Source organism: Chelonia mydas, chromosome 4, assembly GCF_015237465.2.
Source record: "Chelonia mydas isolate rCheMyd1 chromosome 4, rCheMyd1.pri.v2, whole genome shotgun sequence".
Lineage (NCBI taxonomy): Eukaryota > Metazoa > Chordata > Testudines > Cheloniidae > Chelonia > Chelonia mydas.
In genome coordinates, this window is record NC_057852.1 from 34082952 (window position 1) to 34312972 (window position 230021).

Below are 230021 nucleotides of genomic sequence, written 5' to 3' on the forward strand. Positions count from 1 at the left end.
GTGGGGACAGTGTTCAGTATAGGGACCCCATGCTGCTGTTAGCTCTCCCCAGGGCACAGAAACCCAGAGGACAATATGGCTGTGAAACAATCAGTCACACTTGACCCTGTGCTTAGTCACCATTTTGGGGCTCCTGTGGGTTATGTGCGCTCGCTTTGGGACGGCAAATTATGCTATTGTGTAGACTGTGCTTGCCTTTAAGTATGGGGGAATCATTGCTCTGTCTGGTGTGACCAATGCTGCCTCTGTTAAGTGTTGCATTTTACCTTTACAGATGCAACCTTGAGATCTCAGCCATCTGTGTTATCACCAGCTGAAAGACTCCAAAGAATCAGAAAGAGGCCATGTAGAAGCAAGGAAGACATGTTGCATGAAGTAATGCAGCATTCAAGTAATGAAAATCAAAAAGTGCAGGGGTGGCGGGACAGTGAAAGGAGGATCCACCAGTAGAATGAGGAGCGCCGGCACAAAAGCGTGGTGCTCCGGCAGCAAAGCATGGATCAGCTGATAAGCATAATGGAGCACCAGGCCGACTCTATCCAGGCACTCGTAGCCATGCAAGTGGAACACTACTGTGCCTGACCCCCAGCCTCCCCCCCCCCCCGCAGCCCTTGTCCCAAAACTCTTTCCCTTGTGCCCCCATGTCACCTCCAACCCACTTTCCCCAACATCCGGGTTCTTACCGCCACTAGCTGCCTCCAACACCTGTAGCTTCACCACCTAGCCCTGAAAACTACAACCCTTACCCACTACTCTCAGCCCCCATCATCGTGCAGTATAGCCATCCTGATGTGCAGCAGTTATTGCACAGCATTCCAGACAGGAAGGCTGAGTATTGTGAGAGACGGTCGGGCCAGATGACTACAGGAGAGTGATAGAAGGCAGATATATTAGACCCAGGTTAAGCAGGTCCCTTTTCCCTGGGTAAGGTAACTGGAGCAGTTCCAGAATAATCAGGAACTTGCTGGAACCAATTAAGGCAGACAGGCTAATTAGGACACCTGGAGCCAATTAAGAAGCTGCTAGAATCAATTAAGACAGGCGGGCTAATCAGGGCACCTGGTTTAAAAAGGACCTCACTTCAGTCAGTGTGGGGTGTGCAAGGAGCTGAGAGTGAGAGGGTCTGCTGCTGGAGGACTGAGGCGTACAAACACTATCTGGCATCAGGAGGAAGGTCCTGTAGTGAGGAGACAGAAGGTGTTGGGAGGAGGCCATGGGGAAGTAGCCCAGGGAGTTGTAGCTATCACACAGGTGTTACACGGAACACTGTAGACAGCTGTGATCCACAGGGCCCTGGGCTGGAACCCAGAGTAGAGGGAAGGCCCGGGTTCTCCCCATCCCCACAACTCCCTATTGGATACAGGAGGAGTTGACCTGGACTGTGGGTCCCACCAGAGGAGAAGGTCCCTGGCCTGTCTCCCAACCCACTAGGTGGACCAACAGAGACTGCGGGGATTGTTCTCCTTCCTTTTCCCCATGCTGGCCAGTGATGAGGTTAGCTGAGTGAACGGCAGGTTTGAGCCACTAGCAAAAGTGGTCAAACTGAGGGCTGCCATGAATCTCTGAGGTGAGCAAATCTGCCAATAAGCCCAAGACCCACGAAGGCAGAGGAGGAACTTTGTCACAGTATGATAACAGGACATAAGCAAATCTGTGATTGTACCATTCCCCACCCCATCCCTTTGCCCTTTCTGTTTCCCAAGCAGTTGTGTTTCTTTTCAATAAATGAATTTTCTTTTCAATAAATGGATTTTTTGGCTTTGAAAACATTCTTTATTCTTACATAAAGTAAAAGATACCTTAGCACAGGAAAGAAACAGGCACTGCAAGTCAGCATAGCAGACCCAGATTCCTACTAACATTGGAACCACTTCACTTCACTCCCGTGCAGGGCACCAGATGTTACTGGTGGCTTTCAGCCTCAAATTGCTCCCTCAAGGCATCCCTAATCCTTGCAGCCCCGTGCTGGGCCCCTCTAATAGCCCTGCTCTCTGGCTGTTTAAATTCAGCCTCCAGGTGTTGAACCTCTGAGTTCCATGCCTGAGTGGAACTCAGAGGTTCCACTCCATTCACCCTTCCCTTCACAAATGTTATGGAGGGTACAGCACGTGGTTATAACCGCGGGGATGCTGTCATCAGCCAGGTCCAGCTTCCCATACAGAGAGTGCCAGCGGCCCTTTAAATGGCCAAAAGAACACTCCACAGTCATTCTGAACCAACTCAGCCTGTTGTTGAACTGCTCCTTGCTGCTGTCAAGGCTCCCTGTGTAGGGTTTCATGAGCCACGGCATTAAAGGGTAAGTGGGGTCTCCAAGGATCACAATGGGCATTTCGACTTCCCCTACGGTGATCTTCTGGTCTGGGAAAAAAGTCCCGGCTTGCAGTTTCCTGAACAGACCAGTGTTCCGAAAGAGGCACGTGTCATGCACCTTTCTGGGCCAGCCTGCGTTAATGTCAATGAAACGCCCACAGTGATCCACAAGTGCTTGGAGAACTATAGAGAAATACCCCTTCCGATTAACGTACTCAGAGGCTAGGTGGGCTGGTGCCAGAATTGGAATATGTGTGCCATCTATCGCCCCTCCACAGTTAGGGAAACCCATTTGTGCAAAGCCATCCATAATGTCATGCACATTACCCAGAGTCACGGTTCTTCTGAGCAGGATGCATCAACAGGATTCCAACGGTCGGTCGATTTTCCCACTCTAAACTGGTTAGTGACCGATCAGTAGCTGTCTGGAGTTGCCAGCTTCCAGATCGCAATAGCCACCCGCTTCTCCACTGTCAGGGCAGTTCTCAATCTCGTGCCCTTGCGCCGCAGGGTGGGAGCGAGCTCCTCACACAGTCCCATGAAAGTGGCTTTTCTCATCCGAAAGTTCTGCAGCCGCTGCTCGTCATCCCAGACTTGCATGATGATGTGATCCCACCATTCAGTGCTTGTTTCCCGAGCCCAAAAGTGGCGTTCCACGGTGGTGAGCATGTCCATGAATGCCACAAGTAATCTCGTGTCGTATGTATTACTTGAGTCGATATCATCGTCTGAGTCCTCACTGTCAGTTTGGAGCTTAAGGAGTAACTCGACTGCCAAACGTGACGTGCTGGCGAGACTCGTCAGCATATTCCTCAGCAGTTCGGGCTCCATTCCCGCAGACGGAAAGGGAAGACACAGCGCGCAATACAAAAAACGTTGAAAGATGGCGCCAAATGTGGACGGAAGCACAGGGATTGCTGGGATGCGAACCGATGCATCATGGGGCGTTGGGACAGGACCCAGAATGCCCCATACCCCCCCATCCCCTTCCCACAAGCCACAGCGCCAGAATGGGAAGAGGTGCTCTGTGGGATAGCTGCCCATAATGCAGTGCTCCCAATGCCGCTGCAAGTGCTGCAAATGTGGCCACGCCAGCACGCTTGTTCCTGTCAGTGTGGACAGACTGCAGCGCTTTCCCTACTGCGCTCTCCAAAGGCGGGTTTAACTCAAAGCGCTCTACATCTCCAAGTGTAGCCATGCCCTAAGTCTACTTCTTTACCAGTGTTGCAGTTTCCCCCAGGCCACTTCTGACCCAGCCTCTTAAGTTCCTTTCTGGGTCTCTGCATCTCTTCCCTACTTAGTGAGGCTGTCTCAGAGATCTCCCTACTGAAAAGCTTTCCTTTCTACTGAGCTTCCTACCTAGTGCTCATTCCACCTGGGATTTATCATCACTTACACCTAGTTTCCCCTTCTTTACTAGAACCACCTTCTGCTCTTTATGGGGAAGTGCCTGATTCCCCTCAGGTGGGGCTCATGCTGTAATCAGGTGGATTTAGCCCCTGGATCTCCAGCCCAGGGAAGGCAAGCCATCCTGTTGCTATCTCCCTTTGCTAGCAGATGCTGACATTATTGATCTACTGTCTCCTTTGATACCAATAATCATTAAGTGTTGTTTACTCTCTGATTATGGTAGGAGGAGTGGAAAGGAAATGGCTTTTGCTGGGTGTCTCTTGAGTGTTCCCAGACAGTTGTTTTGGACAATTACTTCTATTCCCTACTAGTGCTGTTGTGGAGTCCCACAGGGTTGCATTTTTTCACCTCTCCTGTTCAGTGTGTACAGTGTGCTCTTGGGAGGGCTAGTCAGCGGACGTAGGCTGCCTTGCTTTCAGTAGGCTAATGACACCCAGCTCTTTGTTTTTGCCTCATCCAATCCAGCCAGGACGTAGGGTGGGATGAGAGCGAGCTGGTTGAAGTTCAATCTGGATAAAATTGAGGTGTTCTTGGTAGACTGAAGAATAGTGTGGGGATGACATCTGCTTCTCTTCCTGAGGGTGTGTACCTGACATTTATCACCAGATATCTCAGTGTGAAAGTACTGTTGGGTTCACAGCTGTTGTTGGAAGATCACAACATCACAGTGGCCAAAACAAACTTTTTTCCATCTCTGTCTGGTCTGAAGAGTGCAACTGTTCCCTTTAAATGTGGCTCTTCATCCAGGGATTTGTAACTGCCAGACTAGATCACTGTACTGTGCTCTGCCTTGGGCTGCACCTTAAATCTAGCTGGAAGCTGAAACTGGTGCCGGATCTTAAAAGTTGCATATCCTAGGGGGAACGCATGGCACTGCTCTGCCAGGATCTGCACTGCCTTTAGGGTGACCAGATGTTCCAATTTTATAGGGACAGTCCCGATTTTGGGGTCTTTTTCTTATAGAGGCTCCTCTCCCGATTTTTCACTCTTGCTGTCTGGTCACCCTAACTGCCTTTGGGTCTCTGGATGGACTTTAAGGAGCTGATCTTGCCTCTCTCTCTCCTGAGAAACAAGATCCCTCCCAAAGCTTTGCTGTTAGAGCTATAATCAGCAGGAACACTCCAGCTGGAGATGGGACAGACAGCAAAGGGGCCCTGGCTGAAGGACTCCGGACCCTCATCAGAAATGGCTCAAATCTAGGGGAGAGGAGGAGAGAAGAGAAAAAGGGAAGGGCCCATATGGCACATGCAGTAGCAAGGGCTGCAGTAGGGTCTGGAGAGGCTGGGGCAGAAGTTGGGACTTGCATATCTATATGGGCCATGGTTGGGAGGCGCAGGGGAGTCAGTGGGGATGGCATTTTGGAGGGGAACTAGGGGGCGCTGGGGGTTGGAATTCAGTGCGGGACTGAGAGGCGGCGCAAGGGGGCGCTGTGGGCTGTGAAGGTGGAACTGGGGGGCACCGCAGGTTGCGGCGGTGGCGCAGGGCTGGGAGGAGGCGGCAGGGGGCGCTGTGGGTTGTGGCTGTGACTCCGAGCCCGGATTGGCTGCTCTCGCTCCTTCACGCACCAGTTCCAGGGCGGAAGGCTGCGGCTGCGCGCGTTCCAGGGTCGTTTCCGTTGGTGACGTCCGGCGCGTCCGCCGAGGCAGAGGCGCAGCGAGGAGCTATGTCGGCGCCAGCCGGGATCCCCCCGCGCCCTGCCGCAGCCCCTGGAGGGGCCAGAGCGCCCGTCGCCGCGGCCAGGGCGCCTCCCTGTCAGAACGGTGAGGAGCCGAGGCCGGGGACCCGCGCGGGCCTAGCGCTGGAGCGGGGCTGGACTGGCCGGGGGCAGCAGAGCGTGGGGCTGGCCGCTCGGGGCAGTAGCGCTGGTGGAAGAGCGGCGAGGGCAAGGGGCAGAGGGTGGGACGGTGGGGTCTGGCACAGAGGAGGGCGGGGGAGACTGGAAAGGGTGGGGGGGGGCTGGGACAAGGACGGGGGGGGGGGCGACTGGAGGGGCTGGGACAAGGGCGGGGCATTTGTGGGCTGGGGGCAGATAGGGGCATCGGGGGATGGTGGAGGAGGAAGGGCTGACTCTGCCATGTGGCATTTCCATGTGTTTTGTCTTGGGTCCTGGTTAGCTGCGCTGTGTCTCCGCTCACGGGGTTAGAACACATACTGTGTGGTCCAGTTGTGTTCCCATCTAACTGAGTGACCGGCTGGTTTAATGTCACATAACGGGCTTTTCAGGATGTAGAGTGAAGCAGTGCCTTCAGTTCACAGGAGGTTCTGGTGGTCCTGTGAGTGGTTAACCTCGATTGGTGATACTCAGACTGAGGCTTGGGAGCCACAAGTGGCTCTTTAATGTGTCTCCTGTAGCTCTTTTCAGCACATGATATTAAAACACTGTGTGATCTAATTATTAACCAAACAGGATGCTTTTGCTATGGGCTTATCTAACGACTAAATCAGCACTGCTGCTATTGATGCAGTGCTGTTGATGACAAGCTAAGTCGATGGCATAACGCTCTCCTGTCGACTTCTGTACTCCAGCTCCCTGAGAAGCATAAGGTAAATTGGTGGGAGAGCATGGAGGCAGCATGCTGCTATAGGCTGACCTAAGTTTATGTCAATTTCAGTTATGTAACTTACACTACTTCAGTTATGTAAGTTACAACTCTAGATTGACTTACAGCTTTTGTGTAGACCAGCTCTATGTTGTTAATCTTTGTAGCTGATAAAGTAATACTTGAGCAGTCATTTTGCTGTGAGAATAATGTATCTGTATAAACACTAAATATGAATATATAGTACTATAGCAAATGAAACCATGAATTCACATTACTGTGGCTTTTTTTTGGGTAATGTCCATTGCTAATTTGGCTACCGAACCACTGTGGTCTGAGTATCACTAGCCTAGATGTTGACTTCCCTCTTCGTGGACACCCATGATTTGCAGGTGGATGTCACCTATTTGGCATTGTGGAGAGCCCTGCAGGTGTGACTTTTGGCTTAATAGACCAGCATGCACAGCTATCTAGACATAGTTTGTGTTTTTTACTGTGTCTGGTGGTTGGGAAGGGGGCATGAAGTGTTTGAAATTAAGTAGCTGCATAACTGAGATAAAAAACCCAATCTTTGATAAGTTTTTTGACTATCACTGCAATTCTGGCTCTGAAACTGAGGAATAACTTCTCAGAATATTAAATAGTGCCAGGTAGGCTTATTCAAAATAGTAAGTGGGGTAGTACAATATTTTTCCTTGAATTTAATTTAATTTTGGAACTATTCTAGTTGGGAAACTGCATCTTGGGAACAATTTGGAGGCTGTAACATGCTCAGGCCTTTGTTCTACAAACTCTTAGACACATGGTTTATTTTGTACACTTGAGTAGTTTCGATGGAAATATTTGCATTCCCAGTGGGTTTATTCATATACACCAACTAAGCATGTACATAAATCTTCAGGGTTAAGACTTCAGAGATTTTGGGGAAATATGATGCTTTTTGTTTCTTATAGTGTTTTATTATAACAAAATGAGAAGACATGCACTTCAAGTTACATATCCTAAAATTGAGCAAACTGCCTCTGTATTTTAGCATGAAAATGTACTAAGAGGATATGTTTTTACATATATTTTAAATCTACAATGATACTGTCACTGATTTTATAGTTCACAATTTTAAAATTGATCGTAAAATATGTATAATTGATTTAATGAGGTCTTTACAGCTTCTGATCCTAATCAGTTTCATTTCTGTGTTGTTTATATTAAGTATATTTGCTAGCATTGCATTTTAACATCTTCTCCTAGGCTCTGATTTTACAGATTTGCAAATTTTCACAGTATTGGCATGGGCACAGAGGGTAGTCTCTGTAGATCTGTTTGCAGGATTGAGGTCTTTAATTTTAATGCTCTTTGGTTATATGAACAAAGTTTTAGGTGGTAGCCTCTGTCATGTTTAGGCAACAGATTGTGAATCAAGTTCATGCACATATTGCTGAAGGTTTGTGGAAACCTGATATGATTTAAATAGAAGCTTTTAGAAAGAGACTTTCAACTTAAATTTTGCCCAGAAGTTTAATTTTGTAATAACTGACCAATATAAATTTTTCCATGTTTATAAAATTCTAATGTAAACAGTTTTTTTCAAATAAACAGCCATTTCCATTCAGTGTTGAAATCCAAATATTTCAACACTAAAAATAGGAGACTATAACTTACCTCATCTATTTTTACTGTATCTAAGACCGTGGAAGAAATGTCAAAAATAAGAGTAAAAATAGTAATGACCATTTGGATTTTTAAAATTCTTTCACTGTAATAGTTTAAAGGTTTATCAGCAACATGGGTAAATAATTTTGTTTTAAAGTTTTCAGCGTAGCAGCCATGTTAGTCTGTATCCGCAAAAAGAAAAGGAGTACTTGTGGCATTTTAGAGACTAATAAAGGTATTTGAGCATAAGCTTTCGTGACATTGGATGCATTCACTGAATGCATCCGATGAAGTGAGCTGTAGCTCACGAAAGCTTATGCTCAAATACCTTTGTTAGTCTCTAAGGTGCCACAAGCACTCCTTTTCGTTTTAAAGTTTGACCATTTAATTTACTTGTGATTCAGACAATCATTATTTTTAATTCTTAATTTTTAAAAATAAACTCAGTAGCCGACTTTTGCATTTTTCATCTTGTTAACTCCTTTTTTTTTTTTTTTTTTTAATTACTGAATATCTGTTTGTTTCTTGGTTTGCATATTCTTTATCTTGGGATATATTTACAGTCATGTAGATTTAGTGTTTCATAGGCAAGATGTTAATTTAATTTGTCACTTTACATAACCACACAATAACATTCCAACATTTTGAAAAATATAGTTTTGTTTTTGATCTACCTGGGGAACTTACATGCAGCATTTAGGGCATTGTTTATATAAAGGAAGGGGAGAAAGAAGGGAAACAGGAAATCGAAAAACAAGACTGCGAGACTTGATTTTTTTTAGTTTTAATGCCATGTTCCACTTTGCCCTGAATGGCACCATCTGCTTCCTTGAATTTGGTCTCTGCTTCTAAAATCAGTGTGTTATATGTTGTGAGGAGTAAGTATTGCTTATGTAAATATAGTTACTGATGTGTTTGCACATGCTAGAGATAACGGTATGCATTGCTGCGAGAGTACTTCATACATTAGATTTCATAAATTCTGTCAAATCTTCTCCCAACTGTTGGAATTTATTGGAACCTCACAAAGAGCTCAGTCAAAAGACTTCCATCAAAAGGATTTAGTGTTTGGCAGAGGTGATAAATTGGGGCTTGAAAGTATTCAAAAAGTCGTTAGTTCTCATGGCCTTGATAGTATTTGTCTGATCCAGGGGACAAGTCCATGTGAAGGATCCTTAGTGATTTTCATACTGGTACACACTTTAAAAAAAAAAAAAAAAAATGTTTTGTAAAATTGGCTTGCCTTTTGTTTGTCTTAATAGTTTTCTTCCTAACTATTCAACTTTTCCTGTTTGATTCTGTGTTGAAGCCCTTCTTTTAAAACAATGCCTGTTTTGCTTAGGCCATCAATCTTGAAGTCCAAATGTAAGAACTTCTCACTGAATATTTGAAAATAAAATTATTAATTATAACTGAGCATGTTGCTGGTGTCTGCTATCTAGCTGAAAAGTAACACCTAGGTGACGGTAGTACTCTAATATGAATTCAGACTATTAATGATTTTTTTCCCAACAGTCTTAAGGAACTGCAGTGTTAAAAATTAAACATGTTGAAATATTAAAAACTAAAGAGATAATCTATTAAAAAAGTTCACCACTTTAACTTAAATCACATTTAAACCAGTGTAAAGTCTGTGTGGACTCATTTTTAGTTTAAACCAGGATTATTTTAGTTTCACTTCAGTCCAAAATAAGAATGTCTACAGTCTTTTGTACTGGTTTAGCTAAATGAGTTTAACATCACATATTAAGTTAAACCAGTGCAACTTTGTTGTATAATTTTTTACTGTATTTTGTGTAGACAAACCCTAAGAAGGCAGGTTACTTTATCCAGCTGCTCCCTGATTTATTCTGTGCTGGCAAGGGTACTTGATTAAGTACAAACGTGTGAAAAATATGAAATTGAATGGAATGTTATAGCTATAACTAACTGTTTACTATGATTCTTTCTGTATTCACAATAAATGTGGCATTTTGCCTTATTCCCTTTAAGATCCTGCTGGTTTATATTTTATTGGTATAACATCAAAACACAAGTTGCTCTATGAATGTATGTATGCACAGTAGCCTGGGCAAAGATGAAAGCGTATTTGATGCAAGCAGCTTATCCTGTAGAGCCAAATTAGAGTGGGGGAAAAACAAATGAGAAATTCATACATAACTAAAAGTACTTGGCAGTGACTGTCTTGTACCAGAGGACTATGGGGCAGTGAATGGAAATGAAGAGCTATCGTCCTGGATACTATGTTTATAGATGGGCTTTTGTGAAAGCTCAGACTTCAAAAACCATGTGAGAGCATAATGGAAAAAGCAATAGCAACTCAGCATTTCACTTTAGTCATCTCTTAAGAATTCATAAAACTAAGTATTACTAACTTTTATCCACTGACAGATTAGTTTGAATGGAAGATTTTGTTTTCCTATCACATTTCGCAGGTTGTTTTTGAAGTACCTTATCATATTGGCATTTTTCTGTTATAAATACCAAAAGTGGCAGATAATGTTGTTCGTTTTTCTGTTATAAATACCATTCCTTTTCAGGGGCTTTCTAACATGTTTGTTTAAAAAATAATTCTCCAAATATAAATATGACATGTAGCATCTTAACTTGGGGAAAACTTTTTACAATAAATGTTCAAATATCTGAGATGGAACTTTGAAAATTGTGTTTTGTATGTGTACACAAACTGCTTTAAGTATTTTATTTTCACATAAATGTCTGCTACTTTAGCCATTCTGTCCTTTCCAGGGTTTGGAAGTAGCTTCCTTTTTTGGTGCTGTTGCTTGCTTGCTTGCTTCTGCTGTTGGTATGTTAATGCTAATAAGCACACTGATCCCCCCCCCAGTCTGTCTGTGTGTCAACCAACTGCGATAAAGGTGTGTGTAACCCATACAACTTTAATACATATGACATTTTCTCTTCTTTTCAGGTCCAATGCAGAATCCGATGCAGTTCCCTTTTGGATATGGCTTACATCTTGAAAACTATAGTGCTTCCTCCGGACACTACCCGCAAGTGCCCCATGAAGCTGTCCCGTCGCAGATGAATAACCAGTATGTTGCTGATTACCACTCTGCTTGCTATTCAGTACCAGTTCAAAGTGTCATCACACCTTCTGTGGGTCCCAGCATGTTGAACACCCAGCAGTTGTATAGTGGGGCTGCTCATCCTGTGGAGTCAGCTGGAGGACTTACCCAAGGAGCAATATCATCTGCATCCCATTTACATACAGGTGTTCCACAGTCATATTCTGCATTGAGTAGTCACTACAGTTCTTCAACCAGCTCTTCAGTTGCATCTCAAGGATTTCCCCTTTCTTCTGGTCATTATGCCATGCCTACCGTCTCTAGTGCTGTATATCCTAATCTTTCCTATCCTTCTATGTCTATTGGTAGTCCATATGGGCAGGTATTTACTTCCCAGAGCCTTCCAGCTGTTGGGCAGTTTGAAGAGACTAATGCATTTCCTGGTCAAAGTTCAACTGTACCTCGTACACTGCCACACCAAGTTCCTGTGGGATATAATTCTACATCATGGTCCACTTCAGATTTTCAGTCAGCTCAAGACAACTTCAGCAGGAATCGCACTGGATCCCTGGCTAAAGCAAGCAACCAAATAAATACAGGTATAATACTATGCCAAAATCAGGAAGTTTCTTAATGAAATGAAGTATTTTTCTATAATTGAAACAATTGTAAGTGATTAGTGTATAATGATGATGCCTCATGGAAATCTGAAAATATTTTAAGTGTAGGTATTTCTGTTAATTTGTTTTAATCGACATTTGCATAAATACAGGGCCCCTGTATCCTTTAAGTTTTTCACCTCCTGTTCCTTATTAATCCCTTGAAGACATTATTTTCTGTTGGTGAGGACATAATTCTCTCCATAGCAGCTAATTGTGTTGTTGCTGACAGATGTGTGACTTGCATCTCTCTCAGTGGAAGTCAGCTAAAGAAAAAGACACTATTTTTGTGCAAATGTTTCTAATAAACATTTTGGGAAAGAATACATAAACGTATGCGTAAACAGAACTGAAGAATCAAAGAGGCTTCTAATACCTAGTGTGTATATATATGCTTAGGGGGGAAAAGAGACAAACTAGGTATATTTTCTCTCAGTCAGTTCTGAAGACAGACAACCTAATCAAAAATCAGTTTGTCATGCCCCAACATGGTGATTAATACTTTCAAATGCTAGTGAAGGAAAACTCTACTTATTTTGCTAAGCCCACTCTGAAAATTCAAAAGGTGAAAAACCACTTATAACCTAAATGCATTTGAAAATCCTATTGCTGGTAACAGCCATCTTGCTGATAAGTTACTTGAACATTGGCAACATCACGTTTTTAGCAAGATAGCTGCTCCCAATATCAACTGTAATAAGAGAATAAGAACCCTTAGTTCTGTTAGATACCACCTTAAACAAAAAATAAGGTAAGTTTCTCACATTTTTAAGTTCCTGACTGAGCTGAGCAAGATGGGTATAGTCTTCCTTTACTGGAAGAAGTGGTTACTAAACAGCTGAACACACTTGAATTAGAAAATAGTCTATTTCAAATTCTCATTGCACGTTTGGAGATGATGTAAGAATTTTTTTTGCCGGGAAAAGGGGACTTGGGTTCGAGGCTTATTAAAAGAGAGTTTAAGAGAGGTGCTTATCATGTTTCTTTAGTTGAAGGTTTGTCTTGACTCAGAAAAATGGTTAAGTTCTGATCAGGCTTAATTAACACATGCTAGTTAAGCCCTGCCTAATTTCAACCATTTGTGTAGTTTTGAATGCAGAGTGCCTTTTAGCTTAATTTTAGTATGTTGAGTTGTAGCTTAGGCTCCTGCTGGATTGAAAGTGATAGTTTGTTGAAAAGTTATGAAAAAAGTGTGGAAATGTGTTTTACTTATATTAACCATAAAAACTTGATGCTCTTCACCTAAGAATTCTAAGGACAAGCATCTTTGTATTTCCTTTCCTCCCTCTGTCTAATAAAAGCTGCTTTCCTCATCTGTCAAAATTGAAGGTTGTTGGTGGTGAGCCCCCTCACAATCCTTGTTCACTTTATCTCCTCTGATTAGCTATATTTTCAGCCTAGAATCATGCTAGGTTGCATGCCAAGAAGTCTCTACTGCTGCACTGAGATGCCTATCTGCTGCTGCTTCTTCCATTCCTACTTTATAGGGGATTTGCAGTTGCAAGGAGAGATTAGAAAGCTAGTTTCTTCCTTTCATTGCTTGCAGATACTCCTTCTATGATTCTACACTCCCTAAAGATTCCTGACACACTCTCTCCCTCTTTCTTGGCCTTCCCTCCCACCCCAAAAATAACGTAAAAAAATTGAAAACGAAATCTCACTGAGGTAGCTAGTGTCAAGCATTAAGTAACTTATATGAAATGGGGTGATGACGTAAATGACTTCATTTCCCCAGATCTGCTTGACTTCTCTCTTTGCTTCTTTTGTTTTTCTTAAAAAAAGTTAAATGCAGAAACCAGTTAATGCCTTGTTAAGTTTGAAAATTTAAATGGATTAGTCAGGATATTGAAAATTTGAAGTTTTCACAGTAATAATAAACTTGACCACATTATACACATCGTGGGGGAAAATTGAAAAATATTATCCAAGCAGCAATTGAAAATACTACCATACATATCTGTAGTATTAATGTGAACCTTTTTGTGTCTGTTCAAATTCTGTGTTAATGTTGCATTTACAAACATTTTTCATTTAAATGAAAAATTTTGATGGTTAGACATGTTAAAATCAATTATTTATTTGCTCCTAACAATGTTGTCTCCAAGAGACATGTTTTTTAAGACAGGGAAATGGAGCTGGCAAAAACCTAAATGAGAATTTGAAAGATGCGTGGAGTGATATTTTTTGTGGTCTTCCATTTGTTCCTTAATTAAGCGGTCAGATAAGCAATCATTGCTTAATTAGAATTATGAGTGCTAAAGTAGTGTTTACATACAGTGTTTCATTCAGCAAACTTCTGTCTGGTTTTAACTGATTTCTGAAAAACATCTGTATAGATTTAAGTTTAACCTTCAGATTTCAACTAACTTAACATTTATTTAGATTGTAAGCTCTTTGGGGGCAGGGACAGTCTATTTGTTCTGTGCTTGCTTGCCTAATGTGGTGTAATGTAACTTTAAATCTATATATACCTATTTACAGTTACATACCTAAGAATAAGCACTAATACAGTATTCCTTTTCTACTGTACTAGAGCAATATAACAACACCGAGCTCATTGAATGTGAGGTAGATAATTATGCCGCTGGTTGATTCAAAGATTAATTTTTCTAAGTCAGCGAGTTGTACCCAATTTAAGTTTATTTTGTTCTGTTTGAGATTATCGTGTTACATACAACAGGCTGAATATTCTTAACATTACTTAGCCAAAAGCCAATTTTATAATAAATTTGCACCATTTGGGAAGTCTGGGGTAAACAAAGCGTTAATAAATAATGTTCCTTTTCATGGTAAATTCCAGACTTTTGCTGAAACTCACAATTTTCCAGTTAAAATTGCTCAGCAGATTTTTATCCATGACTAACGTGGCATTATACTGAAAATATAACCTGAATTGCTGCAACAGTCAGGTCAGGAGTAAGATGCCAAATGTTTCTTTGTTCCTGGTGTAATTAATTCACTGCCGGGGGAGGGAGTGATACAATTTTAGTTACTTTTTCAGGTTGTTGGTGCAGGCTTAAAGCATTTTCAGATTGAGTAAATTTTGTTTGGTATTGCTATAAAACTTCTAGTCTTCATCCTGAACTGCATATGTTTAGAAAAAATGTAGTTACAAACATAAATATTTTTCTTGATTTACTTTCCTTTCATCTTCATTACCTCTGTCTCATTTCTTAGAGGGTAACTTGTTCAGTGTAGCATAAGAAGTGTTATACAGCTTAACCTAATGTGTCTTGTGCTTAGAGAAGGTTGACTTAAAATTTGCAGCAGCTGCTTAAAATCTTCTTGCAGCTGATCACTTTAAATGGTTCTACTCCATTTTTACCTACTTGGTTGGCTATACAAGCTGTTTTGGTATCAAACTTTAAAGATGCTACAACAGACCTCCTCATTTTGCATAATTTTAAAGGAAATAGTTTTACTTGGAAGTAATATTTTGCACTGTTAGGAGCTGGTCACTATAGACAAAAATTTCCTATCCAGAAAACTTCATCCATGTAGGGATTTCTTTCACACCAAAACAGATGGAAAGATAAAGCCAAAAATCCAGTAAGCCAGGCACATGTTAAAACCAAATTGACATTCTCCTGTATCTCTGAAAAGTGTCAAAAAATAAAGTAACTCAAAAGGAAACAGAATTTCAAGAAATTACGGATGTCTCAGAGGCACATATTTTCCAAAATGTGTACCCGCATCACTTCACTTTCGTGGGTACAGTACACAGAAATTGTCAACAAAATAACCTCAAACCCTTTCAAGGTCATCTAGATTAGAACACATTTTCTGGGATTGTCCATAGAATGAAATGTTTTGACTCATGTATGTAAATAAGTTTACAAAAAACTTTGGACATAGACTTTGATAATATACTCAAAGGCTTTAAGATTATATCTACAGTTTAAAGTATGTCTAAACAAGATGTAGCAAAGATCACAGCTCAGGAGATAGTCCTAAAGCCATTTTGAGCAGCAAAGTGAACTTCTTGTAACATGCAGGAAACAGAGCGCGACCTGTAATTAAAATTAAAAAATTTTTTATTTAAAATCTGTCACTTTTGTGTAATAAGCAAAACCTGCATGCTTGCCCAAGTAAGGCCGATCTACACTACAAACATTTGCAGACACAGCTCTTTCAGTTGGGTGTGATTTGTGACCAAGATACCTGTGCCAGCAAAAGATCCTAGTGTAGATGTAGTTATACTGGCAAAACTGCTTTTGTGCTGATACAGCTTATTTTGCTCAAGGGGGGCTGGAATAAACTGTGCTGGCAAAAGTAAAGTTTTTCCGGTATAAGCTGTGTCCGAACTAGGAGTGCTTTGCCAGTATAATATAGATACTAGTCTGGACCTGGGCTAAAACAGTGCTATGCCATGTACCCGTGCCCTGTAGTACCTATAATGCCTGTATATAAATCCTTTAAGCTATCTACTTGTTCATCTACATCTGTGCTTATTGTTACTTAATCACATAAGTGTACATATGGATGTATAACAGCACCTCACCAATAAACTGTAATTTTACCTGTGTAACATTAAATATAAAATGCTTGTCCGTTAATCAGAATTAAAAAATTCAAAAGTTAAAATGCCAACAGCAGTGTTAAACTGGCCACGTTGTCTACCCAGTGTTTTCTATTCCTGTTTAAATAGTTAATTACTTATCATAGGTTCATGTTGTATACCACAAAATATACAGGATATAGCGTGTGACTTACATTACACTGCTATAGCTGCACATGGCCCTGGCTATAATGTTAAGTCTTCTAACTGCAGAATGTTACCACAAATACTGGAAAGACTGTCCACCAAAATACTCTTTTTGTATTTAAAAGTACTCTTTCTGTATCTTCATAACTGAATGGTGCTACTGTACTGACTGACAATTTGTAATAGAAGGTCCAGCTTGATGTTTAAAAGCAGAGTGGGATGCTCAGCATTTGAATCCATGATAAGGCAAGAGGCTGTCATGTTTGCAAGGCAACTGGTTGAACTACAGTTAGTTAACAAAATACATAAAATTTAAACATTGACTTCTCTCTGTCATGCAATCGTACATTAACCTATCTGTGCCAAAAATGGCAGCTTCCTGTTTAACTATTTTAATTTATATTTAAGGTTCTTACACATTTAGTGATTAATTCTTCACTGTAATGTCATAAAATATATTTTATTTTATGTTGCAGTTTTCCTCTAGTTCTGGCTAACTTTAAAGGGTTTTCGTCTGCACTTTTTCACATTTACTGTGAGCTAACAAAGCATTGTTAGTTTTGTAGGTGCATTTTTATGGCATCTGCTAGCTGGAATGTGGTAGTGGCTAATCAGGCTTGTTGAGGATAAGCCAATAGAAAATATGTACTTAAACAGATGTTCTGTCAAGCTTTATCTTGAGCTTGATTGCTGTATTGTAGGTTAATCACTAGTTGAGTATGTACTTCATCTTCTTGTCAGCTGAGGGGGGGAAAAAACTGTTAGCAAAATTTAAAACTGCTGGAGATTGTGGTTTGTGGTGGTCTTTCAAGAGTGAATGGCATACTTAAAACAGTAACAAAGGTGATAGTTAAAGTTCTGTAAGTGTTCTCATTGTAATCCCCTGTTTTCAGTTGCTCAGGACTCCAAAACTTTCCTCTAGGAATATGTAATTTTCCAGGCCTTATTTCTGCTTGAAGGCAACATAATTTTTTAAAGCGTGAGAGAAACTGTTCTGCTGTTTTCAAGGAGTATAAATAAAAGCCCCAAACCTTTCCCTATAAGTTTGGGAAAGCTTTTTTGATAGCTTTCTGCTGCAACAATTTTTGTGATTAAAATTAACATTTGGCAAGGAAATAAATAATTAAGAATCTTTGAATGTTCCAGTGAAAATTGGTTAGGTTTTTTAACTGAGTTATGAACAATTGATTATAGCAGTTTACCAGTGTTCTAAGTAATAGAAAAATTATCACTGCTCATCTTTTATATAAACCAGGGATTGGCAACCTTTGGCATGCGGCCCGCCAGGGTAAGCCCCCTGGTGGGCCAGGCCGGTTTGTTTACCTGCTGTGTCCATGGGTTCGGCTGATCATGGCTCTCACTGGCTGCGGTTCGCCGTTCCAGGTCAATGCGGGCTCTGGGAAGCGGTAGCCAGCACTTGGCCCATTCCGCTTCCCGCAGCCCCCATTGGCCTGGAGCAGCGAACTGCGGCCAGTGGGAGCCGCAATTGGCTGAACCTGCGGATGCGGCAGGTAAACAAACTGGCCTGGTCCGCCAGGGGGCTTACCCTGGCTGGCCAAAGGTTGACAATCCCTGCTATAAACTATCTCAATTCACACTGTCTGGCAAAAATAATAAGTAGTGCTCGTTATTAGAAACTGCTCAAATTTGTATATATGCTATAGAAAAAAGCATAGTGTTTCATTAATGTTTTCTATATCATTTAGATTTCAGCAATAAATCATTCAAAAAGTGTTAGGCAGCCTAATAATTAAACAAACTTAAAATACAATGACCACCTAGCATCGTTATTCATGTGCAGTTAACACTAACTTAGCCAGCCAGTAAATCAAACCAACAGAATTATTGCTTTACATGCACTCCTTCCCCTCAAGCATCCCCTAAAATCCACTCAAATAATATTGTACTATTGGAGAAAAATAGTATAGTATCACATGATTGGACTATCATTAATATATACACAGGTGGTAGAGTTAAGGTTGCACATACAAAATTTGGCTTTCCTGACTTGAGTTGTAACTGCAATCATAACATTTATTATTTAAAAATATGATGCATATTTATCTATTTTTTACTTGTAAGACTTGTTTCAGTTGTATTCTAAATGTTATGCTGGTGGTCAGTTGAATTTCTTTTGCTTTTATTTTTGCCATTTTAATAGTCTGATCTGGTCAAATAATCATCGAAGACTTGATCCTGGCTTCTGGTTTATTGGTCTGCATTGACAGAAGTGTTACCTTGTGAAAGCAGGTACTCTGCACCTGTGCATCAACCAATTTCTAATAGCTCTCAGGTTCATAAGGGGAGAATTGAGCCTTAAGTGTTGAAACAAAGGTGGCTTAAAGTTACATTTGCTAAAAGTACAGTTTATTCAGACTACATTGAATTTTGGTGGAAACAAAGTTATTGTACCTTTACAAAAGTTTTTTTTTTTAACTATATTTGACCTACTGCCCTTTACAATATCTGTGCCCCTTTAAAACTCACTTCAGTGAAGTGAGGATAGTTTTGATATGGTAAGTATTCCTAATGAGCTATAGCCTGTCTAGTGGCAATCGTTTTGCGTTTTAATGGGAAGATTCTGTCATGTTCAGATGTTCAAAACAACATTGCAAATTCCCTGTGAAAATATTTTAATATTCCATGTGATACGAATTGCTAATTAAAGCAGAATCCCAGGTGTCTGGGCCCCCTAGTTGGAAACGACCATTGTGGTAGGGAAGCAGAGCAGTGGAACACTGCACAGCTGATTGCTGCATCTTGACTGTGCTGTCTTACTTGGAAGGAAGATTAGTGTCTGGGCAGTACAACAGGCTGAGAATGATTTTTGGAGGTGGAATTAGAGGGCATAGGTTTGGGGATGGATTAAAAATCTGGTGTACCCAGGCTCTACTTAGCATTAAACCATCTATCTGATGCTTTCTGTGTGAAATTATATTTTCTGCTTCAGTTGTTGGTACCATTAATATTCAAAACAGTAATCTCTTCATCTTAATGGAGTATGTACTTAACAGAATTGGTGTTCAACTGAAAAACATATTTTCCTCTTTCTCAGCAATCTAGCAGTTAAAGTATTTCAAAGAGCAACAGCTTTTATCTTAGGAACTATGAAACGAGCATCAAATTAACTGTTGTCTGGTATTTGTGCAATTGTCTTTGCTAATGAGTAAAATGTTATCTTCTTTTCCCACTCTGTTTTCAGTTGGTATTGTAGATTCATTGCATCCTGTAAGCCAGAATGTTCAGTTTACCAAGCCTGGCGTAGAAACATCTGTTGTTTCTTCTGCTGTGACCTCTTCAATAAGAACACCTGTCGCAGACCACTTAACTGAACCTGCTTCTGTGCCTTCCAATACACAGCCATCGGAACCACTGCTTCAAGAAGGTATTAGCTTATTTCAGAATACAGAGTAGTATCTTAACTTTTAATATTTATCAAGGTTTTAATGTTTTTAGTTTTATTTTCCATTTTTTTCCTGTTGACAAAACATACCTGACAGTCTCTGTTCTGTCTTTTGATTTTTTATTTTTTTTTAAATAGACCTATTTGCAACTTGTTCTACATACATTTATGGTATAGTAGGGATTATAGTAGGGTTTTTGCTTTCTGTTGAACCCCCTCAGTGGTTGACTAGTGCCAGGGCACCCCTTGCTGCATCCTTTCAAAATGCTATGTACCGTTATCTTGTGTCTGCGTTTATTCTGACTATTCTCTTTTTTCTTTCCATTCTCCTCTCACACCCCTTTTTTGACCTTTTTGGCTGTTTTCATTTTTACTCCCCCTCCCTATGCCATTTCCCTAATTCACCAAAAGGCCATGTGCTGTTCGGGTAGCGTGCATCCATTGGTGACTCTGTGGGATCTGGTCACATGCTGTTGCAGCTGATCTATGTTTGAAAAGCAGATATAAAAAAAATTTGGGCTGGGGAGCTGTTTCCTGAGCCTGTAGCCCTATAAACTGCTCCTGTGGCAAGCTACAATAGGGACGGTTGTAGGAGCAGGGAGGTAAGCTTTCAAAGAAGCTTCTTGGTGCTTTACGCATGGCAGCACATTTGTAGTGGGGAACTGGAATGAATCTAGACTATTGCACCTTCATCATCCTCACTGATTCTCAGTGGTCTGTTCTGGCTTGCCTTCCAAGTTGTAAAACACTACATTATGCATAGATGGAGATTCCAATTTCCATTTTCTTGTTTTTACACATTTGCAATGTATTCTCTTGGCTACTTTAGTGCTCTGTAACTTCCTACAAAATAATATTTTAATATATTTGTTTAAATAGTGAATACATAAATTTGAGCAGGTACCAGTTGTTTCAGTTACAATAAAATATGTCAGGTTTCAGAGTAGCAGCTGTGTTAGTCTATATCCGCAAAAAGAAAAGGAGGACTTGTGGCACTTTAGAGACTAACAAATTTATTTGAGCATAAGCTTTCGTGAGCTACAGCTCACTTCATTGGATGCATCCACTGAATGCATCTGATGAAGTGAGCTGTAGCTCACAAAAGCTTATGCTCAAATAAATTTGTTAGTCTCTAAGGTGCCACAAGTCCTCCTTTTCTTTTAAAAAATTCTCAAAAGCTTTTAAATCTTAAATACTTGGCTCTGATACAGTGTTTTCATATATAGTTCTCAAAGCCCTTTTGTAATCTGGGTTATAATCTCCATATTTATCAATGAATAAAAAACCTAGGAAAATCCATTAAAGTAATCTATTGTCTATCAACCTGACTTTTATCCCCCAAACATGCAGAGATGAAAACTATTAATTGTTTGAAAAGTATTGTCCCCACACTAAATCTTTTGAAAATCATTACAGAAAGTGATGTTTTGGAAATTGATTTGCAGCTACTGTTTGGTTCTTAAACAGTTTTACAGTGATGTTAAGTAGCAGTTTGAACCCTACTGCTGAACAGAATTTAATTGCAGTATAGACATGCTAAATGGGGTTTGCTACAGCACAATGTTCTTTAATCCTCCTCGGCAGACTCACAATAATAACTGTCACGTACAAAGTGCATGCAGTCTGTACGTCCAAACCAGGGAAGAAATGTGATTGCATATTTAAATGTATATAGTTATTTTAATGTGCTAGTTAATTCCATATATACATACTAGCAGTGATTTGTATGGAAAATACAGACATTTGATACAGATGTCTATTTAAATAGCAGGTATTGCTGAATACACAGCTAAATGTAAACATCTTCATAAATTCAGTCTGTGTGTGTATATAGCACAGTTGGATAATCACACTTTCAAGACCAAGATGTCCAGATGGTCTGACACCAAGGCCCTTTTTAATTTGCCAGGAGCCTGACGGTTCTACTGATTGCATATATTTGTTTTAATTTTATCAATAATAAATCACATATCTTGTACTTGCATCTTCCTTGATATATGAATAAAAGTTGTTGGCATTCACCAGCAACAGAAATCTGTTGTTGATCAGCTTTATCCTCTTCAGTTACAGGTTCATTTCAGGTCTCTGAAACGCTGCAGTTAAGGCACTCTTGAAATATTTGTACCAGTGATTATTTGAATGTGGGATCACGTAATACGCTTTTTTTTTTTTTTTTTTCCAATTTGGGAGGGGATTCTGCCTGTAGTACAGATGAGTATAAAGTGTCACAAATTATTTTTTAGGTTTAATGAAGTGTGCTCTTCCTCATGGCATGTGCACACTCTGGGTTACTAATTTACCTTGTCCTGTGGTTCTGTACATTACAAAGTACATCTCATCTCATTCATGTAAGACTCCGTAGATGCTCCTAAGTCTTGTTTCTGCAAAGCATTTAAGCGTAAGTCAGATTTCACAAAGCACTTAAGCAAGTGCTTAAATGTCTTCAGTGGGTTAAACATGAACTTAAGTGCTTTGCTGAATCAGGGCCGCAGCTGTGAAAGCCTGTTAAAATAACTGAATTTTACACTGTTGTATATTTGGAAGCTGGGTTAATGTTGATCCAATGTGAACAGGGCTTAAAAATAGCAATGTTGTGAAGATGGTCAGGGAAACTTCTGTAAACTCATTTTTTCTTTTAAAAGTAGAGTCTACAGAATCTCAGTGTAGCTTTTTGGAAGTTAACTGAAGTCTTAATGCTCTAAATGTATATTTGTCTTGACACTGGCTGTAACACCTAGATTAAGTGAGCTGATTTTTGTCCTCTCATATAGTGGGTAAATTTAAATAATTTGTGGCCTGCGTAAATTCTCTAATAACAGAAGCCGATGAATAAAAAAAACTGTTTAAAAGCAGCTAAATCTAAGAATGTTGAACAGCAGGGTCCATTTTGAACAAATGCAAGATTAATCTTGGTATTTCAGTCAGTGCCTCGATACTGTGGTGATGGTTGTATTGGAAATTTGAGGGTAATGAAAAGGAAGACTTGTAAAAAAAAAAAAAAAAAAAAAACTACTTTATAATCTAATTTCTTTTCACTCAATTCTCGTTTTATTCTTGACGCTACCACTATTATGAAATCCAAACCCAGTAACTGTGTAATTTACATTTTGGAAATCTTTCATATTGTGCTAGAATAGTCTTGTTTTAGCAACAAAAACAAAACCCTGCAATATCGTATAACTTGTTACCTGTTTTGTAAATGAAATATTTTCACATTTCGTCCTTGCTCTTTCTCTCAACTTCAGCCTCATTTGTCTGTAAATGTATTGTATGGAACAGTGATGCTCAGACTGCAGCTCTGAAGCCACAAGTGGCTCTTTAAAGTGTCTTCTGCTGCTCTTTGCAGCACATGATATTAAAACAGTGTGATTTTAATTAATAACCAGTTAGGATGCTTTTACCATGGTATTAACTAATTAAGTTAGCAACTTGCTCAAGTTATTAACTTATTTACTGTGAGAATAATATATTGACTAAATTATTTCCCATCATACTGTTTAAATATGAGTAGTACTATAGTAAATGAAACAATAAATTTACACTACAGTGACTCTTTTTGGTAATGTTGATCACTAATTTGGCTCTTGAACCAATCAGACCTGAGTATGACTGGTATGGAACAAAGATTTGAGTGGGTTGGCTATAATTGAAAAATTTTAAGGAGAAGCTTTATTTTGGAATTTCTTTTGCTCAAAAATGCCAAATAAAATATCCCGGTAGAATTACCTTCCTTTTGCTCCTGTTTTTTGTCTCACTTTCCCATCCTTGGATTTTGTTGTTTCTTACCCCAACCTTTCAGTTTCTTTCTCTTTCATCCCCTTTCCATTTTGGTGTGTGATATATGCTGGAATCCCTCCTTTTTCTTTTTTTTTATAATACTTAGTTGAGGAAGGTTTAATATGACTCTCTTCAGTCAGCTTTCATAAAATCATAGAAATTTAAGGCTGAAAAGGATCTCAAAGTCATGAAGCCCCTGCACTCAGTCAGGATCAAGTAAAGCTAGACCCTCCCTGACAGGTTGTTGTCCAACTTGTTTGTAAAAATTTCTGTGATGGGGATTCCACAACCTCTTCCAGAGCTTGACTACCTTATACTGTAGTTAGAAAGTTTTTCCTAATATCTAACCTAAGTCTCTCTTTCTGCAGATTAAGCCCATTACTTCTTGTCCTACCTTCAATGGACATGGAGAACAATTGATCACCATCCTCTTCCTTAACATATTTGAAGACAGTTATCAGGTCTGCCCTCAGTTGTCTCTTAAGACTAAATGTGCACCGTTGTTTTAACCTTTCCTCATAGGTCAAGTTTTCTAACCTTTTAGCATTTTTGTTGCTCTCCTTTGGACTCTCTCCCATTTGTCTACAGCTTTCCTAAAGTATGGTGCCCAGAATTAGACACAATACTCCCTGCTCTACTCAACACTGGTGAGGCCTCAGCTGGACAACTACCTTCCATGTCCTTACATGCAACAGTCCTGTTAATACTGCCCAGAAAATTAGCCTTTTTTTACAACTGCATCACATTGTTGACTGTCATTCACTTTGTGATCCACTGTAACCCCAAGATCTTTTTCAGCAGTACTACCACGTAGTCAATTATTCCCCATTTTGTAGTTATGCATTTGATTTTTCATTCCTAAGTGAAGTGCTTTGCACTTGTCTTCAATGAATTTCTTCTTGTTGATTACAGACCAATTCTCCAGTTTGTCAAGGTAATTGTAATCCTTTTCTAATCTAATCCTGTTCTCCAAAATGTCCTCACAGTCTGTCATCTTTAGATTTTATAAGCATACTCTCCACTCCATGATCAAAGTCATTTAGGAAAATATTGAATACTACTGGATCCAGGACTGACCCCTTTGGAACTCCTCTAGATGCACCCTTCCAGTCTGACAGCTAACCACTGATAACTGCTTTTGGAGTATGGTCTTTTAACCAGTTGTTCACCTACCTTGCAGTAAATTCATCTAGACTGCATTTCCGTAGTTTGCTTAAGAGAATTCGATGTAGGACTATAGAATAAAATCAAGATATTTCATGTCTTCTGCTTACCCTCATTCACTTGGCCATAACCCTCTTAAAGAGGGAAATTAAGTTTGTTTAGTACGATTTGTTCTTGACAGATCCATCCTGGCTATTCCTTAAATTAGGTTAGTGGTTTTCAATCTTTTTTTCATTTGCAGACCCCTAAAAAATTTCAAATGGAGGTGTGGACCCCCAACGGTTCATGGGCCACAAATTGAAAACCACTGCTTTAGTTGCTTACAAATTGATTGTTTAATAATTTGTTCCAGTATCTCCTTTCCAGGTATTGAAGTTAGGCTGACTGGTCTATAATTTCCCAGGTCCTCTTCGTTCCCCCTTTTAAAGATAGGTGCTATATTTGTCCTTCTCCAGTCTCTGGGACCTCATTCAAAGTCCATCAGTCCTTGAAGATAATTGCTAATGGTTCCAAGATTTCTTCAGATTAGAGATTGCATTTGGATTATTGAAGAGTGATTGTGAGCATATATTTCCTCACAGTTTATATGTACTGCTCCTGCAGAACTCCCAGCTCCTTCTGGGACAAGTAGTTTGGTATCAAGCCCCATCCTAAACTCTGACTCACTGCTAGAGGAACGCCATACCAACCTTCTTTCTAGCTGCTTTTGGTTTCTCTCTCCTTTTGTGTTCCACTCCTTCTCCTCTACATATCTGACCCCACTCATGTGGTTTTTATCTTAGGTCTTCCTCACCTCTTTTCGTACTGACCTTAATCTGTTTCTCTCCCCCTCTTAATCATGCCTATGCAGCTCATGTTCTTGCTCAGCACTCATGAAGCATTGTAAAAGGAGACTGACGTATTCCTGTTCAGTTTCACTTTGCAGCTCCTGCTGAGCCATAAGTAAAATCTTTAAGAGAAGCGCAAATACAATCTGGTACTGGGAAGAGAATTTTTCTTTTCCCTCCTCTTTAACAAGTGCACTCCATAGAACCAGGGGATAAGAATATCTGAACGTGTTTTTTTCCCCACGTTCTAGCAGCAGAGAGAAATTGAAGAGTTCATCAGTTTCATTTCTGTTGGTTCTGCCTGTGTCGCACTAGCCAGTTGTTACATATAGGACCTTCAGCAGAGTGTGATCGTCCCTGTGGGAATGTTATTGCATAGCGTATTGGAAAAACTGAGATACCCTCAGCTTTGCTTTGTTTCTAAACCCCTCTAATATGTTATGGCATCTGACAACTCAGCTTCTCAAGAATGTGCTCACTACAGCTATATATGATGAGTCCATGTTAGGTTGGGGATACCTCTGGCTGATGAAAAAACAAGGGCCCTCTGCTAAGCTGACCTATTTAGGGAGTGGGATAGATACACAGGCTGGGGTATCTAGATTCCCACAGGATACGCTGTGGGAACTTCTGGGATTGATTAGCAAGGCTATAGTGGCAAGGAAGCGTACAGTGCTGGAGTTGCAGTCTTGGGCATTTTGCACCAGACTGTCAGCTGCCATTGGGAATATCAAAGCCCAACCATTTTATAAGCTTAATGAAGAGGTGAAGGAGGTTTTGGGGACTTGGGAACAGTTTCTGAATCCTTTTCATGGAGTGTCTTTTTGGAGGGAGAAACTGATTATAGAGACACAGTTATAGATCATTCTCTCTTGCAACATGAATAACTTATCACTCAGCACCAGGGTTAAAGCCCCTGCTTTACTCTCGGCTGTAGATGACCTACCGGTGCTGTCTTCTCTCGGTGCAGATGTGATGGGCTCATACCAAAGACCGCCTGGGGATGCTTGTTCTCTGATGTCAGCAGGCATGTCAGCAGTATACCATGACAATGTATTCAATTGCAGCTGGGTTCTCCACCAACCCATGAAAATTGCAAGCTGGAGTGTTGCAACTCTTCACAGGTGTGGTCATCAGGTCGCTGTCTCGTGTGGACGGTCTTGGCATATCAATCGCAGGCCTAACGGAATCAAGGCTGATAAATCACGAATGCCACAAGGTGGAAGATTCATTAGTTCTGTATTCCAGCGGCCCCAACCACTTACAAGGGGTAGCATTACTACTGCGAGGCAAAACCAAGTCCTTCTTGATAACCTGGATGCCCGGGTGTTCTCTACTACTTATTGCACGTCTTAAACATCGGCACAGTCACCTCGCTGTCATAGTAGTCTATTTGCTGACAGAGAAATCTGTTGATTCAAAGATCATTTCTACGATCAGTTGGAATCTTTAGTATGCACAGTCCCTCCACATGACAATTTCATGATTCTGGGCCACCTAAATGCAGTTACTGGCTCCTGGCAAATTGGGCTTGATCAGGTCATTGGCCATTACAGTTCAGGTACACTCTTGCCGCTTGCTCACCTTCTGCGCCTCTCAGAATCTTTCCATTCTTGGGTCATGGTTCAAGCGGCAATGCATACATCAGATGTCATGGATCTCTCACGATGGCATCACTCAGAAGGAGTTGGACCACATATCGCACGTGACAGGCATCTCTTCGCCTCCTGTAGAGTATATTGTGCTGCAGAATGTGCCACAAAAACAGATCACCACCTAGTGGTTGCCTACATGACATTGACGCTCTGACGAGTGAGTACGCCCTCTGTGATGAGGAAAACGTTTGACATTGATGCACTTCTCTGTGTGCCGGGTTTAGCCAACAGGTTTTGTATCAACATCAGAAATAGATTCTCGGCTCTAGCTGACCTGCCAGATGATGTCGAGGTTGCCTACTCTTTGTTTACCTCCATCCTCCACCAATCTGCCGAGCAGACAATTGGCTATTAGGCGTCTAGCACACTGACCATGGCTATCAAAGGAGGCCTTCCAGACAGTTAAATTGAAGGCCACATCCAGTCAGTGTGGCGATAAGCACACTCATACTCAGCTGAAGTGAAAGTTTAACACCCTGGCATTCTGTGAGCTTGAGGCATATTCTAACCAAGTGGTAGATGATGATGATGATGAATTTGGTTTAGCCAGGGGAGACTTAAAGCTGGCATTCTGCATGATCTGCAACCTTGGCGGTCAAGAGGTAGTTACTATGAAAGGGATCTTGAATGACCGCCAAGGCCATTCATGTAAATTAGATGGCAACATCCTTTCACGCTGGGTGGAACATTATCACAGGGCCCTGAATCGCCCTCCAGCTGCAGCTTGTTCAGAGCTGGACATTTTGACAGCCACTGTGGTTTCAGACCCAGATACTTGTACTGATCACCAACATTGGATGAAGTGTGCCATTTGCTAACTGAAAACGGATGCTCAGCCATTCCCGAGAGCTGCTAAAATGTGCTATTGACTCTGTAGCGGAATCACTTCTGGCCATCTTTCGTTTGATGTGGAGAACTGGAACCTTGCCAACTGCCTGGAAGGACGGTATTGTGATCTCACATTCACTGCGCGGTCCCTTGATCTTATAAAGTAAGAGCTACAGCCCAATCACCTTGTTGTCCATGCCAGGGAAGGTGCTTGTGTATGTTCTGCTGGCCCATTTGGAGCCCCTACTACATTAGAAGCATTGCCCCCAACACTCAGGCTTTACAAGGAACAGGTCCAATTAGACGCCATTTTGGCCCTCTGCTTGTTGTTGGAGATACACCATGAGTTCAAGAAGCCCCTGCATGTAGCATGTCTATCTTAAGGCTTTGTTTGAGTCAGTTGACCAAGTTGTGCTATGGAAGGCTTTAAAGGACGTAGGTGTCCCAAACACTCTGCTGGACTTGATTAGTGAGTTGCATAATGGAACCACTGCCCCTGTACGTTTAGGGAATCAGATGTCGGCACCTTTTGAACCAGTATCTGGTGCCAGACAGGGCTGTGTCTTGGCCCCTGCACTCTTTTGTCGGGCAATGGATTTCATAATACAGTATTCTGTCAGGTCCATAGGCATGAAGATCGGTGATCTCTCACTCTCAGACCTTGACTACGCCGATGACGTTGTTCTTACGCCGATGACGTTGTTCTTACGCCTGTTCTTCTAGTACAGAGCCCCAGCAGGTTTCGTAAGGCACTCCAGCAAATGGAGGAGGAGTCAGCTAAGGTTAGCCTCCATGTTCTGTGGTCAAAGACAAAGCTGCAAAATCTAGGACCGGGTCCACCCATGACTCCCAACTGTCGAAGCAGTCCCCAGCTTTTGCTATTTGGGGTCTGTACTCACCAGTTCATTCCAGCTCTCAAACAGGTTCTCCATCAGATGGGCATCACAGTGTCTGCCAAGGGGCGTTTACAATGAATATGGAATCAACATCATCTCAGCATGACAACCCAGTTCAAGATCTATTCGAGCTGTATTCTTTCCGTACTGTAGGACGGTTGCGAAACAGGACACTATGCCGCTGAGACTGGGCAAAGCTTGGAGGCTTTCCACACAAAATGCCAACATCGTATATTGGGCATAAAGAGGTTTTTAGTAGCATAGCCTCAAGACATGGGTCCCAGAGAGGATTGCTGTGGTCCAGTCACTGTTCAGACACTTGGGGATTTGGTTCAGGTTCTCACCCAAATATGCAGAAGCAGACAAGAGTCAGCCTTGTTCAAGACTGCATTCCTGGTAGTTTTTTTGGAGCTTTTAGATGAGTGAGCTAGTGCTTGGGTCAGTGAAGGATGCTTTGAAATGGGCTTTAGAGTGGAGGAATTTACAGGTGGGAGGTACAATCAATTGTCTTGACCCTGAGGATATTGAAAACTGTTCAGGGGATGAGGTGAGTCCATCATACTACAGGAGGGGAGTGAAGCCAGAATATGCCCACTAGGTGCATTAAGGATTTTAAACTGAGATGAGACTGATTGGAGAGGACCCCCTCTTTATTCTTGGTGATGGAAGGCTCCTCGCAACATACCAGCTTCTTACAGTTTTCAGAAAAGGGCTTTTAGAGTTGACATTACTGGTGCATAATTTGGCCCCCACTCATTCCAGACTTCAATGGCTAGGGCGAGGGCTATTCTGGCAATTGAGCAATGACATTCAAATGCATGTGGGACATATGTGAGACCCTAGGTAGAGAATCTGAACTAATTTTACTGTTTCCAATTTCAGAATCATGCAAATGGACCAAGCAAGCAGTGGTGTGGATCTGTAGGTACAATATTGTATACTGGGTGCACAAGTGGGCTTTCAGCTCATCTGGCAGTTCACATTTGTGTCTAGGTAGGGTTTCAGTCCTGAGCTAATGTGGATGGCAGAGCATGCTATGGGAACAGTTGATGCCCCTTGTACACTCTTTGGCAGCCTAGGAACAGAAACTGGTTGCAGTTATTATTTTCTTCATTGAAAACTATTTGTGAAGGCATAAGAGGGTTCAGTTGATGCTCAGAGTTAAGAGGGATGTGGTGCAGATCCAGGAGTTGTTTCCTGGGGTAACAATTATTTGGTCTGACATGTTGCAATGTAGGACATAGAAGGGGGCCATGAATCCTCCTTGGGCCAATATAATGGGGAGGTATGTGGAAAGGGAGGTGGATAAATTCATTTGTAATCAAGGGAGTTTGATAATTTCTCATTGGGACGTATCTTAGTGACACCTGAATTATTCAGGGAAAATTGAGTACACCTATTTCTCTAATATTAAGGGAGGAATTAGTCAATATCTAGGAACCTGTCAGGGACAGGGTGGGAGGAGGTAGCCAGGCATAAATGTACTCGTTATGTAAAGGATATGGTTCTTGGATAAAATGGATTGGAAAACGATTTGAAGGGAAGCATCACTTAAGAAAGCTGAGTAAAGGGGTATTTGGGGCTCCTAAGTCTGCTACAGTGGGAAGCTTCGCACCCTCTTTTTTTCTGTTTAAGGCTGATACAGCAGGGAAAGGACCTCCCTCCTTTTATAACCCCTTTTATCTCATATGACGGGAGAATGGTGGGGGTCCAGCAACAGGATGGCTGAAACCAGGTTGGGCATTAGGTGGAAATGATTAGGGAAATGCCTGCATTGTGCTACTTTTTGCCAGGTACTTGAAAATATATTAAGTAAATAAAATTGCGGCCTAATTAAACCATATCCACAGACTCCTGTCTTTCTTCTGGCATGGCCAGACAGTGTTCTGGTATTCTCTTTGATTTCTTATTACCTCTTCCATTGGCTCAGTAGCTGCTCTTCAAACTGACCCTGCTGGGTTGTAATAAGTATAATTTAAATACTCCTGATTTGTTCATTTGAGAATCTTTTTAAAGCAGAATGATGTGATGGCTAGCTTGTGTATTTTAATAAAATACATGTTAATATGGCTCACTGTAGAACAGTTAAAACAGTTTGAGTTAGTAATTGAATGTCATTACATATACACATCATTGTATGTATACATGAATGCCAGTGTGTATATGATTTATCTGCAACAATTTTATTGTAATAGAATGTTAAATATGTTTTCATGTTTAATATGTGATATACTAGTCCAGTTTAAATTCGGCACTTCTATTAGCAAACCACAGAACTCTTCAGAATTTTGGAAGTGTCTGAGTTAATTTTTTTAAAGCATAGTAGTCCAATGGGCTGCCAAGAGGAAAACTATGGTAAGTTGCATCTATAAAATCAACAGATGTTCAAAATTTTGAGTAATTGCGTAGTTAAAGTCAAGTCAGTAATTCTGCACACACTAAGTGTCAACTGATCAGTACTTAACATTGCTATACAGCACATCTTTGCACACTATATGTATCTAGTGCCTTGTGTATTGTTTGTATTTGTGTACGGTGCCTATTGTATTAAAAACTGTTGGTTACAGTTTGTAGAATGTTCTGTGGTGATGTTCTTGGGTGCTCAGTGCTTTTGAAAATCAGGCCATGTATGTAGGTGCCTAAATATGGACTTATGAGCCTAGCTTTAGGCCCTCATTTTTGACAGTCTTGACCAAGTCAACCGGCACAGTAGTACTAATACTTATTAAACTGGCATATCTTGTTTAAAATGCATGGTAAGAGTGTGATGGAAAACACGGAAAGGTGGAACATATGTGCGCTTATACGGTGAGGCAATGGTACATTTCATTGCTCTTCTTGCTAAACTGCAAAATACTAAAGAATTTGGAGAATCCTTTTTTAAAAGGGCAAGTTTGCCGAGCAAACTTATTCTTTCTTTGTCCAGAGGAAAAATGTTTCGTTCTTTATAATATTCCTTCCTATATATAAATATATATATTTTCCTTCCTACTAGTTTTCCTTAGGCACTACTAATGCTGAACCAAACTAGTTCACTAAAAAGCTGCTTGTGCTAAACTACTTACAGAGATTATCTAGCTCTCTTAGACTTTAATGAACTTTCATCACTTGCATGTTAGGATGTTCTCTGGAATGCCTGATTTCTCTCACTTTTAATGCAATGATTTGTGACTTTTGTTTCTCATCTTTCTTGTCTGTTTGACTCTTGTGTTTGTGCTTTCCACTTCACAGGCATGCAGTATGGTGGATATGTTAATAATCAAGCTAGCTCTGCACCAGCTCCCTTGTCATCAAGTTCAGATGATGAGGAAGAGGATGAGGAGGATGAGGAAGCAGGTCTGCTTTAGCTTTACACCAGTATATTGCTTTTTTCCTACCCAAGTTTTGTCTTCGTATTTCCACCTCCTTGAATTATTAAAATTAAAAATTTTAATCCCAAAAGTAGTTGCAATTCTTCAGACACCTAGCAAGCTGAGGGAAAATTTCAAACTCTTATACGAATACGGTAGTTAAAAATGGAGTGTAGTAATTGGAAATTGCTCAGTACAATGTTTTTTCCCCTGAGGTAACATGCATCTTCGTATTTTATTGTGTAACGGTTGCACTTTGAGGCTGTTTTAATTTCAGTATTCTAACTTTCAGCAAACTTGTAATGTTCTAATGGAATGTGTCTGGATGTAGAGCTTTTGGATGATGATTGGTTTAGCTCTGTTACAGTTATACATGTAGATGTTTTACCACCTATGATAGTTAAATTTATCAGTTTTTTTTATATTTCTCCATCTAAGTATAGGGAACATTGTAAATACTGCAGTAAAGTAAAATATATTGTCATGTGGTAAATATTATTATTTTTAAGTCAATAACTGTATACAGAACCTGTCCTGTGTTTCTCTAGTACTGTCCAGTATCAGGAAAGACAAGTCTGTTCAGTTTTAGGAGGCAGAGAAAGGAAAACAGTAAAACTCCTGAAGTATTCTCAGTCTAGTGACTTAAGCTCAAGATCATCCTCTCCTTTTCTGATATGCCAGTGACCAGTATGGCATGGCTTTTGGGAGGACAGTCTTTATAAAGAAAAATATAGATCTCTGAGAAAGTGATTGCCATGTTTCTGTTGGCCCACAAGTAGTTCATCTCCACAGTCTATTGCAAAATGTTAGCGCTTCAGTATTCGGCACACTTCTGCCCTTCTCCACTCAACCTTTGTTGTGATATTTCATTTCCTTAAAAAAAAAATATGTAACAGAGTATCGGTTTTGTGCAATTTCATAATGGAGCCTTAATTATGTGTAGTAGAGTATTTGTCCACAGGCACTTACCTGAAAGTATTTAGGGTGGCAGATAAAGTGAGACCAGAGCTGTCTTCCCTTTTTCTTGTGGAGTCTTAATCCTGCTTGTCTTTATGGATTATCTCTCCCCAGACCTTGGTGAATAATTTAGAGAGGTCACGTACTTTGAAAACTGTTTTTCTTATGGCAGTTTGTTTGGGTAGGATTGTTGGGAGTTTCAGGCTTTTCACTGCAAGGATCCATGTTTATTTTTTATCAGAATGGTTTAGTTTCAAAACTAGTTCTATGTTTTCTGATAGTTCCTCAGGTCATGATATTTTTTCAGGTCATTATTTATTTTTCTTGCTCTGCATGAACCCTAGAAGAGAAGTAGATCTACAGCCTTGATGGTGAGGAGAGTGCTAAATATCTTCTTTCAGAGAGCCCTCTTGAGAGAGAAAGATATGTAGCCATTGATTCATCCTACTGGTAGACATATGCAACCTCTTGTATGGTGTACTACTGCGTGTGCTGTTGGTTTTGAGGACTACTAGGAAGTCCTACTGTTAAAAGCTGAAGAGGCTCCATGCTCAATTTAGGCTTATTTCATGAGGACATTCACTGCTTTGGGAGTGGAGAGAATGGTTACTTCTCTGTAACAACGTACAGGAGCCACGTTGGAAGCCTATTTCTATGCTTTTACCAGTCATCGTAGTCTTGACATACTGTTCCTGCAACTGCCTCTTTTGAAAAACACGCTAGTCAGGCTGTTACTCATGAAGGTTTTACTCTGCTGTGAATGCTGTGTAGAAGTTTGTTTTCTGCAGTGATTTAGAAGGATATTTTGAGAATAATTTCTTGCCTTTGGTTTGTTTCCTTGTATCTTACACCAGCTCATGTATCCTGCCCATTGAGTTCAGTTGGAGGATGCTTTTCATAGAAAGTCTTTTGTTCAGTAAGCATTTAACTGAACAGCAAGAAGTGTTCCTGGAGAATTCGCTTAACAAAAAGGCAATGTTTTCCCCTCCTCTTCCAAAGAAAAAGATTGGTCTTACAATCTACCATGTATGTCCCCCCCCCCGCCGTCCCCCCCCCCAAAAAAGAAGCTAATTTTTAGCATTTTGCAGAGGCCAGCATCTGTTTCTGAATGAAATTAAGTTAATCCGTTTAGTCCTTCAGTGTTTTTGAAAATTAAAATTGAATAAAAGCAGAATACAGGTTTGTTGGTGAATGATCTTAAATTAAATCTTTATCCTGCTTAATTTTAAATTAAGTTTATCCCTAGCTTATTTTGTAGATCTGAGGAATATTTTCTGCTAAATTGTTCTTTGTAACAATTGCTCTCTATGTAATCTGATTCTCTAGTTTGTTACATACTTAGAAGTGGTGCTGAAGAAAGGTTGTAAAATATGTATAATTATGTTATTAGCATGATCAGTTTTTTAACCAATAATATTTTTACATTGGTCATTAGATGTTCATTGTAAGTTTTTTGTCTAAATTTAGAAGTTTATTCTCACAAATAGCACTACTTAACTCTAGGCTCACTGCTTCTGTTGACTTCAACGGGAACAGAATTGGCCCCCTCTATCACAGGGGTTCTCAAAATGTGGGTCGTGACCCCTCGGGGTCACAAGGTATTACATGGGGGGGGGTCGCAAGCTGTTAGCCTCCACCCCAAAATTGCATCCAGCATTTATAATGGTGTTAAATATATAAGAAAGTGTTTGTTTTTAATTTATAAGGGGGGTCGCACTCAGAGGCTTGCTATGTGGAATAGGTCACCAGTACAAAAGTTTGAGAACTACTGCTCCATCACTTAAAGCAGAATAATGCCATTAAATCAATGGCAACAAAATGTCACTTTATTTTACTGAGATTAGATATTGCGTGTAGGGCACTTTAATAGTAGGTCTGTTTCTTAGATTTCACTGTATTGAACTGATGAGTCAGAGGTACAAAATAGATAGTTCCTTGTGCAACCAGTATACAAATCTGGTTACAAAAGTGTCTCAAATTCCAGCTGCAGTGATTGCAGAACAAACCACAGAACCTGATGGCAACATTACAGTTCATGGTATCAATGACATTTTGTGTATATTGTACTGATGGTTATCTTGTACACTGGTGTTCGAGTCACTTAGTACATGATACTGGAAGAGTCAGTAATGTGGAGGGAACTCTGTTACTAATATGTAAGGTATACAAAGAAATGAATGCTGTTATAATCCTGATTCAGCAAGATAAGTGACTAAACTTAAGCATGTGAGGATTCCTACTGAAGTCAAATAAATGTGTAAGCACCTTGCTGAATCCGAGCCCAGTCGTAGGTTGGTACCGGTAAAATGCAACATGTCAGAATAATAGTATGGAGTAGTGCAATCAACAAAATATGCCTTGCAATGGGGAAGAAATCTGTAGACCCCTCAGAATTCTCAGTATATCTTGGGACTCTGATGAGTTTTTCAGGGGGTAAGAACAGTACATAAAAGATCTTCAGGGTGATGGAGTCAAATGTTTCTCATAGGATATGAGGAGTCGTATTCTTATTTTCATCATGTTATACTTATTAGTAGAATTGTTAAACAGAGAACCTGAGATTTCTCTCCAACTATAAACCTCTTTCATACTGTATCTTTCTCCCAGAGTTGGCCTGGAGAACTTTTGTAGAAGAAACCAAAAATAATTCAGATTTAATTACATTTTTAGTGTGACACTGGGGGAAAGAAAAAAAAAGTTAACGTTTGTGCTTCCAAGCTGTCATTCATCTCTCAAAGATCCTCACACTGTTCTTTGGAGATATGTACTTTGACTTTATTGTATCCATTAAAATATATATATTTTAATTTCTGCTTCATAGTTATTGATTTTATGCCAGCACTACCTAATTAGAGTGCTACACATTGAGATAGATAGATATATATATTTCATGCTTTAGCCACATTTTTCATAGCAATCAGTTTTTGCTATGCATTCATTAAAGTAAAGCTTTGAAGTGTCTGTGCTTTATTCTGCCATATAGTGTGATCATTACATAGTAAAATTTAATGAGTGACTAGTGCAAATTGATTTGATATCTGATTGATCGTGTGGATTGTTAGAATAAATTTTATGTTTCAGAATAACAGCCGTGTTAGTCTGTATTCGCAAAAAGAAAAGGAGTACTTGTGGCACCTTAGAGACTAACCAGTTTATTTGAGTATAAGCTTTCGTGAGCTACAGCTCACTTCATCGGATGCATACTGTATATATGTATATGCATATTCATACAATATGCATCCGATGAAGTGAGCTGTAGCTCATGAAAGCTTATGCTCAAATAAATTCCTTAGTCTCTAAGGTGCCACAAATAAATTTTATGGAATCCAATTTACAGTTGAATAAATAAGAAATATATTCTACAACTAACCTGTAACATCAGAACATTCACAAAACTTGACCTACCTTAAAATGATTATAGTTGGGTAGTAGTGTCCTCTTAGTATTTTTTATATATATTTAAGTAAAACTCGCTTCCTGGTGCAAAGAACATATATTCATTGAAAAAAATCCTACATCTATACCTACCATATTTTGTTGGGTGTGGAAATAAGCTCCCCTTTTGGCTTTTAATTAGCAGTGGTTAACCAAACTTACAGAAGCTATGCTGCTGAATCACCAAGAATCTTGTTTGCTTCAGCTCCTAGGATTTTTCACCTGATTGGGGGAAAAAAGAGAGAATTTGATAGGGAAAGAAATGTTTTTCAAGCTCATAAGTGCGTATAAGGAAGGTGTTTACTAAGTTCACAAGTTTATTTTTAATTAACACTGTACTTTTTAAAACAATATTTTTTTTTAAAGAGGGAAGTAAAACTTTGTTCCTAAGAGTAACTGATTGTAATGTTGAATTTAAGCCTTGTTTTACACCCTACTTAAAAATTTCATAGAAATAGTTATAATTGAAATGCCGAAGTAATCTTTACAATAGTGGTGTCTCCATGTTACTAGTAATGTTGTCTCCGAGATGCATTTCACTCTGCTCCTGTGCATGGAACACTTTCCCCATTCTAGTTTGCCAAGCCAGCATGCTCTCTCCATTAATGTGTTCCTGAAACCCACTTTGGCTTCACTAGGAAGGAAGGATTGTATGTGCCTTTGTTTTGGCTGAACTCTTACATGAACTATTTTTTTCTTTGTGTTGTATTTTGTGACTTGTAGTTCAGATACCAGATTTCAGAGGCCAAAATTATCTGTTTGTGTTTTTGTTTCTAAGGAGCAGGCACACACAATCTCTCTACTCTCCTGTCCCTTTCTTGTGGCAAATGTATATGAAACTGTACTAACACAAATGCTTTTAAAACATTTTCTTATTTTCATTTAATGTATTACGATCCAGATAATCAGTTAAATAGAGAATAAGTGTGGCACTAGGAAGAATTATGCATCAGTAGTCCAAGAAATTTTTTTAAAGTACTCTTTACTTGACTTCTTTTATTAGTGTGTTTTAGGTATGCCTTTTGGCTGCACCAATTTTCGTCTGTTACAGCTAGGGCAGAGAACTTTTGCAAAAGCTCTACTGAATATTGCTTATTATTTAACAATAAGACAAGCCACTCTTTATTACAACAGCATACAAAAGGAGGGACGTTGGAAAATTTCAGATGCAAAGGTTACTTCAAAATACTCTATCCAGCACTTTCAGCTAAGGCAAAACTCCCTTTGAAGACCATTGAACGTCTTGCATGATATGGGAGTGCTGAATGCTGCCATTGAGGCAGTATAAATAGAAATATTTTAAATTACCTGAACTCCTGTAGATTAAAAAGAATTTAGAAATGGTTGTCTAAAAACCTCTTTTAAATCATTTTAATTTTATTTTTGTCCTTATCCATTTGTTGCTTTTTCCATATTTTCTGAATACCAAATTGGCTACATTTAGGTATGATCTTTGTGTTTTCCAATAGCAATAACTTTGGATTCTTAGTACAATATTTAACAGTTTCTTACCAGAAGCTTAAGAAACAATGTTCTCTGAAGCCCTGTCCTCACAGAAGCTTGCCATTGCTTAAAGCAAATCTTTGTTTTATTTTTGTATTTATTTTTAGCTATTGACAGCTCCTCCACCACTAGCAGTGCCTCTCCTGTTATCAACAATTATGATGCTCTTGAAGGAGGTGGCTACCCAGGTGAGCGCTTTGTTGCATGCTAATTCTGAATTGTTAAGGTATAACAAAACAGAAAAATGTTACTTGTATAATATACAGTTGTTCGTTTTTTTAAAAACATCACCCATTTCCTCTTACTCTAGATTCCCTTTCATGGAATCCCATCATGGATTCCGGCTTATCTTTACTGCCTCCCTTTCAGTCATCAGCAATGAGACATCCATTATATATTAAAATGTGTGATTCCCAATTAAGCTGGCTTGTTGTTTATTACAAAACATTTTTATATAGCACCATAGAGTTGAGTAGCATCTTACTCATGTCAACTTTGAATCTTTCCTGTGGGCATCCCCTGCTTGAGAGAATTTACCTTTTTGCGGGGGGATGAGGGTGCCAGGTTTAAATTTCTCTGCGACCGTCCCCAGATTCTCTGGCCTTGTCAACTTTCCAGGCTTGCACAGGCCAACTCTTGCACCTTAGTGTGGATGTTGCAGGTGACTTGCACTGCCATGCCTCTGCTCCAGGTAGACCTTCTAGCCTGTATTCACCCTGGCGGTAGGTGTATTGTTCCACATGTTAAAGTTGCTGAGATGTGCCGGTTTCAAAACTGCTGTTTTTTCCCCTCTGAGAGCTACTGAAACATCAGTCTATAATCAGTATGCTATGCTTCTGTTTCTTGTCCAGTCTACCTCTCCTTACCACTTTGTAACAAACTATCTGAATTGGGAGGTGCATGCTGCAAATAATTCAGCCTTTTAAAATGGTTGGGCCAAATTCTGTCCTGGCATACACATGCGGGGCTTACGTTGACTTCAACAGAAATCCCATGTACACCCTTGAAGACAGAATTAGCTAAATCTCATCATGGGTGACTAGGAGAGGCTACAGAGCAATAGGTCTTGGTGCAGTTAGCAGGGCGGGGGAGATTTGGGAGCAAGATCAGTCTTGGAGAAAAAATTGTAATTAAGGAGATCTTATATTTTATATTTTTGCAATATATTTACTCTTACCTTTCTATTAAAAAGGGGCAATTATAAAATGACATTATGAAGTTCCAGTTGCTGAGTAGGTGAGGTGCATTTAATTAAATGCAGAGGAGAGTTAGAAGACAAATAGGTTTGAAGTAGTTAGAAGACAGTGCTCCCCAGCGTATTGCCCTGGGTACTGACAGTGAGATGAAACTTTTTTTTTCTGCGGTTTTACGATATCCATTTGATCAATGCAGAGAAATTTTTGAATTGTTTCTTTATAATTAACAAAAGCATTATTCTCATGATCACCTGCTGGTATTTTGCTTCTTATTTTATTTAAATACAATAGACAATTTTAAAAAAACATTTGTTTTCCCTATCCTAGAAACAAATTCTGCGACAAGTAGTCCAGCTCCTACTCCTCAGACATCAAGGACTCCTAAGCCCTTTGGTTACGGATACCCAACTCTTCAACCTGGATATCAGAATGCAGCACCATCTACTTCTGCTATGCAGCCCAGTAATCCAGGGCACCATTCTGGGTTTCAGCAATATCCACAAGTGAGATTTTTAATTGAGAAATTATTTGATGTTTCTTTTCAATCCTTTTGTAAAGCTTATAGTGATGTGCCTTTGACATAGTTCCCAATGGTCTATTTTAAAAATATGAGTACAGTTTTAAATGTGAGAACTGTAAATATCAAGAAAGTCTGAATATTGATGTAGTAGCTCTGAATTCAAAATAATGAATGAGATGGCTACTTGAATTATTGGGGAGAGGACCAACAAATTGCTGTAGCCCATGCAATTACTTTTTAACTTTTAGTTTAAAACAAAAACAGAAAACCCTTTTTAAATTTAATATTTTAAGCTTTTATTAAATTGTTATTTTTGAAGGAGAAAGAAACTGAAGATTTATTAGTTAAACATTCAATAAGGAGGAAGACCAGTAATTTCCCGATATACAATCCAAATTTCCCATTGGTCTGTGTACAGCAGTACTAGATGACAGTCATATCCAAAAGAGAGTACTTCTTCACTTTGGGGAATGCAGATTGGTTAGTATACGCGAAAATTCTTCTAAAGGAAAAGGAAAGTGTAGCTCTGTTTAACCTAATGTTTCCCTTTTTGTGCTTGGTTCATAGTCTTCATCCCTCCATACTTTATTAATAAAAGACAATTGGGCATTCACCTAGAAACTAGGATTAGAGCCAAAGCGATGTTTTTTAAGAGATGGTTTTTTTAAGAGATGTTTTACAGCCTTCTTTGTGATAATACTACAGTTCCTTGACTTCAGACAGTTGTGTAATGAAATTAAAGCATTTTTTAATTTTAAAACAAAAACCTAATCGAATTCGAGTTTTTAAATTGAGAGAGCTTTTACAAATACTTAATTAAAATAATCTTTCTAAATGCTACAGGAACAAGGGAATGCATGATGTAGTCTGAGGTTTACCACGGATTGAAGGGAGAAAATAAAAAGTAGAGCCTGTTTTTCTGGTTTGGAAAAAGAAAAAAGTGAGATCTTTATAAGAGGGGGGAAAATATCAGTTTTCTTGTAATATCTGAGCTGATTCACCTCTAGGTTTCTTTAGACAATGTTGAATAAGAGTGTCTTTAAAATGAGGATTATGCACTTCCTGTAAAATTATCTTTTATGTTGACTTCATGCTGTAGACTGAATGCTATTCAAAGAAGTATACGCTAAGATTCTGGGAAGCGGTTGTCCCCTTGTGTAACCCTTTAAAATTACAATTCTCTTCTCATCAGCAAAGAATTATTAGCTACTGGTATATCTTCCTTAATGGTGATCTGAAAGAATAATGTAATGATTATGTTCATTAAACATGTAGTATAACTGTTTTGCAATGCTCTTACTTTTTTTCAGCAGTATCCTGGTGTGAACCAATTATCATCCACCTTAGGAGGATTAAGTCTACAGCATTCTCAGCAGCCAGAAAGCTTGAGACCAGTAAACCTTACTCAAGATAGGAATATTCTTCCTGTTTCTCCAGTTCTAGCTCCTGTGCCTAATTTGAATTCAGACCTTAAAAAATTAAATTGCAGCCCAGAGTAGGTATACTATTTTCAATTTTGGGTATATTAGACATAGCATTTTTCTGTGACCTTTCATAATTTAGTTAAGAATAATCAAAAAAATTTATAAGGGATGAAATTGACCACAGTATTCTGCTTTCAATGGTCAACCAGTGTAGTCTGTTAAGTCCTCTTCACTTCTGTGTGAACACTGAAGCTGTTTCTATTTACATCTCCTGCCATCAGTGCTTAGCATTATGGCTACCATTCTTAGGTAAATTGGACCTTTTTAGAGTCTACCAATATTGTTGCTTTATGTTTGGGGAAGTCACTGTTGAGTAACTTACGGTATTCCTTTCTACTGGAACAATGTACTGTTCTTATTTCAAGGCCCTGGCATTCTAAAATCAAGAGAACATTTTATAAAGTAGCTATTGACACAATCTTCATGAGGCTTACCAAAATAAGACTAGGCAGCATTCTAGTCCCAACTTTACCACTGATTTGCTTTTGACATTGAGCAAATCACTTAACCTCTATTTGCCTCATTTTACTCATCAATAAAATCTATTTACCATCGTTTGTGGTGGTCACAAAGACAAATTGAGATCAATTGCAAAAGCAGTAACTTATAAAAATCAAAAATACTCAGTTTCTGATTTTTATTTTTTTTTAAAGTGTGGAATTTTCAAAATCACCCAGCATTGGCCTAACTGGTCCTGGTAAAGTCATTGATAGTTTTACCATTGCCATCAGTGGGAGCAAAGTTCAGCCAATGACGAGCACTAAAAAAAATCCTTCACTGTAGGTAACTAGTGATCGGTGTCAACACTGGAAGGTCTGTTATTAAAATATAACCCCATAATCTTAAAGCTGGGCAAAAGCCTAAGGAAAGAGAGATGCTTTACACTGTGCCCTAACAGCCCAACAGAGTTGGTCTCTGGGAGACCAGTGGAAGAAACAAGTTTCAAATCAAACTTCCTTATGGTGAGATGTCTTGGGATTCAAATCAAGAGACTGGAAGGGAAAGGATCCCAACTGATTTCAGCTGCGATGATAACACTTTAGGAGAGAGGCAGTCTTTCAAGTAGCCAGGACCCAGAACCTGAATGACTTTATATTTCAGTCTAAGTATGTTGGCTACAGTAGTGCAATCTTTGGAAATTTTATGTAGTATTGCCTTGCCAGTCACCAGCATGCAGTTTTCGAAGGACGTACCAGGCACACTACAATAATCCATCCATTTGTATGTTAGTAGTAGAGACATTATAATTATTATGATTAAACATTTAAATTGTAGTATTGCATAAAGGCCTCAGCCAAGTTGGGACCCATTGTGCCAGGCACGTGCAAACAAGGAAAATAAGTCTCTGCTCCAAAAAGCTTAGTTGTAATGCTGAAAGAAGCTTTAATCCAGTATGTAAACTTGGATCAACTTGGTGGACTAATGGAAAAGTATTGTTTTGTGAGCAGGAGGGAAATTAGAGTGGGTCATATTCAGTCCCATGCTTGGAGCACTTTGGAGCAGTACTCCTCTTCTGGACTCCTTATGTGTGTCTGGAGCTATTCCCTTTTGGTTACTATATTGAGTGGTATTAATAAGTTTTTAGGGAGTCACATCCATTCCATGTCCATCAGAGAAGAGGATGACTCATAACAGTTCTTTGTGGGAGGGAAACATTAAGATCCTCCTATATTCCTTCTCCCATTAAAATAACTTTTCAACAACTAGCAAGTACAATTTTCCTTTAGTGAGTTCTGAGATCAGAAAATATTTATCATGAATGAAAATACCATCTCAAAGTTTAAATTACTCTGGGTACTAGCCCCCTCTATCTTCCCGCCCCCCACACACAATTGTTTGTTCTTTTTTAAAACTCCGTAATAGCTGCAGTGTGCATTGCCTATTGAAATGCAATACTTTCAGCTTTTTGTTTGGTGCCCTACTTACCCTTGAATATTATTCTTTCTGGAGGAGACTTTTGCTGTTTTAGGCAGTGGTTTCTGTTTGTTTTGAAAATAGGTTTAGCAATATTTAAAATTTCATAACTCTTTGAATTGCAGAGAATATAGTTGCATGCTAATACAACTTATGAGCTCAAGTTTGCTTTGCAAGCTAATTTTGGTATGATTTCCTTCCAGTTCATTTCGATGTACACTGACAAATATTCCACAGACTCAGGCTTTGTTAAACAAAGCTAAACTTCCCTTGGGTTTGCTGCTGCATCCGTTCAGAGACCTAACGGTAAAATTTAAATATTTTTTATTTTGAATATCTTCTTGTAGTGCTTTGTTTTATACTGTATGGTACTTTCTTATCTTGTCTAAGCCTTATTGGGGATTAAATAATAGCAGGCGGTGTGGAACTATTTTCCAGTAGAATTTCTATTCAACTTGTCTGTTCAGGTGTTTGTTCTTTGATTGTTTCAAAATTTTATCTTAAATGTAACAGGATGAACTGATTCAGTTGCTGTAAAATAAATATGGCTGTAAATCTTTCATCCTTTTTTTAAATGAAATGTAGCATCTAATAAGATGAACAAAGTAGTTAGAGAAACTACAAATTACAACAATTAAGGCTTTTTATGTACCTTAGTGTGGTTGGAGTGGTTCAGGGAAAATTGTCTTTTTTGCTTGTTTGTTTTTATTTAAAACTTCATCAGAGGGAACAGCTTACCTTGGTATTTTTTAAATGTCATGTCTTGTGCTCTATGCCTGCATACATTGATTGTTCCTCTTAATTTAATAGCTATTTGAAATTTTGCCTCTTGCAAAAATGTCTTCTGTGTAGACAATGGAAAATGTAACTTCCTACTGACTTGTTAATTTATAAGGTGAACTTGAACTGGGGGAGAGATCTGAAGGATTCCACCCCCTCCAGGAATCTCTTCTCAAAAAGCACAACTGATCAAATTCTGGGGAAACAGGGCAAGAATCAGCTCCTCCTATTTCTCTGGTCATTTTACATTGTTCAGAACTAAGATTTTAGAGTAATTTGCATATCCAAATTGCTTGAGAAAGTGTGCACATCCATTAAGCAACTCTTGTCCTCATTAACTTCGTATGAGAACCTATGGCTCTCTCTGTATCAAGTACTATTGCTTATACATAATAAACCATGAAGCTATACCACTTGGGTATTCGGCTGTCTTGGGTATTCTTTCAGGCGCAAGATCCAACTGCTAGTTCCGTCAATGATCCAAAATGTACAAGTATTCTTGCATAACTTAACTTCAGCTGTGTTGTTTGCTTATCTAGAATTACAATAAAAATGGTTGCATCTGACCCTTGCAGTCATGGTGATCTGTCAGATTCCTTTTATCCAGCTAAATATATTAATGGCCATTATCAGACCACATTCTTCTCTCCAACATTTTGTAGACAAGTGTAACACATGATTTACACTGGTATATGTGAGATAAAATTCTGGTTCAATCAAAATAATACTTTATTATGTCTTTTTATTGTAAAGGGAGAATGTTAGTAAAGGTGTGAATATTGCACTATATATAAATGAGCTAAAAGGACAAAGTGGGAGACAAGATTAACAGAATATTTTGGTTTTATGAAGCTTTCAAAGATTAAGATATTGCACAATCCTGTCCTCTAAAAATTTTACTGGGAACCTTTTTGCTACAGCTTTTCATTGTTTTACTTTTTAGCAATTACCTGTAATAACATCAAGCACCATTGTGAGGTGCAGATCATGTAGGACATATATCAACCCTTTTGTTGCCTTCATTGACCAAAGGAGGTGGAAATGCAACTTATGCTATCGAGTTAATGATGGTAAGTTTCATTACAGAGGTAAGTAGCTGGTTTCTTGCATCTACCTGACGTATTTAAGATGTCTTGCATTTATATCAACAACCGAGATGTCTTTCACCTGGAATATCTGGGATTTTTAATATCTAAATCATTTGTCAAAGGCACCTATATTTTGTCAAAGTGAAGGCTACCATGCAACATGTCAGGAGCCTGAGAGCACCATATCAGATTGGACAACCTGAGCTATATAATTTAAAAGCAATTTTCCCTACTGCCTACTAGCATAATACACAATCAAGTCAGGGTCATAATTAACAACAGTCAAAGATGATGACCAGTTTCATAAATACAGTGCATGTTGAGATGTCATTGTAGGACACTGGAAGCACAGAGTATACATGTACCTTGTTGTTAATAAAATAGACATTCTTGCCTCCAGTTCTTTAACTTTGATATTTAGGTTTCCTTATTTACATACTTATTAAATGTTCATGGTCTAATTGCTGCTTTTTGTAATTAAGCACAAAATCTGTGTATCTGTCAGTGAATAATTTACTCTGGATTCATAATTTTTGTTTAGTTCCTGAAGAATTTATGTATAACCCTTTGACACGATCCTATGGAGAGCCTCATAAACGGCCAGAGGTCCAGAATTCTACAGTGGAGTTCATTGCTTCTTCAGACTACATGGTAAAAATATATATTTTTAAGTATGTGAATTTAATACTAGTGCAAGATGCTAGAGTGACAACCCTATTTACCACTGAAAACTGTGTACATCACTCGCATTTCAAACTTCCCCACGGTGCCCTACCAGTGTGTGTCAGTTTTCACTTGGAGGGACCCCTAGGATTGAAAGACTAATTGTCTCAGTTCCCATTTGAATCTTTCTCTGCCAGAACTGACAGTAAAGGTGTCAATTAATACCAGTTGTGACGTGGGCACTTACACACTAATTTGTCAAAGACCACCAAACGCATTCTGTGACTGGGAATGCTACAGCAGTCTCTGGCTTTCTCCTTTCCTCTGGAAAGGTGGGCAAGACCAATGACTGATCAGACAGAATTTTGGCATCTTCCAAAGAACTCCTCTTCATTCCCCAGATTGATTCCTATCTCTCACAAAATTAACAACTAGAAAGCAACCTGCAGCCACCCTTTGATAGTCATCTTGAATACAGTTCAGTTTGGAAATGGGGCCTGAAAATCTTTCCGATAAGAGAATACCTAGCTTTTATGCATCCTACAATAGCATTTTGGGCACCATCAACCGTGCTGGTCAGCAAAGCAAAGCAAACCTGAGGCAGGTTCTAATAGTGTAACATGTGGAAGCAGCCCACTGAGCCAGCAGCAGTACAGGCAGAATGATAGTGCTTTGTGCAAAGAAGAGTTTAGAAAAAAAACGGGGATATGAAATATTTAGGTGTTGAGGACAGTAATCTATAGGAGTGACTCTATGATTCTAGCTTCACAGGCTACAAAGCGTAAGCATTCATCAGTTAAAAGACACTCCAGAAGATGATCTATTAAATACACACCTCGGTCTGGGATTTAAAAGGGGAGGGAGTTATTCATTTTTGAAATCAGACTCAAAGTCTACACTGCTTTTTGTGGCCTTCCAGAGCTGTCAGTGTTGCTGATTGTCCACTTCCTCTATTTGCAGTGATTCAGAGAAAGAAGGATCTCTTCCTTTATATTGTAACAGGAAGGGATCATTTCAGTCAATAGTTGTCATTTGTGTCCCAGATTGACTTTAAGCTCTTCCCCTCTCCTCAGGATTGCCATTTTCTCCCTCCCCCGCCCCCACCCCCACCCCATCAAGAGGAACCTGACCTATGACAGTGAAACATCTCTTGGATATCAGAGCAATTGTTCAGAGAGCAGCAGCCGATGGGAATTTAATCTAGGTAATTGGTAGTTCCAAAAGGTATAGAGGTGGGGACAAGATCCACTTTGGATCTGAAGTGGGTTAATGCTCAAGACTCAAATTCAGGATCGAGTCTCTCCAGTCTATATTAGCTGTGATCGACAAGGAGATTTAAAAAAATTCTTCAGTAGATTTTTAAAAAGAATGTCTTCATATTCCCATAACATCAAATTTTCACCCTGAACTGGCATTTCTAGTACCACTCCCTGCCCTTTGGGCTGGCTTCAATACTGAGGGTGTTTACAATAGTCATATCTGTGAGTGCAGCTGCCTTCTCATGGAGGGGATTCTGTAAGATTCCAAGTTTGGTCAGCTGACTTATCATTGTGAAGCTGCAGAGCCTTGGGGGAAATGGCTGAAACTTGGAATATGTTCAAGAACATAGACCTCTTAGTTAAGCATGAGAAGAATGCTCTTTGCTTGGTACAGGTTCTGACCTGTCTAGATGCATTGACAGTTATTGAACAAGGCAATGTCTTTCCAGAGGAGGAGAGATTTTAAAAACTGAACTGTCTTTAGACCTGAGCCTGCAATTTCACTGGGCATCTCAGACTGTAGTCTTATCCCTCTGAGGCTTGAGGGTTGTGTGCTGCAATCTGGTTATGAGGGAAATGTGGCACTGTAGAATAGTGGTTCTCAACCAGTGGTCTGGGACTCCCGGGAGGGGCCACGAGCAAGTTTCAGGGAGTCCTCCAAAATAAACCAGAGAGCAGGGCCAGCATTAGACTTTCTGCTTCTCAGGCAGAAAGCCGAAGCCCAAGCTGTGCAGGGCTGAAGTCAAAGCCTGAGCAGCTTAGCTTTGCGGAGTCCCCTGTGGGGCCACAGGCAATTGCTCTGTTTGCCACCTGCTAACGCCAGCCCTGGCTTTTAATCTACTGGATATGCAGACATACAGTTGTTGTGGCACAGGTGGGCTGTGGAGGGTTTTATAAAATCTTGCGGGGGCCTCAGAAAGAAAAAGTTCTGCTCTAGGACACGCTCAGCAACTAGCAATCCCATTAGATCAAGCTCTGAGAGAGAACTTTGGACACCCGATAAGTGAAACACTCTACAGTGGTGGAAGCACCAGTACAGAAAAGACCTGCACAAAAACTGAACAGGCTGCATGTCACAACTGAAACAAACGTAATAGAATGAGGACTCTGCACAGGTTCCATACTAGCTCAGACTTGTCTCTGAGGAAAAAGGCACTTTACATAACTGCACCTAAGAGGAGTGAGACTGGCTTTTTTGGCATTCAGCAAAGAGCAATAGCAAATGTAACCTGATAAACTTCAGACAACACAGCAGTGGCTGTGCACCTAAATCAACAAGGGGGAAGAAACGCTCCCTGTTCATATGGACAGGGAGCTTGCTCTCAGCATGAGCTCTGCGCATCTTGAATGCTTGAACCTACAATCAGACTGGTTTAACAGCTCTGAAGTGCTCCCATACAAATGTTAGCAGCCAGCAGAGTGTGACAACCTTGGCATCTCTTTGTGACATGAAAAAATATTAAATGCAATCAATTCTACAGCAGATCTTAGCTCATGACACATTATCAGTCTTTGGGATTTCTGTGTAGTTTGTGGTCCCTCCATTTCCTCACCTGGAAAGTGCTGGAAATTATTGTGTGATGCAGGGCCCTACTGATTCTCATACCTCAGGAATAGCCTTCAAAGTTGTGGATATTCAGAAGTTAAACCAACAGACATCTGCTCATGTAGTCTTCAGCTGCAGTGTGCTTACAACTGTACTTCCATATATGTTTGACAAAGGAAGAAAAGGGTGTCTCTCCTCCCTGTTTCTCCTACCTGCATCGCAGGGCCTCCTCAGTGACCAGTATTTTATTTTGATTTTAGTCCACATCAAAAGGGTATTTGAGGATGGAATGGACAAGTACTAGTTATGTGAATCAGTGTGTATGGGAATAGGTTGAGGAAGTGATAGTCCCTCCCAATAGTGAGTCATACCTCCTTTTTTTATTATCTTTTGGGTTACTTCAAGAACCCAGGATCTATGCTGTAATAGCCCCAATCATAGACTAAATTGAGTCCCATTTACCTGCAGATTTTTTTTCCGTGAGTGGGTCAAGACAGCACAAACACCCATCCAAGAGGAAATTGGCTTTTGGATGGAAAGGATAAGATTTTTCATCTAGAGTAGAAAGATAAAGTAAATACATTTTATTTTATTTTTGTCAGAAGGAATCAAACCAGAGAGTTAAGAGAAGTCTCTCTGGTGCCAAAATTCTTTATTCTGAGTGGTCATCAGTCCCCTCTGTTTCAGAGCGGGAGGAGAAGAAATGCAGGGTCAGTGCTGCATTAACTCAGTTACAGAAAGCATAGCTGCAAATAAATAGGATTAAAATGGTCTTTTCACAAAAGCTACTGAATTTCTATCAGGTTGGTTAAATTTAAATTCACCACTAGTCTTTGCTGGATTGGATCTTATTTTAGATCTGAAACTCTGTGACTAAGGAGATTAGATAATGGAATATAGAATTTCCTTAAATATACACATAATTATAATTATGGTAGCAATGTAATGCTGATGTTTGTTGTAATTCAGAATAGTAAATTGTGTCATTGTCATCATTCTGAAAGAACAGTGCCATTTTTCAGAATAAATTCTACAGTTGACATCAAAGGCTCTCCTCTGACCCAGCTGACAAAAGGACAGACTAAGATGTTGATTTTGTTTTCTACATTAATGATAAACTTAACACAAGTCAGAATTTCTTTTATTTTAGTTTGTTAAAAACCCAGAATGACGGTGTAAATCTAATTTTTGGTTAATTTAATTATAGGATATATTTGTAAACATTTTGCAAGGCATTCCCTTCCTTCTCTTGCTCCTCTTCCCCCCCCCCCCCCCCCACCTCTTCCCCAAGGGAATGTTATCCATTAACATTTTTTTACCCTTTAAAATAAGAATTTAAAATTCTTATTTTATATATTTTACAGCTTCGTCCTCCTCAGCCTGCAGTGTACTTGTTTGTTTTAGATGTGTCTCATAATGCAGTGGAAGCTGGATACTTGACAATTGTGTGTCAGTCATTGCTGGAAAACCTAGACAAGTAAGTATATACATCATCATCTTTTTAGATTGACTTTATTTTATAATTGTGAGCAGGCTGCAAAGTTAACTTATGGTGTACCTTTTACTGTAACTGTTTCATACAGTATTTACAGGACCTACTGATACAGGGCAAATGTTTTGCTGACTAAATTAGATTTTGAAATGTCTGTAGTAGTGTAGAAAAAGAATATGGCCATGTAACTTAGGACCGTTTGTATAATGGCAAAGAATATCTTTTTATGAATATGATTAGAAGTAATCTGCAAAACATTTTGTTTAGATAACCCAAGAATTATATACTGAATACTCAAAATAGCTATGGCTAAAGATGGATATTCCTTACATCAATTCTAAATTTTCTAATATTTTACCTCAGGATATAAAATAACTAGGGCTGTCAATTAATTGCAGAGAATACGCACAGCAAGTATCCTACCTCTGAAGCATATGGGATATATCATGCGCATCTTACATTTTCATATTAGAGTTTAAATAAACAAATCACCACTGCACCAGTTACTGGCATTTTTCTCTAACAAAGGATGAAAACAAAAGATTGAATTTTCTGTTGGGGGCAGTGAGGAGGGACATTTTCTGGAATATTACATTGCAGATTTTGATTAAACAGATTCAATAAAGCAGGGGTTCTCAAACTGGGGGTTGGAACCCTTCAGGGGTTTGGGAGGGTATTACATGGGGAGTCGTGAGCTGTCAGTCTCCACCCCAAACCCTGCTTTGCCTCCAGCATTTATAATGGTGTTAAATATATTTAAAAGTGTTTTTAATTTATAAGAGGGGTCGCACTCAGAGGCGGTCACCAGTATAAAAGTTTGAGAACTACTGCAGTAAAGCTATAAGGAGGGGAAAGTACAAGAAAAGATAAGATGTAAGAATAAAGGGAGGAGAAAAAAGAAAAGTAAAAATAAATTTAGGTGCATTATAATACAGCTTAGTTCTTGCTATCATAAATAATTTTTTCAAACAAATTTGAATCCTCTGCAGTAAACCCTAAAGTATTGTTGAAGTTTGACCTGTTTAAGAGGGCTGATCTGTAATGACATCTGGAAGCATATTTCTGCTTTTTATCATGATTGTCTAACCTGCTCAGGAAACATTGAGATCACATTTTTTTTTCTTTTCTTTTTTTTTTAAATTGTTGAGTGGGCAGCCAAGAACGCACTTCTCAGTACCCAACTATCCTTGTTACTTTCTATTTAGTAATTTTATACTGCAATGCCAAGTGAATTGCAATATGTAACAATTCACAACCTATTGTCCCATAGCAACATCACATGATAAATGGAGAGAACCTTTTTTTCCTTTTGCAAAAGCATAGCACTGTAACAGAAGTTCTTTTAGTGATGGTCCTTATTGTATTCCACTGAGTATGCGTACCATGCATCCGGAGCCAGAGAATTTGAAAGTAGTAGCGTCTGTTGATCCACACATGTGACCTGGCCTCGCTGTGTGGTTTCGTCCAAGGTGATTAAGGGTGGGGTGGACTGACCTCTTCTCCAGTTCCTTCTCACCACCGCATCGTCCAGGTTAGAATTATTAGGGCATGTCTACACTTGCTGGTAGATCGGCACTGCTGCAGTTGATGCAATGAGTGGTGATTTAGCGGGTCTGCTGAAGACACGCTAAATCAGTGTGATTTATGTACTCCACCTCCCCGAGAAGCATAAAGGAGGTCGACGGGAGATGCTCTCCTGTCAACACAGCGCAGTGTAGCCACTGTGGTAAGTGGATCTAACTACGTCGACTTCAGTTACGTGAATAATGCAACTGAAGTTCCGTAAATTAGATTGATTTACTGTAGTAGTGTAGACCCGCCCTTAGTATCCTCTTGTGTGACGCACCTAAAAAGTGTATAGTTGTATGTAGTTAGGTTTTTTTGGTAGTCTTTTGCTGTTTTACTGTTTTTACATAGTTTTTAATCATTTTAGTAGTTATTTAGAGTGGAATTGGGACTTGGGGGATCTGTTTACATGTAAACACCACCACCACCACCCACACCGTGCACGGATACTGGACCATGCTGGAGACCCCAGGCTTTAACATGTGTGTCTCCTTCCTTCTCGGCCAGTGATGAACATCAGCGCTGCCTCTACTGCTTGGGAGAAGTCCACCTTTTCGTCCAGGTGCAGTATCTGTCAGTCTGTCCCAAGCCGTACCTGCGAAGGCTGGTCTCTCCACCTCAAGAATGAGGTCTCTCCACCATGAGACCTCATTCGGACCCAAGCCAGGGAAACCCCTGTACATCGGCCTGAGATAGCCAGGAGTGCACTCCTGGCTATGGAGACAGGGTCCAGCTCTGGCGGTACCACCACTATGGACCCCATGCCAGGGCCTAGTCAGGAGGTAAGGAAGCATGCACATAAGCGTGGCACTTCCTCCAAAGTGAAGAAAGGGGAGGCTCCTTCCACAGACTCCAGCCAGGGGGAAGCAGTGTGCTCCAAGACTCATAAACATGACAAGAACCCACACTGATACTGGGTACTGAGCTGCGCATGTCAATTTCAGCATGCCTGCTCCAGGAAAGTCTGCCACTCTAGCGTCAGTTCCCACTATGGAAAGAGTACCATTAACACCAGGGTAGTTGGAAAAGGTGCCAGAGCCCCAGGAACTGTTTGCCCTGGGAGAACCTTCTGCTACCATCCACATGAGGGAGGCCAGATCTCCTATCCAGAATGTGCTGCAGTTAAGGCACCCTTCACTATATGCTTCTACGAGATCCAGCAGTACCGCCGATGGAACCAGTGTCTGAGTTCGTGTCCTCTGACGAATCGGATGAAGTGCAGGGATTGCCCATCCCTTACTGACACTGAGTACCCAAAGACGCCGTCTACATCGTTGCAATGTGCTCCACTCCAATTGCCGAGGAGCCACTGGCTCCCTACATCCTGGGGCCCACTGCAGCATCCTCCAGATCCATCATGCTGGCCCTAATGGGGATCCTGGCCCTAATACCCACCCTCGGAACCCACCCATTCTGTAAGGGAGACTTCACCTCTCTCCCGTCTAGAGTGCTCTTGAGTAGACGCTCAGAGCCAATTATGAAGACCCATTGAGTCTCGTTCCAATGGTATCGCTGGAGCCAGGAGCATTTTCCATCATACTCACCAGTTGCTGCAGTGACTTCGGTTTCCCCCTCACCCCCAGATGACTTCCAGTAATTCCAAGGTCTCCTGCGTAGGGTGGTGGATGAACTCCACATTCCCCTGGAGGAGGTACAAGACACACAACATCAACTCCTGGACATCCTTCACTCATTGCTGCTGGGTAGGGCTGCTCTGCCTGTCAGCGATGCCATCCTCCAGAATCTCGAAGAGTATGGCACACTCTGGCCGTATGCACGCCTCTGTACACGATACTATATACCGGCTAAGGGGTCTGAGTTGCTTTTCTCACCACCACCACCCCACCCTTGCATTCCCTTATGGTACAGGCCATGACGGAGCAGTCCAGACAGCAACACCCATGCTTCACTCCAACTGATAAGGAGAGGAAACGGTTGGAACTTCTGGGATGTGAGGTTGTCTTCTCAGCTAGCCTTCAGTTCAGGATTTCAAATTATCAAGCATTGCTTGCCAAATAAGACTTCCTGAACTACAGCAAACGAGGATTTTGCTGAAAAACTGCTGCAACAAGATCGGGGCTAGTTCCAGTCAATCTTGGAGGAAGGCAAACTGGTGGCAAGGACAGCTCTTCAATCAGTTGTAAACACAACAGATACTTCATCATGTTCGATGGCTATGAGCATTGTCATGAGGAGGGAATCGTGGCTTCATTCCTCTTTTCCCCAGGGAGGTACAAAATTACCATTGAGGACCTCCCTTTTGATGAATCCCATCTATTTAATCAGAAAACTGACGATTCCCTCCACACTCAAAGATTCAAGAGCCACACTTAGTTAGCTGAGTATCTACCCACTTGCGCCCAAGTGTAAATACTGCCGCCTGCCACCTGCACAATGGTACCAGACTTCCCAGATTTTCTACCAGAGGCCTTACAAACCACCATGCAAGCACCAGAAGACCCAACAGTCTCATTCTCCTGGTCCACCTTCACAGCCTTTCTCATCACACATGCAACCCTCTCAGAAAAGATATTTCTGAGGAACATCAGAGAGCTGCCAACCACCTCGCCTGCTGCCATACAACCATCCCACCTCTTTCGGGGGTCATCTAGCACTCTTCTCACGAGTTTGGAGTGCAATAAGACAATTGGGCACTAAATGTCATCCATTATGATGGTACAATTGAATTCATCGTGCTACCTCATCCACAGCCCCCTCCCTCCTCAGGGACCATTCTCATGCCAATATATTTGCCCTAGAGGTGGACTCCTTACTACCAAGAGGGGCAATAGAGCGGGTTCCTTTGGACTGTCAAGGAATGGGGTTCTATTCAACTTACTTCCTGATACCCAAACAGAAGGGTGAGTGGAGACCTAACCTGGATCTCGGTTGTTTCAGTTGCTTTATCCACAAACCCACATTTCGTATGGAGAAGGCATGTAGTTTACAGCTCTCGATATGCAGGACATACCCCATAGACATCCATGCGGCCTCCATAGGATGGGGTTAGCATCCATTCCCCAAGAGCCCAAGCTTCAACAATGGCCACCCTCCATGATGTGCCACTTTCAAGACATGTAGTGTAGAGCGGTCACGTGGAGTTCGGTACATGCCTTCTCTATGCATTATGCCTGGGTGTAGGACTCTGGACAGATGTCTCATTCGGCATGGCTGTCCTCTGCTAAACTGTTCCATCCTCATCCTTGCAGCCTCCTACGACTTACATACTGCTTATTAATCACCCTCAGTGGAATACAATAGGACTCATCACTTGAAGAGGAGGTTACTTACCTGTAATTGGAGGTTCTTCGAGATATGTGGTCACTATCTGTATTCCACTTCCCGCCCTCCTTCCCCTCTGCTGTGGATGTGTGCAATTTGCAGTGGAGAAGGAAGTGGATACACGGTCGATATGCCCCACCATTTATCGCCCCAGATGAAACCATGAGGCAAGGGCACATGCGTGGACCAACACACACTATTACTTTCAAATTCTCCATCTCAGGGCATATGGTGCGTATACGTAAACCCTCAGTGGAAAACAGATAAGGACCCCACATCTCGAAGAACCTCCAGTGATAGGTAAGTAGCCGCCTCTTATAACTGCCTAAAATAAGTAAATTCAGTCTGTCTTAAGTTATTCATGCTAAAAGTATTTTGAACTACATTTAGGTGTCTAGCTATACTGGCAAACTCCCCTAATGGAGATGTAGCTTCTGCCAGAAAAGAATTCTGTTGCCAGTATAGCTTAACCCACTTCCCCAAATGGAATAAGCTATACTGGCCATCATAATTGCATCTACACTAGGGCTGTACCTGGCATACCACGTCAGTTAGAGATGTGACCTTCTCATACATGTGACACATCTATGGTAGTAAACTTTCTATTGTAGACCTGGCCTAAGCAATTAGGGCCAGTTTTGACTCAGATACACAAACATGGTGTCCTTTAACATCAGTGGAAGCTGCAGATGTGTATCTGAGATCTGGATTTTTGGCTTTGTATTTAATTTGTTTTTGTTTTTTTATCTTAAGGTTGCCTGGCGATTCAAGAACAAGAATAGGATTCATAACATTTGACAGCACTGTTCAGTTCTACAATTTGCAGGAAGGTTTATCACAGCCTCAAATGCTGATTGTCTCGGATATTGATGGTAAGTAGCAAGAAGAAAAGGAATAAAAAATATTCAAGAGTTTATTTCACATTTTTAAGGACTGATTAAAATCTTCTTAAATATGATGAATATGCATAGCAGCATAATGTGAAGTTATCAGTTAAAATAAGTTGACTTCAAAAATAAATTGCAAAATACTTGGATCTGAAAAATGAAACTCTGATGTTAATTATATTGGCACTGATACAAAGCAGTCTTTGTCAGTATAAAATACATTTTGTATTTACATCCAGAAAAAAAAGCAGGGTTTATTTAATCCTTTTTTTAAAAAAAACACAAAAACAAAAAACAGTGCCATTGTTAATATTTTAATTTATATTTGAATTAATATTTTGTGGTGTTTGGAATGTGCTTTTATTCTTTAATGACATTTGTATTTTTCCCTCCATAGATGTTTTCTTACCTACACCTGATAGCTTACTTGTAAATCTGCATGAAAGCAAAGAGGTATGGTTGATCAAAAAAGTAGCATTACATTTCATAGATAAAAATATTTTTAAAATGTTTATTTTATGCAGCCTGCAGTTAAATTCCATTGATTTCAAGTCTATATCCTCTACATAATGCTTAAATCCAACATTTTAATTTTGCTGGAATTCATGATAGTATTGTAGTGTACAACTGAAATCCTGTTTTGCCATTTTATTATTAATATTAATATTTCCATACAGTATGTGTTTAAGATAAGCTGAAATATTCAGCACCAGGTGCTCATGCCATGCCAGTATAGCTTCTGAGAAATTACATCCCTATTTTGGCAGTAATACCTTTCAATCTGTTTTGCAGCTGATAAAAGATTTATTGAATGCACTACCAAATATGTTCACCAATACAAGAGAAACACACAGCGCACTGGGTCCTGCGCTTCAGGCTGCCTTTAAATTGATGTCTCCAACAGGTGGCCGCATATCTGTGTTTCAGTCACAGTTACCATCCTTGGGTGCAGGGCTCTTGCATTCCAGAGAAGATCCCAATCAAAGATCAAGCACAAAGGTACTATTAACTTTTTTTGATGAATCATTCATTATTATTGAAACTAAAAACTTGCAGTGTTTTTCTAATCTAGTTTGTACAAGCTACCTTTTGTATTTGTTTACTGTGTTGCAACTTGCTAGCTTTTAAATATCTCTTCAGCACATCTATATTAGTCTAATAAGAATTTAATTATAAACATTTTATGCGCTATTCCTCTGTCTTCAAGACAAGTGAGCAGATTGCTCCATCTTCCTTAATCCATCACCAAACTGGTAGTCAGACAGTGCTGGAAGAATAATACCACTAGTGCTTTTTATTTTAAGTGTCTCCATCAGACAGGGGCTTAGAACCAGAATGAACATCTGTGCCAAACCAACAAGGATTCTGAAACATCAGTTCTTATCTTTAATATTTTGTCACTTTTGTTATTTTAGAAATCCCATGAGTGTGTTGTAGTTTAAACAGCACATTGTTAGAATGTTTATTTGTATTTGAACATATGTTTTCCTGAAAGGAAGATTACGTATGTAAACTAACAGGAGGTGCAGAATAGAAAAAAATACTTTTCTGCAAAAGTTAGTAAGCAACTACAAATGATTATTGTAAGATAATACTAAATATTGTACTTTTATCTTTTATAATGTGTTTTTATTTAATAACACGTTTATTGTGCTCATGGTAGTATGCTCCCAACTTGTACTCTTTGCTGTATAATTTCCTTTACTAAAGGTTGTACAGCATCTTGGCCCCGCGACAGATTTTTACAAAAAGTTGGCACTGGACTGCTCAGGACAGCAAACAGCTGTGGATTTGTTTCTCTTAAGTTCTCAGTATTCTGACCTGGCTTCTCTAGGTAAGAGATTCTATTTTGTCTTTTTACCTGCTTCCACAATTTGTGTTTTAAATTCACATTAAAATCAAAACTCCTTCAGGAGCCCTTAAATTGTGTACATAGGTATTTTAACACTTCCGTAAATATGACTCTTCTGCTGTGGAGGAGCTGGCATGGAAACCAACAGGAAAGCACAGGGAGGGCAGGCTAATAGTGTGAGAGTCATCTTATATTCTGGTGCTCTGCCATTGCAGGAGATAAGATGGCCTTATTATGTTTAGGAAAGGAAACAACTAGAGGAATGAGAGAGAGTGAGTGAGTGAAGACAAGTTTATTAATGGTCAGTGTTGAATGTGTAAGAAAAGTATTCTCATCTAGTTTTCTAAAGGTTAAATCAAAACATGTTTCTGCACCAGAAATTAGTTATGTCTACATGAATACTGTACAGTTCTCAATGTGGCATGCCACATTAAAATGCTTATTTACTAGTGTGTATATAGGTAATAAAGAGTGGCTAGGATGACTCACTGTCCCCTTCCTGGTTCTTGGCCTGAGTAAGAAGTTGGGAACTGGCCGGAACAGAGATGGATCACATCAGGAAAATAGAATAGGGATTCCAGCAAGTTGGAACAGGCCTTACTCTATTCAGGTGTCCTGACTTAACCAGGTGGCTAGTGGTTGTACGCCCCTTCTCCATTATTATTTACTTGCTCTTCAAAAACCCTGTGGATTAGCTATTTAAGGCTTAAATTCCAGTTTAATTTTTTTCCTTCATTCTAATGTGCTAATCTGTGTTAAAATGGCAAAGGATTATATTTCTTTTTAAAAAACAACTTGATTTATGCATAAATTGTATTACACATCTTCATATATAAATATTAACCATTTCTCTTTCTCCTCAAAAGCTTGTATGTCCAAATATTCTGCTGGATGCATCTATTATTATCCATCTTTCCATCATAGCCACAATCCTGCTCAAGCAGAAAAATTGCAAAAAGACCTTAAAAGATACCTTACAAGGAAGATTGGATTTGAGGCAGTCATGAGAATAAGATGTACAAAAGGTATGGCTTACATCTTGGAATTGTTTTTACAAGAAGTTTCAGATCGTGTATTAAGCTAGGGATTGCCTGCAGTAGATAATTGAGGTAAAGTGAGGCAAAATGTGTTTCACTTTTAAAAAGGCTCATTTGAGAACACCTGTATGTGAGCTGTCAGCTTTTCACTATTTTTAATTACAATACCTACATCATTAAGCATTTGGACTTTGGCTCTCTTTAAAAACCTTAGGATAAAATACGGAGTATATTTTTCACCTATGCATTTTCTCGTTCTATATCTGCTAGAATAGTAGCTCATATTTAAAACCTTTTTCATACCCTAGGAAAAAAAAATATCAGAAGAAAAATCCTGTTTGCATGAAGTGCCTCAGACATGATCCCCTGTGTCTACATTGCAATTTGCTAGGAAGAAATTTACAGTAGCTACTATAACTTTCTGCACAGCATACTCAAATGATAACTTTAATGCATATTAGGTAATTCTACTGGAAGAACCAAAATCTTAGGCCTCAGGTTTCCCAGGCAAGATAAGTTGTATCTGAGAAAGTACAGCTTTCTTTCGGTCAATGTTTATATTATCACTAAAAAGTTCTTAAAGGTTTTGCTGTCCACCATCAATACTATGGAAGACGTTTCCTTAAGATAACATGATGAATTATAGATCTGATGGTTTCTCCTGTCCCATCACTGCCTTCTGCTCTGGGTTATGTGAACCAAAACAAAATCTACCTTGAATTGCATTCAGGGATGAACAGCCCTGTCCCCTTCCTCTGATGCAGCTTATGCCTTCACTATCCTTGCTGCCTATCACAAATCTTAAATAGTATTGATAGCCTTGCATGAGCCTTTCACACTAGGGTGAATTTTGCCTAAAGTGTCAATTGAATACATTTAAGGTGCTCTGAAAGGAGAAATTTTTCTTGCAAAAATTGGCCATTGATGCTTAATGTCACACTTGTTTACAACTTAAAAAAACTAAAGGTACATTAATTTCAAGCTAGACATTTTAATCTCTAAGTATTGTGTACAGCTGAATTCTCCATATGCTGATGATTGATATGAAAAGTACAGTTCATCCTGCTTAATCAAAAATGTGGTGGTGCACAGGATGTGCAATTAAATGTAACATTTCTGTAGTCTAACTAGGACAAGTACAGCCTTTGATAAATTAACTAACTTGTTAGTGCCAGTCAAAAGTTTAATTTGGGCATCAGAATAATCTACATGAGTCAAGAAGAAATTAAATCCAGTCTGGAGTTAGTAATGCTCTCCCAAGGCTTAGCCATTTGTTTGTTGTTAAATGAATGCAATGACTTAACTCTTCCGTAATTTTTTGAGTTAGAAAAACATCACTGATGTTTTGCAGGGGCTCACTTGTTATGTAAATGAGACTCTCCCGTGCGCTAATTTACCTGTTTATGCATCATTTGAGTACGTTATATACTATGTCCTGTGATTCAGAATGATCTAATATATCATGGTTTATATCTGTGGAGTAGTAGTTAGAATGAAGGTTCAAAACTACTGTGTGATTCTATAGAAATCTACGAAATGCTCAGTGAACATTTGTAACAAATGTTAAATTCCAGAGTGTTTAAATTAGGAACTCTTCGATTTTTATGCAGTTTATTTTACTGAACTTGGTGATGTATGTCCTGATTTTGAATGATTCTCATAAGTGACTGGTTTCTAAATGCATAGGAAGTAGTTTATTGCTGTGATATACATTCCTTTCTTCTTGCTCTGCTTCAATCAGATTTCATTACTAATTAACTGTAAATGCAGGAGAACAGCAAAACTTTTATACCATATTTTTGCTTACCCAGTGTAAAAAAAAAAAAAAAAATTCTAATATTCAGTTCTGGAACTTAAAAAGTCCAAACACATTTAATTCATTAATTGAGTGCTAGTCTCTAATACACCTAGACCATCCCTTTTTAAAATTAAATGACTAGAGACATGCTTGATAAGAACTGGGTCTTATGATTTCTTCTTTAGCTATACAGACTTGTAAATTCAACATCTTAGCATAGTCAAAGTATTCATCAGCCTTTATGGCCAAAAATAATCCCATTATTTCACTGGTAGTATTTGTCTTTTCTTGAAATGTTAATTGCATTTATAACTGATTGTAATTTTCCCTGACCAAATTGGCTTTCCTTGTTACTCATGTGTTCTAGAAGCCACCTGTTACTTCTAGACTTGATTCTCATGGACACTGATCTACTATGAAATTTTTTAAATGTCTGGCAGCTTCCATTTTGGTTTTGACCATCATCTTCTGTACCTTTCCATACAGTGTCACCTGTTAGGCTGAGCATCTAAAGTGGTTCTTCTGCTGGCTCTGAGCTATCTCCCTAGGAGTGGAGCTCCATCACAAGGCAATTCTGGGGAGATGCTCACTCATCCACACTCAACTTTTCCAGAAGCTTTGGCATGGCTAGGGGGAGGTGGGACAGGTGAAGGGAGGGACCGTCAAAGAACCGTTAGAAAAGAAAAAACAAAAGCAAGGTGGGGATGCTGCAACAAGTTATATTTTGGAGAAGGCATTAAGTAGAAAGTTAGAGCAAATGCTAATACAAAAATAAATATACCAGGCTTAGGTTTTGCTCCAGCATACGCTTATGTGATTAACTTCAAGCATGAGAATAGTTTCATGAGACTGCTTGAAGTTAATCATTTGCATAGGGGTTTGCAGGATTAGAGTCTAATTTTTTCTTGAAGTCCATCCCTTCAAGTTTACATGTTTTGCAGTCAGGGCAAAGAGTATTCAAAAATGGATGGAAACAAGAATTTTGAGATTATCCTTAAGTTTCTTACCGTTATGCACTCATTGATGAATTTGCATTAGTATTTAGAAAAATTAACTTTCATTATCCTGTTTGAAATAAAATTGGAGACTTTTGGTTTTTAAAAATATATAATTATGGAAGTTAGATTTTTATGTTGCCGCTATCCATATTTTAAATGATCTCATCTGCTTCTAGGTCTTTCAATACATACTTTCCATGGAAATCTTTTTGTGCGATCTACTGACTTGCTGTCACTTGCCAATGTCAATCCTGATGCTGGATTCGCAGTACAGATGTCCATCGAGGAAAGTCTAACAGGCACATCTCTGGTGTGTTTTCAGACGGCTCTTTTGTATACTTCCAGCAAAGGTAACTGGAAAACAACCAACACTTTATTACATTATTTCTCTTCAAAATAAATCTTTTGAAGCAGCAGTATTTATTTCTATACTTAATTCTGTGACCTCTTAGGTATCTTCTCTCCCTTTATTTTTTGATTTCTTTTCTGTCTTGTTGCAATTTATTTTCTGTTTTAAGGCAGTTCATCTTGCACTGAAATACTCTTGCTAGTTAATGACTCATGCAGAGGCCAATTGGTCATGTTCTTAACTGAACTATCAAATTGAGTACAGATTTCTTTCGTGCTCATGACAGTGCATTGTCTTACTACCAAGACAGCCTAATTAATACTTTTGACATTTTTATGCTAAGCTTTAAATGTCTTAATAGATCTGTACACATATAGGAACCAATCCTGCAAAGTCTCTCACACATGCTTAATTTTATGTACTTCGTCTCCCTGTTGAAGTCAGTGGTACTACTTCAGCATGTACTTTTAAGCACACATGTAAGTCTTTCCAGGATCACGGGCCATGAACTTTTTTGCAAATTAGAATTTTTTTCCGTATTAAATCTAATTCAGGTAAAACAAAATTTAATCTCAGGAAGTGAAAATTAATTTAAAATTATATTAGTAGTAATAGTATTTATCACCAATAATGTGCTTGCCATTGTACAGTTCACCAAGAGCTGAATACTGACATTTTTACTCTGTGGATAGTCCCATTGAAATCAGTTGAGCTTCTTGTGGATTTGGGTACTAAATTTGAGTACAGGTGGCATAATCTGGCCAAAATATAGTCCCTGCCATAAAAACCTTATGGCTTAAAAGACAGATATAGAGAAAATAAGTTACTCCTTCCTCTGGAGTATGTCCTAAATCTCTTCTTCAGGATCCTCTGTATATTACCACTGATGAGATCCAAAGGACTAGTGTGAGTAAATTGCTTGTGAAGACCTAAAGAGCATGGTTTTCTGAAGAATCCAAAATCTTGTGGTGCAGGCATCTTGGATTCCAGGAGTGGGTCTATACATAGGCACCTCTGGAAGATCTAGTTTCTAGTAAATAACTTTGGTTTATAAATTATGAACTCAACTTGGACATTGCATTATGGAAGGTTTCAGAGTAGCAGCCGTGTTAGTCTGTATCCGCAAAAGGAAAAGGAGTACTTGTGGCACCTTAGCGACTAACAAATGTATTTGAGCGTAAGCTTTCGTGAGCTACAGTTCACTTCATAGGCATGCATCCGATGAAGTGAGCTGTAGCTCACAAAAGTTTACGCTCAAATAAATTTGTTAATCTCTAATGTGCCACAAGTACTCCCTTTTCTTTTTGCATTATGGAAGTAAGTTTTTTAGGGAGAATTTGAATGTAAATAGGGTGGTAGTTTTATGAAGTTGGATTAGGAGATTTCATGCATAGTGGACAGTATGTAAAAGATTTCATAGATGGGATGGGAGAAGGGAACAATTGTGGGCATCAGGACTGATGTCACTGGTGGAGCAAAGAAGTCTGGAATGAGAGAAGGAATGTAGTTAGTAAACAATTTCAATTGCCTCTTTCCTATCAGTGGATATTGCATTATTAATTTATTCATCATTTTGGTGTAGGTGAACGGAGAATTCGTGTGCACACACTTTGCTTGCCTGTAGTCACTTCACTGGCTGATGTGTATGCAGGAGCAGATGTACAAGCAGTTGTCTGCCTCTTAGCAAACATGGGTGAGTACGGCAATAAGTGATCAAATATGTAGTTGGCCAGGTTTGCAAAGGCCCCTTATACTCAACTTGATGGCACATCTGTGTTTGTTCCTATGTAACACTAACTTTTGAATGCTGCATCTGATCAATTCTAATGTTTTAGGGAATGTTCTAGGCATCAGTAGCCAGAACCATGTTGATTTTGGGAGAAAAGGAGGACGCATGGAGTCCCTGCCATTTGTTCAGCACAGTTATAGCTTCAAACACCTCTGCAATTGTCTGTAGATCAAACAACTGATTGATAGTAGCCCTAACATAACAATATTCTTGTCTCCTGTCCATCTTCCCAAAAGAGTTTAATATGTTGACACCCTAAATGACTTATATCCCAAACAAATAAGTGGGGGGAGGAACAAGCATGGATGGAATGGGAATGTGCACACATCCCCTGGCATTGGGGAGGACCCTGTTATGGGGTGAGGGAGGGTAAAGAGCCCTTAGCATCGGGGGATGGTGGGAATAGGGGCAGAATAGGAGACCTTGGTAAAGGGCTGAAGGGAATGGGGGGCAGGCGGATGCTTGTTTGTGGCGGATGGGTGAGAAAGAGGGAAATTGGGGCTTACCCAGAGGCGTAGCCATGGCAGGAGAATGGAGAACCTTGGAATGGGGGCACTAGGGAGTACATGAGCCCTATCCTGGGGTGAGAATAAAGACTCTGGTATGTAAGGAGGGGGCACACAGAACCCCTGGTAGAGGGGATGAGAGATTGGATGGATTTCCAGGGAGTCCCTGAAAAGAGGGGATGGGAGGGTGGCAACAGAGCTAGTGGGTGGAATGGAGCTTACAGAAGCTACAAAGTGTGCTACACCACAGCATATTACATAAAAAAACTACATTAAAATAACGTCAGTTAAGAATTGCCAGATTTATGTATTCCCACGCAAGCTCAATTTGGACCAGTGTACATCCAAACTCTGCACTGAGTGTGGCAGGGATGCTTGAGGAAGAAATAGTATGAGATCATAACGTGTACATACCAGAGGACCAAATTAAGGATGCATAGCTAGCTGTACATCTACGTGTCCTTATTTTTGAGTCCTTGACCGAAGTGTTCTTTTAATGTAACTTTTTGCATGTAACTTCCTAATGTTTTTCAAGGACAAAGGTAAAAAACAATTTTGTTTTGTTTTGTACAGCGGTAACATTGTCATCATCATCAGGGCTTGTACCCTGAACCTTTAGCATTGCTGCTTGACTTACTGATTACCTACGTGAGCTGACAGCAGAAGAATGCTGTTATCCCAATGAGGCGGGGGCTGGTTCCATGTGCTGGGTCCAGCGGCAGTAAAGAGCAGCCCAATTTGGTATGCTCTTCCTTATCTGTGGAAGTGAGAGGCTCTTGCCCATGTGGTACCTCAGGAGCAGGATTGTGGGGGTGGGACTAGGGGGAGACTGACTTGGCTCTTCCTTCCCTTGGCAATTGGGGGAACTCTGGCTTTGTATGGTGCCCTGGGGGGCTGGACCCATATGCTGGGTCCAAGAAAAGAGGAGGAGTTGTCACTGTAGCCCAGCCTGGTTCTCTCTCCCTCTTCCACAACCAGGTGCAGTGGCAGCCCCCAGGCTGCTGTTTTGATGGTGGTATGGTCCAGCGTCCTTAGGATGTTCAGTGACTTTGATAGACTGCACTCATTTTTCCTGAGGAATGAGTGAGAATCTCTTCCCATTTACTTCAGTTGGAGTTGTGGGTGTTCAGTGTTTCTGAAAATCTAGCCCTATCCTTTAATGATAAGTATATTATAGTTGTATTATTGTTACATAATGTATTGTAGATTTATTGTTGGTTTCTTCATTTTGCCAGGGTAATGTTGGATAACTTTCTGGCCTATGTTCAGCAATCTGCTATTTCTCTGTTTGTCTGTATGTAGTATAACTGCCAAATACTGTATTTAGTCACTTCCAAAATGTCAAAGAATGTTCTAGGCATCAGTGGGTAGAACCTTATTGGTGAAAATTGGAAAAAACTTGATTCAGAGAAAAACCGTGGCCCCCAGATTGCCTGGTGTAGCAGACAGATGATGTTCTCTGGCACCGCCTGCTGCTGTCCATACATATCGGAGGCAGCAGCATAACTTCTTGTGTGGGGAGGTTGACTGTATCCTGGAGCCTAGGCTCGGGCCATGGCTACTCTACTGACTATAGTTCTCTTGGTCTTGCAAATAAGTGTGCAGCAGAAGACCCTAGTGTGGACACAGCTATACCAGCAAAATTGCACTTTTACCAGTGTAGCTTTTTGTTCCTTTCAGGGAGTGGTACAAAGCTGGTATAGCTGCATCCAACCTAGGTGTGCTTTGCCAGTATAGCATACTGGTATTCCTATATGGGTGAAGGGTTGTTATTGTAGACCTAGCCTAACAGAAATGAGAGCCCTAGAGAGAGGGCTTTTGTGTGGCATGCTGAAGGGAAAGTGGGGATCCAGAGAGGGAGGCAGAAGCAGCAGGAACTGGAAGGATGAAGTGATGATTGGGAAAGCAGGGATCCAGAAAGGGGTGGGGAGTGGAGGAGGGAGTCCAGGTTGAGTTTCTGAAGGGTAAAGGACAAGGCAGCTCTCAGTGCAAGGGCTGGGGAGGTATCTATAAACCCCATAATCCCCTCTCTGCTTCCCTCCAGTTCTCATTGCCCCATCCTACACCAGGTTGCTGAAGGCATCCCATGCTGCTGCCTACACATTGCAGGCAGCAGCTTCATATGCTGCTCTCTTTCTCATTGGGTGTATAGCGTGGCCTACAGAAGAAACCAAGTGTGACCCTCTAGTATAGAGGTAGTCAATTATTTTTTGTCAAGGTCCACATTTCTTGTCAAGGTCCAGACTCTAGAGAAAAACATTAAAAAAATAAATAAATAACAATAATAAGTAAACGGATTTTGGGGTCTGTTCACAAGTGTCTGGCAGTTTTGGATTTGGCCACAGTCCATCTATTGACTACCCCTGCTCTAGTATGTCCTGTGTTTCATACTAATTGTCTCCTAAACAAATTGTATTGGGAGAAACTAATAGCACTTCAGTTTTATAGATGCTAAATTTACTTTCAGTCTGTAGATGACTTCCTACAACCAAAACGTATTTACACCCCTGGCATTGCAATGAAGAAAAAGTTTAACTCTAGCTGCTTCAACAAAACAGAACAACATTTCTCTTACTACAAAAGCAGACCTCCCAACAGTCCCGTGTTTTGCTTTGACCTACAAAAACCCCCTGTCCTGTGGGCTAACTAGACTCAGCTCCCCACTCTAGGCATTGTGATCTGCTTCTCCCTCCTATTCCCCCTAATCCTTCCTCACAGCCCCTCCCCTCCCTGTTCTCCAGTTTGCTCCTCTGTCTGGCCTTTTCCTGATCCTAGCACACACTCAGAACATTGGAGCCGAGCCCAGCTAGCCCCACAGGCAAGAACTTCCACTGTGGTATGAGTACTGGGCTGGCTTGCTCTTCAGCTCCCACTACAACCCTCCCTCCCACCCCTGGGCACAGAACCCATCCTGCTTTAACTGCTGGGAATGTTGGGAGGTCTGCAAAAAAGATCTGAAATGCTTTTAAGTGTCACTTTTATATCTCAAAACATAATACTTTGTTTTATTAACGTTCAAATTTTAATCTACACTTTAGAGCTCTGATATACTGCAGATGATTTGTCATTAGTTAAACTGAAATTTCATAATAAATTTACCTGGAAAAGGCTGGTTCCATATAGGAAACTGCAGTTTCATTGTTAAGTTTGACAGGAGAAGAGTGTTTTGCAAGCAGCATACTAAGGGCTTGGCTACACTTGTGTGTGAGAGCACATTAAAGCACATAGAGCGCTCTGACTCTAGTCTAGAGCGTTCCTGGTACTCGACCTCGGTGAGAAGATTAACTCTTGTTGCGCCTTGGCTGAAACGCGTGGGCGTCAGTGTGAATACGGTGTTGCATTACTGCACTCTGATCAGCCCCCAGAAACATCCCATAATCCCCATGAGTCAAGTGGCCACACTTCTCATTGTTTTGAACTCCCTGCAGGAATGTGAATATGCCCTTTGAAAGCTCCGTTTCTGACAGCCGGCATGCTTACCTGCTCCGAGACAAAGCAACCATTACTATGGAATGCTGTGTGTGACAGAGGCTGGGGGGAGAGGGGGTCTGCTGCTGTCTGAACTTACAAGACAGCATGCTGACATGCTCTCAGCTCCCCCCAAAACCCACTCTCTCTCCCCCCACATGCACACAACACACTCTGTCACACTCCATCCCACCGCCCATTTGAAAAGCACATCGTAGCCACTTGCATGCTGGGATAGCTACCACAATGCATTGCTCTCTGGCTGTTGCAAGAGCTGCTAATGTGGCCACGCCAGTGCACTTGTAGCTGTCAGTGTGGACAGATTGCAGCACTTTTTCTACTGCACTCTACGAAGGCTGGTTTAATTCAAAGCACTCTACATCTGCAAGTGTAGCCATGCCCTTAGCCTCTTAGGAGAGACAGTGCTTTGTTTCACTGATAAACAACTCCTCTGACCATCTGAAAAGAGTGGAACTAACTGAAGAGTCTTCGGGCTTGCATACACACCAAGTTACTGCACAGTAAATCATGGTGCGAATCTACAGCGCACCAGTTTGCCTGGCAGCAACATCCCACATGGACACTGCTATAGCTAACTGAAAGTCCCGGAGTGTGGTTTGTTGTAGGCCAAGTTTCTGCACAGTAAAGCAGTTTTCTATGGTGTAACTCCCGTGGTGTACACACTGCCAAACCACTTACTGCATAGAAACTCCTCAGTTGCAATGTTGCAAAAAAAGCACCTCAACAAGAGTTGTCAGGCTTACAGCACAGATGCTCCTGCGCTGGCCTGTCAGTGTAAACACATCAATCGCTTTCAGCGCTGTAATTAGCCTCCGGAAGTGTCCCATAATCCCTCAAGCAGCCGCTTTGCTCATTGTTTGGCTGCCCTGGAGGCATGTGCCTCTCCCCTTTCAAAGCTTCGTTTCTGACTGTCCTTGCTTGTTGTGCTGATCTGCTCCAGGACACAAAACAAACCATTATTGTGGAATGCTTGTGCTGTTGAACACAGAGGCAGGCAGGTGTGTGTGTGTGTCTGTGAGTGAGAGAGAGAAATTGCTGTGCAGAGAGCTGGAGAGGGAGCAGGTGCTGATGTCGGGGTTTCCCCCTGCCTCAGGACTGGTTCCTTCATGCTGCTGTCTGAACTTAGGAGACAGACACTCTCTGTCCCCCAAAACAGTCTCCTCCGACCCCCATAGACACACACACTCCTTGTCACACATGCCCCACCCCACTTCAGTTGCAAAGCAGCTGGTAGTGTAGTAGGATGCCCATGGAACAATGGGATTTGGGAAGCCAGCATCATGCGACACCTGCCCCATGAGACATTGCAAACCCTTCCCTGCAAACCCTGCGGCTAGTTGCACAGTGGGATAGCTACCATAATACACTGCTGTCTTTGCTGTTGCAAAAGCTGCTAATGTGGATACACTCCACCATCACAAGGAGCACAGTGTGGACATGCAACAGCAGTTTAATTCCAGCTTTTTAATAAAAGTGGTACAATTTGTGGAGCAGAAACTTGCCAGTATAGACATACCCTTAGATTCACACCCTTGTTTGTTGTGCAGTAATTTGTTGTGTACACAAGCCCCTGTTTAGTGTAAATGATGAGCAAAAAGCCTTAGTCCTGGTCTGCACTAGAAAATTACCCGTATATACTTGTCCATAAGCCAGATTTTTTTAGTAAAAAAGGGAAGCATCAGAGAAGGGGATCGGCTTATGAATGGGTATAGAGAGGGGGAGAGGTGGGACACAGCCCCTCCCCCACCAACAGAGGGAGCAAGAAGAGGCAGGGCCTGAGTCTCTCCGCTTCTGGCCACGCTGCTCTTCCCCCACCAGCCTCCGAAGCAGCCGCAGCTCCAGGCCTGGCAGGCTGCAGCCACACCACTTGACGCCGCCCACCAGAGCTTGCTGTGGCCGCACCCGCCCGGCCCAGCCGTTTGGAACATGCTGTGGCTGCGCCGCCCAGTCTGGATGGGGAGTGTGTGGGGGGTCCCGGGCTAGGAGTGTGGTAATGTGGGGGGTGGTCACAGGGGTTACTCCCCTGACCTCCAGCTTCTCCCCCCCCCCCCCCCCACCCAAAAAAATTTCCCCAACAGTTGCTGTCCCGGCCGGTCAGGGTAAGCAGCTGGCGCGCCAGGACACTTTGTTTACTTAGGTTTACCTCCATGCCTACGGGTGCTCGAGGTAAACAAACCATCTCGGCCCGCCAGCGGCTTATCCTGATGGCCTGGGAGCCAAAGTTTGCCACCCCCTGAATTATAGGGTCGGCTTATGAATGGGTCATAAAATTTTTCCATTTTTACTTATCCATCTTGGGGGGGGGTCTGCTTATAAACGAACCGGCTTATGATCGAGTATATACGGTAAGTCGATTTAACTACATTGGTCAGGGGTATGTGACCAAAGTGGCATCGTTACGCCAACCTAAGACCCTGTGTAGCCAGCGCTAGGTCGATGGAAAATTATTTAATCTGTTTAGCTACTGCCTCTCGGGAAGGTGGATTATCTACGCTGATGGGAAAATCCCTTCTGTTGGCATAGGTAGTGCTTTACAGCTAAGCACTACCGCGGCGCAGCTGTGCTGCTTTCACATTTTTAAACGTAGACAGGCCCTTCGGAGGCTAAGGGCTTTGAGTCATATGGATCCTAAAACTCTTTTTGGTTGTATAATTTGATTTTTAGAATTATGAAAGGTTTGAGTACAAAATGTCACTAAACATTGAGACCTGTAATATGCAGTAAATGGGAATATTGAGGAGCATTTGAAGTTCAGATTAGCCTTTAAAAATAAACAGAAAAGATAAACATTTCTCGGATTTCTTATTCAAAGACATTTGTTCCAAACTGCAGAGGATCAAGGGAGAAGCTTCTGCTGAAGTTGGCATTAGTCACTTTTTAAAGTGGAATGAGACCTGTGATGACAGTCTTCCAAAGCATGCAACTTAATGTATGGTTTATTAGAAAACAGTTGTTGTACCATTGTTTTTGACAGACATCTTCATTTTTTCTTTTCACCCAGAAGCAATGAGCATCAGCTGTTTCCCACTTCCTTACCATTCTCATTTAGCAAAGTGTTCTTTTTTTCTATTGACTGCTTCTGATTCAATATTCTTTTTCTTGTCACAATCTTAAAGCTGGCACATAATGGGGGAACAATTGTTCTGTTCTTAATTATTCTCTATTTCTCCAATATCGTAGATCTCCAGGAATAGGGACTTAGGGAACAAAGAGAGTAGCTGTGTTGGACTGCTTCTTTTGTCTTACCAAGGTGGTTTTTCCGACAGGAAGCTGCAATTTATTTGCTCTCATTAAAAATTCATCAGCATATCTGTTCTTTATATCTTAAAATACCACTTCTTAGAATCATACCTGATTTGTTTATACTTCTCATAACTGCTTGTAATAAGATACAGCAATTAAGGCTTTTATTTATTTGTCTACTTTTAATTCTGCAGCTGTGGATCGGTCAGTTTCATCAAGTCTTTCAGATGCAAGAGATGCCTTAGTGAATGCTGTGGTAGATTCATTGTCAGCATATATCTCAACTGCCTCAAACCTACAGCAATCCACACTGATAGCACCAAATTCCCTCAGACTGTTTCCTTTATACGTTTTGGCTCTTCTCAAACAGGTACTTTATAATATAGTGTTGTTCATGCTGGACATCAAATACAAAGCAGTGTTTTGCTTTAAGGCAGGCTGTAAACATTGATTCATAGTCTAGTTTATTTCCCCTCCTGATGTAGACCCTTTTGTTAAATTATTGTGAGCTATCCACTTTATTTTGAGGGAAAGTATCCTTGTACATAAATTCTTGAAGAGTTCATCTGCATGAAAAAGATTTAGTGAATGATATGTTATCAGTTCCTGACTAAAATTTTCAGTTCACCCTTTTCTGAAATACAGTACTTCATATCAGTTTTGTTTACATTTTCATTTCATAACAAAAACTAGAAAATCAATGTTATAACCATTAACATTTCTAAAATTTGGGATTGAATCAGTGTTGCTTGAAATTCTGGCTAGAAGCCATTTATTTCTTTTTTCTCAATTTCCATTATGTAGGTAAAGCAAATAAACTAAATACTCTCAGACGTGTGTGATCAATACCTGATACATCTAAAGAGAAATGCATAACATCAGATGTCACTCTCGAGTATGATTAAATGAAAAACTGAAGATGAAAGTTAAATACTATGTATTTGTTAGGGTTTCACTTGAAAGAAATGCTTAATAGAGCACTAGGTTTGCAAACACTTTAAAATGTTTACTTTTTGTAAGTTTTTCATTTAAAAACAAAAGCAAAATCTAATTTAAAGGATGGAGGTAGAAAGAGCACTTTCCTTGGGCCCTGATCCCAACAACAGATCTTGGCTTAAGCTGAGAGATGTTCATATCTAAAGCTTGCATCATCTGTACAACATTTTCCAAACAAAAGGTCTCTCTCTAAAATTAAAATTAAATAGTAAAGTGGAATTTCTTCAAATCAGAGACTCATAAGCTTTTATCTCCTTTGGGGCTCACAGATGGCCACAAGCTCAGGACCACCATAGGACAGTGATTAAGGCTACCCTGGAAGACTTAACAAATAAGAGCAACAAAATTGGACCTTTTAGCACTGTCAGTTCATATGAAAGAAACATAGATGACATTGCTTTAAAAGTAACAGCAGTTGGGGAGATTAACAGAAAAATATTTTATTTCTCATTTAGAAGCCCAGTGGGGTGCAGAAAGGACAGTGGAAATATTTGAGAAACATGACAGAACAAAGAATTAGAATACTTTAAATTCATGTTGGAGCGGAAAAGATACACATGCAATAGGGTTCCTGACTTTATTGTTTCAGAGACTTCTGATTGTTGAACATAGGCATTACCCTACTGGATCAGACCATTCCATTCAGTCCAATGTCCTGTCTCTAACAGTGGCCAACGCCAACTGCTTCAAAGAAAGTTGCAAGAAATTGTGCAGAAGACAGTTTATGGATTAACCTGTCCTCAAGGAAAGTCTTTCTAATCCTCATTGGGTAGAGGCTGGTTTGTGTCTAGAAATATGAGGATTTATGTCCCTTCCAAAACTCTTGGTTATTTTTTAATCTTTACGACTGTAAAATTGGATATAAACTTGTTATCCAAGTAAATGTCTAATTCTTTTTTTTTTTTTGACTCCTACTAAGATCTTAGCCTAATTGATACGTTGTGGCAATAAGTTCCACAACCATAATAGTTGTCATGGATAAAGGTAAGGAAAATGATGGAAGCAACAAAATATAATAATATGCTAAATGGGAAAAAGTCTTCCTTTTGGTTGGCGTTGTCCTCTTCCTAGGCAGAGGAAAGATAGATTGGCTTTAAAATGCATCAGATTTGGCATTCAGGTTGAACTTGATTTATTGGATACTTTAGAATATTTTAATGCCAATATTTCCTTTTGAAAAATTAAGTAAGTTTTTGCCAACTACATATCTGTGAGCTTCAAAACAGGGTGTGTTTTTTTTTGTCAGTTCCAAACCAACATTTTACCTCTGATTTGTTTAAAAGCAATATAAAACATATAAAAAGTGTCTGAAGTCAACATACTTTCTTACAGAAAGCATTTAGAACTGGCACTAGCACACGCTTGGATGATCGTATATATGCCATGTGCCAGATAAAGAGTCAGCCTCTTGTTCATCTGATGAAAATGATACATCCCAACTTGTACAGGATAGACAGATTGACCAGTGAGGTACAGTATGAAACCATTTCTTATGGAATACATTATTTAATTCTGAATAAAACAGAATATCTATTGAACCTACAGTAATGTTTCACTAGCAGTTCCTTTAAAAGTTTTGGGTGTAATTTTAAATATTTACTTCTGCAGTTCTTGCCATGGTAAAATACAATAGATAAAAATAAACTCCAAAGATTTGTCTCAGTGATTGTGGTACTCTGTCATCTTTTGTCAGTTTGTATAAAGAAGAGCAGATAATCTCCATTAGGCCTGTTACTAGAGGTTAAGTTCTTTTAACCGTGTGGGAAGGATGAATAAAGTAGATATGCTGGGGAGTTTTAATTTGTATATACAGGTGGATGAAGTTATTTGGCTCATGATATTTGGAATGATAAATACTTGCCTGCTTTTCCATTGTGTGTGGATGAAGTGGGGTGTTGGTATGTCTGCCGTAGTGGTTTGAGTGTGAGGTGGGTGGGATTCTTTTAAAACTACATGTACAAAAAGATTAAGGTTTTTTGATAACTGTTAAAATGTAGATGAGGTACGGTGATTGAAAGTAAAGGGGCTTTTAATTAATAGAATGGGCATTACTCTTGATCAAAGTTAACCATGTTTACAAAACCATAAAGTCTGCATTTTAATAACTAATGCCACAATAAAAGTTTGTCATTTATGAATTTACATCTCTAACTCTAGTTTAAAAGTTTTATTTGTTTGGGAATATTCTATAAGTATTTTAAAAAGCATTATATAGTCTATTTACATAACCATTTTTATATGGTCATTGAATCTGACTAGTTCAGCTGACAGAGCTGGCAAATTTCTTGCAAGCTGTTTTGACCAGTGCTATCTCAAAGTTTGATTCATGATTTTAAGGAAGCTAAACTAAGCTAAGTTTACTTTACTCTGGTGTATGAATTAATAGGTGTTTCTGGCACATCACACTCCCAGTTAACTGTCTTACAGTTTCTTTAAGCAAGCCAATCCAAGTTTTTTGTTTTTGTTTTTGCTACTGACACTGAAACACCCGTAGTTAGTGCATTTGTATGTTAAGCTGTAAGGGTTAACTTGCAGATGTAGAGCGCTGTGAGTCAACCCAGCCCTTGGAGAATGCAGTAGGGAAAGCGCTGCAGTGTGTTCACACTGTCAGATTCAAGCACACTGGCGTGGCCACATTAGCAGCTCTTGCAATGGTCTCTGAGACTGGCCACAGAGAGGAGTGCATTGTGGTAGCTATCCCAGCATGCAAGTGGCTGCAACGTGCTTTTCAAATGGGTGGGGTGGAGTGTGACAGGGAGTGTGTTGTGTGTATGTGGGGGGAGAGAGCGTGGGTTTTGGGGGGGCTGAGAGCATGTCAGCATGCTGTCTTGTAAGTTCACACAGCAGCAGACCCTCCTCCCCTCAGTCCGTGTCTCTCTCTCTCTCACACTCTCACTCACAGCAGCAACATTCCACGCTAATGGTTGCTTTGTCCCGGAGCAGGTAAGCATGCCAGGTGTAAGAAACGGAGCTTTGAAAGGGCATATCCGCATTCCTACAGCCAAGTTCAAAACAATGACAAGAGTGGTCACTTGACTTAAGGGGATTATGGGACGTTTCCGGGGGCTGATGGCAGCCTAGTAATGCAACACCTTGTTCACACTGACGCTGGGGGCATTTCAGCCGAGGCGCAGCAAGAGTTATGTTTTTCGTGGAGGTGGATTACCAGGAGCGCTCCAGCTGCAGAGTCCAGGCGTTCCAAGTGCTGTGCCAGTGTGGACGGGTCGTGAGTTAGGGTGCCTGGGGCTGCTTTAATGCGCTCTAAATTGCAAGCGTAGCCAAGCCCTTAGTGTTAATGGAAACACATTGGCACATCTCATTGGGAAATCCAGTTCCTAGTGCCAAAGGATTTTAACCCCCTTGTCTCTTGCAGAACTATGTTATAAAAACAGTCTGGTATTTTTGTTGACTGGCAGAAGTTAATTTAAATATTTCATTCTGCATAGGGGTTAGCCAGGGTATTTCCTCAGTTCAAAATATTTACTGAGTAGTTGCTTTGTTTTATATTTTATTCTTATTGTCCTAACAACATTTTTTAAAAGAAATCTTGCAGAGTTAAGCTATATTAGAAACAGTTAAAAAGCGGGCCCTTTCAAAGCAATTAATCCCAGTTTTTCTTTGTGTGTTATAGTGATGATATGTTTTCATAATTTATGACATGTCACAGCTCCTACTTATGGGTCATTAAGAAAGCCATTTGAGCAGGGAAAAACTTAAGATTGTTTTGACCAACAACAGGACAGGCCTGTTATTTGAAGTATCAAGATAAATACAGTGCACCTGGTCAACTTGTAAGTTGGAGGAAAAAAATCTTTCCTGATCTTTGCAGAGGATCAGCTTATGCTATAAGCATTACATTTTGTCCTCATGCCCACTGATGCATGCATATATGAAAACAGATTTGGCCCTGAAGCATCAGATTTCGTTTCCAAAATTTCCTTTTGAGCTTCGTGGATCAGCTTTCTTGATGCTCACCATAATTGTGTACAGCGAAGTCTCTTCTAGTTTTTCTTCTTCCAGGCTATATCCTATAGTTCTCATTTTCTTTTTATGTACAAATCCCACAAGACCACTAATGAGTTGTATTGCTTTTCTGTGGACTTCTTAAATCAATGCTACTTTTTTTAATATGATTATCTTAATTCAGTCCAGATATGGACATGTCATCCCTTATGTAAATTTCCAAATTCTTCTGTGCAGAAAGGTCCAATCATCCTTAAAATAGATCTTCAGCATTGGGGCAGACAGTCACTGGCAGGATGGGGTGATCCAACCTTTGTAGGCCTGGCAATTTTATTCCACCTCAGTTGCAGATAGGCTTTTAAATTACCTCCTTGTTGTTTAAAGCAGAAACGGAAACAAAAAAATTGAAAATGCAGGACAGTTTGGTCAATTAGGCCCTTTCAGAACTGTGTAGCCAGGGCCCAAGATTTGTCTGAGGGCTTTGTTAGCTGTTTTAACCTATATTCCAGTCATGGTTATGACCAAAAGGGAATTTCTGCTATCTGGGGGTGGCAATGAAGTGCACTTCTGTAGAGTAGAATTTTAGGTTGTTCTGCTCTAATAATGTTTCTGTAAGACAGGAGGATGGTGGCAGACAATGTGTAGTACTTTTGCCATGGCTATTTGTAACTTATTTTCATTAGATATCAGAGGTTAGGTTTCTTGGCTTATTTTTACGCTTCGAAGTTGCAGGATGAGAATTCACTTAATGTAATATCTATATTTGTAACACATAAATTATATTACCACTTAGATAATCATCCCTTGATCTATGTGGAAGAAAGATCACCTGGCATTAGGTCCTTCTAATTACTAAAACTAAGATAAGGATAAATATGGCATTTTGTTAAATGAGACGCTCTGCAAGATGCAACTAGAAAACTACACTTACAAGTCTCTCTTCTGTTTTCTCAAAAACTAGTTACGCTTAATGCTGCTGAATTATATGTCCTGTGTTATATAATAGGTTTTCTGTAACTCTCTATTACAGGGTACAATACATGTTAACGACAGGGTTGTTCCTCAACCTCCTCTTCAGAAGTTGTCTGCAGAGAAGCTGACCAGAGAGGGAGCTTTTCTTATGGATTGTGGATCAGTAAGCTGCCTGTTTCAGTAGCTTTTATCTGATATGAATAAGACAAATATTTCACTTCAGACTTTTAATTGCAGCTAACTCATAGTACCAATTCTCCTGTAGTGAATCAACACCTTAGTTATTCCAGGATTCTAAATTAGTGTCTCAAATGAGAACCTTGAATGTCAGCATTGAATTTGCAAATGACTGAAATATCTAGTTTTGTGATAAAGAAATTTCTTAAACAAGCATGGATATTAATGTTTTATAGGTTAATTTTTCATGTTACTCTGCATGTATACCAAACAATGTTATTTTAAATTGTCCTTCCTGAAACTTAAGACTTTCTTTTTCAATGGTTTCCTTAATGATGATCGTTGTTTTGAACTGATTGCGTTGTGGTCCCAATCTAGTAAAGCACTTATGCTCATACGTGTGTCGTTGAAAACAGGGCTACAGACACAATTGAAGAAAATAGTTTTCTTCTAAAGTACCATAAGAGTGTTTTCTCCCACAAAGTATATTTTAGTCTTGTTATCTGGAAATGAAGAAATTTGAACCCTGTATGTTTAAAGTGTTCAGCATGACTGGTGAAGTAGCATTTTCCTGCAGATGTCACAACTATTGACCTCTTTAATCTGATTAATTTGAGAATACTTCTTTAATTCAAAAAAGTTTTCAAAAAGTGTTTGTACTTACTGTAGTTTCTTAGATGCTATTTAACTGTAATTTTACAGATTACTATTTTACAGATTGCTATTTTACAGATGTAACTGTAGATGGTGCCAGTTGATTGATAAGGCAACCATATGAAACATTGTCAGTAGTAGAACATTGATTGAAACTGCTCCTGTTGCTGCATATCAGCTCGTTTGAATTAGAAATGTATTCGGATAACTTTCGTTCCTTGGAAGAATTATCAGATTCTGTTTGAAGTTACCAGATTTTACATGAAACCTCACAAAACCAGAAAAATATCATTCTAAACATTTTAATCCCAAAACAAGTCAAAATCACTAAAACATTTTCATTTAATTTCTAAATCTAAACTCCAAAACAAATAAAACATGAAAACTCAATACTCTAAAATAGATGCAAGGCATTTTCTTTGCTAAAATTGATTTTGATCCTTTACAGATATTTTACATTTGGATTGGGAAAAGCTGTGATAATAGCTTCATAAAAGATGTGCTCGGATACCCTAACTATGCATCTGTACCACAGAAACTGGTAAGTGTTTTAATGAGCTATGGAATGTAATACATACATTGCAAGGTAATCTACATTCTCTCTTGTATTGGCTGTATCGAATTATGAAACTGAATTAGATTTATTTTATTACATTCATAATGCTAATAACCATTTGCCAGCTTTATAGGCATGGAGAATCATAGACCGTTTTAAGTCTTTTAAATATATGTTTAAAGAATGTGGGGCACCATAAAATTGTTTGAATTGTAAAATTAGTTTAACTAAATCACTAAAAACAGAAATATCAAGGGATTCACATAAGCAGGTTAAAATAATCATGAGATTCTGACTCAGCTGTCAAAAATGAAGGAATCCAGAATTAATATTAGAACTCTTCCATTCATAATTTACCCTCTTGAGGTGGTGGTGGTTGGAGAGTTGATGTTCTGTGAACTCCGTATAGTCCACAAGATCTGCAGTACAACAGATAATGAATCAAGGGTTGAGTTTAAACTTTACTTACTTACTTACTGAGTTTTCCTAGCTTTGGTCAATTTTAACAAGGACGTCAATCATTAAAAGTCACCGGGACTTGACACTCCCTGAGATGCTTTTGAAAATCTCCCCCTAAGTGTGTTTGATTCAGACAGCACTAAGATTTTATTTCCAAAAGGTCAGAGAACAGATGTTTGTTTTGAGGATAGAGGGATCTTATTAAAATACTGTACTGTACAAAAAATTCTGAACAGAATTGTATTTGGGTAGAACTAAATGTTAGATACTGTAGAAAACACACACAGGAAAACAGGTTCTGCCCTAAAGATTACAATATGAAGGACAAAAACCAGATGTCGGGAGGATGATGAGTAGTCAAGCATACAGCAGAATGGTCACAGTGAAAACTAGCACAAAAACAATAATGTTAGTTCTGAGTTTTTAAAATCTATTTTGCATGTGTAATCTAGTCGTAACTATCCCTCTACTCGGCCATAATTAGTTGGCAATTGTAGGTGACACCATAGAAGCGGGTTTTAAGGATGGATTTGAATGAAGAAAGGGTAGTAGTATCTTAATAGAGGAAGATAAATGGTGCAAGGATAGCTTTATTATTTTCAGTGCAAAAGCAAAGGGGTCATGAATTTATGATAGGGAATGACTGGCCATTACAGAAATGTAAGTGAAACTTTTTAAAATATAATTCATTCTATCCATTTACTACAGAGGACAGTAATTAGTTTTAAAACTGTAATCAGATAAATGAATTTTGATCCCATGTTAATTGCCCCATAAACTAAGCAAGCCTCAAAGGCAGTATGATCAGTTCAGGCAGAATGAAGCATCTTTCGCTGCTCAGCAATGATCCCACAGCCAATTAGAGAGACAAGTCCAGTCCTTGTGTTGAACTTCGGGGGTTGCTGTTCAGGGCTTGTTTGTGGTGGTTGTATGTATGTGGGTCTCTTTGGGGCTGTAAAAGTAATTCAGAGGACAATGCTCAGGAACTTGTGTGGGGAAGAAGTTAAAATAATGCATTTCAGGGGATTGGGGGGGGGGGGGAAGGGAAGGTAAAATGTGAATATAGTTAGGACAGAATTAATCTACATACTGTGTTTTTTATAGGCCTGTTTCCTAAAATGTCTTTTACTTCAAATATAGTGATTAATTTTATTTAAGGAGGAAAAATTATGAAATCCTTGCATTTAGGCTTATCAAAGAGAAAATGCATATGTAATACAATTCATAGTAAATGATTTTGTAGGATGAGATTGGACTGTTTCCCTTGTGGATCATGTCATGACTGACATCCATCTTCTCCCAAACCATTTTTAACTCTTTTATTCATGTACCTATTTTACTAATTGATTTCTTATATATACACACACCCGTTCAGTACCCAGAAACATAATGTATAAAAAATGGCTGTTTAATTTGTCAGTCATCCACGGTTGGGGAGCTTCCCAGGGGATTTATTTTTAGAGTAATTATTCCAGCCTACCATTGATTTATTTCAGCATGATTCTTTTAATTTGTTAGGTTATATTTCCTTGCATTATAAAACTTTATTTTTCTAATTACATTCTTCAACCAGACACAGCTTCCAGAGTTAGATACACTTTCTTCAGACAGAGCCCGATCTTTTATATCCTGGCTTAGAGACAGTAGACCTTTAAGCCCAGTTCTTCAAGTAATAAAGTAAGTATTTTTACAGTGAAACTTTCTGTAATCTCATCTTTTATACATCCCCGGGGAACAGAATTATATTCCATACTAGCAGCTCTCAAATCCTGCTCCTGAGAGATACTGAGTGCCCTCAACTTCTAATTGAAATAAGTGGGAAGCAAGGCACTCAGCATACCACAGGAAATGCTGAGCACCTCACAAGATGAGGCCCAGTGGTATCAAAGACATCTTAATTGCAGAGATTGCTTTACTAAATATTTAAATTCATTTAATTTTAGAGTGCCAAGTCAAAGTTCAGACATCAATACATTTTACTATTATGAAAATACTAAACAATATGTGCCCCATGATAAATTAAAATAACTGAATCAATTTCCAGTCTCATTTTATATTAAGGCTCCATTTATAAATGGTTTATAGAGTTATTAATGGATGTTTTAATACTTTGTTAATCGGTTGTTATAGATTTAGTCAGACAGGTCAATAAGTAGCTTATAACCATGGTTTAGAACAATCTCGAACACCTTTGTATGCCTACCACCATCTATATAACTAATGTGCTACTAATTTCTATAACATGCTTACAATATTTAATAATTTATTAATCCTTTATAAACCATTTATAAAATGGAATCTTAATATAAAATGTGAACTGTATTCTTCTTCATCAGAGTACTATACATACTATTGAATTACTTTACTGAAGTTCTTGTTCTTTTCAAGCTATTGCCTACTTGAAAAACTAAGACCTCATAAAATGCTTATACTTGTATCCGGTCAGTAGATTTTTCATCTCTGACAATGATTGATACACCACGTCTGACAGGTTTTTAAGAGAAATTACATTGAATGTTGGCTGCTGGCTGTTGTCCATGAAGCGAAGAAGAGGCTCAGGTAAATTAGAGTGGCACTGTTGGCTGAACTATCTTGTAGAAAAGGGTGTAACAGCATTTCCTTTGACTTCTTACTTTTCAGATGTTGTTGGTTAACTGAGAATGAAATATCTGTATCTTGGGTATACGTTTTACACCTTTAAAAATTGAATACATCAAATACTGTTTAAAGAAATGATTATCAGTAATTTCAGTTGATTTCTCTAGAGATTATCTTTGTCACCAAATTAATAAAAGACAAGAAATTCAAAGTTAGGGCTGAAATTCCATATTTAATTCTTAGCCTAGCTGCTGCTCTTTGCATTACAGTAGCATACTAAGGCCTTAATAAGGACTGGGGCATAATTACAGTAGGTGCTATACAAATGATGGAGACAGCCTGTGCCCCAGTGAATTTGCAGTCTAAGGCCCTGATTCTGCAAAAAATTTTGCTTAGCTTTTAGCTTGCAGTAGCTTCAAGGATGCTGTTGATATGCTTAAAGTTAAACCCATTTGAAAGTGTTTTCTGGATTGGGGCTTTATTGCCTCTTTCACTCTCCTTTCTCTGTTCCACCTGTAGGAAAAAAAAATTGAAGATTATATGTCAGCAGACACTATAATCTTGAAAATTTTATAAAAAGTTTAAAAGTTAACCAGATCAAAGTCCATTGCTGTCAACAGAATCATGGCACCTGCTGCCACAAAAATCCTCTTTTCCTAACTGTTTCTTATTGAGTCTGTTTTGTTTTTTAAGGCTAAAGATTTTTAATATTTTTTTTCCTCTCCCTATTTTTAACCCGGATTCTAGAGCTCCTGTTTTTATAACAGGAAAGAAGGTTGGTTTTTTACTGTGGAAAACTGATATCATTATTAGCAGAGTTGTCCAGAAAATGAAAATCACTTACTGTGGAAAAAATTCATGTTTTTTAAATGTTTTTGTCCAGGACTTTACAAAGTCAAAACATAACACTTTCAAGAAAAAAACTATTTTGGTCAGCAACCCGGAAAATTTGAGCACAGGCAAAAAGTGAAATTGACAAGGGCCTTCCAGCCTGGCTGCTCAAGAGGCAAAGAGCTGAACTACTCAGGGTATGTCTACAGAGCAAAGAAAAACCTGCAGTTGGCCCGTGCCAGCCAACTCAGGCTCTCAGGGCTCGGGCTGTGGGGCTGTTTCATTGCTGTGTAGACTTCCGGGTTGGGAGCTCTAAGACCCTTCCACCTCGCAGGGTCCTAGAGCCTGGGCTACACCTGTGTCAGCTGACATGAACCAGCTGTGGGTGTCTAGTTGCTGTGTAGACATACCCTCAGTTACCCCCAAACTCTGGCAGCCAGAGAGGGGGAGAGCCTGGCCACTCAGCGTCCTCTTCCCCCATCCCTCCTCTTTCTCTAGAGGAAGAGAGTGGGGGTGGTCAGTCTGTCTTGCCCAGGGTGGTGAGAAGGCTGAGTGCTCTGATTCTCTGCTTCCTAAGGTGGAAGGAAGGTGGAGAGTCAGGGTGCTCAGCCTTGGCAGCCTTCCAGCAGGGCAGCCAGGAACTGTCCCTTTGGCAAAACTGAAATTTCCTTACAAAATGCGAAAAGGGCATTTTTCATCAGAAAATCATTCAATGGAAAATTCCCTATTAGCTCTACTTAATAGCATTTTTTTGCTGAATCCTAGATCTCCAAGAGCAGTATGCAGTGTATGGTGTTCCTGCTTATACTTGTCTTTACAATAGTTTTGCTTAGTGCTTTGACTAATACATTTTCTTCTGTTGCAGAGATGAGTCTCCTGCCAAAACAGATTTTTTCCAGCACTTAGTTGAAGACCGGACAGAGGCAGCATTCTCTTATTATGAATTCTTACTTCATATTCAACAGCAGATTTGTAAGTGAAAGTGGAAGAAAGAAGAAAATTCTCAACTTTGGATATAAACGTTAGCTGTGAGAGAAGCACATAGCAACAGGCATTTGCTCTTCACTAGATACAGTGCAAAGCACCGTATCAGCTTTGCAGCTAAAGGAAAAATACACACTTCCAGTGGAATTTTACGGATTTGCTTCAGCCTGAAAATGATAGGAGTAATGATGCTCTTTCATTAGTACATTTTTAACTGGTTTATACACGTTTCCAGTAGTGCAGCAGTATGGTGCTCTGTTTATTGCAAGCTGTTGAATTTATGTAGCTATGTGGGATGATATTTCTTAATGATATGTAAAATTAGATAAAATCTTTTTTCTTACATTTATTGTGATAACCTTTCTGGAGTCAGACTCTTGCAGAGGTGACAAGGGCAGTGCTATATGGTGTTTGTTTATATTACTTTTTAAAAGGAATGATTCATATTCACTAAAAGACTTCAGCATTTTCCCTATGAAGACTATAGAGTTTCAATACAGTACATGAATTGTAGAAATAAAATATATAATGTACATAAGTGTTACATTTGTAAAGAAAATGTAAAAATGTAACTACACAATGAATTGCTCAGTGTGCAGCAGTGTTGCATATTCAATAATAGATCATTTTGCCCAGTTAAAATGAGGTTGACTGATAATACATATTAAGAAATCTGAATCACATAGGAAAAACCCAACTTTGTAATCCTGTTAATTCTTTTACATGGATTTATTTATGATCAGCTTACTAATTAAAAATATTTTGCTTGATCATGTGTTTTTATATTTATGCAACTGATAATCATTTAGAAACTGAACTCTAATACTGAATCTAAAATTCACTTTTGAAGAGAATATGTTTACCACTTTATTTCACAGATTTTCTAGAAGGGGAGGAGAGAATATTTCATCGTTTTGAAATGAGCAATAGGTGTATCAATAAGGGTTAGCGTTGAGTCCTTTCACATATCTGGGTTGTGAAAAAGCATAACGTTCTAACATTTTGTAATCTGCAGCAATCCTGGCCCAGGTTTCTGCAACTCAGTTTTGTGGTACTCAAAATAAGCATGATTAATTGTTGAATGGGATCCTGTGACAGGATGAAAAATAAGGGATATAAAAATGTTTTAATAGAAGAGATGAAGGGAAAGTAATATTTTATTTGAAAAGTTGGTAAATCTCAAAGAAGCTTATTTCAAAATGTAATCACCTTCCTACTGCCTTCTTTCTGCTAATAAATCTAACTCAATGGCTGGGTTTGTGAACACAGATTAAGCTCCGAAGTTAAAATCTGGTATTGGTGGTCAGGTGAAGGGGGAGGAACTGTGTTTGGCCATCTGCTGCAATTGCTGATTTAGATTTGGTCAGTCATATGACCCGATCTGAACTTTTGTCACTTGTTTGCTTTAATTAAAGTTATGTGTTCAGGTGGTTGAACTAAGAAGTGCTAAATAATTAAATGGTAATAATGCTAGCACGTTTTCTTTTAAAACAGTCCAGAAAAACATTTTTAAAAAGCATTCAAGAAGTTGAATATTAACAACCCTACCCCCTGGAAAGATGGACTCAAATTGTATCTGTACCTACTGTGCAGTATTCAGTAGAAACATGTAATAGCTAGTTACTGCAACTGTTTGATGATGAATTAAATCCTGAAAGCGTGTTATCTTGAGTGTTTGCGCCACATCAGTTTTGGAGATACACAAATTTAAATTTGTGTATCCTTTTCCCTAATTAAATATACTCAAGTATACCAAGGATAGCACACAAGTAAATCTGTGTTATTCATCTTTATAGTCAATTACTAAGGGCTTGTACACACTACCACTTATGTGGGTACAACTTTTGTCACTCAGGGGCATGAACAAGCCACCCCCCTGACTGAAGTACGTTACAGCAACCTAAGCGCTGGTGGGGACAGCTTTGTGTAATGCTCCCACCGACATAGCTACACCTCTCGAGGAGGTGGTTTTATTGTGCCGATGGGAGAGCTCTCTCCCATCAGCACAGAACGTCTTCACCAACTGCATAGGTGCAGCTGCATTGCTGTAGCACTTCTAGTGTAGACTAAACCTAAATGTCTGCAGAAATACAGGCTAGTGTCCCTAAATCAGGACAACAGGATGCAAGTAACTACATATATTTTGTTCTATTTACACTCCGCATTTTGAATTAAGGGTAAAAGCTACTGAAGAATAAGACAGGTGAAAAGGTGTCAGAAGGGGATGTTAGCATAATCTTAACAGTTCTTCAGAATATACAGATTTGTAAACTTGACATTGAATATCCAGGAACATTCAAAACAATGATTATGGTGACTCAGTCTGTAAAACTGCTGCTTAAAGCTTTATTCTTCTATGTTTTTGTATATAAAAGTTGTTATGAAAAATACATATGAGAACTATTTGATTTATTTAGTAAAAGCAATTTACAGTATAGAAAAGCTGGTAGTTTTTGGCTCTTTTTATGTGATGCTAGTTTAATATCCGATATCTCTTTTCCAACCACCATAAAGGAATTACCAGTAGGTGCAAGCCATAAGATATGTGCTTCCACCAAGAAGTGTGTGCAACCACCCTGAAGAAGCATGAAGACCCTCTCATCAGTAGCATTCTAAGGTGGGGGATATGTTTTATGATGAATAACTTAAAAAATTAACAAAGGTTTTTGGCCATATTAAATCTGCATATGAAGCAAGGATCTTTGTTTTTTAAAAAAAGTGTGCCTTAGAAACAAAAATAGAAGACATCCAGCCTCCTAGCCATTGAAAGTAACTGACTCCAGAAACACTGAGATTGCTGAAAGATAGTATAAACTGGATGGTTCAAGGCACTAGTATTAAGATGACTTCTTAATCTGTTTGAATTCAGACAAGATGCATAGTAATGGAAGCTGTCAGGTAGCTGTTCTGGTAGTTTGGTCCAATGGTCCATCTAGCCCAGTATCCTGTCTTCTGACCATGGTTTGTGCCAGAGGGAGTGAACAGAACAGGGCAATTTGAGTGATCCATCCCCTGTCCTCCTGTCCCAGCTTCTAGTAGTCAGAGGTTTAGGGACACCCAGAGCATGGCGTTTTGTCGCTGACCATCTTGGCTAATAGCCTTTGATGGGCTACCCTTCCATGAATTTGCCTAATTTTTTTTAAATCCTGTTATACTTTTTGCCTTCACAACACTTTCTGGCGAAGAGTTCCGCAGGTTGACTGTGCATTGTGTGAAGAAGTACTTCCTTATGTTTTAAACTTGCTGCCTATTAATTTCATTGGGTGACCCCTGCTTCATGTGCTATGTGAAGGGGTAAATAATACTTACTTTTGCCACACTAGTCATGATTTATAGACCTTTATCACATCCCCCATCAGCCATCTCTTTTCCAAGCTGAGCAGTCCAAGTCTTTTTAATCTCTCCTAGGATGGGAGCTGTTCCATATCCCTAATCATTTTTGTTGCCCTTCTCTGTGCTTTTTCCAATTCTAATATATCTTTTTTGAGATGGGCAAGGTGGGTGAGATAATATCTTCTATTTGAACCAACTTCTGTTGGGGAGAGAGACAAGCTTTTGAGCTACACAGAGCTCTTCAAGTCTGGGAAAGGTACTCCCAGCATCACAGCAAAATGGAAAGTCGAACAGATTGTTGCAATAAGCTATAAATCCAGTGTTTCTGTTCGATCCAGCATTTGTAGTGGCTAGCGGAGTAATGATTTTAAGCTCCCAGGCTCGTCTTTAGAAAGTGTTGTGCAGGTTTCCTTTAAGAATGAGGATGGATAGGTCAGCTATAGGTAAGGTGTCCAGAAATGCATACAGAATTCAAGATGTGGGCATACAATAGATTTATATAGTGGCATGATATTTTCTGTTTTACTCTAACTCTTTCGTAAAGGTTCCTAACATTGTTAGCTTTTTTTGACTGCTGCTGCACATTGAGTGAGTGTTTTTTAGAGAACTATCCACGGTGGCTCCAAGATTTTTCTTGAGTGCTGGCAGCTAATTTAGTCCCCCTTCATATTGTATGTATAGTTGGGATTGTTTTCCAATGTGCATTACTTTGCATTTATCAACATTGAATTTCATCTGCCATTTTGTTGCCCAGTCACCCAGTTTTGTGAGATCCCTTTGTGACTCTTCACAGTCTGCTTTGAACTTAACTATCTTGTGTAATTTTGTATCATCTGCATGTTTTGCCACCTCACTGTTTACTCCTTTTTCGTGATCATTTATGAATGTGTTGAACAGTCCTGGTCCCAGTACAGGTCCTGCGGGCAGCCCGCTATTTACCTTTCTCCATTGTGAAAACTAACCGTTTATTCCTATCTTGCCCCAGGAGCTCGCAGCCTCGCCGCCCAGAGCATTGCGCCAGCGGCACAGTGAACTGACGCTGCAGGGAAGGGGCTAGTCTCCCAGGCCAGGAGCTCAGGGGCCGGGCAGGAGGGTTCTGTGGGCCATAGTTTGGCCACCTCTGCCCTACATGTTGTGGCTGAAACCCAGTTAAAATAGGGCCTCTGTCTGAATGGAGACATTCTTTGGGGTACTAAGGTACTGCAAAGAGATTAATTCAAATTGTGAGGTTGCTGCATTCAGAAGACTGTCAAGAATATAGTTCTGCCAAATCATTTAGGGTTGGAGTTTAAATTTTAGGATGAAAGTGACCTGTCTTTCAGCTGCAAAGCAGTACAGAGATACAAATACTTCTATGTAGTGGACTGTGTATTTTGTCTTTCGAGAGGATTTTAAGTATTTTATTACAAGATTGTTCCTCAGACGTTCTTGTCAACTGCTGGAAGTGGCCCACCTTGATTATCACTACAAAAGGTTCTATTCCCCCCCACTCCCCCCCCCCCCCCCCGCTCTCCTTAAGTGATCATTCTGGTTACAGTGTGTATGGTAACACCCATTGTTTCATGTTCTCTGTGTATATAAATCTCCCCACTGTATTTTCCACTGAATACATCCGATGAAGTGAGCTGTAGCTCACGAAAGCTTATGCTCAAATAAATTTGTTAGTCTCTAAGGTGCCACAAGTAGTCCTCTTCTTTTATTCAGAAATGCTTTTCTATGAAGGAGAAAAACATCCACCTTTCCAGATAAAGGGAGTCATATTCTTGAATAGAAGGACAACCAGACTTGCGGGACAATGTGTATCGAAGCTGGTGTTTGGGACTCTGAAGGAGAAACAAAGTGGCATAATGAGGGTGATTCCTTACTACCAGTTTGAAATAAATTGTGTTTCTATGCCGGATGGAACTAGTGTCTTTCAGCTGAGGAATGAATAACAGCCGTGTCTTCATTTAGTAAGGGGGTGTCTTCATGGCCACTGGCAAAGCAGTAATAAAAGGGGATAGAGTTAGCAGGAATATAGTGAATGTAGGTTTTTACTATCAAGGTTATGGCAAACAACCACAGAAATACAAAATGTAAGATCTGCTAATGTACAGTAACTCCATCCAGTATAAATAATTGCTCTTTTTTGGCAACTGAATACTAATGTATTTGGAGGTTGAGTAAAAATGTTCCTTTGCAGCAAAGGGAGATGGGAAAGAATTCAGGTTTAATTGCCAATAACTTTTTTCTGAAGCAGAGGCCTCTTGCTGCAGCTGCTCCATTGTAGTCCAGGAAGGAAAGTTCATATTTATCAATCAAACTTTGGCCTCATAGCAAAAGAACCATGATCCACTAAGGGAATATGTGTGCATAGCCTGCAAGAATGAATCATTGTTGACAGTGGTAGGACATTCGTTATATGGTATGTCTGTTTCAACAAAATTATAAAGCAAGTGTCTGTTGTAGTTCCATTTTCTCCATTCCTTTGTCCATTATGTGCTCAGTTAACTGAAATTTTCTTATTCTAGAATAAAAATGACTGTTTGAATACCTCTTTTTGAGGGCAGTGGCAAAAACAAAGACTTCTTTTTTTTAAAAAAAAAATTGAAAAGGAAGGAAGGGCAGATTATCTCAAGTTCCGGTTTCTCCCTGAAGTGTTCGCCTAAGTTGCACTTCATTAATGATGCATCAAGTTTGAGTGCATCCAGGCTTATCTCACCACACACACCTGCTTTTCCCTAGTTCTGTAATGCCCTTTAGTACTGCTATTAGAATAGCTACATTGTACTCGTAGTATAGGCACTCACCTTCTGATAATACAGTAGCTCCACAAAGCATTGAGACATATTAGAATATATTTTAATGTTGCTGTAAATATTAAAACAATCTTTTTGTTGTATGCTTGCTGTTGACTGGCCAGAGTATAATAGAAATGGAGGCTACACATACTCTTTTTTTTGTGATATATTTTCTGTGTATTCCTTTCATTTACACATTGTTTTAAGTGTATTTTGAAGCTGAAGTCTGAAAGATTTTTAAAATACAGATTTGAATTCAATATTGCCTCCTTCCTCCAAAATGTAACTAATCCATGCACAAACAGCTTAGAAAATAGAGAGACATTTACTCCTGCAGGAGGATAGCACAACCATAATGTAATTATATGGTTGAAGTAAAGGAAACTAAAGTGAAGATGGGAAAGAGTGGGATGGGATAGGCAAAACAAAGGTAAAGTGTAGGTGGGAGAGAGAAGGAAGGATGTGTTTTCAAAATTTTGACTTTCAGTATTTTAGAAAAAAATCATTGCTTTTATTAGATGTGTCCAAGAAAAGTCTCTTATAAGAAGTGCATTTTAGAGGGCCATGTCTATTCAGGTACAGTAATTCGTGATATATTTCCAGTGTCTATAGTATCTTCTTAGCAATGAATAAACCTGAGCATTTTAAATCTCCCTTTGAGCTGTGTGTGGGAGAGGCTCAATACACAAGCTAATATTTCCATGTTTACCTTTAAAAATGTGGCGTTTAAGCAAATATAGTTTCCCAATATGCTTTCACCTGAGCACAATCCCAAAATGTGCATACGTTCCTGTAGATTTCAAGCACTGCCAGGAACAATTTGTGTCCAGAATTTTAAAATGTTAATTGAAGGTTGGCATCCTTTACGGTTTTTCCAGTTGAAGAACAGATAACACTGCAAACTGTTTCCTTTATAGCATAGTAGGTGGTATCTTATTCTTGCTCATAACGATATTGTATTATGAGGAGTTGTGTCAAGGTCTGATTATCAGGCTTCCGAGGTAAGATACTAAATGTGTTTTGGAAGGGTTATTTTTAAATCCAATTTGACATTGGATTCTTTGAGATGTTAGAAATGAGCTCACTAATCCTAGCAAACAGCTTTAATTGCAGCTGGTCCTCTCTTCTGCATCCAGATTGTTTTTATTTTGCAGCTGCAGAAAAAACAATTTGTTACAAGCATAAATCAAATGTTTAGTATCCTTTGCTCTTCCAATAGTTCTAGAACATTTTTCACTATTTTTCTTTTTGTAATTTCAGATGTTCACATGTAAACTTTTATGTGGATCATTTTTGTGAAGCTTATTCCAAATTTTCAGAGTATGATATAGGACTAGATTTTGTGGAGCTGATGATTATCTCAAACTGGTGTAAATACATCGATTTAAGCAAAGTTGCTTCTTATTTACTGAAGCATAAGTGAGATCGGAATTAGTTCCTTCATTTTCAAGTCCATGTTAGAGTATATTTTATCTAAGTACCATTCACCTTTGCAGAATTGCTGCCAAATTGAATAAACACTTAAGTATGTGCTTAACTTCACTAGCCTGAGTAATTCTGTTTGAAGTCAATAGGACTACTCATGCTAATAAAGTTAAGCATGTGTGTGTTGCAGGACAGGGGCTTTAATAGGTATTCCATCTACATCTAGGACACAAGAGCCTCACCTATTTGCCAGATTCTTCAACTCTGTGGTAGATTAAATTATATCCTTTTTCAATATGTCTGTTGGCAATTTGAATCCCCTATTTTGTAAACAAAGGAGAAAAAGTAAGTTTCATGTAAAACAAGGTATAATTTGGGATACAGTAAACTTTTTAATTGTTCGATTTATGCAACATGGAGCAGGAAGTGAAGGGGTGACATATTACTAATTTCAATATTATTTGCATATATCCCTAAAATTGAGATTAAGTAGATCCTAGTGGCAGAGTATCTCCCTTTATATCTTGTATGACTGTACCACAAATGTAATTAATCATAATTTTCAGAATTCAACTTGATCCATAAATATAATTTTTTAATTCAATTTGCTTTCCAGGTGTTAAAGAATGTAGGCTGTAGTTTGAAGTAGAAAGGAACAAGCGGCAGTCAAAAAGGCAAACGGGATGTTAGAAATCATTAAAAAAGGGATAGAGAATATCTTACTGCCCTTATATAAATCCATGGTACGGCCACATCTTGAATACTGCATACAGATGTCGTCCCCGCATCTCAAAAAGGATATACTGGCATTAGAAAAGGTTCAGAAAAGGGCAATTAAAATTACTAGGGGTTTGGAATGGGTCCCATATAAGGAGAGATTAAAGAGGCAAGGACTTTTCAGCTTGGAAAAGAGGAAACTAAGGGGGGATATGATAGAGGTATTTAAAATCATGAGTGGTGTGGAGGAAGTGAATAAGGAAAAGTTATTTACTTGTTCCCATAATTTAAGAACTAGGGGCCACCAAATGAAATTAGTGGGTAACAGGTTTAAAACAAATAAAAGAAAGTTCTTTACTCAGCCCACAGTCAACCTGTGGAACTCCTTGCCTGAGGACATTTTGAAGGCTAGGACTATAACAGGGTTTAAAAGAGAACTGGATAAATTCATGGAGGTTAAGTCCATTAATGGCTCTTAGCCAGGATGGGCAAGGAATGGTGTCCCTAGCCTCTGTTTGTCAGAGAGTGGAGATGTGTGGCAGGAGAGAAATTGCTTGATTGTTACCTGTTAAGTTCACTCCCTCTGGGGCACCTGGCATTGGCCCCTGTCAGTAGACAGGATACTGGGCTGGATGGACCTTTGGTCTGACCCAGTATGGCCATTCTTATGTTCTTAAAATTTATCATAAATCCTAAGCACATATGAAGAAATACTTGAATGAAAAATGTATTGCTTTGTTCAATATATGAAGCAACCAGTTTTGCTGGTTTAAAAATGTATTTTCGAGCTTTCACATAGTATTTCCCCATCTACCACTAACTCCTCAAAGGAGGAACTCAGATTATTTACCTATATTATTTACCTGGTTTTCATAACTAAGGCAAAATGTAACCAATGTATATCTCAACTTCAGCATCACACTAGTGAAATCCTAAATAGACAGAGGTTATGTCACAACATATTTTAGCTCCAATAGGTTAAATCTCAATTTATACATATGGCTTTTGCAGTAAAAGCATATAGAGATCAAACTGCTCGGAACAAAAATGTCCAGCCATAATTTTAGGTTATTAAATATCTACTTGCACCCATCTTTGGCAGTCCCTATAACTTTGAAGAATAGATAGATGGCTAGTGTCAATTTTTGCCTTTCTAATTGTATTTTCACTGTGTCGTTGGTGGAGAGGAATCTGGATAATGCGGTCAGGAATATTAGGATTAACTGAAAATTTAAATCTTTTGGACTGTTTGAGCATATTTTTGATACCTTTTTACAATGTATTGATGGTTTTCCATATACTGTATATAAAAAAACCCCTCAAATTCCCTGTGGCTAGTGAATTCTCACACATTAGTGATGTGTAAACTCCACAAGCAGCATGAACATCCAGATGATAAAGCTGTACGTGCTTCTCAAACTCAAATCTCCTTGAAAGGCTTTGGTTCCCTTTTTCACCTCCAGGTCCTTTTTTTTTTCTTTTTGCCCCTTTCTCCCCGGGCTTTGATCATTAATATCAATGGCCAATACTTCTGGATGCCTCTCTTAGTTATGTCACTGAAGATTTGAGTAATCTGAGACCTTTAAGGATATGGATGTAGGAGTGGGAAGAACATCTCCAGACAGCTCCGAAACTGACTAATGTCTATTTTATTCTTCCTGTGATATTTTACCCCTTTAAAATATCTGTTGCACATTATATCTTGAGTTCACATTCGTTACTTTGCAGATTCATGTACTGCCCTAGTTTATCATATTGGGTGACCACTGTCATAGAGACACCAATGCATACAAAATTTGAATTGCATATTTAAGCTAGGTTTCAGAGTAGCAGCTGTGTTAGTCTCTATCCCCAAAAAGAAAAGGAGTACTTGTGGCACCTTAGAGACTAACAAATGTATTTGAGCATAAGCTTTCAAGAACTACAGCTCACTTCATCGGATGCATGTATCCAATGAAGTGAGCTGTAGTTCTTGAAAGCTTATGCTCAAATACATTTGTTAGTCTCTAAGGTGCCACAAGTACTCCTTTTCTTATATTTAAGCTAATCATTCTCCCATTCAAGTAAACATGGCAGAAGAATTCAAGAGAGCAGGAAGTGGACTCAGTAACAGCAGGGGATTGAGTGTCTCGATTCTATTTCTTCCTCTGGCATTGAGTTGATGTGTGAGAGTTGAGAAGTCCGTCTAATAGCTCTAGTTTAACTATTTACAACAGTAGAATGTCTCCTTACCTAAGAGAGTCACCAAACAGTATCAAAGGGGCTTCTGTAGTACCACACTGGTGAACAAGAACCCAAACACAGTCCCCTTTAGGCATTCCAGTCCTTGGCTCCTATCTAGGCAAAAAGGTCTAATATGGTGATTGGTTTATTGAAAACCCAAATCACCACATGTGAGGTTCTTTCCCCCATGTCACTGTGTGTCTCAGATCTTACCCAAATATCACGCTGTCAGCCAATCCTTAGTAAATTAACTAAAGGTTTATTAATAAAAGAAGAGTTATTGAATAGTTAAAAGATTATATACATTACAAATGCTTGCTATGGCCTTCTATCAATGGCAGTGATGGATGAGTCTGCTGGCTTGCAAAAATCTCTCTGAATCATCCCAGAAGGTTAGAATCTAAATGCAGCTTAGATATAACGTCTGTTAGTCTTTCCATGCTTTTCCAAATAACTACTTGGAAGATCTCAGTCCCACAGCTTAAACTTTCCCTGTTTAAAGTTTACAGACTAGAGATGCAGGATCAGGCCCGAGGTTTCACTTTTATAGCTGAAGCAGGTTTCAGAGTAGCAGCTGTGTTTGTCTGTATCCGCAAAAAGAAAAGGAGTACTTGTGGCACCTTAGAGACTAACCAATTTATTTGAGCATAAGCTTTCGTGAGCTCACTTCATCGGATGCATTCAGTGGATATTATCTACAGCTTAACTCTGTTTTAATGCCTAATTGCCTTACGCAAATAAGTGTAACTAGATTTCCTGTGTATGGATAGGAAATTGAATGTTAACTTCAAAGTGGTGGGTTCGTGTGTGTGCTCAGAGAAGAATCCTGTCACATGCTGTGCTCAAAACACTTAACTGCCTGCTTCAGTTATAAGAAAAGGAGGACTTGTGGCACCTTAGAGACTAACACATTTATTTGAGCATAAGCTTTAGTGAGCTACAGCTCACTTCATCGGATGCTGTAGCTCACGAAAGCTTATGCTCAAATAAATGTGTTAGGAGTACTTGTGGCACCTTAGAGACTAACACATTTATTTGAGCATAAGCTTTAGTGAGCTACAGCTCACTTCATCGGATGCTGTAGCTCATGAAAGCTTATGCTCAAATAAATGTGTTAGTCTCTAAGGTGCCACAAGTCCTCCTTTTCTTATAACTGAAGCAGGCAGTTAAGTGTTTTGAGCACAGCATGTGACAGGATTCTTCTCTGAGCACACACACGAACCCACCACTTTGAAGTTAACATTCAATTTCCTATCCATACACAGGAAATCTAGTTACACTTATTTGCGTAAGGCAATTAGGCATTAAAACAGAGTTAAGCTGTAGATAATATCCACTGAATGCATCCGATGAAGTGAGCTCACGAAAGCTTATGCTCAAATAAATTGGTTAGTCTCTAAGGTGCCACTAGTACTCCTTTTCTTTTTGCGAATACAGACTAACACAGCTGCTACTCTGAAACCTGTAGATAATATTAGTTTCCTACAGTATCTCACCTCTTTGATCTTAAGGTTAACTGAACACACTTAAGACATGGAATGGATTTAGCATTTAAAAGCTAATTTGGTTACACTGGTAAACTAACAGGATATAGGTAAACACAGACAAATACACTTAGCAACTATTGTTTGATTCTTATTAATAAAAAGTGAATGAGTTGGGGATTGCTAGCTTAATTAACATTTCTTTGATACCCATACATAAGTGGATTGTTTTGATTACAATTGCAATGCCTCTTGTTAAATTGTTCTGGTCATATACAAGTTAGCTGGTTTAGCAGCACCACAATAATATTTAGTGGAAGAGAGAGAAAGCTGGCCAGGGTGGAGAGGATCTGGCATGCATACGATTAACCCTTTTTATAGGGCAATAATTTACAGCATGACAGATGGCAATTTCATTCTGCTCTACAGATGGTGGGAAAGCATAATAAAAATTCACTTGTCTTTCTGTCTCAAAATTTTGTTGAAAAACCTAATTGAAAAATCTAATTTTGAAAAATGTTGGTAGCTCTAATAACTTATTTCTAAATTAATTTTCTGCAGCCATGTTAAAGAACACTGAACCTCAGTGAGGACTATCTTCATGGCAAGTTGAAAACACACTTCCTTTTGGAGCCCTACAAGCTCTAATCTTCCACTAAAGAACATGGACTAAAAATAAATATTGTCAAACCATGCAAAGCCGAATCTTCAAATATAGTGGAATAAAATGTGATTAAACAGCTATTTTTGATACATTCTATTGCCTGTATTGCCTTGTCTATATCAGGGATCTCAAACTCAAATCACCACAAGGGCCACATGAGGACTAGTATGTTGGCCTGAGGGCCGCATCACTGAAACCTTTTCATACAATGATACAAAAGTATAGTAAAAAAATAAGAGTAATATAGTATGCTATTAAAAGTCAATGTATTAACTTTTTAAAAACTGTAATGCAAAGAGGGGTTTTAATAAAATATAAACACCTGTAACTATTCCTTATGTGGTCAGTAACACTGATAATGATCTACACTAACAGTCTATCAACATAGCTGTAATGGCAGGAACTTTTTAATGTAACTATTCATACAAAATACATTGCCACTTTTAACAAACATTCTTCCCAACTATTCACAGCAAAGAACCATACATGCTGAACTTCATACCTCAGGCTGCTCGTCTAGTCCATGAGGCCCTGTCTCTTTCCACCTCTTCCTCACCCCCATTCCAACATCTTCCCCAAATCCCCTCCCCAGCCCCACCTCTTCTCCACCTCCTCCCCGAGCGTGCCGCGTCCCTGCTCCTCCCTCCTGGAAAGTCCTAAGCGTGCTGGGAGGTAGGTGGAGGAGCGGGGACGCGGTGCGCTCGGGAGGAGGGAGGGCTGGGGGTGAGGGGAGCTTGGCTGCTGGTGGAGTCGGTGCCTATGGTGGGCTGCACATCCCTGACCCGTGTTTGAGACCCCTGGTCTATATAGTGAGTATTTAGGGCCTGATCCTACCATCACTATCAAGTGTAGTGGTTACTACTGACTTCACAAAAGTAAGCACCGTATCCACTAGTACATTTGCCATATGACTTCAATAGGCCTATTTTCAGTGCATAAAGTTAAGCATGTTCATAGAGGTAATTTTTTGGAAAGTTTAAGTGCTCTTAAATAGAGATTCAGAATGAAAGTCTGAACTGTCATAACTGGAGCATCTCCAACACACTGTGATGATAGATTGGTTCTGGGTGAGGAACACCTATGATTGTGTGAGGTACTGAGAAAAAAAAAACAGCTCTGGAAGTGGATTCCTCAGGTTCCATTCTCAGACCACACCCAGATCATCAAATAGTATTGTAGGACCATATGAATTGCCATTCTGGATTTAAACTCTAGGTCCATCTAGTTCAGTGGCCTGTACCAGATATTTCAGAGAAAGGTATAAGAATGCAGCTGTAAGCAGATGTGGGATAATCTGCCCTATATTAGGTCTCATCCTGATTTCTAATAGTCAGAGAGTCTTAAACCCTGAAGCATGAACTTTCATAGCCCTTCCACAATTTTTGTTAATGACTCTGGATATTCTTGTTATCCAAATTAATGTCCAATCCCTTATTGAACCTTGCTAAATTCTTGATTTTAATGATTTCCTGTGGCAGTGAGTTCCACAGTATAATTGCATGCTGTGTGCAAAAGAATTTGGTTTTGTTGGTTTTCAATTTCATTAAATGCCCCCTTCTTCTTTTGTATGAGACAGGAAGAACAGCAGTTCCCAATCTACCATCTCTAGACTATTCCTTATTTTATATACTTTTATCATGTCCCCTCTTTTCATCTCCTTTCTAAGATGATGATCCACATTTTTCAGTTTTTCTTCATACGTGTTTTTCAATACTTTTGATCATTTTCATCACCCTTCTCTGGGCCTCCTCTAGTTTTGCAATGTCCTTTTTCAGATGGGGTGACCAGTATTGCACGTGGAATTTCAGATGAGCCCACACCACTGATTTCTAAAAGACATTAACTCTGTATTATTTGCTATCCTATTCCTTATGCTTTCTACCATTTGAATATCTTCTTTGCTTTTGTTGACCACAGCTGGATATCTAGTAGGGGTCCTCCTTGAGCTGTCTACAGTGACACCCTAATGCCTTTGAATATACCTTTGCAGGGAGAAAATGTTCCAACATGAGTGTTTTCCTGGTGGAGTTGGTAACTATCCTAGCTAAACAAAGTACTAAAAGCCTATTTTATAGAAGTTGTTCTTGTCCTTGTTGAGACAAATGGTTAAGAACCTCAGGACTTGCCATGAGAAATAATACAAAGTTAGATGTAGCCCTTGAACTGTTTGCCCCTAAAGGACAGAAAGGGAAAAAAAAAAAAAAAAAGCAGAAGGGTGACGATGTTATCAAACACACTTTGTGCCAGTTGCAAACAGTGCTGTCTGCCAAAGATAAACCTACTTTACTGGTGCCTCTCAACAACAGAAATGGCCAAGATTTTCACCATGGCTTTCTTCCTTCCTTTCACAAATATTGTACAAAATACAACATGCAGCTATAGTCTTAGGCCTGTTATTTTTCTTGCAGGTTACAACCTATTCCGAAAACATTCTACTGTTCTTTCAAACTGCTGGATGCAAACCTCTCCCCAACCCCCCCCTCATTCTGCAACTCTTGAGGCTATAGTTAAACAGTAGCTCCTTTCTGTCCATGTGGCCTGTGAACAGCTTCATTAACCAGTTCTTTAGAGCAATCCTTTAGAAAATGCTGGTTTCCCGAGACCAGAAATGACACTGAATGGTGAAGTTGCTCCAGGAACAGCTCCTGTAGCAGCAGTTGCTCATTATCGTTATTCTGCTTCTTCTGCCGTTGCTGAAGTTCCCGCTGCTGCCACTGCCACATCATCTGCTTGACTTTGAGATCCAGCACAAGCAGCCTCTGGGTATTCACGGGTGCCAGCATAGCAGCGTGAAGCACTGTTGGGTCCATACTGGTTTAAACCCTCTGTACAGACAAGCCCTGGTAGTTTTGTTTGCCCATTGTGAAAATACACTAATTGCTTTTGAAAATCTAGGCCTCTGACACTGAAGCTGCTTCTTCAAATTTTAGCTACAAGGATTATTTGGATCAAATTACAGCAGTAAGCAAAGCAGAGGCCCGTTTTAGGTGTGAGTGAAACAGTTCGTAATCAGTCAAGTAGTGTCCTACCTCTAAAATGCTATTGTGACACTTTGGGGGCTCACACAGATCAACAGGCTTTCTGTCACAGCCTGCCCTGTAACCCTTGGTGCTTCTGCACTGTGCAGCTTCAGCTCACCAGCAGCATGCTCACAGCACAATGGCCTGATTCTGGCTTCCACCAGCCTGGCTACTCCTTGCAGGGTAACACAAACACCCTTCCAGTCCTGAGTCTCCCCCAAACCATCTGCCCTCCACTGTCCAGTCCCTCTCCGTGGATACTCACAGAAGTTATTCAGTGTGCTCTGTCTCTTTGGAGGCAGCAAACATCAGCCTGTTTAGCTGGGGACTTCACCCTTCATTTTATTACACAGCTTTGAGAAGGTTTTGTAATAAAACAAGAATAGGTCTATTAACAAAGCACAGATATTTAAGTGACAAGTAAAAATAGAAGACAGAGATATGGTTACAAGTACACACAACAAAACAAAACATGCTTGCTAATGCCTAAAACTTAACTTTGGCAAGTTATCTTTATCTAAGGAGGTTTCTCCCCTATAGTCAGTTCCAGCTACTCTTTGTTTTCAAGCCAAGATGATCTACTCTGCATGAGCTCATAGGGTTCTGCTCCCTCTTTGTCCCCTAGGTGATAGATGCCAAAATGGCTTTCTGTTTCACCTTATATTTTCCAAAGTATCTGTTTCAAGAGCCACTAAGGCTTCCTGGGGGTGCAGGTTCCATCCTCATTTGTGATGGTTAAGTGGTCTTTCTTCCTCCTACCCCACTTGTTTATCTTGATGCCTTTGTTTACATTCCACGTAGATGTACTTTTCATTGTCCTCGGAGATATTACCTAATTCAGTTTACATTGGACACACAGGAAAACAGAAACAATAGCATTCCTTTGTCTAGGACTGGTTGGGATTATGCATTGTTTGCAAAACACCTTTTAAAAATGTATTTCCAGCAGACATCTATAGTTCTTTATATACTGCCTGTACATATATCACACAATATTAATGACCAGCATGTTACCAGTTTGCAGATGATACCTTACGTCAGTGCTTCTCAAGCTATCTGATGTGGGGGACCGGCAATTTTTTTCCCCAATGTGTGCGCAGACTGGCAGCTGATGGCTTGCGGACCACCACTTTGAGTAGCACTACCTTACATCACACCTTTTAGCTCTTAAATACAGATTATGACAACAGTGTGTTGGGGCAATGTGTGCATCAGGCCTGATGTGAGGGACTGTATGGTGTGGGGTGCCCTCTGCCCGTTGGCAGACAGGGACTCCCTAGGTCATAATTGTACTACTGGGCATGATAATCACATTCTACAGCAGGGAAAGCGTGGGAAAGAAAGAAAGCAGCTCCCATCTCTGGGATGGAATCTTTGTGTTGCCGAGTCAGTGGCAATCTGGCATGGCATAGTGCCCGATTAAAAGATTTGGGGCACTGTTGATTTTAATATCCTGTCAATAGCTGCAAAAGAAGGGGGTGGGATGCCCCCACATGAGGTGGCGATGCTTTTCTACACAAGTGCTTCCAGGTGAGCATCCACCCTAAGAAAACACTTGGCCGGGTGATAAGGACTTGTTTTCATTTTTAGTTTGGATGGAGCTGAATAGCTGCTCTTTTCAAGAGCCACTTCTTCCTTTCTGGTGACCTCTTCACTTACTGAAAATGTATTGTGGCGGATCCACCCAACTGGAGCCCACACCTTACATACATCTACCTTTTCCTAATGTAAGGGGACTGTTGCCCCCTTACTAACATTCAGTGGGGGTGTTTTAGTTGCTAGCTCCCAGTACTAAAAGGGGGAAGGGTCGATGGGGAATCAGGACCCTGAGAATGACAGACCCTAGGAACAATGGGGAGAGGCCAATGTTCCAGGTCAGCCTGAATGACAGGGCGGGCAGACTAATCAAGGAGTCAGGAGGCCAGGGAGGTCCTGTCCTCCGTGTGGGCTGGAATTGTCTGGGTCAGACAGAGTGGGGCGGACCTAAGGAGAGAGCAGGGACCCAAGCTGAGCTGGGGAGCAGAGCTGTGCCAGATCCAGAGGGACCAGAAAAGCAGCCCAGAGAGAGCAGACCCTGTCCTGGGAGCAGAGCTGCAGCCCCAAAGCCAGAGGCACAGCCCAGAGAAAGCAGACTTGCCCTGGGAGGAGAGCTGCAGCAACCAGAGCCAGAGGGGCCAGAAAAGCAGCCCACAAAGCAGGTCAGTGCTGGGAGCAGAGTCACAGAAGCAGCCTGCAGAGCAGACCTGTCCTGGGAGCAGAGCTGTAGCAACCAGAGCCAGAGGGGCCAGAGAAGCAGCCCAGGGAGCTGGAGGCAGAGTGGAGTTGGAGCTGGAGCCAGGTGTTGTGAGCAGCTGGGTAGAGCGAGGGGGGACTCTGGGCAGTGGGCCCAGCACAGGGAGATGCCTCAGCCAGGAGGCTCTGCAGGCCAGACTTGGAGGGGGATTGGTAACCCTGACAGGCCGGGGGCAACACTGGGAAGAAGGGCCCTGCCACCTAGAGCCTGAGGCCACCACCAGAGCGAGTGTCCAACCTGCAGCATCCCTCCAGCACAGCCAGGGCCTGAGAAGGTGGCCTGGGACTTACAAGGAACAGACTGTGAACTGCCTGGACATTCCAGAGACACTGTTTGTGATGTTCCCTGCCACAGAACGGGTTGATGTGTTTCCTTTAACCTTTCCCATTTTCCCTTATTCTTTTTAAAATTAATTGTTGATTAAAGAACTTGCATTTGCTTCAAATTGTATGTAATGATCAGTGGGCCAGAGAATAGAGTGCAGAGAGAGAACCCTGGAGTGGGGACACCCTAGCCCCTGTCCTAGGTGACCACAGCGGGGTTGAGCCCAGGAATCCTGGGCCCAGCCTTGTTGGGATTACGAGGACTCTGCCAGACAGGAGAGTGGAAGGGGAGTTCTCAAGGGCAGAGAGGCCACTGAGTAAAGGAAGTGGGAGCGAGGACTCCGATCCTTTCGCTAGCCCACTTCACCGGGGTAGTGCAGAAGCCAGGAAAGTTCCCCACAATAGCAGGACTATTCCCCCACTTACACTAAACTAGATCCTTAAACAATTCCCAGCAGAAATTGCCGTACTATTAATCTAACAATGCCATTCAGCCCCTCCTCCTTGCCAGCGCTCTCCTTTCTTTGCCCTCTAGCGAGGCGGACTGCACAGGGTGACAATAGCAGGGAGGGACGAAGGGATGCAAAAGTCAGGGAGGGGTCTCCTGAGGCACACACAGCTTGTGCCTCGATGAGGAGCCCGGGAAATGTGCAGACCCTGGCCTGTGAGCGCTGGGTGTGGGCGAGACAGGGCTGGCCCCTGCAGGTGGTCTGCGCAGCCTCTGCCCCAAGGGCTCCTGCAGCCTGTTCCCCCAGTTCTCAGCATTACTCAAATGCAGTCACCAGGAGGCCTTTTGTGCAGCCACAGACCTCCTGTGTGGTGACTGGGGAGGGGGGAAAGCATCGGCCCCTCTCACTCACTTCGTCTTGCTCAGGGATGCGCCACCCTGCACCACCTCTGGAGACAGGTGGGGTACAGCGCTGAAGGAGCAAGGTGAGTTCTTGACCTATAGGCAGGGGGCACAATGAGGCTCAAGCTTCCACCCTGGGGTGGTTGGGTGGCGGGCTCAGGTGGCAGGACTCAGGGAGCCTGGCTGTGCAGACCAGGGCTTCAGCCATGGGGTTTGGGGCACCAACACCCAGCTCCAGCTGTGATGTTTCAGGTACTGACCCCCAGCTCTGGCCAGGCCCACGGGGCTTCAGCCTCCAACCTCCAGCCCTGGCTGCTGGACCCAGGGGCTAAACCCAGGTGCTGGCCCCCCAACCCCAGCCTTGGGTGCTAACCTGGGCTCCAGCAGGTGCTGACCCTGGGCACTAAGCTACAGCCCCTGGCTGTGGCCACAGAACCTGACCCCCAGCCACACAGCTGCCGACCCTGGCTCGGGCCGCAGGACTCATCACCCACCCTCATTGCTCCTGGTCCCCGCTACCTCCCCTGGCTCTGCATCTGGCCCCCCATCACCCCTGGCCCTCGCTGATTCCCCCTCCAAGGCTTAATTTGCCCTGGGGCTTGTTGCAAAACATTAACCAATATGCAAATATCGCTTTCCACAGCATTATTTTTATTACTGACTCTGCCAACCACCACCATCACCACACCCTCCAATAATAAGCGACCGGGATTTGGATGTGTACACGTACCTTTATAATTACTTTTCCTGAAGTCAATCAAGTATTTTAGGGGAAACGGTCGGTGCGGCCACCAGCCACCGCACTGGGAGGCCACCGAAAAATTGTGTTGCGAGACCCGCGCCCCCTTTAGGCTGCCTGTGCGGAGGGAGAGTTTTGCCCCGCGGCTCGGTGCCTGGGGGCCGCCCGCAGCCGCTTCCGTGGCCCCACCAGCGGCCGCCCGGGGACTGGCTTTTTGTCGGCCAAACCAAAACCCGGGATCCGGAGGCAGCGCCCTCGCCTTTAACTCGCCGGCCCTTCAGCGGCACGAGCCCGCGGAGCCGCCGAGTCTCGGGGCCGGGCTGCGGGACGCCGCCGGGTGCAGCCGCCGCGCCTCATGAGCCTGCCCTAGGGGCGCCCCAGGCGGCGGGCGAGGCGGGATGCTGCCGCGGGCAGGGCAGCTGCTCCGGAGCGGCAGGGGGAGATGGCAGCAGCCCCTGGCCGCCGCGAGACGCGGCCGCTCCCTGCCGGCCGGGCCCCTGCCGGCTCCCCAGGTGAGGCGCGGCGGGCGGGCGGCGCGGGGAAAGTTTGCCTGGGGCAACTGCGGCGCTCGGGCCGCGCTCCCCTCCCCTGCCCGCCGCCGGGCTCCGGGGCTGCTCGTGCCCCGCGCCGCGCCGGTGGGCCGGGCGCCGTTGTCCCCGGGGGGCAGCAGCAGCTTGGGGGGGCAGAGCGTACGGGGGGGGGGGCGACCCCCCGGCCCGGACCCCAGTCCCCGGCCACAGGGGGCGGCGGAAAGTTCCTCCGGGGCTGAACCGCGCGCTCCAGCCGCTGGAGGTGCAGCCCCGGAGGATGGGCCAGGCTTGGGGAGCGGGAGTTCAGCCCCGGATCTGGCCGCTCCGGTTTGTGTGCGGGGCTAACGGGGCTCCAGCTGGAGGGGAGGACAGTGAAACAAGCGAGGTTGTAAGGGACTCATTGAAACTCACGCCCCGCCAAATCCTTCCCCGGGAGAGAGGCTACAAGCGCCTGCTTTGAACAGGACCCCGGCGTGGGGCGGCGCTCCTGGCGCTTCAGCCGCACCTGAAGCAAAGGCATTTGGCAGCAGCGTTCCGTGCTTTGCTACGGGGAAGGCTGCCTTGCTGGGAGCGCGCTGCTTTTGGTTGGAGCGGAACTTTAACAGGCTCAAGCGAAGTGGATAGCGCTCCAAGCCTGCCAGAGGAAGAACATCGGTCTTGTAAAAGCTCAAGTCAGGAAGCCGTCCATCAGCGCAGTCTTTATAATTTTTCTACTTCCTTCAGCGTTGTTGCCCTGCTCCCTGATAGGTTGATGATGAATCACCAGTGCAATCTGTAGGAATAACAGTTGATTTGGCACAACTGTGTTATTTGTCTGTTGATAAATATCCTTGGAGAGAGAGAGAGAGAGGTGTGGTGTGGTGTGGTGTGGTGTGGTGAGGAGCATGCTGAAGAAGGGGAAAGTCTGAACTTAAAAAAGAAATCCTGTAAATAATTCCATTTTTATAAATAAAACAAAAGGAGTACTTGTGACACCTTAGAGACTAACCAATTTATTTGAGCATAAGCTTTCGTGAGCTATAGCTCACTAGTTCTTTGGGGTAGGGGCCATCTCATGCTACGTATTTATACAGTACCTAGCACAATGAGGCCTCTATCTTCACGTGGGCATCTAGGAGCTACTGTAATATAAACGGTAATGGGAGCAGTGCTATGTGGGAGATCAGGTTTGGGAATGCTGCTTTCTGGATGAGGACAGTTGCGAAGGTAGCACCTGCAGCCCCAGGTGACTGTTATGGATGTCCGAGTGCTGCTGACAGGCTTTGAAGGGAGTTCAGCTCTTCACCTTATGGCTGTAGTAGAATGAGGCTTTGAGATTAGGAAGTTTAATGGAGACAAGGGTGAGAGAGAAGGGAGCCTTTGAACCCTACGATGAACACTAAAGGCCATTGATGGTTCCAGATATATGAAGGTATCTGTATTGTGGATTTCATTTTTCTTCTATTTGAGGTGAACTAGCAGCTAGGAAATGCCATGTCCAATTACATGATGTGACTTCTGCTCCTGATTTCCCTGCCCTAAGGTAGTAGCATTCTAGGTGTCCCCTCTTTTCTTTCTCTTCTAATCTTGAAGCTGTTGGGGAAATCCATTTGGGTCGCCCTTTTGAGGGCTGTGGTGCCCCATTGCTTTATTCTCAAAGGGCATTAAACTTGTAAAAATTAGTCAATTAAATCCCCTCCCAAAAAAGTATAGTTTTTAGGTACCACACCTATTCCTGAGTCCCCCTGTCAATTTATGTGCATTCAACTGGTTATTTTAAAATGGCTTTTCTTTGTCATGTGTGGGAAAATCCACAGAAAAAAAGTTGAAACTGACCGTCTCCACAGGGAAACAATTAAATGGACTGTGCACAAAGTGCTGTTAAATGCATTAAGTAAACAAACTGAAGGCTAGAAACTTGTAATTATTAATTACTTTCATTTGTAGTAACCTTAAATGTTACCTGTAAAATGAGAAAATTTAAAAAATCACTCTTCTGTCTCAATATTTTAAGTTAGTATCCCTTTAAGAAATCTCTTTTAAAAACCCAAGCCACTGTCTGTGCAAAAAGGGTCAAAATGCTATTTTTAAAAGAAAGGTCTGTTGAAAGGTACAGTTCTGTAGACAACATAGCCCAAGGTAACCATGTGACTGTGTACTAATAATCTGGAAGAAAGGAGACAAATGTAGTTGACAAGTTCCACTGTCAGGATGTTTTTAAATTTTGATTATTAAAGAGTCTATCAATTTCTTTTAAAAGTTTGCTCTGATGAAGCTTGGCAAAATGTTGGCGCTCAACTCTCAACCTATTCAAGGACAAAATGTGTGACTGGGACACATGACAGACACAAATTCATAGAGGAAGTGTAAAAATTATGTTTGGTTTATTTAATTAACATATGCAAAGTTTCCCTTAACTGAATTTTCCTGATGCTGTGTTCATAAAGTCAGTTGAAAGCAATGAACAGAATGAACACTGGCTTTAAACTGGGACTAAAATGGATGACACTCTTAATGAGGTACAGGAAAGCAGTATGGTCTCTGGCCATGTCTTCACTCGGAAGGAAGGTGTATTTGCTAATGTGTGCTGGTGGAGTTAAACCCTGGGAAGGAGCTTTTCCTTCCCAGGGTTTACCTTCGCTAGCTAACACATATTAAAAGTACAACTTGCTTTGTCTGTGTTTTGAAAGTCTAATGTTGTCAAAGCAATGTATACTCCAACACATACTAAAGTAGTGGAGTTAAAGACTAGGCTGCTTGCTATGCTTAAATTCTATTAGCTTAGCACATGTTAAAGGCAGTGTACCTTGCCTACATGTAACACGTTCTAACAACACAGCTTTTTATCCTAGTCTAGACAAGGCCTGACTGCAACTTGTATTGCTTCCTTCTAGAAATACTGGAGGAGAGAAGTATAGAAATGACAGAAATATACAAAAATAATTTAATGGTTGTTGCTCCCTTCCCCCATTCTTCCTCCCTCAGTCCCTGAAACCTGTACCCTCCTCTTCCCCCACCCACCCAAAAATAACCCCAAACCTGGGATAAAACTCTGCCCTCACATGCCTGCCTTTCCTTTGAAATTCACTGGAAGCTGTACACATGTGGAGAACTTGGATCCTAATTTAGACCCTTATTCTGCAGTCTAACTTGTGTTCTGTGGAGTGCAGAGGCTAGCTGAAGTGCAGAGGCTAGCTCATGCAAATCAGATTACAGGGTTATGGTCTTAATTTAATTTTAATTTAATTTAACTTCTGCAGGCTGTTTAGTGGAATGTTCTGAAGTGAAACATTGTTAGAAGAACAGAGGGATCTTAGTTTTTATTGAGGCTGGTCTACACTTAAAATTTCGATCAATCTAGCTATGTCACTCACAGGTATGAAAAATTCACACCTTTGAGCATTCTAGTTAAACCCACTTAATCCCCAGTGTAGATGCACCTAGGTTGATGGGAGAGTTCTTCAATCAACCTAGCTACAATTCCTTGGGGAGGTGGTTAACCCACATTGACGGAAAAACCTCTTCCATTAACATGGCAAGTGTCTATGTTAAGGGACTTAACGGTAGCATAGCTGCAGCTGTGCCACTGTGGGGCCTGTAGTGTAGACATGCCCTTAAAAGTGCAGCTACTGTGTTTTCTTATAGAAATAAAATTTCATGCCTGGTCAAATTTTCTTCATGACTTGTATATTCAGAAGAGTTTAAATTCACCCCTCTTGCACAAAGCCTCTGATAGAATGAGCCCAGTTCATAGGTGCATAATCTGCATAATCTGTTGCCTGTTCAGTTTGGGGCTTTACTGCAGCTCCTTCATACTGACTGTTCCTCCATGTGCCCATTTTGCAGGTGTTTCCCGCCAGTGTTCTCACCTTACTCTGATATCTGTGGCTCTGCCTACAATGGCATATTATTCAGAGGCACTTCTGAAGTTACTTCCCCAGTGCTTACTGCAAGACTGCAGTGGTGCAGATCCTTGCAGGTTCCTCTGTGATTGAGTGAATTTCATACTAAAAGGGAAGCTATATATTTGTAATGTTCCTTGTCTCCATTTTTAATGGGAAATTGTGTTCTGCCATGTAGTATTTTGTTGGGCTGTAGGTTCTGAACTGAGTGGGATCTTAGCCACAGGACTCCAGATGCTGCAGTGGGTGTTGTACAGCAAAAGCCCTGTGCTGTTCTTTGAAAATATGCTTTGATTATTTTGACTTTATTATGTCATAACTGCCAAACCGCCAAAAATGTGGTTTTAGAGAATGCAGTTGAACTGGTTTAGTAACTTGCACCTCTTGAAAATGTTCCCCTCTATTTAAATAAGGATTAAAGTAGAAGTGTTTGTAGAAGCATCAGGCAAAGAGTGTTAAGTTCCTTTTGAAAACTGACTACTAACTGGATTGCCTGGTGATAAAAATGCAGGTTTAATTTTCAGTAGCTGAGAAAGTTAGTTCCGATATAAAGTATGCATGCATGAGGATATATAATCATAATTTAGGAAACTGCATTGAAAGAAGGTAAAATTATAGTCATATATTTAGTATCTCTTCCTTAAATCTACTTACCTCTGCGTCCAAAAAAAAAGGTTTAATCTCCTAATTCACAGCTCATACAATACGGGTTTTGAAATAATACAGTTCAATAAAACGTGATATATGGCTTGATCTTGAAAGTTGCTCAACACATTTTGGGATTAGTCTTCTATTTTGTATAGCATCTTTCTTACAAACTTTATCCGAAATGCTTTGTGGAAAAAATATTTAATTCTCTAACTGTATGAAATAACTGCTCTCTCCCCAGCTAGTAAGAGAGAGGGGCAAGGGAGAGCTATTTTCAGCTAAGATATCAAATGAGATTGAGAGTTGATGAGTTAGGAAGCCATTCCAAAGGGCTGGAGGAAAAGAGGAAGTGGAGGCAGAAGACTCTTTCATGGTGAGGTTATAAGTGAGGACAGAGAGGAGACCAGTGCTCTAACTGGGTGTGATGGAAAATAGATGGAGATGAGGACCATGGGTGAAATTGTGGCTCCTTGCAGTCAATGGGGGTTTTGCCATTGACTTCAGTACAGCCAGGATTTTATCTCATGAGTTCAGTGACAGATGTTGTCATTGGGCTATAATTTAAAGGTGCTTTTGTTTTTGTTTGTTTGTTTTTTTTTTAACAGACATTTCCATGCCTTGTTTGGAAGCCAAAATACTGTAGCACTAAGAACCTGAACGTGATAACAAAAGTGAAATTGACTTCCCTAACTGCATAATTATTGAAGAATAAACAGGGCATACGTAGTAACAAGCCAACTGTTTTTTTTACAATTTTCCCTCTAAAAATCTAAAATATTATTAGCAAGATGGGTAAATGTGTTTACAGCATTTGTTTTGTAGTGTTTGTTTAATGTTAAATCACAAGTTGTAAGTCTGCAGCACATTTCATTCAGATGAAGCATTTGTTTCCATAAGAATCATATACACCTCTTGTAATAATTGACAGGGTACTTGCACTGAAAATTGTCCCAACAAATCAACCTGAGGAATTTTGATTGTCTTGTAAAGGTGACTGAAGGCTCATTCAATTTAACACTTTTTAATTATTAATTTTTAACTAACTTTTTCAGTTACCATTTCTCCATATGTGGTGTTATGTCCGTGGGATGCCATTGTTCTGTGTATTTTTAAAAAGAATTATTTGGATCCTGGCTCTGGAGAGGAAGGATTATCCAGTGGTTATGGCACTTGCCCAGGGTTTAGGAGAACAGAGATCAGTTCTCTGGTCTGTCACAAATTTTGTATTACCTTGGGCAAGTCTCTTAATCTTCCTGTGCCTTAATTTCCCCATCTGTAAAATGAGTATGATAGTACTTCCATTTCACAGAAGGGTTGGGCAGATAAATATTTTATTTTGAGGCACTCAGATAGTATGGTGATGGGGCCATATAATTACCTAAGATAGCTCGACCTTGTAAATAAACTTTTTGGTTAACAAATCAGCCACTCTGGCACCAAATGAACCATAGTATAATGCCTAAAAGGACAACTGGATATAGTTTGTTTGTAAAAGCAGGGAATCATGTCTGTTGTGCTCTCAGAAAGCAGTGCCTCTAATTGTCAGCATTCCAGCTGAGTGGTTTTCAGACAAAATTAACTAATCTGCTGATGGTACTGTTCACAGGAATCCAGTTTGGAGTCATTACTAAGCCTTCTGACTAATCCTTATAGAAAAAGCTGCTTCATTTTGTATTATTGAATCTTGTATGGCTCAAACCTCTCTCCCCGGGGAAAGCGTTTGCTTTGTAAGGAGGAGGTTTTGCAAACTATGAAGCATTTGTTTGATCATATTTCTGGCAGGCTATATAAAATAAAGTTTGTGACCCACAAAACACTGTCGTAAAGTTTATGAAAGTCTTAGTGTTTTTTAAAATTATGATTATTTTACAGAGACAAGATGAGTGAGGGTAATATCTTTTTTTTTTTTTTTTTTTGACCAACTTCTGTCGGTGAGAGAGACAAGCTTTTGAGCCACAGAGAGCTCTTTTATTGTTTGTTTGTTTGTTTATTTGTATTAGATTATTTTACAGATAGCCAATTCTTTCATTTCCCTATGCTCATTATTAAATATTGTTCTTACTTCTCTGACACAAGTGCATTGCTTGCATTGGTCTCTTGAAATAAAAGGTTTCCCGTAGCAAAATCCCAGTGGAGAGAAGATCTCTAAACACAGAAGTCAACCTAAAACACTATTATTGCTGTTCATACATAGCACTGAGCCAGAAAATATTCCCAGGGTTACCGACCTTCCAGGATTGGCCTGGAGTCTCCAGCAATTAAAGATTAATCTTTAATTAAAGATTGTCATGTGATGAAATCTCCAGGAATACATCCAACCCTAGGGTACTAACATAAGCCTGAGTTTGCAAATTATCCCAGTTAGCGTCTTTTTAACCATGAATGCTGAATCTCTGTAGGCCTGGGATTTGTTACTTCTTCCAGCCATTTGCAGACATAACTAAACTATGGGCCATCTGTACTGGGGATGTTCTTACTGTTGCAGATGCACAAGTGTGGATGTACTGCACCTGTACAAAATGGGGATTGCATTCACGGGGCTTCCCTTGGTTTGAATCCAGCGTAAGCTGTGCACATCCTGTTTCAAAACTTAGTTCAAAATCACCCACGCTGGTTTCAAATCAGAAGAAGCCACTTGAGTACAATCCCCATTTTGCACAGGTGCAATACATCCACCCTGAAAGTCTGCAGTCAAGAAGCTACATTGGTACAAATACTCCAAGTATAGACAGGGCCTTATTTTTAACAGGAAACAGCAAGAATGTGGATAAGGAGGGAAGTACCATAATCTAGACTCTAAGTATCAATTTAGCTGTCAGTAGGACAAGAGTGTGCAAAAGTAGAAATTTTCAAAATTTGAGTGTATTCATGTTTTGTTAGTTCAAAACGTGTTTCCTTTTTTGGTGAAGGTTTATTTTAAAATGGTCTTATGTTTGAGGAACAACTATTTACACTGTGAAAATGTGATTTCCTGTGAGCCTACAGTGAAATATACGGTCCCCAGGAAATTTCTGGAGTGTGAGAACAGGCGAAACGAAGTTGCAGACATTTTTGTGAAAGAATATTCCAGTTCTGCTTTATGTTCTAAGAGGCCTAGGCAGGTAACCCTGTTGCTGAGGGGAGAGTCTTTCTGATTGCAAATTTGCAGCTGGTTAGAAAATCTTTGTTTTGTTTATCTGCAGGCAGCAGGAAAAAATGTTTTGCTTCTCAGTTGCCAATGATACTCGCATCCTGTTTATAAACATAGCTCAAAGTCACCCATGCTGTGATGCCTGCAGCTAGTAAGCTGTTGACCGGTTTCACAGAGTGAATTTTCCAATCCTGCCCTCTTCTCGCCAGCTGTCCGCATTTACTCTCAAATTACTGTCATGCTTCCAGTGTTATGAATACCACATTTTAAAATTCAGTTGTGTATCAGATCCTGAGCAAACACCCAAAATGTGTAAAAATATCCAAAGGGCTATTTGAAATTTAATCAGTCTTGTTTTCTTTTCCCCTTCTCCCTGCACTTCAATGTCAAGTTTTATAGTGGATTCTGTCAAAGCAACATCCTCAGAAACAGTGCATGCAGCAGCCTGAGAGTAATGAATCATCACTTAGCCTCTGCCTTGCAGTTGAATATTCTAAATAAATTGCAGCTTTGAACAGTTTAACCCTCTCTTATTCCTCTGTTTCTAAACATCAGGCCAAACCCTACCTGCTCAGGCCACTCTGAACCATGGGACTATGGGGAATTCCCCGACTGTGAGGGAGTCTGTATAATCACTCTATGTGGCTCATTGGCATAGGAAGTTTATTGGTGGTGGGAAGGGTCTGTGGGTAGAGTGCTTGTATGCTGCAGTGAACTCTAGCCAGTTCAATGACCGGGGAGCTGTAGTAAGTATCATAGGTTAGAGCAGCCCTGAAGCTATTCTAATTTATGCCAGGGACTGAACTGGTCACCAGTGTGCTTGGAGGTCAGGGAATTCTTTATGGCTTAAAGCCCCACCCATTGAGGTTTGGAATGATTGTCTCTTTGTCAGACCCAACAATTAGGAAGAATAGATATTGGTATATAAAATTACTTCTCTACACACAAACCTTGTTCTAGGTACGAGAGGCTAAAAAGCCAGTAAAACACACACAACCCCAATAAAGTATTTATTTAGGGAGAATTTATGCACTTGTCATGACTTTTTAGAAAATAAATGTTCACAGATGCTTTTAAAAAAAGCCATCGTGCATTCCTCACTCTTGTTTCAGGGAACATGCCTGCCTCAGCAGGTTCATTGTGTTGGCCTTCAATGTTGCATCCATGCCAATATATCATAAGGGAATTGGGACTGGATGTTCCTCATTGTTTCAGCTGGCAGTTGGGATATTGCTGCATTCTTTGAGATAAACATTTGCTCACTGGAAAGACACCTGTTGTACAGGGCAATTAAAACTCTGTTTCCCTTCTTCTACATATATTTACATCCACAACTCCTCACTGTCTCCACTCGGAGTGTAGATTCTGGAATCAAAACCAGTGAGTTGCAAGGAAGTATTCTTGTGTGTATGCATGTAGTTATCTGCAAAATACCATATTTTATGTCTGGTCATGTTTTGAGAGTTTTGTAATAGGCAGCTTTATTCAACATTTGAGGCTGACATCTGCTGTAGATTGTAACAGTATTGTTTAAAAGAAGCTAACATTTCTTATACCATAGAATTATAGAAGTGTAGGGCTGGAAGGGACCTAATTGCAGGAAAGCGATTAATTTAGGAATGTAAAACAATCTTCTCTGCTTCCAGAGAAGATTAGAATTCTTGTGATCACACACATTTAAAAACCTTTCTTTATCCATTAGTAGTAAGATCTTATATTTTTAAAACTTTAAAAATCTCTTCTTACCACTTAGGCTGTTTAATTTTTGCATTTTGGTGGTTTATACTGAATGAGAAGTGAAACAACATTCCATTTGTGTAGTTAGTTTCTTCATCTTCTGTTCATGAAATGTGTAAATCAAAACTAACTATTGATTTATACACACACACAAAAAAGCCCAAACACCTTATGGAAAAATTTTCAAAAAACAAAGTTCCTCTTGGCTTCTAATTCCAAACCTGATTTCTTCTAGGACCTTGAAAAAGGCACTTAACATTTCTCTCTCGCTTTCGCTCTCTCTGTAACCTGAGGATGATACTTTACAGGGCAGTGAGAATCAATCAGTAAAATGTCTTGAGTGCTTTGAAGGCTTACCACAAAGCACAGTATAATTGCTAAGTTTTAAGTGACTCATACAAAATAATTGCTTGTTTTAAGAATTTTTCGGTCCATACCTTTTCCCCTTTTTGTGCACTTTCAATTTTTCTTTAACCTTCAAACATTTGATCCAAAATGATGATGTTTTTCTATGAGTGTCAAGGTTCCTCCCCCACTCTGAACTCTAGGGTACAGATGTGGGGACCTGCATGAAAGAAAAACCTCCTAAGCTTATCTTTACCAGCTTAGGTCAAAACTTCCCCAAGGTACAAAATATTCCACCCTTTGTCCTTGGATTGGCCGCTACCACCACCAAACAAATACTGGTTACTGGGGAAGAGCTGTTTGGACACGTCTTTCCCCCCAAAATACTTCCCACAACCTTGCACCCCACTTCCTGGACAAGGTTTGGTAAAAAGCCTCACCCATTTGCCTAGGTGACTACAGACCCAGACCCTTGGATCTTAAGAACGATGAACAATCCTCCCAACACTTGCACCCCCCCTTTCCAGGGAAATGTTGGATAAAAAGCCTCACCAATTTGGATAGGTGACCACAGACCCAAACCCTTGGATCTGAGAACAATGAAAAAGCATTCAGTTTTCTTACAAAAGACTTTTAATAGAAATAGAAGTAAATAGAAAAAAGAAATCCCCCCTGTAAAATCAGGATGGTAGATACCTTACAGGGTAATTAGATTCAAAACATAGAGAACCCCTCTAGGCAAAACCTTAAGTTACAAAAAAGATACACAGACAGAAATAGTTATTCTATTCAGCACAATTCTTTTCTCAGCCATTTAAAGAAATCATAATCTAACACGAACCTAGCTAGATTACTTACTAAAAGTTCTAAGGCTTCATTCCTGGTCTATCCTCAGCAAAGACAGAATATAGACAGACACACATATACCCTTTGTTTCTCTCCCTCCCAGCTTTTGAAAGTATCTTGTTTCCTCATTGGTCATTTTGGTCAGGTGCCAGCGAGGTTACCTTTAGCTTCTTAACCCTTTACAGGTGAGAGGAGATTTCCTCTGGCCAGGAGGGATTTTACAGGGGTTTACCCTTCCCTTTATATTTATGACAATGAGTTTACTGATTCTCTTTGTGTTCAAGACTGTGTAAGCAAATTTTCCAAGACAACAACCAGTCTGCTATGATAACTCTGCTGACATCATCCCAAGGAACAATAAACAGTGCATCTGCCCTCAATGATAAGCAGTGCACCTGCCCTCAACATGTAGTTACATTTTAAACCCTGATTCTCTTACCTTGAATAGAAATAGGCTAGTGAAATATCACTGTGTAGAGCGTTAAGTGTAGTGGAATGTTGCTAATTCACCTTTTCCATAACAGCATGCCTGCGAATCCACAGTAAAGATGAGTTTTGCTCTTCATGGAAAGAGTGGTCACTAAATTCTGCTGTGGCCAGTGGTGGGGAATTGATTATGCTCCTTGAAATCCAATTGAGGATTGAAATTTCACTCCTTTGGGCCTGCCCCTGCTGCAACACTGGCTAAGTTCTGAAGCAGGGCTCCTTATATTAATTCCTCCTCCTGACTAGTTTCTCTTCTCGGCCTTACGGTAAGGATGAGGGAACATGGCTCCCTGTTCACTAGGTAGCTATGCTTACTGTCTCAATATTGAACAAGAATCTGGTGATCACCTTGATGTGGGAGGGCAGGGAGGCCTTTGATAAGGTTGCCATTGCCCATCTCCCTGGCCACTAACTTATTCCCTGCAGCCAAGCCTGTCTAGAAAGTGCAATGAGCATTAAACCTGGTCATTAGTTGTATGCTTGAGGTAGGAGATGGATAGACCTGGGATCTCCCCCTCACCCCCACCCCAGTCATATAGTAGTTCTTTTACTGAATTAATTAACAGTATTAATCAGCGATATACTTGTATCCACAAGGGGTCCTTTGGGATCTGGATCTCCTCAACTGAGACTTTATTTCTGTTATAGGATAATAACAGGAGCTTAAAAAATAATCCCTTATGTCAGGGGTCTCGAACTCCTCAAATGCTCCCAACGGACCAATAATGTCACTCATGCCGCCCAGAACCCGTCCCCCAAAACTCTTCCCCCCACCTGCTTAAGGCTCTGGGAGGGAGTTTGGGTGGGAGAGGAGGTCTGGGGTAGGGGACTCCGGTGCAGGCTCTGGGAGGGAGTTTGAGTCAGAAGGGGTGAGAGATTGGGCTCTGGGAGGGAGTTTGGGTGGGGGAGGGGGTCTGGCTTGCAGGCTCTGGGATGGAGTTCGGGTGCAGGCTCTGGGCTGGGGGTGCAGGCTCGAGAAGGGGAGGGGTGCAGGCTCTGGAAGGGAGTTTCGGGGTGGGACGGGGTGTTTGGGAAGGGGGTGCAGGCTCTGGGAGGGAGTTTGGGGGCTGGGGGTGTGTGGGGAGGGGTGCAGGCTCTGGGAGGGAGTTTGGGGTTGGGAGGTGCGGTGCTTACGTGGGGCTCCAAGGTGGGGTGGGCCAGGGGGCCTCCGCGCACTGCTGCACCCAGGCACCGCCCCTGCAGCTTCCCATTGGCCGCAGGGGTGCTTGGGACAGGGGCAGCGTGCGGAGGCACAGTCCTGCCCTGCTGCAGGGAGGGGCTGGCAGATATGTGGAGTGAGCAGGCAGGTGCCGCTCAGCTCCGCTGCGCTGCTGGGGCTCCGGGCCATTTTAAATTGCCGGGGGAGCGCCTGGGGGCGGCAGATGGGGCCAAGGGAGAGACCCGATCCCAAAACTGTTGGAGCCCCGCGGGCCACATTGGGGAGCCACGTAGCAATTTATCAATGCACACCCCTTTGTGTTTTTATATTGTAGTGGGTTAGTGATATGTAATTTGTAGCTTCATCATTGTGAGGAGAGATGGCTTAAAATGGAACACTTGATCTGAGGCCCTGCTGAATTTTGGGAAAGTTCAGATCCAGGCTGCAGGTCAGGCCCATCTCTAGTGAACTAAATATCTCTTGTTAGGATGACTTTATTTGCCATAACTGTGTATGCAAAGAAGGGAGTGAAAGTTAAGACTGAAAATTAGTTGGCTGTCTGCCTTTGCAATCTACAAAGTAATTCTCTTTAATCCAGGAAGGACTGGCAGCAGAACTATAGCATCTCATACCTAGTGAGCAAGGAACAAGAGTGCTCTGGTGGCCATGACGAATAAGTGGGTAAACACACAACCCCTGTGCTGTGTGTAATGATTAGGAGGTTCTGTCTGCCACTGTCGCTTCTGAGAGAGCATTTAACATTATTTTCTCTGTCAGATGGTTCTTTAACCTTATTACGCTACTCATTGAATTTCTCTGCTACTGTATAGGCTTGTTTAGGATGCTGAAACAAAAAGCCTGTAGACTGCAAACAAAATATATTTTAAAAGATGCATTTATCATGGATAAGCACAGAATATACATCTTTAAAAAGATAAAACCAATTTGTGTACCCTAGACAGTGGTAAGACTGTCAATTGCAATTTGTTTTTACTTAGAATAAACAATTCAAATGCAGTTATCCGTCCTTACATTCACTGTTAAGTTTTTTAAACCAGAATTATTTGACAAGCTTCACATTGTGATCTGGTGCTAAAGGAATGCAAATTGGTTCCCTGCAAGAAATATTTCTTACTTTACCTGCAAAACAGGTAGCAATTACATTCCATGAATATCTCCCCATTGCTGGAGGAAGATGTGATAGGGACCCATGAGGCTGCTTTATGATCAGCCTCATGAGGTGTCTTTAAATGGAAGTGCTGAATGTTTGTCACAACAGAGGGGAAATCTTATTGTTTCCTTCTTGAACATTAAATTAATTACATCACAGAAAAATCATTTTAGCCAGAGATACTCACTGCACCATGAAAGGATGATTACAGTTCCCTGTCTGTGTAATACAGGTATCCATTCTGATTAGAATGCCCAGGTACTGCTTACGGAGCAAAATGTATGGATAATTAGCTTTTCTTCCTCCAGGAAATGTTCATTTGTTCCTTCTTCTTAGTTCATATGAAATATTCACAGTTTGATATGCTGTGTTTAATTTTTTTGAACCAGTCTCCTTCCTGCCCGAGGTAATGGATTGCAGTGTTGGAGCTACTGGAGAATCTGACCATGCTTCATTATGTTTAGTCACGGGGGAGAAGGGACATATTGTAGGAAACTTGGATCCAACATCTTTAAAATTATATTGAAAGAGCAGGGGTCCCATGCCTTCTGTAAATTAATTTGTATATTGTGGAAATGCATAGAGGCTAACCAGGTCAGGGCCCCATTGTGCTAGGTGCTGTACAAATATAGCAAGTGACAGTCCCTGCCCCAGAGTTAGAACTATAGTAATGTTTTGGTGATGATTAATGATGCCTCAAACTTACATTTTAAGTAGGCTTTATGGAAAGTATTTCTTAAAGTAATTTTGATGGATAATATTGTGTTTCTAAGCATTCTTTTCAATTTTTATCAGCTTAAACTTTCACAGTTGTGGAAAATTATGGAGGGCATCTGACAATTGTAAGAAAGTAGACATTGAAATTCAAAAAGGCTATATAACCATTTAAACACAAATTGTCAACATCACATGTCAAAATATACAAGGTAAATATCCTTAGATCAAACTCTAATAGGTTGTCAAGCAGCATTTTTCTTACTTTGCCTGTCTGTAAATTTCAGTTGTTGATAGAAATACTTTTGATCAGTTTGTGTGTATCCAGTGAAATTGAAGTTTATCGACATTTACCGATTTACAATTTAATCCTTCCAAGCCTAATTATAAGCTTCCCTCAAAGCTGTAATTAAGGGGTGGGGGATTCAGTCATACCCTTGTAATGAAATAGTGAGTGTTTGATGCTGAATGGGAATTCTGATGGCGCTGCGACTACAGTTAAAGGCTAAACTGGTTGCCTTTAGGGGAGTAATCTTGGAGCAGAATGTATTAGATCTTGCTCTGGGTTGGGGTTTACAACGGAAATTACTTACAACAAATGAGGATAGATTAAAACTGTCTAAAAGTCTTTGAAGAGATGGTAAACCAACAGCATAACTACAGGGAAGTGCAGTAACCTCCTAAGGTATAATCTAAGCACAAAGTAGTCCTAGTCTTGCATTGGCTGTAAAGAAAATCTGAAGTCAGCTTTTGCATAAATCCTAGCACAGTAATGTAAATGCCATTAAAAGAGAGACATCATGAAAATGCTATTTCAGAATCAGTATATTATAGTCTCTTGCAGCAAGTAAAGTCCATTTATTTTTGTCTGAATACTGGAGACGACATAGCAGAATTTTCAGAAACCTTCTTGATCCGTTGCTAACTTTGAAAACTAAGCAGCTGACCTCCCATCACCATCCTTCCACTGGCATAGCTTTCTTGAGCTTATTTCCATCTCTGTGCCTGGTGTGACCAAAGTATATAAGTTTGTGCCTTTTGATTTCCAAGAGGAGTGTCAGCTTCTCTCCAATAATATTTCTAATGTAAGCATCCATTGTCTTTTCTTTCCAGGAGATGATTAACTATTTTTACAGACTCCAACATTTGTTTCATGCATCAATAGTTGCAGCAAAGACTGTTGTATCATCAGTATATCTGAGGTCAATTAAAAAGTGTCCAGCAATGGAAATCCCAGCTTCTTTTTTATCAGCACCTTCCAGGGCTTCTCTCATAATTGTGCGTCCATATTGAAACTGTTGGTGACAGAATGCATCCTTATCTCACACCCTGCCCAATAGTAAACCACTCACTGTTGACAGCTGCTGTTTGCACTATGATCTGTTGTTGACAGTAGAGACTTGCAATGAGTTCAGTGAGATGCTTTGGAATCCCGATGTCTGCCAGTATCCTCCAGAGATGGTTGTCAGAAGGTATCAAATGCTTTGGACTAGTCAATGACCCACATAATCAGTGGGTGTTTATACTCCCTGCACTTCTCAACTTCATACAGTCCTGAATTATGTAGAGCAGCACTTCACTTATGTGCAATATCAGGGAGATGGTACGATAGTTACTGCATTCAGTTTTATCCCCTAGAGCAGAAAGATTCGTTTCATCCAGTTGTCTGGCCAATTTCTAGTCATCCATACATTGTTACAGATTTTCCACATGAGATCAATACTGGAGTCACCAAATGCTCTTAGCAATTCTGCTGGTATGTTGTTTAGCCCTGGTGATTTCCCAGGCTTCATTTTCATAATAACACACACCACTTGCAGGATTGATGACTCTGGCTCCCTACTCTCTTCTGTCATCCTGTATTGCAACAATGATAGGATAAATATTCTATGAAACTTGAAAAATTAGAATTATTGGCTTCACTGTTGAAATACAGTCATGCACGAGGCTAGTGTTTCTGAATTGATGGAGCACTTGAAGTGTGGGTGACCGTCCAAGTAGATTTTTTTTGTTGTTAACCAGAGAAAATAATTGAAATTGTAAAGAGGAGATTGTCTTCATCTATGGGATAAATGTCATGCTTCTGACTTCAGATGCTCTAATAGATTAGATATCTGTGAAATGTGGTGTAATCAGATTATCTTAATTTCATTGTGGATCAACTTTAATTGATTGCAATTTTCCATGGCTTCTTAAAACTGGGAGATTCTGATATATCACAAGTGAGAAATTCTCATTGCAATTAAAAATTATTAGTGTTTGGGTGCTGACAGTGAGCTCAGAATTGAACAGAACAGAGAGGAGGCAAGGGCTCTATCTTCAAACAAGGGTGGCTGCTATTCATCCTAAAATTTCAAAGCTTTGTACAAAGGCAGTAAGTATTATCTCCATATTAAAAGTTGGGTAAACTGAGGCACAGACGTGATCTTGAGTAAATCACTGTCATATGTCAGCATTGGGACTAGAATTCAAGTCTTCTGACTCACAATTCTGTGCTCTGACCACTAGCTCACACTGAAATTTGTGCTCTAATTACACTAGAACAGGGATTGGCAACCTTTGGCACACAGCCCGCCAGGGTAATTCCCTGGCGGGCCGGGCCGGTTTGTTTACCTGCTGTGTCTGCAGGTTTGGCCAGGCTCCAGGCCAATGGGGGCTGTGGGAAGCAGCGGCCAGCACATCTCTCGGCCTGCGCCGCTTCCCGCAGCCCCCATTGGCCTGGAACGGTGAACTGCGGCCAGTGGGAGCCACAATTGGCTGAACCTGCAGACAGGACAGGTAAACAAAGCAGCTCAGCTGCCAGGGGGCTTACCCTGGCGGGCTGCGGGCCAAACGTTGCTGATCCCTGCACTAGAAAAATGATAGCCACAAGCAGTCATTGTATTTTCTTGCTCAGGTAACCTGATCCCAGCCTATGCTTAGTGGTGGTTGGTTTTTTTTTGGTTTGTTTTTTTCCCCCAACTATTTCTTGAAACCATGTAGCTCCTCCCATTTGATCTCACAAAAGCAGAGGACTTCTTGGGATGCATTTTCATCAGGCTACAAAGTTCTGAAATGGATGAACTAGCAGTTTTGGATAGATTCCGCTTGTCTTTGGTTTCACTGGGTAAAGAATTACTGCAAAGCTGATTATAGTTCGTTTAAACTGAGAAAAGAGAGCCCCAAATAAACAGCCTCAAATAAAGGATTTTTGCCAGATCACGTTCCAAGTCCCCTGGCATCATAGCGGTACTGTTGACCTGGGATCCTTATCTAATCAGAACCATTTCTCAGCCAGTACAGTAGCTTTCAAAGCTAAGGCAATTTCCTGTAATGCAGATAATGTTGCCTTGTAAACTTTGGGATAGTCCCTATTTTAATTCACAGCCAAGGCTTTTAATTCTGCTGAGAGATGTGAAGCAGTTTTCCTGTTGTTCAAGTGATGAAATTCTCTCCTATACATGTAGTTATATTATTTTTAACATTCCCATTTTGGGATTGACAGAATAATATCCAGCAGGATAAGAAACAGTACTTTGTTCAGCATTTAGATGTGCATTTTTTGTGCAAAGACCTCTTTACTCTATTTGGGGTTTTACATTATGTACTACACTTGAATGTTCTATGGTCTGTAACATTGGCTTTAATAATACATGTCAAAGTAGGACAATGTCGAGATTCTTTTCTGAATGATTTGGATGAATTACAGATGCCTTTTTAAATTATCACATAATCTGAATATGTGAAATTTCAGGTTGTACCCTGAAGTGTACTTGCAATAAATTTATAACGTAATCAAGCATTTAGCAGAGATGGAATACATTATTTAAAGTCCCTCTGCATAGTCCAGGCCACAAAATTGACATATCTTTTTCGGAGCCTGATCCTTCCTTAGAATAGTAACCCAGACTTCTCCTGATGCCAGTGGAATTTAATGCATGTTTCCTGTCATAGATTAGGCCCTGGTATGATTTTAATCTGGGGAGACTTTCTCAGTCTTGCCTGTCCTCAGCATTCAAATATCATGAGTCGGCCCCAAAAATCATGTGTCTGAATCGTGAGATTTAAAAAAAAAATACATTGTGACTACCATTTATTTTCCTTCTGGGTTTTGAGCATTTAGGGTTCATATTTTCAAGCTTTTCTCCGCAACCACGAGGGCTGGAAACGTAACTTTTTTTTTTTTTAATGGAAGCTCAGATTGTCATGTAGTCAGATGACTCCAGGAGTTGGGGCTTTAAGACAATATCTTGAGACTCATGATAAAATTATGAGAGTTGGCAACCTTGCAAATATCCTCAAAGTTCTGAGAGAAGCTAGCAGTGGCTGACTGGATCCTGGTCAGTATGCTCTGCTACCACACCAGGCCAGTCTACCTTGCAAATTTGTGACCAAATAGGAGGTTTTAATATTCCAAGGCAGAAATATCCCATAATAAAAATATTCTGAGAAATGCTGGGAATGAACAACCAGGGAAGGTTAAAACTGCAAATATCCTTAAACTTGCTTCCAGCTTTAATAAACCAGATTCGGGGGGGAAACGTTTCTCTGCTTCTCATTGTTTCTCTGTAGTCAGGCTCAGTCAGGACTCAATGGCAGTCACTATGTATCCGTTGCTGGGCTGGTGCAAGGATGTTTCGTGCCCTAGGCGAAACTTCCACCTTGCGCCCGCTCCACTCCCCTGCCCTGAGGCACCCCCGCTGCGGCAGCTCCCTGCCGCCGCCCCCCCTCCCCTCGGCCCAGGGAGCCGTGCGGCAGCTCCCCCCTCCCCACGGCCCGGGGAGCTGTACTTCAGCTCCCCACTCCAGCTCACCTCTGCTCCTTCCCAAGCACGCCGCCGCTGCTGCTCCACTTCTCCCGCCTCCCAGGCCTGCGGCACCAATCAGCTGTTTGGCGCCGCAAGCCTGGGAGGGAGCGAGGCGGCGTGCTCGGGGGAGGAGGCAGAGCAGAGGTGAGCTGGGGCGGGGAGTGGTTCCCCTGTGCGGCACTGGTCCCCGGTTACTTGCTGCAGGCGGGCCCTTCTCACGCCCCTCTGCCCCAGCTCACCTCGCCTCCACACGCCTCCAGGAGCACGCTTTTGGCCGCCCCCAACCACTTGGTGCCCTAGGCGACCGCCTAGTTTCGGCTAGTGGTTGCACCAGCCCTGATCAGTTGCAGCTGGTTTCAGACAGGGTGGATTGATTTAAATTGATTTAAATCATAATTTAAATCACTAGTCAGGAAGACTCGATTTAATCATGGATTTCTACATAAAAGTGCATTCTTGTTGGGTGTTATAACCTTTAATACATATTCTTCACAGGTAGAGGAACTTCATTAAAATATTCCCAAACTGGCTCTTTTATGGCCTGCTGCCATTATAGGTTTTCCCTCTAGTGAGAATGGTATGATATATCTCAAATCAATGACGGCTACACTCAGAAAGACCTCAAGACTTCTGGAATATGCTGCTCAAAACAGTTCACTTTTGTTTCTACTGCCTGCCCCTCCCTTCTCACATTTGCTCCGGACTTCTTCTTCTTATGCAGATCTGTTCCTCCCCCAACAGTCTTATTCATTGAACTTTTTGAAACTTTGCACTTTAGAGAGACATAAGGGATTGACTCTATGTACACAAATTTGCAGAGACACAATAGGGTTTGAAGTCTGTTATTTCTCAACTCTGTATATTTATCTATTTAAAACCTATTTGTTTGCTGTTAACAAGCATGTTATCTCTGGAGACACAAATTCACAGTTTGAGAACTGCAAAACTAAGCATCTCTGATGGTATCTTCTAGACTACAGGAGTCCGGTAGCACTTTAAAGACCAACAGATTTATTTGAGCATAAGTTTTTCGTGGGTAAAACCCCACTTCTTCAGATGTTTTTGTCGATACAGACTACACAGCTACCCCCTGATACTTATCTTCTAGGACTGAGCCCCATTGGGTAGATAAAAATTAACCTAAATAATCTATACAGAAGCCCCTGGACACCATAAGATTTGTCCCTAATTCATGAACTATTGGAACTCATTTACAAAACTTTCTTAAACATTACATGAATATTTTGTCTCATACTATAGAATTAGAATTTATAATCCCTATTACCATGATGAGATATCTTTGAGCTATAATGTATCTTAATTAAAACGATCTTTAGATAGGTTTTTCCCTCAAAAAGCATTTTTATCAAAAAATCCCAATTTTTTATTTTATTTTTTTTTCTTAAAAAATCATTGATTTTTATCCACCATGGAGGCAAACACTTCTTCTGGCACGTTTAAAGAGTTGATGAAAAACAAAGTTGAAGGATGTTAGGGATTCAAAGTTGGCTCAAAGTTTTAGATTTTGTTGGTAAAAAGATTTTACAGACCTTAAATCCCTTGAATTGTCATTACATTCTAGCTATTTACCGAGCAATGCAGAGTGAATCTTTGGTTATGTCAGGTGTGATTTCAGTTTGAATAGATATACTTGAGCTAGCTTTAATCCCGTTATTTTGGGTAACAGTATCAGTATAGGCGGGGCAGCATAGACTTCAGAGTGTGCTACCTTCCTGAATAAGTATCCAGGGTCCAAGGCAGGCCTATACAGCTCATGCTGAATCCTGTGCTGCCACAGTTACACTGTTATTGTTACTTGCACTAGCTAGCTTAAAGCTGTTGTGCCTACGTGTGCTGCAGTCACTCCCAAGCTTGCAGTGTAGACATACCTTGTGTGTCAGCCCTGGTCTACACTAGGACTTTAGGTCGAATTTAGCAGCGTTAAATCGATGTAAAACTGCACCCGTCCACACGATGAAGCCCTTTATTTCGACTTAAAGGGCTCTTAAAATCGATTTCCTTACTCCACCCCTGACAAGTGGATTAGCGCTTAAATCGGCCTTGCCGGGTCGAATTTGGGGTACTGTGGACACAATTCGACGGTATTGGCCTCCGGGAGCTATCCCAGAGTGCTCCATTGTGACCGCTCTGGACAGCACTCTCAACTCAGATGCACTGGCCAGGTAGACAGGAAAAGAACCGCGAACTTTTGAATCTCATTTCCTGTTTGGCCAGCGTGGCAAGCTGCAGGTGACCATGCAGAGCTCATCAGCAGAGGTGACCATGATGGAGTCCCAGAATCGCAAAAGAGCTCCGGCATGGACCGAACGGGAGGTACGGGATCTGATCGCTGTATGGGGAGAGGAATCCGTGCTATCAGAACTCCGTTCCAGTTTTCGAAATGCCAAAACCTTTGTCAAAATCTCCCAGGGCATGAAGGACAGAGGCCATAACAAGGACCCGAAGCAGTGCCGTGTGAAACTTCAGGAGCTGAGGCAAGCCTAACAGAAAACCAGAGAGGCGAACGGCCGCTCCGGGTCAGAGCCCCAAACATGCTGCTTCTATGATGAGCTGCATGCCATTTTAGGGGGTTCAGCCACCACTACCCCAGCCGTGTTGTTTGACTTCTTCAATGGAGTTGGAGGCAACACGGAAGCAGGTTTTGGGGACGAAGAAGATGATGATGATGAGGTTGTAGATAGCTCACAGCAAGCAAGCGGAGAAACCGGTTTTTCCCGACAGCCAGGAACTGTTTCTCACCCTGGACCTGGAGCCAGTACCCCCGAACCCACCAAAGGCTGCCTCCTGGACCCGGCAGGCGGAGAAGGGACCTCCGGTGAGTGTACCTTTTAAAATACTATACATGGTTTAAAAGCAAGGCATGTGAAAGGATTAATTTGCCCTGGCATTCGCGGCTCTCCTGGATGTACTCCAAAGCCTTTGCAAAAGGTTTCTGGGGAGGGCAGCCTTATTGCGTCCTCCCTGGTAGGACACTTTACCACTCCAGGCCAGTAACACGTACTCGGGAATCATTGTACAACAAAGCATTGCAGTGTATGTTTGCTGGCGTTCAAACAACATCCGTTCTTTATCTATCTGTGTTATCCTCAGGAGAGTGAGATATCGTTCATGGTCACCTGGTGGAAATAGGGTGCTTTTCTTCAGGGGACACTCAGAGGAGCCCGTTCCTGCTGGGCTGTTTGCCTATGGCTGAACAGAAATGTTCCCCGCTGTTAGCCACGGGGAGGGGAGAGGGTTGAGGGGGTAGCCACGCGGTGGGGGGGAGGCAAAATGCGACCTTGTAATGAAAGCACATGTGCTATGTATGTAATGTTAATAGCAAGGTTTACCCTGAAAGAGTGTAGCCACTGTTTTATAAAATGTGTCTTTTTAAATACCGCTGTCCCTTTTTTTTTCTCCACCAGCTGCATGTGTTTCAATGATCACAGGATCTTCTCCTTCCCAGAGGCTAGTGAAGATTAGAAAGGAAAAAAAAACGCACTCATGATGAAATGTTCTCTGAGCTCATGCTGTCCTCCCACACTGACAGAGCACAGACGAATGCGTGGAGCAAATAATGTCAGAGTGCAGGAAAGCACAAAATGACCGGGAGGAGAGGTGGCGGGCTGAAGAAAGTAAGTGGCGGGCTGAAGACAGGGCTGAAGCTCAAATGTGGCGGCAGTGTGATGAGAGGAGGCAGGATTCAATGCTGAGGCTGCTGGAGGGTCAAACCAGTATGCTCCAGTGTATGGTTGAGCTGCAGCAAAGGCAGCTGGAGCACAGACTGCCACTACAGCCCCTGTGTAACCAACCGCCCTCCTCCCCAAGTTCCATAGCCTCCACACCCAGATGCCCAAGAACGCGGTGGGGGGGCCTCCGGTCAACCAGCCACCCCACCACACAGGATTGCCCAAAAAATCAGAAGGCTGGCATTCCATAAATTTTAAAGTTGTAACTTTTAAAGTGCTGTGTGGCATTTTTCCTTCCCTCCTCCACCACCCCTCCTGGCTACCTTGGTAGTCATCCCCCTATTTGTGTGATGAATGAATAAGAATGCCATGAATGTGAAGCAACAATGACTTTATTGCCTCTGCAAGCGGTGATCGAAGGGAGGAGGGCAGGGTGGTTAGCTGACAGGGAAGTAGAGTGAACCAAGGGGTGGGGGGTTTCATCAAGGAGAAACAAACAGAACTTTCACACCGTAGCCTGGCCAGTCATGAAACTGGTTTTCAAAGCTTCTCTGATGCGTACCACGCCCTCCTGTGCTCTTCTAACCGCCCTGGTGTCTGGCTGCGCATAACCAGCAGCCAGGCAATTTGCCTCAACCTCCCACCCCGCCATAAACGTCTCCCCCTTACTCTCACAGATATTGTGGAGCGCACAGCAAGCAGTAATAACAGTGGGAATATTGGTTTCGGTGAGGTCTAAGCGAGTCAGTAAACTGCGCCAGCGCGCCTTTAAACGTCCAAATGCACATTCTACCACCATTCTGCACTTGCTCAGCCTGTAGTTGAACAGCTCCTGACTACTGTCCAGGCTACCTGTGTACGGCTTCACAAGCCATGGCATTAAGGAGTAGGCTGGGTCCCCAAGGATAACTATAGGCATTTCAACATCCCCAACAGTTATTTTCTGGTCTGGGAATAAAGTCCCTTCCTGCAGCTTTTGAAACAGACCAGAGTTCCTGAAAATGCGAGCGTCATGTACCTTTCCCGGCCCATCCCACGTTGCTGTTGGTGAAACGTCCCTTGTGATCCACCAGAGCTTGCAGCACTATTGAAAAGTACCCCTTGCGGTTTATGTACTCGCCGGCTTGGTGCTCCGGTGCCAAGATAGGGATATGGGTTTCCGTCTATGGCCCCACCACAGTTAGGGGAATCCCATTGCAGCAAAGCCATCCACTATGACCTGGCACATTTCCCAGGGTCACTACCCTTGATATCAGCAGATCTTTGATTGCGTGGGCTACTTGCATCACAGCAGCCCCCAGAGTAGATTTGCCCACGTCCAAATTGATTCCCAACTGACCGGTAGCTGTCTGGCGTTGCAAGCTTCCACGGGCTATCGCCACTCGCTTCTCAACTATGAGGGCTGCTCTCATCTTGTATTCATGCGCTTCAGGGCAGGGGAAAGCAAGTCACAAAGTTCCATGAAAGTGCCCTTACGCATGCGAAAGTTCGCGGCCACTGGGAATCGTCCCAGACCCGCAACACTATGCGGTCCCAACAGTCTGTGCTTGTTTCCCGAGCCCAGAATCGGCGTTCCACAGCATGAACCTGCCCCATTAGCACCATGATGCATGCATTGGCAGGGCCCATGCTTTCAGAGATATGTGTCCATGTCCTGATCACTCACGTGACCGCACTGACGTCGCCTCCTCGCCCGGTATCACTCTGCCAGGTTCCGGTGCTGCATATACTATTGGATAATGCTGTGTGGTGTTTAATGTGCTCCTAATTGCCAAGTGAGCTGAGCAGCCTCCATGCTTGCCTTGGTATGGCGTCCGCACAGAAAAAAGGCGCGGAACGATTGTCTGCTGTTGCTCTGACGGAGGGAGGGGCGACTGACGACACGGCTTACAGGGTTGGCTTCAGGGAGTTAAAATCAACAAAGGGGGTGGCTTTACATCAAGGAGTATTTCAGGCAGGACTTCACGGAGGGTTCCAATAAGAAATGGTGCACCTAAGTTATTGTTCTTATTGGAACAAGGAGGTTAGTCTGGCCTCTGATTGATACATGGCTAGATTTACCTCGCTGCACCTTCTCTGTGAGTGACTGCAGTGTGACCTAGAGGAATGAGTCCCCTAGACGGGGGAGGGGGGGGAAGCAAATGAGTAGAAAACAAATCTGGTCTATTTCTTGTTTTGATCCACTCCATCTATCTTTTACATCTTTGGCTGGCAGCAGACGGTGCAGAAGGACTGCAAGCCATCCACATCTCATGGCTGCTCGGCAGAAGGCGGTGCAGTAGGACTGCTAGCCATCCTCATCTCTTGCCTGCCTGGCAGAAGATGGTACAGTACAACTGCTAGCAATCCGTTATTGCCTGCCTGCTCACCATAAGATGGTTCAATAGGACTGACTGCAGGACTAAAGAGAATGACCTGGTCAAGTCACTCCAAATTTAGTCCCTGCGCCCATGTCTGCCCAGGCGCTCCTGGCCGACGTGGCCAGGAGCACCTCGGACATGACGATGACGGCTACCAGTCGTATTGTACCGTCTGCTGCCACAAGGCAATGGGTTGATGCTGCTGTGTAGCAATGCAGTACCGCGTCTGCCAGCACCCAGGAGATATACGGTGACGGTTACCTGAGTGGGCTCCATGCTTGCCGTGGTATGGCGTCTGCACAGGTAACTCAGGAAAAAAGGCGTGAAACGATTGTCTGCCCTTGCTTTCACGGAGGGAGGTAGGGAACGGGGGCCTGACGATATGTACCCAGAACCACCCGCGACAATGTTTTAGCCCTATCAGGCATTGGGATATCAACCCAGAATTCCAATGGGCAGCGGAGACTGCGGGAACTGTGGGATAGCTACCCACAGTGCAACGCTCCGGAAGTCGACTCTAGCCTCGGTACTGTGGAAGCACTCCGCCGAGTTAATGCACTTAATGCACTTAGAGCATTTTCTGTGGGGACACACACACTCGAATATATAAAACCGATTTCTAAAAACCGACTTCTATAAATTCGACCTAATTTTGTTGTGTAGACATATCCTCAGTGCAGGTTCCAATATTGGAGGTTGTTTGTTTTAAATTAAGAATGCATCCTCATACTTTTGTGTTATTGAAATAAAGCCTTTCAGAACTTCACAGTATCTTGATTCAGCTGTCATACCCATGGGTGAATTAGGGGGCAGGAGGGGTGCTGCCCTGTACATTAATGGGAAAAGCTTACTTGAGAGACAGAACCCACCTCTCGCACCCCTCCCCAAGGAACTCTGACCCAACCTGTGTTTCATCTGTGCACCAACCTGGCCTAGTAGCTTATTTGATTTGTTGTTGGGTGGGGCTTTGATGTTGTGGAAAATGTTATTGACTAACCATCTATACAATCTAATAATGTTTAATGCTAAACCAGTGTTGAGTTATAAGAGCAACACAGAGGTACAGAAAATTGCATTTCTTTCTTCCCCATCACTGACACTGTTGAAACTAAATCTAATATATATAACCATTGTACTTGAACTGAACCCTGACATTTATGGTGTTCAGAATTCTGCAGGGCTTGCTTAGTGCTTGATCTGCAGATTACTTTCAAACCAAATTGTATTTGTCTTCAATAATTATGGGAGTGGGGGAAAAGAAGATGTATGAACTTTTCTGGACTGATTCTGTTCAGCTTTCTGAAGGGCATTCACCTGGCCATGTTGCAGAGAATCTTCTTCTGAAGCATCAAGTAATAGATAATCAGATTTGCTCCAATGCAGAGAGACGCATCTTTGCTTTGAAAAGTCTGAGATTTTCTTCCCTTCCCTGCTCTTCGAGAAGGATTATTAAAAATAAAAGGTAGCTCCTCCTCCACTATGAATATGAAGAGTTATCCGTTCAGTTCCATTTCCCAGCAAAGCACAAGATTCCCTAATTTGTGAAGTTCAGACTCATAAACAGGGAGTATAGAACAAATGTGAGTGATTCCTTGTAAGAACAAACTACAGCTGTGACTGAAGTTCACTTCGGGTTAGTCCACTTGTCATAAACCATTAGTAGTGTTATCTAGTCATAGGAGTAACGGAGGAAAAAATAGTAATGCACAGAGTATTTGTCACCTATCTCATTGTGAGCTGAAAGGCTGAATGTAGTGGGAAACGGTATCAGTGGAAGGTCAAAATATTATGATGAAAATCTATTAAATCAAGGAAGAAGATGGATCAAGCCATGAAATATGTAGGCATGATTCTAATTGCTAAATATTTTCCATACATAGCTCTTCGGGTGATATTTTTCTTTTTCTGTCAGTATTGCGGTAGTGCAGATAATAAGCTTTTCAGGAATGTAATGGAATACTTTGGGGAAATGACTAAAGTAGATCCCCAAGCTGCAAAAGAAATGCTGTGCCTTGAAAGACTGGAAAATGAACATTTTGTTCTCTTAAAAATTAGAATCATTTTTTGTGAACAGAGTGCTTGGGAAGGGTGCAGCATTGGCAGCTTTGGAGAATGAAGTTCTCTCTTTACCTACAGAACAGGGAACTGACAGAGCAAGCTCCCCTAACAGTACAACCAATGTGCTTCAAGCCTGACTTGTAAAGATGTTTGTGGGATGAGGAGGGGGCACAAAGTAGCTAACATGTTTACCTAACATCACCTCTCACTTTGCTTTTATTTTATGTTGCTTGTCTCTTTTCCATCCAGTCCATTTTATATTGTACATGCTTTGCCCTAAAAAGATGGTCGTCTTATGTGTTTGTGCAGTGCCTAGTGCAATGGGATTATGATCCTCTTGTGTGGAGCTACACACAACACAGAATGAAATGGTCATAAAATGGTGAAACATGGTTATTCCAGGTATGTGTATTGGCATTGGCAAAACATGCTGACGTTGAACAAAGGAGATTGATCTGGTCACTGATTACTCAATAAGGGTTAAGTTCTCCATTCCCTACTAAAATAATGAAACAGATATTGAGAGAAGAGAACTGTATAACACCTGAAAGATAACAGAACCACGAAAGAGACCAGTTTGGGTGTATATAATAGATCTTGTCTGATAAATTTAGTAGTAGTATTATTTGTCATTGGTATTACAGTACAGGAGCTCAGTTGGGGTCCCCTTGTGCTAGATGCAGTAATACAGGCATACTCGGTTGATTGCTTCTCCTCTCCCCCATAGAAATAGAAAATTAGTGGGTGAAAGGAAAGTGGTAGATATTGGGATTTTAGCAGGCTTTTTAATATAGCAAAATTCTATTCTCAGTGGGAGGTGACGCATGGAAAGCAGTAATACTGAAAGGCCTGAAAGGCTTAGTGATGAGAAAATTTTGCCGTGAACATACAATGTGATAGGGTTGCAGAAAAGACTGGTGTGATTCTTGGGTTGCATGAGCAAAGATATTGCTTTGAGGGACAAGAAAGTAATCGACCACCCGCTGGTGTGATAGTACCAGAAATATTGCATTTTGTTCTAGGAACCTTATTGCCATAAAGATATTGATAGGGGAGTTCAGAGAAGAACAGTATAGATGGTTAGAGGCTGGAGGTATTAATTTATTAGGAAAGATTTAATTCTTAAACATTCATAGCTTGACTAAGCAATGAGTAAGGGGGAGCATAAATTACAGATATTTGAAAAGTATAAACACCTGAGATGGAGAGGGACTATTAAAGGGTATATGATCAGGAATAATGGGATGAAATCAAGAGTTGGAAAGTTCAGATTGATTATCATGGGACTGAGGTGTCTTCCTGAGACGTAATGAACTGTAAAATAGTCCCTTGACGGAAGGGAGGGGATCCCTGTCCATGTTTATCACATTAACTGGACAAAACATTAGTAAATATATAATAGGGAAAAATCCTGCACTGGCAGGAAGATGGAGTAGATATGTTATGTAATCCATTTACCATTCTGTGATTGACAGCAGTCTAGGTGACTCAGGACTGGTGTTAGGGGCAAGCAACACAAACAGCTGCCAGGGGCCTCATACTTTTTACTGTCATGTGCTGACTCAGCAAGCACTCCCCCCTCCCCCCCAAAAAGGGGCCTTCTCTCTCCTCCTTTCTGTTCTTCCATCATCAAATTAGAGGGAGAGGAGATTCTCCACCCAACTTCTCCTCTGTCAATTGGACTGCAGCTAAAGGAGAAAAGTCATCCCCAGATCCCTCCTCTAGCAGTGAGTGATCATTACATTTCTCCTTCCCCTTCAGCACCCTGGGACCCTACAAATCCTATTACTGGCCCAGAAGTTACTTCTTATTACCAATGTAATCAGCAAGCATTATGAAATCATGTATGTTAAAGGACCATGCCTGGCTGAGAGGCATCTACAGGCAGAGTTGGGATGCCTACAATTGGTATAAATGTTGTTCTCTAGCTGTTGCTTCCATTCTCTGTACAAAGGGGTTTCAGGTTATATACAAAGATTCTCTGCATTTGATCCTTTCACTCTTAATTTCATACAAAACAGAATCCAAGTGCGACAGAGAAATTTAAGCAGCATAGTTCATTAAACCCACACATTATATTGTTGCCCCTTTTTGACTTGAGTGGTTTTTGGGGTCTAATCAGTTGCTTCATTAGGAGAAATTGATAATGGAATCATTTTTGATGCAATCCTGTTTATTTACAAAGAATGTACAAAATCTTCTTTCCCTGGACACAAGAGGAATCAAACAGGAGATTTATTTCTTCACTCTCAGTTCCAAGCCTCTTTCAGCTAGCACACTGCCCAAAAGTGCTCTCTTAGGCCACAGCTATGCTACAGGGCCAATGTAGGCAGGCTGTGCTTGCATAGCACCCTATTGTAGATGCAGCCTATGCCCATTGGAGGAGTAGTTCTACTTAAATAGTAACACCACGTCCCCGAATGATGTTAGGTATGCTGACAGAAGCATTCTGCTCTCATTCTACACCTGGGATTTGTTGGCATAACTGTGTCAGCTAGGGGGAGTGTCACAGTCCTAGCTGACCTAGTTATGCTGGCAAAATTTTGTAGTGTAGACTAAGCCTTAGCTTTTTTCTCAGGGTTATCGTACCAGGGCTTGTGCAGCTGTGTCTGGGGCTTCTTTGCTCCTTCTCTGTAATCTGCTGTGCATGTGTTGGCTGCTTCTCTTACACACAGACATGCACAGCTCCACCAATCCATGCCCCAGCCTCTTTGTGCTATATCAGTCTCCAGACCCCTTAGGCCACACTGGGGATTCTACTCCAGCCTTGCCATCTACCTGTGTCTTGAGTGGTGGCTCCTAATGTTTCAGCAATGTGGCTCCATAAAGGTGTTTGGTTGTTTCTTACATTTATCCTGAATGAAGGGTGGAGGTTATACCCACTAGCTTCAGTGAGGTTTTGCCAAATCCAGCCCTCAAGCATAACAGTATTGTCTTCCTCAAATAACTCTTTTTCTTCTAAACAGCCATTGCATCTACTTCTTAACAGAGAGGTATAACTTCACTTCTGTGATTATTTACTGCTTAGAACTACTTCTGTGCCAGAGTTCATACAGATTGAGAAGAGATTTGCAATTAAAGATGTAAAGTGAACACTGTGTATTGGGAGATGCACAGTGAGCAGACTAGACTTTGGGCTAGTAAAAGAACTTGCCTCTAGATTTCTAACAGGTATGACATATTTATTAATTGCCACAAAATTGATTTTCCCAAATCTGCTACCCAGCCACTCCCAACTCATCGGACAAGGCCAAAAATGTTCATTTAAGTAGCTCCAGTCTGTTCTAAATATGCTGCATGGTGAAAAGTGTAGGATTAAAACATTAAGGTTTTAAAATTTAAAAATAGGTGACTGACATTTTGTTAAATTAATTCAGTGGGTTGGAATGGAATATTTATCTCACTCACTGGGAGCAATTTTGTCTGCTAGGCTGAAACATAGGATGGTACAATGAGGGAACACAAACTGCTGTTCAATTCATATGAGAGAAGGTTTGTCCAAGGGTTGATAGTCTGGCTCTTGGGAGATGTGGGTCCAGTTTCCTGGTACTCCACAAGCTTCCTTTGTGACATTAGGCTAGTCACTTAATCTCTCCCTCAGTTCTCCATCTGTAAAATGGGGATAATAGTTCTTCCCTACCTCTCCAGGTGGTGTGGGGATTAAAGATTGTGAGATGCTCACATATCACAGTAATGGGGGCCATATAATTTCCTAAAATAGATTTGCTTTAAGAAGTCAAAGATCCCCCCACATTCTTACAAAGTCCACTAAAAATCTTTTGGAAGGTTCATTACTTCGTTGATCAATGCTAAATTCAAAATATGTTATGTACTAGAATAAGATGCTGTTTTAATACAATACTTGTGAATCCAGCTATTGATGATAATACCGGAGAGAATTAAAATGTAAGTTCTAATACAGTTTTAATTTTTAGGAGCTTCAGAAGCTGAAGTCTTAGGTATAACTACCATGCGCGGTAAGGTTGTCACAGCACAGTTGAACTACAAAGAACACAAGGCTGGGGTGCTGTGCAAATGTCTTAGAGCTCCCCATACTGCCACTCATTTCCAGTTTTGCTCTATGCAGGCCATAGGGGGCTGAAAATGCAGTCCAGGGTTGGTGTCATTAGGGGTGGCAATATCCCCTTTTCTGTCTTCTGCTGCTCGCCCACTTCTGGTTTAAAAGAGCCCTTGTGGCAGTTCCACACCCCTCAGGGCTCACCCTGACATTAGGTAGTGCTCCTTCAGTTGGTTATTATGCCTGCAACATGGTACAAAGAGGCTGCACCACCATGTAGGTAATCAAAATCCAATCATTGCATAAAGGACTTCTGATGCCTTTGCCAGTTTAATTGTTCAGTTAGTTCTTACACCTTCCCAAACCCAAGGAGGCCGTATAAAAACATGTTTTGATTTAATATTTGTTTCCAATGGAGCTGACTCATGTAAAGGGTACGCTTTTAAAATGTCACATTTTAATGCGGTTTGTGAAGTAAGGACTTAAAGTCCACTGATTTACTTATTGCAATATAAATCTAGACTTTTTGAACCTTTACTTGTATAAAATGTGTGTGATCACATACTGCAGTCTGGTTACACTGTAACACATCCTTCACATCCCCTAAACTGGTAAATGCTGTTGGTAGCCGGTTTTTATTGTAAGTGGCAAATGTCACAAATTTTAAGTCCATTTCAGAGTGAAGCTATCAAAACAACCCGCTCTGACAATGAGAAAGGAATAAATATATAGACAATGGCATGCAGCTTCGGGGCTTAAACATTCCCCTACAGAAATTGCAGCACCCTTAGTATTTTGTGTCACTTCACATAAAAGCATAACTAGAATTTCTGTTTCTCATTTGTATGTGTGGGCATTTACAAATTGCAAAAACTATCATCGGATGGTGGTTAGTAGTAGAATCTTGGCTCTCCCCACAAAAAAAAAAAAAAAAAAGATAGGAATAGGGAACAGATGAATGAAAAGCTATTTTAAAAAGTGGTTCCAAAAATTTATGGTGCTTTGCCTGATGACAGTATAGCACCAAAACCCCGTGCAAACCACATTTTCTCGGAGAGTGGCATAAACTTAGCATATGAAAGCTTTCAAATGAGACTGTGTTGTGTTCACAGTGTAAGCCATAAATAGAAACTCCACTGCTTTGGTCAGTTATTTCCTACTTGTGGTCTCCTTAATGGGTGGAGACTTCATGGAGCAGAGAACATAAAGGAAGGGGAGCTATCTTAATCCTCAGCTGCAGTTAAACATAGGGAACAGTATGAAAGAGAAAAGATGGGAAGAAGACATGAAATGGTCTCAGTTTCTGATCCAAATGTGTGAGAAACTTTAAATGTTATGAAGGAAAATGGTTATTATTTAAATGCGTATTGTTGTAGTAGTATATTGTCCTTTCTCTTTTCCTGCAAAGGGACAAAGGGAGTGACCTCTGACCTGGCCTCCAGAGGCAGAGAGAGAGCGCTGCCTATGTTGCTGGGGCTGTTTACCAGCTGGGGGCTTTTCCCTTCGTATTGCAATGGTCCTAGTAACTCCTTTGTGTGACCCTGCCATTCCTCACTTTCATTTTCTGTATGGTTCTGGGCTAAAACTGTTTTTTTTTTTTTAAAAAGGAAAGCAAAGCAAAGGAGAGAGAGGCCTCAGCATGGGTGTGGGTGTCATAGGCTGGGGGAGGCTGAGCCTCCCCAAACAGCCAGGTGTGGCCTCGCCCATGCTCCGCCCTCAGTCCCCCTCCTGCTTCTTGCTCTGAGGGTCTGCGGCTCTTCCCATGTGCTGAGGCCCAAGCTCGGGCTGGTGCTGGGGCCACGCCTCCTGACATTCCAGGGCCAGGGCAGAGGGAGCAGAGCGCTGGGGCTGCCCTATCCATCCTCCCAGTGCTCCAGGGCTGGGGGTGCTCTGGGGCTGGGGACGCTAGCCTGGGGCAGAGACCCATGGCTGTGGTGGGGGGCCCTGGGCTCAGGCGGGAGACGAAAGGAGAAGGGCCTCGGTCAGAAGGGGAGGGGCTGGAGCCTAGCCTTCCCGAGCCAGCGGTTCACACGCTGGCCATGGGCCTCAGGGAGCTACATGCATCCATTTTCCTTCTGCTCTGCTACTGCAGAGTGTTTCTGATGTGAGTGGAGCAGATTTGGAGTAAAGAGGTAGAGAAGGCATCAGAAACCCTGAGCTTTCTGCAATGAAGAAAACTTTCAAAACTGTAGTTTTTCTTCTTTATGCAGTCTGAGAAAAGCTTCCGGGCCCTTGAAAACTGTCTGTTTTCTTTTCTCAGTGAAGTGACAAGGCAGAGAAATGTAAGCGTATGGCACATTGGAACATTTAAAATTCTGCATCTAGTTTACTGTCTTTTCTTCCTGTCATTAACTTATGTTGTTGCTTATTTGTTACTACACTGACTAACTGTGGTGGGTTGCAGTGGGGCAGTGTTGTGATACATGCTAGGTCTTCCTTTTTACATAGCTGGTCAGTGTGCTGATGAGAGATCAAGTAACTAAAAAAATCAAACTAACTGTCATTACAATATCACTGTTCTTTCGGCAGACGCTGAAGATTATCTGGGTGATGTTTTATAGCAGCTGAGGATACAATCAAAATAGTGCCATGCCAGTGTTCACCAGCTCAGAATCTGGCCCTGTGTGCACAACAGTTATAATATGAGTTTACATAATAACTAATATATAGGTCAAAATTTACCCCACCCCCTACCAAAAAAAAAAAAAACCTATATGGTTCAATACTTTTCAGAGATAGGATAACCATGTAGGAAAAGAGATGACACAGATACAGGGAAGGGAATTTCAGAACATCTTGCACGTTGGAGAAAAAAGCTACTCTTCACCACTAACAAAATACAAGCCTCTAGGTTCAGCTGGTCAAAAATGAGCCCCCAAGATGTGAACTCTTAGGTTGCTTGTGGGCCAAACCAAACAGCAGCTAGGATTACCACTGCGTAACAAACACAGTGCAATAGAAAACTATTTAAATTTAATAGGAAAGCAATCAAGGAATAAAAAACCGTCAAAGAGCTGGCCTGGTAGTGATACATGAGGGATTCAAGTTTGGGACTCAAGCTCTCTCCCTGACCAGCAAATACTGGAAGTACCATGTGGGCGGAGCACATTTGGAAGCTTGGAGAGAGGCAATCCATTGTGTTTCTTTTGACTGACCCTCGCTTGCCAGCATAAGAGTCAGATTGGCCTGGAAGGAGTTGCATCTAGTCCAATCTGGCAAAGACTTACTTAAAGCTGAGCATCTGCATAAGTCTTTACAGGAGTAGGACTCTATTTAGCTATGCAGATGGGATTGGAGGATGAGCTGGAGGGGCTTGCATGATCATAGAAGTTTAGGGCTGGAACCTCAATAGGTCATCTAGTCCAGTCCCCTGAACTCAAGACCGGACTAAGTATTTTATTTCAGTTTAAGGAAAACAAGGAAGAAAGAACAAATATGAAGTCTCCATGAGAGAACGAACACCGTGGCTCACTCGTTCTGGTCTGCATCTACGGTCAGTCCAGGTGCTAGCTGCCTCACAGTTGCTTCTGCAGCTGCAGTCAGGGAGGTCATTCTACTTTATCACACTCTTTCTCCCTATACAACCCCAAAAAAAGGAAAAAATAGGGAAGGAGTGTTTTTTCCCTGCAAGGAGTTTAGGAAATCATATTGGAAGGGTGAGAAGATAGAAGAAATTACACAAGTAGCGCCTCACAATAGGAGTGGTGGGAACTGGGTGACTCTCAATTTGCCCTAGGTTTTGTTCACTGGCTGTATGCTGGTTATTCATTTCAGTTCCTCCCTTTTGCACTTTCACTGGGCTAAATGTAAAACTTGATGGCTAACAATATATCTTTTTACACCTTATTAATGAGACAATGTTTTGACATTGCTTGCCTTTACTAGTAGTACTGATTAGCTGAGTCCCCTGAAGACAGTAAATGGATTAATTTCTTTCAAATCTTTGACTCTTGCATTTACTGTTACTTTTATGACATTAATCACAGAACCGAGATGAGCAAGGACTTTGCTTTCAGCTGAATTCCTTTTGTTGAACGATGCTAGAGAGCTATTACTGGTTACTTGGAAATTGCCCATCTCTGCAGCCAGTAGACTTTCAAAAAAGGAATTCAGCTGCTCATCGGTTGACAAAGGCTGGAGTCTAGCTGAGATTTTTTTTTTAATTATTTATTTATTTATATATTTATTTTGGTGAGGAACTATGCAATCATATATAATGGAGAACGGTAGTGTGGAGTAGCAGGGGGAATATTTATCCTTTTCCCTCAATCCGCTCTCTAAGCGAGCTGTTCTCTTTAAAAAAACAAAAACAAAAAAGCAAAAGAAAAAAAACAAAAATCTCACCTTTAAAACTTATTCTTCTCTCTTTAGTTTACATTTGACTGTCAGCAGAGTCTTAAAACTTGATGTACGAAAGATACTGCATAGAAACATACATATTAATCCATTTAAATTCAAAGTTTGAAAATCACAAGGTTGGAATTGAAGGAACCTGATCGAGCTGCCCGGGTATTAGTCTTCATCCTCTCTGAATTTATTCATGTCCAGTCTATGGATTTAAAGAAGTTAACTGGTAGATCACAAAAGGTAATTATAAATGGAGAATTGCATCCAGTTGGGGTGTTTCTAGTAAGGTCCTGCAGAGATCTGTTCTTGGCCAAATGCGATTCAATATTTTCATCAATGATCTTGAAGAAAATATAAAATGATTACCAGTAAAATTTGCAGAAGACTCAAAATTAGTAGAGTGGTAAGTAATGATTAGGCAGGTCAGTTATACAAACTGAGCTGGATCACTTGATACTGCTGCTAATAACAATATCCAGCTCTGATCTGTTTTTCATCAGTAAATCTCAAAGTTCTTTGCAAAGAAGGTCATTAGTGTTAGAGAGCTTATTGTTTCACTCTCCCACTTCCCTGGTCCTTCTCGCATGAACAGAGAGCAACAATACCCGAAGTCAAAAGGTGCAAACAATTCGATGTTTATTGGGGTGAACTTCCAGCAAGCTTAAATCCAAGTTCCTTTTTTCTTATTTTTGAATCCCAATTTACTTCCTGTTTGCCCGTAATTTATATAGTCTATACCTTAACCAATCATTCTACTGAAATTTACCTAACCAATTATATCCCACCACCTTAATTAATTTACACACAGCAAAATTAATTATACAGCAGACAGAAACAATCACAAAACCAGACAGAGACCATTCAAATAAATAATAGTAAAGGGGGAACTATAATGATAAAACGATTCAGAAGTGAGGATTTCACAACTATATCTATAAAGACATAGGGGTTTCCCAGCTGTGTTTATTGATAAGTGAGTTGTTACCAAACAGAAAACTATCAAACTAAATTTCCTTTTACATCTTCTAGGCTCTTCCCTTTCTCTGGAGGTGATAGATCGGATCACCTTTCTAACAGCCCCAGATTGCCTTATTTCAAGGTGAGGATGTTACCGTATGCTTCCCAGCTTATGGCTGCCTCTGCTGCTTGGCCAAAGGCATTAGCCTAAGAACAGGGCCTCAGACTGTCACAGTGAGAGAAGGCCCTTACACAGATCCTTTCTTTTATACTTCTATAACTAGCTAAATGATAAACCTATACCTAAATCCTTAAAGTATGGGCCTTTACAGACAGGCCTGAATATCTATATCCTAACACTACATTCCCCCCCCCCCCTTTTTTTTTCTTATGGGATCCTCCTGCCCAGGTATCCCTGGAAAAGCAAAGGACATATGGTGACACACTTCCTGGTAGGACCAGGCATCAAGGTGGAAGGTGTTAATGCTCCATCTGTCCCACTGCCCCTTGTGTAGTACCGTGCCCTGCACCTTCTCTTGTACAGGCATACCACACCTATTCCAATTAATGTTCCAGAGTTCCCGTTATAGTGGGCCGGAGAAAGTTAGGTCCAGGTTGTCTAGCACACTGCAGGGTGGGGAGGGCTTTCTACATTATTTATAGGTTATAATTAGTGGCTGTTCTCTAGGGGGTTGTGCCCCCCTTGATTGTTTTTATATGCAACGTAACACACAAATACAATTAACAATACACCAGCTGCTATGATAATCCACAGCAACACCGAGAGTCCTGACCACTGCAATATGGTTTAACATCCGAGCCACCACCGAACACTGCCTTTCCTCCTTCGACAGGGTCAAGATCTTAATGTGTCCAGTTGCAACAAGCTGCCCCTACAGGTTTTGCGTGCTTTTGTCCATATTATAAGTCCATTGAATGTCCACAGGGAAATGGGTTATTGTCGAAACCAACTTAACCACTTGGTATGGAATCAGGCCGTATTCCCTGGTTCAATTATTGACAGCAATAAGATTTACAGATCCATTTGTGCACCAAAGTCCAGATAGCAGTGTTTAGATGTGTGCAGTTTGGTTATGGGCTGGTGTAATTGTGCCCACTAGTAATATATACGTTCCCAGCAAAACACCACATACACAGTACATCCAATTGTCCATCCCCTTGCCATAGGCCATTGGCTGTGCTCCTCTATGGCCATCAGGGAGGGGAACATCCAAACATCTTCTCTGGATTTACACCATTTTACACACCTCTCTATTGATTCCCAATGAGCAAATCCCCTTCTCATTATTCCCAAAGGACTTGTGGGGACCACCTTCGTTGCCGTTCCATTCCATTTCCAGGTACCATGGTAGCTATTATACAGGTGCTGGCCTCCTAGTTGAGCATTTTGCATTCCCATACACATCTCCCCCCAAGGTCAGCCTTTTGAAGCCATCCCCCACTCATGTCATGAGGTTTTGTGTTTATTGAAACCCAAGAATGCTAGCAACAAGACAAACACCACAGACAAACAACACAAAACATAGATCCATGGTATTATAGGTTATTCTTCCGCTGGTGCCAGCTTGCTTGTAGAGTGTCTGAAAAAGAAAAGAAACAATTTTCACCCCCCACCCCCCCCCAGTGGGGACAGATGATTGCTTAATAATAATAATACCACTTTCTTTTACAAATCATCTTGCTAATTACAGGAAAAACAGAAGAATTACCTCCAGGCTGTCCTTTTTTTGTTCTATAGTTAGGCTAGTGAATTACCCTACTCACTGGTTATTTATGAAATTTATGAGGTGGTGTACCTCTGTTTCCCCTCTTGTACAACAGACCAGATTAGCTCTAGTTTACATGGGTGGGAAAACTGAGGCACAAAGAGATGACCTGCCCAGAGTCACCCAGCGGGCTAGTAGCAGAGCTGGGAATAGAACCCAAGTCTTCTGCGTGCCAGTCCAGTACTCTGTCAAGATGGGCTTGCTTTAGCAAAATGCTTTTTAAGACAGCCAAATGCAAGGATAGGAGCAAAAAAATGTAGGTCACACTTACAAGATAGGGACTGATTGCATCTTGGAATGCAGTGACACTGAAAAGGGTTTACAGGTCAGGATAGATTATCAGTTGAAAGCGAACTCACAGTGTGATGCTGTAAACAGAAGAGGGAATGCAAACCTTGGATATCCAATCAGGGAAAAATCACACAGGGAATCTCAAGTAGGAGTAGTACCTCTGTATAGGAACTAGTGAGACTGTGGCTATGTCTACACTTGCAGAGTTTTTGCGCTGTCAGTTTCACCGGTGGTAGGGAACCAGTAAAAGAAAAGCGCTGGTTTGTGTTCTCACTTACTTCCACAGGCATCAGATCGTGTTTACATTTGCAGCACTTACATCGCAGATGAGAGCGGCGCATTGAGGGCAGCTATCCCACCGTGCACCTCTCTCTATTTTGAGGATAGGTCTTTTGGGAAGTGAGGTGTGATCACGGGGCATCCTGGGTCCACTGATCAGCTCCAGTAGCTCAGCATTGCTCCAAGCAGGAGACTGTTCTCCCTGGAGCAGCCATTGTCACCTGGCCAGATGATAAGTGAGCATTTGCCAAGAATACAGGAAGGGGGGTTTCAAAGTTCCCAGGGCTTTACAGGGGCAGGGGCGGATGTCTGTTTACCTGGCAGCAGAGCTGCTAGCCAGCATGGTCATCTAGGCACTGTGCGATATCCTCCGGAGGCTAAAAGCTGTGTAAACAGGAAGAACATGTCTTCACTTGGACATCACTGCAAAAGTATCACCGATAAGAACTGTATGCCTCTCATGGAGGTGGTTTTCTGTTTGCGGTGAAACTTCTGAGTTTCACTGCAAAAAGTCATTGGCAAGCGTAGACGCTCCCATGGCTTTTGCACAAAAAAAGGGTCTTTTTGTGCTTTAAATGGCAAGTGTAGACATGCCCTATTACTGAAATAGTTTGTCAAGTTCTACTATGTTTACATTTAGAAGAGGATGCTAAAAAAATGGAAAGGGTTCAGAAAACAACTACAAGAATGAAACAAGATCTGGAAAACCTGCCCTTTAGTGATAAACATAAGATGTTCGATCTACTTAATTTTCTCTTGGATAAACTAAGAGGTGACTTGATCATGATTTTTAAGTCCCTACATGGGGGAAGAGATTTCTGGTAGTAAATGGCTCTTTAATCTAGCAGACAAAGGCATAATGAGATCCAGTGGTTGCAAGCTGACGTTAGATAAAATCAGACGAGAAATAAGAAGATGCTCATTTTTAAGTGACAATGTAACAATTAGTGCCATTTACATAGGGATGTGGTAGATTCTCCAGCTTGAAGTCGTTAAATCAAGTCTTTCAAAAAAAGATGTTTTAGCTCAAACTGAAGTTATGGACTTAATGGAGAAATTACTGGGTGAGTTCTTTGGCCTGTGCGATGCAGGAGGTCAGTCTAGATCTAGATCTGTGGGTTGAAAACCCAAAGTGGGTCATGACCCCCATTTTAATGGGGGTTGCCAGGGCTGGCGTTTGACTTGCTGACTGCAGCTGAAGCCTGAGGTGTGCAGTACCCTCCCCCCCCACGCATTGGGCTGAAGCTCTGGGGCTTCAACTTTGCCTCCCCCTCCCCCCCCCCCACCTGAGGTGGTGGGGCTTGGGTGGGCTCAGGCTTCGATTTCCCCCCTCCTGGGGTTGTGTAGTCATAATTTTTGTTGTCAGAAAGGGATTTCGGTGCAATGAAGTTTGAGAACCCCTGATCTAGATGATCACAATGGTCCCTTCTGGTCTTAAAATCTAATCTATTTCTGATGTGATTTGTTGATCTGTATCTTGTTACGCAGTGATGTAGGACAGTGAAAAACTGAACTGACAGATTAGTAAATAAGCTTTAAGTAAATAAGCTTTTGGCAGAGTAAATCTTGTGATAAATAGCTGACTAGGTCTCATTCATGTGTACAACTCAAGCAATTGTATATTCCAATCTTCTCTGTATCCTACCTTTCACATTAGTTTATCGCTCTGGTATATAAAAGAATTCTCTGTCAAAACATTTTTAGGTGTGAATAAAGTAAGAGAATTTAACTAGCAGTTTTATTTTAACATGATAATTAGCACTGACAAAACTTCCATGGGGAAATCAGATGTGTTAAACTCTGTTGAAAATACCACATTGTTTACTGGTATATAAAGCCTCACCCCAGAAATATTGGTCCCAATGTGTACCTCTGGAAATGTGCCATGTATTGATCATGTTTGCTTCCTAGTGCTAATTAGTGGGGAATTGTTCTGCAGATGAGCTGAAATTTAATAGGCCATCCTTTTTGTTTTTGTTAAGGGGTGGAGGAAATGGAAAAAAAACAACTCTTCCAACAACCCTTTTGTGACAGACAACAAAACAGTCTGTGCTTTCCTGAGTTTCAGCTCGGGTACCTCCAAGCAATCTTGTTCTAAAGCAGTTCAAGTATAGTGGTGCTCTTGGCTGTAAACATATAAACAAAAATAATATATTGTGACAGTTCTTGTACCATTCTTCTTGTGCAGTAAAATGGGGAAATAAACATGTCTACTGTAGAGGTAGGCATTTCATACCTACACTAACTTAAAAAAAATCTATTTATTGTTTTCATGACTTCTGTATTTTTGCTTGTCTTCTGATCAAATCACTGTATTTTGAACACAATTTTTCTCACCACAGGCACTAGTTTAAATTTTTTTATTTTGTATGGATTATTGTTTTCAAGAAGTCTCTGTTCCATGCTGACATCATTAAAAAGTTTTTGCACCATTGTTCACATGAATTGTAATTTAAATTTACCCAGATTTCTTGTGATCACCTTTTGGAAATAACTGCATGTTATTAAATCCTAGTTTAATTGACCTATATTTGACTCCATGTGGGTGGACCCCTTCACTCACCCCCAGTCAATTACAGGCTTGGGGCCTAAGTGTGTGGTGCAGTTCAGTTGTTTACCTAAATCGCCTCTCGCCATGCTGGAAAACTTACTTCTGGGAAGATCCATGCTATGGTTGTATGCAGTGTTGTTGTAGCCATGTCAGTCGCTGAAGAGCCCTATGTAAGCTTGTCTCTCTCACCAACAGAAGTTGGTGCAATAAAATATATTACCACCCCCAATTTGTCTCTCCTGCTATGATTGGCAGAACCTAAGTGTGACATCTTCCTTCACCCACCTCCCTGTTGTCCCTCATCCCCTCCCAAAAAAACATACACCAGCATATGAATAAACCCTTGTATGACCTAGGAGTTCTCCATCTGCATCTTTTCTAACTGGAGTTGGATCAGATTGGGAAAAGATTTTCCATAAGGTTGCAGGATAACAAAAAGGTGATTATTTCACTCTGAATTTCTTCTAAGATGGAGAAGTAATGTTATGTGCAGGGAGCATTTATAAACCCAGATTTCATATTTTTATGAAAAATTGATGTACAATATTTACACTGAGAAACCTATGTTCTACATTTGTAATAACATCTTTGTTCTTATACTGTGGTTGGATTGTTCTTATGAAAAATGTTCAAAAAATGACAGGTGAAAGAGTGTTCCAGAATGGGGACTGCAGTGGTCTTAAATCCCAGTATTTAGGCAACATGGCATGGCTTACAGCCTGACCCAGAATCTGAAACTGGAGTGTTAGTAACACTGCAGCGTTCACTTTGATTTTAACTTGACTGTAGCCCATATTTGAGAGGGCAGAATCTTTTTTCTGTATTATGGAAAGTGTGTGTGTGTGTACACGCATATTTGAGAGGAAGGAAGAGAGCGACTGACGTGGAAGCTTGTCACTTGTGCATACTCTGCACTGTCTCCACACTGATTAGAGTTTAAGGTCACTGTTCTTCTGATATTCAAATATCTCAATGTGATTGGCCCTAGGTACCTGAGAGATCACCTCTCCTTCAGTAACCTCGGCCTCTCCCAGCAACTATCTTCTGTCACAATGAAACTGTCAACCAATAGGGAAGGCTTGTGAGCAGTGAAGATCGCTTTCACAGGGACTGGGCCTAAACTGTAGAACTCACACCATGAAGAGACAAGAATGAGCCTAGCTCTCACTGCATTCAGCACTAAATGCCAATATTTCTTTTATGTGTTCTACACACTCAGATGCCCACTAGCTGGTGGAGGGGATAGTGAGAGAGATTACGTCTGTTGCGAATTTGAGGGGAGAATGATCTCACAGGAAATTTTTGTGTTAAAATGTGGTCTATTCAATGTTTGGTTTTTTTGAACTTCTGGTTTGAATTGAATACACTTCAATGCATGGCCTGCTTTTGTTTTTAATGTATCACGCAGCATCGTGCACACTGCCAGGTATAAACATATTTATTGTTTTTCACTCAATCACTGTAACTGGCAATTTTGGGTTAAAAGGGACTATAGTGGGAGTGGCTAGTCAGACTGAGATCTGTCCCTCAGTATCACACTGGTGTACAAATTCTAATAAAAGGAATCTGTGTTATTAAATATTTGAGCTTTTATTAATTATCCATGGCAACAAGGGGTTGTTAGCTGTGTAATTAAACAGTTTTTAATCCTTTTAGCAAAAGCCCAACCTTGTTGTGGTTATAATCTGATACGAGATGATGGCAGTGATGAGCTGCTATTTCTCCCTAATAAGTGGAAAAGATGATATGGGAAGGGTTATCTTGACTACAGCAGTGCCTACACATGTAATCTTAATGTTATGGCTCATTCCCTTCTTGGAGAATAACTGTGCTTGAAAATAGTTTTCCTGTATTTTGGAAATGTGTGTTTAAATTTTGCCCATTACTTCTAATTACAGGGCATGTTGTAATTTCAAAGTGTGTGTCCGTAGGTATATTTAAAAGGACACTGTCCATTTCAGTCGCTTTCTTTTAAAGATGTTATCCGTGTAAAACTAGCTTCCCAATACTTTTTTGTTTTGCATTTTGCTCAGCCTGGGCTGTAAGTTTACATTTGTCTGTTTTATCTCACTTCTGGTCAGGGTCAGACTCTGGTACTCAGACACAGCGTTCACTGGTTTGAGTTTCCAATGCTACAAGTGTCTCCCCACACCTAAAAAAAAAAAACTTATTGATATGAAATAGAAAAAATATTTTGTAAAAGACACCCTTTTCTTTCAAATAATTTTAGATGAAAATCTGAGGTTGCATTTTCTTTAAAGTTCCTTTAAATATTTGCATATGATAAAAATCTGTTTTACATTTCAGTCTCAAATGTTTTTCAAACATAGGATTTTAAATTGATCTCACTGCAAATTCTGTCTTTGGTCTGCAGCCTTCTTGGGTTTATCTGTAGATTTAAGCTTTGGCCTCTTCTATGCAATGTGTGTGGAAAAGAGCTTTTTTTTTTTCAATATAACCAGTTTAATCTGCATGCAGATGCCTAGTTAACTAATAAAGTTAGTAAGGAGGAATAAAGCTCTGTGGTAATAATTTTTCAAGTGTCTATTTTTATAATGTGACAGGCTTTTAAAGAATTGAGCTGCTGGTTGTTTGCCTGCTGATTTATGGGCCTCTCTAGTACAAAGCTGCTGAGAGAAGAGTTTTTGGACGTGTTTTTCAAGGCATCATTCATATTCAGCCAGCATCATTATCTTATTTTCCCTGTGAGATGTGCATTGTGGGTAATATGGAATGCTCTTACAATGAAGTTAATTACAATGATAGTTAATGCTCTTGGAAATCAAGGTGAAATAACCTTTGTATTTCCAAGATGTTTTTACAGTGGATTGAGTGCTTGTGAATAGAGTGACAAATCTAGAGATTTGAAGCCCTTTTAACAGCAGAGATGTAGTATGGCAGCAGCCGTGCAGTCTCTTCCACTCTCTGTAATGGAAGCTAGTGAGCAGAGTAGCGAGTGGAAACAGCAAATGGGAAAGCACTTGGGAGGAGTGCGGGGGCTGGGAGGTGAGTTGTATATGAGCGGTTCAGTAAAGCAGTCCTTTGACTAGCCTTTGTCTAAACTTGTTATATTGTATAACATCTAGAGATAATGCACTCATACCATTCCATGAATGGTCCTAGTCCTGAGCTGGAGGGATTGTTTCTGCTGGTGAGAGGGTAATTGATGTTTCATACTTATTCCATCTTCTGGGCTTAGATACCAAGGTGAAAAGCACCTCAAATAACTAAGTGTGATTCTTTGTTGAGATTGCCAGCTGTGGTGAGGTTTTAGTGAGATGGACTCCTGCATACTATGAACTAGATTCAGACTTTTGTGTGTGAGGGAGGTTTTTTTCTTATTATAGGAGCCTTAAAATGAAGGAGGCGGAGGCAGCTTAACTTTTATTTTACCGTGAGAGCTTGGTTTCAGTGCACTAGCTATTACAAACTGTCTCTAATTCTAGTGTCTGTGGGCAGATAGCTAACAAATGAGCTGGTTTCCCATGTGGCTGATGCAGAGCATTGCATGTCTAGTTATGTATAAATTATGATTTAAAGGGAAACACCACATCCCCTAACAAAGGGTAATGTTTCCAGAAAGGGCCATTCTTTGAATATGTGCATTGCTTCTATTTATTATGTTTCTCCGTATCCTTTCTGGCTTTGTCATGATATAATCACCTGTTTATGGAAGAAAGGGAATCATCAACGTTCAAGTCAATAAATGTCTTGCAGAGTGTGCCTGCTATACTATAAAGGTCTCATCTCCAAGTACTGGCATATTGCACTCTGAATCCCAATTGGTTTCAAGTCCATTACAGGATGTTTCTATGGCAGAATGCTTCATGAACTAACACACACATACTTAGGCACTTAAAGGGTTCTCTCCCACCCCCGTCCCGGAGGTTATATTGTATATATTCACAATCTGTATTTATCAAGAAATTTGCCCTGCAAATCCTGCCAGCAACATGAAGCCTGGAGGAAGTGCCTGCTAGCAGGGCGGAACAGGCTTCTGAGTGAGGTAATCCTAACATGGACATTGAGTGAGATGCAGAAATGACCTAAGGTGTGGGCTGACTACGAATCCCAGTAGTAGTCAGGCTTGAGGAAGAAGGCTTTGATTTGACTTCATGATGTCTAATTGTTCAGTTTTTGTGGTTAATAAAGTCAGCGCCCCCAAAAGAGGTTGTGTTTTGACCCTACACAGGGAGAACCTACTAAGTTTTGGAGCATGCAAGGAAAGTCCCTCTATTAACAGGAGGTGCTTCCGTGTATCATAATGTCGAGTAGAACCCATAGATTAAAAAAAAAATACTCTAGGCCCCCACAAATGCAGGTGTGCACCTGCTTTATTGGGAGGTCTTCCACCTTTGGACAGGGTATGGGTCGGAGGGTTGTGGCCTTGCCCTCACTCCATCCCCCAACCCTCTTTGTGTAGCTAGTGTGGGGAGAGGTCCTAGCAGGGAGCACCGTATGAATTCTCCAGTGCCTTCAGTGTGTGGGGAATGAGTGGAGAGGCTCCATGCCCTGGTAATTTGGCTCCCAGATAAGCAGCAGATTAAAAACATGTAGGTGAGAGAGTATATATGGCGCGCGCATGCTCTCTCTCTCTCTTTCTCTCTCTCTCTTTTTTTAGAAGTCAGTAATGGATTTTGCTGTCTTAAATTTGTGTGTGTGGTTCTCTTTTTGCAAAGGCAATAATTTTATATTAAGCAACTTTATTTAGTAAGTGTCGCATCTTTTTAGCTACTGGCGAGCTGCTCAGATCGCTAACAATATCTATAATTTTCAACTATGGTAAATCCTCAACTTGTATTTCCTTTTTTGTATTTTTTTTTCACTTTACTAGGCCAAGTGACCTCGTGATTTGCTGCAAGAAAATCATTGTCTATGACAGGCACTCTGTTATTGACATGAAGTCACATTTCATCTGCCTGCTGGATGTTCTGAGCTTCGCCTAGCCTTTCAACCTTCTCTGCTTGAAGCTCTCTATCTCCATTTCTTGTTAGTTCCATCTTTGACTTGTCTTTTTGCTCAGAGAGACTATCCTGGAAAGAATGCATTTAGCATTTGTGACACTGTCAGAAGCAAATTCATTCCAAAACCTCTATGTGACACCTATTCTCAAATTCAGTCCTGCGTCCAAAAGGTCACATAGGAATGTTTTCCCCAGAATTTCTCTTTAAGCCAGAAATTGTCTCTGCTGGATCTCTTAAGATGGATACGGAACATCGTGTTTGGGGGCAGAACAATCAGTGATGTTACCATTACTTCCATGGTGAGATAACGGGGTGGGTAGAGGAGCTGTCTAGAAACAGACTTTTTTGGCAATCCGAGCATATTAATGAAGAGTTTGGGGGTTTTTTTTTTTGACTTCTGCCATGCTGTAAAAAAGTGTTTTTGCCATCCATTAATTAGTACCATTGCCATACTTCACAAAAAAGGCATATATATGCACTCTCATTAATAATCCACATAAGGGAACGCCTTTGCTTCTGATTTGCATAAGCACGTGAGCAGATACTGCTTTAACTCTTTGGAGGTCTTGTTAAGCTTTTGTGTTTCCGTGCTCCTATTCTGCTTTTCTTCTGCCAGTTGCAGTGTCTGCCTGGAAATTTTAATGTCTCTTGTAATATCAGGAAGATTTTACCCATTCTCTAGCCTTTCGGTGTCCTTTTAATTACTTACCTGATCTATCCAGGGGATTGTCTTGACTCGGAGAAGTGGTTGAGGTTAGGTGGTTGAGGTTAGGTTGAGCTTAGCTTTTGTGCTACTTAAGATTAATCTCCACTCAACTTTTCCCCAGCATAGATGACGGGTAACTCCTTTAACTGGTCAAGTTCTAGCCTATGCTCTAGTTAGGAAAAAGGCTGAGTTTATATCCGGTTTAGCTAGCACATTAGCTAAGTCCAAACTAAACGGATCCACTTTTCCTAGTCAAGTGTTTATACCAGGCTCATTGCCATGTCATCTGCATGCCTTTCAGTTACCAGTTTGCGTTCTGTTTATTTTTAAAAAAATAATATTGCATCTTTGCAATCTACGCATTCTGCCTTCCTCTAATATCTGCAATCTACATAAACTAGAAACGTAGAATAGCCATCAAGCACCATGTCTCAGGAATAAGCAAATTGTCTAGATACTTGAACATCTAGGATAGTGGTGTATGGGTAGCGAGACTGCGCTGTGGCTAGCGATGATGCGCTGTGGGTAGGATTTTGCATTAGGGGACATGATGTTAAGCGTAGTGTCATGGTATTTGTGAAGAAAGTGTCAGAGTGGTTCTAAGAACCCTGGTATTTCATCATCTGAATTGCATTCATAATGGTATAGTATCACCGGGTTTTTTATATTTTAATTATCTGGGAGGAGGGAGTTGGGAGTTTTTTAGAGAAGACAAACTGTTAAAATGTAACTCGTTCAATGAATGAATATTTATTGAACCTAAACATGGTGGTGTCTATTGTCCTGTGTGCTTACTAGGCCAATTTGTGCTCTTCTATATTGCTTTCAGTGGAGCAAATCAGGATTTAAACTCCCTATCTGAGAGCAGAATTTGGTCCACTCTTTCTAGATCTGTGCAGCTGTGTGTGTTTTTAGTGATTACTTTGAAAATATCAGTGTGTAACTTTTATTCCAAACAGTTTAACTTTTTTCCCAAGCCTTTTTGTTCAAACTTGACATGACACATGCAGTCCTCTTGGGGAACATATATCACTACTGTTTGAACTTTAAAAATATAGTTATCATTTCCAGATAGAGTAATAAATAACCTTATTGGTTTAGCAACCAATAATGAAGATGTCAAGAAAAAAACAACCCAATAACTCTGGGGGGAAAATCACCTCATATAATCCTCAAATAACTCTGGGTCTTATATTAAAACAACATAGCGAGTACTCCTAAAAATTAATTTAAAAAATTACAGCATAGGGAAGCATCAGATACATTGATTTTAGTATCTAGCAAAATGCCACAGCATATTAAAACATTCTACAGTAAAAGAGGAAAGATAGATACTGTGTAAGATTATCTTCTAGAACCCCGTCACTCTGCCTTCCATTCACATGATTCAGATGTGGTCCAGAGGAAGCTTTAAATTAATCAAAATGAAAAAAGAAAGTTATTTTCCGCAGCCAATCTAAGTTGTGCAGGAAACAGTGTGCATGTAGTTCAATCAATTCATTAAAAATTCAGACTTCAATTAAATCAGCAATTACTTTCACTGAATCTGATTAGCTCTAGCTATATGAGGAAAATGTAAACTTCTTTTTACTTAAATAATGATAAATTTCCGTTATTTGTCCATATTTCAGGCACTAATGTATACTCTAGGCCCCTTTGACATAACTTCGAAAAACAGTCCTATTAAAACAGCAGCTATTGCACCAGCAAAACAATTTCTCCCAACAATTCTCCCTTTTCCAAGTAAATAAATAGGCCTGGCAGTATGTCTGGAAGATCATTAGATTTGGGCTACTTCAGATCAAGGGGAGAGGGGATTAAATTGTCTAGAATATTTATAAACCCCTGAAAATAGAGGCTTAGAATGAAGCTGCCTTCTGACGTGTAATGTTACTGTTGCTATTGTAATGTCTATAAACCTGACTTGTTGCACTGTTTTCCAAAGAGTGCAGTGAAGCAAGAGGCTCTTAAACCTGTTGATTATTATTGGGTTTGCTGTGGCTTCTGTGCCCTCATCTCTCAAAGCAGTTCTGTTCGTCTTCGAGTGATGGTCCCTATTGTATTCCACTGAGGCATATGTGCCATGCACCTGGAGCCAGTGCTTTTGAAAGTAGTACTGTTCAGCGGTCTTCCACGTGTGCCCTGGTCTTGCCTGAGGTGAGATAGGGTGCAGCAGACCACTGGAGTCTCTAGTTTCTTATCACCGCCGCGTGGCCCGAGTCGGAGCTTCTACTCCTGTCATCGTGGTGATGCACTTTTCAAAACTATCCTTGTAGCTTAGATTTTTTTATTTGTTCTGCATTTTCTTTTTGTTCAATTCTTCCTTTCGTACCTAATTTAGGACTTGGGATGCTGCTTCGACAGTGTTTCCTGCCAAACTTCCCACCCATCCCCACGTGGTATCCAGGCCTGGGTAATGGATTATGCCAAAGATGCTGGTGTTCAAAACTTGTGCTTCCTGCCCTCACTTTTTCCATCAGCTACAAGCATCAGCGCTGTTTGTACTGCTTGGGGGAAGCCCACATTGCGGCCAGGTGCAGTATCTGCCTCTCCTTTCCTGCCTGTATTCAGGAGAATCAGACTTTCCATCTCAGGAAACACTTTATGGAGGCTGTCAGGGGTCCAGCATCAGATCCTGGCCAGGGAACCCGCCCTGTACATTGGCCTGAACAGGCAAAGAATGTCCTCTTGCTGCAGAACCTCCATCAGGCTCCGCCAGTACCAGTGCTAAGGACCCTGCGCTAGGGCCTAGCCATGAACCAAGGAAGCATGCACATAAGCATGGCACTAAGTCTTCCTCCAAGTCTAAACACGACTCGGCACTCTCTACTACTTCTAACTATGAAGGAACCACACATTTCAAGTCTCACAAGACCAAGAAATGGCTGCACCAACTGCTGGATCCGTTAGTACCAATTACGGACCGGCAACTCCACCAGCATCTTGGGAACCATTGGTGTCCAGACAGATGCAGTTCCCAATACCAACTCCTCCAGCAGAATGGATACCACTGACCCCTCGGACACTCAGAAGTGCCTTGGGTCCCCATGAGTTATTCTCACTCTAGGGACTATGGTCTCCACAACCCCTAATCTGATCACCAAGTCAAAGGGACCCTTCTCCAGCTGTTCCTGCCACCTCCCATTCCTGCAGTTCTGATGGCACCGCCATTTAGTGAGGTTTCTGACTCCTGTGATTCTGACTATACAGATGTCCGGTGGTCCACTGCTCCCATTCCAGAAGCACAACTATCAGAAGGTGCCAACAGCACAATGGCAGTTTGCCACCTTGCCTTTTTGGCAAAGTTGGTATCTGGCACCACTGTCACAGGCTGTGCAACAGCAGGGTCAACAGGGCAGGCCATACTGGAGTGGCCCCAATATTTACTCTCCAAACAAACCTGCTCAGTTCGGGAGGACTCCACCACTTCACCATCACAACCCTCGTCAGGTAGGCATTCCAATGTAGTGCTGGACGACGCAGTGATTAGCCCAATGGATCAGGAGAAGCATCCTTCATCTTGTCCAGATCCAGCTGCCTCTTCAATCCCCTCATCCCATCAGATGACCAGTTCGAGGATTTGCTGTGGAGAATAGCCAATACCCTAGACCAGTAGTTCTCAACCTTTCCAGAGTACTGTACCCCTTCCAGGAGTCTGGAAAGGTTGAGAACCCCAAGTTTCACCTCACTTGAAAATGAGTTGCTTACAAAATCAGACCTAAAAATACAAAAGTGTCACAGCACACTATTACTGAAAAATTGCTTACTTTCTCATTTTTACCATATAATTATAAAATAAATCAATATAAGTGCAATATAGTGCATGATTCTGCGATGCACCCTTCATTTGGAGCAGCAGTCTTCTGTTCCACAATCTCCTCACAACATCCTTTCACATAGGTACTGCTTGTTAATCACCCACAGTGGAATACAGTAGGGACTATCGCTCAAAGAAGAAAATGAGGTTACTTACCTGTAACTGAAAGTTCTTTGAGATGTGTGGTCCCAATATGCATTCCAATCCCACCCTCCAGAAATTCCCCTCTGCTGCAGAGTCAACAGCCCTGTGGTAGAGAAGGAACTGGAGATGCCAGTAGCCCGCAGCGCTCTTTATCGCCTTGGGTGAAACCACGAGGTGGCACAGGGCATATGTGCGGACTGCCAAACAGTACTACTTTCAAAAGCTCTGGCTCCAGGCGCATGATGCTTGCACATATAACCCCTCAGTGGAGTACAGATAGGAACCACGCATCTCGAAGAACCTTCACTTACAGGAAAGTAATCTCATTTTCTTCTTTCTCTAGTCTGGTTTGTTTTCTTGGCATTTTTGTTTGTCCCCATTCATCGGCTGCTAGGTTTTGATAAATTCCAGGCTTGTATTGAGGTTTTAAATAGGCTAATCTTATGTTTTTATCCTCTGAGTCTAAATTTAAAATATAGCATGTCTTCACTCCCCCCCTCCCCCAATTTTGTTCCAAAGCATGTGCTCAGTTTGCATCTTACTTCCAATCAAACTTTCCTTAAAATTTTCTACCCCTCTTTTTTTCTCTCTGTCAGCCAACAAACATTTGTTGCTTTGGCTCTTTGTGGTTTCCTTCCAGCCCTCTTTGGATCCTTTTTCTAATAAACAGCTAAGATCTGTTATATTATCAGAGTTCAAAAAAGTATTAGACACTTCTGTGACCCACAAGAACATTCACAGTAACATTTAAAAGGATTTTAAATCTTGATGCTTCAGGGCATAAGCTAACCACTAACTTTCCCCATAGGTAGGTTATTCTGTAACTTTCCATTGTAAGAGTTGCTGAACCGTACATCTGTATATTGGTACTGGCCACTGTCAGAGACTGAGTATTGGACTAGATTGATCATTGACCTGATCCAGTGTGGCAGATCCTGTGTCCTACATCACTTGTTAAAGGGACAAAAAGAAAATTGTGTTTTCTCCTTTGGAAAGGCTTCTGCCTGCAGCTAGCCTAACGGCAGACCTTATAAAAAACAAAGCAGTAGAGGAGTACTAGTCACTCAGGAAATGACAGTTGTGTGGTGTTCATTAAATTCCAGATCTAAAGTACTTCTGTGAGACAAGTGATGCCTGGAAATGCAGATACACTAGGAAAAAGCGAGAAGTGTCTTTAGAAGCCAGACATTCTGATGTCTTTTCTTCTGTAATTTACCTTTGGGCCACATCAGATGGTGGTGATTTTTGGTGCTGTGTCCCTTGAAAGATGCATCACAGAATCTGTCCCTCATGTTTTACTTGTCAGCTCACCTTGTGTGAGTGGCTAGGTAGAATTTTACACTTTGTCTTGTGTTTCCCACTGGGATTACTTACTTCCCTTCCTTACTGTAAGCTAAAGGTGAGATCTGAAGAGCAATGAAGCAGGAAGGGTTGGAGTCCACAGCTGCTGATGGTTTGGAAAGCTGGGCTTGATAGGAGTGAAATGGAAGCTTGCACAACGGAAGCTTGCACAGTTAACAATTCTGTGTGACTAAGAAGTATTCTATTTTTGGCGTGCATGGTAGTGTTTGTACAATGCTAATGATAAAGCAGAAGTTCAACTGTTGTGAAGTGCATTTTATTAGATTACAATTAAAATTCATGGCCCTTTTTCTTTTAGTGTCATGGGGTTACAATAAATTAATTTTTGATGCCTTATTAAATGAGAGAGATAATGGGGAAGAGAAGATTATGGTCCTGATACATTAGGATGCTGGGATTACTTGTCCTTAATGTTAGGCATATGCCTATGTATCATGTTGAATTATGTTTAAGTAAAGCTGACATGCAGTATGTATCTGAGAGAAGATGCAGATGATTGTTTGCGCTGAGGGTGATGGGTGGATGTGGCTTTGTAGAAGAGAAAAATAAGTTGCTCGTAGTGCACCTCACTAATGAATGACTATGCCATCATATGGTTTTGGTGGTCCCACGGGGGTTATCGTCAGATGGTCTGTGACTGCAGCAGGAGATGAAAAGCTGAATGATAACTGTCATTGAGGAGAGTAGCTCCACTGGTGATAATCACTGCCTTAGTTCCTGATGCTCCTGCACTTCCTAGTGCCTGGTCTGCTCTCTGTGGGTGGCAGTGCATGTTGTCTGTGACGGATTAAGACCCCTCCCCACCCCTCCTGGCAGGATGGGCTTTTGTCCATGTTTTTTCTCTTCTGGTACTTTTATTCCTTGATTGTCTCTTCTATCAGTTCTGTTATCCTTCACTGTTTAACTCTTCTTCACTGTCTGTACATTACCTCTCCTTGTTCACCACTCCTTCTCTTCTTTGTGTACCTCCTACCACCAAAAACAAACCCAAAGCAAAACCCTAGAAGGGGCCTCAGACATCCACCTGTCCACTCTTCATCATGTGTCTGGAGTGTCAGTGATTCCTTTCATGCTGTCAGGAGTCAAGTGGAATCCCTATTGTCCCGCTGTCCATGTGCAACAAATAAAAACACTCCAGGGCTGCTGCAGTTCCTTCTCCCACAACATGGATCAGACACACTGGGAGCATTGACCTTGCTGCCTGCCCCATTGACATGACAACCCTGGAGGAAGTGATTCTGAAGCAGAGTAAAAAAAGCGTTCAACCGAAACTTACATTTGTTTCCAAGATCCATGTTTCCATGGAGAAGGAGCCCTGCATCCGGGATACATGTTCTTATATCACATTCTAACTGGGCCAGCCCTTGAAGATAATGCACTGATATATTAGATTCTACACATCACTTATCAAAACTTGTCGTAAAATGTTCTGGAAATGTGACGTTTGAAAAAATATATAAGTGTAAATGATAGAGCTCTGCAAAGAACTTTTTTGGTTTGCTAGCCAGTCAAAAAAAATAAAAATTAAAACAACGTTGTGGGCGGCAGTCGGTCCAAAATGCAGATATTTTGAACAAATTTCAGTGAACCAAAAAGTGTAAAATTCATTTTGGGTTGAATAAAATTTGAACTTTTAGTTCCATTTTTATGGGTTTTTTTAAAAAACTTTTTGAATTTTTTTAATACAATTTAAATAACGAAACAAAATGTCACTTTTAATTGAAAAACCAGTTTGATTTGCTACTCAGAATTGTTTTACTATCTTCTAGAATACACTTCAGATATCTGAGAAGCTCTTCAGAAGAAAAATGAGTGAGTTAGGTAGAACGTCAGTAAAGCAACAGACAACATTGGATGAACAGGTTAAGCTGATGGTTTGCACTCGTATTTTTCTTTTCTGTTAACTCATCTCCACTGAAATACAAGCAAAGGCAAAAATGATAGCTTTACCTTATCAGGCAGTCTTAAGAACTTTGCTATTGCTAGAGATGAGCTGAATTATTTTTTTAATAGGGATGGAGCCAATTAACATGTCTTATGCCAAGCTCTTTCCCAACCATTTGCAGAGGGAGGGGCAGCCGGGCTGATTATCTAATAGGACATACTCTAAACCTGTTTTTAAGAAGAAAGTCTCTTTTCATTAGTTTTAAAGTCAAATATTGCAACAGCTTTTCTCTGGTCAGGGTCCTTGTCCATAGAAGCAGACCTCAAGAACAGAGATCTGTTCTGTGGAACAACTTGAATACTTCCTGTCTGTTAAATTCATTTTTAGACTGTTCAAAGACAGATGGTGCAGTTCTCAGATGTAGACTTTACCTCCTGATTAGAAGCAAGTATATTTTCTTGCTATAATCCTTTCCTGTCACTGTCTGACTCATCCTGATTTGAGCCTCCCTCTGGATCACAGAATAAAATAGATTGTAAAGATTGTATAGATTCTTTGTAGTTTGAGGACTGTAAACGTCTTGACTGTAAGCTTTCTTGAAAGTGGATGACACTGCCAGCTCTCTGAAACCTTAAATCCTTCAGAAGCTACTTTCGTTGTTCCTTCCTCTCCCTATGGGAAAGAAGAGAGGGATGGGGAACCTAGCAGGAGGAAAAGAGTGATGGAAGGTTCAAAGTTGGACACTAGGGGTTTTGTCTTTGACTTAAATGGTGACAAGGTTTCACCCATGGGGAGGGAGGAGGTGGGGAGAGAAGGATCAAGGAGAGACGCATTGGAGCATGAAGAAGAGAAACAATAGAGAAGGAGTGCAATAGACTATGGAGAAAGGATAAGACTGAAAAACATTTTTAAATTCATGGTCATAAATTGTAATATGATGTAGTCCCCCAAAAAGATGGGAATAATATATCCATCAGCTGAACTGCATTGTGGCTTTACTGTGCAGGTTGGAAAGGAGAATTTTTAACTTCATGCTTAAATATATTTTCTTAAATCAGTGTGAAGTACGGTATAGTTTCTTCCTTGACCTGTGCGAGTATGACTTATGTGTACACATTCAGATGTACCCAACATGTGTAACAATATTTATTCTGTTCGCCTCCCTTTTCATACTTGCTTGACAGTCTTCTTGCTTTGAAAAGGAAAGCTGGGGGAGAGGTACCTGTAGTTTCTAAATAGTTTTATGCTTCCTGGAGGATCTTGTGCTGAGAAGCTCTCTTCTGCTGTTCAGTTTCTTTCTGTCTCCCACCAGTGCTTTCAGAGATGCTCATTTGCAGAGTAGAGGCACTGTTTCTGGAGTAGTGCTCTTGGAGAGGGGATGTTGTCTCACAATTTTCAACCTACATTAGTGTTACTGTTTTCAGCATCTCTTGTTATGACACAGTGAATTGATATTGACGAGTACCGGTGCCTCCAAAATATCCCAAACTGAACATCTGAAGTTGTAACTGGAGCTGTAATATACTTAGACACACGTTATTAGTAGAAATGGAGAAACCAATTAAATTTGAGAAGAGGGGTAGGTGCGGGGATGAGAAACCAGCAAAAGAAAACTGATGAAGAGAAAATGAAGAGCAAGAAGGGGTATGTTAATCTTGCTTCAGGATAATGGACCAAACACATCAGTGGTGTAACAGCATTGCAGAGAGTGGATAAATTTGGCCCATTGTTTATTTCTGTGATTGCTTAAAATTTACTGAGCATTTTACTCTAACGGCTGTTTTGTGTAAACTATGTGGGAATGGTTAGAAAAACTGTGTGAACTCTGATTTATTTATATATTTATTTATAAATATATAAATATTTATTTATTTGGTGGATTACGAAGCTCTGATTGATTAAGATACATGTGGCTCCCATTTGCAGAAAGGTTGCCTACTCCATTAATTTTGGAAGTCCGGTGGCACCTTAAAGACTAACAGATTTATATGGGCATAAGCTTTTGTGGGTAAAATCCCACTTCTTCAGATGCATGAAGTGAAAATTACAGATACAGGCATCAATATATATTGGCACATGAAGAGAAGGGAGTTACCTTACAAGTGGAGAACCAATGTTGAAGGCCAATTTAGTCAGGGTGGATGTAGTCCACTCCCAATAATTGATGAGGAGGTGCAATACCAAGAGAGGGAAAACTGCTTTTGTAGTGAGCCAGCCACTCCCAGTCCCTATTCAAGCCCAAATTGATGCTGTTAAGTTTGCAAATGAATTGTAGCTCAGCAGTTTCTCTTTGAAGTCTGTTTTTGAAGCTTTTTTGTTGAAGGATGGCTACTTTTAAATCTGTTATTGAGTGTCCAGGGAGATTGAAGTGTTCTCCTACTGGCTTTTTTATGTTACCATTCCTGATGTCTGATTTGTGTCCATTTATTCTTTTACATAGAGACTGTCCAGTTTGGCCAATGTATATGGCAGAGGGGCATTGCTGGCACATGATGGCATATATCACATTAGTAGATGTGCAAGTGAATGAGTCTCTGATAGTGTGGCTGGGTCCTATGATAGTGTCACTAGAGTAGAAGAAGTGGGGTTTTTACCCACAAAAGCTTATGCCCAGATAAATCTGTTAAGTCTTTAAGGTGCACTGGACACCTCATTGTTTTTATGTTCAAGTTGTTTGGTTATGTTCACAGTTGTATGAGTCCCATTTAAAGGGATCACTACATGTTAAAAATCATACACAGTATTTTTAAGAGGCACATTCACTTACCTGTAACATCTTAAATGGTTAAAAAATAAAATAAAATAATTACTAATCTAATTTACTGTTCCCCATATATGCAGTTTTTCTTTTTTGCACTTCGCATAGTTTGGTGAATTTAGACTAGTGAGTTTCACTGTTTTGCTCTTCCAGCCCCACAAGAGGCCCTCTACAGGACCGAGGATGGGAAGAGTGATGTTCTGGAGGTGGCTGATCCTCTTCACCTCTTTCCATGTAGGGAAGAGGGGTTCATTTGCAGAGATGTGTGGATCTAAGGGGCATAATCTGACCTTATCACAGTGTAAATCTGCTAAGGACATTCCTGTACTTCAGGAATGGAAACTGAATTCTGAAGCAAGTTTAGAAATGTTCTGTGCTCTTGAAAGGCTGTATTTGGCCTCTTGGTAAATTATCTGGGACTTTGACATCTTGATATGCTTAATTAATGCTGTTGTTTTAGCCACTGATTTTATTTATCTGGATACTTAAATTCAGTGTTTAACCATCTGCAGAAGGCTGTGCAGGAGGAGGATATTAAAGATTCTTAGTGATCATTAATTAACTGTTATGAAGAATTGAAGCCCCCTAAAAAAAACTATGAATCTCTTGTGTCATTCACTTCCAGAGATGTAAAGCATGAGGTGTTTTGCCCAAGGGCCAGAAGAGTACTATATTGCGGTGGGTACATCAAAATTGCTGCAGTGTCTACAGTAATAGTACCAGTTGGAATTGCTGATGGAAGTTCCAAGAGCTCTTTTGTTACTTTGTAACCTTCATTTACACCTGCAAAAAGAGGTTACAAAAATTGTAGCTCTTTGATAAATTGTGAGATTGAACCTTAGATATGTACAGTGCAGTTGAATCCTCCATAGTACTGTTCAGAACAGCACAATAAACTATTCCATTTGGGAGAAGATACAGTAGAACCTCAGTGTTACGAACACCAGAGTTACAAACCACCGGGCAACCACACATCTAATTTGGAACCGGAAGTACACACTCAGGCAGCAGCACAGACCAAAAAAAAAGGCAAATACAGTTCAGTACTGTGCTTAACATAAAATACAAAAAAAAAAAAAAGCAAGCAGCATATTTCTTCTGCATAGTAAAGTTTCAAAGCTGTAGTAAGTCTATGTTCAGTTGTAAACTTTTGAAAGAACCATAAAGTTTTGTTGAGAGTTAATATTTCAGAGTTATGAACAACCTCCATTCCTGAGGTGTTCATAACTCTGAGGTTCTACTGGATTTGCTTACTAATTCCTGTTGTGATGCAGAAGATGTTGTTTAGAAAGGTAAGAGAATTTATCAGCAATGATTTCCTTAGGAAAGTGAAAAGGGCTGTTTCTGATACTTGGAGCACTGGACATTTATCTTCTCTGGGGTGAAATTGTAACTGTATACAAGAGTATTATTTCAGAGAGTGAATGATTTTTTAAAAAAAAAAGAATTAATTGTCCTCTAGCTGATAAATTGCTCAAATTTACCAGCCTCCTGAACAAGAATTGTAATTTGTATAAAAAGTGTCTTATTCCATGGTGATTTAAATCAATTCTAGGAACTGCAGAGAACAATGAAAATTCTGGTCAATAAAAGCAGGAAGAAATTATTGAAATGTTAATAAAAGGGTTGCCATGCAAAACAGGGAGGCATTTCCATAGCTCAAATGAACAGTTATATAAAATGATTGTTAGGGTGGTCATTAGGGTTCATCATATCTTGCTCCCTTATACATATGTTTTCTTACTAACAAAAAACTAACATTAGAAAAAATATAAAATAGGTCTAGTGAACAACTTTTAAATCGTAACTTCACTTGTACTTGTTATAAACTTTGTCTGAAAGACTGATTCATTTTGGGATAAGGTATCTAATGATTTTGGATGTGCAGCCCCTTTTTATTTTTATTTTTTAAACCTTCATTTAATTTCTGGAGTACAGGCTCGGTCACAAATCACGGCTATTGGCTCTTCAATCTTGTCATTCCGCATGAATTGCTTTCCAGATTTGTTTCTCTTAGAGGAGAAAATTGCAATTAATATCACATGCACACACACATCTCTCCCGTCCCTTACTCCCAATAATGTGTCGCTGTGTGTTGGGGATGCTAAAACATGTAAGTAAAATATTGAGAACTTTCTCATAAATAGCTGGCTATATTTATATTAATCTCATTTTATATTTTTACATATTAATATTTTAAACCTAGAAGAAGCATTGTTATACTTAGCTAATCCAATGTTAAGGAGTATAGAAACCCCTCACATAGTATGCCTGTTGTTGTTTGCTGGGATAGATGAATGTCTAGGAAGGTCTGTAATCAGTTGACTTCTCAGTCCCAGTGAATTAACTTCACTGGGCTGTTTGCAATTGAGCACTGAGGCAATGTACCTTTATAGTGGAGGGAAACTGCAGAACTTTCTCCTGCACTTCATCCCATTGAGACGGGGATGGCTCCTCCTTCCATAGAACAGGCCATGGGCTGCCAATGAACCCCCAGACCCTCTGGAATCCAGGAGAATCCTGGGTTGATCTGGAAGAAGCCTGGGCCTTCCATGCAAAATCCATGTGGGACTGCACTGGCTTTGGGGCCCCAGCATTAACCTTCCCCTCTCACCACCCCGACTGTGGCTGTTCTTAAAGGGGAGCTCTGCAACACCAAGGAGCCAGCAGAAAAGGTAATAACTCAGGCTGATGTTGCTGCTTCTTAGCAATCACTGTGGAGACAATATGGCGGGCAGGGAATGGGATGTGTGTGCACCCAATGAACATGGACTGATGCATGCCTGCACTGGACCCAACCCCTGACTCAGCAGACCAAATAGCATTACAGAGGCAGGTGACTCTTCTCCCCTCCCCTCTTCCTCCACAGGCTAGATGAGATCCATATACAGAGAGTCATGCTAGGGACGCGACTTGGCGCTGAGTGATTACAGTTTGAAGGACAGGACACATAATTCACCTTTCGGCTGTCCAGTCCCTCGTTTCTCAAATGTTTTTTCTGGGTTTTCTTCCTCCTTGCTTCTCAAGCAGACGTTTTAAGAGAATTGCACTGATATTAAATGAGAGCCATGGGTGACAACTGAGAGCACCTGAGATATTGTAGTAATAGGGGCGCACCTGCTCATATGAAGAAGGAAGAGCTCTAACACTATATTACTGTTGAAAGGCTCACAGCAAGATCTATTTTAAATGGAGTGCTTTTTACTGCAGTGTAATTTAAATGGTTCTAAAATGCTTACATTTAGCAATGCATTGTGTGGTACTGAAAGAGGAAAGTAGAATAATAAATTATCATTGCCTTTGGGAAGAAGAGAAATGTGAATATAGGCTGCCTAGCATGTACCATATAGACTATAGCCGTGTGTTGAGGCAGTTAATTTCTCTAAAGGCTGCACATTTGACTCTCGGAATTATTGATAAAATCCCATATCCAAAGAATACAAATACATTAATAGGATTATGCTATTGACGCTCTGGATTAGGAAAATATATATTGAGTAAAGCTGGTTGAAAAATTTACGATGGAGCATTTTTCTATCAAAAATGCAGTTTCAAAGAAAAGAAACATTTATTTGGAATATATGGACTCCCACAACTTTTTCAGTGGGGAAAAAATGCAAAGTGAATCATTTCAACTTTCTCATTCATTTTGATGTTTCATTTCATTTCATTTTGACTCTTACATTGAAATTAAATATCATATATAAACATTAAAATTAATGTTTTAATATATAAATTAAACAGAATGACTCTAAATGATAAAATTGAAATAAAGTTTGACTTTATTGAAACGATACATTTATCTAAATGAAACAATTTGAAACATTTTGTTTTGATCATGTGAGTAGTGGCAAATCAAAACTCTTTTTTTAAACAGGAAATTTCAAACTTCAGCTTCACATTAAGATTCAGATTTTTTTTTTTTTAATTTCAGAATTTCCTGGGGAATGGAAATCCTGGTTCCTGGGCAGCTCTAATATTGAGTGTGTAGTGTTTTAGGGAGATCAAGCCTTAATGAGGCATGATTTCAGCTTACCTACATGTAAACTGGTCAAATGTAAATCTGGAGACCAGGTTTAGAGAAGCAATTTCTGAACAACTTAAATAATTGATTCTTGGAACAACTAATTCTGGAGCACACAGGAGGACAGGCTCCTCTCACCATAGCATTAAGTAACACAAAGGAGCTGGCTCAAGAAAATAGTGGCTCAACTATGATTAAGTAATAGTGACCACGTTACAAGTAAACTCAACGTTCTCAGAGAAGGAATTGTACCCAAAAGTATTGCTATAACATTAACATCAAATGGAGTTTTACAATAAATTAAATTAGAAAACTTATCAAAGATATTTTACAGTCAAGAACAAGGCAGTTAAAACCCAGGCGGGTAGCTGTTTAAGAACACCATCACTGAGTCAGAGAAGGCATTCAGACTCCTAAATGAAAAAGAAAGTAAGATGACAAGTCAAAACCGGTATTGTTAAACAGCCAGGCATCAAGTGGTAATTTTAGCCAATCAGGTATGTTTTAATAAATGGAAATTCAGCCCAAGTGAACTAAACAATGTCAACTAAAATGTAACATGAAACGGGGGAATTAATCTGAAGAACAATTAACCTAAAATGTTGTTAACACACAAATTATTTAAGGATATTAGAAGTAGGAAGTCTATGGGAAATTCAGTGGGTCTGTTGGGCCACCAGGTAGGTAAAGGGGAATAACTGAGGAAGATGATACCAGAAAATGTAGAGAAGCTAAATGATTTCTTTGCATCAGTCTTCATTTAAGAGGATACTGGAGAGAGGCTTACCAAAGGCCACCCTTTTCAGGTATCAGAGTAACAGCCGTGTTAGTCTGTATTCGCAAAAAGAAAAGGAGTACTTGTGGCACCTTAGAGACTAACCAATTTATTTGAGCATGAGCTTTCGAGAGCTACAGCTCACTTCATCGGATGCATACTGTGGAAATTGCAGAAGACATTATTATATACACAGACACCATGAAACAATACCTCCTCCCACCCCACTCTCCTGCTGGTAATAGCTTATCTAAAGTGATCATCAAGAAGGGCCATTTCCAGCACAAATCCAGGTTTTCTCACCCTCCGCCCCCCCACAGACAAACTCACTCTCTTGCTGGTAATAGCCCATCCAAAGTGACCACTCTCTTCACAATGTGTATGATAATCAAGGTGGGCCATTTCCTGCAGGAATCCAGGTTCTCTCACCCCCTCACCCCCCTCCAAAAACCACACACACAAACTCACTCTCCTGCTGGTAATAGCCTATCCAAAGTGACCACTCTCCTTACAACGTGCATGAAAATCAAGGTGGGCCATTTCCAGCACAAATACAGGTTTTCTCACCCTCCCACCCCCATACACACACAAACTCACTCTCCTGCTGGTAATAGCCTATCCAAAGAGAGTGGTCACTTTGGATAGGCTATTACCTATAATAATTATAATAATGTCTTCTGCAATTTCCACAGTATGCATCCGATGAAGTGAGCTGTAGCTCACGAAAGCTCATGCTCAAATAAATTGGTTAGTCTCTAAGGTGCCACAAGTACTCCTTTTCCTTTTCAGGTAATAATTTAGATGAGAAACTGTCAGATTGAGATGTGAAAAGAGGAAGTCTAGAACAAGTTGCTAATTAATATATCAACAAGTAAGCAGGTCCAAACCGCAAACACCTAAGAGTTCTGAAGGAACTTAATGAAGTGGCTGGACTGCTAACAAAAATGTGTTGTCTTTCATTAATATCAGCTTTTTGACTCTTAAATATTTTGAGTCTTTGCTTGTTTTTACTACAATGTGTGGTGATTTCTTGGCTCTTTAAAAACAGTGACAAATTAATTGCAATATAGTTTGAAAAGATGCTCTCTTTTATGTACCAGTGTGACTTTTCAGAACTGCAATCACTACAGCCCAGTGCTTTATGCTGCGGGGGGGATAGGTTAAGGCCATAGACTCATAGTTGAAATCACATCTGGAACCCCAGATTTAAATCCTGAGCAGAGCAAGGATGTTAACTCAGCCCTTTGTTTTCCCTTACAGAGAAACTGAGCTTTGCACAGAAACAATCACTTGGCTTGATTTGAATTGTGTTCCTTTTTTGATGTACTTATGTCTTTCTGTACTGCAGCTATGTGCACTGTGCAGATGACTAATGATTAGTCTCCATTTACAAATAAAACTTTCTTGATTAATCTGCTCCATGACTGTCTTGTTGAGTAAGTATCATCACTGTCTACTGGTTGTTTCCCTCCCAGGCTTATCTATTATGTTTTTTGTACATTAAACAGCATTGTGCATAAATGGAGACAGTTGCTTAACCAATATTCCCAGTCCCTCTGAACTTGGTTGCATTGCTACATATTGTTTGTTAGAACATGGTTTTCAGCATCAGCAGCAAGCCTTTGTCATATGTTTATATTCTGATTAAATATGACTTATCCATAAGGGTAGTCACAAAACAAACCCTAGGGCAAATCTACTAGTGACCTCTTTCCATTGAGTAGATACCAGTTATAACCACTCACTGTTACTCCTTTTTCAGCTATTTTCTCATTTAACAAACCATTTTATCCCCTAAAGCATGACTTCACTCTTAGCCAGTAACCTCTCCTGCTATCTTACTGTCTAAAGCTAATAAAGCCTCTTGAGTTACCTCCATTTATTTTTCTCTTTGTGTGTAAGTATTATCATGTTTGATTATAAACAGGTTGTTTTTCAGGAAGGAAAGAAAAAAATATAATCAAGGGTTTTGTTTGTTTGCACTGGGGAGAAGCACAGGAATAAGTCTTTGCAGAAAGAGAAACCATATAAAATATGTACTGTGAGGCTATTCCTTTTGTTTCACTCAAACATTACTTCATTAATAGATGCAGATTATATCCATTTTATCTTACAGACAGAATTTCATTTCAATCTTTATAAATACAGTATACAAAGACTTTTTTCCAGTGGGTTGCAAACAATATACACAATCTTCTAAAGAATACACCCATATGTTCTAAAAGAACTCATTCCAAGTAAGGCATCTATAAAGTGAATTAGTATTTTCCAACTGATAATTATTGAGTAGGTTGTCCACTGTCTAAACAAAATTGATGCCAAAAAATCTGCAACAAAAGAAATAAAGCTGCACCTTCATGCAAACAGTGTGGTACAATGTCCAGGACAGGGTGAACCACAGGTAATTCGTTAATGAGCAGAAGCAGAAGTAATTGATCATCATATTATCAATACAAAGAGGCATGTCTTAAGTAGCTCCCAGGGAGACATGCCTGATACATTGTGATTATTATATACTAGATTACTGAGGACATATTAGTCTGTTTGTTTTGTCTTGCTTTGAAACGCTTTTTTGAAAAACTGGGATATGAATTGCTTAATTTTTTTTCTACTGTTGTGCCCCATGCTGTATGTGTGGCGTGCGGAGCATGTCTTCTACTAGGTGGAACCAGAACTGCTTAACTGTGTCACAGGTCCTAATTTGCTAATAGAGAGTCTCCTTTTGCTCAGATGGAAGGAGTTTGTGCTTTTGGAGCAGGGAGAGATGATTTCAGTTCATGCTACTGCTATGAAGTTCTGGATTGTTCTGCAGCAATCATGGACTGGCTAGCAGCCACAGATTTTCTTTTTTAAAACAATAATTTTAAGGTATTTTTGTATTTAATGTCAGGTTCCTGCCCACTGTCTAGACTCAGTTGTCACAAGCAACTGAGAATTTCCCAACCTGAAAACCTCTCACTTTTTAAAACCCAGTTTGCAGGAGGGGCAGATATAAAAAACAAAACTCCTATCCAAACCCCGCAAACCACCACCCATAAATGAAACACACAACACATACTATGGAATCACTCTTTATAAACTTATTCTTTTTGCTACCCTACAGGGTGCTTATTATCCAAAAAGGAAAAGCTCACAATTCAGTTAAATACAAGAACATCATAATCAGGTCCCCAAGATACTGCCTGCGGGTGGGTCCCTCATACTTTTGTAATGCCCCCTTGATACATTTCATAAAGGGTTTAGCTTGCAGGCACTGAAAGCAGAAATATATCTGCCTCAGGCAAAGCGTGTTGCAAGCCTTCCAGGGGGTTCCTCCTTTATCTGGTAAACTGACCCCAAACTGTGCAGTTTCCTCCTTCCCTGTCAAGTCTCAACTTTGCTTAGTCCATATCCACACTGTTTTTTGTAACTTTCAGTTAAGGGGGCCAGGGTTTGTTTTTTTTCTTTTCTAAACAGGTATAGTTATACTGGCCCAATCTTGAGTATAGTTGTAGTGGTACTGGCATAAAGGGGACTATAGTTTATTTCCCTTCCCATATGGCAGTGCTTCTCAACTCTGGTCAACCGCTTGTTCAGGGAAAGCCCCTGGCGCACCCTGCCGGTTTGTTTACCTGCTGCGTCTGCAGGTTCAGCCAATCGTGGCTCCCACTGGCCTCGGTTGGCCGCTCCAGGCCAATGGGGGCTGTGGGAAGGGCGGCCAGCATATCCCCTCGGCCCGCACCGCTTTCTGCAGCCCCAATTGGCCAGGAGCGGCCAACCGCGGCCAGTGGGAGCCGCGATTGGCCGAACCTGCAGACGCAGCACATAAACAAACCAGCCCGGCGCGCCAGGGGCTTTCACTGAACGAGCGGTGGACCAGAGTTGAGAACCACTGCCATATGGGAATAGCTATGCCAGTATTAAGAACCTTTATACCAATCTAACTGGATCCACCCGAGGGGAGGAGTTGTACTGCTTTGACTATACCAATATAGGTAAAGCACCTTTTGTGTGTAGACAAGCCTTGAGTGAGACATATTATCGTTATTTACCGGTATTTCAGGGGGTGGACATTTTTAGTGACCTTGTTCAGGTTAAAACACCTGCTGTGATTACTCTGTGTGTTCATTCCAAAAGGTAACTCTCATCAGGGTCCTAGTGGGGGCCAGCTGTGGTCACCCAGGGTGAACTGCAAAGAATGGGATAGACAATCCACAAAAAGCTGGTGGATATTCCAATACTTAGATTTACCAAACTAGTATAAAACAGCTTCTTTATTACCTTACTGGTTACTCAGAAGTTCAAACAACACAGTTCCCTTAAAGTGATCCAGCCTCAGGCCACCATCCAGGTTCCTAAGTCAAATAAGATTTCTGAAACTCTTATTTCATCATATAAAAGAAAAGGTTCTATCAGTCCCAGAGGATCGGACACATTACCTCCCAGGTTAATGAATATTCCAGATCTTACCCAAATACATGGTACAGCCAATTCTTAGTAACTAAATTAAAATTTATTAAAAAACAGAAGAGAGAGAGTATGGTTAAAAGATCAATATACATACAGACATGAGTTCAATTCACTGAGCTTCAGATTCATAGCAGAGATGATGAGCTTTGTAGCTGCAAAGAGTTCTTTCAGAAATAGTTCATAGGTTATAGTCCAATGTCCAAATATCATATTCAGGGCCTACCAGCATAATTGGAACCTCAGTCTTGCGACACAAACGTCCCTGATAAGCTTAAGCAGATCTGAGATAACAGAATCAGGACCCAAAGATCTTTTATATAATTTCATGTCTTTTGACAAGTTGGAGTTCCTCAGGGAACAAAAAGTAATTTAGGATGACTTTGAAGGCGGTCCATCACCGGTACTTTAGCTATAGAATTAACATAAGGCAATTTGCTTGTTCCGCCACCATTCACAGTACATTTCAAAGAGAGATGAATACAGAGATCGCCTGTGTTTACAATTCATTTAAATGCTAGGATGTTCTTTTGATCTCTGAATTATGAGACTACAGCATAGACAGGGGCTGTTGATTACATTGTGGACCATACTCATACATATGTAAATACATAAAAACACAACCATTACCTCCCCACATGTCTTTTGAGGGTTATTTATTTTGCAGGATGTTTAACCCTTTCTGGCCATGCATCACAGTAACACAGTGGGGCTTTTTACATATTTGTAGGTCTCTTTCAGTGGGGTATGTGGTGATGGTGATTGATGATGATATCAAGTTGTTGCACTAGCAGTTGAATTGCACTGTAGTGCAAGCAGTAATCATTTTTGAAATCTGATGTAAAATTATGAAATACACTGAGTAACCTTGGACCACAGCTGCTTGCATTTTTCCATTTAGTGATTTACTTATCTAGAATATAATCTTTTTTTTTAAATGTACCTAGTAAGCTATTTTTCATTCAACACAGACAAATACTATTGTAAAAGATAGGTTGCATGACCTTCTCCAAGCAGTTGTGTGCATAGTGAGTGGTGATATTCTCTCCTACAAGCCATGACAGTGTAGAAACATTTCAAGTTATTTACAATATACTGCCTAACACTAAAGAAGTGCTGCTCTGCTTCTGAGCCATGCTTTCATCTTAAGATATTAGTAGCATACTGGTTGAAATATTAGGACAAATAGGAATGGTCCTGCCCAGCAAGAGAGTCTCTAAAGCCTTTTGTATTTAGGGAGATGATTTTTCAGATTTTAAGTAGATTACCATATTGGGCAGGAGACTGCCTCTCACCAAGGAAACATTCTATCCCAACCCTTTCTTAAAGCCAAAATCTCTGTTGCAGATGCTGTGTCTGAGGCAAACTGGAAATCTGAAGCACTATAAAGCAGCATGCTATAGCACACTGGTGCCATCTGATGGTAAGTTTTCTCTTTTCAAATCAACTGAACTTCCAATTCCAGCCTTCTGAAAATGACATGTTTAGAAACACTGAATGTGCATGACTTCAGTTGCATAGCAGCAAGTATCTCTCATTCAGCCATGGTGAGGGGTTACTGCACAGAACTGGGAGTCGGAGATTGGGTATCTATTCTGAGCCCTGTCATTGACTTCTTGAGTGACTTTGAGCAATTCACGTACCCTTTTGTTGCTTGGGTTGTCCCAGGATTAAAATGGGAAGGATACTTGCTTCACAGTCGTGTGGTGGGTCTTAATTATTATTGATAATGATTGAGTGTTCCAGAAGTTAAAGTATGAAGCATTATGTTGTAATTAAGTACAGTACATTGAACAAATGCAGATTGTCAGTGTCTTTCTATATTAAACATCTCTGTTTTTAAAGGCAAGTGTGAATGTAAAACATTACAATATGGCTTTATTTCCTTTTTTTTTAGAAGTAACTGTCAATTACAGATATGGCCTTCCTGTGGTAACCCTTATGTTACCTTCAAGAAAAGAGCGCTGTCAGTTTACCGTCAAGCCAATGTTAACAACGGTGGGGACCTTCCTGCAGGATATACAGAAAGAAGATAAAGGAATTCAGAGGGCAGAAGTCTTTACAACAGGTATTTACAAACTCTGCTGCCTGTTTAAAATAACCTGAACTTGTCCTTTCTTAAGTAGGTTGTAAAGAGTAATTGTCTTGGGCAGTATTCTTTTTCTCAGTCATTGATCAGATTCTATAGAACTAAAGAGGATGGGTGGTTCTTAATTGTTAGTACTCCTTAAGAGCATCATAAATTAATGATGTTCCATGGGTTAATTTCAGTATCTCCCTAGAGAAGCCTGATTAAAAATACAGAATTTGGACCTGTCAATTTAACCTTTTTATGATCTGGTACTTTTCTTTGATACCGTCTTCAAAAAGCTCATCTTTTTTAGTGATTTTTTTAATGCTTCTGGCTTTCCCAATATTTCTCCTACCAGTAGTCTTAAAGACCCCTGCACTGGGTTGAGAGAGAGTCTCTCTCTCTATGTGACTAGTTGTGTCTGTCAGTGTTTCTGTGAGTATGATGTAGAGGTTGGGAGACAACTTGAGAATAACAATAGGTGAGGATTTATTTAGCTGAAGGCATAGATTTTCTTTTCATGGTAAGAAATCTGTCTTCTGTTGTTCTGCAGCCAAAACCAAGTGAGTTCCATTGTTCTGGAAACAAAACCCACTGTGGAACAGAGATCTCAATTTTTATCGTTCCCTGAATGACAGAAATTCCTAAGGACTTGCTCAAAGATGGGTATATGGCCCTTAAATAAGCAATTTGAGATTATCCTATAGGCTTTTTGTGAGGGACTTTTTGAGTGGGTTAGTGACTTTGTTTTACAAACTTAAAATCCCTTAATTAAGAAAATATTGCCATTGACCTGCTGCTTTTATTTCCTTCCACCCCATACATACTTTCCCTTGGTGACCTCTCATTCTTCCATTGTTTGCTACTCCAAAATCATCATCTTCACCACAATCTCTTCTACCTATCCGGTCTCCTTCTGTCTGTCAGCATCTCTTTCTGGATAGCCCAGCTCACAATGGGAAAAACTGAGGTTCTTGTATATCTTTCTCTGTTAACAATTTCACTACAATCCCTGTTTCCTAGGCTCACAGCCTCAGTGTTGTATTTGACCCTCTTTTCTCCTTCCCCCTATGTCCTGTTTTGTTGCAAAATCCTCTTTGTTCTTCCTGTATGTTTCTACTGCTGTGACTACCTTGATTCCCACCTCACACTCCTACAATCAATTCAAAATATTGCTGCCAAAACTATCTTCCTTATCAGCCACTCTGACCAGGTCGTGTCGCTCTTTGAATTCCTTCATTGCCTACTCTTGGCCTTTCCAGCAGGTTGAAACTTCTCATCTTCACCTTCAAGGCTTTGCTCAACACTGTGCTTTCTCACGACTCTGCTATCACCTCGTGTTACGTATAGCTCTTTTTTCAGTCCAGGCGCTCCTGCCTTAAACCATTCCCTATTTTTGTGCCTTCTTCCATGCTGGCCCTCACACCAGGAAGTTCTACAACTCCCTCTGTTGCTGTGTGCCAAGCTGCTTCTTTCAGATACCTCTTTAAAACACACTTCTGCCATGAAGCCTGTCAACTGCAGTTCTCCAGTCTCAGAAACATAAAGTGTGGAGCGACTTCAACTCTCCCTCAGTTGTCTCTTACTGCCCATAGCAATGAGGCAAAACCTGGCAATTGTCCAACATGATGGTTCTTAGCTTTGACTAAACTGTCCCAAAAATCTTCGACAAACATTCAGAACTCTTCTGATTCTTCAACATACGACTGCCATGATCTATATTGACCTGTCTGGACTGAGTATTGATGGTTAGACTGTTTCCCACCCCACCTCCTTCCTCGTACAGACCCCCTCTATAGGTTACTTAACATGGTGGACTCAACCTGTGGCTTCAATCCCTGTCTGTCCTGTGATGGTCTCATTCCCCTGAAAGATGGACACAAATGTCTCTTCTGTTTAGCAAAAAGAAAAGGAGTACTTGTGGCGCCTTAGAGACTAACCAATTTATTTGAGCATGAGCTTTCGTGAGCTACAGCTCACTTCATCGGATGCATACTGTGGAAACTGCAGAAGACATTATATGCACAGAAACCATGAAACAATACCTCCTCCCACCCCACTCTCCTGCTGGTAATAGCTTATCTAAAGTGATCATCAAGTTGGGCCATTTCCAGCACAAATCCAGGTTTTCTCACCCTCCGCCCCCCCCCCCCCCCAAACTCATTCTCCTGCTGGTAATAGCCCATGCAAAGTGACCACTCTCTTCACAATGTGTATGATAATCAAGGTGGGCCATTTCCTGCAGGAATCCAGGTTCTCTCACCCCCTCACCCCCCTCCAAAAACCACACACACAAACTCACTCTCCTGCTGGTAATAGCCTATCCAAAGTGACCACTCTCCTTACAACGTGCATGAAAATCAAGGTGGGCCATTTCCAGCACAAACACAGGTTTTCTCACCCCCCCCCCCGTGTGTATGGGGGTGGGGGAGGTGAGAAAACCTGGATTTGTGTTGGAAATGGCCCACCTTGATTATCATGCACATTGTAGGGAGAGTGGTCACTTTGGATAAGCTATTACCAGCAGGAGAGTGAGTTTGTGTGTGTGTGTTTTTTGAGAGAAAAACAAAAACAAAAAACAAAAAAACAAAAAAAAAGGGGGGGCGGGGGGTGACAACTAAGTCACGGCACGATCCTGCAGAAAGTGCATCTGTGAGCACAGGTACCCCAGTACAAAGTCTTATTGATGTTAGTGGAGTCTATATGGAGTATTTACACTTAAAAGTGTAACTGTCTGCTGAATCCCATCCCTATGTATTAAGCTGAAAAAGTTTAACGTTAACCATGCATTCTTAGCTTCAGTTTAAGCTTCAGTTATTTTGTTGATATAGTACACAATGCTATTTCAATAAGAAATTGCATGGCCACATATTTTGCAGATGTCCCTACCAATTCTAGAGGAAATATGGCTAACTTCACCAACGATGGAAACATCTCATCTGATAAAGTATCTGGCTTGAATTTATTTAACAGTTGTGACATAGTTAATCTTCTACACCACATACCTTCAAATGCCAAGTAATTGTAACAATGTAGAATAACTTTTATATTTACTTTATCAGGAAATGACTATTATACTGACAAGTGTTAGCCAAACACTATGGATTATTACATTTTAAAATGTGACACTCTCTATATTTTTTTTAAACAAGAAATGAATATCCCAGGAAGTTTTGATTTAAATGCAGATATTTCTCCTGTTTTTGCTAGTAGATAAAATGAAAGTAGAAAGATCTAACCTAACACTATATATTAGAAAAAGATAAGATAACCTGAACTGGCTTGTTTACTTTACTTTACTTTTTCTATGGATATCATTCTAGCACTGTATAAATTTAGAGAAAGAAAAGCTTTTTGTTGACATCTCTGTACCTGCAGTATGATAAATGGGAAGGAAAATTGCCTTGTACAGAAAATTGTTATTTTTTTCAGGCTTCCAATGCTTTTCTGTTTTTCCTCCAGTTAACAAAGCATTAGACAGGTTAATAAAGCTCAATATTGCATCAAATATGAAAAAGAAATCCTATCTGGAGCTTTCAAACAAGTGCTCCTTTTTGAAGTATTGTTGTCTTAAATGTCATTTTAATGAGACTGCTGAAGCTCATTTACATGTAAATTATTAAGGTGACATTTGTAAAATGTTGAAAAACTGAGTGGATGTGCACAATTTAAATTTTTTGGATGAAAGTGATAGTGCTCCCAGTTTGTCACCCGACCCACACAGAGTGGGTAGGGAGAACCAGCTGGTGTGTTAGCTTCTTGAGCTCATTAATAGAAATCTCAGCAGCTACTGCCAAATGGGTCCAGACAGCAGAGAAAGTGCAGGTGTTGAGTTATCTACAGTGTGCTTCTATAATAGGGACATGGAGACAGATGGAAAGTCTGGGACTGTAGCATGGCAGCATAAAACCTCTAGTATGCTCAGTCAGGAATCATACTTATATTTTCCCTCTCGTATAGCACGTCTCAGCCAAGAGTCTCAAAATTATTAATAGGAAAATGGAGGTAAGATCAAACAGTTAGTCAGTGGCAGAGATAGAATCAGAGCCCAGATTTCCTGTTTCTCAGACCTCTTCTACATCTCCTGGGCAGTCTGTCCATTTCAGGTGCTGAGTCTCCAGTTCAGCAAAGTACTTAAACGTTTCCTTAAAACCATTAGGAGTGGACTTAAGCTTCTGATTAAGTATTTTCCTAAATTGGGGTCATCAGTACAACAAGCAAACTTACGTCAACAGTTTGCAACATAGATTTATGGAAGCAAATGGGATTGAGGTGGAGAGGAACAACAAAACAGTCCCACACTCCAGTGATTATTATATATACCATTCATGTATCAATATTTTCAGTGCTTCACTGTTTTAGAAAAGTCCTCTGTCTGCACCAGTCTTTCAGTCCTTCCTGTTTTTTTCCCTTGTCTGCAATCTTAAATAGTTGTTCAGATTCATGTGAACTATTAATCTTTTTTTTTTTTTTACCCTTATTTTTCATTGTTGGTGGGCCAATAAGTACTTCCACAAGTCTATGGACAAAAGGATGAGAATGAGTTTGAACTCTCTTCGACAGAGGCCAGTGCACTGTCTCCTTTCTGCCTCCTTACCTCCCTTAATAAGACTATTCATTATACACACCCCTTGCTCCCAATCAAAGCTAAAGCCTGCTTTAAAAAATGTATTAAAAGTATAAGCACTAAATTTTCCCATCTGTACTGACTGATTAGGAAAATCTGGAGAACAAGAATGCCAAAATTCTCTACTCCCAGCTAGAAGAACTCATCCAGGGAAAGGAAATCTGTAACCGAGTGAGGTTTGTTTAGTTTCCAACAAATCTTATTCAGGGTTCAACCAAAATTGTGTGTGAGAATGGGGACTGAAAATATAGGACTTCTATAGCCATGCTGAAGAGGCTGTCAACTTAATAGTAAAAAGTTGGCATGGAAAGGAGATACATCTTCACCTTTCTTCCTCCAGTGATTGATACTCTGTTTTCAAACAATAAATCCCAACTAAAGAGAAATGGAACCACAGTAGTGATACTATAATTAAGGTTGTAAATAACTTTGCATCATAATCCTTGAGTTCTTGTGTGGAATTTCTAAGGTCTTGTCTTATGTTGTAGTATCCTCCATCGAAAACATTGCAAACATTAATGTTAGCCTCTCAATGCTTCTGAGAGCTTAACAGAACCATCTCCGACTAAGAGAAAACAGAGAGACAGAAAGAGAAACTTTGACTTACCTGCGTCCCTCAATAAGTTTGGTGGAGCTAGATCTCCTGAGGCAGAGCCCTGTGTTGTAACCGCAAGACCATTCTCTAGAAAGTGAATCTGATCTAACTAGTTTAATTTCCCAGACTAAGCCAAATGCAAAAAGAAATGGTTAAAAGTAACCAAGACTTAGTGTTAGGTAAAATGGAGAATTTTAAGGTCTTGACACAGGTAAAGAGAGTCTTTAAATATAGCTTTCTCTTTACAGTGTCTCTCCTTGGAACTGAAATAAAAGGGAGGCTGCTAACAATAGTGAGTTATGCCAGACAGATCAAATGAAATGCGGGCACATGCTAAATATTTCAGATGATGCTTCTTGGCTTAATACTGTTAAGAAACGTATTTGTTAAAAGCACTTTGTTGTTGTACCTGCATACTGGCCACTTCCAAACTTAATGTAATGTTTATTAAAAGACACAGTTTTATCTGGTGTTACTTTTGGAAACCGCTGACATAGAGGTTTTTCTTTTTTTTTAATAAAGTAAATTTTGTGTTAAGGATTTAAGCCTTCCTGTTTTCTCCTGCAGATGGTAGCAAGATCCCTGCTACAGCATTGATGGAAGTTTTGTTGATGAATGACTTCAAACTTGTAATCAACAACACCACTTATAGTGTACAAGTCCCTGTAAAAGGTAAGAACCACAGCTGTGTTGAAGTCTTAATAAATCTGATTATCCAGTTACATCTGTTCCAAGGCATATTTTTGTCTTTTTTTAAAAAAAAAATCATGGCAGTCCCCAGAAAAAATAAGTCTGGCTTCATCTCCCCTTTGAGCCTCAGTTTGTGGCCTCATGTAAACACTCTCTGTAAACAGTGACAGTGTTTTCTTCAAAGAGCATTGCTTGATACATCTTACCAGTCATGACAGCCACGTTTGCAGCTGGTAACCGTGTTGGTCCCAGGATATTAGAAAGACAAGGTGGGAGAGGTAATATCTTTTACTGGACCAACTTCTGTTGGTGAGAGAAAAGCTTTCGAAGATACACAGAGGTCTTCTGGAGGTCACTGTGTAAGCTTGAAAACTTGTCTCTTTTACCATCAGAAGTTGGTCCCATAAAAGATATTACCTCACCCACCCTATCTCTCTTGTGACAACCATAATCTTTTTTTCAGAGAAGTGGAGTAGAGAGCATGCTACTGAAGCAGAAGATATCAAATCCTTGGTTCATAGACTGTTCATCGCCCTTCATTTAGAAGACCACCAGTTAAGGAGAGAGAGAGAACTGCTTCAGAAACTGGACCACCTAAGGGAACAGCTAGTACCCCTTGAGCAGGTTGGGAAGGTGTTTTTTTTTTATATATATATATAAAAAAAATTCTCTTAACTAATTTCCATGATGTGACAACTCCAGCATGAATGAATGGGCCAAGCCCCCCTCATTTGTCAGACAGGTAGGTGATGGCCAATTCATTTGCAGGATTATTTTCAACCCAGTTCCTCTTCCTCCTCCTGTTTTTTTGGCATAGCCTATTGAGAATTTCTAGAACTGGAGAGAAACTATGGTGAGCTGGCACTACCCTGGACTGCCTGGTTACTTTGTCTGAACCTGGTTGGGTGTCCGGAGTGATGTTGCCATATCACAGAAAAATAATTAGTTAATTAAAAAACAGTGTTGTTTTTCTGTGATGATGCTATCACCAGGTCAGCCAGTTGGATCTGACTAATGATGACCGTAACTTAGGAAAGGGGCAAACATGGTGAATCTAAGACAGGCCAAGCTAAAGTGACATGAAGGGATGAATAGGGAGGAGGAGACCAGTAAGAGCCTGATGGGGTGGGAACAGATCTCACACTGAAGGCAGCAATCTCAGAGCTGCTGTGAAAGCGCCTCTCTGAAAAACCAGGCAGCATCAGCTGATGTATGCAAATCCAATTGGTAGAGTCCCAAAGGTGTGGATGGAGGGCCAGATGGAGGCCTCGCAGAGCTCATTCCCTCTGTATTCCATGCAGGGAGTGAACTCAAAGCCTTTCTGGGAAGGGAAGGCCTGCAAGTGATACTCCTGGGGGAATTCTGTGCATGCACAGAATACATGTGTCCCACAGAATTTTATTTTTTTCTGCAGAAAATACATTCTGCCCCAGAAGTGCTGCAGTTCTGCCTTTTGACCACAAGAGGCCACTATGGTGCCAGAAAAGCCAACAGCATGAACGCAGCGGGCTGTTCTGTGCCATAAAAGGCCTCTGGTGGGCAAAAGGCGGAACTGCAGCACTTCTGGGGCAGAATGTATTTTCTGTGGGGGGAAAAAAATTCTGCGTGCAAGCAGTGGCACAGCACCTGGCCTGTGGAGCCGGGTTAGGACAGAGGGGGCACATGGGGCTGCTGGGGGGGGCGGTCACAGACTGGGGTTCAGAATGGCTAGTGGGGGGGGACAGACTGGGTTGTGGGCTCAGGAGCTAGTGGGGTGACAGCATTGAGCCAGGGGTTGAATGGGAGTGGGGTGCATGGCCACATGGAAACAAGGGAGGGGGGCTGCAGGGACCCATTGGGATGGGGGTGGGTGGGAACAGGGCCAGATGTGCGTGACTGAATGGGAGAGGCTTGGGATCAGCCAGGGTCTGCATGAGGGAGGCCTCCCCAACTCCCTAACAATCCTGCCCCTCCTCCCCCCTCCCCCCCCCCCCAAAAAAAAAACCCAACCCTGTTCCATATTACTTCTACCCACACCCAACAACTCTCCAGGTTCACTCCAGGCTCCTTCCCTCTCCCTCAGCTCCTCTATTACTCCTGACACTCACAAGCCTTTGCACTGCTTCTGATGGGTGCAGGAAATACAGTTCTGTATTGTAATTTAAATTAATTACTCAAAATTCTGTATTAATATGCCCCATAAGGAATCTATTTGTCAAAAAAAAAAAATTACCAGAATCTTTTTTTGGTCTGCATTGTTACAGCCATACTTGCCAACAGATATTTTGAAATAAATTACCAAAATAATTTAAACTGGCATGATTATATTGTGTTGTGTTACTTTGACAGATAAAATATGCAGAATTTTAAAATATTGTGTGCAGAATTTTTTTTTTGACAGAATTTTTAATTTTTTGGCATAGGAGTAAAGTGAGTAGGAGTCTTGAAGGCAGGCTCTGATCCAGGAGGAAAGTACATACTGGGATGTGTTCTCTCCCTGGTGTCAGAGAAATGTATGAAATTAATATCCACATGTTGAATGAATAACGTTTTTGTCCTAGATGAAAGCCAAAATTGCAACAAGTGCAGATGCAAAGACCAATAGGCTCCTGTGGACTGGCTTAGCACTACTGTCCACTCAAGGTGGAGCACTGGCCTGGCTCACGTGGTGGGTCTATTCGTGGGATATAATGGAGCCAGTGACGTATTTTATCACTTACGGAAGTGCCCTGGCATTCTACGCTTACTTTGTACTTACTAAACAGGTAAGTCCCATTATATAAACATGTCTGAAGTCATCTTACACTGATTTTCATAATAAATTAGCCTATGTATTTAAACATCAAAGTTTGTGCGCGTGTGTGTTCTGTAGAACTGCACTTAGGCTGGAACTTTGTTTTTAATGTAGCTCAGGGATAAACTGCTCATCTGAGCTGCACTTAAAAATCCTGATTGCAATTAGTGACCAGGCCGATACCATCTGATTCTGAAAATGAAAACTATCCTCTTTCATTCAATTCTTTGTTTGTGGCCCGGATGGTAACTGTATCTCATACGTCTCCACATAGAGAGTGGAAGTACTAAAGCAGGGCTGGTCAAGGAATGCAACCTATTGAAGGGCCAGGAAGGCAAACCCATCAGTTTTCTTTCTCTGTTTGATGGAGTTCAGATGTCACTTGATGCATGCATGGAAATTTTTCAGCTGTTTTTCCTGGACTACCTTTAGTTTATTTCATTGAGTAAGATGCGGATTTTTCTTAAGTGGCCTAACTTCCTTTCTTGCTCTTGGATGTGCAAAGGAGAAGTCACAAGTTGGAGCGAGGCATGTTTAGAGGAGGGGGAAGAGTTCCTGAACACCAAAAACCCAGAACGTGGACAAAGTGCAGAATGTGGAAATGGCCATCAATTCCTGTACAATATAAAGGAACTTACATTTTTGCCCATTAAATGTTTGGGATCCTACAATGTACTATAAAGCACATAGTTGGATAGTTACTTGTATTCCTTTTCATGCTGCATATTCAATAATTCCCTCCTCCATTTTTATTTTGTTTGGTATGGACATAGTTGGTGAATATCCAATACTTGCACATATGGAACCTATAGTACATATGAAACATCAGGTGGGGAAGGATGCTGGGTTTTGGAGCTCAGCTAGTTTGTTGAGGGCTGGGTTTGTGAGTGAGTTCTGCTCCTCTTGCTTTCTGCTGAATTTCAGGAGGGTTGAGGTAATTCTGTTTGGATAAATTGATAAATACTAATGGCCTGATTTTCAGATGCTACCATTGTCTGGGATTTTCAAAGGAGCCTAAAGGCATCAAGAACCCAACTTCCTTAGTCTCCTCTGACAGTCTCACCTATTGACTCCAATGGGAGCTGTGAGTGCTCTGCAATTCTGAAAATAAGGTCATTTATTTGTCATGGTTTAGATTTCTTCTAATTACTATAAGGTTTTTTATGTATGTTAGTTTGATTTAACTCCATCTGTAGAAATGTCTTTGCACTCCTAACCCTCTGCCTGCCCAAAAAACCCAAACATTTGTGTCCTTTTTCTATCTGTCAGGATTATGTTTACCCAGATGTTAAAGACAGACAATTCCTCCACTACTTCTACCGGAAATCCAGAAGCCAACATTTTGATGTGGAACAGTATAACAAGCTAAAAGAGGCACTGGCAGAGGTATTTTCATAAGTCTCTTAGTGTACTGTAAGTGAATGATGCTGTGGTCTCACCATTTAAGTCTTTTCAGTAAATCATGAGGTAATTGGAAAGTGGCTTTTAGATTTTATTTATTTATTTATGCATTTTAATTTTGTATGCTAAAAATATGCATATGTAACAGATTACCTGGAGTTCCTTTAAAAGCTGGAAGGAAGGACTTAAGAATGGAAATTTGCAGCACTGCTCAGGCAGCCTGTGGAGGCTGGGGGAGAGTGTGAAAACAAGTCACTCACTTGTGTTGCTCAGTAGTGATAAACTGGTTGCTCTCTAGTCTCCATCTTCTATAGTGGCAGTGATATGGAACTGGGAAAAATCTTCACTGCTCTGTGAGAAATACAGAGAGTCCTCCGGTCCACAATAAATAAACAGGACCCTGATTTATAGCCTATTAAGTAAATGGAAATTCTCCCTTGACTTTATTGGGCTTTTGATCAAGAACCCTTAATGAATAGATGGAGTTAAATTTTTAAAAAAATAATTGGGTAGGATTCAAACTAGTTCCCTTTATCAAGGCTGGGGCTTTAAAATATTTTCACTGTCTGACACTAGTCTGGAGTGTGAATTTTGCAATTTATGCTAGAGCATATAAAATAATTCAGTTCTGCTGTTGTATGAAATGGGCTTTATAAATTTTCCTAGGCTTTGGACTGAAGGTGATACATTCAGTTGCTTGGAAGGAGGCTGTTTGTGCATCTGTAGGGCTGCAGTTCCCGTTGGTCTGTTGACTGACAGATTAACTCACTAATGGCAGGAATTGTTTTTGGATGGTAATCCCTAGAGTGATATGACCAGGAGTTTACACTTGTGATTATTGTGGGAAATCTGCGCCATAAGGTTAGTGTCTTCACAGAAGTGAAAGACCTGGCTACAGGGAAAGAATATCAAGAGTATGAAAGGAAGGTACAAATTAGGGGTGACTGAAAGGGACAAATATGGACACAGAATGTCCTCCATTTAATTCTCTCTTGCGTTTACAGGTTGAAGAGTCCCTGAGACGCCTGCATCAGCCCCTACATCTGCAACTTCCAATACAGGAAATTAATGACAAAGACTAATTTTTTTTCATAACTGAATTGTCATTTCCAAAACCGATTCCAATATTTAGTTTCTGTGCTGCAAACTGAATATTTTTGACCACTATAGTTCTGAACATTACAACATTACAAATGTTGATTAAAACTATTATATCATTAGATTTTTAAAAAATAATTCCTGAAATAAAGAAGTCTTTCAAAATATGCATTCAGATCTTGGAATAAAATTGTCTCGCCATTTTAGTAAATTGATGTGGGCATAAGAGTCAGAGTGGTGTTCCAGTGTACTGAAGCATTTTACTATTTTTTGGGGGACTATTAATAACAGCAGAGAATAGCACCAAAAATTTGATATGTCATAGAAAGATTTCTGGTATTTATGGTCAAATGTATTTTTATACTTTAACAGGTCTCCTGTCTCATGTTCCAATTCAGGAAAGTCCATGTTTAAAATTAGGCATGTGTATAAGTGCTTTCCTGAACAGAGATGAACTTTAAATCATGTGGTTAAGTCATCCTGAATCAGAGCCAAAAAGATGGTTCTCTTTTTGTGATACTAACTCTATTTTTATACTTCTGCAGCATCTTCCATCCAGAACCTCTTGCCACTTATGAAAGTGGATAAGTATTATTCACATTTTACAGATGGGGAAACTAAACCATATAAAGGTTAAATGAGTAGCTTAAGGCCCCAAGCTGAGGGACCCAGGATTATGGAAACAGTTTCTTGGATCTCTCTCCATGGCTCTAACTTCTGGCAGTTGTGCTGTCTTAACTGACAAAATCAGAGCACAAAAACCTTGAACCACACGCTAAGATCCTCTGCACTATTTGATTTTAAGTTACACCGCAAGAATACACTTTTAGAAAGATACCTATTAGATGAACATACAGGGTTAGTTTCCATCTAATATCAAATGGGGGGGGTGGGGTGGCTCAGTTTCATTTTGGAGAAATACATTTGTTAGATGCTTTGATCATTTATCCTAATCAAGTTGTATGTGATTTATATACTGAATTAATAAAATCAATGATAAAACTAGTCAATCTTAGGTCAGCATATACTATACATTAAGTCTCAGGCGTCTATATAATATGGTACACCGGACCCTCGCTAGAACGCGGGATTTGGGATCCATGCACTGTACCATGTTATAGCAGGGACCATGTTAAAATGAATTCCAATTAAAGTAATTAAATTTGGGAACCATGGCCGTGACCGCGTTATATGTGTTACCTCAAATCTAAAACAACAAACAATTCTGGACACCAAGTCAGTCACCTGTAGTTTTCTTAATTCAGCCTGTATTGTGTATTAATTTTTACAGCATGACATGTATGCTCATCTTCAGGGGGCTGAAGAACATATTTGTACATAGCTCTCCTGACTAGTATAAACTCAGGGTGCTAGTACAGTAATAGATTAAAGTTTGGCATGCAGTGTTCAGGGTACTATAAATTTAAATACACATTTTATTTAAAGATGTTGTTTTCCCATATTCAAAGATTGTGTGAAAATATTTGACCAAGCAATGAAGACTTCCAAATTTCTAAAAGGATATTTAAAATAATGCAGAATAAATTTATCAGGTAAAAGATTTGGCAACCTGAGTTTACTATTCTTGATAAAGTAAAAGGCAGAAAGATCAGTGGTTTTGGTTTGTTTGGTTTTTTGATTGATGGTAGGTCTCTTGGATGGTGAACTGACTATAGTTATTGTGTAAATTAGAGAGATAATAAATGGAACCCCATGCTGTCATTTTTCTAACTACAGCAGTTCTTTAAAGTTAAGTGAAGAGAAGGTATTGATCTAGTAAGGAAGAACCCAAACACAGCAGTGCTGCTTAGATGTTTATTTCCTCCCCTAAAATTAAAGGCAAAATATCACACATGCTTGGAGCCTAGTGAAACACACACTGCACATTTTAATGTGTTGTAAGTGTTACATATTTTTTAAGATACAGAAAAATTACAAACATACCGTAGCTGCACTCCCTATAAATTAATCTCAGTGCAAGAAAAAAACAGCTTTTATAGTCTAATGCAGTTTTTAAAGTTTTGTGAAAAAAGTTACAAAATGCTATAATGCAGTTAGAAAGTAGACAAGGTCATCATTCAAGTGCAAGTCAGAACATTTTAAAAAAATGGTTAAAAAGTGCTTTCTCTCTTAGGACTTATATGACCCTTATTACCACGGGATCTGAGCACCTTGCAATTTTTATTACACAGAAATCAATGTTACAATTATTTCTCCCAAAATTCCCTGAGATTGCTGTTGCTGCAATGCTGATTTATTAGAACAAAGCAATAATTTCTAATATAGAAAGGTTTTTAAAAAGTATTTAAATTATGGTTCCTGAAATTTGATCCCAGCATTTTTGTAAATAGTCCTGTTGAGGAAAATGCATGATGTGAATAACTGTGTAATTCTCTAGCTACGTTGAAAATCATGTTATAAACTACTGAACAAGAGAACAACCCTTCACTCAGTGATCTAGACTACAAGATTAAGTGATGAAGATATTTTCCATTTTTTGGAGTGAATCTGAATAAGATGCCATTCTCAGATGGGCATATCTACTTTGATTTTTGATGGAAGTGCAATTTTTTAGTCAGCATTGAGGCAAAACAAGGAATCTGCTTCTTTCCTATTGCATTAATGTCTCTGCAGATATCCACTTTGCGATGAGATACTTTCCTGTTAACCAGAGTGAGAAGTTCTGTGAACTCCAAGGAAGAACCATACTTTCTTATCATCTCACACAAGTCTTGAATATACCAGGTGCCATTTAGAGTTTCACGATGAGAATAGTAACCTATTGGGAAATAAGAGCATAGGACTCCATTTAACCTTAAATGAAGACTAGAAGCCACAGTTAATAACTTACAATATCACAATTTACTTCTTGCCAGTCATGTTCATGGACTGCAGATAAGTTTTAGATATACGTCTCTGCACTATTTATGCTGTCTTGGGTACTCAGATGTTAGAGATAAGAACAGTACTTTGGCAAGTTTGCATAATCAAATTTAACCTGGGATTAATAAGTACGGCCACACTGAGTCTGACCAATGGTCGATCTAGCCCAGTATCTTGTCTTCCAATAGTTGCCACTGCCAGATGCTTCACAGGGAATGAACAAAACATGGCAAGTTAGTGATCGATACCATCGTCCCCTCCCAGGTTCTTGCAATTAAAGGCTTAGAACACCCAGAGCATGGGGTTGCATCCCTGATCATCTTGGCTAATAGCCATTGATGGATCTACTCTCCGTGAACTTATTTAATTCTTTTTTGAACATATTATAGTTTTGGCTTTCACACCACCCCCTGGCAACGAGTTCCACAGGTTGACTGTGTGTTGTGTGAAGTAGTACTTCCTTTTGTTTGTTTTAAACCTGCTGCCTCTTAATTTCATCAGGTGAGCCCCATGGTTCTTGTGTCATGTGAACAGATAAACAATACTTTTTCTCCGTACCATTGTGATTTTATAGACCTCTATCATAGCCCCCTTATTGTCTCTTTTCCAAGTTGAAAAGTCCCAGTCTTTTAATCTCTCCTCATAACTTATAATGGGTGCAACTCCATTTCTGACAACGGAGTTGCATGTTAGTGATTAATTTTGCCATTTGACTTTATACAATATTTTGCAAAAAGATTTTGTATTAATATTTGTATACCTTTCCAACATCAGGTAATGTTAAGTTGAATGCAATATTGATTCAGTAGCAGAAACAGTTCTGTAAATTCACCCACTGGTGAATTACAGGAGAGTCTTCAGGATTGGGAATGAGATGGTTTGGGAAGGGCACCCACCTGTGTGAGGAGGTTTAAGAAATCACATCCAAATGACATGAGACTAGAAGTGCAGAAGAATATTTCCTCCTGACAGGTAGCTCAGTGATAGGGATGTGATCAGTATGCTTTGAGGTGCAAAGTCATCTAAAAATTGCAAGTTAGATGGCATATTTTCATTTATTCTTAAGTCTTTACCCATGTGCAGGAGACACCACTACTAATGCAGACATGCAAAGTGGCGAGTTTAAGGAACTTGAATTCTTGTTTTGATTGTGTGACGAAGAAACTCTGCAAGCCTACTATATTTAGTAAAACAGGAGTTAGATGCTAGAAACTTAAGTGCAAAGTAACAACATACCTTCTGCAACCGAGTAGCACATCAGAAAGTCTGCACCAGCAGGTAAAGTATATATAGCCGCAGCATCCACTTCAGTTTCGTTGACCTTGGACTGGTCTACAATACTGTCCACTGCATCCGGAACAATGACTGGGTCATCGTGTTTATCCCCTCTACATGCCTAGCAGGAGAAAAAGCTGCTGAATCCTCTCATCTGCCAAGTACAGTTAGCCCTCACCGAACAAAATTCTAAAAGCAGAAGTGCTTCCTGTTTGTTTAGATGGTCTTAATTTATGTAACTAAGTTCAGAAAGAACTACCTTTTGTCCTACTTGTACGTCCCCGAGGCTTTCATTGGTAGAGCAAGCTGTTTAATAGTGCCGGGCACCAACTTAGAAATATCAAAGCATAGCAGACCCCATACTGACCTATTCTCTACTTTTGGAAGGAGAAGAGGGAGTAGCCTTACAGATCAGTTCAAGGAGGGTGTTGTGTGTGTAAGTAGCAGCTTGAAAAGAAGTATGGGAATACCCTTGTGAGAGACGCAGGTGCATGAGGCTGGCATTGTCAGTGAAGCAGAGTGGGGGACTCAATAAGATGCAAGTTTCAAGAGGTTCAGTACTACTTTGACTAATGACTTGGTTTGCATTGTAAATTAAAGCAAGGGTGGAACTGATTTTAGGTTATGTCTCTAGTTTTTGTTTTATGCGTGAGTCTACATTAGTAGGAGTCCCTAAATAATTAATTTTCCAGTTGAGATACTAAACTTCTCCCCTGCTTGCTGCTCTTACTTCTATAAAATCCAAAGTGGATTTACTCTCAGTATAAGATGCTGGATTAACAGCAGGTTTAATTCTGCAGGGACTCTGTGTCTGAATGAGGTTTCACCCCTAGAGGAGAGGAGCTATAAAGTGATTCATCCAGGGGATGGCAGCTTTAAATTGCGGCCAGGTCTGCACAGGATTGTTGCAAATGGAGGCCACTCGTTTCCTGAAGGCTCTGGCCACTGTCACTCATCTTGAGTTATGTGGCCAATTTGAGACCCCACTGGAGCAAGAAAGAATTCCTTTGTTGAAAGGCCAGGAGAGGCCAACATAGTGCAGGACTAATCAAGCTCCAAATACAGGGTTTTTTTTTTTTTCACAAAAATGTTAAGCACAGGTCATGCAGTACAAACTCCCCACAGCATCAGGCCAAGGGACCTCATCCTTGACTGGGAGGGAACCATCTGATGGGGCAAAGATGTAGTTCATGGAATTTGCCCATACAGTCTTTAGCCTTCCTAAGTCTGGCATGTAGGTACCAGTTGTGGTCACCTAAAAATATGAGCTGAGGCCACTGACTCTCTTCCCCCCAAAAATGATGGCAATGGTGTGTCTGCTGCTGGACAATTGTTGGCCATCTATCCTACACGGTCTTGATTTGAGCTGGCTTTCATGTATCAGTATAATTTTACCATTGTGACTCATTGGCAGCTTCATTACACAATTATTTCCTGTTTTAGTTAGCATAGCAAAAAATCCAATTTAACTGATACTCAAATGCTTTTGTACATTGGCTAAGATTTTCCAACCCAGGCTACATAATTGTAACCCACAGACTACTTGATGCCAACTGGCAGAGGGCATAGAGAGACAGGGATCCCCTGGGTTCACTTTAAGATGTCACGTAGGGTCTCTGATTAAAGCTGTGTCACACTGGATGTCAGTCATTGCAAGATGTGTTTTTTATACATAAATATGTATATTATAATGCTGAAAAATATGTTTTTAGGCCTTATAGCTAAAAGCAGCATGTCTTGAAACAAGTGGCTCCTGTCTGGAGAAGTTTTTCTCCTTGGTGGACCATTGTGTGTTTTACAATAAAAGTCTATTAGTATATTGAGTTAAATGCTAATGAAGAGCTTGAAGAGAATTCAGAAGAGGTGAAGATCAAAGTTCTCATCTGGTATATCTGGGAGTGCAGAGAGAGACCCTAGCATCCTTCAATACATGAAGACAAGCTGCAGTCTTGATCTTATGAAAGTGGGATTTCAGCCAGCTTGGTTGAAAAACGCTGGGAAAAGGCACTGGGGTAAGCTATCATGTAGAAGACCGGGAAATGTCCAATGAGTTACGTTTAGGCTCGACGAAGTGTGTTATGACTGTTTCATATGTAACCATTTATTTTCAATAGTCTTAATTTCTATTATTTGAATCTCTGTTCTTTGATGATGAACTTATTCTTCTTTTCACTTTAAACATTTCTAACTGCTGTGTGTTAAGCAGAGTGGTGATCCTAGTTGACCTGAGTAAGCTGCTTTGGGAGTAGCGAATCTGAGTAGCATGCAGTGGAATGGGCTGAGCACTCCAGAGGGATGCTCAGAGGACTATAGAGTTGGAATGTGCCTATCATTAACCTGCAGAGAGAGAGAGAGAGAGTTATGACTTTGGAGGCCTGAGAGGTAGTGCGTGTGTTGCCAAAGGCTGATGGAGACAAGAAGCTGATCCACAGACAAGACTTCCTCTCACTAAGGGCAGGTAGTAGCAAGCTGCCTCTTGGAAGTGTCATAATAACTACCGCCTTTTCCACATGAGGAGAAGTTATCACAAAAAAAAACTGTCCTCTGTACCACTGGGGAAAAAAGTACAAATTCAAGAACAAAGATCTTACCTGAATTATAAATATTTTAGGCTTTCCTACTAGACTCGGGCAGTTGTCTCCTCTGAACATGTTTGTCACTGTCTGAACTTTTATTTTAGCATCATAGGCGTAAACGTGATTATCTTCACCATGGCTCAGGAACACACACACAAAGCAGTCAGCATCACTGTGGTTGTCCATTGACACTAAAATAGTGGAACTGTGTTTAGATGATTATGCAAGCTTACAGTATTTATTAAACACCCCACCATTAGTCCACTCAAGACCACATTTAGCCATTTAATCTCAAATCAGTCCTATTTGAGATATGTTGAGCCAGAGTCTCAGCTGCTGTAAATCAGCATAGCTCTGCTGAAGTCTGGAACTACACTGATCCATACAAGCTGAGGCTCCAGTCTACTGGAATTTAGAGAGATGCTTAGTAAACACTACTTCTGTTGGTCATAGATGCATCTTGGGAATTCCAACGCTTGCAATATAATACAACTGAAGATACCACTGGTATAAAATTACATATTTTCTGTTCCTTAGTCTTTTTATGTTATGGGACTTCATCACAGAAGGGAAACAATTCAGGTTACAGTGAACTTGTCTTAAGAACGTATTTCTCTATCACTGTTATCTAGAACTTCTCCTGCAAGCAGACTAAGACATACCCACTACATGGTCTCCTACCTTCATAAATGTTCCGCATAACCTCTTCTGCTTTAAGGTCATCAAAGCATCTGACTTCAAATCCAAGCTCTGTCAAACTATCATTAAACACACATGTTTTAATAAGTATCCTTTTTGAGTTATGCTAAAAATGTCACCACTTTTGTTGCTCCCTTTAGAACTTTGTACCTTTTCCTTGAGAGAATAGATATTCATGTTAGTTTATGTAATGGTACCCAAACCTGATCCCCAGGGGTGTCTTAAAGATGCACAGGACAAAAAAAAAAAAGTCATTTATAAAGTGAAGGCATTCTCATGAAATAGGAATTCTGTTAAGAGCAACAGAAAACAGAAATAATGGAGGTACTCCCTCAGGGACCTGTCTGAAAACCAACCAATATGCGAAATAAAGTAGAACTTCCATTTTTGCCAAAATGCAATTTCATTTTCAGGCAACTATGAGCCAAATTGGACAATTTTGGACTTTTTTTTTGAAGGGTTATAATACTATCAAATCAGAAATTTAATATAAACAGAATATAAAAACTTAATCATGCCCTGAAATATGCTGATGCTGGGCTATGCCACCTCCCTGTATTAAGCTTTTGGTTCGGTTAATACGTGCAGCCACTTCCCTTGTGAGCTCTGTGCTAATCTACTACACTTGTAACTGGTTACTTTATAAACATCAGGTCAATGCTAGCCTAGCCTGGGTGCTTTATCTATTTTTACTCATTTCCTCAATCCATGATGTGCTGTTGTTGCATAGTTCCATAGGCTAAAACAAAATTCATTATGGAACTGCATTTCTTGTGAATGGAATAGTGGGTTTGCTATCACTTCTTTTGAGGGACATGTGTTTCTAATTACTATATCTAATAATGTATGCAGTGTAGCTAAAGTTGTGTCAGTCCCAGGATATTAGAGAGACGATGAGGTAATATTTTTTTATTGGACCAACTTCTATTTAGTGAGAGAGACAAGCTTTCAAGCCACACAGAGCTTTTCTTCAAGTCTGGGGATGACCTGAAGAAGCGCTCTGTGTGGCTTGAAAGCTTGTCTCTCTCACTAAATAGAAGTTGGTCCAATCAAAAACATTACGCCTCAACTACCATGTCTCTCTATATCTAATATTGTCAGCGACGGCAGTCTGAAATTTGTTGGTACTCCACAGCGGACGACAACTAGTGCTAGGAGACATGGGTGTTTTCTGTAAGTCACATATCCCTTCCTCTTTGCATATCTAAATTGTTGTAAAATAGCATGTGGCTAAGCTTAGACTATACTGGCTCCTTGAGTTAGCCACATAAACATACGGATGTACAGCTCAGTTGTGCCTGGAACAGAGCTGTCCTGCTTCCCAAAAGCTGCTTTTTTGGTAACTACCAGTTGCCTATTTTGCATCTGCGAGCAGCTAGAACTACGTGCACTTGCTAGGTGAATAGGAATAAAGGCTTCTTAACTTCCTTCACTTTTCAGTCGGTTTCTGAAATTGTATCATACAGCACATCTGTTTACCCTACAAACCTGACCTTGAACTACTCTGCTATTGGACGGCATAAGTTATTAAACAGATTTGAACTTCACATCACTTACTCAAACTGGTTACTGGTTTAGTGAATCACAGGAAGTGCAAGATGTGAATCAACAAAAGTCAATTTATCTCCTACCATAAGCAGCACAATTATAAGAATCTCATGTTTAGAACTTCTATCTCAACAGTAGACACTTGCGTCCAACCATCACTTGGCTTGAATGCATTAGGAATATAGATGAACTAATGTTGCCAAACAATATTAAATGGGCACAATCAGCTTGAAATCTAGTCAATTACAAAAAATGAGTTGAAAGTAATTTCAGGTACTCTACCTTTCCCCCGGCACTTCCTACCGGTTTGTGACGTTACAATCAAGTTTATCTTTTTTCTATATTAACCAATGAAAATATTTGTGTTCTATTTTCCCCCTCATGATATTGAGACTGAAAAATACATTGTTTGCTTAGTTACACAATACTAAAAAGCCTTTAAAAATTAAGATCACCACTTAGACTGCTGAGGTACAGGCAGCCATCAGGGGAAGGGTAAGGAAGACTATTTTCACAGGGCCTGATCCTGTCCCCATTGAAATCAATGGGAGTTCTGCCTATTATTTCAAAGGGAGCAGAAGCAAGCATTTAACTCTTTTTATCATGGGGTACTGTGCAAAATCTTTCAGTCACAATTATGTCAATGAAATCAGTTATTTTACAGCTGCTTATATAACCTTCATGAAAAATCACTTTGAATTGCATATTTTTATTTAACTTATCTAAAAATAGCATCCTTCTGTAAAGCAGCCAAATATCATCTTACCTGCGTTTCAGATTGTCTCTGTCTGCAAGTGTGCCACGTCTATCTGGCAGTGTTAAGTGCCAGAAAAACTGCTCCTGATTGAAGATTAAAGCAACCCCTCTTCGCCTGTGGTTCATTTTGTATTGTGCTTCTGGATCAAATGGTTGGCTGTTACAAAGAGAGAACATGCCTTTCAATTAACAAATAAATAATTATTAGTTCACCTACGTATGTTCAGAGGCCAAGATTTTCAAGAGTGACGAGAGATGTTGGGTACCCAAAGCCCTAGTCACATTTGAAAACCTGGGGCACATTAAATGAGTCATTCAAAAATCTCATTAAAGAACTGGCTGCAGTAGATAAAGGCCAGTAAGTTCTGAGTTTAAAAAGCTGTTTCTGTAACTTTAATTGTTTGCTTGGATTATCTGTTGAATTCCAGGACAGACGACTGCCAGTGCAATAACTAGGCACATTATGATAAATTAAAGTGGAGTCTGGACTCAGTACTGATTCTCTATGTTTCACAGTTGAGCCAGACTTCTTATTTTAAAAGTTATAGAGCAGACACCTTTCGATAATGTAAGTGTGCACTAGTTGGAATTTTGTTTGAAGTTACTGTTTACTGAATCACATGGAACATGAACATGGCAGTTTTAAACAGTCACATAACTTTCTGAAGACAATATTGCGATGTAAGTTTCTTATGCTGGTGGGACAGAGCGAGATTTTTGTCCATGCTCACCCAAGACAAATAACTCAAGCAAGATGAAATCAAAATGTCCTTAATACCAGTGACAAAGTTACAAGTCTGTAATATTCAGCATTTCTGCTCTTAGAATCACCGTGCTCAGTAGTCAAAAATCAGGACGGGGAAAAAAGGTAGAGAAAGATGGGGCATTTTTCTTCCCCTTAATTATTCAACCTACACCAGTAGGAAAATTGTGTCGGGTATAACCAGCGATAGTCTCCAAATCACTTGAGCAGCAACGGTGTGGACTTCTAAAAGATAAATTTACACACTAGGCCACAGTTTAAAAATAAATGAATATCAGCCATAAATATTTGGTGCATACAACTTATCTGAATCTACTGAAGAAAGAAATTATCTTATGGAATGAAACAGTGATTCCTGTCTAACTTGAGATGCATACTAAAAAGCAATTTCCAAACACCCACTAGGAAGCATATGCAATGTTTTAAACAATTTCTCCCATGAAATCAGGACAAAAGTAAACATTCCACCTGAGAAGACCTGAAACCAAATACTTACCTGTCAAAAATAGCTAGCATGACTAGAGCCAGTTGTAGGGCAGTGTGACCCGACCTGGGCTATCACACTTGGCACCCTAGGACTGACCATGCGTGTTTTCAGTAAACAAAGACATAGCTGGAGGCTGCTTCTCAGCCGCTATTCCCTATATTGCTGCCTCTATGTACCAGAAGGAGCAACTTTCTCTCACACTTTGTCCCCACCGTTTGTAGTATATGTATTTGTAATATGTCAAATATTGTATGTGCATTTGTCTAACTAGTCCATAATCCATATATGTATAAATATATATATGTGCTAATTGTTCTGATAAGCAGAACAAACTTGCAGTGAAATGCTGTGGACTGCTCTAAACATATAACCAGGGCAATTTGGGTCCTGGATCTTATCTAACAGGAAAAAAGATTATGAGGAGAAAAGTTAATTGATGGGTGGGCTAATGGTTGGAGAAGGGGTGTTGAATGAAGTCTGTGAAAATGGCTGGTATGAGGACATATGGAATTCTTGCATGTCATCTCAATAGCTGTAGAACTGGCTCTGGGCATAGTTTCCCCTGTATTTCTTCTTTATTAATCACTTACACACTGCCCCCATGAATGGTACGACCTTCCTGAGCTCATCTGCAAAGTCTCTACCCTGTCCACATTTAAGTCCCTCTGAAAGACCCACTTCTGCTGTAGTGTTTATAGTAAATCAAGTTGATTCATAAAAAAGCAACAACTTTGTTTATAGATTCAGGCTTTAAGGCCAGAAAGGACCATCATGATAATCTAGTCTGACCTCCTGCACATCGCAGACCCCAGAATCTCATCCACACACTCATGTAGTAAGCCCATAACCTCTGGCTGAGTTACTCAAATTTTGATTTAAAGACTTCAAGTTACAGCAAATCCACCATTTATTCTAGTTCAAACCAGACCCCAAATATGATGATCAGTTAGACCCTGACCATGTGGGCAAGACCCACCAGACACACACTTTGGAAAGAATTATCTGTAGTAACTCAGAGTTCTTCCCCTCTAATGTCCTATCTCTGGCCATTGGAGATATTGACTAATAGCAGTCATGGAAGGGCCACATGCCATTTGTGCACAATCTTATCATACTATCAACTCCATAAACTTATTAAGCTGTCTTGAAACAAGTTATGTTTCTTGCCCCCCCACTACTCTCCTTGGAAGGCTGTTCCAGCACCGAATTTTTCTAATGGTTAGAAGTGGTCACTTCTATCTTTAGCTTGTAGTATCCTCAGAGCAGAGACCTGCCCCCCCTCCCAGCTGCGACATGTCTGGAAAGGGCTTAACATAGAGTGGACATTAATATAATATAAATTTTGTTCCTTTATTGTATGTATTTTTCAGACAATTTGTTTCCCTGCATGTGCAATATGTGCCTGTTGTTCACATATTGTATTTTTTAGTTCCCTTTCCTCCTCCATAAAGTTATATCTGGAATGTACCTTTTACTTTAATCCTTTTAAAATACAAATACTCTATTTAAAAAAATTAATGCACTAACCTAATTTCAAATGACTGCTCAATTCCAAAAGAATTGTGTTGTGGTGACATCCACGCAGTTCCATACTGGTTGTGTCTCCTATCCCTGTTACACTTGACATGCATCACCTGTTTTTCATGGGCTGGGGGCAGAGCCACCTCTAGAAACAAAGAGACCTTCCAAAACAGGTAATGGGGGAAGTGGCAGCAGTGGGGTGAGTGGGTGTGTGTGTGTTCGCACACATGCATATTAAGAGCTGGGTGTAATTTTTCAGCTGAAACTTTTTTCACTGAAAAAATGCAGCTTTGGATTGACCAAAATATTTTGGCAAATTAATGCTGACTTCGTGAACTGCTTCAGTTGAAAAAAAATGTGGAAATGTAGAAATGGTTCATTTTGACATTTACAAAACGTTTTGATTCTTCAGCTAGATTCAGAAGGGGAATTAGAGGCCTAACTCCAACATTTAGGCACCACTCACAGCACTGACAAGGAGCTAGTCCCTTTATGCCCAATAGCCAGGCAACTCACATGGGATGTGGGAGACCAGGCCTGAATGCCCCCTGCTTTGAACACAGGTCTCCCCATTCCCAAGAGAGTGCCCTAACCAGCTGGCTACTGGATATTCTGAAGTAGGCTCCCTCAGTCACTCTTGTTGAAGCTGTTCCACTTTGCATAAATAAATATTTATTGGGCTAGAGAGAGGTGGTGAATGCCCTACCAGACTAGAGAGTCATTATCATTCTCTCTGTCCCAGTGACTATACCTATTTATACAAAGCGGAAGGGCTTCAACAGGAGAGCTTGAGAGAGACCCCCACCAGAATATCCCATAGCTCAGTCGTAAGAGCACTTTCCTGAGAGGTGGGAGATTCCTGTTCAATTTTTTTCTCCTCCACCCTCTCAAGGCAGAGAGGGTGGAATTAAACCTGGGTCTCCCACATCCTGAGCGAGTGCTCTAACCAGTCACTGGGCTGAACATTGTAAGAGTAGCAGCACCACCTCCTCATCCTCCAGCTGGATTTTAAGCGGGGCCTGATCTGGTAGGCATGCTCTGAGTATTTCTACTACGTTGACCCCACCAGCAAGAGAGGTTGGGGAATGACTGTCTTCCCCTGGTTGGAGGATCATGCTGGTTCTTTGGCATCTGGATGCCTGGAATAAGGCAGCAGTGCGCACGCTCAGAGACAGAAACGTACTGCACCAACAGACCTTTACAGCAAAAGTTAGGCACCAAGTAAATTTAGGTGCCTACAAGGTTAGGCAGCAGCTGAGCAGGGGGTTTGTGGATCACAGTAGCACCTCAACCAGGAACTTGGGCACCTAAATCCCTTTGTGGATCTGGGCCCTAAACACACCCCTTTCCTCTGCATTTCACTCCTGGCTAGCTTAGGTAGCTCCTAAATCAGCTTGCTGGCTCCAGTGGATCCCATTCTTAGGAATCTAACTCTCCCCATGCATTGTGTGGGAAATCCGGGTACCTAACTTCGGACCATGAATTCTACTCGATAGCAGGTTGCCAAGGAGGTTAGTGTTGCAATGCCTATGTTCACTTCATGAATCTAGCCCAGGGGTCGGCAACCTTTGAGAAGTGGCATGCCAAGTCTTCATTAATTTAAGCTTTTGCGTGCCAGTAATTTTACATTTACAGGGGCTCCCCAATGGAACCCCAGACTGGCAGTGGGCTGGCAGGGGGCCGGCCACTGGAACCTCAGACCAGCAGTGAGGTGAGCGGGGGCGGTGGCTGGTATCCCAGGCTGGCAGCAGCCTGAGCGGGGCTGATGGCCGGGACCCTGGCTGGCAAGGGGCTGGTGGCCGGAACCCCAGACCATCAGTGGGCTGAGTGGGGTGGTGGACAGAACCCCAGACCGGCAGCGGGTGAGCCGCTGCCGGTCTGGGGTTCCGCCGGCTCCTGCCAGCCGGGGTCCCGGCCCCCGGCCCCACTCAGCCTGCTGCCAGCTGGGGGTTCTGTTCACCCAGGCCGGCAGCGGGCTGAGTGGGGCTGGGGGCCGGGACCCTGGTTGGCAAGGGACCAGAACTCCAGACCGTCAGCGGGCTGAGCAGGGTGGCGGACAGAACCCCAGACCAGCAGCGGCTCACCCGCTGCCGGTCTGGGGTTCCGCTGGCTCCTGCCAGCTGGGGTGCCGGCCACTAGCCCCACTCAGCCTGCTGCCAGCCGGGGGTTCTGTTCACCCAGGCCGGCAGCGGGCTGAGTGGGGCCGGGGGCCGGGACTCTGGCTGGCAGCAGCGTGCCAGTAAAAATCAAGGGGCCGGTGGCCAGAACTCCAGACTGTCAGCGGGCTGAGCAGTGCCGGCGGCGGGCTGAGCGGCTCAGCCAGCCGCTGGTCTGGGGTTCTGTCCGGTGGCTCCTCCCAGCCGGGGTCCCGGTCACCGGCCCCGCTCAGCCCACTGCTGGCCTGGGGTTCCATTCACCCAGGCAGGCAGCGGGCTGAGTGGGGCTGGCGGCCGGGACCCCAGCGGGCAGCAGTGTGCCAGTAAAAATCGGCTCGCGTGCCGCCTTTGGCACGCATGCCGTAGGTTGCCAGCCCCAATCTTGCCCACGTCTCCTTCCTAGTGTATGTATTTGTTCACTGTCGAGCACTGAGGAACTCTGATTCTTACTAGGGCCTCTGGATGGTGCCATAATAAAATAATAATGAAAACTACTACTTCAGTGATATCTAGGAGTTTGATACACATGTTCTGTAATGTTACGGGGCCTTCTTGGGTACTCAGCTTGGGCTCTTACCAAAGATTTAAAAAACCCCAAGTCATAAATGTTTTGAGTTTCACATTCACATCTCTCTCTCTCTTCCATTACCATCTTTAGTCATTTTGATTAAAATATAGGCCTTTACCTTCTCTCAAGGGCATCTGTTTCTGTGACGTTTTGGTCTCCATCTATAATAAAAAGAGAGCCAAAGGGTATTTGAATTACTAACCCAGTTGTTAAAAGAAAATTTGATATCTTAGGCAGTGGGAGATTTTCAAATTTAAACTTAAATCAGGGCTTGAGTCATGCTACAACACCCCAGAATGCCATTCCAGCACTTTATTTGGTGGGGTTCCATTACTACCACGTATGAGTGATAGTTCTGGAAATCCATTCCAGCATTTCTTTTTTAAGGACTCATATGTAGAGCATGTGCAACAATCTGTAAAGTACACTTGATAACATAAACAAGGAGTTCATGCACAGGCCAGATAATTAGGCATGAAATCACCTGATTTGCATTAACGCTTATTGGGGTGCACAATCATATGGGTTTACTTTTGGAGGCCATTCTTAAACATGTGACCCTCAAAGACCATATTTTTAAAACTGCAAAAATGCAGATGCATAAATTGTATATCAGCAATCATGGACACTGCATATGCAAATGACAAGCTCTCCATCTGGTTATTTTAACACACAGCCTCTGTAATTTCATGCAAAAACTGTGCATGCTTTTGTATACACTATTTAATTTCTAGCACATAGTGGCACTTCTTTTAAATACATGATGCAATCAGCCTGAAACTAAGCATATTCTTTGAGGCTAGCTCAACAATTTAGTAAGTGATGTAGGTATTGGGACATCCAACTAGCAGAAAAATTCTAAAACATGCGAACAACTCACACCCTTTCTTCTACTAAAATGCATAGAATACGTACATCAGCCATGTTAGTACACCCAAAACTCCTACTGAAATTAACAACACTATTGAGTGTACAAGGAATACAGAGCTGGACCTACTGTTCTAAAGATGTTAAAGATAAAGCTGTCAACTATGTCCTGCTCCCATCTTCTCCCACCTATATGTTAGTGTCTCCATAGATCTGAAGATATCTCACAATCCATATTACCAAAAGTGTGACAGCCCACAATACTCTTTTTAACTTTGCCATTTTATGAAAGTAATACACTTTACTGTACCTTTGGTATTTAAAGCAGGCCCACTATCCATCTGGATTTGCCCTGCAATTGAAAACACCACACCAATGTCACTGTCATAACATACAATGTATCAGCTGCAAAAAAGAAAATGTGAGCACATTTTTATACTACACAACTCACACCCTTTGTTTCTGTAATAAATCAAATGAATGGAGTCATAACATTGAGCTATGACGGACCACATTTGTTAAATGTTGTGATTATTTTTTGCCCTTTGTGGCCCCATCAGTACCCTACCATTGAAATCAAGTCATGAAGGCCTTGTCTACATTAGCACTTCTCCTATTATTGGTCTCGCACAGGTATAGCTCCACTGGTGACAGCAATGGTGGAAATGCTAGTGTAGACCAGTTGCCAGTGTTTTTACCATCATGTTGTCTAACTGTCAAGGTTAGATGGAACAGTGTAGAAAACACCTGTAGCCTGTCTACACTAGCAAGTCCACTGCGGCTACCACCAGAAGAACTGCACCAAGGGTGCTAGACTAATGATGGGAGAAGTGCTGAAAAGTATTAGCATAGACACAGCTAAACTTAGCAGTAATGACATAGTTCAGAATCTTAAACAAAAGAACTTTTACAGAGAGTGTGTGTGTATGAGACTCACAATAGTTTTTGCCTGCAAACCTGGAGTTAAGGCTGATAAAGTATCACTTCAGCCAAAGTACACCCAACCCTTGAAAATATGATTGTTTCCCTTAAAAACTGTCTTTCCTTAGCTTGGAAATTCCAAGTTAAGTTTCCACTTAATTGCCAACCTCTCCCAAAAAACATACCTAAGTATGCAAATACATAGTTAAGGTCTCTGTGATCGGGGTATTGGGCCTATCTCAGTGTTGACAAGGAAAAGTTAACCTTCCTCTTTAGGAAGGGCCACCGCTACATGTGCATAATGATGGGATATGCAGAGTAGTGCAAGCTGTGGGGAATTAATGAATTCCAGAAAAGGGAAAGAAAGAATCAGGCATGGGGCTTGACACAAATAAGCTTCAAGGGAGAACAGCTGAGCCAAAGGAATTGTCTTATGCTGAAGTAAGCCATGTTGTGTGCTGAGTTTTATCTGACTGAGGTAAGATACCCTTTGTTTGCTGGGTCTCAGGCTAAAGAAAAATAAAGAGGACTTCTTGCTTGCTCTTAATTTCATTTCTGTTTAATCAGTTTCTAGTCATTTTTACTTTGAGTTTCACTTACTCAATTAGAAAAACTCTACAGTATTTGGACTGCAAACACTGCTGGGAACTGTTCATTTGGGTTGTTTTTTTTAAAGTTTCTAAATTTTTAATTAATGAAAATGTTCTGTTGGTCATAAGTCTTGTAAAGCTGGTATTTTTCAAAGGAACATCAGGGAGTTAGAGGGGTACGCAACTTCCATTGGATTCAGTGGGATCTGGGAACCTAAATTTCTGTTGGCTCCTTTGAAAATCCCATACTAAAAGTTTCTTTTTTACAATATCTAAAATTTGCGCCAAATGAAGTGACAATATACCTTTCAAAACTCACTGATACTCAAATCTGTGTATTCCTTATTGGTTAACTCTAAGTGAATCCTTGGATTCACTCATCAATGACTGCAATCACACAGTAATGGTATATTTACTGAGGCCTAGATTGTTTTCTCCTATGGGAATTGCTGGTGCTACCAAGTTGCTTGAAGTCCTAGTCACACCTAAGACCTGGTGGCATTCTCAAACGATCTCTTAAAGGGAACCAAGCCAGTAGATATTCTCAGAGAATGCCTCCCAGTTAGGGCCCTGCACAAAAGACAGCCAGGGACAAGCAGTGGTGGGGTATTTCTAGCTCAGTCTATCCCATGTCCCGGTGGTTAGGGCATGCATCTGGGATGTGGGAAGATCTTGTTTGCAAAGCAAGCAGGGAATTGAAAGGAGGAACTCAGGCCTCCTATATCACCAGGCCACAGAAACAGAGTGACTCTACAGCCTAGTGCTTCGGCCATCACTTGGGAAGTGGGAGAATCAGGTTCAAGGCCCTGCTCCAAAAAATATTTAAGGTATAACCGCTCCAAAGGAAAGACTGGGAGAGGAACACCCACCCCACAAATACCCAGGTGGCAAGATACCTACCTGGGATGTGCAGACCTCGATTCAAGTATTTGTGCCACATCAGACAGAGGATGGATTTGAACTTGGTTTTCCCACATCCTAGCTAAGTGCCCTAACCATGGGTCTACTGAGTAGATTAACAAGCATGTACTTTTGGATGTATTTTGTGCAGGGCCTGAACCAGTATGCATGCTCTGAGACCATCAACTGGATCAGTCCCCCCACTGGAAAGGTAGGGATAAGGGGGAATGGTTAGTTTGAGAATCTCACTGGGGCTTAAGAATGAGCTGTGGTGACATCAAGCCTCAAGCAGCTTTGCACATGTCTATTGCTGGAAACTTAGGCATTTAGGGGACTTTAGACAGTAACTACACAATGGTTTAGAGAACATTGGTGGTGCCTAAATATTGGATTTAGACCCATAAGTCTTTGTGAATCGAACCCTCTGACTTGCCTAAGGTCTGTGGCAGAATAGGGAATTAAACCCAGCTCCCTCAAATCACAGGTTAGCACCCTAACAACTAGACCATCTGTCTTCATACCTGAAACTGAATCAATAATAGTACTCAGTCCTTGCGCAAATCAGACCCCAAAAGAACACAGTTAGTGACCACCTATAAAAATATTAATTCTCTTCTACTGACCAAGTACATGGTCATTGGAAGAGCTAGAACTAAAACTTGTGATCTCCGAGTGCCCAACCCAATGCACCTTTCCCTAGGACAAAATACTGCTCCAAAGTTTTGTGTAGCTCCACGAATGACATTTCTTGCCAGTGAGAAATGATAACTTATTTCGTGTTATGGGTGCCCTGTAGCAGCGGGTAGGGCGTTATAGGAGTCTGTCCTCTTGCACCTCACAGAATCAGGAGATTGTGAGATGCAGGAGTGACTGGGAAACTTGGAGAAGCTAGTGATAACCAGCGGCAGACAGGGGGAATAGAACCCAGGGGGTTTTGGGGGTGAAGAGTGGAAGAGGCAGGAAAACCTGAGGCAGTTTCCTTCATTTTGTATCAGCTTCCCATTATCCTACCTTCTGCCTCTGACACACTTCATTCCTTTCCACTCACACACAAAAGGAAACTTCATAATAATGCTACAACTGCAAAATATCAGTAGTTAAAATAATCACTATTAGATATTATGTGGATAGTCAAAATGTTGTTCGAAAATAGAACGTAACCTAGGAACTCTATACACTATGGCCTCAATCCTTCAAGGAGCTCGGCAAAGATGCACCTCTGTGGAGCTCCTTGCAGGGAAGAGGCTAAGTAGGAACGTGTACCTAATGAAAGTAGTTTCAGTTAGTGAAGAAAAACAGATGACTGGCTTGAAGGGAACAATCTGGGATGTTATAGTTAATGATTCTTAACATGTGGGTGGTGACTGCTCAAGGGTATGAGTTGAATGCCAGAGGTTGTCTACTGCATCACAAGCTAACTATTCATCTGAAGCAGACTCACTTACAACATGGCCCTCCTCTAACACCAGGAATGCCTTTTCCCTCTTTCCTATGGGCATGGGCACGGGCACAGGCATAAATCAATGTGTCAGGAGCTGAGGAGATATCTGAGCCATTAGCAATTATCTCTGAAAAGTCATGGAAGATGGGAGACATTCCAGAAGACTGGAAAAGGGCAAATATAGTGCCCATCTATAAAAAGGGAAATAAGGGTAACCCAGGGAATTACAGACCAGTCAGCTTAATTTCTGTACCCGGAAAGATAATGGAGCAAATAATTAAGCAGTCAATTTGCAAACACCTAGAAGATAATAAGGTGATAAATAACAGTCAGCATGGATTTGTCAACAACAAATTGTGTAAACTAACCTGATAGCTTTCTTTGACAGAGTAACAAGCCTTGTGGATGGGGGGGAAGCAGTAGATGTGGTATATCTTGACTTTAGAAAGGCTTTTGATACTGTCTGGCATGACCTTCTCATAAACAAACTAGGGAAATACAACCTAGTTGAAGCTACTATAAGGTGGGTGCATAACTGGTTGGAAAATCGTTCCCAGAGAGTAATCGGTGGTTCACAGTCATGCTGGAAGGGCATAATGCGTAGGGTCCCGCAGGGATTGGTTCTGGGTCCGGATCTGTTCAATATCTTCATCAATGATTTAGATAAAGGCATAGAGAGTACACTTATAAAGTTTGCGGACGATACCAAGCTGGGAGAGGTTGCAAGTGCATTGGAGGATAGGATTAAAATTCAAAATGATCTGGACAAACTGTAGAAATGGTCTGAAGTAAATAGGATGAAATTCAATAAAAATAAATGCAAGGTACTCAACTTAGGAAGAAACAATCACACATACAAAATGGGAAATGACTGCCTAGGAAGGAGTACTGCAGAAAGCGATCTGGGGGTCATAGTGGATCACAAGCTAAATATGAGTCAACAGTGTAATGCTGTTGCAAAAAAAGCAAACATCAGTCTGGGATGTATTAACAGGAGTATTTTAAGCAAGACATGAGAAGTAATTCTTCCGCTCTACTCCACGCTGATTAGGCCTCAACTGGAGTATTGTGTCCAGTTCTGGGTGCCACATTTCAGGAAAGATGTGGACAAATTGGAGAAAGTCCAGAGAAGAGCAACAAAAATTATTAAAGGTACAAACATGACCTATGAGGGAAGGTTGAAAAAATTGGGTTTGTTTAGTCTGGAGAAGAGAAGACTGAGAGAGGACATGATAACAGTTTTCAAGTACATAAAAGGTTGTTACAAGGAGGAAGGAGAAAAATTGTTCTTCTTAACTTCTGAGGATAGGACAAGAAGCAATGGACTTAAATTGCAGCAAGGGTGGTTTAGGTTGGACATTAGGGAAAACGTCCTAACTGGAATAAATTGCCTAGGGAGGTTATGGAATCTCCATCACTGTGGATTTTTAAGAGAAGGTTGGACAAACACCTGTCAGGATGGTCTAGATAATACTTAGTCCTGCCTTGACTGCTGGGGACTGGACTAGATGTCCTCTCGAGATCCCTTCCAGTTCTATGATTCTATGAAATATTTGTAGCCTTATGACAGGGTTTGGTTGCTAGAGCACACAGCCAGCTGTGTATCCGCAGTAAGTGTACCTGCAATGGCAATAAGCAGGTTGCGTGGGTAGAGGGCAATGTATCGGACAGCATGGGAACAAATTTCAAAGTGGTAGCTACACCCTCTTTAATCTCATTCTGAAGCAGCTGCAGTGCCAATGCTGCCCTTTAGCCTATGCTACGGTATGCCACAGGGTGCACGGAGGACTAGGCAACCACCCCCCAATCCACCCAAACTTTGTTTTAAAAGGAGGGGTGCTCCTAAAATACATACAATGTTAAATAAAAAACCATCATTATTGTGTACCCACTCAGTTAGTTGCAAACTAAGGGCTTGTCTACGTGGGAAAGTTATTCTGGAATAAGATAAGGTGTGAATTAAAACAGATATAGTTATACTGGTATCATTCCCCAAGTGAACACTCTTAGGGTATATCTACACTATGGACCTTACAGCAGCACAGCTGTACCACTACAGCCGTGCCACTGTAAGGTCTCCCCTGTAGCCGCTCTTTGTTGGCAGCTGAGAGCTCTCCTGAGGGCATAATTAAACCACTCCCAACAAGCAGCGTTAACTATGTCGGCAGGAGAGTCTCTCCTGCCAACACAGCGCTGTCCACATCAGCACTTTTGCCTGTGAAACTTATGTCGGTTGGGGGTGTGTGGTTTTTTTACACCCCGATCAACAAAAGTTTTACCAGCAAAAGTGGTAGCATAAACAAAGCCTTACTGTGGTATAAGAGTGTCTTTTTTCAATTTAGTCTTTTTTTCGCTTCTTGGCTCTTTGAGCTAAGATCAGACGTTGCTCGGAAAGGTGGTTAAGCTAAACTGGAAAAGACACTCTTACACTGAAATAAGTTTGTCCACATGGGGTTATACAGCTGTAACAATGACATAACTGGTAAATATTTTGAAGTTTGAAGGGATTTTGTTTGATTGGGGTTTTTTGTTTGTTTGGGTGGCGGGGGTGGTTTGCAAACAATCTTTTTGTGCAGTCTACTACTAATACCAGTTCTCAAAAGATGGTTGGGGAAGAGGTCTGGGAGCATAGTCATTGCAGTGTTCTACTCCTTTTTAATTGATTTTTGGTTAATACTTATGCATGTGGTAAGCACTGTTTTACATGCACAGGGTACTATAGGAGATGCTATAAATTTTAAAAATAACACTGTTCTTTAGAAGAGAAATAAAATAACTTTTAAAAGCACGGTTAAATCACCTTTATAAATAACTACAGGTGTCATACTTTGCAAACCTGCTTTATATTAAGAAAACACTAGTTCGAGGGAGAGTGAACTACTGCCCATCCTATTAATTTAATGTGCAATGTATGCATGGGAAGAATTTACCTCTGGCTTCTTCGACCAATATCAATAAGTAGTGGATAGCAGGCATTTTATGCATCCTGTTCGAAACCCTGCCAACCAAAGGTGGCAGCTGTTTATGAATCACTGGTTTGCCTGGCACTGCAAGAATAGGTGCAGTGTAACCAGTGTTTAATTCGTGCCTGGGCTTGCCAGGGCTAAACCCTGGCACCCCTAGGCTTGGCAGTTCATAGCCCCAGCACCTCTCCCTTGCCACATCAGTTATGAAAGTAAAACAAAACTGCTTGAGCCCGGGGCACCTCTTTCATTACAGATTAAGCACTGAGTGTAGCAAAGAATAGCAGATCCCTGCCCTGAGGGGCTGCCACCCGCAGGCACAATAACCCACAGCAGGGCAGCGGCCGCCTTGGGGACCCTGGGCAGCAGCTGTGTGTGTTGCTGGGGAGGCAGGAGCCCCAGGCTGAGAGCCGGAGACAAAGGGCAGGCCGGGCTCCCGCCGCTCTCGCCTTTCACTTTCCCTTCTCAAGGGCAAGGAGACGTGGCCGACGGTCGCACGGCCCCCCTGGCCAGACACCCCCAGCTCTGCAGAGAGAGGCAGCACAGGGAGCCCCCTCCCCATGGGGGAACTATGGGGTTTAGGTTCCTTTTCCCCTGCCCGGGAGGGGGGAGACCCTCCCCCCAGCGCCCTCAGAGACGATGTCTCAGCCGCCCCCCCAACCGCAGAGCCCAGGGGAAACAGCGCAGCCCTGGCCCTCCCGCTGCCCCCGCAGGGCGCCGGCTCCGGCGCCGCACGCTCGCCTCTGGGTGCCCCGCAGGGCTCGGAGCCCGCGGGCCGGGCTTGCCTGCCCTACCGGGGTTGCCGCCGATGCGCTGCTGCTTGGAGCTCGCCATGGCCCCAGAGAAAGGCTCCAAGTGCGGCCCCCCAGCCGAAGCTTAGCAGACGCCGCAGCCTTGCCCGGCTCGTCGTCTTCCTCCGCCGCTTCCTGCACCACCCGCCCCCGGCCCGCCTCCCTCCTTCAGTGGCCGCCGCCCCTTCCCGCGCCAGGCAACCCCGGGCGGCTCCCGGCAGGCGGACGGGATCCCGGGGGGCGCGCCCCGGCCGGGCTCTCCCCAGCCCCTGGTGTGGTCAGCGGGGTTGTACAGTCCAGTCGGCTGTCCTCCTCCAGCTGGGTGGGGAGAAAACCAGCAATAATCCAACCAGGTCCTCCCTGCAGTAACTGGGGTTTTGGTTTTATATCATTGGCCAGAACCAAACCCCACCAGCAACTGGGGGATTTCAGGGGGCAGGAGCCAGCTGGAAATTTCAGACCTGGCCCCTATATTTTTAATTAGTGTACTGAACCGAGACCCCCTGGATCAGCCCTCTGACCCCATGCTGATCTGAGTGTCCCTAAATTCTGGATCAACTTTCCCTTACGGTTCTTGTTAACTGTCGGTCTCCTGCCAGTATTTAGCCTTAGATGGAGTTTACCACAGCTTTGGGCTGCATTCCCAAGCAACTGGACTCTAAGACCCAGTCCCAGCATGCTGGGGGCTGCTACCCGCCTCACACCGTCCATAGGCACCTCTTAAATTCAAGAGGGCATGAAACCATTAAGAGGTGCCCGTGGACGGTATGAGGCTGGTAGTGGCCCCTGCGAGTCGGGACCAGGTCTTCTTAGAGTCGGGTTGCATGGGAATGAAGCCCAACGCTGGTGGTAAACTCCATCTAAGCCTAAAGTCTGGCCCTTGCCTATGAAGCATTACACTTGGGGTCTCGAACATATGGCTTGGCATGCAAAATTGTGTCAATGGCAGCTTGGTCATTAGAACTGTGTAGGGACAATTGCGTACCTCACTGCTGCACAGTTTTAAAAATTAGGTCCTGAATGAGCCACCAAATAGTGTTGAGTGCAACAGCTGCCTTACTTAAAATCTGCACCTTAGGTCACTTGCAGGAAATCCCAGTGTAATGTGCACACCTAAGTATTTTGTCTTTTAAAATATCTTTTTTCGTTTAAAAATATGGAACTTGCTGTTCTGACCAAGTTATTCCCCTTGTGAACCCTTTCACTGGATTCCTGTTTCTTACTGCATCAAATTCAAGCTTCTTGTCTTTACTGTGAAGTCTTTTCTGTTATTCCCCATTTTATTCTCTCCTTCTTGGTCTCTTCTTATTGCTCCTGCCTTACTCTATCCGCTGTGCTTGTCCTGGTTTCAGACAATTGTCAGCTTCCTCCTTCCTCCAATTCCTCCTTACCACTCACATCTTTCAGGAAATTTTCCTATCCTGTTCTAACCTGCAATAATCTCTCCACAATGTCTTTTTTTTTTTCTTAACCTTAATTCCTGTGTTATGTCTGGTCTTTTTTCTTTATTTGCACTTCACAAAGTGTAATACTTTAGGGCAGGAAACGTGTCTCAATCTGTTGGTAGGCTGTTGTGTAAATGTTTGACACTATAATAATTACTATTAATCTATACACCTATTCATTTTGTAAAGAAAAGCTCCATGTGAGACCAGTAGCATATATTTATCACAAGTGCTGTGGCTATAGTTTTTTACTCCCTACACTTGTATCACAACATGTTTGCCAAATCCCAAAGTACATATGTGCATATAAAAATGGATAGAACTAGGGCCTGAGGGTTGGAAAACAAGAGAGATTAAAAACTATAAATTAGGGAAATAGAGGAGGATTCCATAAAGAATAAAGAGCAGATTAAAGTTCTTTCCTTCACTCTAAAATAGTCCAGTTACACTAACCAAAATGACTACATTTAGAATAAATGGACCTAATAGCTAATAGTTCACCAACCTTCCCCCCCCCCCCCCCCCCAAAAAAAAAGCCCATCTCTTTTGTTTTTGCACATTAAATCCTAATGGTAACTCAACAGTAATTTCAGTGATATGGTTAAAACTTCACACTTGAAGGATTAGGAGGAGCTACTTTGTCAGGAGTGAAATTAATCCAAGTGTAACCACATAGTTAGCTAGTGAGTTATTTTACTCTTCTGTTATACTGTAGACCCATAAATGTTGACAAATTGTGAACTGCTTAAGTTTCAGGAATCAGCTGCAGGCAAGTTCTTTGCTCTGTTCTGGTGTCTTTTAAGTGATACCTCTAATATATAATAGAAACGTTTCAGAAGTCAGTGGGTAGCTGAACAAAACTGTCTATATTAAAAGAAAACGTTCTTTTGAGTTTGTCATGGGATGTGCATATGGCGTTGGACTGGTATCAATTACACTCTCCTATACTAACATAACATGGCTAAAAATAGCAGTGTAGACACAGCAGCATGGCTATACTAGCACAGTGGTGACCCTGGGTATGTACTTGTGTTGCTAGCCTGCACTAACCCCCCGTCCCCACATCTATGCTGCTACTTTTAGCAGTTCGTGTGGTATGTCTTTGGGAACAGTGAATCTGAAAGTTCTGTGACTGTTCAAGGGAATGGGCTGAGAGCTCCAGAGGGATACTCAGAGAAAGGGAAACAATAGTATGCTGAAACCTACAGCCTTTTGTTCACCAAGGTTTAAAGTCGTTTTAACAGCCATATTCATAGTTTTGAGATGCCTCAGGAAACTGGAGTTTGGCTTAATGTAAAATGAAAAACTATATCTTACCAGAATCGCTGAATGAAATAGGCATGAGCTTAAAATAGATTTAAAATATTTCATATTATATAGACTAAGATGATATTGTACTTTTTTTGGATTTTGCTTTTCTTACTGTGTTTAATAGGCAGCATGTTTAAAACAAACAAAAGGAAGTACTTCTTCACATGACACAGTCACCCTGTGGAACTTGTTGCCCTGCGATGTTGTGAAGGCAAAAGTATAACTGGGTTCAAAAAAGAATTAGATAAATTCATGAAGGACAGGTCAGTCCACCAATGGCTGTTAGTCAAGATGGCCAGAGATGCATCCCCATGCTCTGGGTGTCACCAAACCGCCAACTGCAAGAAGCTGAGACTGGACAACAGGGAAAAGCTTTGTTTGATCTAGGCAAGTATGTGTTGTGGAACAGTTTGCCCTGGTATGGTCTGTGGTTGGTTTGGTGTTTTTGTAGTCTTACTGCAAGTGTCTCAGAACTACAATTACATCTAGCAGATTAATATACCACTTGCTGCTTTTCTGATCTCCCAGAGAGGAGAATGGGCCTTCTTTTGTTCAAAGAATTCCAGCCCAATCTACAGAAAATGGTTTTCTGTGGATTGTGGAACATGTCCTAGCCAGTGTTGGTACAGAATCTGGACTAGATCCTTGGCTCTTAGGACATCTTGTGGGTATGTTTAAATAAATGTTGCAGCAGACCCCACTGCTTAGGAGAGCACATTAATGAGTTAAATTCCATTAGGGAACAAGAGGGATTTTACAACTATGTTAAGTGATTAGATGTCGGTCTAACTGATGCAGGCACAAAGAGGTAACCTTTGTGTGCAGAAGGGGTTATTGTATAATGCATTTTTACCTGTTTTCCTTTTGTGGTGTTGATGGATACTTGTCTGAGCAAAAAGAAAAGGAGTACTTGTGGCACCTTAGAGACTAACCAATTTATTTGAGCATAAGCTTTCGTGAGCTACAGCTCACTTCATGGGTGAAGCTCACGTAAAGCTTATGCTCAAATAAATTGGTTAGTCTCTAAGGTGCCACAAGTACTCCTTTTCTTTTTGCGAATACAGACTAACAGGGCTGTTACTCTGAAACTTGTCTGAGCAAGAATTTCTGACATCCAGCAGCTTTCTGCCATATGGAAACCTCATGAGAAAGGCAAACACTCTATACTGTGGAAGAAATTAAACACCTCCTTTGTACTGCAAGTGAGACCATTTATGCCATTGCAACACTCACCTTCAACACCGCTGAATAATACAACACGTATCTCTCCTTTTAATATGTAGCTGGCCGTTTCCTGCAAGTTCTCTACAAGCTTGAGGAGAACAAGACACAGCTTGTTGCAGCAGTAGAAAGTTCCCTCATTCAGGTGTGTAGTGTAAAAACTCTCTTACCTACCCCAGTGAGATTTACAACTCAAGGGAGCGTTTGTTGTTTTTAGATTTGTTCAGTCAAAATTTTAGATGTAGCAGCTTACATCAGTTTTGATCACTACTTTGACAATAATAATTTTAGAACAGCAGACAGGAAATCAAGACTAGCCCAGAGTACGATAGTCACAAAACACAATTAACTTTTCCCAAAACACTTCTATCTGCCTGCAATTGTTCAGTTTGAAAGGAATAAATACTTTGTGCACTTGTAGGTGGCTACACTGGAAAAACTAAGGCAGAGAATCCTAGCAAACTAAACATTTCCACAATCCAGTTTTATACACAAAACAGAGGTTTAATGTCATGATCTTTTAGCTTTTGCTGCGACACGCCAGACCTAGTGCTGTAGACACAGGAACTTAGGTCGGTGTAACTACGCCGCTCATGGGTGTGGATTTTTCACACCCCTGACCAATGTAGTTAAATTGACCTAACTTTGTAGTTTAGACCAGGCCCTAATATAGGAACACAACTTCCCTGAATAACCATTAGCTATGTTGACAGAAGCACTCTATTGGTGTAGTTGCATCTATAGGAAGGTGTTTTTTTTTGCTGACATAGCTATGTTGGCTCTGGCATGTGTGTGGTGGTGATAGTTCCCACCCGCTCCTCATTGCCATAGCTATCAGACCAAGCTTTGTAGTGTAGATCTAGCCTTAGAGAAACAATCAAAATCCATGGTCTCTTGCTGAAATTTGCACTTTTTTTTAAAGTTAGTACAAAAAATGAAGATAAAACAACACTGGACATAAAACTGAATAACTTTCGCTGACCCAAGTTAAAAGTCACATAGGGAAAAATGCATGGAGGGAAACTTAGGAATTGTATATTTGTTAGCTGCACACAGCAATATATTCATAGATGTTTTTGGATACTCTGACTCTTGCACAAGCAGCAGAAATACCAAGACACTTTAAAAAAATCATTTTTCTTTATAATTTTTACAAAACCCCAAAGAACAGAGTAAAAGGAAGATAAGCCAAAAGATAAGTGAATACAGTAACACAGTCTACATTACAAGAGTTAAATATAAATCATTCTCTTTAGACAATTAAGATCCATCCTTGCTATACATATAAAGACACCTTTGTTAAATAGAATGCCTCTTTTGGGTGGTACATTTAATAAAAATAAATTTGATTTGAAAAATATAAACATCTATTAAAAATATTTCTTTAAGAAATAATTTGTAAGAATAACGGCAATGCTTCCCTAAGTTGTCACATCAGAAGTATCACCTCATATTTTGCTAGGTTCTACACTGTTCCATTTTGCAATTCAAGCCTTAAAAGTGCCAGTGTTTCCAATCTGACTAGTGCTTCAGAAGTGAGTTTGATATCTAAAACAGATAGGAAGATGCAATTTTTAGTTCTAGGTTTGGTATAGCCTTCAACATACTGTATATGAGAACATAGCAACATAGTTGAAGCAGAGAAACAGAAGTCATTTCATCACAGTGATATTTTCACCAAAAGCACAGAAGTGCAAGACATTTAAGATTACATACTGAATCCACAAAATATTTCAAACACAGAAAGTCTTCCTTTCCTGTTGAGATATACTAGAAACATTAAAGGTTGGTAAACCCAAAACTTGACCTACTTTAAAAAAAGTTTGAAAAGTCTATCTGGTTTCCATGCTCCTTTCATTCCCCACCACCAATTTTTAAATTCTTTAAAGCAAAAGACACCAGTAGTTTTTGCAATAGCATTCTATGAGCAACCCTACCTCAAGCCCCTGGGCACATGTTGAAGGAAACCACTTCCAGCTTCAAGCTCCAAGTGTATGTCAGAGAGTAGGAGGGCTAAGCAGTTTTTTAAAATAGGAAAATACTTTAGTGTATGTTTGAACCATTTTTTGTTATGCTTTGTGAAAATGAACAGCTTTGTAACAAAACACTGGCTCTCCGTACACATTGTCTTTTTCTTAGTTCTAGCTCATCAGCTTTCATCAGTGTCTTCTTTTATAGGTCTGTCTTGTCCTCATATTGGCACATACATGCAGCTCTCTGGCTATCCAGGTATGGTTTACATCCTAAATGTATAACTGCATCAAACAACAACTGAACAGTTGATTCACAGGCTGCAAGATACAAGAGGAGATGAAATCAGTATAAGATCATTTTAGAAGTACTTTTTAATGGAATATTGTAATAACTAAACATTACTCTTTTTTTCTTAAAGATTGTTTTCAACTTGCCAAAGCACAAATAGTGAACATAGCCTGATGAATGAATGTATGTATGATCATTTTCAACTCTAATTTCCACAACATGTCGAATCTTTTTCATATTTCAACTTCTGACAAAATTAACATTTACAGAGTAGATGCATTTTTTGTGGAAAATGCAATACAAATGTAATTGAAGTAATACAGCTTAGTGTTGCCCTTATTTATGTGAAAAAGCATTGAGTGTTATGCCTCTGGCTTTAATGGCAGATCCCTCACTAGTTCTGACAAATACTTCACTGCAGTCAAACTACTCTGAGGGCCTCCTCCTGCAAACATATTGCTCCTAATCAGACTAGTCATGGTACCAAGCAATGTGGCCCTGATTTAGCACAGCACTTAACAAACAGGAGCTGTCAAATATTGCACATTTGCAGTACTGGATCCACGATCACAAAGTAGTATAGCATGCACTCCCACAGAAGTCAGATCAAAACATAGTATTGTTCTTTAAAGATAATTCCACCCTCTACTGCTGTTGCACAAAGCATTACTTTCCTCCCCTACTTAGGCCTGGTCTACACTGGGGTGTGGAGCTAAGTCGGTCTCAGTTATGCAATTTCAGCTATGAAAATAGCATAGCTAAAGTCGATGTACTTAGAGCTACTTACTGTGGTGTCTTCACTGCGGTAGGTCGACTGCTGATGCTCCCCCGTCCACTCCGCCTATGCTTCTCGCTCCAGTGGAGTACCAGAGTTGACGGGAGAGCGCTCAGCGGTTGATTTATCACGTCTTCACCAGGCGTGATAAATCGACCCCCACTGGATCGATCACTCCAGAGGTAAGCGTAGACATGCCCTTAAATTAAGGCTCGAGCCTCCTCCTACTGAAGTCCCTGCCAGAACTTCTGCTGCCTTCAATGGGAGTAAGATTTAGTATTCTCTTAGTTACCAAAATAGCACCAGTTCTAACATATAACATAATGCAAAATTTAAGAGGCTATTCTCTTGTCACAAGAGCAACAGCTATGCCACTGGATTTTGGAATGTGCGTTACTGGCAAATAAATTCATTAGGAGTCTATAACCGACACCTCAATTATTTGGAAAGAGAACATGAGTCTCCTCGGATTTTTCAGTAACTGGAGCCCACCCTGTTAAGAGTAAAATTCAAACTTTAAAAGGAACATTTATGCAGCAAGATTAATGTTCACTACCTAAGAGGTAACTGTATTTTATTTGTAAAAGGAAACAGTTCAGCATTTGCCTACAATTTATTCTGTCACATGCAGCAGCAGGTTAAATCACATTCAATGCAACAAAAAATATTTATATTGCTGCAGCACTGCAAAAATCAGATTATAGTAATTTTTATGACGTTGTACTGCTGGTTTTCATGCACATTAAAAGGGATCATGAAGTAAAAAGATACAAGGTTCAATATTTAGGCCAGTTCTTTTCATAGTCTCACTTTTGATTTCAGTCTAACAACGATACAGGTCAGGGTAGTATTTTAGGGGATCTCAGTGTAGGAGGTGAAGAATATTAGTTTTAGTTCTTTGAAGAGAATTTTTTCCTTCCTCTACCTTTTTTATTAGCTCTACATATGTAAAAGCCAGAAAATACATCTCACAGATCTCTTCTCTTAAAAAAAAAATAGGGAGGGAAAGTGAAATAACAGTAGTTTATTACTACTCCCAGGTTCAGATTCAATTAGTTTAGACCGGTGGTTCCCAAACTTGTTCCGGCGCTTGTGCGGGGAAAGCCCCTGGTGGGCCGGACTGGTTTGTTTACCTGCCGCGTCCGCAGGTTGGGCCGATCGTGGCTCCCAGTGGCTGCGGTTCGCGGCTCCAGGCCAATGGGAGCGGCTGGAAGCAGCGCAGGCCAGGGGACATACTGGCCACTGCTTCCAGCCGCTCCCATTGGCCTGGAGCCGCGAACCGCGGCCCCTGGGAGCCGCGATCGGCCGAACCTGCGGACGCGGCAGGTAAACAAAGCGGCCCGGCGCGGCGCGGCCGGGGCTTTTCCCACACAAGCGGCGGAACAAGTTTGGGAACCACCCGTTTAGACAATCCATGCAAATTTACTGGCTGCTGTGCCACTGCACAAACAAGGGAAAATATGAAACTTTGAGTGGAGATCTGTTGGGAGAAGGAGAAGGGAGGCGAGGCAAGCCAAGCCCCTGTTCCGATGAGTGAGTTCTTGAAAGTGCGTGTTTGTTTGCTGGTTTGTTTTCAGTTGGCAGAGTCTAACAGGTGGCAGTGTGTGGCGAGAGAAGCAGAGCTTTTGATCACACCTGAACCTTGACTGGGGGCAGAGCTTCCCTAATCAGCATGCCTACAAAGGCAGCCCGCCCGCCCAACAGCAAATGGATGAGAACAGGGGAGGGTGTGTTGCACCCCGACAGGTGCTCAGGAGAGAAGGCTACAACCGCTACACAGGCAGCAGTGGTAGTGACCTGAAGAACAGAAAAGAATAGAAAATGAAAATGACTGGATGTGAAAGATGTGGTTTGTGTTATTCTGGAGAAGGTACCTGAAAGGTGCTTCATTTGTATGAAATGCCACATGATAGCTCTGATGGAAGAGATGGTTTGATGTTTGGAGATGCAACTAGAATCTATGGTTGAGTTATGAAAGAGATTTGAGCAGATGATGAAGGGAAGGAGAGAAGAGGCTGATGAGAAACATCAAGATTTTTCAGATGCATACTGGATCAGAGAACTGTGAAGGCAGACTGCTGGATGATGAAAGTGCTCAGTAGAAGCATATGACTACAAGGCAGAGGAAAAGACTGGCTGGTGCAGGAGAAACAGAACATAGGAACAGATTTGTGGAGTTAGAAAATGAAGGGGAGAGGCAGGCAGTAACAGGTACATTAGATCTACTGCATTTTAAGTCAAAGTTGCAGAAACTATCTGGAACCTGCCACCCATCGAAGGGGAAAAAATTCACAGAGAAGGGTTGCAGGCCAAACTGGATGTACAAGTAGTTCAAACAAGGTATTAAAAGAAAGCAGAAAGCTTTCCTTGCTGATCCACCCCTTCTTCTGTTTCTTGTAGGCTCTCTCTTGAAGGTCAAAAAGCACAGGGGGAAAAGGGAGAACTGCCAAAAGCCAAGCAGAATTGAACCTTGCAAAGGAAATTAAAACCAATAGTAATAGGTTATTTAGCCATACAAATAAAATGAAAACAAAGACAGACGACATGGGACTGCTAAGCACTGAGAATGGGGTAGAGATCAGACAATCTAGGTATGGCCCAACACTTAAATGAATGTTTTGCCTTCATTTTTAATGAGAGTAATGAGGAGTCTGGGAACAGTGGTAGGGTGGCTAATGGGAAGGAGGATGTGGAACTGGAAATACCCACATCTGAGGTGGAAGCCGAACTCCAGCATTTTAACGGGACCAAATCAGGGGAAGGGTGAATAATGTCCATTCATGAATGTTAAAGGAATGGACACATGAAATTGCGAATCCAATAGCACGGAATTTTAACAAATATAAAAAATTAAGAGGGTCAGACCTTATGACTGGAGAACTACAAATATAATACCTATATTTAAGCAAAAGTGTGCGCGTGGGGGGAATAATCCAGGAAACTGTAGGCAAGGTCATAAAATAAATTCTGAAAGAGAGTAGTTAAGCACATAGAGGTAAACTTGATTTTTATTTTTTTTTTTTGAGAATAAAAGTGATTTTTCTAGACAAAGGAAATGCAGTACATCTAATCTACCTGGATTTCAGTAAAGCATCTGATATAGTTCCACATGGGAAATTATTAGTTAAATTGAAGAAGATGGGGATTAATATAAGAATATTAATAAGAATCAAAAGATGGGTAAGGAACTGATTAAAGGGGAGGCTACAATTGGTCACACTGAAAGGTGAACTGTCAGGATGCAAGAAGGTTACTACTGGAGTTCCTCATTAATTGATCTTGGGACCAATCTTATTTAACATTTTTATTAATGACGTTGGCACAAAAAGTGGGGGTGGGCTGATAAAGTTCGCAGATGACCCAAAGTTGGGAGATACGGCCAATATGGAGGAAAACCAGAACATCATACAAGAAGATTTGGATAACTTTGAAAACTAGAGTAATAGAAATGGGATGAAATTTCATAGTCCAAAGTGCAAGGCCATGCATGCAGGGCCTAAGCAAGAATTCTTGTTATAAGCTGAGGACGTATCAGTTGGAAGTGACAGAGGCAGAAAAAGCCCTAGGTGCATTAGTCGATCACAGGATGACAATGTGATGTGGCCGGAGGCTAATACAGTCCTAGGATGCATCAGGTGAGGTATTTCCAGTCGACACAGGGAAGTGTTATTACCATTATACATTGTTTACAAGACTGAACTTGATAAATTCATAGAGGGGGTGATATGATCAGATTGTCTACAATGGCTTATGGCCCACCCACAACTGCTATTAGCAAATATCTCCAACGACCAGAGATTGGACACTACATGGGGAGGGCCCTGAGTTACTACAGAGAATTTTTCCAAGTATGTGTGTGTCTGGCTGTCGCCACTCTGTTGTGGTCTAACTCCATTATACTCAGACTTCAGTGGTTCAGGAGCCAAATTAGCAATCAACATTATCCAAAAGACACACAATAGTGTGAATTCATTGTTTCATTTACTAGATATATACACATAATAGTCCCTTCTGGCCCTAAAGTAATATTTGGTCAGTCATTTTGTTTTGAGAATTTTTTATATATCTATATCAGTTAGACCAGTGACACTCAGACTGAATTTATATAAAAAAATTCTCAGAGCAAAATGACTGACCAAATATTACTCATTACTCAATTGTAGTTGATAAAAAACCACACTAAAGCATCCTGATGGTTAATAATTAAATCAAGTGTTTTAATATCATGTGCTGCAAAGCCGCAGGGGACACTGCTGCTTCAGTCTGAGTATGACTTGTCTAACCGATAGCTATATTTGGGATTGAGAAGGAATTTTCCCAGCCGTTCAGATTGGCAGAGATCCTAGGGGTATTTTGCCTTCCTCTGCAGCATGGGGCAGAAAGATGTCTTGCTGGTTTGAATTAGAGAAAATGGCAGATTCTTTGTAACTTGAAGTCTTTAAATCAAGACTTGAGTAACTCAGCCCAAGGTTATGGGCCTACTGCAGGAGTGGGTGGGTGAGGATCTGTGACCTGCAGTTGTAGGACATCAGACTAGATGATCATGATAGTCCCTTCTGGGCTTAAAGTCTGAGTCTTTATACAACTTCAGTAAAAGATCAACTCAGTATAACTTGCATGCTATTTTTCTGCCTTACCCTGTACGCTCTCTGATATTCCTAGTGTTTTCTGTACTTCTCTGCAGATCTTGGAGAGACAATACTGAAACTGTTCATCACAATCATTTTTTCTATTGCCACAGGTATCATAGCATCTGTCATGTTGATTACAGCACTTTGTCATCGAAGGGATACCAATGTCAAACTGAAAAGGAAAAAAATCAAGGTTAGTATTCCAGCCAACAAGATAATTTTATTGCATTGGGATTGGTAAAAATTGCCTGCCTTCTATGCACACTGTTGAATCAATCTGGTTGATGAAGTTATTTAAAAAAAAACAAAACAAAAAAATAATATTACCCGCTACTGCAAATACCAAACAAAATGTTACTGGCATGGACAGCGAGAGAGGACCTGAATCCAGGATTCTCCCATCATTAGGCCAACCCAATGTTATTGGTTTTAAAATCAGAAAATATTCTATTTCTTCCACTGCAGGTCTTAGATCTTTTGCCAGGGGGAGGGAGGTGGATATCTTGTTGAATGATCATTCATTTAATATCATTCCTGTAATATTCTAGAGTACTGAAAAAAAATGTTTATATTAGCAAACATCCAGTTACTAGGGCCCTATCAAATTCACAGCAATGAAAAACATGTCACAGAGCATGAAATCTGGTCTCCCCCCAGAAATCTGGTCTTTTGTGTACTTTTACCCTATACTATGCAGATGTCACCGGAATGTCTCAAACTGGGGGTCCCGACCCAAAAGAGGATTATGGGGGGTTGCAAAATTGTTGTAGGGAGTTTGAGGTATTGCCACCCTTACTTCTGCGCTGCCTTCAGAGCTGGGTGGCTAGAGAGCGGCAGCTGCTGGCCAGGTGCCCAGCTCTGAAGACACCAGCCTGCCAGCAGCAGCACAGAATATCACACCATGCCATCCTTACTCCTGCGCAGTTGCTGACGGTGGTGCTACCTTCAGAGCTGGGCTCCCAGCCAGCAGACGCTGCTCTCCAACTGCCCAGCTCTGAAGGCAGCGCCACCACCACCAGCAGCACAGAAGTAACAGGGGCAATACAATGACCCTGCTACAATAAGCCTGTGATTTCCCCCAGCACACACACAGCCCCCTTTTGGGTCAGGACCCCTACAGTTACAACACTGTGAAATTTCAGATTTAAACATCTGAAATCATGAAACTTGCCTTTAAAAAAAAAAAAATCCTATGACTATGAAATTGACCAAAATAGACTGTTAATTTGGTAGGGCCCTATCTATTACTAGTAGTGACTAATTTTTTCTCCCGTGTAATATTCCAAAAATTCAGCCACAAACTAAGAAAAACATGAATATTTCGTTTAGGAAATCTAATCACACAATATACAACCATAAATATCTCCCCCTTGTAGGTACTTAGAGATCATGATCAAGTCACCTCTTAGCTTTCTCTGGATAAACTAAATAGATTGAGCTTCTTAATTATCTCAGGTTTCAGAGTAGCAGCCATGTTAGTCTGTATTCACAAAAAGAAAAGGAGTACTTGTGGCACCTTAGAGACTAACCAATTTATTTGGGCATAAGCTTTCGTGAGCTACAGCTCCCTTCATCGGATGTAGCTCACGAAAGCTTATGTTCAAATAAATTTGTTAGTCTCTAAGGTGCCACAAGTACTCCTTTTCTTTTTAACTATTTCACTGTCTCACTATAGAGCAAACTGTCCACACTTTGTATCATTCTTGTAGCTCTTTTCTGAACCTTTTCCAATTTTTCAGCACCAGGGCAGGAAGCTGAAGATAGACCAGTTCAGACTAGAAAACAGGTGCACATTTTTAAGTGAGAATAATTCAGCAAACAGTGCGGCTTATGTACAGATATGATAGATTCTCCATCACTTGAAGTCTTTAAATCAAGACTGGATACTTTTCTGAAAGATCTGCTACAACTCAAAGAAAAGTTATGGGCTTCCTACAGAAATTAATGGGTGAGATTCTTTGGCCTCTTTTAGTCTGACCACTTGCATAATGATCATAATGGTCCCTTCTGGCCTTATAAATATGATGCACATTTCTATGCTTAGAATGGAAGTGTAAAACTAGCACACTTCTTTTTGAAGTAGATTGCTCACAACCCATTTTTAAATATGAAAGTCCAAGTAAATATGAAAAAATAAAATGCATGAAGGAACGATTTACATGAACTCCAAATAGCGGGGATCCGCATCCATTTGGTGGTGAAAGCTTATACCCATAACGTGGAAGAGGCTTCGACCCTGTAAAAAAGGAATTTTAAAAGCATTGAGTACAGATCTTTTGCTTCAAGCTACTGCACAGACCCCCTATTTTACTGCTTAAAATAATATAGGCCAAAGTTTTCAAAACTATATGCTTAACACTAGGCATTTAAATCCGTATTTAGGCACCTGAATAGTCAAAGCTCCCACCACGCTGCAAGTCAGGGGGAGCTACAGGTATTAAGTACTTCTTAATATTTTATTTATTTATTTGGTTTGATTTTAGCTATCTAAATTCAAAACATCAAGCCTACAAAGAATATACTAGGTAAGGCAGAAGTGTACTATATGCAGGGAGAACTAAAAAGCAGAAAAACAAGTTTAGTAAACTTACCAAGACTTCTGCATACTTTTCTGATCTATAATCCAAGACACTGCTCTGAATTTTCATTTTAGACATCAGAACTACTAACTGGAGTGAACATGATACAGAAGTATTGTTGCTTATTCCTGTACAACTACAATATTGATTGATTCTGTTTGAGCAGGGCTTCCTTGATATTTTCGAAAGCATGCAAAGGGGAAACGCCATGAAATTACTGTGATACCCTACACCAGAATAAGGAGAAATATGGAATTTTTAAAGAATAAGCTAAACTGCTTTTGGCATCTGAGACCAAACTGAAGGAAGCATGCTACGGAAGGGAGTGTATGGAAGAGGATATGTGTAGAGGTTGGAGGCTAGAAAGCAATGCATGATGTCACTGCTACTCCTAAAGCAGAGAGAGGCATCACAGAAAAACTGCATGTACATACAAATTGCTAGAATGCATTTAGTGTAAGGAAGAAATTTCAGATGGAACTTTATACTATCCCCATTGAAAAGGGCTTATTCAGTGAATCCTCCATTTTTAACATTTTCATGTGTCTTGAGGTTATAAATAGTTTTGTGATTTTTTTTTTAAAAAGTCCCTGACTGAAGTATCTTACATATATGACTATGTAGATTAAATAGATGCTAAATAGATTCTAGCAATGAAAAATAAGAGGGGCAGAGGAAAGTAAAATCCCCACACATTACACCTAATTAAATGTGCAGTGTCCTAGCTGGAGGAAAAGAATCTGTCTTGACCCTTCCAGGCAAAAAATTTATGCCCAATGACATAAAATTAGTTTGTTTTACCAGTGCAAATAGCATGTGTTAACTTAATAGGTATTAAGCCAAAGCTCAAGTTTCACTGAAATCATGTTCTAAGTTTTTCATTAAATTTCTGGCAACTGTGTGTTTGTTAAATTGAGTAACTTCTCTACAGTAACTTAAATAGGTCCTCTTTTTACTATTGAATTTGGACTAACAATTCTGATGGAAGTTTCAGGGAACATTATTTTTCATATACAGAAGTCTGAAAAACAACATATCCTAGTACAGCCAATAACCATTCTACGCTTAACTGTTTATTCCCTTAAGTGCCCAATACTTCTGTAATAAAGACCCTTGAAATGATGAAAGTACTAAATTACACCTGTGGCAACTAACTACAGTGAGAAGAGAGTGGTCACTTTGAAGAGTATTCAGAACAGTTTTATTACTACGAAGCTAGAGCAAGTTAGGGTTGCTAAAGACAAAAACATTAAACACTGTCATGAAAGTTAACAAAAAATCACTGACAACCAAAATCCTGTGTCAGACTTATGAGTACAATGTAGACACTATACATTATCTCCAAGATAAGGAAACTAAACCCTGTAATACAGAAGACTGGTGTGAAGACAGGGCTGTACTTAACCCTATTTTTAACATACAATTTTTTAAAAGTTCCAGACAAGATATTAATGATGTCAGTCCGCCACAGATATCAGTTATCAAAATAACTGTAGAAACTGAGAGTTTTTGTTCTTTTCTGGGTTTGATGGTGGCAGAGAGAGAAATCTTTATATGACGGTACATTAGGGCAAGAGGAATTCCTAAACCAAAAGCCTCAGATGACGACATGGTTCAGAATGCATTAATCCTAACCAGATGTTCAACATTTTACCTGGAAACTGATCTGTTGCCCCTAGAAATGGACCCAAGCTAGGGCATGAGGGCATCTGGAACTGAACTCCCCCAGAGTTCAGCGATAGTCTTTAGAGCCAGATCTAGTTTTCGTTGCCATCATTTAGTATGTTTTTGGAAAAGGATCCGCTGCAAAGTTTGGCTCCAACCCTCGCCAAAAATCCAGGCCCACCTCTGCTGGGATCTCAGCGCCTCCCTCCCCCGAGCCGGGTGTTTGGTAGGAGGTTATGACTTGTTATTACCATCGCTGCATTTATACAGACACAGGCCGTCCTCTCCTCCCAGGAGATCCAGAGCCGCGTTCAGGTACATGTCTATCTTGTGCACCCCGTTCCGGATGGTCTTGAGGGTCATCCTCCAGTCCGGGGTCTGGGGCTCCTGCTGGCACTGACCCAGCAAGCCACAGGCCAGAAGCAGCAGGGCGCAGGCCATTACCTGCGCAGAAGGTCCCGCGGCTCGGGCTCTGGGACCGCCGCCGCCAGGGAGTCCGCGCTGGGCTGGCCGGGGCGCTCGCTACGGCCCCGCGGCCGGCTGCATGCCGCGCGCACCTCGGGAACGACCCGCGCGCCTCACCTGCCCGCAGCCCGGGCCTCCCGCGCTTGCCCCGGCCGCGGAACTTCCACCATCCCGTGCAACCTCAGCACCGCTCCGCCGGGCCGGGCCCCGCCTCCGCCAGCCTGGCCGGGCGCGGGCGGGGCGGGGCTCTCCCTGCCGGGAAGGGAGGCGGGCGCCGGGCAGAGGAGCCTGAGTGCGGAGCGCGGCTTTTCTTCGGCGCGTGCCCTGGCTCTGACACCCCACAGCTCGCCCGCCCCTGCAGGGGACGTGGGGGCTCTTCTGACCCGGGCTGCGCGCGGCTGGCTCGGCTCCACAATTTCTACTGCCTGACCTGCGTGCTGCCCTGCTTTCCGTGGGCACCGTATGCTACGGAAGGACTTTGCACTTTGCTGTCCTATCTTCCATTTAAAGCTTTCCAACTTTATGGAGCTATAAAGCCCCATTTCACGGATGCTAATGAATTAAACACAAACTATTTTAAATAATAAATGAAACACTTAGCCCCTTGTCTGCAGATCTCAAAGCACTTCACATATTGTGAGTTAGGTCAGACGAGTTGTGGTGGGTTAGGCCTGGATCCTGAAAATACATGTGCTTAATTAACTACAGTTAACAGTGCCATTAACTTCAATGGGACTACTGGTAGTAAGGTATTAAGCACGTTTAAGCCTGCGCAGGAGTTGGGATCTATTACAAAGAATGTGTATCAGGCTTTTCAGCTCCTAGATAATTTGTTTGTAACTTGCTCTGCAGTTTTGAGATCTTTGTGAGGGTTTCTCCCCATTATATAAATAAATCTTTGGGTTAAACTAAAGCCAAGCTAAAGCTAAATTCTGAAATATTTGCCTTCTTCAAATATATTCTGCTATAGAAAACAACTTGTGGTTCAAAATAAGTTAACAAGCAGCTTAGGTCATAAGGGTTTTTGCAGCATTTATATAGTATTCCTGATTTGATTTGCTGTGCAAGAATTGTGGAACCATGAATAGTACAAGATATGCCCTTGAGGTAGATTCCCTCTCCAGTGAAATGTAGTCATTTAACAAAAAATCCTCATCTGCATTAATAATATGGGGAAGATATGGACTTCATATATTCCTTATATAGTACATTCTATTTTGTATGGAAAGGGGTTAAAAACTGTAGAGCTCCACAACAAGTAAGGCTTAATCTATTCCATATTATGTTTTAAGAAGTCATTTGGGGGCGGGGAGCAGCCTTTCCGCCTGAGTTTGTAATGTCTGTTTCAAGAACAGATTATTTTGAAATGATATGGATTCAAAATAAGATGGGTAAAGAACTGGGAGAGTTCCTTTTGTGAGCTGACCACATGAGAGACAGTGGCTTTGGGTGACATTAGTAGAAAGTGGTCATGTCAAATCTTTGGTGTTTTAGTGGGTTAGCAAAGACCATTTGTTAGAGCTGGCTGAATTTATAATCTTTTTGAAATGTTTTGATTGGATGGGGGAGGAAATGACAGTCACGTGTTTTGCAGGAAAATGGTCCAGTTTTCCAATCAGCTATATCACTTACACATTGAGTGCAGTGGGAGAAAGAACAAGCCCTGAGACCTGACAAATCAGTAAACCTTAGTATTTCATCAGTTGGACTCCTCTGAGCAAACACTACTTCCAAAACCAGAGGTACTATGTTTTGGGCAAATCATAATTACCTTATTCACTTGAAGTCAATGGGATTGCTTGTGCGCATATGCCTAGCAAGATTTGGCCGTTTATATCTTAAGTATACTGATTCAGAACATAGTGAATGAATTTATATATATTTAATTTCTGCAATACAATCCAGTATTTTATTTCATGGCATTGTTAAATGTGATTGGAGAGTAATCTTGCAACAATTACTCATGCGAGTGATCCTATTCCAGTGATAGAATCACTTGTGTGAGAAAGGGCTGTAGGACTGGGCCGTAATGAAAAGGCAGAATGATGGTAAAACTATTAAATATGAAGAGCCCACTACTATTTTGCTGAGGAGAACATGTAGGCCCAGGTAAATTCACCTACAAAACACATTTTGGAGTTTCTGGAAATTAAGTCTGTAAACAAATAAAAATCCTAAGTACTACTTAGATGAGCTCAACTAGGATAGTGGTGGGAGTTTTTTCATTCTGGCAAAGAGACCTTCATTTTTGGATGTACCAACCCCCTCAAAATGTAGTGCTTTTGAAATTTCAGGACAGAATTAACAATTAATCAGAGCAGGAAGCTGGTTAATGACACTGCTGTCCTGCTCCCAGTGTTGGATCATATTAAAGAAGTTCTGTATTAAAATCACAAATGAGTTTGATTCCCCATAGTTTAAATTCCAGGGTATTACTAATTAAGAGGTCTCTTGGTTTTTGGTACTGTTTCTCTCCCTCTGTGTGTGAAACTTGCAAGCTGCTAATTGTGTTAGTACATTCTAAGACAGAGTCTGTTCTCAAAGCAATTCACAGAGACTCAAAGCAATACTCTAACAACAGAAACAGCACCCAGAGACTCCCCGCCCTTTTGTTGTATTAACAATAGTGATTAAAATAGAGATAGAGGATGTATGTGGATGGATGCTTGGTGTGGATAATAACTGAATGATCAGGGAGGTGCCAGCCTAAGAATCCAGTGTCCATCGGCTGAAGAAGGCGTGAAGTGGAAATAACCAGAGGACCCCCGGAGGGCAGACTGGAATCCACCCAACAGCCTCAAGAATGGGAGAACCAAACAACAAGATAACATCTTGGAGCCGTCAGGAATGTGCTATCTGCTGATTGATTCAGCAACAGCATGATGAAGCAATTCCCATAGACTGGCACAGGAAGAAATTCCTATAAAAATAGACTCTAAAAACTGAGAACTTTGGGGTCTGAATCTGCAAAGCAACTTCCAGGAGCGTCAGATGAGCATTTGACAAGGCCCTGCTCCCTCCTCATGTCCAGGCCACCTGGCCAGTGGCTTGGCATGAGCAACTCTGAGGCTGGTAACTATGATAACAACCTTGCAGAACCTGTGTGTGTATGAATAAATATGAGATTGAATGGAATGTTATAGCTGTAACTAACTGCTTACTATGATTTTTTCTGTATTCACAATAAATGTGGTATTTTGCCTTTTTCCCTTTAATAAGATCCTGCTGGTTTTTATTTTATTGGTATAACACCAGGTATGGTCTTTTTGAAGCAGAGCAGGAAGATCTATCCAGGCAAGAGGCCCATGCACCAGGCATTTTATTGTTTCATTTCTCTACCCAAGGATATAAAATGATTACTTTCAAGTAAGTACCAACAGAAACACAGGAGCAAGTGACTGGCACTGGGTAAAGCAAGTTGAAAGAGAAGGGGGGAGCTCTTATCCCACCTGTCAAAGAGGAAGGAAGTACCCTCGTTCACCTTATTTTGCAGGGAGGGATATCTCAGTGGTTTGAGCATTGGCTTGCTAAACCCAGAGTTGTAAGTTCAATCCTTGAGGGGGCCATTTAGGGATCTGGAGCAAAAATTGGGGATTGGTCCTGCTTTGAGCAGGGGGTTGGACTAGATGACCTCCTGAGGTCCTTTCCAACCCTGATATTCTAAGACTCTCCCGGTGTTCAGTGCACCAAGGCCCCCATTCAGGAAAGCACTTCAGCCTGGATCCACAAATGTCCCACTTTTAAGAACCACTGTGATCCAGGAAGCTCCTGCTCAGCTGATGCCTAACGCTGTAAGTTCCTGAATTCACTCGTCGCTTACATTTTCCCTGTACAAATTTCCTAGACAAGTGTTGTACCTCATCACACTTGTGCTGTTGCCTCAGTGCTAATGCCTATTGTCCTGTCCTCCTCCCCCCTACCCCCAAGCTGGTCCTCAAATCAGGTGGAGATAGGCTTACCCTGCTTATCTCACCTACTGGGCTGGCCTGATAGGTGTTTTCAGAGGGTGCCGAGCGCTACACAAAACAGTGGTGGGGAAAGAGATTTTCCCCCCAATCTTTGGCCCAATGGTTAGGTTACTCATCTCAGAGGTAGAAGATCCTGGTTTCATTCCCCTCATGTCCTGATGAGATGGGATTTAAACAGGGCTCCCCCATCTCTCAGGTGACTGCTCTAACCATTGGCCTATGGGATATTCTGAGGTGGGTTTTTCTCAATCTTTCTTGTTTAAACGATTCTTTAATTGAATAATTAAATAATTGGAGCAGAGATAGAATGGCTTTGTAGCTCAGGGGTGAGGGCACTGGAGAGGTGGGACTCCCCTGTTCAAATCCTTTCTTGTCATGAGGTAGAGGGGAGAATTGAACAGGGGTACGCCCACATCCCAGGTGAGTGCTCTAACCACTAAGACTAAAGGTTATATGGGGTCCTGCTAGACATTTTGTGTGGAGCTAGGCAGGTGCCTAAGCCATTCTTTCAAGAAACAACTGAAGTACTTAAGCCACCTGACTCCAGGAGAGGTGTTCCTGGTTGTGGATCATAAGCAGAGATTGGTGGTGATGAGGGGGCTCCTCCCCCGAAACCCAGATTTAGGCACCAAACTCCTTGTGAAGAGCAGGGTTTAGGACGCATACCTCTTGTTGGCAGCTTCCTGCATGGTGTGTTGACTTTTGTGGAGCCCATTCTCAGGTGTTTACCTTTCCCCATGTATTGTATAGGGAGTGCTTAACTCAGGCTTTGTGATTTTTCAAGGCTCTTAAAAGTTAGATGTTGTAACCCTCATCACTGAAATGCCTATGTCTCTTTTTGGATCTGGGTCAAAGCCCCTTTATGGATCTGGGCCTTCCCATATAGGATTTAACCACATGCACCTCTTTAAATGCTTTGCTGAATAGAGATGCTTTCCTGAATTGGGAGCCAAATTAGGAAGAAGATAGGGAGCTGTACACCCCTTACTTTGACAACGTCCTTATGTGATGGAATGTACCCCTGCAGTCACACCCTAAACAGTGTTGTAGTAATCTTTGTACAAAGTATGCCTTTTGAGGCATCATTTGAAAACTCACAACTTGCTGATCAGTGATATCATAGTAAAATGCATGTAGCAACATTATGTGCAAAGTTATGAACATAAGCTGAAATCATGACTGAGTGTGGCGAGAGACTAAACCAGTTTCTTAAAGACAAAGGGAAAACTAATGACCCCATCCAGCTATCAACAAAGTGGCCATCCTTTGGCAAGAAAGGGGGCAGGGACAAAGATCTGCATCTGAACAAAGGTCTCTTTCATTCATAGCATGAGGTCTCCTTCATCCACTAGACACCCTGTCTCTTGGTTCTCAGTGGAAATTGTTTTTCAAGGAGGGACTGAAACTATAAAAAGGAGGGGCAAAAATCTCAAGAGGTGCTCTCCCCTCCCTGTCCATCTCACTGTCCACACCTGAGAAGACAGAGTAAACAGCCATTGGACTTTAAGGGAGGGATCCTGACCTGAAAGTTTGGACAGTAATACTGTTGGAAGCATGCGGTGAAAAACTTTCCTTTGGAGCTAGGCACTAAACATTTTTACCTTTATTTTCTTGTAACCATTTCTGACTTGGATGCCTCATTGCTTGTACTCACTTAAAATTTGTCTCTTTGGAGTTAATAAACCTGTTTCATTGTTTTATCTAATCCAGTGTGTTTAAATTAGTGTCTGGGTAACTCCATTTAAGGTGGTAAACTGGTGTATGTTGTTCACTTAAAGGAATAATGGACTTAATATTTTTGGATTATCCAGGAGAGGGCTGGGCAGTACAAGACATACATTTATGGGGGGAAATCTGGGACTGGGAGTATGTTAGTGTCACCATGCGATATAACCATGGCTGATGAGAGCCACAGTGTAACCCAAGTGTGGTTGTCAGACTACAATTACACACAGACACTTAGAGTGTGACTTGCATAAGCGCCGAGTTTCTAATCTACGTGGGGGTGCTCCACCCCAGCTGTGCCTAGGTCCTGCCCACACTCTACCCCTGCCCTGCTTCTTTCCACCCCCCGTCCTCCCTCGCCCAAGCATACTGCGCCCTCATTCCTCCCCCCCCAGTGCCTCCTGATGCCATGCAACAGCTAATCCGTGGCAGGCAGTAGGCGCTGGGAGGGAGGGGAAGTCGCTGATTGGCAGGGCCTTCCGGTGGGGGGAGGCGCTGGGAGGAGGCGGAGGTTCTGGTAGGGGGGCTGCCGGTGGGTGCTGAGCACCCACCATTCTTTTCCCATGGGTGCTCCAGCCCCAGAGCACCCACTGAGTCAGCACCTATGGTGACTTGCATGCTGGAAGGCTGTTTGTGAGAGCAGCCCAGGTGGAAGCTACTACCAGGAAGGTATTGTAAGGGTAGGGGTTGCAGGGCAGGGTTGACAGAGCCCCTCGCTGGTCTGGATTGCACTCTGATATGTCAGACCTCACAAAACAAATTCACTCATTTGTGATTCTATAAGATAGCGGAAAAGGGATGAAAATAAAAAGTACAGTTTAAATCAGATGGTTATGAATTCGCTCTAAAATGTCTATACCATTTTACCATAATATGAGAATTAAGTGAAAGGAGTAATGTCTCATTAGAAATAGGTAATGCAAACATTTTCACTAATTTCCAATTAAATTCTAAACTGTTTTAGGGACTCTATAGTTCTCTTTGAAATAGTTCCAACAGTGGTTAGTAATTTAATGTTTAGAGCATACCCTCAGCCCTAGAGCCAAATTCTGGCTCTCTTGGTTTGGCCAGAACACAAATGCCCACTGTTGTTGGCCTGATTTCAGGTTTGCCCTGGATCTAGGCTTATCTCTTTGTACAAGTTATTATATGCCAGAGATAAGAATATCCAGCATGGAATGGAGTTGCCTCAGGCCAGGCCACAGTCAGGGGTGCTGCCCCAATTTTTACAGTGGGGGTGCTGAGAGCCATTGAAGCAAATTGTAAACCTTATATATAATGGAAACCATTTCAAGCCATGGGTTGCGGCAGCACGGCCAGCACCTCTAGTTCCAGCATCTATGGCCACAGTGCATATGTATTAAAAACATGCGGAGCATGGTCTATCCTCTAGGTTCTGCTTGAGAACGCCCATCTGTATCATCACATGCATGTAGAGCACAAGAAGTCCTGTAGAGTGGCTTCATCATAAATTTAGGAGGAACCAGAA

General features: G+C 41.1%; 4 protein-coding genes and 1 long non-coding RNA gene across 25 annotated transcripts; 2 read left to right on the forward strand and 3 right to left on the reverse strand.

Moving 5' to 3' along the window:
* The first annotated feature begins 5267 nt into the window (after positions 1-5267).
* Positions 5268-95979, forward strand: SEC24B (SEC24 homolog B, COPII coat complex component). Of its 14 annotated transcripts, none has more exons than XR_006290363.1 (26): positions 5306-5480; positions 10840-11535; positions 19503-19685; positions 38203-38283; positions 39619-39794; positions 41125-41306; positions 43413-43515; positions 44933-45059; positions 45619-45728; positions 49910-50022; positions 55639-55757; positions 56170-56225; positions 56565-56771; positions 57483-57606; positions 58491-58649; positions 61634-61807; positions 63389-63499; positions 71028-71203; positions 73162-73299; positions 76823-76927; positions 78044-78136; positions 80184-80287; positions 82905-83011; positions 85538-85640; positions 88061-88209; positions 95547-95814. XR_006290363.1 is itself a non-coding variant. In XM_037897036.2 (25 exons), coding segments are annotated over exons 1-25 (3651 nt in total). In that variant the 5' UTR covers positions 5307-5383; the 3' UTR covers positions 85540-88032. The 14 variants fall into 14 exon arrangements, 8 of the variants coding, with proteins under 8 accessions (XP_037752963.1, XP_037752968.1, XP_037752965.1 ...); XR_006290360.1 differs by lacking the exon at positions 88061-88209 and adding an exon at positions 32082-32186 and having other exon boundaries at positions 5307-5480; positions 95547-95979; XR_005225107.2 differs by lacking the exon at positions 88061-88209 and adding an exon at positions 32082-32186 and having other exon boundaries at positions 5307-5480; positions 41122-41306.
* Positions 88934-102992, reverse strand: LOC114022349. Its single transcript, XR_005225108.2, has 4 exons — positions 102866-102992; positions 98935-99057; positions 90804-90881; positions 88934-90290 (listed from the first exon to the last, which is right to left on the reverse strand). It is a non-coding gene; the product is annotated as an uncharacterized LOC114022349 (long non-coding RNA).
* Positions 102073-182951, forward strand: MCUB (mitochondrial calcium uniporter dominant negative subunit beta). Of its 8 annotated transcripts, none has more exons than XM_043545314.1 (9): positions 103247-103363; positions 140138-140145; positions 170873-170948; positions 171423-171593; positions 177386-177490; positions 177972-178132; positions 180049-180252; positions 181551-181667; positions 182687-182951. In XM_043545314.1, exons 1-9 carry the CDS (start codon positions 103273-103275, stop codon positions 182762-182764), a joined length of 1011 nt encoding a protein of 336 aa, XP_043401249.1. In that variant the 5' UTR covers positions 103247-103272; the 3' UTR covers positions 182765-182951. The 8 variants fall into 8 exon arrangements, with proteins under 8 accessions (XP_043401252.1, XP_037752971.1, XP_043401249.1 ...); XM_043545315.1 differs by having other exon boundaries at positions 171426-171593; XM_043545317.1 differs by lacking the exons at positions 103247-103363; positions 140138-140145 and adding an exon at positions 102073-102218 and having other exon boundaries at positions 171426-171593.
* A 1630-nt stretch (positions 182952-184581) lies between these two features.
* CASP6 (caspase 6) lies at positions 184582-206650 on the reverse strand. The gene is made up of 8 exons (XM_037897044.2): positions 206489-206650; positions 199190-199231; positions 198131-198173; positions 192528-192674; positions 190196-190272; positions 189530-189705; positions 186900-187059; positions 184582-185559 (listed from the first exon to the last, which is right to left on the reverse strand). Exons 1-8 carry the CDS (start codon positions 206526-206528, stop codon positions 185321-185323), a joined length of 924 nt encoding a protein of 307 aa, XP_037752972.1. The 5' UTR covers positions 206529-206650; the 3' UTR covers positions 184582-185320.
* A 4937-nt stretch (positions 206651-211587) lies between these two features.
* On the reverse strand, positions 211588-223283 carry PLA2G12A (phospholipase A2 group XIIA). Its single transcript, XM_037897045.2, has 4 exons — positions 222626-223283; positions 220290-220366; positions 218137-218302; positions 211588-212753 (listed from the first exon to the last, which is right to left on the reverse strand). Exons 1-4 carry the CDS (start codon positions 222813-222815, stop codon positions 212635-212637), a joined length of 552 nt encoding a protein of 183 aa, XP_037752973.1. The 5' UTR covers positions 222816-223283; the 3' UTR covers positions 211588-212634.
* Positions 223284-230021: the final 6738 nt, after the last annotated feature.

Bases quoted from the DNA above. Each gene is read 5' to 3' on its own strand.
- SEC24B (XM_037897034.2), top strand. From the start codon at position 5,384: ATGTCGGCGCCAGCCGGGATCCCCCCGCGCCCTGCCGCAGCCCCTGGA. The intron at 41,307-43,412 runs GTAGGTATACTA...ATTTCCTTCCAG, and splicing joins AAATTAAATTGCAGCCCAGA to TTCATTTCGATGTACACTGA. The intron at 58,650-61,633 runs GTATGGCTTACA...ATCTGCTTCTAG, and splicing joins GAGAATAAGATGTACAAAAG to GTCTTTCAATACATACTTTC.
- MCUB (XM_037897041.2), top strand. From the start codon at position 103,273: ATGCTGCCGCGGGCAGGGCAGCTGCTCCGGAGCGGCAGGGGGAGATGG. The intron at 177,491-177,971 runs GTAAGAACCACA...TCTTTTTTTCAG, and splicing joins TGTACAAGTCCCTGTAAAAG to AGAAGTGGAGTAGAGAGCAT. The intron at 178,133-180,048 runs GTTGGGAAGGTG...TTTTTGTCCTAG, and splicing joins AGCTAGTACCCCTTGAGCAG to ATGAAAGCCAAAATTGCAAC.
- CASP6 (XM_037897044.2), bottom strand. From the start codon at position 206,528: ATGGCGAGCTCCAAGCAGCAGCGCATCGGCGGCAACCCCG. The intron at 199,232-206,488 runs GTAGGGCAGGCA...TTTCAATTGCAG, and splicing joins GCGCATCGGCGGCAACCCCG to GGCAAATCCAGATGGATAGT. The intron at 190,273-192,527 runs GTAAGATGATAT...GTTTAATGATAG, and splicing joins AGAGACAATCTGAAACGCAG to TTTGACAGAGCTTGGATTTG.
- PLA2G12A (XM_037897045.2), bottom strand. From the start codon at position 222,815: ATGGCCTGCGCCCTGCTGCTTCTGGCCTGTGGCTTGCTGGGTCAGTGC. The intron at 218,303-220,289 runs GTAAATCGTTCC...TTTCCTTTTCAG, and splicing joins CCCCGCTATTTGGAGTTCAT to TTTGACATTGGTATCCCTTC. The intron at 212,754-218,136 runs GTAAGGCAGAAA...TGTATCTTGCAG, and splicing joins AATATCAGAGAGCGTACAGG to CCTGTGAATCAACTGTTCAG.